Source organism: Jaculus jaculus, chromosome 17 (assembly GCF_020740685.1).
Source record: "Jaculus jaculus isolate mJacJac1 chromosome 17, mJacJac1.mat.Y.cur, whole genome shotgun sequence".
In the NCBI taxonomy this organism is placed as follows: Eukaryota; Metazoa; Chordata; class Mammalia; order Rodentia; family Dipodidae; genus Jaculus; species Jaculus jaculus.
In genome coordinates this window covers 6,195,089-6,441,140 of record NC_059118.1, presented here as the reverse complement: position 1 = coordinate 6,441,140, position 246,052 = coordinate 6,195,089, and the positions used below count along the sequence as shown (strand labels likewise).

Genomic DNA, 246,052 nt, shown 5'->3' with positions numbered 1-246,052 from the left:
GGCTCAGTGGAAGGGAGATGGGCGAAGAAGCACAAGAAGGTGACAGGAAAGGATTGTGATCAAAATTCACTGTGTACATGTGTGAAAATTATCAATAAAAAAAAAAAGAATTAGTTCCCACAGGGCATGGTGGCACATGCCTTGGATCCCAGCACTCAGGAGAGACAGAGGTAGGAAAATTTCTAGGAGTTTGAGGCCAGCCTGGGACTACAGAATGAGTTCCAGGTCTCTCTTGGCTACAGTGAGACCCTACTTCAAAAAAATCTTCCATTGTTTAAAAAAAAAAATTAGTAAGAACAGGAAAATAACAAAGCACTTCTACCATAAACTTACAAAATCAATTTTCAAATGGGGCATTTGCTTCAAGCTGTAAAGGCCTGTAGAAATGGAGAATTACGATGAATTATGACATGATCCGTGGTGAAGTGGGGCTGTTCTCTGTGCTCTATCTTGTCACCTGTTTATCCCACTTCCTCCCAAAGCCATAGCTTCTTCAAGGAGATTCACTCTCTGTCCCTGATGCAGTCAGGTTCACGTTGCTGGCAGAAATCACCCAACCAAAAGCAGCTTTTTGGGGGGGAAAAAAAAGGTTTATTTTGGCTTACAGACTTGAGAGGAAGCTCCATGATGGCAGAGAAAAATGATGGCATGAACAGAGGGTGGACATCACTCCCGGCCAACATCAGGTGAGCAATAGCAAAAGGGGAGTGTGCCAAACACTGGCAAGGGGACACTGGCTATAATACCCATGAGCCCACCCCCAACAATACACTGTCTCCAGGGGATGTTAACTCCCAAATCTCTATCAGCTGGGAACCCAGCATTCCGAACACCTAAGTTTATGGGGCACACCTGAATCAAACCTCCACAGTCCCCTTGTAGCAAAGAGCAAATGCTGAGATGCCAACAAGGCCCTCTCGGCTCTCTTCTCTACGGCTTCATTGCACCTACTAAAATATATTAATTTTGGAGTTGGAGAGATGACTCAGCAGTTAAGATGCTTGCCTGCAAAACCCAAGGACCCACGTTTGATTCCCCAGTACCCATGTAAAGCCAGATGCTCAAAGGGACACATGCATCTGGAGTTTGTTTGCAGTGGCTGGAGACCCTGGCATGCCCATTCTCTCTGTCTGTCTGTCTGTCTGCTGTCCCCCTCTCTCTTTCTGCTTGCAAATAAAACAAATAAAGATTTTTTTTAAATACACAAATGTGGGGCTTGCAAAGTCTGATAGCCCAGGTTTGATTCCCCAGCACTCACATAAAGCCAAATGCACAAAGTGTGCATGTGTCTGGAGTTTGCTTGTACTGGCAGGAGGCCTGATATACCCATGCTCTCCTCTCTATCTCCAAAAATATTTCTAATTTTTTCATTTTATGTAAATGATATCTTACTTGAACAATATGATCTTAGGCCATGGAATACTAAATTAATATATTTTTAATATTTTATTTTTATTCATTTGTCTGACAGGAGGCAGATAGAGAATGGGCATGCCAGGGCCTCTAGCCATTGCAAACAAATTCCAGCTGCATGCACCACCTTGTGCATCTGCCTTATGTGGGTCCTAGAGAATCAAACCTGGGTCCTTTGGCTTTGCAAGCAAGTACCTTAACCACTAAGCCATCTCTCTGGCCCCAGTGAAATACTAAATTAAAATACCAGGGCTGGAGAGATGGCCTAAAAGTTAAAGCACTTACCTGTGAAGCCTAAGGACCCATGTGCAACTCTCCAGATTGCACGTTAACCAGCCACACAAAGGTGAGGCAAGTGCAAGGTCGCACATGCCCACTAGGTGGCAAAAGCATCCAGAGTTTGATTTTCGTGGCTGAGGCCCTGACATGCCAATTCTCTCTCTGTCTTTCTCTCTCACTCACTCGTTCTCTCTAAAAGAAAAAAAAAAAAACACCAGAATTTTGCTTATCCCTCAAATGTTAAAATTTAACAGCTATCTGCAAGGTATGTCTTGAGAATCTTTTAAACATTTTATTTTCAAGTAGAGACAGAGAATGAGTGTGCCAGGGTTTCTAGCCACCACAAATGAATTCCAGACATAAGCACCCCCTTTTGCATCTGACTTTATGTGGGTACTGAGGAATCAAACCCAGGTTGTTAGGCTTTGCAAGCAAGCACCTTTAACTGATGAACCATCTCTCCAGCCCTATTTTTATTTTAGAGAAAGAGAATTGACATGCCAGGGCCTCAGCTACTGCAATCAAATGCCAGATGCTTGTGCCACCTAGTGGGCATGTGCAACCTTGTGCTTGCTTTATCTTTGTACATCTGGTTTACATGGGATCTGGAAAGTTGAGCATGGATCTTTAGTCTTCACAGGCAAGTGCCTTAACTACTAAGCCATCTCTCCAGCCCTGTCTCTTAAATAAATAAATAAAAAGAATTTTAAAGGGCTGAAGAGGTGGCTTAGCAGTTAAGGTATATGCCTGTGAAGGCTAAGGTCCCAGGTTCATTTCCCCAGGACCCACATAAGCCAAGTACACAAGATGGTGCATGAATCTGGAGTTCATTTGCAGTGGTTAGAGGCCTTGGCGAGCCCATTCTCTCTATCTTGCCCTCTTTTACTCTCTTTCTCTTTCTCCCTCCAGTAAATAAATTTTTAATTTTTAATTAAAAAAATTTCAATAAGCTAGTCACTCAAAACTGTTGGAATATCAGAAAAAAAAAAATTAAACTACAAACCAAAATTACAAAAGGGAAATCAGTGTGCCATGAACACACCCAAAGGAATCACCGGCCATGGTATCCGCTCTGCTTACTCTCTGGGCTCCTCAATTCAGAATGTTTTAGTAGAGGCTGGGGAGATTGGCTCAGTGGATAATGTGCTTGCTGCACAAGCACGAGGAATTGAGTTTGGATCCCCAGTGCCCACATAAATGCCACACGTAACAGTGCATACCTATAATCCCAGCACTGGGGCACACAGGCAGAGAGTCCCTGGAGCTCACCGGCTAGCTAATCTAGCTGGATCCATCAGCCCTAAGTCTAGCAAGACAGCCTGTCTCAAAGAATAAGATGGAGAGCCTCTAAGGATAGCCCTCACCCTCTGGCCTCCACGTGCACACACACACACACACACACACACACACACACACACACATTCACGCACACGCATATGAACAAACATGATTGTGGTGGTTTGGATGTAAAATGAGCCCCATAGGCTCATGTGTTTGAGAACTCGATCCTCCCCCCTGCTCACCCCCAATGGTGGCACTGTTTTGGAAGGTTCGGGAATCTTTAGGAGGCAGAGCATTGCTTGGGGAAATGGGTCACTTGGGGCTGGCCTTGCGGTCTTATAGTCCAGCCCATTTGCTGCCTTTTCTCTCTTTCTCTCTCTTTACTTCCTATCTGCTGGGATCCTATGGTGGTTTGATTCAGGTGTCCCCCATAAACTTAGGTGTTCTGAATGCTAGGTTCCCAGCTGATGGAGATTTGGTAATTAATGCCTCCTGGAGGCAGTGTATTATTGGGGGCGGGCTTATGGGTGTAGTAGCCAGTGTCCCCTTGTCAGTGTTTGGCACACTCTCCTGTTGTGGCTGTCCTCCTGATGTTGGCCAGGAGATGACGTCCACCCTCTGCTCATGCCATCATTTTCCACTGCCATCATGGAGCTTCTCCTTGAGCCTGTAAGCCAAAATAAAGCTCTTTTTTCCCAAAAGTTGCTCTTGGTTGGGTGATTTCTACCAGCAATGCCTGACTGCAAACCCTGACTACAACAGTAATGTTTGTATCAAGGAGTGCTTTCATTTGCTGCTAGACACCTGACTGTGTGGCTTTTGCCCTTTAGAACTGGTTTTTCAAGAGGAATGTTGATAAATTTGAAACCTTGGCCTAAAAGACTCCTTGCAGTGCTGTAAGTACAGCTTGATGGACTATTCTGGTCAGAGTTGCAAGACCAGAATGCAGTAAGAACTATGGACTGTGAAGTTTGGCTTATGAGGGTGAAAAGGAGCTTTGTCTGGACTGGGCTACACGCAGTTTGTGTGAGAGGCTTGCTGTTATGTCCACATCCTGAGAATTCATGCAGGGTTGCAGTACATAGAAACAGACTGGTGTGTGCAGAGGGATATGGCACAGAAAGAAATCTTTGGGCAAAAACTTCTGCCTGTTCAATTGCAATCATATGAGAGTTTACAACCATTGAGATTGGGCCAGCTGACCTGCACTGGGATGATAGAAGAATGTAGACTTTTCTTTTTTTTTTAAATTAATTAATTAATTTATTTATTTGAGAGCGAAAGACAGAGAGAAAGAGGCAGAGAGAGAGAGAGGAGAGTGGGCGTGCCAGGGCTTCCAGACACTGCAAACAAACTCCAGACGTGTGCGCCCCCTTGTGCATCTGGCTAACGTGGGTCCTGGGGAATCGAGCCTTGAACTGGGGTCCTTAGGCTTCACAGGCAAGCGCTTCACCGCTAAGCCATCTCTCCAGCACAATGTAGACTTTTCTCAAGGAGACTGAGTGCTCAAGAAGTGTCCTATTCTTCAAAGTCTGCTTTATTCCCCCCCTGGATTAACCCAGGTGGCACCCCACCTGTATTGTGGAGTATAAGAAATGCAGGAAAGAGAGGGTCATTGAATTTGCAACATGGTGTTGTGTTTTGGAAACAGCCATGGGCAGTGTGAAGCAGGTTTGCTGGATGCCTGCATGGAGACCCAATGTAGCTGATAGGATGAACCTTGAGTTGCAGTGGAGACCCAGTGGAGATGCCAGGACCATGAGATGGCTGCTGAGGAAAGCTGCCAGCCCCGATGAAATTTTCCAGGACCATGAGTAGCCTAGCTGGAGAGGTGGAATTAGAACTCCAGAGACTTGTTACTGGTTAGGATTATCAGCCTTAGAGACGTGTCACTGGCTAGAGTTGTTGGTCTTAGAGCTACAGAGTTTGATGGTTTGTGGGGGGAATTTTTTTTTTTTTTTTTAGTATTATAGCTCAGTTAAAAGACTTTGGACTATGGGGATGTTTGATCATTAGGATTGATAAAATATGTATGTATGTGTGTGTGTATATATGTGTGTGTGTGTGTGTGTGTGTGTGTCCCATAAACTTAGGTGTTCTGAATGCTAGGTTCCCAGCTGATGGAGATTTGGGAATTAATGCCTCCTGGAGGCGGTGTATTGTTGGGGGCAGGGGGCTTATGGATGTTACAGCCAGTGTCCCCTTGTCAGTGCTTGGCACACTCTCCTGTTGTGGTTGTCCTCCTGATGTTGGCCAGGAGGTGATGTCCACTCTTTGCTCATGCCATCATTTTCCCTGCTGTCATGGAGCTTGCCCTCAAGCCTGTAAGCCAAAATAAACCTCTTTTTTTTCCCCACAAGCTGCTCTTGGTTGGGTGATTTCTACCAGCAATACGAACCTGACTGCACCAGATACCTAAAGCTTCCAGCTCGGGTCTGTAATATCTTCCCCAATGTGATAGACTCTACTTTCTGGAACATTGTAAACTGAATTAAACCCTTTTCTTTCCATTACTGCTCTGGGCAAGTGTTTATTCACAGCAATGAGAAAGTAGTTGATACACGCACACACACACACACACACACACACACACACACACACACACACACACACAAGCCAAACATTGTAATAAACACTATGTCATAAACATAAACATCCATTTACTTTATTTGGTAACAACACTGTGTTTAATAAATTTTCTTGTATAAAGTTTACTTTACACCGATCACATGCCATGTGCCAGACTCCCTCCAGTATATAAAATTTGTGTTATTCCTTGACAACGTCCTGAATTTGCATTTCATTTGTTGAGAGGCGCTTGCTTCCTATCATAACAGAACTAGTCACTTGATAAATTGTTTCTTTGCTAAATTCCCAGTGAACATTTTCCCAGCGGGGATATTTCACTTTCTTATCGTAAAGTGCCCCCCCGTGGCATGGGTATTGCTACACTGTCTTGGAATCTGTGACCTCTGTCCACGGGCTACAGTGGTTTATGAGCTGTCAATCTGTAAAGAGCTGTCTGGGATTATCTGGCTCAAGATAAGGGGAGTGGAACCATATTTCATTGTGTTTTCTGTCAAAATAGAATTTGTGAGCACAAGATATCATGGTCGAGCAAGAGTGAATGAAAATTCCTCCAACTGGCCTGGGGTCTCTAGAACATGGTTGTTGTGGTGTCCTGGCTGGGCATCAGAGCTGCGTAGTGGTCTAGGGATCAGACTTCGTAACTGGGAGTGGGTTGCAGGTGCTTTATTCACTGAGCCATCTCCCGGGCCTTCCCCATGTGATGACATTTGTAGTGTGGGGCAGACAAAGGGGATGGCTAAAAAATGGGCTTGGAATATTCTTTCCTGGTCATTTAAAGGCAGAGGCGCCAACACTGCTTCCACACAGGGAGCTACACGTGTGAAGGTCAGGAGTAAGACGTTACAGGGAATAAGGTGCCATATATTACCGGAGACCACCACTCCTGGGTGATGGGTGCAGCAGATACTGGCTCTACATGTTAAGCCACATGGAAAGAAAAGGTCAACAGTACTAGAACCTCCCAATTTCCAAGAAAAAAAAAAAAAAGCAGGAATTCAGATTTTCATGTAATGACTCTATTTTTAAACTATCTATTGACAACTTCCGTATAAGCAATATACCATGATCTTAATCCCTTCTCACTATACACTCTTTCCCCTTCCCAAGCCCCCTCCACTGAATCCCTTCTTTCCAGCTAGTCTCTCTTCTATTTTGAGGTCATCATTTTCCCTCTCCTGCAAATCAGTTCTTGTACAGATAGTGTCACCACTGCGGGTCATCAATATCAAGGCCACCTTTTGTGTCTGGAAGGCAGTGTCGTCAGCTTTCCTCCCTTCCCTTGGCTGTTAGAATCTTTCCCTCCGCCTCTTCCACAATAGCTCCTGAGCCATGGAGGCTGGGATGGAGATGTCCTTCTTAGGGCTGAACACTCCCCCAAGGCTCTCTGTTTTTAATGTTGGGATCAACTGTATAAATTAAAACCTAAGGGCTGGAGGGATGGATGGCTTAGCTGTTAAGGCACTTGCCTGCAAAGGCTAAGGATCCCAGTTTGATTCTCCAGGACCCACGTAAGCCAGATGCACAAGGAGGCGTACGCATCTGGAGTTCATTTACAGTGGCTGAAGGCCCTAAAGTGCTCATTCTCTTCCTCTCTCTTTCTCTCTCTGCCTCTTTCTCTGTATTAAATAAATAAATAAAATAACCTAAGGACAAGGGGCTGGGAAGATAACTCAGCAGTTAAAGTTACTTGCTCACAAAGCCTGCACCAAGGTTCAACTCCCAAGCCACCCACATGAGCCACATGCAAAAATTGGCACAAGCACCCAGCATTTGTTTGCAGCAGCAAGTGACCTTGGCACACCTACACACACACACACACACACACACACACACAGATACACTCACATACACATATGCATGTAGTATAAATAAATAAATAATTTCTTTAAAGTTAAGGAGTTTTAAATTTTTTTGTTTTATTATTTATTTGAGAGAGGGAAAGAGGCAAAGAGAGAATGGGCACAGCAGGACTTCCAGCCACTGCAAATGAACTCCAGATGCATGCGCCACCTTGTGCATCTGGCTTATGTGGGTCCTGGGGAATCGAACCGAGGTCCTTTGGCTTTTCAGGCAAGCACCTTAACCACTAAACCATCTCTCTAGCCCCAAGGAGAAGTTTTTATTTCATTTCACTTTTTGGTGTGTATGTCTGAAGGGCATTTGCGTGTGTGCATCCCATGGGCACATGTGCAGAGGCCAGAAGTGAGCGGTGACCATTCCTCGGGCTTGAGAGTCCCACCTAAGAATCAAGCTTAGCAGCGTATGGAGGGAGAGCAGCGACGCGTGCAGGGACACGTGAGAGAGTGCTGGAGAATCCGACCTGCTCGAGAGCAAGGGAGTGCGCAGGCCCGACCGTCTCGCCACCGGGCCTCTGAAGACGTCTCTGCGCAGAGCAGAAGTTTAACTCCTCTGCTGTCATTTGAACGTGCCCAACATGAGGACATGCCCAAGACCAAGAGGCTGAGTTCCAAGGCGGCTGAAGGGCCAGGACGGTGCTTGTCGGGGGGGCAGACACGCGAAGGGCGGGGCGCGGGGAGACGGAGACGATCAGACAGTGTCAACATGAAGAAACCAGCCCGGGCAGACCGCCTTGTCGTGTGTGCGCCTCGTGTTGTGGCATGTAGGTGGGACGGTGTTCAAATGAGCATGTAGCTGCATGTACCCAGGTGCCTGTGACCAGACCGGCTTGGCCAGGGCCTTGCTGAGGGGAATGATGTGAGTGGGAAGTGCCGCCATGCGCAGCCTTTTGTCCAAGCTGATGTCAGTGTGAGTGACTCAAGAAGGCTGCAGCTTGTCCTTGGTGGCGTGGGGTGGGGGGTGGGGGGGGCGTGTCACACAAGCACATGTACATACCCTCCTACTCCACACACATGTGGCTATGCATGCGTGCCTCCTTCTTTTTGGATACGTGTGCTTGTGTGTGTGATGTGGTGTGTCTAGGAAGGGGGTATGCACGTGCATGTGGCCTTTCAAGAGCTTCACGCTCTAGCCTGCTGCCGAGTGCTGGCCTGTGGTGGCCAGAGAAGGCGGACACTGGTGTCTCTCTTCGTTCTTCTGTCTGTTCTTATTTTGAGTCTCTTACTGATCCTGGCGTTTACAGTCTTTTCTGTGAGCCCCAGCCATTCTCCAATCTCTGTTCTCTGGGGCTTCAGGTGCACGAGGCCACATCCGACCATTTATGTGAGCTCTATAGATTTGAACCTGGTGGTTTTGGGCCAGGCCACCTCAGGCTCTCACACTTGCGTGGGAAGGGCACCTAGCCACTGAGCCATCTCTCCAGCCCATGTGGCTACTTCATAGCAGCAGCCTGAGGCCAATGGGTGGCTGAGAACTCACACTGTAAGTGTGGGCCATGTCCGCTCTGTTCTCCCCAGCTCTAAGGTAGCCTCTATATGCATAGGCCAGGGAAGAAAAGTGGGTGTCTGTGGTTAACCCACAGTCAAAGGGACAATCCGTGGTGGGAAGAGGGGAACTAAAAATATGAGGTCTTACCTCAAGGGGCTCCAGTCATCACCAGAGCTTAAGACTCTGCCCTTTTGGGAGCCTAAGGCATTCTTGGACTGAGGACATTTGGAGCCTGACCACTCTGTTCAGGGACTCTTAAAAAATGTATTTATTTGCAAGCAGAGAGAGAAAGAGAGAGAGAAAAAGAGAGAGAGAGAGAGAGAATGGGCATGCCAGGGCCTCTAGCCACTGCAAATGAGCTCCAGATGTATGTGCCACTGTGCATCTGGCTTTACATGGGTACTGGGGAACTGAACCCAGGTTATTAGGCTTTGCAGGCAAATGCCTTAACCACTGAGCAATCTCTCCAGCCCAATGACTTCTTAAAATATTCCTTCTTAATAATAAGGTTTCAGGGTGGAGTCATGGTCCCCCTCAAGTCAAGTATTTCAGGAGAAACTGAGCCCAGGGCTATGCCTCCTTTTTGTACCAAAGTTCTCTAGTGAGCAGGACCAGAATGTTGAAGGTATTTGGCTCAGATAGAGTACCCTCCTCCAGGAAGCCTTCTTGGGTTTTTAGGCACTCTGAAAATATTTGCAGGCTGTCTTACCCCTAAACTTCCCAAACATTTCCTGAGCAACTTTAGGCCAAAATGTCCTTTCCCCTGTGCTCAGGCGTCCTGGCTGGCTGCCATTTTCTCCTTCACCATTGGTCAGAATTCTCTCTACCTTTCAGCTCCCTCCTCCAAGCAGGGTACAGCCCCCTAGGTCCCTTGCTCTCTATCCCCTCCAGGGAGCTACAGACCCTCACACGCCTGAAGACTTCTCTGCTAATACCTTGGGAGAAAGTCAAACCAAATTGCTGATTGTGGAGGCCAGATGGGAAGGGAGACAAGACTACCTGTACTCTAGGCTGGAGAGATAGCTCAGTGGCTAAAGGCCTTTGCTTGCAAAGCCTGATGGTTGGCCCCCGTTCAGTTCTCCAGTACCCACATAAAGCCAGAGGCACAAAGTGCCACATGCATTTCATTTGCAGTGGCAGGATCAGAGATTCATGTTCTCTGGGTGTGCTTGTCAATAGATAAATAAATAAAATATTTGTTTATTTTTTTATTTTTATTTTTTAATTAGACAGAGGGGGGAATGGGCTTGCCAGGGCCTCCAGCCACTGCAAACAAACTCCAGACCCATGCACCACCCTGTGCATCTGGCTTATATAGGATCTGGGGAATTGAACCCGGGTCCTTAGTCTTTGCAGACAAGTGCCGTAACCCCTAACTCTCCAGCCCTAAAATACTTTTTAAGAAGACTAAATGGCTGGAAAGATGGCTAAATGGTTAAAGGCATTTGCTTCCAAAGCCTACCATCCTGGGTTCAATTCTGCAGTGCCTACATAAAGCCAGATGCACAAAGTGGCACATGTGTCTGGAGTTCATTTGCAGCAGCAAGAGGCCCTGGAATGCCCATGGGCTCTCTGGCTCTCCCCTTGCAAATAAATAAAATATTAATGAATTATTTTAAAATACAAAAAGACTAGATCCACTCTGTCTATGGTGTAGGCCAAGGAGCTGTCCGGTAGAGGTCTGCTGGACAGGAAAAGGGCCACACAGTACGGTGACCACCAGGGGGCAGGACACACTTGCTCAACTACTGATCCATTCTGGGGCAGGGCCTTATACTTAAGCAGGAAGTGTCTGTAAGAGGGAAGAGTGCTGCCCAGGTCTCCCTGGGGCTCAGATAGAGGACGTTTCTGGGGAAGGAACAGAAGGGGAAGACAGCTAGCTCTCTAGGAAACCCTGGTGTCACTGATCCAGCATCTGATGGAAGAGTGTATGTGTGATGACAAGCAAGTAAGGAAGGCTCATGGCATTGAGGGCAAAACATGTGCTGTTGTTCCCCCCTTAGGGATGATGTCCTGAGACACCCTTGATAAGGTGAGTTTACTGCCTGGCATTCCTGATACCTTGGTCTCCTGGGTCCAGCTGGAGTTCACACCCACCCCAGCCCTCCAGCCCGAGCATGTAGCCTCGCTCTGGTTACTTGAGCCGGCAGAGTCCTCACTCTGGCTATAGCTGGTTTGCATTTTCCTTTCAGCTACAGATCTGCGCTCTAAGTGATGCTTGTTCCCTTTCCTCGAGCAGATACCAGTGGGCTAGAAAGACGGATGGCTCAACGGATAAAGGCGCTTACTTGCAAAGCCTGTCAGCCTGGGTATGATTCCCCAGTATGTACGTAAAGCCAGATGCATGCACCTGGAGTTCGTTTGTAGTGGCAAGAGGCCCTGGTGCACCTACGTACTCTATTTCTCTAAAAGATAAATAAGCCAGGCACGGTGGCGCACACCTTAAATCCCAGCACTTGGGAGGCAAAGGTAGGAGTACTGCCATGAGTTCAAGGCCACCCTGAGACTATGTAATGAATTCCAAGTCAGCCTGGGTTAGAGTGAAACCCTACCTCAAAATAATAATAATAATAATAACAACAACAATAAATAAATAAAATCTTTTTAAAATATTTTATTTGAGAGAGAAAAGAGGCAAATCGAGGGAGCAAGTGCAAGAGAGAATCGGCATGCCAGGACCTTCAGCAGCTGCAAACAAGCTCCAGATGCATGAGCCACCTTGTGCATCTGGCATTAAGTGGGTCCTGGGGAATCAAGCCTGGGTACTTTTAGTTTTGCAGGTAAGCACCTTAACCACTAACCCATCTCTCCACCGCCAGTAAAATCTTTTTTAATGGGGCTGGATATCTTAGTGGTTAAAAGTGCTTGCTTGCAAAGCCTGATAGCCTTGGTTCAATTCCCTAGTACACCCTTAAAGCCAGATGCACAAAGTGGCACGTGCATCTGAAGTCTGTTTGCAGTGGCAAGAGGCCCTGGTGTGCCCATCCCCTGTCTGTCTCTCTCACACTCTTGCTCTCAGACAAATAAATAAAAGTTATCAGTAGGTCCAGTTTACCCACAAGTTAAATTCCAAGTCCAACCCGGTCTTCTGGACCCTCTTCCCCTGTCATTGTGCCCACTGCTCCTTGATGCAGCCTTCTCCTTGCACACTGGACGCAGAAGTGTCTCACCCACAAAAGTGAGCCTTTAAAGATGACTTTCTTAGTATCAGCTCCTCTGTGGTGGCTCCCTGGACTGCCAAGGGCTGCAGGCCACTTCGAATGCTTTGCCTGGGGCACTGGGCCAAGCCTGGACCAGTGAAGCATGGGCGCATACTTGATGTGGGTGTGGCATGGCCTGTCTAGGCTGGGTCAGGCCTGTTTGGAGCTCTCTGCAGACTCCTGGACTGGTTCCCAGTACAAAAGAAGGGATGCTTCCTAGAGAAATGTCACCTGGGTTGTCCTAGAGCGAGACAGAGACAGACAGACAGACAAGAGATACGAAGACTGACTCACATACCTGTGTACCCATCCTACTAACCACCAGGAGTTTTCTTCTACCCAGATCTTCCTTCCCTTCCCTGGGGTGGTTTGAATGTGAACTGTCCCCAGAGCCTCGTGTGTTTGCAATTAAGCTTTGTACTCAATCCTCAGCTGGTGGAGCCTTTGGGAGGTGGAGCCTTGCTGGAGGAGTTGTCCCCTGTGTGGGTCTTGAGGTATGTTAGTCCAGCCCACTGGGTGTCCAAAGGCGACTTGCTCTTTTTTTTTTTTTTTGGTTTTTGAGGTAGGGTCTCACTCTGGTCCAGGCTGACCTGGAATTAACTATGTAATCTCAGGGTGGCCTTGAACTCTCAGCGATCCTCCTGCCTCTGCCTCCCAAGTGCTGAGATTAGAGGCATGTGCCGCCACACCCGGCCCAACTTGCTCTTTTTAAAAATTATTTATTTGTGAGGAGAGAAAGTGTTTGGACACACCAGGGCCTCTTGCCACTGCAAACAAACTCCAGATCCATGCACCACTTTGTGCATCAATAGACAGCTCAGTCTTGCTGTTCCCTTCCAGCTGCTGTGGCAAGAGGTGACGCCCAGCTACTGCTGTGCCATGCTGCTCCCCTCATAATGAGTCATGGACATACCATTCAGGAATTTCTTTTTCTTTCTTTCTTTCTTTTTTTTTTTTTGCACTGCTGAATAGAATTCCAGTGTCCATAGGTACTATGTTTTCATGATCCATTCATCTACTGATGAGCATCTAGGTCGATTCCAGTTCTTAGCTATGGTCAACGGGGAATCTTCTAAACATGTATCTACTACTCTTTCCATGCCTTCCTTCTACATAAAGTCCAGTGTGCTTCCTGGTTTGTACCTGTTTGCTTGACCAGAGCCCCATCCATCGTCATTAGAGCCCGAGCCCCAGCCATTTACAGGCCATGATCTCAACGCCCAGTCCCCCCCACTAGGGGCGACCTCATCCCTCACCTCACTCTGGCATCCCCAGAACAGTCTCACCCCTGCTCTTCCTCCCAAAGGCCCCCTCCAAACTACAGCTCTACTAGAGTCCAGACCAGGCTGCCCTCCCCAATGCCTCCCATCTGTCCTCCTAGCTGCCCCCATCCACGGCCCTCAGGGCTGCGCTCACTGGCCACAGCCTCATATCCTCCTGCCCTTGGCATTCTAATGTCTGCTCTTTCAGTATGTGAAGCACTTTCTTTTTAGGATGTGATCTTTTTTCCATTTGCCTTTTAAAAAAATCTTGTCCAGCCTATTTAAAAAAGTATACTTGGGCTAGAGAGATGGTTTAGTGGTTAAGGCACTTTCCTGCAAAGCCAAAGGACCCAGGTTTGATTCCCCAGGACCCGTGTAACCCAGATGCACAAAGTAACGCATGCATCTGGAGTTCATTTGCAGTGGCTGAAGGCCCTGCTGTGCCCATTCTTGCTCTCTCTATCTATCTCTTTCTCCCTCAAAATAAATTAAACATTTTTTTAATTGTACTTATAACCAGGCATGGTGGCACATGCCTTTAATCCCAGCACTCAGGAGGCAGAGGTAGGAGGATCACCATGAGTTCGAGGCCAGCCTGTGACTACAGAGTGAATTCCAGGTCAGCCTGGTCTAGAGTGAGACCCTACCTCAAAACAAACAAACAAACAAACAAACAAAAAATAATAATACTTGAATAAAAATTAATTCAGGCTGTGGCTGAATAAGAGAGAATAATTCACACAAAAAAGAGAGCTTACCTAGCATACATGGGCCCTGGGTTCATTCCCAGCACCAAAACATAAAAATCACATTAAAGCCATCCTAGAACAAGGGCACTGGACGATGGGAGTATGAGAAATGTGACTTCCACCAACATGTTGGCAGTCTGTCCATGTTCCCTGGTATCCCTTTAACTGTTTTGGGGCTTCTCTGAGGCTTGGTGTGTGTTGACCTCAAATGGCTGGTCCCTGGGACGTCTTGGTTCAAACTCCCAGAGAGCTCCAAAATACTTCAGCAAGGCTTAAGAGCTGGCACACAGACAATGCTCAATGATGGTTGAGTGTTCAAAGACAGTCAAATTAATCCATCTTATCCTTTGTAATTTCTGTAGTTTTTTGTCGCTCAGGACTTTCCCATCCAACATAAAAAAGTAATTATCAGGCTGGAGAGATGGTTCAGTGGTTGAAGGCACTTGCTTGCAAGGCCTGATGACCAGAGTTTGGTTTGCCAGTACCCACGTAAAGCCAGATCTAGAGTAGCATATGAATCTGAAGTTCATTTGCAGTGGCAAGAGGCCCTGGCATGCCCATACTCACTCACTTACTCTATTTTAAAAAAAAGACAAACGCATTTTTCTTACAGTAGTGCAAGTATCTGGTGTTGTTTCCAATGGCAAAAAGAGCCCGGAACAACCCTAAACACACACACAGTATTTACCCTTATTTGTTTTGTTATATTTGTATTTTTTAAATTGTTTTTGTTTATTTTTGTTTATTTACTTGAGGGCGACAGAGAGAGAAAGAGGTAAGAGAGAGAGAGAATGGGCGCGCCAGGGTCTCTAGCCACTGCAAACGAACTCCAGATGCGTGTGCCCCCTTGTGCATCTGGCTAATGTGGGTTCTGGGGAATCGAGCCTCATACAAGGGTCCTTTGGCTTCACAGGCAAGCGCTTAACCGCTAAGCCATCTCTCCAGCCCTGTATTTATTTTAATATTTTATTTATTTTACTTATGGGGGTTGGAGTGGGAAGAAAACAGGCACACCAGGGCCTCTAGCCACTGTAAACGAGCTCCAACTGCATGTGCCACCTTGTGCATCTGGCTCACATGAATACTTGGGAATCGAACCTGGGTCTTTAAGCTTTGCAGGCAAGTGCCTTAATGGCTAAGTCATCTCTCCAGCCCTTTACTTTTTCTAATTGTGTTTATTTATTTATTTGCAAGCAGGGTGTGTGTTGGGTGGGTGGGGGAGAATGGGCATGCCAGAACCTCCAGCCACTGCAAATGAATTCTTGATGCATTCCCAACTATACATCTGGCTTTATCTAGGTACTGGGGAATTGAACCTGTATGGTTAGGTTTTGCAGGCAAGTGCCATCTCTCCAGCCCTATTTTCTTTCTTTTTTTTTTTTTTTGTATTTAGTTGTTTGATTCATCTTGATTATGCTGGCACAACTAAGGCAAAGATAAATTTCCTCCTCTTGGCTAATCAATTGGCATAGCGATTTAAACATCTTTCCTTTATCTGCAAAACAAGGATACTGTGTTATCTAAGACACTTTCAGTGAGATATTATGCAATCATTTATAATGATAGTTAAAATGGCTATGTCACCACATGGAGAAAAACGCTAATCTTATCACTTTAAATGTTTTTTTTTTTTTTTAATAGCCACATAAAATCGTGTCAGTCTGTGCAGGCAAAGGCAGGGAGAAAATGGAGAAAAATAAAATTGATTTAAGGGTGGGACAGAGCTATGGGTAATATTTTTCTTTGACTTCTATAATCGATTGAATTTTTAGATGAGGAGCTTGGAGAAAGTGGACTGAAAAGATAGCAAGGTGCTTTTCTGCACGAGCTGGAGACAGTTTCAGATGAAGGTAGCAGTCTCTTGGCAGCAATCTCAAGAGGCTGATGAGGGTTGAGGACCCAGCTAAGGAATGAATGGTGACTAGAGAGTTCCAGAGAGTCACAGCTACAGCCAAAAGGGAAAGACTTCCCATATGAAAGCGTTCCCCATGGCCCTATACCCACAGGTGTGGAGGTCTTACTGAACCAAATGAACACAACTGTCCTAAGTGCCTCCACTTGGGCTGGAGAGGTGGCTCAATGGTTAAGGCGCTTGCCTGAAAAGCCTAACGACCCAAGTTCAATTCCCCAGGACACACATAAAGCCAGATGCCCAATGTGGCACGTGCATTTGGAATTTGTTTGCAGTGGCTGGAGGCCCTGGTATGCCCATTCTCTCTCTCTCCCTTTGTCTCTTTCTCCTCTATCTATCTCTGTTTGCAATTGAATACGCTTTTTAAAGTACCTCCACTTCCTTGACCCAAGGAACCCAGGTCTTAAACATGTGACCCAATGAGCTCAAGTGCTTCCATATTTGCCAGGCTTCTCCCACCAGGCATTAGGCACCAGGAATGGTTATGTTTGTGGACATACACCCTGAACCATAGAAGGAGCAGAACCTTAGGCCTCCCCACACAGCTATCTCTGGAAGGCCCTTTCTGATCATTTAGGACTTTTAAAATTAAAATTAAATTCAGTGAATACTTGAGTCCAGTAGAACTCTGTAACAAGTGACAGGCATTAGAAGTCAGGACATGAGAAACTCTTATCACACCTGCCAAGGCTGAGGGAACACTCCAAAGAGGGAATGCTGTGGAAGAGAGGTGTTGTTCAGAACAGAGTGGCCAAGGCATTCACGACCTCACAGTGTCTCAGCGGCTGTCTTTACTTGCATGATATTGGGCCCATCAACATATCATGGATGATGGAGGAGAGGGAAAAGAAGACATCAAAACAGAAGGGGAGCTAGTTGAAAAGGAGGACAAAAGAAAGTATTGGAGGGGGTTTAACCAAAATTGATTATGTATATTATGAAAACGGTCAATAAAGCTTTTTAAAAGAGAAGTTGGAGCCGGGTGTGGTGGCACACAGCTTTAATTGTAGCACTCCGGAGGCAGAGGTAGGAGGATCACTGTGAGTCCCAGGCCAGCCTAAGAGAGCCTCCACCTCCAAAAACAAAACAAAACAACATCAACAAAAAAAGGACAAAACTAAAAAAAAAAAAAAAAAAAACAGAAATTGGGACAAGGGAAGTCCTGGGTGCCACAGGGTCCTCAGCATGACTGGGAAGTACTTGGGAGGGCTAGAGAGGTGAGCCCTGGGGTCTGGGCTCACACCATGCCTTGCCTTCTTAACCAAAAAGTTGAGCTCGGCTGCCCCAGGCTGTCGCTGGGGTCCCGAAGGTGTTCTGAGAGGGGCATCTGCTCCTGGGCACCTGGCGTGCCCCTTCTCCATGCACCCCAGCAGGATGTCACTGGAGGTCTGGAACTTGGAGGAGCAAGTTGCCTAACAAACTACCTTTAGCGACAGGAGCCCCCGTACCTGGGCGGCCTCCCAACAGGGGACTCCGATCAGGTGGAGGGACCACGGAGGTCCTGAGGCTGACCCCCACAGGGGGCGCCCCCGGAAGTGTCCGTTCACACTTCGGGTGTCACGGTTGGAAGGCACGTGGCTCCCAGTTCCCACGGAAGTGAAGGCCCAGGGGGTTTAAAGCCACGCGGCGACGGGACGAGCCCGCCGGGCCCCCAGGTGCGCGCGCAGGAGGGCGGAGCCAGCTTTCGTTCCTCCGCCCTGCGCGGCCGGCCACGCCCACCACACGTCACGCCCCCTTTCCTGCCTCCTGATTGGCGGAGCGCGCGCGCGAGCGTGCCCGGCCCCGCCCTCCTGCGGCCGCGCCCCGCCCACCGGCTGACAGCGCGGCCGGGGGGCCTGCGAGTTGCGAGCCCGAGGCGCGGGCCCCGAAGGGCGCAGACCCTGGAAGCCCGGGGGACGTTTTATCGTCACGCCCGTGCCCTGGCCGCCACCCCAAGCCCGATGGCGCCCCAATAGCCTACACATGCATAGTCCTTGCCCAGCCCGGAGCGACATAGCCTCCCTCCCCGCTTTGGCCCCATAGCCATGGTCAGGCCCCCCACAAACTGCAGAGCACCCGTAAATGGCCCAGGACCCAGGCCACCCCCCCCCCCACCGTGGACATCCACAGCCCCCACGTGCCCCGAGGACGCCCTGCCCGGCACACTGCATCTCAACCGGAGCGCTGATGTGGATTCCGCCCGCGCGCAGAGAGCCTGCTCCGCAAGACTCCGCTCTCCACCACCCACCCCGGGCCTTCCTATCTTAACCGTGCATCCTCGGGGTTCCCTCCAAAAAAAAACCCCTCCCCTAAACCAGCAGCTCCTCACCACTCCAACGCCCCGTCCTGGACCGACAGCCCCAGTCTCCGGTTCCCCTCTAGCCCCTCCGCGCCCACAGTTCCTTCGGCCAGGACATTCCTCCCCTCCCCCAGCATCCCTTTTTCACCCATCGCTGCCGACATCCGCCGCGGTCTCCGTCCCCCTCCCCAGTGAACGACCCCCCCCCCTCCTCCAGCCTCACCCCGGGGTCCTCCACCCCGCACGCCCCTTCAGCATGGCTCGGGTCCAGCTGCGGGCCCTGTTTATTCCATCCTCACGGCTCTCAGCCCAGCCCTCGGCCAGATTCCTTGCGCATCCCTCCCGCCAAGGATCGCGCAGCCCATTCTCCCAGGCTCCCGGGACACCCTGGGTCGCCCCCTACCCGCTGGCCCTGCGCCGCTTCCATCCGCCCCAGACCCCTCTCCATTGCGCACGGACGCCCCTCCCGCGCTGCGCTCATCGCCCCGCCACGCGGCCCCGCACCCCTCTCCCTCCTTTCCTCTCCCTCTCTCTCTTCTCCCTCCCTCCCTTCCTCCCCCCCCCCTCTCCCCACCTTCTCCCTCCCTCCGGCGGGCGGGCGGGCGGGCAGCGCTGGCGGCGGAGGCCGGTCCCCGGGCCGGGACACACCCACCCACCCGCCCTCCTTCCTTCCCTCCCTCCGTCCTTCCCTCCCTTCCTCCCTCCTCCGGCTCCCTCTCTCCCGCCCTCGCTCCGCGCTCTGCTCCTTCCCTCTCTCGCCCGCCCGCCCTCGGCTCCCACTTCCCCGCGGCGGCGCCGGGCCTCCAGTCCCTCCTGCTCCCACCCCCCACTCCTCCTCCACCCCACCCCACCCCACCCCGTGCGCGGCTCTCCCGGGCGCGGCTCCGGGGTTCATGGTGACGAGGCGGCGGCCGCTCGATCCCAGAGGCGGCGGCGGCGGGAGCTGGGGCTCGGGCCCCGGCCGCCTCTCTCGGAGCGCGGGGCCGGGCGGCGGGCGCGCCCAAGAGGCGGCAGCGGCGAGCGCCCCACCGCGCCGCGCCCCCGCACGCCTGGCTTGCGGGGGGCCGGGCCTGCGGGCGGCCGCTGAGCCGCGCACCCATGGACGGTCCGGCCATCATCACCCAGGTGACCAACCCCAAAGAGGACAAGGGCCGAACGCCGGGATCCAGCGAGAAAGGTGAGGAGGGGCGCGCGGGCCGCTGCGGTGGTGGTGTTGGGGGGGGGGGCGGAGGACGCGTGTGTGCACCCCACGCTGCCGCTGGAGTTCGCCAGGCACAGGCCTGGGGGAGGGGTGCCCCCGGCCTGGAGGGTGCGTGGGTGTGGGGTGCGCCTGGAGCAGAGGGAGGCTGCCAGGGTGCGTGTGCCGACGGGGCCGGGGTGAGTGTGCATGCGCGCGGCAAGAGAAGTTGTGATGGGGTGTGTGTGCGTGTGCCCCTGCTAGGTATCGTGTGTACACCTGATAAGAGCGACTGTAAGGGTGCCCCACGCCTGACAGGTTGTGAGTGAGCACTCGCAGGCCCAGTGGGATCTTAAGGGTGTGTATCTATAGATTGTGTGTGTCTGTGTGCGTGCGTTCCTGACACGCTACGAGTTTGGCCACTTACCTGATAGAGAGGTTTATTTGAACCGGACTGAGAGATTGTGGAGTGCGTGTGTGTAGCAGCCAGAGCCTGCAGGAATTGTATGTGTGTGACAGTTTGTGTGTGATTTTGTGCCTGTATCACCTGACTGGCTGGTTGAATGTGTTGGGTTCCTTTGTGTGTGTGTGTGTGTGTGTGTGTGTGTGTCCACACACAATGAGATCATTTGTGCATCTGCATTCCTGACCCAGAACGTGCACACGTGCGGGCCTGTCTGTGCACAGGACAGTGAGCTGTGACTGGGAATATTCAGGTGTCTGTGCAAGTGGGAGGGTGCAGGGTGTGGAGAGGCACAGACACCCCCCCCACACACACACACACACACTCATGCTGCTTCCTTTTAAGCTCTGGTCTCAGAGGACCCAAAGCCTGGCCCCTTTTAAGGCCCACCTTGTAACAGGCTGTTGGGAAGCCTGTGGGGGTTCAGGACTGTGTCTGTGGGGAGGGCTAGCCAAAGGCCCAGCTAGTACTGCTGCCCTTGATTTGTTGGGGGGGGGCACAAGTTGGTCCCAGTCCTCTCTTTTCCTTCTTGCTCTTATATTCTTGGTGTCTTGTCTCCTTGTATTTAGTGTCTTCTGTCAGGCGGCCCACTGCTTATGGTGTCCTTGTGTGCTGAGGTCTGACAGGCTGTTTTGAAGGACCAGGCAATCTGGCTTGTTTGTTCTGGAGACTAAAGCTGACTTCATCCTCTTCTTGCCCTGTGTGATCCCGACACCTGGACACCCCCTCTCCCTCCCTCGCAGGGCTCCCTTCCCCTGACCTGGCCACAGGTCTCTTTATTATCTACCTCCACCCTAGCAGAGCAGGAGGGGCGCTGGGCTCCTCCCCAAGAGCCGCCCCAGGGCAAGCCCACCAGAAAAATAGAGAAACCCCCGAGGCCCCTTCAGGCTGATACTTGTCAACCGTTTTGCCCTCTGTAGACAGTAAACATTGCCCATGTCTACAGGCTGGTTTCTTTTATGTAAAATAAAGACCTCAAACTCTTGTCAGACCCTATAAGTGAGCTTTTAAAAGAAACCTGCAAGAGGTTATTCCAGGTGAACCCCATGTCTTTCTGGGGTCAAAGCATCTTGGCGGTCTGGCCTTCCTGTGATAGGGGCTTGAGTTCAGAGGGCTCAGGCTGGGTTAGTCCCCTGAGGGAGGGTCTCGAGTCTGGTCTCCTCATCCACTGTGCACTAAATGCTTTTACGAGAAGCTTGGCCACGGGGAATTCTCAGCTCCGACCCGGAGAGGTGTGGCCTAGAGCAGAGAACTATTTCTTGGGGCCTCAGACCTCTGGCTGCTTCCACCTGACTCCCTGGGGCAGGTGCCTTGCCAAACTCCCCTGTTCCTCTTGCTGGCCAGACTTTTAAAGCAGAGTCTGTCCGAGCAAAATCCAGACCGTGCACACATGTACGAAAGGGCTGGGTTTGTTCTAGCCACTTGTTTACACTGCTTTCCATGACAGTCTTTTTTCACGTCCCGAACAGCCGGCTTGCTTGTTTTCTAGTGTCAGATTGGTTACTTGTTAACTGATTAGGGGAATTCCTTACCTGCACTCCCTGGGGCACGGGCAGCGGGCAGCGTAGCTGGCTGGCTAGCAGATCCTTCTTGCTAAAGTATTAAAATCTAACTCAATTGAATTTTTCACTGTATTATAGTTTTGGGTTTCCTCCCCGCTCCAAGGCAGGGTCTCACTCTAACCCAGGCTGACCTGGAACTCACTCTGTAGTCTCAACCTGACCTCAAACTCACAGAGATCCTTCTACCTCTGCCTCGTGAGTGAGTGCTTTAATCCTGAGTGGGACTAAAGGCCTGTGCCACCACACTCGGCTATAACTTTTAAAAAAAAAAAGTGGATATCATTTTGATCATCTGTAGTGTGGCAATAAACTTGAGCCAAATTTTAAAACACCGATGTCTTCTGATTAATAAACCACCAAACTTGTTCAACAATGTGTCCCACGTATGTTGATATCTTTAGATAATTTTCATGTATTTCACATTATTTTAAATGAAGACGATTGTTTTGTCGTTAAATATCGGGCCTGCAGTGTTTGCAGTGCTTTTTCTCCCCCTCACTTATGCTGCGGCCTAGGAATGACAGTGGCCACCCCTCGACTGAATGTGGGAGTTCAGGGAGTTCATGGAGGACTCCGCCTGGCCCACCAACATGCTGCCGTTCCACAAGCCTTTCTTCCCGTGCGCCGCCACCGCGGGAGTGCCCTGTACGGGCCGTGGTGTTTTGTGCTGGTGGAGTTACCTCCTGACACGTTGCCATGTGATTGTCACCACTCAGAGATGACTGTCACTCTAGTCTGTCACGCACAGTTTATTCCTTACAGTAGCATTTCATTCCGTTGACAGCAAGGAGACACAGAGATGAATTTCCCCATAAAGTTAACTCAGCCGACTTTACCATGTGCCAAGTTCCCCTGGTGGTGGGTACATAGCTCACCACCTTAGGAAAGTCAACATGAACAAGAAAGCCACGGGAGGGGAGATCGGAACGGCCAATGAATATTCAAAGTATTTCCACACTAGTCTGGTTAAACGTTTAAAGGACTGCCACTGTGCAAAGCGGATTTTTTGGAAAAAGGTAGTCTTTGGTAACCTTTTGTTAAGAAAGAAAGTACAAACTTTAAAAAAAAAAAAGTGATTTAGGGGAACTGGAGAGATGGCTCAACCATTAAAGGCACTTGCATGCAAAGCCTGAAGGCCCTTGGATTCAATTCTCCAGCCACCTCCATAAAGCTGGCCAGGAATTTGTTTGAGGTGACACACATACACACAAGATAAAATGTCATCAGTTTTTTTTAAAAAGTAATTTAAGCTGGTGGATGGCGCACACCTTTAATCCCAAGGAGGCCAGAGGCGCTGTAATTTCAAGGCCAACCTGAGAGTACACAGTGAATTCCAGGTCAGCCTGGGCTAGGGTGAGACCCTACCCTGACTCTTCCCTCTCAAAAATAAATAAATAAAGTAATTTAGTACTTTAGGAATGAATTTGGTTACAAGTAACAGAAAACTAGACTCCCGGCAGCTAAAAACCGAAGTGACTTTATTCCTGTGCTACAGTGACAACCAGCTGTGGCTTTAGTAGAGCAAGTCACTGATAAGAAAGTCAGTGTCATCATGATTCTCTTGGCTCGCTCTCTTTCTCTCTCTTTCTCTGTCGTTCAGTCGTGGCTTCCATCCTCCAAATGCCGTAGCCACCTGCAAGGCAGAAAAAAAGAGGCGATGCCTGTCCTGCCTGCCTTTCTCACCTGGAAAGCATAGCACGCCTAGGGGACCTCCAGCAAACTTTTGTTCGTGTGTAATTGGCCAGAACTGGGTCACGTGGCCTCAGCTGCAAAGAAAGTGAAGAAATTTCCAGGCTTTGCGGTAGGAAAGGGAGAACACTGGGGATAGGAGGAGAGAAAAGTGTGGGTTCCGCCAGCAATGGGAGCTATAGCCTCAGAGCCCCACTGGAGTTGCTGGCAGAGAGAAATAACCTCATTTGCTCTCAAAGAAACCCAGGTAAGGATTCTCGCCCATGACTGCCCTGTGTGCAGCAGCAAAAATCCGAGCTATGCTGTGTCAACAGGCAAATACGGTTAGACTAGGGCACCTGAGCTATTGGCAAGAACCGCTAAAGGACATCTAAGCATACGGACATGTAAACTTCTAAGACATTTTGATGGAGGAAAGGAATTTGAAAAATGGTATAAATAGTATGATTCTAACTTGGTTAAAAAAAAAAAAATCATCTGGGCGTGGTGGCGCACGCTTTTAATCCCAGCACTTGGGAAGCAGAGGTAGGAGGATCGCTGTGAGTTCGAGGCCACCCTGAGACTCCATAGTGAATTCCAGATCAGCCTGGGCTAGAGTGAGACCCTACCTCAAAAAAAAAAAAAAAAAAATCAAGCTCACAAAACTGTACACTTGTTTAGAAGGACTCACAAAAGTAATTTGAAAGGCAATAGACTGCCTGGAAAGATCCTCTCCGGGAAGAGGACTAGGGTGGCAAGTGAGGAAACTGCCTTTCGGTTTAAATATTAATGAAAATGTACTTGTGTTTTGTGGAGGAAAACAATTTTTTTTTTTAACTAAGAGGGAAATTTTTCATACCCCTTTGGAAGGAAAGAAATAATGTGAGGCGGGCTGGAGAGCTGGCTTAGCGGTTAAGCGCTTGCCTGTGAAGCCGAAGGACCCCGGTTCGAGGCTCAATTCTCCAGGACCCACATTAGCCAGATGCACAGGGAAGCGCACATGTCTGGAGTTCGTTTCCAGTGGCAGGAGGCCCTGGAGTGCCCATTATCTCTCTCTCTCTCTCTCTCTCTCTCTCTCTCTCGCTCGCTCTCTCTTGCACTTTCTCTCTCTCTCTGTTGCTCTCAAATAAATAAATAAAAATTTTTTAAAAAAAAAGAAAGAATGTGAGGGAATTGGGCAATAGCAAAACATGACCAAGAAACCTCAACTCATGTGCAATATATTACCAAGAACATTTCAAATGCTAGTTAAACAGCTAATTTGTTTGTGAGCTAAGACATTTTACTGTTGAGATTACTGCAGGCCCGTTTATTTGTGTGGATATTTTGAGCCCAAAGTGCTGGGTTATGCTTCCCACAAATGTTTTGATTCACTTAGCCTGAACTCAGAAAACTTTGACTTTGGGATACTAACAAAATTGTAGCAGAGAGCCAGGCTTGGTGGTGCACTCCTTTAATCCCAGCACTTCAGAGTCAGAGGTAGGAGGATTGCTGTGAGTTCAAGGCCATCCTGAGACTACAGAGTGAATTCCAGGTCAGCCTCAGCTAGAGTGAGACCCCACCTGGGGGGGAAAAATGTAACAGAGAGAAAACTCTTGGGCACAGTCATTTCAGATGAACAAACAGATTTGAAGTAGGTTCCATTTGATTAACTTTTTTAAAGATTTATTTTGAGACAAGGTCTCATGCCGTTTCAGTCTCTGCAAGGCTGCCGTGAACCAACCAATACTTCCACCTACACCTCCCAATTGTGCGTAGAGGTGTGTACCACTGTGCCCAGCTAATGAACTTTTTTTTTGTTTGTTTATTTGTTTTCACGGGTAGGGTCTCATCTAGCCTAGGCTGACCTGGAACTCACTCTGTAGTCCCAAACTGACCTTGAACTCACAAGTGATCCTCTTACCTCTGCCTCCCTGAGTGCTGGGATTAAAGGCATGCACCACCACACCCAGCTAACTTTATTTATTTACTTATTTGCAAGGACAGAGAGAGAGAAAAGAAAAAGAAAAAAAAACAGATAGAGAATGGGCACGCCAGGGCCTCTAGCCTGTGCAAACAAACTCCAGATGCAGGTGTCCCTTATGCATCTGGCTTATGTGGGTACTGGGGAATCAATTCTGGGTCCTTTGGCTTTGCAGGCAAGTGCCTTAACCATTAAGCTATCTCTCCAGCTCCCGACTTTTTAAAATTAGACTTTTATTTAGAGATAACTGTAGATTCATATATAGTTATAAGAAGTCAAAAAGAACCAGGTGTGGTGGTACATACCTGTGATCCGGGCGCTCCAGAAGCTAAGGCAGGAGCCTGACAAGATCACAAGTTTGAGGCTAGCCTGAGCTACCCAGCAAGGGCCTGTTGAAAGAAAGAGAGAAAGAAAGGAGGGACAGAAGATGGGCATCAGTCACACAGCGGTCATCTAGAGATCTCTACCCAGTTTCTTTCACTGTTCATATTTTGCAAAACTGTGGTATGATATCACAATCAGGATGTTGACAGTGACCTTCTCAAGACAGAAATTCCATTCCTAGGAGGGTCACTTCTGTTGTCCCTTATAGCCACACCCATCACTGCCCCCCACTGAGAATCATTAATCTGTTCTCTACTTCTAAAAGTCTGTCCTTTAAAAAGTCTTGCCGAGCATGGTGGTGCATACCTTTAATCCCAGTACTTGGAAGGCAGAGGTAGGAGGATGGCTCTGAGTTCGAGGCCACCATGAGACTACATAGTGAACTCCAGATTAGCCTGGGCTACAGCAAGACCCTACCTCAAAAAGAAAAAAAACTAAGTGGAACTGAATAGAATATGATATTTCCAAATTAACTTTATTCACTTAGCATGGTTCTCTGGCATCGTCTTGGTCATTACTTATATTAACGTTATGTTCTTTTTCTGTTGTTGTTTTGGTTTGGTTTTTTGAGGTAGGATCTTGCTCTTGCTCAGGCTGACCTGGAATTCACTATGTTGTCTCAGGGAGGCCTTGAACTCACGGCGATCCTCCTACCTCTGCCTCCTGAGTGCTGGACGTGTGCCACCACACCCAGCTAATGTTATGTTCCTTTAAAAAATATTTATTTAGGGCTGGAGGGATGGCTTAGTGGGTAAGGTGTTTGCCTGTGAAGCCAAAGGACCCAGGTTCGATTCCCCAGGACCCACATAAGCCAGATGCACAAGGGGGTACAGGTATCTGGAGCTCGTTTGCAGTGGCTGGAGGCCCTGGTGTGCCCATTATCTCTCTCTCTCCCCCTTTTTCTCTGTCAAATAAATAAATAAAAATAAAATAAAAAATATATATTTATTTAGAGCAAGCCCCTAACTCGAAAAAAAAGAAAATATTTATTTATTTCTTATTTATTTATGGGAGAGAGAGAGAGAAAGAATGGGTGTGCCAGGGCCTCCAGCCACTGTAGATAAACTCCATACATATGTGACACCTTGTGCATCTGGCTTATGTGGGTTCTGGGGAGTTGAACCTGGGCCCTTAGGTTTCCTAGGCAAGTACCTTAACCACTAAGCCATCTCTTCAGCCTTGATGTCATGTCCTTATTCTCATCTTCGCTGAGCACTGTGCCACTGTTCGATGGTGTGGATACACCACGGCTTGTCTGACTGTTCATCTTTTGAATGACATCAGATTATTTCTAGATTTGGGGTATCATGAATAAAGCAGCTGTCACCATACATGAACATTTTCATGTAAACTTGAATCCTTTCTCCTGGTAAGTTTACGTGTTTATTTGCTTTTACTTAAAAAGGAGCTACAAAATGTTTTCTTGAGTAAATGTAACCACTCTTCTTTCTTACAAGACAAGTTCGAGGCTTTCAGTTTCCCTAAAGCCTTGGCAGCACTTCTTGGGTCACTTTTTAGCCGTGTGGGCCTTCTCACAGGGGAGCATCGGCGGCAGCTGAGCACAGATGAAACTTCCGCCGAGGGTGGGTGATGCCAGGTGATGCCAGCCTCCCTTCATGTGCTTACTGTTTCTTGCCTGTCTTCTCTGGTGACATAGCCCTTCATATCTTATTCTAAGATTTCTCTTCTTTTCACTGCTGAGTTTTGAGAATTCTTCAGACAGTCTAGTTATTAGTCCTCAGATATGTGGCCTGAAAACAGTCTTACACAGAGGACAACTTTTAAAATTTGATATAAAAACCACACGCCTCTAACCCCAGCACTAGGGAGGCGGGGATAGGAGGAGCACCATGAGTTCGAGGCCAGCCTGAATTCCACGTCAGCCTGAGCTAGAGTGAGACCCTACCTCAAAAAAAAAAAAAAAAAAAAAAACAAACACTAATACATAAATATTTCTCTTTATAGATTATGTTTTGGGTGTGAGTTTAAGAATTTAGCGCAGCACCAGATCACAGAGATTTTTCCCTATGTCTTTTTTCCCCAAATTTACAGATCTATATTTAGGTGCACAATCTATCCTGAGTCAATTTTAAAAATAAATAAATATGGGGCTGGAGAGATGGCTTAGCGGTTAAGCGCTTGCCTATGAAGCCTAAGGACCCCAGTTCGAGGCTCGATTCGCCAGTACCCACGTTAGCCAGATGCACAAGAGGGTGCATGCATCTGGAGTTCGTTTGTAGTGGCTGGAAGCCCTGGCGCACCCATTCTCTCTCTCTCCGCCTCTTTCTGTCTCTCACTTTCAAATAAATAAATAAAAACATAAAAAAGAATAAAAATAAATAAATAAATAAATATGTATTTACTTATCTATTTATTTGTGGTGGGGGTTTGCACATGGGCATACTAAGCCCCATGTGTGGAGGCCGGAGGACAGCCTCAAGGCGTCTGTGCCTTTCCACTGTCTTTGGGGGAGAGTCCCAAGCAGGCGTGGTGGCACACGTTTTTAGTCCCCACACTCAGGAGGCTGAGGTAGGAGGATCACTGTGAGGCCGGCCCGGGGCTACAGAGTGAGCTCGGAGTGGTCTATGCTAAAGCGAGACCCCTACAGAAAAGATGACAGTCTCTGGCTGCTACAAGGGAAGCCAGTCTAGTTGGCCTGTCACCTTCAGATTCTCCTGGCTCTGTCTCCCTTTTTTTTTTTTAAACATATAAGAGTAGAACAATATCTTTTTAATATTTTGTTTATTATTTATTTATTTGACAGAGAAAGAGGGAGAGAGGGGGAGAGGATGGGCGCGCCAGGGCCTCCAGCCACTGCAAACCAACTCCAGACACATGCGCCCCTTGTGCATCTGGCTAACGTGGGTCCTGGGGAATTGAACCTGGGTCCTTTGGCTTTGCAGGCAAACGCCTTAACCGCTAAGCCATCTCTCCAGCCCTCTGCCTCCCATTTTTGTAGGCATGTTGGGATCACAGATGCATGTGCTGCTTCAAGTCTGGCTTTACACGAATGCTGGCGAGGCTCGGACTCAGGCTGGCTGGCTTTGGAAGCAAGTGCCTTGACCCACCAGGCCATCTCCCTAACCCTTAGGCCATTTTTAAAATGAGCTCCGAGTCTTAACCCCAGTGTTTCCACTGAGCTGTCTCCTTAGCCGGGGTTTGGTTTTGAATCCTGGGTTTTGTTCTGCTGATTTCTCTGCCTGGTTCTGTCATCAGGACTGTACGGTTTTCAGTCAACAAGCCCTGTGCATGTTTTATTGAATACACACTTGTGTTCTCTCTTTCTTAAGTAATTGTAAGTTCCAATCTTGGTGACCACTTGTTCAGTGCTAGTATAGTATATAAAAATAAAATTAGTTGACTTATCTTGCATCCTGTGCCTTGCTAAGCTCACTTCTTAGTCATGAAGGCTTGTGGGGGGAGGTTATATAGGCAACCATGTCATTAAATAAGAACAGTTCGTTTTCTTCATTTCTTCTGGTTTGCAGTGCCTTTTCCTTATGTTTTCTTGCTTTATTGCACTGACTACAGCATTCAGCAGCATGTTGAAACAGACTGATAAGAATGACCTCTTTGGGGCTGGAGAGATGGCTTAGCGGTTAAGCGCTTGCCTGTGAAGCCTAAGGACCCCGGTTCGAGGCTCGGTTCCCCAGGTCCCACGTTAGCCAGATGCACAAGGGGGCGCACGCGTCTGGAGTTCGTTTGCAGAGGCTGGAAGCCCTGGCGCGCCCATTCTCTCTCTCTCCCTCTATCTGTCTTTCTCTCTGTGTCTGTTGCTCTCAAATAAATAAATAAATAAATAAAATTAAAAAAAAAAAAGAATGACCCCTTAGGGGCTGGAAAGTAGCTCAGTGGATAAGAGCACTTGCTGTGCTAATGTGAGGACCCAAGTTCAATCCCCAGAACCCGCATAAAAAGCCAGGCATGGCCTCACCTCCCTATAACCCGTGCCCGTGTCCTCTTCGGGCCTCAGCGTGTGTATTTGCACACACCCATGCATACACACCCACGTATTGTGCACAAACACACACATACAATAATAAATATTTTTGCCTTGTTCCCATTCTGAGGGGAAAACCGTGATTTTCACCAGTAATATCAGATGTTGGGTTTTTTTTTTTTTTTTCAGATTTTTAAAGATATTTATTTATTTATTTTCGGTTTTCCAAGGTAGGGTCTCACACTAGCCCAGGCTGACCTAGAATTCACTATGTAGTCTCAGGGTGGCCTCGAACTCTTGGCGATCCTCCTACCTCTGCCTCCTGAGTGCTGGGATTAAAGGCGTGCGCCACCATGCCCGGCTGGTAGAGGTTTCACAATATTCTTGATCTTTGCAAAGAACTAGCTCTTGGTTTCATTCTTTTTCTCTGTTATGTTTCTGTTTGCTTTGTACTGTTTTCTGTTTGTTTGGGGTCCGTTTTACCCTTGGGTTCTTGAGGGCTGAGACAGTTAGAAACTTTTTCTTTCCTAAGGCATGCATGTGGTGCTGTGGGTTTCTAGCAGAGCACTGTGGCAGCTGGTCCCACAAATTTTGATATGTTCTTATTTTCCTTTTCATTCAGTTCCCTGTGCCTGTTAAATAATCTTTATTCTTTATATTTTGGTTTTGCTTTTTGAAGTAGGGTCTCACTCTAGCCCAGGCTGACCTGGAATTCACTACGTAGTCTGAGGGTGGTCTCAAATTCACAGTGATCCTTCTGTTTCTGCCTCCTGAGTGCTGGGATTAAAGGCATGCGCCACCACGCCTGGCTTTCACTCTTTACTTTTTAGAGTAGATTCAGGTTCACAGCCAGACTGAGCAGAGAGTTTCATATAAACCTTAACCCCCGCATGTACATTTCCTCCCCAACTCTCCACATCCTGCACAGAAGGTCACATTCATTACCATTCTACAAACATATGTTGACATATCATGAGTGCCTAACACCCAGAAGCATGCATTAGGGTTCACTGCTGGCATTGTACATTTTATGAGTTTAGACAGTGGTAATGACATGTGTCCACCTTTATAATATACAGAATAATCTTTATAGCCTTAAAAATATCCCTTGTGTTCCACCTACTTGTTGTAACAGTTACCTTCTTGTTACTGAGAAACAACTCTCTACCGAAATGAGCTTATGGGAGGAAAGGGTTTAGTCCAGCTTCCAGTCTCAAGGAGAAGTTTCATCATGTTGGAGAAAACATGACATGGCAGAGGCTGGGCATCACATCTTGCCCCATCAGCTGGGAGATAGCAACAAGAGTGAGCTGGCTAGTGAACACCTAGTAGGGCTAGACTAAAAAACATCAGGTTCCATAGCCAGTGGCACACCTCCTCCAGCAAGGCTCCACCCCCCAAAGGCCCCACCAGTCACACACCTCCTCCAGCAAGGCTCCGCCTCCCAAAGGCCCCACCAGTCACACACCTCCTCCAGCAAGGCTCCGCCTCCCAAAGGCCCCACCAGTCACACACCTCCTCCAGCAAGGCTCCGCCTCCCAAAGGCCCCACCAGTCACACACCTTCTCCAGCAAGGCTCCGCCTCCCAAAGGCCCCACCAGTCACACACCTCCTCCAGCAAGGCTCCGCCTCCCAAAGGCCCCACCAGTCACACACCTCCTCCAGCAAGGCTCCGCCTCCCAAAGGCCCCACCAGTCACACACCTCCTCCAGCAAGGCTCCGCCTCCCAAAGGCCCCACCAGTCACACACCTCCTCCAGCAAGGCTCCGCCTCCCAAAGGCCCCACCAGTCACACACCTCCTCCAGCAAGGCTCCGCCTCCCAAAGGCCCCACCAGTCATACACCTCCTCCAGCAAGACTCCACTCCCAAAGGCCCCACCAGTCACACACCTCCTCCAGCAAGGCTCCACCTCCCAAAGGCCCCACCAGTCACACACCTCCTCCAGCAAGGCTCCGCCTCCCAAAGGCCCCACCAGTCACACACCTCCTCCAGCAAGGCTCCGCCTCCCAAAGGCCCCACCAGTCACACACCTCCTCCAGCAAGGCTCCGCCTCCCAAAGGCCCCACCAGTCACACACCTCCTCCAGCAAGGCTCCGCCTCCCGAAGGCCCCACCAGTCACACACCTCCTCCAGCAAGGCTCCGCCTCCCGAAGGCCCCACCAGTCACACACCTCCTCCAGCAAGGCTCCACCTCCCAAAGGCCCCACCAGTCACACACCTTCTCCAGCAAGGCTCCGCCTCCCAAAGGCCCCACCAGTCACACACCTCCTCCAGCAAGGCTCCGCCTCCCAAAGGCCCCACCAGTCACACACCTCCTCCAGCAAGGCTCCGCCTCCCAAAGGCCCCACCAGTCACACACCTCCTCCAGCAAGGCTCCGCCTCCCAAAGGCCCCACCAGTCACACACCTCCTCCAGCAAGGCTCCGCCTCCCAAAGGCCCCACCAGTCACACACCTCCTCCAGCAAGGCTCCGCCTCCCAAAGGCCCCACCAGTCATACACCTCCTCCAGCAAGACTCCACTCCCAAAGGCCCCACCAGTCACACACCTCCTCCAGCAAGGCTCCACCTCCCAAAGGCCCCACCAGTCACACACCTCCTCCAGCAAGGCTCCGCCTCCCAAAGGCCCCACCAGTCACACACCTCCTCCAGCAAGGCTCCGCCTCCCAAAGGCCCCACCAGTCACACACCTCCTCCAGCAAGGCTCCGCCTCCCAAAGGCCCCACCAGTCACACACCTCCTCCAGCAAGGCTCCGCCTCCCGAAGGCCCCACCAGTCACACACCTCCTCCAGCAAGGCTCCGCCTCCCGAAGGCCCCACCAGTCACACACCTCCTCCAGCAAGGCTCCGCCTCCCAAAGGCCCCACCAGTCACACACCTCCTCCAGCAAGGCTCCGCCTCCCGAAGGCCCCACCAGTCACACACCTCCAGCAAGGCTCCGCCTCCCAAAGGCCCCACCAGTCACACACCTCCTCCAGCAAGGCTCCGCCTCCCAAAGGCCCCACCAGTCACACACCTCCTCCAGCAAGGCTCCACCTCCCAAAGGCCTCACCAGTCACCCACCTCCTCCAGCAAGGCTCCACCTCCCAAAGTTCCCACCAGTCACACACCTCCTCCAGCAAGGCTCCACCTCCCAAAGTTCCCACCAGTCACACACCTCCTCCAGCAAGGCTCCACCTCCCAAAGGCCCCACCAGTCACACACCTCCTCCAGCAAGGCTCCACCTCCCAAAGGCTCCAACTGCATGAGGCTTAGTCACAAACACAAGAGGCTGGGGAGAGGGCACATTTCCCATTCAAACTATCACGTGTATGAGGCCTTTTCAGATTAGCTTTCTTTCACTTACTATGCATGTAGGTTTCCTCCATGCTTTCTTGTAGGCTAGGAATTCATTCCTTTGTAGTGCTGAATCATGTCCCACCATCTTTGTGTAGGTATAAGCTATCATCTGAGAGAGAGACAGACAGACAGAGAGGGCTGTACCAGGGCCTCTTGCCACTGCAAACAAGGAAACAAATGTGTCAATGAATCTTTATAGATGCATGCAACATTTTGTGCATCTGGGTTTATGTGGGTACAGAGGAATGGAACCCAAGGCACCAAGCTTTGCAAGCACGTGCCTTTAAGCACTGAACCATCTCTTCAGCCCTCTTAGGGTGTTACCCTATCCCCAATGTGTTTGTGTTTAGCTTTTTTGGGTTTATAATATATGATATATACGAGTGTGTGGTTGCATGTGCACATATGTGCATGCATATGGACAGCAGAGGACAACCTCAGATGTCATTCCTCAGGGGCCATCCCCATTTTTAAGACAGGGTCTCATATTGGCCTGAATTTCACCAAATAGGCTAGACTGGCTGGCCATCAAGCCCCTTGATCCTGTTGCCTCCACCTCCCTAACACTGGATTTATAAGCCTATGCCACCTATCTGGGTTTTGTTTTTTATATTTATTTATGCGGGGGGAGGGAGATAGGTTTCCAGGTAGGGTCTCACTCTAGCTCAGGCTGACCTGGAATTCAGTATGTAGCCTCAGGGTGGCCTCAAACTCAGTGATCCTCCTACCTCTGCCTCCTGAGTGCTGGGATTAAAGGCGTGCGCCACCACACCCGGCTAGCTTTTATTTTAATGTGGGTGGTGGTAGTCAAATTCTGTTTTTTCATGTTTGACAAGTACTTTACTAACCGAGGTATCTCCCAGCCTCAAGTTTGTCTCTTTTAAAATTTTGGAAGTCTTTAGCCATTATTTCTTTCCTTGAACATTTTCCCATCTATCCTCTTCCTTGTGTCCTGAGATTCCAGTGACATCAATGTTGCATCTGACTGTAGGTCTGAAGGCTCATCAGTGCAGTTTTGCTAGGTGTTTTGTTTTCACGTGCTGCTGTTCTGATTGGGTCATGTCCTTGTTCTCTCTTCAAGGCCATTGATTTTATCTTCCATTCTGCTGTGGAGCCTATTTACTGGGATTTAGTTTTAAAAATTCCAGTTTCAGCCGGGCGTGGTGGCATTTGGGAGGCAGAGGTAGGAGGATTGCTGTGAGTTTGAGGCCAGCCTGAGACTCCGTAGTGAATTCCAGGTCAGCCTGGGCTAGAGTGAGACCCGGCCGAGAAAAAAAATCCAGTTTCTGTACTTTTTCATTCTAAATTTCTGCTTGCTTATTCTTGATCATTTCTTCTTTGCCATGGCTGTCTGATCCCCACCCCCATTTCCTTTCCATGTGCCTCAACTGTGGAAGCATTTTCATCATGGCTGCTTTAAGATCTCTGTCAATAGGGGCTGGAGAGATGGCTCAGCAGTCGAAGGCGCATATTTTCAAAGCCTGAAGGCCCGGGTTTGATTCCTCAGGACCCACATAAAGCCAGATGCACAAAGTGGCACATAACCCATTGTCTGGAGTTTGTTTGCAGTGGCAGGAGGCCCTGGTTTGCCCATTCCCATTCTCCACCCCCTCCACCCTGTCTCTCTATTTGCAAGTAAAAACTAAATATTTTAAAGGTCTCTGTCAAGTAAGTACTCTCTCTATTGTCCTGGTGCTGATATCTGTTACTGACTGCTCTCTACATTTACTTTGAGACTTCCTGGTCCTTGGTATGACTAGTAGATTGCAGTTGAAATCTGGACGTTTCCATGTCGTGTTACGAGACTGTGGGTGTCACCTAAGCCCTTGGAGCTGGTGGGTGGGCTTCTTTGTAGTCGCAGCAGGGACAGAGCGTGGTCCTGTCCTGTCAGTGGCCACAGGCATCACGGCTGCCCCCTTGGTGGTTTTTTGTTTTGGTTTTTTTTTTTGGTTTTTCGAGGTAGGTTCTCACTTCTAACTCCAGGCTGACCTGGAATTCATTATGTAGTCTCAGGGTGGCCTCGAACTTATGACTCATGGTGATCCTCCTACCTCTGCCTCCTGAGTACTAGGATTAAAGGTGTGCACTACCATGCCTAGCTTGAATGATCCTTTTTGGTTTTTTTTTGGTTCCCTTGGCCTCTTTTGACTTTGGCTCATCAGAAGAAGGTTCTCTGCTTCCTTATGGCTTGCTAACGTGTGGTGGGGATGGTCTGAGGACACCATGTGGGTGGTTGTGGGAGTTTGAGTGTACTAGTATACATGTATGGTTCCATAGACTGAGGCATTTCATTAAAATTACACTTGTAAGGTGGGTCTCCAGCCATACAGCTGGAGGAGGTGTCACTGAGGGGCCAATCCTGGGGTCCAGCCCTGAGGTGTGTTTGGGGCCAGTGTTGACTTCTAGCCCGATAGTGTGCAGAGAGCAGCTTGGGATGAGGTTGTCATTGCTGCCTCTCGGCTTGGACTTGTGAGAGGGAGCCAGCTTTTTCCCACCGTCCATGGATCTATAAGCCTGAAATAAATCCCTTCCTCCCATAAACTGTGACTGTGTTGAATGTTGGTCCAAGCAATGTGGAGCTGACTACAACAGTAGCAAAGCCCTTGACTTTCCCCATGCCTCCTCGGACGCCACCCCCGTGAGAAAGGGAGCACCTCCCCGCTGGGTTAGTGTGGAAGAGCTCGCTGGCCACGTGGCTGTGACCATGTGGTCTCACTGCTGGTGCTCATTACCAGTCTGCAGGGAAGAGCGTTCCTCTGGCTGCTTGGCCTTCTTTGACCTCCCCAGGGGTGGTGGCTTACTGCATCACAGCCCGATGAGAGGCGAGCTGAATCTTCAGTTGCTCCTCCTGAAGTGATCCGTTAGCATTAAAGGATTGGTAACAGGGATGTGTGGAGGGGTGTTTGGCTGCAGTAGAGTGAGTTTTTAAATATATTTTACTGGGCTGGAGAGATGGCTTAGCGGTTAAGTGCTCGCCTGTGAAGCCTAAGGACCCCGGTTCTAGGCTTGATTCCCCAGGACCCACGTTAGCCAGATGCACAAGGGGGCACACACGTCTGGAGTTCATTTGCAGTGGCTGGAAGCCCTGGCACGCCCATTCTCTCTCTCTCTCTCTCTCTCACTCAATCACTCTTTCTCTCTCTGTTGCTCTCAAATAAATAAAAATAAACAAAAAAAATTTTTACTTATTATTTTGCGGGAGAGAGGCAGATAGAGAATGGGAACACCAGGGCCTCCAGCCAATGGAAACAAACTCCAGACGCATGTGCCACCTTGTGTATCTGGCTTACATGGTTGTGGGGGAATTGAACCTGGGTCCTTAGGCTTTGCAGGCAAGTGCCTTAACCACTAAGCCATCTCTCCAGCCCTAGAGTGATTATTGTCTGAAAGATTTGGGTCTTGCTAGATTTTCCCTTTTCAGGCCTCTAGTCATCCTCTTGCCTTGGCCTCCCAAATGCTGAGATGACAGATGTACGTCATCATGACCAGCCAAATTAAATATCTTAAAGCATATTTGAGTTGGACAGTTGTCATTTTAAGGGTTTAGTTCATCAGCATGCTCAGGACTGATAGAAAAGCTAAAGGGCTGGGGAGATGGCTCAGCAGTTAAACTGCTTTGCTTGCAAAGTCTGCTGACCCAGCTCCCATTCCCCAGGACCCGGGTAAAACCATATGTACAAAGTGGTGAATGCATCTGGAGTTCTCTTGCAAGCAAGAGGCCCTGGAATACCCATAATCTCTCTATATATATATGTACTTTTCCTCTCTCTCCCTTCTCACAAATAAATATACATATATATTTTAAAGCTAAATTCCTTTAGTGCTTTTGGTATCTTGGTTGTGTCTGAAAGAGATATGGTAATGAGTTTAGTGGGGTACCTGGTCTAGGTTGGTAGGGTTGCAGGGACAACTGTTATATAACCAGCCTTAAGAGGATGGATTCAGGGCTGGAGAGATGGCTCAGTGCCTGAGATATTTGCTGGGAAAGCCTAAGGAACTGGGTTCAATTCCCAGTATCTACATAAAGCCAGATGCACAAAAATTGTGCATGCATCTGGAGTTCATTTGGGACAGCAAGAAGCCCTGGCGTGCCTATTCTCTCCCTCCCTCTCTCTATCTATCTATCTGTGTCTCTCTTCTCTCTGACTTTGCTTGCAAATAAATACATATTAAAAAAGGATGGATTCATAAGCTTTTGCCTTAACACCAAAACTTAAGCTTCGAGTTCATGACTATCTTATTTTAAATGTATTTTTGATTTATTATTTTGTTTGGTTAGCAAATATGTTTAGCCTCATATCTTTCATTTTCTTTCTTATTTAAGAAACCTTCCATTTAAGTAAGTAGAAATGCCTTATTGGGGCTGGAGAGATGGCTTAGTGATTAAGGCGCCTACCTGCAAAGCCTAAGAACTCGTGTTTGGATCTCCAGGTCCCACATAAGCCAGACGCACAGTGACGCAAGCATGCACTGTCGCACATGCACACAAGGGGGCTTTATTTGCAGAGGCTGAAGGCCCTGGTGTACCCATTCTCTCCCTCCCTCTCTCTCTCTCTTTCTTTCTCTCTCCCTCTCCCTCTTCCCCTCCCTCTCAAAAAACAAATGACTTCTTGGGGATAAACACAGAGGAGGGCTCAACTTAGAAGAGCTTCTCCCTGGATTCAGCACACATGGCCTCCAGTGCCTGATTGCCTGGAGGAAAGTCTGTATCTAGTTCAGAGGGCCGTGGAAGACCTCGGTGATCTCCTGAAGCATGCCTCCAGCTATGGTAGAGACCCGGAGCACACGCCATGTTGGGGGAGAACCTTGTATTAGCCATGGTTCTCTAGAGCAACCGAACTGATGGGATTGATGTCACTTACGCAGAGAATTCATTAGATCAGTGTACACAGCATGGGAATGGGTGGTCCAATAATGGCTCTCTTGTCTGCACACTGGAGACGCAGAAAACCCCGTAGCTGCTGGATCCATTAGGCTGGATGACTCAGTGGGGGCCCCAATCTGGTGCTGAAGGCCTGGAGGATCCCTGGAGAGCTGTTGGTTTTGAGTCCACATTGGAGAAGCAAAGGTGCTGGGTTTCAGTGTCTGCAAGCGGGGAGGCAGTGTCAGGGCAGATGAACTCACCAGCAAGAGGCAAGGGCAGCCAAAGCCCTGCGTTTTCCCGGGACCTTTTTCTATGTAATCTGTGACTGGGAGGGCTGCCCCCCCCAACACCAACCCCCTCAGTTAATCCTTCCTAGAAATGTCCTCCCAGACCTGCCCAGGAGAGGTGTCTCCTCCTGTGCTCCTGACCTGCCACCATCACCATCACAGACCCCTTTGGAGTTCAAGGACAGACTGTTCCAAAGGGACCACATAGCTGCAAGTTTAATTCTCAGGATCTTTTTTTTTTTTTTTTGGTGTTGTTTGGGGGTGGAGGGCAGGGTGACAGCCAAGGGGGACTGCAGGGAAGTGCTGACCAGTTTGCTGGACTTTTCAGCCACTCACTGGGAGAGGACAGGAAATAACTGGCCACAAATGATTACATACACACACACACACATACACACACACACGTGTTTTCCTCACTGGTTTTGGAGCTAGTACGTAATACCGAGTCCAGCAGTATCCAGCTACTGGATACTGGATGGAGGCATTTGCTTGGGTAACTCCAATCTATACCTTAAAACTCATTTTACAGAACTTGAATTTTGGCTCATCAGACTTAAAGTTCAGGTGTGTGTGTGTGTGTGTTTTAGTGACCCATCTTAAAAAAAAAATCTCCCTTCCTTTAATAGTTTTGTTGTTGCTGTTGGTTTTGTTTTTTGTGTTTTGTTGGTTTTTTTTTTTGGTGTTTCAAGGTAGGGTCTCACGCTAGCCCAGGCAGTCCTGGAATTCAATGGTCTCAGGCTGGCCTTGAACTCACAGTGATCCAGATTAAAGGAATGTGCCACTATGGCTGGCAGATAGTTCTTTTAGAAAAATATTTACTTATTTACTTAAGCAAGGGGCAATGGGGGTGTTAGGGCCTCTTGGCACTGCAAACAAATTCCAGGCCCACGTGTTACTTTATGCATCTGGCTTTACTTGGGTGCTGGGGGAATCGAACCCAGGCCATTGGGCTTTGTAAGCAAGCAATCACTGAGCCATCTTTACAGCCCTAAGTAAGTTAGTGCTTGGTTTCTTTGTCCCCTCAGCATACATTGTTCTTAAATGGCAATGTATGTTTAATGAGTAGTCTAACATAAAATTAGGAAAATATGTGTCTCTCTGGCTGTGAAATAATGTATCACTTAGAGGGGGGAGAGCTCGGCGACTGCTTGGAGCCGAGGGTTGGGACGTGGACGCTCTGTATTGGGGACTGGGGAAAACGCTGGTACCGCAGTGCTCTGAAACCAAGACCCCATCAACAGCGGTCTTTATGGGCACTGAGGCTTATGTAATCACGTACGTTCATAACCACTCGTGTTGATTCCGAGAGGCTGCTGCAAGTTAAAAACTGAAAGGGTTTCTTTGTAGTTATAATTTGTATTAAGGTTATTTGCCAAAAGGTTCCCAAATCCTTGTATGCGGAGCACTTTAAAAAAAAAAATGAAGAGAAGTGGGTTAGCATTTGATGACTGGTGCCGTTCTTTCTTTTCAAAATTAGCATGTACCTTAAGGTGCAGCTCATGGCTGGATAAGGGCAACCTTTCAGTCCCAGTCAGAAGTAATGCTGTTCCCTCTGCCTCCCCAACAAGGATCGCCTTTCATGCTTTGGCCCAACATAAGTTTGTTCTCAGTACTTGGCTTGCTTCCATACAAGTCAGAGCCCCCTGGTTTCGGCTCCAGAGACCATGGCCGTGCTTTCTTTTCCCCACTTGCGAGACGAGCAGACTGTCTTCACTGCTGTCTGACGACAGTCCATCAGCGGCAATCATCATGCGAGGGTGACGCGTTAGCCATAACTGGGGAGAATTGCTTTTCCTGCTGCACGGGAGGGTCTCTCACTGCGGCCCGACTTCTCTCCTTACCATCCTTGCTTGAGTTTCTTTGAATTTTTTATTTTTGATTTTGTTTAAAAAATTATTTACTTTATTTGATGGGGAGGGGAGAGAGAGAGAGAGAGAGAGAAGAGAGCACTCCAGGACTTTCTGCCATGGCAAAAGAGCTCAGACCCATGTGCCACATTGTGCATCTGGCTTTATGTGGGTGCTAGGGAATCAAACTTGAGCTGACAAGCAAGTGCCATTAGCCATTGAGCCATCTCCCCAGCCCCCCACTATGTTTGGAAACAGGGTTTCACTCTATAAACCAGTCCTGCCTCAGCTTCTCAAGTGCTGGAATTACAGGCATGTGCCACTGCGCCCAACACTCCGTGGTTTTGCATTTAATGTATTTATAGAACTATGTTCATTTTTAAACTTTTTATTGACCATCTTCATATACATATAATATTGTATTTTGATCATAATCCCCTCTCATTACTTTATTTTGTCTCCCATCTCCTTTCTACTGAAGCCCTTCTTTCAAACTAGTCTCTCTCCCTCTTTTTTTTTAATGTTTTATTTATTTATTTTATTTTATTTTTTTGCTCCTCCATCACCCATGACAATATGTTAATGACTGCTGAGGTCAATTTTTTTAAAGTAAAAAAAAAAATTACTTTTTTTTTTTTTGCTGTAACACGAGGGTACAAAGTTTTATATGGTTTGACAAACTTAAAAATACCACAGAGATCAAGATAAAATCTTTCTACTGTCCCTGAAACTTTCCCTTTGGCAGTTGTAGTTTGCATTCCTGTGAGCCATGTGACAGTCCCAGCTAAAACACATACTGACCAGTCCTACGCATTGTCTTTCCTTTTGCTTTATCTCTCCGGGGGTATCTGGTGGGATCCTATCTAGATGACATTTGTGGGTTGTTTTTTTTTGTGGGGGGCTGGAGATGGACCTCGAGGCCTTGGGATGAGCTGGCCACTCTCAGCTGTTAGCATCAGGGCTAGGGATCAAACTGAGCCCTCAGCCTTGTGCAGCAAGTGCAGTCGCCCCTGGGCCATCTCCCTAGCTCTAGTTCACCCTGTCACCTTCTCTTCCTCCTTCCTTTCAACTCATTACCTTTCTAGTCTTGTTTCTGTTTGTTTGTTTTTGAGGTAGGGTTGCCCTGAAGCCCAGGCTAACTTGGAATTCACTCAGGGTGGCCTGGAAGTCATGGCGATCATCCTACCTGTGGATCCTCCTACCTCTGCCTCCTGAGTACTGGGATTAAAGGCGTGTGCCACTTTCTACTTTCGTGTGTGTGTGTGTGTGTGTGTGTGTGTGTGTGTGTGTGTGTGTGTGTGTGTGTTTGTCCTATTGAGTTAAATTAGGGTTACTTGCATGGGCATAGGTGGGGGTCATTTACTGGAGCGAGGCCAGCTTGCCAGAGGCTCCCCCACTGAACAGCATGACTCCCCCTCCCCCAGCGACTGCTGACTGCCAGGAGCCCCTCTGGGAGCAGCGGGCTCTTCCGTGTGTCTGCCCTTCCGTGATGGGACATTGATAGGTAGACATTCTTAATCATTTTCTCCGGTCCTCGGGGCTGGCTACTGGAGGTGGATCCCTAAAATGTAGTTATGACTATGCAGCTGTCTGATTAAAGTTGTTCCTCAGAGACCCCAAAATAAAAAGTAGAGGGCTGAAGGGGTTGACTCAGTGGTAAAGGAGCTTGCATGCAAAGCCTGACTGCCTGGGTTCGATTTCCCAGTATCCACGTAAAGCCAGATGCACAAAGTGGTGTATGGATCTGGAGTTTGTTTGGGGCAACAAGAAGCCCTGGTGCACCTATTGTCTGTCTGTCTGTCTGTCTGTCTGCTTGTAATAAATAAATTATTCTTTAAAAATTCTGAAGAAGGATGGATCGTGAGCTTTGGCCTTAATACCAAAATTTAAGCTTCAAGTTCATGACTGTCCTAATTTAAACGTATTTTTTATTTCTTATCCTGTTTGGTTAGCAAATGTTTACCCTCATTCTCTCTCTCTCTCCTTTTGTTTTTGTTTTATTTTGTTTTGTTTTTCTAAGTAGGGTCTCACTTTAGCCCAGGCTGACCTGGAATGCAATATTTTAGTCTCAGGCTAGCCTTGAACTCACAATGATCCTCCTACCTCAGCCTCCCAAGTACTGGGATTAAAGATGTATGCTATCATGCCTAGCTTCATTCTCTTTCTTTCTCTCCCTCTCTTTGAAAATTAATGAATAAACATAAATTTAAAAATAATAAAAAATAAAACATAGACTAAACCCACAACCACCTGTCCAGAAACATTTCCATACCATAAAGAGTCTCTTGTGCTTGGCACACTGTGACTTCCTGGGATGGCTTTCTGCAATGGACCTGACATGGTTACTTACCCTCTATGATGCAGCTCATGTCACCTTGCTTGATACCTTTCTGTCCTGTCTATGTGGGATGCCTTTGGGAGAGCATAATGTGTAGGAGAGTGGGCTTGGGTTTGAATTCTGGCTGCATCATTTATGAATTGTGTGAACTCTTGAGAGGTTAGTGAATCTCTTTGAGGCTTGATTTCATAGTAGTAAATACCTTACAAGGCTATGACAAGAATTAAATATTATGTATAAATCACGTTCCAGAAGCATTTAATAACCACTTCCTATTATGGGTAATTATTAATATTAGCTTTGACTCTCTTATTCAGGCAACATTTGCTGAGTACCAGTGTGTGCTGGTCAGTCCTTCTGGGTTCTGGAAGGCACAGATGAGTGGGACCTTTGCTTTATTGGAGGTGCTTTGAGGAAGGGATGTGTCAAGTCCTGTAGAAGCTATGGTTTGGTGATTACCATAGGCCAAGTCCTTTACATGTGTGCCATTTTATGCTTGTTGCTGGGGCTGGGGAGATGGCTCAGCGATGAAAAGCGCTTGCTTGCCTGCCGGCGCACCTTCAGTCCCCCACCCACTCACCCACATAAAGCCAGACAGGCATTTGTGTGCAGCAGCCAGAGACCCTGGTATGACCCACACATACACACAAACACATGCAGGCAAACCACTGAGAATTAAAAGAAAAGATCTTGGTGTTTTCCGCTTTGCATGGAGGAGGAAATTGAGTCTCAGAGACGTTAAGTAACTCATCTGTGATATAGATGTGCATCTACCAGATAGTAGAGGCAGGAGTTAATCCTAGCCTGTCTATTTTCAGTGTGAAAAGCAAACTTGAAAAATGGATGAGCGTGTTGCAAGCCCTTTATGATTTGCATCTTGAAGGACAGATGCCTCTTTCTGTGCCTGCTATAAGCAGCTCCTTAACAGAGTAAATTCTTTGGCTCATCCAAGATGACAGGACTCTCTCTCTCTCTCTGTCTTTAAATGCATACTGTTCTATCTGTTGTTTGCATAATGAACTCTGTTTCCTTTTTTAAAAAAAAATTGTTTTTTATTTTTATTTATTTGAGAGACAGACAGACAGAGAAAAGCACACACACACACACACAGAGAGAGAGAGAGAAAGAGAGAGAGAGAGAGAGAGAGAGAGAGAGAGAGAGAGAGGGAGGGAGGGAGGGAGGGAGGGAGGATGGGCGCACTAGGGCCTCCAGCCACTGCAAAACTCCAGATGTATGTGCCACCTTGTGCATCTACTTTACATGGATTCTGGGAAATCGAGCCTTGAACCAGGGTCCTTAGGCTTCATAAGCAAGTGCTTGACTGCTAAGCCATCTCTCCAGCCCCTCTGTTTCCTTTTTTAAAACTTATTTTTGTTGTTTGTTTGGCTTCAGAGACAAAAAATCATTTCCTTCTACCATGGAACTGTCCTAGTGACATTTTAGTGAAATATACTGCTGCCCCCACCTGCCCATGATTCAGTGAGAATATAACTTTCATTGTCACAGTGAGAGGATTTAGTTATTAAAAAACAAAAGAGCGGGCTGGAGAGATGGCTTAGCGGTTAAACGCTTGCCTGTGAAGCCTAAGGACCCCGGTTCGAGGCTCGATTCCCCAGGACCCACGTTAGCCAGATGCACAAGGGGGCGCACGCATCTGGAGTTCATTTACAGTGGCTGGAGGCCCTGGCGCACCCATTCTCTCTCTCTTTCTCTCTCTCTCTCTCTGCCTCTTTCTCTCTCTGTTACTCTCAAATAAATAAATAAAAACAAAAAATATTAAAAAAGAAAAAAAAAAAAATAGGGCTCACTGACAAAGGCCCACTTGCTTCTCTTTAGACATATGCTCTTGTGAGGAGCTGGAATGAGATCTCGTTAGAAGAAATCATAGCAAACTAATATCTGGGGCTGGAGGGATGGCTCAGAATGAGAGCGCTTTTCCCATACAAACATGAAAACCTGAAGGGGCTTGGGACCACCCGAGTTTGATTCTCTAACAGCCACATAATAGCTAGACATAACTGTACATGTCTGTAACCCCATTCCTGTGAGGAGCGGAGACCAGACAATCCCCGGGGCTTGTGAAAAAGGCATCTAGAATCAGCGAGAAAGTTCCGTCTGAAGTTAACAGCTGGTGAGCAAGGGAGGAGCTCATGTGGTGTCCTGGGCTCTGCGTGCCTGCACACGGGGTGCGTGCATCTACACACGTATGTGTGCACCACACACACATCATAGCACACAGACTACACACAAAAATCCTAAAGAAATAAATTGAAGTATATCCAGTGAAATTGAAACAGTCATAGTATAATATTACTACAATGAAAACATCTAACACTGAGCCAAAAAGTGAGCTCTATAGGAACGCATAAAGGGGGATACCATACATACAGGAGTTGTAACATGCCAAAATGGTTTCTGTGTAGTGTTTTGTGTCTTTAATTTTTTTTGTTTATTATTTATTTATTTGTAAGCAACAGACAGAGAGAAAGGGAAAAACGCAGAGAGGGAGAGAGAGAGATTGAGAGAGAGTGGGCACACCAGGGCCTTCAGCCACTGCAAATGAACTCCAGACACATGTGCCCCATTGTCCATCCGGCTTACGTGGGCCCTGGGGAATCAAGCCTCGAACTGGAGTCCTTAGGCTTCACAGGCAAGTGCTTAACCACTAAGCCATCTCTCTAGCCCTCTTTAATGTCTTTGAATAAAGTTTTTTTTTTTTTTTTTTTTTTTTTTTGAGAGAGAGAGAAATAGAACATTTACGGTTCTCCAGAGATGGGTAGTTGCATAGCCTGGATATACATTTGTTATATTTATTCTCTGTATTCCTTCATAGTTTTAAATTTTCCATAATGAAGAAGATGAACACTGGACTCCAGTTGAGCCTTAGCACACATCGTTATGTGTCTGTAGAGATGAATGTGAAGTGGTGAAAATGCAGTAACTGCCTTTAGTTGGTTCTGCAGATAAGGAGAGTGTCCAGGAAGGCAGTTTAGCGAAGCCAGTGACTTTGTCTCCATGTTCAAAAGAGAGCGGCGTGTGATTTCCGAAAGTCGTTGTGGGAGTCAGGCGTGGTGGCGCATGCCTCTAGTCCCAGCATTTCAGGGGCAGAGGTCGGAGGTCTGAGTGTGAGTTTGAGGCCAGCCTGGGACTACAGAGTGAGCTCCAGGTCAGCCCGGGCTACAGTGAGACCCTGCCTCAACAGAGCAAAACAAAACAAAACAAAACACAAAAGTCCTTGTGGTATGCTGGTGTCAAGATGACGCTGGGGGCTGGAGAGATGGCTTAGCGGTTAAGCGCTTGCCTGTGAAGCCTAAGGACCCCGGTTCGAGGCTCGGTTCCCCAGGTCCCACGTTAGCCAGATGCACAAGAGGGCGCACGCGTCTGGAGTTCGTTTGCAGAGGCTGGAAGCCCTGGCGCACCTATTCTCTCTCTCTCTCTCTCTCTCTCTCTCTCTCTCTCTCTCTGTCTGTCTTTCTCTCTGTGTCTGTCGCTCTCAAATAAAAAAAAAAAATTAAAAAAAAAGATGACGCTGGCCTCGGGAAACATGCTGGGGATTTTTATTCTCTGGAGGAAGTTGGGTGAGGCCAGTGCTCTTATCTTCGGAAGTACTTCAACTACAGAGCCGCTGGGTCCTAGAATTTCTGTGTGGCAAGGGCTTAAAGGATATATTTAATTTACCTAGTGGATACAGGACTGTTCGCTTAGTCTATTTCTTCGCATATCAGTTTTGGCAAGCTTTTTCTTCCTAGGAATTTGTCCATTTAGACTACATTTTCAAAATAATGGGTGAAAGTTGTTCACATCTTTTAAAAAAATATTAGTTTATTTGAGAGAGAGAGAGAGGGAAGAGGAGGGGAGAGAGAGAGAGAGAGAGGAGGTATGCCAAGGCCTCCTGCCCCTGCAAATGAACCTCAGATGCATCTGCCACTTGAAACATCTGGCTTTATGTGGGTACTGGGAAATTGAACCTGGGCAGGCAGGCTTTGCAAGCAAAGTGCCTTTAACCACTGAGCCACCTCTCCAAACCCCCATAATTTTTTACCTTTAATGTCTATAGGATCTGTAGTGCTATCCCTTTTTTGGTAATCCTTTTTTAATATTTTATTTATGAGAGAGAAAGAAAATGTGTGTCAGGGCCTCTAGCCACTTGAAATGAACTCCACCTTTTGCATCTGTCTTTCGTGGGTACTGGGGAATTGAGCCTGGGTCCTTAACCTTTTCAGGCAATTGCCTTAACTGCTAAGCTCTCTCTCTAGCCCTGCCTTTTTTTTTTTAATTTAGAGAATATTTTTATTAGTTTCTGTTATAAAACCCACATAGCTAAGACCTTATTTATTTAATACAGTGCGCTGCCCCTATAGAAATGGGAAAAATAAAGTTTAACATTTCTAGACCTGCATTCAGCCCTGCATTCTTGATATTAGGCACCTAAACAACAAAACTCAGTGTAGAAAGGAGATTAGGGGAAATGGCCACCTTGGTTTGGAGTAAGAATTAGTGAAATGTATGTAACAACCTCTCTGAAGAACTTTACCAGAAAGTGTGGGCTGCAGAAATGATCGCTCAGTGGTTAATAGCACTTCCTGTGCCAGCGTGAGGTCCTGGCCGGGGGCTGAGAGGCCACTTGAGTTAGATCCCCTGGACCACATAAACAGCTGGGCATGGCCACACACATCTGTAATCCCAGTCCCATAGGAGAGCAGAAACTTGAGAATTCCTGGGACATCTGAGGGAAAAAAAAAAAGGCAAACTTGATGATCAGTAAGAGACTTCAGCTCAGGCAAGAATGGGCAGAAGAGAGCTGGAGAGATGGATTAGTGGTTAAGGCGCATGCCTGTGAAGCCTAAGGATCCAGGTTCGATTCTCCAGGCCCCAAATAAGCCAGAAGCACAAGATGGGGCATAAATTTGGAGTTCCTTTGCAGTGGTTAGAGGACTTGATGTGCCCATTCTCTCTCTCTCTCTCTCTCTGTATCTTTTTAATAAATAAATAAATAAAAATAAATCTTAAAAAAATACTCTTAAAAAATAAGACTAGCCAGAAGAGCAGTGGAGTGGGGACACCTGACTTTCCCCACAGCCACCACAGGCACGTGCGTGGAGCCCGCATGTACACCTACGTGTGAACATGCCACACATGCATGCGTGCACCCACAGCCACACAACACCCCCCCACACACAAGAAAAATTAGGGGCTGGAGAGATGGCTTAGCAGTTAAGGTGCTTGCTGCAAAGCCAAAGGATCCTGGTTCGATTCTCCAGGACCCACATAAGCCAGATGTACATGGGGGCGCATGCATCTGGTATTCATTTGCAGTGGCTGGAGGCTCTGGCGTGCCCATTCTCTCTCTCTCTGTCTCTCTCCCTCTCTCTCTGCCTCTTTCTCTCTCTCAAATAAATAAATAAATGTTTAAAACAGAAAAAGAAATTAAGCTGGTATGGTGGTGCACATCTTTAGTTCCGGCGCTCAGGGGGCAGATGTAGGAGGACTTCCATGAGTTCGAGGCCAGCCTGAGGTGACATGGTGAAAAGTAAGTGCCTTTGCCCACTGAGCCATCTCCCCAGCCCAACAAGTAGCTTCTTTTGAAAAGAGCACATGTACAGTACAGGCTTGCTGAGCTAAGTTGTGTGCACACATCTACATGTAGGGGACGTGTGCAGACAACGTGTTGGGGAGGTGTGCAGAGAACATGTGAGGGTCGTGTGCAGAGAATGTGTGGGGGAGGTGTGCAGAGAACGTGTGGGGGATGTGTGCAGAGAATGTTGGGGGAGGTGTGCAGAGAACGTGAGGGGGAGGTGTGCAGAGATCATGTGAGGGTCGTGTGCAGAGAACGTGTGGGGGAGGCGTGCACAGAACGTGTGGGGGAGGTGTGCAGAGAACATGTGGGAGAGGCGTGCAGAGAACATGTGGGGGAGGCAGGTGTGCAGAGAACCTGTGGTGGACGTGTGCAGAGAACATGTGGGGGTCGTGTGCAGAGAACATGTGAGGGAGGTGTGCATAGAAGATCATTTGGAATCATGACTGCTGGTATCTTAGTGACAGTCATCTCTGGGTGCTAAGACGCTGGGTAATGCTGATCTTCTCCCTGTGCCTCTGTATTGTTTTAGATGTTTGCCTGAGCTTGCTCCATTCCTACAAAAATAGCAAACTTTCCAAGGAGCTTGGCAGGAGCGAGATGAGAGGGTAGGAGAGGAGCGGAGGGGAGTGTCTCTTGGTAAACAGCCAGGGAAGGAGAGCTAGAAGCTCCCAGAAAGTAGTTATCCATTGAGAGAAGCCTGGAGGGCCTGGATTCCACCCGAGATAGAAGTCAGCCTTTAGGAGATAGGACACCCTGTCTGTCATCCTAGAAGAGATGATTAGAGAAAGGGGAAAAAAGCAAACAAACAAACAAACAAACAGAGCTGGAGACAAGGGAAATATGAATGTTTATAAAACACATGGCTTCCAGCCTCTTGGTGAAATCAGAGAAAGACCACTGGCCAAGAGTGGAAACTCTAGCGTTAGAGTGGTAATGTCTCCAGCACAAGTGAGAGGCTGTAGGAGAGCCATTCAATGGACTGTGGGCATTTGAGCTGATCAGGAACCTGGAGCTATAAACACTGCATTGGTAAGAAAGCTGAACAAAAGCTGGGCGTGGTGGTGCAAGTCTTTAATCCCAGCACTTGGGAGGCAGAGGTAGGAGGATCGCCATGAGTTCGAGACCACTCTGAGACTACATAGTGAATTCCAGGTCAGCTTGGACTAGAGTGAAACCCTACCTCAAAAAACTAAAAAAAGAAAAACAAATAAACAAAAAAAAGCCAAACAGTATGGCTGTGTAGTTTTTCTCTGCAGGGGGAGCACATTTGGTTCTGGGCTAGGGTGGGGACAGGGCAGGCATTCCAGAGCCACAAAGATAGAAAAATAAGGACAACAGAGATCCCTGGCCTCAGACTCTAGGATGCAGGGGAGGGGCAAATGAGCTAGAGAGAGTACCAAGGACCTGATATGTAGTTCGAATACACATATTCAAGAAGCCAAAGGTTCATGGTCAAAGTGGGGCTTTGGGATTTGCCATGCTGCAGGAATTCATGAGGTCCAAGGTGTCTCCGGAGTAAAGGAGAGGTGCTAGGAGTTGGGAAGGTTGTGGTCACGATTCTGAGGTTCAGTGGTCTCTGAGAAGGATTTCCAGGTGCTCGCTCATCTCGTTTTGGAGAAGACACTCCAGGGGCAGCTGCTAAGTCACTAGCTCTGACGATGAAAAGAAGGATAACTCCTCCGAGCTGACTCCGCGAGGACTGCTGGTCTACCTCGTGGGATGGCAGGGAGTTCACTGTCTCTCTCCCAAGGACAGACCACAGGGCTCTGCAAGAAGTCTCCCCTGGGCCCACCCCCAAGGACAAAGGCAGGAGGAACCATCTGCAGAGAGGAAAGGAAGGCCTTGCAGTAGCCTCTTGGCAAAGGACCAAGGACCGTGGCGTGTAGGGGAGTGGGCTGCGGAGATGGCTCAGTGGCTAAAGGTGCTTGTTCCACAAGCCTGCCAGCTGGAATTTGGATCCCTGCCACTCACGTAAAGCCTGATGCGAAAGGGTACCATCATCCCATCCCGCCTATAGCAGCGGGAGGCAGAGCACTGACAATCCCTATGTTCACAGGCCTGCTAGCCTTGACTTTCCCAGCAGCAAACAGGAGTGGCCCTGGAAAAGACAAGTGACCCTGTCTCAAACAACGTAGACAGCCACACATGTGCCAGGGAGCACATGTACACACACAAATAATAGAAAAAAAATATTTAAAGAAAAGTAAAATCGAGGCTGGAGAGAATCTCAGAGGTTAAAGCGCTTGCCTGTGAAGCCTACGGACCCAGGCTCGATTCCCCAGTACCTACGTAAGCCAGATGCACAAGGTGGTGCATGTGTCTGGAGTTTTGTAGTGGCTGGAGGCCCTGGTGCACCCATTCTCTCTCTCTCTCTCTCTCTTTCTCACAAATAAATAAAATCAAAACCAAAAATGTGAGAACAGGAATTCTGGAGAGGAGCAGATGAGGAGCTGAGGAGATGGCTCAGCTGGCAAGGGCACAGGCCATGCATGCATGAGGGCCTGACAGAAACAGCCTGGTGGGAAAAAGACCTGAGCTGCCAAGGGCTGGGGAGCTGTGTGCTGGAAATGCTGAGCTGGGTGTTTCTGCTTCTTATCACAAAGCTCTATCTGCTCGCCGCAGAGAGGACCGAAGCTACAGACGGCAAACGTGGAAAGAAGTGGAGGACTCACAGAGCACCCACAACCCCCCGGGTCCTGGAGCTGCTCCCCGATCATGTTCTCATCCCTTTTCCCACCGCTTCTGCTCCAGCAGCCTGAGCTCTGCTCACAGATGTTTCTCCCTCTGGCTCCACCCCAACGCCCTCCCAGCCTCTCTGTCCTACGTGGGCGACCACAGTCCCCGTCCCAAAGTACCACTTTCCCCATCACTATATTTATTTATTTAAGAAAGACAGAGAGAGAGAATATGGGCACGCCAGGGCCTCCAGCCACTGCAAATGAACTCCAGATTCATTCACCACCTTGTGCATCTGGCTTTACATGGGACCTGGGGAATGGAACTCAGGTCCTGAGGCTTTGCAGACAAGTGCCTTAACTGCTGAGCCATCTCTCCAGCCCCTCCCCTGTCACTCTTCTTTCTGGGTTCTGTCATGTTTCAGGTCCCCCTTTCCTGACTCTCATAGGTTTCACCACCACATCCTCCTGTCTGGCATTTAGGCTTTTCCTTGCCATAGAGGCGCCTTCTCATCTCCCTCCCTCTCACTTCCCACAGCCTTACGTCAGGGGTCTCTATCTCCTTGCTATGCTGTCTACCCTAACATGTGACCACCTCTGACCACATTCTGTCTGCTCTCAAGACCCCATGACCCCCTCCAGCCCATCCTGACCGTTGCCCTTCCCTATAGACTCTAGGTAGGCAGCACACACAGGAGTTAGACCAGAGAGATGCCTCTTCCCCCGGATCCTATTGACAAAAAAGAGTCAAAGAGATGAAGGAGCATCCCCACTCGAAGCCAGCCAGCAAATTAATGGTACAGCCAAGACTCAAGCGCCAATTCTCAGACCTGAGTGTGATTTGTTGAACTGAAAGTTGCAGGGCGGGGAAGATGGCTTAGCTGCTAAAGGCACTTGCTTGAAAAGCCTGCCTTGCCTGGGGTTCAGTTCCCAAGCCATCCATGTAAGCTGGATGCAGAAAAATGGTTTAAGCATCTAGTGTTCATTTACAATGGCAAGAGGCCCTGGCATACATAACAATAAATAATTATTTATTACTTTTTAAAAGTTTCAGAACTGGGGTGTTGTAGCACACACCGTTAATTCTAACACTAGGGAGGCAGATGTTAGAAGGATCATTGTGAGTTCAAGGCCAGCCTGATACAGAAAGAGAGAGAGGGGAGAGAGAGAGAGAGAGAGAGAGAGAGAGAGAGAGAGAGAGAGAGAGAGAAATGGGTGTGCCCAGGCCTCCAGCCACTGCAAATGAACTCCAGACGCATATGCCATCCTGTAAATTTGGCTTTAATGTGGGTACTGGGGAATCAAACCTGGGTCCTTAGACTTTGTGGACGAGTGCCTTAACCCCTAAGCCATCTCTCCAGCCTAAGGGGGAAAAAAAAATTGAAGTTGCCTTTATAATCCATCTTTTTTTTTTTCTTTATGTCTAACCATGAAGCCCCAGAGACACAAAGCAATGGGTATCATGTTCAGAGTACATCAAAATTACTTGGAGAGATTTCTACAAATCCAGGCGGAGGGCCCAGTAGGAGAAACCCTAATTGCAGAGGTCTAGGGCAGGACTCCAGATGATCCTGATACAGGGAACACTTTGTCTTTGGTCTCTTTTTTTTTCACCCCCTGCTAATCCCCTTAGAGATTCCATTAGGCTCTTGGGAAATATTCGCATTCCAGAAGCAGTTCTGGGAGAGCCCACATGCAGATTCCCATCCCAGAAGTGACAGCAGCTCAGGACAGCGCCCCGAGCCTTCTGAGGCTCACGCTGTCACACTTTCTAGGGGATCTGAGAGCCAAATGACCTGGTCAAGGTATAGGTGTAGTTTTGGGTATGACACAGCAAAACACTGAGTGCAGTGGCATTGTCATTGGAAGCCCTCCCCCCATTTGTCCAGGAGAGAGAGTATGTATGGGATAGAATGCTTCTGCTTGGGGGTGTTCCGCCTCTGTGACTTTCCATCTGTCTGTCCCCTCCTCCCACTCGCCCCAGCCCCCGCCGCCAGGACACCCAAGGAAACCAGACCCAACCCAGGCAGCTGTGGCTCAAAGAAGAGATGGGGTTTGTGTTCTGACTGGAGTGAGGCAGAATGGATGTTGCCCCCATTTGACCCTGTTTTAAAAACCCTGTTTCCTCATCTCACCTGTGTAATGAGAATAAAAACTATAAAAATCATCAACATTATTAAAAATATATGTATTCCCTGCCTCCCAGAACGGTGCAAGAACCCTCGTGCACCCGGAACGGCGTCAGGCGCTCAACCAAGGTTCACTAACAGGTTATTTCATGCAAACTGTGAGCAGTGATGAGATCCAGAGAGAGGGCTGTGCTGCCCAGGTTCTCAGTCCCCTCCTTGTGGCCTGAGCGCACATCAGAGGACTGCCTCGCGATGTGGTAACCGCTCTTCACATCACCGCCTGGAAAGCTAAAGACAAACACACGCAGATCTGGATTTGCCATCGAGAAGGTCAAGGCTTGCATAATTTAAGCCATGTACGGCCGTTCCGCGTTTCGGTGCCTCAAGAAGGGGGCGATTACATAACAGGCTCCCACCGGGCAGATGGGCACAGGCAAAGGTTGGGAAAAGGGTGCTGGGAAAACCGTGTCGGTGCAGGGGTGGGGGGCGTGAGGGACGAAGGACAGGCCACAGCAGTCACTTCTCATAAAGCGTGGCTCTGGGAGACCCATGTGGGCCGTTGTAGATGTTGGCTCCGCGGCAGGAAAATCAGCCTGACATTCACTGTCGCGCTGACACCAAGGGGAGAGCTGAAAGTTTGTCTTGTATCTGCTGTATTGACAGTGTTTTATTGTGTGTACATATGTGTGCAGTTAGCTGGCCCATGCGCATCTAGGGGTTCTCTTAACTTCACTTCCCGTTTGGCTGTGGGCTTTCTGGGAGTCTAGACATGTGCACTACCACATCTAGCTTTATGTGGGTTCTGGGGATTCAAGCCCATGTGGTCAGGCTTGTGAGGCAAAAGCTTTTGTCTACTGAGCCATCTCCCCAGGCACACTAAGGCTCTCTTACTCCATGGCAATATTATTTCTTTCTTTTCTTCTTTTTATTGAGAACTTTAAAACATGATCATGTTCCCATCGCATTATCCTGTTTTGTTGCCTCTTCCCCACCTCCAACCCACCGAGGACCCTCCTCTTTTAAAAAGAAAATTTATTATTTTTATTTGTTTATTTGAGAGAGAAAGAGGCAAATAGAGAGAGAGAGAGAATGAGTGCACCAGGGCCTCCAACCAGTGCCAGTGAACTCCAGACACATGTGCCACCTTGTGCATCTTACATGGGTACTGGGGAATCCAACCTGGGTCCTTAGGCTTTGCAGGCAAGTGCCTTAACTGCTAAGCCATCCCCCTCCAGCCCAGACCCTCCTCTTCTCAGGCAGTCCATCTCCTGTTTTGAGGTCTCATTGTTTCTGTCCTCCTCCATCCTCCATGTCAAATGTTGATGGGTTCAGAACACTGAAGGTCTTATGGGGTGTCAGTAAGCGCTGTAGGGTCATGAGTGCACCAGTCAGTCCATCCCCTGTTGGGAGGACAGTGCCCCAGAGTATTCCTTCTACCCTGTGGCTCTTACATTCTTTCCGCTCCCCTCTTCTACAATGTTCCCTGAGGCTGGAAGGCGGGAGAGATATCCCGTATAGTGTTGAGTTCTTGACAGCCTCTTGTTTTCTGCTTTAATGAGTTTCGCGTCTCCCAAGTGTCTATCACCACCTCCATAGGGAAGCTCCTCTGGCCGTCAGTGAGAGCCGCTCTTGTACTTATGTGCCACATCCCCTGCTGTGTTCCCTGCGCCCTGCCGGGTATGACGGAGGTGACTCATCCAGCACTAAGCACTGCGCTTTCTCTTTGTCCGTCCGTCATTGTGATGAGTCCTGGGTCTCCCTGGTATTCACTGTCATCTGTAAAAGGGAGCTTCTCGCAACCGAAAATCAGAGCAGTATTAATCATAATCATAAACATTTTAGCAGGCATAATGTCTGCATTTAGCCAAAGACCAGTGGCCGCGTCCCTCTAGGGTCTATGACCTCCCAAACCTAGGTTCCTGACTTGGTTCTCGGTACCAGGCATGGATTTCCTCCCACTGAGCAGACCTCACATCTGTTCACGGAGCAGTTGATCACCCTCATAACCTATGTGCCACTACCCGTGGGCACCTCTTGCCTGGCTGGTAGATTTTGTAGCAAGCCACTGCTTGCTAAGACTTGATGGCTTTTCTCGCACGTACCAGCACTATGACGGCCATTCAGCAGGAAGATGGCTCCATTCTCAGTTCCAACTTGATTTCTGGATGTCCTGTGGCCACAGCCTGTGGTGTCTTCAGCAACAGGATCTTCATAGTAATGTTTTCAAATATAAATTTTAATTTATTTATTTGGGAGGAGAGAGAGGTGGCGAGGAGTCTGTGGGAGGACGAGGGCTTCTTGCTGTCATAGCTGAACTCCAGATGCCTGAGTGCCAGGAAAATTGAACCTGGGGTCGCAGACTTTGTAAACAAGTGCCTTTAACCTCGGAGCCATCTGCTCAGCGCCTCAGTAGTAACATTTTTAAGCTTGAGATAAGACTGCATCAGTCTGTTAAAGTGACACAAAGCTTAATTAATCTGGAAAATGCTTTAGTAAACTCCTGTACAACACTCAACTTCTCTTGCTGCCAAAGCCTGGCCTTCCTGTGTCCCACTGCTGGGCCAGCCTCCCTGATGCCTCTGGTACAGCGGTGCCTGTCTCCAGCTTGCAAGCACGGGCAAACCCTAGGTGTTGAAAGACTGGTTCTAGTAGCTTGTTTCAGTTTGGGGGCGGGTCACGCACGTCCATGAGCACCTACCTACCAAACACTCCCGGGGGTGCTGGTTGCAGAAATTCTTGGGCTGTCCCGTGAGTCATTCAGTTCTTCTTGAAAAGGGACGGGCTGGTTTAGATCAAGTTCTTGCTGCTTGTCATACCATATGGCTCCAGAACTTTCAGAAACAAGAAAGCAAGTTCATTTCTAGAACCATCTTTAGGCCAAGCCTCAGCCTCATTTCCTAGCAGTTGCCTGAGAGGCTTACTTGTTGCCAAACCTAATGGGACTGATACCCAAGCTGGGAGGCTTCTGGTCCCAGAGATGGGGAGAGTGTTGGAGAGGACTGCAGCCCCCCACCCCAACCATGCAGAAAACTCTAGCTTTTACCCAGTGGCGAGCTGTGTGTTCAATCGAGAGACTCTGAGCCGGGCATGGTGGTGCACACCTTTAATCCCAGCATTTGGGAGGCAGAGGTAGGAGGATTGCCATGAGTTTGAGGCCACCCTGAGACTACATAGTGAATTCCAGGTCAGCCTTGGTTAGAGTGAGACCCTACCTCAAAACACCAAAAAAAAAAAAGAGAGAGAGAGAGAGAGAGGCTGCCTCAGTAAGTAAGATGGAGAGCTGTCAAGAAAGACATTCACTGTCAACTTCTGGCTTCTACATACGCACACACATGTTCCCACACACATACATACATGCTTGCATACCACATATACATGAAAAATAAACTAAAACATGTTCAAAATGGATTTTTTGACCATTTAATTTACACTGTGATTTTGTTTTCTCTGATTAAAAAAATGAATAATAATAAAAATAAAAGGTTGATGGATTAAAGAGATGACTTAGTGGTTAAGGCACTCGCCTACAAAGCCAAAAAAAAAAAAAGCAGGTTCAAGTCCACAGAACTCACATAAGCCTGATGTATAAGGTGACACATGCATCTGGAGTTCATTTACAGCAGCTGAGGGCCTATTCTTTCTCTCTCTCTCTCTCTCTCTAATAAAGAAATGAAAATTTTAAAAAAAACATTAAAAAATGCAAGGTTGAAAATGTGTCTGGCTATAAAAAATTTGAGCCATACCATCTAAGAAACATTTGCCACAGCTGGTATCCACAGCACACAACCAAAGCCTCGATCAGGTCTAAGCTCTCTGGAGATTCCTTGTCACAGGATGTCCTTCTTGTCCTTTGGCAAGTGACCAGGCTATCACCTGCCAGAGTCATACCAAGTTTCGAATGAGGTTATAAGGCTGAGAAAGATTACATACTTCATAACAGGAAGGGAGGGAAGGGGAAGGGAAGAGGAGGGCAGGAGAAAATCCCTTCCTCGGTGATTCAGAAAATAAAATGATTTACTACTTTGTTCTTGAAAGGACTCCAGGGAAATTCTGTCTGGAGCCCACCAGCCACATGTAGTACCTAGTGACTCTTCCATCCTGTCACCATCTGCGGTTTGCCTGGTATGACTCAGCAGTGTGTCCCCTAGGCTGGCCCCAGAACTAGAGTTAACCAGTGGACTGTCCTTGTGCTAAGGGGTCTAGAAATGACTGGACTCCCCTCCATCCCTGCCCCTCACCTAGAGGTGACCTTCTCTCCATCCATCACCACGGCAGACTCACAATGCCTTATCGTAAGTCTGGGGTCTGCCCTGGACCAGATTAATCCATGCCTGAGCTCACTGAGTCTAAAATGAACTGGCCTCACAGACCACAGGAGATCTAAGTACTTGGTCCCTTCTGTGCACTCTACTCTTTTTGACTGCCCCGTCTGAAAGAAGTGATTTGTAGGGCTGGAGAGATGGCTTAGCGGTTAAGTGCTTGCCTGTGAAGCCTAAGGACCCCGGTTCGAGGCTCGGTTCCCCAGGTCCCACATTAGCCAGATGCACAAGGGGGCGCACGCGTCTGGAGTTCGTTTGCAGAGGCTGGAAGCCCTGGCGCGCCCATTCTCTCTCTCTCCCTCTATCTGTCTTTCTCTCTGTGTCTGTCGCTCTCAAATAAAAAAAAAAAAAAAAAAAAAAAAAAAAAGTGATGTGTAAAGCCAAGAGCCTTCCTACTCCTACACACAGGTGTGCGGGGCAGCAGGCCAGCTGCAAGCTAGGACACAGCTGCTTGTGAAGACATCTGTCTTAAAGCTGTCCGTGCTCAGAGATAGTGACAGCTTACTGTAGAAACTGTGGAATTGAACTCCTGTTTGGGAAGGACTCCTGGACAAAATGTATGTATGTATGTATGTATTTTTTTTGCAAGCAGAGAGAGTGTATGTGTGAGTATGGACAACTAGGGCCTCTTGCCACTGCAGATGAGCTTCAGACACATGCCACTTTGTGCATCTGGCTTTACATGGGTACTGAGGTGTTGAACCCAGGCTGGCAGACTTTATAAGCAAGTGTCTTTAACCATTGAGCCATCTTCCCAGCCCCCTCCTGGACTTTCATATTGCTGCTTAACATAGTAATTGGAGCATTTTCCTTTGAAAAGAATGTATTTTTATGAGGGGATTAGTGAATCACTTTAAAAATCTTACCTGTGGGCTACAGGGATGGCTTAGCAGTTAAGGTGCTTACCTGTGAAGCATAAGGACCCAGGTTTGACTCCCCATGTAAGCCAAACGCAGAAGGTCACACATACTCACAAGGTGGCACACGCATCTGGAGTTCAATTGCAGTGGCTAGAAGAAAAAAAAAAAAATTTACCTGTTTGTTACTGAAGTAATGCATGGCCAGGTCCAGTGTCACTTGCTTGTAATCCCAGCACTTGGGAGGCAGAGGTAGGAGGATTGCTGTGAATTTGAGGCCAGCCCAGGACTACAGAGTGAGTTCTATGTCAGCCTGGGCTAGAGTGAGACCCTACCTCAAAAAAAAAAAAAAAAAAAAAAAAAAGAAAGAAAGGAAGAAAAGAAAATCAAAGCATTGCAGTTTTTTGCTCACATGTCATAGACATCTTTTCCTATTAAAACTTACATGTCTTTCTCGTATTTGAGAATATTCTTGATGCAGACACACCCTGATTTCTCTAATGAACCCTTAATGATAAACCCTGATGTTCTTCCAGCATTCAGTTAATATCAGAGCCACAGTATTACCCTCACCTCTAAGATCAGACAGACTTAGTTCAGATTCTAGATACTTCATTTACATACTTTATGAACATTAGCAAATTTTTTAGACACCCTGTGCCTCAGTTTCCTGATTTGTAAGAAGGAAATGAAATTGTCCTCACAGTATTCCTACTAGAAAGGAAAAAAGCTAAGTATGGCAATACAGATAATGCACTTAATGTACTATAATAGTGAGAGCCAACATTTCTGAGTTCTTACTGTCAGCCTGGCATCGTATAATAAACAAACGTCACTGGTTTGTGGTTTCGCCTGATAACATATTCTCAAGTAACGGCAAGTGTTCCATCATCATTGTAATTTTTAGAGTGGTGCACTTATTCCTCCAGGTGACTTTGAAAAAAACAATTTATTTGCGAGAGAGGGGGGACATATAGAGAGAATGGGCATGCCAGGGCCTCTAGCCACTGCAAACGCACTCTAGACGCATGCGCCGCCTTGTACATCTGGCTTTATGTGGGTACTGGAGAATCAAATCTGGGTCCTTTGGCTTTGCCGACAACCACCTTAACTGCTAAGCCATCTCTGCAGCCCTCCAGGTAAGTTTTATAATCAACTCTCTGCCTATCTCCCATCAAGAGGACAAGTTTGTTTGCTTGAATCCAGTTGGATTTCTAAATGGTAGCTCTCCTGTGGAATGTTCCCAGAATAGAAAGACCCCTTGACTAGAATCATACAATAATTGCGTGATCTCACGATTTCCCGGGGTGAACATAGGCACCTCACTGAAACTGAGCAGTGGCAGCTTTCCTACATGCACAGTGGGGGGAAGTCACCCGCACAGGAGTGGGGAGTAACGTAAGAAAACACTGGAATGTTGCCTAAGAGCTAGCAAATATTTGGTGCGCTGCTGACTTTTGACTTCTCTTCCCTTGCGTGCATGTGTGTTGGCGTGTGAGCGCAGGCGTGTGTGTGTCACGCGTGTGTGTGGAGGTCAGAGGACAGCCTCAGGCAGTGGCCTTCTACGTTTGACACAGGGGCTCTGTCGTCTGCTGCTACGTATGCCAGGCTAGCGGGCCTGGGAGCCGTCTCTGCCTCCTGTCCCACCCCAGGATCGCTGGGGTTATGGATGCGGGCTACCGCGTCTGGCTTTTATGTGGGTTCTGGGGATCTGAACTCAGGTCCCCACACTTTGACAGCAAGCACTGAGCCATCTCGCTGCTACCCAAGGAGCACTTTAACTTTATCCCACGGCTCTTTCTTGTCCCACCATTGTCAGTGGCAAACGAGACTTCGTGGTCGAAAAGAGTTTGTGTAAGAGCCACGGGGAGGCATGTGGGGTGAAGGTAGGAGCCCCCACTTCCTGTGCGGGGTGAGCGGAACACTCATGACCAGTGAAGTTTAGCCAGAAGGGAGGAAAGGGAATTGGGACAAACATAGACTGTTCCGTTGTGCAGGCATGTGCCACCAACCGTGGAGTGGACTTCCTGCTGCAGGACACGGCTGACCTTCACGGTGTCACCGTCTGGGTGAGGCCGCCCTTTCTCAGGACGGAGCACAGCTGCTGTTTAGATGTCACAGGCTCGTTAATGACTGAGTTTGGCAGTCAGCTCAGGATGTTAACAGTTTGGAAAACAGCCTGCCTCTAGGTTTAAGGAAAGCGGAGAGGGCGGTGTGAAGGGAATCTTTGTGTCCCCATCAGGCTGTTAGTGATCCTAAATGAACGAACATTAACACTTAGCAGCTCTAAAAGTATTACAAGAACTCAAAGAAGTCGGAGGCCGTGGCCGAGGTCGCGCTTCCAGAAGAAACATGCTGCCTCCCGTTGAGATCCCTAATGCAAACTCTCCGACTGGAAGGTGTCCTTTCAGGATACCCTGGCCAGTCTCTTGCCTTTCTTCATGCCTAATAGCATGCCCACCCTTCGTTTTGAACTGGTAGCAGGTGGGGTGTGTGTGTGTCTTTGTGTGTGTTTAAATGGTCAGTTCTCCTTTCTTTCTGTAAGCCTGAATCTTGTTTCAAGGAATCACTACATCTTAATGCGCAATTGTGGGAAATATGGGAGGAGATAACAGAACCAATTAGACCAGGAGACTGTAGCAAAATGGAAATGAATCTCAGTCTTAGGTCAGATAACATGAAAGTCGCCTCTTGCCCATATTCAATATTAAAGGGAAAATTACGAGTAGATTGTTATGTTGATTTTTTCCCCAGCCCACATATGTTTCATTACAGTTAATTTAAATATATATATATATATATATTTGCAAGCGGAGAAAGAGAGAGTGAGGTGCCAGGGCCTCTTGCCACAGCAAATGAATGCTGGATGCCTGCTCCACTTTGTGCATCTGGCTTGCCATGGGTACTGGGGAGTCAAACCTGGGCCATCAGGCTTTGAAAGCAAGCAGTTTAACTGCTGAGCCATCTTTCCAGTCCCTGATTACAGTTAATTTTAAAACAAGTATTTTAAGGTTATTGGTGTGCAAACTGCTGACCAACTTTTACTATAGAAACTTTTGACTCAAAGATATGATAGCTGAGTGTGGCAGCGCACACAGTGACCCCGGCACTTGGGGGAGGAGGGGTGCTGCGGGAGGATGAGTTCAAGGCTGGCCTTAGCGACATAGTGAGTTCAAGGCCAGCCTGGGGCATATGAGATTCTATCTCAATAAAAACAGAATGAGAGAGGGAGAGGGAAGGAAGGAAGGGAGGGAGGGAAGAAGGGAGAAAATAAGGAAATAACAGAGTTGGAGTGTATTTATTTCACCTTTTTTTTTTTTTTTTGAGGTAGGGTCCCACTCTAGCCCAGGCTGACCTGGAAGTCACTCTATAGTCCCAGGCAGGCCTGGAACTCTTAGAGATCCTCCTACCTTTGCCTCCCAGTGCTGGGATTAAAGGAGTGTGCCACCATAACTCAGCTCACCTCCCCGCCCCCCTGGGTATGGTCTCACTATAGCCCAGGCTAACCTGGTATTTAATAATTCACTCTATAGTCTCAGGATGGCTTGAATGCACAGTAATCCTCCTACCTCTGCCTCCCGAGGGCTGGGATTAAAGGTGTAAACCACCATGCCCGGCTCACCTTCATTTTTTAAAAAATATTTTATTTATTTGAGACAGAGAATGAAGAGAGAAAGAGAAAAGAGAGAGATAGAGAGGGAGAGGGAGAGAGAATGGTGTGCCAGGGCATCCAGCCACTGCAAATGAACTCCAGACGCATGTGCCTTGTGCATCTGGCTTACAGCGGTCCTGGGGAATTGCACCTGGGTACTTTCACTTTGCAGGTAACTGCCTTAACCGTTAAGCCATCTATCTCTCCAGCCCTCACCTTCATTTCTGAAGGCTATTTTCACTGGATACAGAATTTCAGGGTGGAGGTTTCTGTTGCTGTTTTCTGGCACTCCTGGTTTGTGATGAGAAGCTAGAGGTTACTGCAGTAGTGTGACCATTCTGCTATATGTAATTCCTCTCTTGCTACTTCTTTCGTTTTCCTTTTCTGTGGTTCGTTTGTCGTTAAATCCTGTTTGGAGTTCATTGGGCTTCTCAAATCTAAGTTTACTGAGCTTCTGGAATCGGTGACAATCAAAGACTTGTCAGCTACTGTTTTTTCAGATTTCTTTTTTCTGCCCCGGTCTCTCCCACTGTTCTTCTGGGATTCCAGTCACACCCGTGCTAGACCTTTCTGATATTTTTAAGGCCTGAGGTCCTGTCCATCTTTTTTTATTGTTATCTGTTTGTGTGTGTGTGTGTGTGTGTGTGTGTGTGTGTGTGTGTGTGCATGCACCTGTGCACAGTGCACTATGGTGGTCAGAGAACAACCTTGAGGAACATGCATGTTCTTCCTCCACCTCCTTTGAAACAGGGTCTCTTGCAGCTACAGACAAACGTCAATCTGGCTTGCCCTCGTGCTTTGGGGGTCTCCTGGCTCCACCTCCCCTTGTTATAAGCATTTGGGGATCATAAGCAAATGTGCCATTTTGCATCCAGCTTTAATGGGTGCTGCAGAATTGAATAGGAGCAGGCAGGCTTTGCAAGCAAGTACCTTTAACCACTGACCTTTAACCACCTTTCACCCTAACCCTATGTTCATCCTTTAAAATCTTTTTGCTCCCTCTCTGGTCTTCAGACGGAGTAATTTCTATTGGTTTGTCTTCAAGTTCACTGACCTGTATTGTGTTAAACACACCCAATGATTTTTTTTATATGTTACAGTTTTTAATTAGAGAACTTCCATTTGGAGCTCTTTAAAAAAATTTTTTTTTGTTTATTTGTATTTATTTATTTGAGAGCAACAGAAAGAGGCAGAGAGAGAATGGGTGTGCCAGGGCCTCCAGCTACTGCAAACAAACTCCACATGCGTGCACCACCTTGTGCATCTAGCTAACATGGGTTGTGGGGAATCGAGCCTTGAACTGGGGTCCTTAGGCTTCACATGCAAGTGCTTAACCGCTAAGCCATCTCTCCAGCCCCATTTGGAGCTCTTTTATGGTTTCTGTTTTTCTGCCAAGTCTTTCCACTCATATAATCTTTTATACCATTGAGCCTGATTATAACAGCTGCTTGAGAATTCTTTTCTGCTAATTGCGACATGTGAGGTACCTTGAAATCCCTGTTGATCAACTCTCGTTGAACATGGGCCACATTTTCTTGCTTACACATTAAACGATTTTAGATTGTGTCTTAGACACTGTGTACATTCTAGAAAGTTTGTATTCTCTGGTGTTTTTCTGAGAAGGTATTTTGGTCTAGGCACTGCCATTAGCTTAGTTGAACTAAACCCACAAGCCTTAGCTCTGATTCATCTACGCTCACATGGCGCTTTGTCCTCTGAGCATGCAGGACTTGGTGGCCAGTCAGAGGTATGGGCAGTTTTTATGAAGATGAGGGCCTCTTCCTTTCTGCCCTCAAGCTGTCTGGACTGCTGTCTCCCTTTTCGATGCATGTGGACAGGCCTCCTGGAACCTGGCCCCCAAGATCTGTGTGCTGCCTTGTTGAGGTCAGCCACCTGGAGCTGTGCTGACTGTCCAGAGTCATAAAACTGAGAAACGTAGCTGCATCTTTCCCGTCTTCCGAGTGCCACCCGCATCCAGAACCGGTCTTTCCACACTCTCCAAGGTAGTTGTGTCTTATGTTTTGTGTAGAGTTTACAGTTATTTTCTCCAGGAAATCAACCTAGTGTAGAAAACCTAGTCCTGTGGTGGTGTGTGTGTGGAGGGATAGAGGTGAGGAAGCTCAGGTGTATATAACAGTCAAAACTAGCTGGACGCTGTGGTGGGCTTCTGTAATCCCAGCGCTCCCACAGCAAGAAGTGAAGCGGAGATACAGGAAATTTCCTGGAAGCTCACAGAGCTGTGAACAATAAGTGATCCTGCCTCAAAATAACCTGAAAATATTCCTCTGACCTCTGCGCAAATGCCACGGCACACACATGCCACCCCTACCAACACACACACACACACACACACACACACACACATACACACACACACAGAAATAAATAAGTAAATTAAAAAAAAAAAACAAACCCAAGCTCAATGTTGGCTTATTCAGGAGAAGTAAAGTAGTGCCTGTAATTTACTTTGAAATACATCATAGAGATCATCTAGATGGATGCTAGAAGAATAGGCAGGTATATGGGTAACTGATAAAGCAAGTATACTCAGATATTAATGGTAGAGTCTGCATGGCCTCAGGCTGACATTGTTGTGTGTAAAAAAAATGTTGGGGGCTGGAGAGATGTCTCAGTGGTTAAGGGGCTTGCCTGCAAAGCCTAAGGACCGATGTTTGACTCTCCAGATCCTATGTAAGCCAGCCACACAGGTGAGGTAAGTGCAAGGTCACACATGACCACTAGGTGACGCAAGCATCTGGCATTTGATTTCAGTGGCTGAGGCCCTGGCGCACCAGTTCTCTCTCTTTCTCTCTCTCTAAAAGAAAATGTTGGGAAATGAGGAAAATTGTGCTTTTTAAATTCTGTGCACCCAGAATCACTGAGCCTTCATGACAATCTAGCTTTATAAACAGACAAGAGAAATGTGTTATAAACACATTTGTTCTCAGTTTCATGAGAGTTACTACATAAGCAAAGGACTGGAATAATGAATTAATATGAATCAAATATGCATTCTTTTGTTTTTGTTTTTTTGAGGTAGGGTCTCACTCTAGCCTAGGCTGACCTGGAATTCACTCTGTAGTCTCAGGGTGGCCTTGAACTCATGGCAATCCTCCTACTTCTGCCTCCTAAGTGCTGGGATTAAAGGCATGCACCACCATGCCTAGCTTTTTTCTTGAGGTAGGATCTCACTCTAGTCCTGACTTGGAATTCACTCTGTAGACTCAGGGTGTCCTCGAGCTCACAGTGATCCTCCTACCTCCACATCTCACGTGCTGAGATTAAGGGCTTGCGCCACCACACCCGACTTAAGATGCATTCTTGCCCCTCCAGAAATATGCAGTCAAATGAAAGTTGTGAAACAGACGTAAAAGAGTTGACGGCAGCTTGTGGTCCGTTCTCTCATGGAGGTGCAGGTAGCCTGGTAAGACTAAGATGGGGAGGGCACGGGTTTGGTGGAAGAACCACGGTGAATACACGCAGGAGGGATGTCGTAGGGGCCACAGGACAGACAAGGATGCTCTAGGTACAGAAGGAAGACTGTGGAACTGTTTGGAGTGATGTGAAATAGAATCAGAGGGGTGGAACCAGGGCCTTAAAGACCAGGTTGGGTTTTATTGTGAAGAAAGGTGGGCGCTCCTGTTGTCTTTGAGCCAGGGAGGGGACCCCTTAGTGCACAGCTGCCCATCTGGCACCTGGAAATGGAGGGCGCTCCAGGGGAGACTTGACTCCGCTGAGAAAACTGAGTGGGGTGTTCAGAGCCCCTGTGACCTGGAGGGGCCAGACTTGAGGCTGTCACATACCTTCCAGCTGCAGCATTCTGTGACTGATCTCACACTGCTTGGGAAAGTGTGTTTGTGTAACAGCTTAAGTACTTCCATTTATGATATCACTTGGCTCTGCTTGCCAGCCCCATCCTTCTAAAGTCTGGAGGGTGCTGTGAAGGTGCTGTGAGTTCCTGAGCCGTGACTGTGGAGTGACGTTGATTTTCAGACCTCCACCATTTCTCTGCTCATCCTTCCCTCGTGGGACTGCCTGTGTTGTTAACTTGGATGAGGATCATGGGGGAGACTTACAAGGGACCTCGTAGCTCTGCACATGTCACATAAGCCCAACATAAAATGATATTTATTGATTTAAGAGACAGAGAGAGAAAGAGGCAGATAGAGAATGGGTGCACCAGGGCCTTCAGCCACTGCAAATGAACTCCAGATGCATGCACCACCTTGTGCATCCGGCTTACTTGGGTACTGGGGAATCGAACCTGGGTCCTTTGACTTTGCAGGCAAGCACCTTAACCATGAAGCAATCCTCCAGCCCTAAAATGATTCCTAACAGCAATTTGCTAACTTCTGGATGCAAAGAAACGAGCTCTTAACACTTACATAAAACTGAAGAGTTTCCTTTCTCAAAAAGAAAAGCACTTGTTGTATAAGTTTTTAGCAGTTGTTTTATCTCTGACATAACAAATGTTCTGATCCTTGTTCTAGAAATGAAGGATCTAAGCAATGTACTGAGCCATTGAGTAAGTGACACAGTACAATCTTCATGTCTAAGCATTGGTGACTATTTCCACTTTTGTGTGAAAAATGAAGGGCTGGACAGATGAATCAGTGATTGAAGGCTCTTGCTTGCAAAGGCTTCTGGTCCAGGTTCAAATCCCCAGCACCCATATAAAGCAAGAGGAACAAAGTGGTGCATGCATCTGAAGTTTGTTTGCAGTGGCACGGGGCTCTGGTGTGCCCATTCATTCTCTGTGTGTGTGTGTCTCTCTCTCTCTAGCTCTCTGCTCCCAAATATATTTTTTTTTTAAAGAGAAACCAAAGTTTTGGGAATACTGTTGTTTTCACAGGTGTTCTATCAGTTATTTTCTTGTTCCTGGCACAAAATACCTGTTCAAGAGCAACTTAGGGAAGGTAAGAGTTTACTTCACCTTATAGTTCCAGAGAGTAGAAGCCGACGGCAGGAGCAGGTAGGAAATAGAGAAAAAGAAAGATCACCAAGCAGGGCTGGGTTTTAACACCTCAAGACCCTCCCCCAGTGATACACTTCCTTCAGTAAGGCTCCACCTCATAAAGGTTCCATAACCTTTGCAAATAACACCACCTTGCTGGGGAGCAAGTGTAAAAACACATGAGCCCATTAGGTGGTGGTGGGGAGAGAGTGTTACATACAAACCACCACCGGTGTTTAATATGAAAAATGAATGATTATGCTGGAGGAAAAAAATGTGTGATGTGTGTTGGGGCTGGAGAGATGGCTTAGCAGTTAAGGTGTATGCATGCAAAGCTTAAGAACCCAGGTTCAATTCTCCAGGTCCTGCATAAGCCAGATGAACGTGATGGCACATGTATCTGGAGTTCATTTGTAGTGGCTAGAGGCCCTGGTGTGCCTATTCTCTCCTTTCCTCTCTTTCTCTCTCTCTCTTTCTCCCCTATCCCCCTCTGTCTTAAATAAATAAATGTGTGATGTGAAAACACAAACTCTTAGAGAGAAAAATAGAAACAAAAGTGGCCTAAAATGTTCCCAGTCCATTGCTGTTTGATGACCAAGTCACACTCAATGTCAACAGCTAAAATTTGGTTGTGACATGTTGGTTATACAGATGGGTGATGGTGTAGCATTCACCTACTCATGGTTGGGACAAACACCCAACCAGAAGCAGCTTATGGGAGGAAAGGGTTTGTAGTCGACAGCTTCAGGCTCGCTGAGATGAGCTTCCAGACCAAGCACAGTTCTGGAGGAAGGGATATTTATTGAAGCTTACAGATCCAGGGGAAGTTCCATAATGGCAGAAGAAGCTGGCCTGCCTTCACAGGACCAAGCAGAGAGAGAGAGAAGCACAAGCCAAAAGCCAAAAGCCAACAGCACAGCATACTTCAAGAACTCCAGTTAAGCACACTTGCATATCTTTAGATTGAAATCTGAAACCCACCACACCAGTGACACTGCCTCCATCCAGGTGGCTGCCGATGCAAACTACAAATAAATAAAAAACTGAATATATTGGGGGCCATCTATTCAAACCACCACAGGGTTTATTTCAGGTTCACAGAGCCCAGGGGAAACTCCGTCACGGCGGAAGAAGCGGGCTCACTTCCACAGACCCAGAGCAGAGAGACACCGCCAACACCCAGCTAACGCGAACAGGCAGAGCTCACACTGGCTCTGACCACACCTTAGTGCTGGACTGAAAGACCTGCTTCCAGGGACACCCGGAGACTTAAGTTGCGAGCTTCACCTTAATCAAAAATCCCTGAGGCTGTGAGGGACAGACAGACATTCACATTCAAACCACCAGAGGGCTAGCTTCCAGTGTCCACTTGACAGCATCTAGAATCCCCCGAGAGGAAATCCCTGGCTGTGTAGTCTGTGAGGGAGAGGTCTGATTAGGTTAACTGAGATGGAAAGACCTTCCCTGCAGGAGAGAGCTAGCTGAGTCCAAGTATTTACCTTCTCTCGTCATCCTGACTGGATGTGGTGTGACCAGCTGCCTCCTGCCTACATGCCTCCCTGCCATCAGGGACTGTACCCTCAAACTGTGAGCCACAGTAACCCCCCCCCCCCCGCGCCTTTAACTGGCTCTTGTCATAGCAATGGGAAAAGTAACTAACACAAGAAGCCAGCCCAGTCATAGAGAAAACATGTTTCTTGGCTTTAATCCACACCTCGTCCTGATCATGTAAGATCTACCGTACCCAAAACCACGGTGCTCCAGGTATGTCCCACATGTGTTCTCTAAGAACCGGACAGAGACTGGAATGAGTCCAGAGTCTTCTCAGAAACATCGAGACCCTCTACAAAGATGGTCTTCTCCTGGGAAACCCCAGAGAGCTCTCGGATCAGGGCTGCATCTAGCCTCAGGCCCAGAAAGGTTATTGGTGAAGAGAGCTGCCGCCTGCAACAAAGATGCCCCTCGTCACAACACTGCTCGGAAGCTGGGCTCTCTGGCTCTGAGCGGACAGCGTGGATTCAAGCCGCACATCCTGTCCAGATAATGATAGCAGCCTCAGGTTGAACCACACCGAGCTGCACTTCTGCGGGTGAAGCGCAAATATTAACAATGTCATGTGGCTAACCCCAACAATATCACTGCTGCTGCTGCCTGCTGAGGGCTCGCCATGTCCCCACGCCAGCAGCTTCACACAAATGCTTTCGCTCGTTTCCAGCTCATGTCAAATATGTTACTCGCTGCTGGCGTGACCCACATTCCATTTGGTCATTAAAGGAATATTTACCGAGGACCTGCTTTGTGCCAGGTAACACACGCAGCAGTGAGCGGGACAGAGTCTCTGCTTTCATAGACTCCAGGGAGGCTCATGGGGAGGGCAGATGATAATACATGAACAAAAGGCTGATTAAGCCGGGCGTGGTGGCACACTCCTTCAATCCCAGCACTCAGGAGGCCGATGTAGGAGGATCACCATGACTGCATGGCCAGGCTGGGCTACAGAGTGAGTTTGAGGTCAGCCTGGGCTAGAGTGAAGCCCTCCCTAAAAATACAAAAGAAAGAAAGTAAGTTAATTCATTCATCAGTTAACTGCAGAGTATGGTAGATATAGGAAAGCAGTAAATTAATAGCTGGTAGAAATATCAGTTTAGTTGGTGGTCAGAGGAGGGTCGTGGAGGATGTGTCATTAAGGATCATTTTATTTTTGTAGAGAGAGAGAGAAGGAATGAGAGAGAGTTGGGCGTGCCAGGGCCTCGAGCTACTGCAAATGAACTCCAGATGCATGCGCTACTTTCTGCATCTGACTTTACGTGGACAGTGAGGAATCGAACCCAGGTCATTAGGCTTTGCTGGCAATCACCTTAACCACTGAGCCATCTCTCCAGCCCTATTTTCTTTTTCTTTTCTCTTTTTCTTTTTTTTTTTTCTGAGGCAAGCCCAACAGACTGGCCTTTTTTTTTTTTTTAATGTCAGAGCAATAGAGAAAGAGACTTGGTATGTCAGGGCCTCCAGCCACTGAAATCGAACTCTAGATGCATGTGCCCCCTTGTGTGCTAGAGTCACCTTGTGTGTCTGGCTTATGTGGGACCTGGAGAGTCGAACATGGGTCCTGAGGCTTCACAGGCAAGTGCCTTAACTGCTAAGCCATTTCTCCAGCCCTATTTTCTAAATAACTTATTTGCAAGCAGAGATAAAGAAAGCAAGAGAGAGCATGGACAACAAGAGAGAGACAGTGCCTCTTGCTGCTGCAGGTGAACTGCAGATGCAGGCACCACTTTGAGCCTCTGGCTCTGCATGAGTACTGGGGAATTGAACCCAGGCTGTCAGGCTTTGCAAGCAAGCCCCTTTAACCACTGAGCAACCTTTCCAGCCCAAGTCTCATTTTTAAAACATTTTATTTATTTATTTATCTATGAGAAAGAATGGGCAAGCCAGGGCCTCTTAGCCACTGCAAACAAACTCCAGAAGCATGTGCCACTTTGTGCATCTGGCTTTATGTGTGTACTGGGGAATCAAACCCGGGCCCTCAGAGTTAGAGGCAAGCATCTTAACCACTAAACTATCTCTTCAGCCTGCAAGGGTCACTTTATAGCAAAGAAGACAGCAGGTGCTAAAGACTAGGATTCAGAAAATGCAATCCAGGCGACAGCAAGATCCTGGTGAGTAAACTGAATGAGGAAGAAAGTAGCATGAGTTGAACGTGGAGGAGTGAACAGGTCAGGTTATATACGGAAGGCCATGCAGGTTCTTCTGTTTTGGATGTACAGGGCTTGAGGTGTTAGAGAGTTACAGGAAGGGGTTATGAGAAGGCAGCGAATGAAGACCCAGGCTGGAACCCACAGGAGAAAGCTTGTCTAGAGATGTCAGTTGGAAACCCACTAGCGTGTATTTAAATTCATATTTAAATTTAAATTCATAGGAATGTAGGAGCTCATCTAGGGAGATAGGAAACCATTATATTTATGTTTTCATTTACTTATTTATTCGAAAGAGAGAGAACAGAAGAGCCAGGGACTCCTGCCACTGCAAATAAATTCCAGACACATGCACCATTTTGTGCATCTTGCTTTACGTGGATACTAAGGAATCAAACTCAGGCTGGCTGGCTTTGCAAGAAAGTGCCTTTAACTACTGAGCCATCTCCATAGCCCAACAGTTCCATTTAGATTGTAAAGTGACCCCATGCTTTCAGTATCAGAAGTCCTGCCCCCTGAGAAGATCCATCCCTATGGGCCAAGGAGCTGCATGGCAGCCTGTATTCCAGAGCCTCTCCCACCCGCCATAAAAGGTTAATCCCAAGGGGAGTGCCACATATATGAGCTGCCAACTCATGACCTGGTCTGTGGCCATCGTGTGCTCTGAGGCAAACAGGATCTCGCCAGGTGGCTTCCTCTGGTGTTTGGCATGGGGCATCCACTTGTAGTGCCAAGTAAACCTTGGGAGAAGTGTGAGCCCAGCAACACTCACAAGGTCAAGTTCAAGCCAAAGCCATGAGGACCAGAGATAAGGGCAGATTAAAAAGGCGAGGGGAGGGCTGGAGAGATGGCTTAGCGGTTAAGGCGTTTGCCTGCAAAGCCAAAGGATCCCAGTTCTATTCTCCAACACCCACGTAAGCCAGATGCACAAGGTGCACATGTCTCTGGAGTTCATTTACAGTGGTTAGATGCCCTGGTGCACCCATTATCTCTCTCTCTCTCTCTCACTGCCTCTTTCTCGATCTCAAGGTGAGGCCAGGAGTGCCCAAAATCCTGAAGACTCTCTCCTCTTGATCACAGATCATATAGACAGTTGCAAGGAAGTATTGCAATGTAAGGTGTCACTGGGCAAAGCTTTGGATTTATGTAGCAGTCGCCTTCTCTTTGCTGGGACAAAACACCCGACCAGCAGCCAGTGATGGAAGGAAAGGGTTAATTTTGGCTTACGGTCTCTGGGGGAAGCTTCATTATGGCAGGGAAGGCGTGGCAGAACGGCAGCCAGGGTGTCACATCTGGTCACAGCAGCACACAAGTGGGCTGGTCTAATAAACCTCAAGGCCCGCCCCCAGTGACACACTTCCTTCAGCAAGGCTCCGCCTCCCAAAGGCTCCGACAGCTGCGGATAAGGTATGAGACTCAATCAGAAACACAGGAGGTTATGGGACAATTCACATTCAGACCACCACAGCTGACATTTTTCTTCTATGGCTTATTTTGTTTATTTTTTATTTATTTATTTGAGAGCAACAGACAGACAGAGAGAGAGAATGGGTGCACCAGGGCCTCCAGCCACTGCAAACGAACTCCAGATGTGTGTGCCACCTTGTGCATCTGGCTTACGTGGGTCCTGGGGAATCGAACCTCGATCCGGGGTCCTTAGGTTTCACAGGCAAGCGCTTAGCTGCTAAGCCATCTCTCCAGCCCCAGTTGTTTTTATTATTTTTTTATTTTTATAAGTATTTTATTTATGTATTTGAGAGAGAGAGAGAGGAAGCAGTGAAAGAGAGAGAGAATGGGTGTGCTAGGGCCTTTAGTTGCTTCAAATGAATGCCAGACACATATGCCAGCTTGTGCATCTGGCTTTATGTGGGTCCTGGGGAATCAAACCGGGGTCCTTTGGCTTTGTAGGCAAGTGCCTTAACTGCTAAGCCATCTCTCCAGACCTTTTTAAAAAAAATTTTTTTTGAGGTAGGGTTTTGCTCTAGCCCAGGCTAACCTGAAATTCACTATATAGTCTCAGGGTGACCTTGAATTTACAGCGGTTCTCCTACCTCTGCCTCCCGAGTGCTGGGATTAAAGGCGTGCGCCACCATGCCTCACAGTTTGAATTTTTTTCTGTTTCCTCTTTGCTTCAGTACTTATTCTCTAAGTAACATTATATGAATTACTTAACATCTCTGGGCCTCAACTTTCTCATCTGTAAGACTGAGATAATAGTGGTACTTGTAAGTTTCCATAGGTACTGAGCTTCAATCATAGTAAATGCTCAAAAGGTGTTGTTATTTCATTACATAACTTCAGAAGTCTCCCTGATAGCCAGCAGGAAAACTGGGAGATGGGTCATATCATGTCCATTTAGTCAGTGAGAAGACAAACTCTGAGAGCTGGGTAGTTTGGACAGGCCTTTAACCACAGTGACATGTTTCTTACTATGAAAATAATCACAGAATTATGCCTTGGGTTAAAAGCAGTAAAGGAGGGAAAGGCTGGAGGGTGAGCTAGGAGGGAATGGAGCCAAAGACCAAACAGCAGAGAATGTTACACATCTGCTCCTTTGGTTGTGGAAGTCATTTGGTGCAGGGAGGTCAGCATAAGGGGAACAGAAGGTAATAAATCTGGGCTGATGGCTCAGTGAACAAAGGCACTTGCTTGCAAAGCCTGCCAGCCTGGGTTTGATTCCCTGGTACCCATGAAGAGCCAGATGCACAAAGTGGCGCATTCATCTGGAGCTCATTTGCAATGGCAAGAGGCCCAGGCACACTCATACCCACTCGCTCTCTCTCGCTCAAATAAATGAACATGCATTTTTTAAAGGGAATGCTGAATATGAAGGGTCTAAATGACATCTGAACCCATGTTCTTTAGGGTGAGGCTCAGCAGTCGAAGTCAGCACTGAAGTTGTAGGATACTATTTACTGGGAATAGTAAGGGTCAGTTTTTAATTTGGCTTAATTTTTCAGAGAACTATATTACATTTTTTTCTTTACAAAATTTTTTTTATTAACAACTTCCATGATTATAAAAAAAATCCCATGGTAATACCCTCCCTCCCCCATTTTCCTCTTTGAAACTCCATTCTCCATCATATCCCCTCCCCATCTCAATCAGTCTCTCTTTTATTTTGAGGTCATGATCTTTTCCTCTTCTTATGATGGTCTTGTGTAGGTAGTGTCAGGCACTGCGAGGTCATGGATATCCAGACCATTTTATGTCTGGGATTTTTTTTTTAATTTTTATTAACATTTTCCATGATTACAAAATATATCCCATGGTAATTCCCTCCCTCCCCACCCCCACACTTTCCCATTTGAAATTCCATTCTCCATCATATTGCCTCCCCATTACAATCATTGTAATTACATATATACAATATCAACCTATTAAGTATCCTCCTCCCTCCCTTTCTCTTCCCCTTATGTCTCCTTTTGGGATTTTTTTTATAATCATGGAAAATGCTAATAAAAATTTTTTTAAAAAAGAAAAAAACGATTAGGCCAGGCGTGATGGTGAGTTCTTTAATCCCAGCACTTGGGAGGCAGAGGTAGGAGGATCAAGTGAGTTTGAGGCCAGACTGAGGCTACATAATGAATTCCAGGTCAGCCTGGACCAGAGAGAGACCCAACCTTGAAAAAAAAAAAGGATTGATCTTACAGTTTCAAAGATTCCAGTGCATCATGGCCGTGGGCGTTGATGGCAAGCCTTTCACATCATGTCAGACCAGGAAGCCAAGGAGGAGGCTGAAAACCAGAGGGGCCAGGCTATTACCTTCAAAGTCCAGCCCCTACTGACCTACTTCTCCCACCACACCCCAACCCCTGAGGTTTTCACAAACTCTGGAAGTCGTGCCATACGCTGGACAAAAAGCATCCAGACACATGAGGCATACTTCAGCTTGAAACCCTAACGGCCTCTGGCGAGGGCCCGGTGAGAAATGACATCATGTGGGGAGTCCATGTGGGAAGGAGAGGTCACATCGCCAGACAGGAAATGAGAAAGACTGAGCTCCCACGCTCCTTTCTGAGGACATTTCCTCCCAACATGGGAGGATCTGTCATGAGACCCCCACCTCTGAAAGGAGCTGTCACCTCGTAGCACCGCACAGGAGGATCAAGTCCCCCAACACGTGAATCCTGAAGGGACAGACACATCCAAGCCACAGCAAATGGCTGAAATGAGATAATGATGACATGGTGAGAATTCTGGAGGGTGTCCGGGGCTCGTATGGTACCATCGGCAACCCATTCTCTTTCCGTGCTACCTGGACTGTCTGTCCTTGTCAAGTGACTTCCATCTCATGGTCGCCCAGTGGCTGCCGGCTTTGCTCTCAGTGAGCTGAGCAGGAAGAAGGAGGAAGGAGAAATCCCTATATCACGGCAGCAAAGGTTTCTTTTCTTCAAAACTCTCGTTGGCCAGAAGTGTGTCTCATGGTCACCATGGGGTCAGCCAAGGGGAAGGTTTGAGCTGGGTACAAGGCCACCCCTAAAGACTCAGAAGCATTTTGTACTGAAGCGAGAAGAAGGCATGTTTGATGGAAGAGTGGCTCACAGTATCTGTATCCACAAGTTGTTTCATCTCTTTGAAGATCGGTTTCTCCCAGTGATAAATGTCTCACTATTCCAGCCAGCCTCACTCATTCCACTTTCCAGAGACATACCTTGTTCGCCTCAGAGGATGGGAGTTCCTCCCTCCCGAAAGGCCTCCAGTGAGATCAACACAGATCATAGTAACAAGCAGTTCATTCATCATGGGCCTCTCTGAACTTCCTGGAGACCAAGAGCGCCTCATTGTTCAGGAAGCCAGGCGCTCTGGGGACCCAACAGCACGCTGTCATTTTAGAACTGGGTGCCCAGGCTCCCCGCCTGCAGGATGCCTCCAGACGTCCTTGCCCACTTGTTCCTGTGCTCTCTGCTGGTCTGTGTTGTCTCCTTTTGCCTGCTGTCTCTGCTACCACTGCACAGCTGATGTCTGTCCTGGGTCAGTCAGTGGCCACTGTCACAGAGCATTACACTGGAGGAGAGCCTTACACCAGGCTGCCCTGTGGGCATAGGACATACTGCGCCTGCTTCTCTGCTTGTGGGTTGTGGCAAATGCTCCCGGATCCCACATCCTCCTCGGTGCATTACCTCAGAGTGTCAACGCAGTGTTCCATAGCTCCAGGGGCAACACCCACCTCAGTAGGAGGTATCATGCCCCTGGCACTGAGCATCATGGTACCGGTACGCTGTGGGTCTTGGGTGTTTGAGCTCCCTGTGCTCTGGCTACAGAGAAGCAAGCATGAGCCCGAGGCAGCCATCTGGTCTGCCAACCCCAGGACTCAGTGGGGTGTCTGGGTTCTTTTTACTTCTTTTAAAAAAGAAACTATTTTTGTTTATTTATTTATGAAAGAGAGAATAGGCACGCCAGTGCCTCTAGCCACTGCAAACGAACACCAGATGCATGCACCCACCATGTGCATCTGGCTTACACAGGTTCTGGGGAATCGAACCTGGTTCTTTAGGCTTCACCTTAATTGCTAAGCCATCTCTCTAGCTCTCTCTTTTTTTTTTTTTTGTTTATTTTTATTTATTTATTTATTTATTTGAAGGCGGCAGACAGAGAGAAAGAATGAGGCAGGTAGAGGGAGAGAGAGAGAATGGGTGCGCCAGGGCCTCCAGCCACTGCAAATGAACTCCAGACACGTGCACCCCCTTGTGCATCTGGCTAACGTGGGTCCTGGAGAATCGAACGTAGAACCGGGGTCCTTAGTGCTTAACCGCTAAGCCATCTCTCCAGCCCTCTTTTTTATTTCTTAATGTGTGTGTATATGTGTGTGTGCCAATGTGTGTGCCCCATTTGCACTCACGCAGAGGCCAAAGGAGCACGTCCAGGGCCCTGTTTTGCTCATCCACATGTGGCTCCTTGAGGCAGAATCCTCTTGCTGAACCTGGAGTTGCTGTTTTCAGCCAGATGGGCTGACCAGTGAGCCCCAGTGATTGACTGTGGTGACAGGCATGAGTGGCCATGCCTAGCTGTTTACTGGGGGTGCTGAGGATTGAGCTCGGCTCAAGTCAAGGCCCCCTGCTTGCACAGCAAGTGCTCTTACATACTGAGCCATCTCCCCAACCCCGAGTGTTCTGTACAAGAACTAGGAGGAAAGGACTCAGGGAAAGAGCCGGAAAACCTGAGGACCCTCCTGAGGCGGGCTTTGACATTAGACCAGAAAGCTGTTGTGCCCCTCCCCCCCGGGTGCTGAGAGGCAAGGTGGGCTGTGAGGACGAATGAGGGAGTGCGTGCGCACACACTGCGAAACGGTGACTCACTGGCGAGGCCTCCCGTTGCTGCTATTTCAGCTGCTACCACTTTGAACCCTGAGGTGTGAGGCTGACTTGAAAGGTTGGGGCAGGGATAGGAGAGAGTTGGGGCAACACAGGACGTGAGAGCTTGCATTCAGTGACCAGGAAGGGGCAATGAGCAGGACGGATGTGTCACCTACCTCTGTCCCTTCAGTAGGAGTGCAGATTATTTTTGTAAGTTCTGATATAGATACAGAGAGTATATCTATCTAGGCTTTGGGGGTCGAATGCTAGAGGCAAGGTCTTCTTGCTATCGCAAGGGTTATCACAAGCGTGACCAGGCAGGCCTACTTAGCAAATACCGTGCCACATCATGATGCACGCCCGCCAGACTCCTGTCAGTGTGGGCTTTGAGGTGACATCATAGTGCCAAGCAGAAACCTAGAGCCACTCGACATGGAAACCCAGTAGTCTCTCCTCCTGCCCACCGTGCATTTATTCTCCTCCCTGGAGTCAGGGCATAGCCACTCTTGGGCCGGGTGTCTGCCGTGTCCACCTGCAGTTGCTGTGGCTGCCAACCATGTTCCCAAGCCAGCCCTCGCTGCCATTAAGTTACTGGTTGGTTTACTCAGGAGGCTCATGCCAGATGATGCCGCATTCCGTATAAGATCCCTGCCACGTAGCCTTGTGGCTTGGGAACTTCTTCAGCTCAGCTTGCCCAAGGCTGGAGAACTAGATAGAAAAAAATGTCAGTGTGAAGAATTCTGTAGAATAAAGGTGGCTGCCTCAACTGGCTATGTGCCAGGCTTTCACCAAAATAGCCTTTCCCTGAAACCTTGATGGTATGACACGGGTATCTTCAGCAGAGGGGGCGGCCAGGTCGCCGAGAAGAGCCATGCTGGTTATGGGTTCCTGGGAGGTTTTGCTGGGCAAACATTAATTCCCCTTAGTTGAGGGTCCTGTGCACTTTGAGGTGACTTCATAGCACTTGGCCCCTTCCCAAGCACCAAGAAGGAAGCACGTTCTCCCTGAGGCCTGAGAGGAAAGTGCCTACCCCATGAATAGGGAGACCCCCACAGTTCTTACCTCCCCTAATTCAAGAAAGAACCTCACCCTATGAAGCCCAGCTCAGGGGGCAAAGCACCTCACTGGGAGGTGATGACCCACCAGGACAGAAGAAAAGACCTCTGTCAGCGTGAGGGGTCCCCTTACAACTCCCCGGCTGGAAAGCCACCCTGTCCTAGGTTCACAAGGATCAGTACCTTGTAGACCCAGCCTCTGGACTCGGTCCTGGGATCGTACCAGTCGCCCTTGGCTTGATACCGTCTGTGGCTCTCCGTCCACCCTCCTTTCACTAGAGCAAACGCATCCTTGGCCACGCATCCCTTCCTACGCCCCCGTGATGGGCGTCCCTGCTGCGTGCGGACCTGACGCAAATCCCTGGTCGGGAGAAGTTGGTGTTTTTATGCCTCGTCTCCTGCAGCCTCCTCCCTCTGGTTTCCTGCCTCTGGCTCTTCTCCTCCTTCTCCTCTTCCTCCAGCGCATCTTTTCAGCGACTTGTCACAACACGATGCCATCTAATCACGCCTCTGCTCGGAGCTTCAGTGCCTCCTCGCTGCCTGCAAGGACCCAGCAGAAGGTGGGAGAGTTCCCTCTGCGACTTGGCCCCCGCCCGCCTCGCTGAGTCTCCTTACTTTGTTCTGCCTTTAACTCCAAACATGGAGATGCCGACATTTAAAGACGGGACGGATGAATGAATATGAAAGTCAAGAAGCTAAGGGAGGAGGAGTCGTGTTCTTCCATGGTGTATCCACTGATAACTTGCCCATACTCGGGTAAATAACTCCCCCACCTATCCTCATGCAAGCAACCCTGATTTGACTCAGTGAGTCACGCATGCGCGCGCGCGCACACACACACACAAAACATAAGTAGGAAGGAGGTTAGGTGAGATGAAGAAAGGAATTAATAGGCATGGTAAGGTGAATAAGAGAGGCTAATGAGGGGTGAATATGATCAAAATACATCATATACACTTAAATATGTTTTATTTATTTATTTATTTATGCATATGGATTTACATGGGGACTGGGGAATTGAAGCCAGGCCAGAAGGCTTTGCAAATAAATGTGTTTAATATTTATTATTTACGTTTGTGTATATGAGAAAGAGATAGAGAGAGATTGAGAGTTTTGGCATGCCAGGGCCTTTTGCCACTGCAAATGAACTCCAGACACATGCACCACTTTGTGTATCTGGCTGTACATGGGTACTGGGGAATTGGACCTTGGACCCACAAGCTTGGAAAGCAAATGCCTTTAACTGCTAAGCCATTTCTCCAGCCCCTGTGTTGTTTACGTTTATGAAATTGTTTAAATATTTGTTTACAGCCAGGCATGGTGGTGCACGCCTTTATTCCCAGCATTGGGAGGCAGAGGTAGGAGGATCACTGTGAATTCTAGGCCACCCTGAGACTACATAGTGAATTCCAGGTCAGCCTGGACCCTACCTCAAAAAACTAAAAGAAAAAACATATTTATTTACTTATTTGCACGTGTGTATGTGTGTGTGTGTGCACGTGCATGGAGTTGTCAGGAGATGTACATGCCAGGGTCTCCTGCTACCGCAATCAGTGCCTGTCTGGCTTTATGTGAGGGGCTGGGGACTCAAACCCAGACTGGCAGGCGTAGCAAGCAAACGAACTTCCATCTTCACCAAGCCATCTCCCCAGGAGGTCCTTTCCGGTATTTAAAAAATAAATAAATAAAATTTTATTTGTTTGAGAGAGGGAGAAAGAGGCAGGGAGAGAGAGGGAGGGAGAGAGAGAAAGGAGAGAGAGTGGGTATTCCAAGGCCTCTAGCCACTGCAAACGAACTCCAAATGTATGTGCCACTTTATGCATCTGGCTTTATGTGGGTACTGGGGAATTGCACCTGAGTCCTGTGGCTTTGCAGGCAAGTGCCTTCACCATTAAACCATCTCTCCAGGCTATTTTTGATATTTTTGATTTTGTAGTTACATGGCTATGTTACTAACATCTGATGGGATTAATCATGAGCTTGCTTCATTAACGGGCAAGGCTGACAGACTGTTTAAAGGAAACTGAGACTCGACCATTTTGGTCTTTCATTTTTCACGGGAAGCTCAGATAACGGATCATAGTGATTCATTCTTTTTTTAGCCAAAGTTTAAAAGGCTTGGGAGAACATGTGATATTTTAAAATATCCTGGAGTATTTTTCCAGGCCCGGGCAACTTGTGGGTCAATGCACAGCTATTCCTGCATGTGAGTATTATGGGAGCCCACTGGCCGTTCACTGGAGGGTCACTGGAGGCCTGGCTGTTCCAGTTGGAGGCTGCATGGATGATGTGTTCCCTGGTGCTTGCCCTCCTCCCACAGCAGAATCTCTTCTCCAGAGAGCTGCAGGTGTGTTGTGGAGACCCATTTGTGTCTACATGCCCATGCCCACTGCAAGATGTAATTCTGAGCTGTAGTCCCTTTAAGCTGTGAGAGCCTGGACTCCCTGCGTCCCCGGTGGGGCAGACAGACGTGAACCTTAGGCACGTGGGGAGTAGCTGCGGGGAACCGGGCGCACCCTGTGCCAGGGAGGGGTTGTTTTGGAATGAACTATCCACAGAGCAGATCCCCGCGAGTCCCAACTCGGTTGTTTTTACAAGCCTTGGGTTATGCACACAGGAAAAGGTGTCCTTGCACCGACTGGGTAGGACTGGCAGCTGGGGACTAGGCTCACCGCCCTGCTCTGCCACCCCGCCACCCACCCAGCGCGCCCCCTCCCTGCCGCAGACACAGAGCCTTTCAAGCTGAGAGGCTGGGCGGGTTAGTTTTTATGCAGGATGTTCGTTGCTTTTCCCTTCCAAGCTCTTCCCCACCCTGTCTGTGCCCCCTGGACACGGCTCAGTAGGGCCCTACAAAGGGTCTCCCTAGCTTCCTGGCCCCCTATTGTGGTCTTTGCCGAGTGGAGCAGGGAGAGAGAGGAGGGAGTACGGATTCTCTTGACCCCACCCTGTGATGTCACCGGCCCTGGCAGTCGGCCTTTTCTGGGCACCGTGTCTGGAGCTGGTGGTAGCCTCTTCTTCCCTCTCCAGCCTACTGTGCGCCACCGTGACTGACCTCAGAATGCTGCACCCTGGTCCCCTCTGTAAATGGTCCCCTTATTAAACTCTCCTCACATTACCCATCTTGAGAGCTCTGTTTCCTGCCAGAACCCTGGTAGGTAAAATTCTAAGATCTTTTCCAGCTCCAAACGGTTGTGGTGGCTCATGGCAGGGTTTACACTAGTCCCTCCCTGGTGGCTCACGAGATCCTGGGAGGGAGAGTCTGGTGGACATAGGACCTCTGGAACGAGAGTCCCCAAGACAGGGGTCCCTGGTGCCCTGGCAGACCCAGACGGTTGTAATCTGATTTCCAAAGACCGACAGAAAGAGTCTCCCTCCACCCCACGGTCGGGGGTGGCATCCACTGAGTCTGAGCGCGTCACTTCACCCTCTGAACTTTAAGCTTCCTTTCTTCCTAAAGCCATAGCTGCCTTTACCCACCCCGTCCGTGCACTGTGGCTGTGCCCTGCGCTTGAAGGTGTGTGCGCTTGCTTTGTGGGACGTGTGTCTGTGTGGGACAGCTTGGGTTAGTGCGTGGGGAAGAGAGTTGGAGCTTGGAGCTGTAAATAGCCCGTACTGTGACACAGGTCCCAGACTGGGCTGGCCCTACGGAAACCTCGCCTCCCTTCTGGTATGAGACGCGTGCGGCTCCCGAGGGTGTCGGTGTCAGTTTTTAGGATCAAAGGTTGACCCGAAAGACACGAGATTACAAAAGTTATGCCATCAAACAGCAATGACGGCCTCCTAACATCTCAGGAATTTGGGTTCTGACCGTGAGGGTCTTGTTGGCCACTTACAGCCCTTCTTGCTGTGCGTGTGTTTTACAGCATTTGTGTGGAGGCCAGAGGAAAACCTCAGGGTGCTGGTTCTTGCCGTCCTCCTGTTTTGAAACGGCGTTTCTCTCATTGTTTGACACTGTGAACACCACACTAGCTGGCCAGCAAAGTTCAGGATTCTCCAAACTCCGCCTTCATTGCCACAGGTTTTGGAATCAGTCCCTGTACCTGGCTTTGCCTGGGCTCGGGGGCTCTGAACTCTGGTCAGCAGGTTTGGAGAACGCTGAGCTATCTCCTTGGTTCCATTAGTGTCCCTCTGAAAGCATCTGCTTTAAATAAGTCTGGGATGGTGGTGAAAACGAAGGATTTTTTTTTTTTAATGCATTCTTTTTTTTTTTTTTCAAGGTAGGGGTCTTACTCTAGCTCAGGCTGACTTGGAATTCACTATGTAGTCTCAGGGTGGCCTTGAACTCACAGCAATCCTCCTACCTTTGCTTCCCAAGTGCTGGAATTAAAGGCATATGCCACCATGCCCAGTTTATTTATGCATTCTTAATTATTCAAGTTAGCAAGAGACTTTGTTGTTGTTGTTGTTTTGTTTTTCGAGGTAGGGTTTAATTCTAGTCTAGGCTGACCCGGAATTCACTCTGAATTCCCAAGGTAGCCTCGAACTCATAGTAATCCTCCTCCCTCTGCCTTCCAAGTGCTGGGATTAAAAGGCGTGTGACGACACCTGGCTTTGAGACTTCTTTTTTTCTTTAGGGTTTTATTTTAGGGCTTTTTGTTTTGTTTTGCTTTGTTTGTTTTTCAAGGTAAGGCTGACCTGGAATTCTCTATGTAGTCTCAGGTTGGCCTTGAACTAACTCATGCCTATCCTCCTACCTCTGCCTCCAGGCTGCAGGGATTAAAGACATGTGCCACTATGCCCGCCCACCTTAGCAAGAGACTTCTTGACACGAAGAAAAATGCGTTCTTAGAAGTTACATATGGGGCTAGGGAGATGGCTCAGTGGGTAAGAATGTTTGCCATTCAAGCAGACCTGAGAGGGCCTGATCCCCCGAGTTCAATTCCCCAGCACCCACATAAACAGATGGGCATGGCTGCACCTGCCTGGAGCCCCAGTCATCTGGGAGCAGAGACCAGAGGATCACTGCGGCTTGCTTGTCAGACAGTTTGGGGGGGAAAAAAAACAAAAACAGTAGCCCTGGTTGCAGAGAGAGACTCCATCTCAAGCAAACACGTGGGCGAGTGATAGAGGAGAACACCTGGCGTTTCTTCTGGCCTTTGCATGCATGTACATGGGGTGCACACATCTGCACACATACCATACATACACCACACATAACATGCCACACAGACATGCAAAAGACAAAGTTGTGCTGGGCAAGGTGGCGCACGCCTTTAACCCCAGCATTTGGGGCAGAGGTAGGAGGATCTCTGTTAGTTCAAGGCCACCCTGAGACTACATAGTGAGTTTCAGGTCAGCCTGTGCTAGAGTGAGACAGACCCTACCCCAGGAAAATCAAAACCAAACCTACAAAAATAAAAAAAAAAAAGGTTACATATGACACGTGCAAATTTTTTTTTAAATTTTTATTTATTTATTTATTTGAGAGTGACAGACACAGAGAGAAAGACAGACAGAGGGAGAGAGAGAGAGAGAGAATGGGCGCGCCAGGGCTTCCAGCCTCTGCAAATGAACTCCAGACGCGTGCACCCCCTTGTGCATCTGGCTAACGTGGGACCTGGGGAACCGAGCCTCAAACCGGGGTCCTTAGGCTTCACAGGCAAGCGCTTAACCGCTAAGCCATCTCTCCAGCCCAGACACGTGCAATTTTATCTGTAAAAATTAAAGAAGTTTAATCCTATGCCCTTGGTCCTATTAATAGTATGTTAGGAGCTGGGTGTGGTGATGCATGCCTTTAAACCCAACTTGGGAGACTGAGGTAGGAGAATTGCTGTGAGTTCAAGGCTATCCTGGACTAGAGTGAGTGCCAGGTCAGCCTGGGCTAGAGTGAGACCCTGACTCAATGAAAAAAAATTTAAAAACTAGTATGTCAGGATACACACATGTGTGTGTGTGTGTTAGATGTGACCTGAGGAGCTGGAATGAGAGGCTAGGCCCAGAGATGCCATGAGGAATTCACACCATGGGATATTTGTCACACAGGTGTTAGGAATTTCACACAGTGCGTACAGGAAATAGGAATGAAATACACAAACCCACCTTTCTATCATTTACAGATGTTCCTTTCTACAAGTGCAGGGACATGAGCGTAAGGACCCACTTTGAGCTCATCCCAAGGTTGGCCTGTGGGTGGGGGGGATGGGAAGTTGCCCGTGCGGGTAAAGGGAAAGCCAGGGCGCCCCGTGTGGGACTGTCTAGTGCCGGCAGTGCAGCAGCCACTGCTGCGAGTGGTAAGTGGAGCCCTTGGTCCCCAAGACACCAACCAGATAGACCGCCCTCTCCACTGTGTGAAGGAACCTGAAAGCTTTCCTGTGTACCTTCCGCTCGGCTGTCAGCGGTGCAGCTAAACCACCGCGGTTAATGGAACAAATGCACCCTTTGTCGGGTCACAAGCAAACACACACTGTCTGGAGACCGTGGAAAAGAAGGGGTGCTGGGGGCCGTCCTCCAGGCCCCCTTCCGGAAACGCGGCCACCTGGGGGCGTGGGCCGGGTGGGCCGGGTGGGCGTGGGTCCAGCCCAGTGGGCGCCGTGGTCCTTGCAGGCGAGCGTGCGCAAAGCCGCCATGCTCCAGCAGCGCGCGCGCTCCGCGTGCGCTTTTCTCTTTTGGGTGTATTTCTTCGGGGTCTTGTCACGAGTACGTTATTTAATACATGGCATGGGTGGTCCACATAATATTTTACATAAATCTCAATTGACTCTTCCTTCCCACACTTCTTCTTTTCACGCAGTGAACTGTATGTTGTCATTTTGTTCTAAAGACACCATCGCCTTCGTTTTTAATGACTAATATCTGACTGGCTAAATGCACGCACGTTGACTCGTCGCTCCAGCGACTTCCCAGTTACTCCACTCCGAAGAAATGCGGAGGCGAGACCCGTGATTCGTTCCGCCTCTTCATATTTTAAATTAATCCCTCAGGACACTCGGGAAATGGAATTACAGGGTAAAGGATGTCTATGGGCACATGTGACTCTTGGGGCAGATCACCAAATTAATTTCCAAAATGACAGCAGCAGTCAACACTGTCACTAGCCCTGTGTCCGCATGCCAGTGCTGGGTTCTATAAATCTTTGTATTTAATATCTAACATATATTGATTGTAATATTGCATTTCGTTTTTTTAGTTTTATTTTTAACTGATATACAAAAATAATTCACGAGTAGAGTAGTATATGTGTCAAATATAATGCGTAATATTTAAATCAGTTTAGATATATTTATGTCCTCAAACACTTGTCATAAAAAGAAATACATTTCTTTTCTTATGGAGGGCTTTGTTTTATTTATTTACTTATTTCAGAGGGAGAGAGTGTGTAATGGGCACACCTGGGCCTCCAGCCACTGCAGACGAACTCCAGATGCGTGCTCCAATTTGTGCATCTGCTTTTTATGTGGATGCTAGGGAATCAAACCCAGGCCAGCAGGCTTTGCAAGCAAGGACCTTTAACCACTAAGCCATCGCTCCAGCCTCAGAGATTAGCTTTTGCATTCTACGTATGAGTGAGATTGTTTTCACATTTCTTTGATTGATAGAGAAGTTGAAATTTTTCCAGGTTTCTTAGAGGTTAGTATTTCTGTTTATATTACCACTGGGGCCAGGCTTGAACTTTTCTTTTCAGTTTAGTCTTCACCCAGTATTGATGGGTTTTTTTTTGTTTTTGTTTTGTTTTTTTTGTCATAATTGCTACAACTGTTTTGTCTGACCTTTGGCAATGTTTGAAATTTTACATTGTATTTTGTGATGCTGTTGTTTGGTTGGTTTGGGATATATATATACATATATATATATATACATATATATATATATATATTATTAGAGAGAGAGGGAATGGCAGATAGAGGAAGAATGGGTTTACCAGGGTCTCTAGCCACTGCAAACAAGCTCAACATGCATATGTCAACTTGTGCATCTGGCTTTACATGGGTCCTGGGGAATTGAGCCCATGTAGTCAGGCTTTGTAAGCAAAGTTTTTATTTGGCTTACAGTCTCCAAGGGATGCTCCATAATGGCAGGGAAAACACGGCATGAGCAGAGGCTGGACATCACCTCTGCCCACAGCAGTTAGAAAAGAGCAGTGAGCGAGTGAGCCGAGCTCTGGCAAAGGGGAGCTGGCTGTAACACCCCTAAGCCCACCCCCGGCAACGCATCTCCTCCAACAAGGCTCCAGTTACAAAATTGCCATCAGCTGGGGGTTCAGCATTCAAGCACATGAGTTTATGGGGGATACTCATCCAAACTACCACACCAGACGAACTTGAAACTTAGTATTTAGCCCAGGCCTGCCTTAAAGTCGTGGTGATCCTCCTGCCGTACACTTGAATTCTGGTATTACAGGCATGGGCCACCGTGCCAAGCTTAGCGTTTTTCTTCCTCCCTCCCTGCTTTGTTTCTTTTTGTTTTGTTTTGTTTTGGTTGAGGCAGGGTCTCATTATAAGTAGCCCAGGCTAGCCTCAAACTCACAGCTGTCCTCCCACCTCTGCCTCCCAAGTGCTGAGATGAAAGATATGAGCCATCATGTACAGCCCAGTAGTTTTCTAAATTTTTTGTTTAGTTTATTTATTTATTTGAGAGCAATAGACAAAGAGAGAGAGAGAGATTGAAAGAAAGAGAGAATGGGCATGCCAGAGCCTTCCAGCCACTGCAAACGAACTCCCGAAGCATGCGCCCCCTTGTGCATCTGGCTAACGTGGGTCCTGGGAATCAAGCCTCGAACTGGGGTCCTTAGGTTTAACAGGCAAGCGCTTAACCACTAAGCCATCTCTCCAGCCCAGTATTTTTCTTTATAAAGAAATTGACACTAACTCATTGGTTTTTGTTTTGTTAGCAAAATAAAAATCAAGATATTCTTTTAAAAATATTTTGCTTATTTAGATATGCAAGCAGAGATTGAAAGGGGAAGAGAGAATGAGCACGCCAGGGCCTCCAGCTACTGCATACGAACTCCAGATGCATGCGCCACTTTGTGCATCTGGCTTTACATGGGTACTGAGGAATCAAACCTGGGTTATTAGACTTCGTAGGCAAGTGCTTTAACCACTTAGCCATCTCTCCAGCCCAGAATCAAGAAAGTCTTTTGGCTGAGTTCAAGAAATAAATTTCTCAGCATGACATGATTTAAAAAAAAAAAAGAATAAAATCAGGAGCTTGGAAGGTGGACAAAACCAGGCGCCAGTCCCTCAGTTGAGCACACTGAGCCTCTGTCTGCATTTATGCCCCAGAAATTAGGATACCACCTTTCAGATGTAGGGCCGGGACCCTGACCAGACACTGTCAGGATGGTGCTCCTTGGCCCCTGGATTCTAGAGCTTAGCGGAATACCCAGAGGTTACTTTGGATAAACTGGCTGGCTATAGTGCTCATCCCAGACTGCCTGCAGCCTGCTCAGCTTGCCCCGAGGCTGACTGTTTCATTCCAGGTGGGGTGTCTCACACACACACACACACACACACACACACGCACACACAGGCGGGGGCAGTGACTGTGCCTCCTGCCAGTAGCTGGGAACAGTAGGGTTGCTGTTCTGGCGTATCTGGAAACCAGCTTCCTGTTTTCCTTGGTGTCTGTGGAGTTCTTTTAATCAGCAACAGGAGGGAAGAAACAGTCCTGGATGGCTAGTTCCAGGGTCCTGCAGTGAGAGTCTGGCTCTTTCCGCCAGGGACTCCGTGGGTCAGGGAGCTGTGTGACCTTGAGCAGGGCCGTGACGCCAGGTCCCAGCAAGCGGGAGGGCGTGGACGGATAGCTCACCCCCGCGGCTCGTGTTCAGAACCCGCGGGGCCTGGGAGTGAACCCGAGCGCACTGTAAGTGGAATGCTGATTAACCATTAAGCCCTCATGTCCCGCAGAGCGAATGCGTCACGCGTTTCTGTTCTCTTCACATTCTTGGAAGGATGGTCAAGACGCGGGCACAGGAGCCAGACTGCCTGGGTTCACATCTCAGAGGCTCTGATCAGACGAGCAAGTGATTGGACCTCTATGCTCCAGTGCTCTTGTCTGCACAATGGGGGAGGGGGGGAGAAGAGTAACCGCCTCGTGGGCTATTGTAGAGATTAGATGAGAGGTCTTCTCAGACTTTGGAGCCCCACAGTAACCCATCCAGTGGTTGGAACGGACTTCAGAGGCTTTGCTTGCCAGAGCTAGGGACAGTTCAGTTGGTCAAGTGCTCCTCATCACAACAAACATGAGGACCCGAGTTCAGATGCCCAGGCTGAAATCCCAGTGCTGGGGAAGTGAAGACCGGAGGATCTTAAGGCTTTCTTGCCAGCTAGTCTAGCTGACTTGCTTAGCCCAGTGAGAGAGACTGTCTCAAAAAAATAAAGTTGAGAGCGGCTGAGGAATATACCCAATATAGACCACACCCACAAGAGCTTACTTACTAAGCTGATGGTCCTCAGAGGCTAGACTTGGTCAGGGATCGGGAAGTTCATTTTAAAGGTAATCTGATAAGATTTCTCAGCTCACTAGAAATACATCATGTCATTTATGAAGAATCTGCAAGAGTTGATCAGATGTAGTTTTTAAATCGGTTACAAACGATACATAAATATTTTTCTTTTTGTCTGTTTTGGTATTAAGGAAACATGTTGACTTGTCCCTAAGGTAAGTGCCCCTTTGTTCCAGGGAAAACACAAGCTGACTTACTTACTCCCTTGCACAGGGTGGAGCCAGTGGGGAGGTGGGGGCGGGGAATGAGGGTGCTGTACGAGGTGTGAGCTCTCCACTTGTGAACGTGCTCCCTGCTGTCTTCACGCAGTAGCTGGTTCCAAGGTTGAGGTTCCTGTTCTGCAATGGGTGGTCAGGCCACCATGCTTCCTGACTGGGTTGACGAAATGGTTGTCCTGTCTCTTTCAAGGATGCTTGAAGAGAGAGAGAGAGAGAGAGAGAGAGAGAGAGAGAGAGAGAGAGAGAGAGAGAGAGAGAGAGAGGGAGGGAGGGAGGGAGGAGTGGGAGTGAGCGCGCATGGCCGTTTAAATCACTGCATGTCCTCGATTCCTTCCAAACTGTTTCTCATGGAGAGTGATTTAGTTGCCTTGGGCAGTCAAAGCAGGACCATGGATGGTGATGCCACAGTGCCTGAGAACATTGCTTTTCCACAGTAGGGTTTGCCTGGGTGTCCAGTAGCAAGTCACAGCATCGTATTCGCTGGCTGTCCTCGTTGAAGGAGATTGCAGCTGCTCTCAGTGCGCTTGGCACTTTGGGTTTGAGTCCAGGCTGCAGAGGGGCGCCTTCCCTTCAGCTACTGGGGAGACATGAGCTCCGCAAGGAAAGAACCACAGGGGCAGTGCAGTGTAGCTCCATCTAAAAGGCTGAGGGAGGAAGGATGAATAAGTCTCCCTTTCTCTCCCCTCCCCTCCCTCTCCCCTTCCTCCCTCTTTTCCCTCCTTTCCATCTTTACTTCCTTCCTTCCTTCCTTTTGTTTATCTGAGATAGAGAGAAGGAGGCAGATGCAGAGAGAAAGCATGGGCCTGCTAGAGCCTCCAGCCACTGGGCAGGAACTGCCCGCTCACGTACCACTTTGTGCATCTGGCTTCATGTGGTTCTGGGGAATCAACTCCCAGGCCTTCGGGCTTTGCAAGCAAGCGCTTTTACCCACGGATGAGTCAGAAGAGGACGCCTAACATTCTCCTCTGACCTTTGCACCCACATGCATGGCATGTGCACGTCTGTACACACATGTGCATACACCACACCACATGTCTCTCTCTCTCTCTCTCTCTCTCTCTCTCTCTCTCTCTCTCTCTCTCTCTCTCTGTCACACACACACACACACATACACAGAAGTCTGAAAATGACTTTATTTATTTATTTTAAATATTTTTTGTTTTTATTTTTATTTATTTATTTGACAGCAACAGACAGGGAAAGAGACAGATAGAGAGAATGGGCGCTCCAGAGCTTCCAGCTACTGCAAACAAACTCCAGACATGTGCGCCCCCTCGTGCATCTGGCTAGCATGGGTCCTGGGAAAATGAGCCTCAAACCGGGATCCTTAGGCTTCACAGGCAAGTGCTTAACCGCTACGCCATCTCTCCTGCCCTTTATTGCATAATTTTTTTATTAAATTAATTTTTTTTATTTTTGGATTTTTGAGGTAGGGTCTCACTCTAGCTCAGGCTGACCTGGAATTCACTATGTAGTCTCAGGGTGGCCTTGAATTCACAGCGCTCCTCCTACCTCTGTCTCCCGAGTGCTGGGAATAAAGGCATGCGCCACCATGCCCAGCTTCAAATGAAAATATTTTTAATGCAAGAGAGCGAGCGAAAGAGAGAGAGAGAATTGGCACATCAGGGCCTCCAGCCACTGCAGTCGAATTCCAGATGCGTGCGCCCCCTTGTGCACATGTGCGGCCTTGTGCGCTTATGTCACTTTGTGCACCTGGCTTACGTGGGACCTGGGGAGTCAAACATGGGTCCTTAGGCTTCGCAGACAAGCACCTTAATGGCTAAGCCATCTCTGCAGCCCACACGTGGTATTGTAAAGAAGCCTACTTGACCTGTCTACTGCCTTCTGTGCCTTCCAAACGGACAAACAGGGCAAGACAGTGGGGCATGCCCCTAGGCTGCCTGGAATATTCTGGATTAGAAGGACACAGAGCTTAACTCCTAGCTTTCTCCCCCCCACCCCACCCCCCTGCGAACCATTGTTTGGTTTCTTGGGAGGCTGTCATGTTTGGGGAAGGCAATGAGAAATGGGGAATGTTTAAATGGTCTATTCTGACCTCAAATCAGAATGGTGGGGCTCTAGGCCAGTTACTTCGAGGTACGGATGAAGAGGTCCGGAGCAGTGAGCCTCACCTGACATGCAGGATGCCAGTGGGCTCCAGGAGCCTGGCTTCGTGGGTTCTCCTCTCAGCATCTCCGCACCGGAGCCGTTTTCTAGGTTTTCTTGTCCGCTGCTGAATGAATGTATTCAATGTTTTGTCAAAATGGCTTTTTTCCCCAGTTTTTTTGTTTGTTTGTTTGTTTTGGGGGGGGGTTTGCTTTTGAAGCTAGGTTTCACTGTAGCCCAGACTGACCTAAAACTCACCCTATAGCCCAGTTTGACTGCAAGCTCAGGAAAATCATCTAACTCCAGCCTCTTCAGTGCTGGGGTTAAAGGTATGAGCCTCCATGCCCCCCCACCCCCGTGACATTTTTCTTTCTTTCTTTCTTTTTTTGTTTTTTTTTTTTTGTTTGTTTGTTTTTTTTTTTTTTTTTTTGTTAAAGGTAGGGTCTCATTCTGGCCCAGGCTGACCTAGAATTCACCATGTAGTCTCAGGTGGCCTCAAACTCATGGAGATCCTCTTACTTCTGCCTGGGATTAAAAGCATGTGCCACCACACCTGGCTCATTTTATTTCTTTTTAAACTATTTTATTTATTTATTTGCAAGGAGAGAGAGAGAGAGAGAGAATGGGTGTGCCAGGGCCTCCCGCCACCACAAATGAGCCCCAAAGGTATGCACCGCTTTGTGCATCTGGCCTGATGTGGGTACTGGGGAATTGAGCCTGGGTGGGGAAGTTCTGCAAGCAAGTGCCCTTAACCACTGAACTCTTTTTATCCAGCATGATGCTGAATCCAGGCGGTGATAACAGGCTTCCTTGTCTTGTCCTTGATCTCAGCAGGAAGCCTTCAGTCTGTCACCATTCAGGATGATGAATATGATAGTTATTTATAAACACCGTTTATCAGATTCAGGAAGCTCTCATCTAGTCCGACTTTGCAAGGAGTTTTATCTTAAATGCACGTTGACTCTCATCACATTTTTCTCTGAATCTGTGAAGATGATCATTTGATTTTCCTCTTTTATTCTGTGAATATGATGACTTGCATACTTGCAATAAAACCAATTTGTTAATGGCAAATTTAACTTTTATGTATTGACCTTGTCATGGTTTTAAGTCCTGGCTTGGTTTGACTCAGAAAATGAGTTTGTTATTGTTCTCTGGAGGAATGTGTGCAGGATTTCTGTCATTTCTTTCTAGAGCGTTTGCTCAACATTGGCACTATTTGTTCTCTGAACATTTGGGTGTTTCCTGTCCCCGTTTTGATGGTAGTCCAGTGCCTTGGCTTTTTATGCTTTCATTAATATCATTTGAATAGCTTATTGCCAACCCTTTAAAAATATGGGTCCCTTCCTCAGACTGCTTTCGTGATGTTCCCTCTGTCTTCGTTTCCTTTCCTTTTCTTTTTTTTGGGGGGTGGGGAGGAGAATCAGCACGCTAGAACCTTCAGTCTGCTGTGAACAAACTCCAGATGTGTGCACCCCTTTGTGAGCACGTGCGACGTTGCGTGCTGCGTCACCCTGCGTCTGCCCTACGTGGGACCTGGAGACTCAAACATGAGTCCTTAGCCTTCGCAGACAAGCGTCTTAACCACTAAACCATCTCTCCAGCCCCCTTTTTTTTCTTATTTTAAAAATGTTTATTTATTTATTAGTGTGTGAGAGAAAGGCAGAGAAAATGGTGCACCAGGGTCTGTAGCCACCACAAATGAACTCCAGATACACATGCCACCTTGTGCATCTGGCTTTATGTGGGTCTTAAGGAATGGAATCTGGATCCTTTGACCTTGCTGGCAAGCGCCTTAGCCTCTGAGCCATCTCTCCAGCCCCCTTTGGCTTTGTTTTAAGTACTTTACTATGTACCTAGACATAATTTTTCAGATTTTTTTATTTACTCTTTTATGCATGCGTGTACATCTAGAAGCCAGAGGACAACCTCAAGCATCGTCCTCAGGAGTTTGACAGTTAGGTTAGAGCAGCTGGCCAGGGAGCCCCAGAGATCCTCCAAGCTCTGCCTCCTTGGTGCTGGGATTACAAGCAGACACCAGCATGTGCAGTGTGTTTGTGATTAGTAGGGACTGAACTCGAGTCCTCAGGCAAGCATTTTACCAAACTGAGCCACCTCCCTGGCCACTGGTTTTGTCCTTACTTACTCTGTTTGGGGTTCATCTATTTTAAGATTTTAAGTCTGAGCTTGATGTACCCCTCAGATTTGAAAAGGTTTTGGCCACCATTTCTTCGGCCAGAATTTCCCTCTGACTCTGAGCACGTGACTCCTGCCCTCGCTGCATCTCCCATCTCCTACCCCCTCTTCCTGTTGCCTAGCCTGTTGCTCTGAGTTTAAACTAAACTTTGTGTTTTGAGTTAGCAAGTTCACTACTTTGCTCTTCTAGCTGTATTTAAACTGCTATTAACCTGAAATATTGAATTAATAATTTTAGTTATTTTTAAGCCCTTGAATTTCTATATGTTATTTTTCTTATTCTGTTTCTAGTCTCTTAAGAAATGATCTTTTGCTTCTTTCAACTCTTTTGAGTGTATTTTTTATTAATTCCACAACCCATAACACCTGCATTTGTAGCCTTGAGAGCCTATATTTGTATTTAAACATGCATGTGTGTGCACTTGCACACACACACACACACATACACTCAGTGTATCTTGTTGCGGCCAATAAATGCTGACAGGTTTTATGTGGGTGGCGGGGGAATTGAGTCTGGGCCAGCCAGCTTTGCAAGCAAGTGCCTTTAACCACTAAGCCATCTCTCCAGCCATATTTTTAAAATATTTATTTATTTATTTGCAAGCAGAGAGTGAGAAGAGAGACAGACAGACAGAGAGAATGGGTGTGCCAAATCCTCGAACCACTGCAAATGAACTCCAGAAGCATGTGCCACTTTGTACATCTGGCCTACATGGGCACTGGGGAATCAAACCTGGGATCTTAGGCTTCACAGGCAAACACCTTAACCAATAAGCCATCCCTCCAGCCCCATATTTATTTATTTATTATTTTATTTATTTGTTTATTATATATATATTTTTTGTTGTTGTTTTGTTTTTCAAGGTAGGGTCTCGCTGTAGCCCAGACTGACCTGGAATTCACTATGTAGTCTCAGGGTGGCCTCAAACTCATGGCGATCCTCCTACCTCTGCCTGCCGAGTGTTGGGATTAAAGGCATGTGCCACCATGCCCGGCTCAGCCCCATATTTATTTTTTCTTGAGAATGCTACTGCATTAATATGGTGGGGTTGATCATGATCCCCTCCTATGACTCTCCCCCATCCTCTTTCTCCTAACTCCATTTACGGAGCCCTTTCCTCTTGCCAAGTAGTCCTTCTTCTATCCTGGTGTCTCATTCGTTTTGTCCTCTCTCCTCTGCGTTACAATGTTTTTAGGCACAGTACGGTGACACAGCTCTTGTGGAGGAAACGCCACCCACTGCGAGGTCACGAGTCTACCAGCCTATATAGCATTCTCTAGCCCATTGCCTAATTTTTAAAATACATATTTTTTATTTATTGTCATATTCCGCTTCACGTTGTTTGGATGAACCTCCACACTAGACACAGTTTATGGGAGGGAAGGATTTATTTCAGGCTTACAGATCCAGGGGAAGTTCCACAATGGTGGAAGAAGCCGGCCCCCTTTACCGAATCCCTGCGGAGAGAAAAATCAACAAGAACACAACACTAGTACAAGCAAGCACACTCTGGGAACCCCAGGCAGAGCTCCAGTACTCTGCATGCCTTAGGCTGGAATTCAGTAACCAGTAACCCCTTAGGGCTGGACCCCAGGATCCACCCACACTGACACCCTTCCAGCCAGGTGGCTAGAAATTCAACTTACAGCTTTAATAAAACACTTGAGTCTATGGGGGAGGGGCTTAAATTCAAACTGTACACATTCATTCATTTGCAAGCAGAAAGAGATTGAGCAGAGACAGAGTACTGGGCACGCCAGGGCCTCCAGCTGCTGCAAGCAAAGTCCAGATGCATGGACCCCTTTGTGCATCTGTCTCTACATGGGTCCTGGGAAATTGGACCGGGGTCACCACTCTCTGCAGTCAAGCACATTAACCACCGAGCCATCTATCTAGCCCCCATTGCTTGTTTGTTTGTTTGTTTCCAGGTAGGGTCTCCCTGTAGCCCAGGCTGACCCAGAATTCACTATGTAGTCTCAGGCTGGCCTTGAACTCACAGCGATCCTCCTACCTCTGCCTCCTGAGCACTGGGATTAAAGGTATATGTCACCATGCCTGGCTCATTACTTGTTTTGTTTTCTCTTTAACTTAGAATACATTTATTTTGCCTCATAGCCACGTATAGTTTGTTATTTTTAATGAAGTACTAGACATCAGATGATAGTTTATAGAAATAACCTAAGCCAGAGCTGGAGAGATGGCCCAGTGGCTAAAGGCGTTTGCTTACAAAGTCTGACAACCCCAGTTTGATTCCTCGGTACCTACATAAAGCCGGATGCATAAGGTGATGCGTGCGTCTATAACAAGTTCATTTGCAGAGGCAGGAGGTCCTGGTGTGCCCATTCTGTCTGGCTCCTTCTCTCCAACAAATAAAAATTAAATAAAGAAAAGAAATAACCTCAGCCCCTGGTTCATGTTACCTTCCTTTAGGGAATACTTAATTCTTGCTGCTGGCGCCAAGCTCCAGCGGGCAGTTTTCAGGAGCTGAACAGGCTAATGTGCCTGTGAGAACCAGTCTGCTTAGGGTGCAGTCCCCTGAGAGCGGGACGCCGATGGTCGCCCGCCCAGCTCCACGGGCTGTCCAGAACGCTCCGCAGCGGCTCAGACACTTAGTCTCCTAGGGGAACAGTGTCGCCCAATGCCACGCTCACCTCTGGGTTTTTCTCTGCCCCTGAATCGTGGCTCCGCTGTCTTCTGTGATTTGTTAGTTTGCCATATCTTGAAGAAAAGTTGAAACAAGTTCTTCTCCAGACTGTCTCGTGCTCACTAGGAAGATTAGTCTGAATTACCTAAGCTAATGTAACCCAGTAGGGTTTTTGTTAAGAGAGACTTTTTATATTTTATTTATCTGTTTGCAAGGAGAGAGAGACAGGGCGAGAGAAAGAGAATGGGTGTGCCAGGGCCTCTAGCCACTGCAAACAAATTCCAGGTGCATGTGCCACTGTATGCATCTGGCTTTATGTAGGTATTGGGGAACTGAACCCTGGTCTTTAGGCATTGCAGGCAAGCGCCTTAACCACTAAGCAATCTTTCCAGCCCCTGCTAAGATTTTAAAGTGACTTTTTTACTCACATGGTATTTGTGGCCTGAATTGTGTCCCTCTCCACCAAAATAGAGTAATATCCTATCCCCAGTGAACCCATTTGAAAATCATCATGCACATCTATCTACGCGGTTAAAGTAAGGTCATAGGAGAATAATGAATCCTTATGCTAGTGGGTTTATTGTGTGTGTGTGTGTGTGTGTGTGTGTGTGTGTGTGTGTGTGTACACATGCCATGCTGCACATGTGGAGGTCAGAGTACAACCTTAGTTTATTTTCTCCTTACACCTTGATTTTTTTTTTTTTTTTTTTTTGGTTTTTGGTTTTTGGTTTTTCAAGGTAGGGTCTCACTCTACCCCAGGCTGACCTGGAATTCACTATGGAGTCTCAGGGTGGCCTCGAACTCATGGCAATCCTCCTACCTCTGCTTCCCGAGTGCTGGGATTAAAGGCGTGCGCCACCACGCCCAGCTGATTTTTTTTAAGTTGTTTATTTACTTATTTATTTGAAAGACAGAGAACGAGAATAACTATGGGCGTGCCGGGCCTTCTGCCGCTGCAAGTGAACTCCAGACACAGGCTCCACTTTATGCATCTGGTTCTACATGGATACTGGGGAATCGAACCGGGACTGTCAGGCTTTGCAAGCAAGTACCTTAAACCGTTGATCCATCTCTCCAGCCCCACCTTGTTTTGAAACAAGGTCTCTCTTATTGTTGCTCTAGCCACTGGGAAGGGTAGACTGAAAGCTTTGGGATTCTCCTGTCTCTGCCTTCCATTTCTATACGTGCGTTGGGATCACATTTGCTTGCAGCTTTTTTTTTTTTTTTTTTTTTTTTTGTGGTAGGGCTTGAACCCAGGTCAGCAGTCTTGCAGAGCAAGCACCTTTAACCTTGAGCCATCTCCCCAGCCCCTGTGCTTACAAGGAGCGAAGCACACAGACAGACACAGGGAGAAGATGGGAACAGAGATTGGAGCGATGTCTCTGTATGACAAGGAACAGCAAGGTTTTGCAGGTAAACATGAGAAGCTAGCAGAGGCAGGTGAGGAAGAGACATGGCCCGACCAACAGTGTGACAGCAGACGCCTGGCCTTCAGAACCGTGCGACAGTAAATTAAAGCCACCCAGCTTGCCATGCTTTGATGTGGCTGCCCGAGGAAATGAACACAGTGCATTATAGTGTACAAAGCACTTCCCCACAAGCCACCTTGTTTGTTCTGCACAAATCTCCTGACATGGAGGCCAGAGGGCAGGTGGTGTCCGATGGGATCAGAGTTAGATAAACGGAGACCAGAGAGGACACCTCAGCATTCTGGGGGTCATGAGCACCGTCACAGTTTGATGGGCACTTGGGTTTCTTGCTTCTTTCTGCTCTAGTGGGATTTCCTAGTAGAGTATGAATGATCTTGTCAGTGAAATTTTTTTTTTCTTTTCACAATTTTATTAACATTTTCCATGATTATAAAAAATATCCCATGGTAATGCCCTCCCCCCCCCCGCACACACACTTTCCCCTTTGAAATTCCCCCTCTGGTTTATAAAAGTAAGACAACATTTATATACACTGGTGAATAATTAAGCCAAGTTTCCCCTAAAGCATTAGACACTTTCACTGTAATTATTTAGAAAATTAACCACTGGTAAGTTGTCCTAAATTATATCCCGATATAGATGAATAAATTTAGACCTTAGTAAGTGGATGTCATCTCTAAAAAAAAAAAAAAGAAAAAGAAAAGCAAATACTCAGACCACAGTATGCAGGTAGAGTTTTACTACTAAATGTTCATTTTCTACACAGTATCACTGAGTCATCAAACTTTTTACTTAGAAATTTCAGAGAGGGTTAAAGGCAGTTTCTTCTCCGAGCCAGAGACCAACTGTAAGCAATGAAGCCTTCATTCTGTAATTCATTCAGCCTTAATTCAAGCGTCTAGGCATTGGAGTTGTGGCATTGAATAATACATGAGTGAGGGAAGTATAAAATTCAGGCCATTGTGTTTGACAGCAGATATTTGAGAAAAGAGCTGGATGAGCCAAGGGCCCCAAGGGCACGGTAGACATTAGGGAGGATGATTATGGGCTGGAGTTTTCAGGAAAGAAATTCCAAGTTTTGTACCACTAGCCTGTAAAAGGTAGAAAGAAGGGGCGGGTATAGAGGCCTGGGTGATGCTAACTGTGCAGAGAGAAGGAACAGATGAAAAGTGGGCGGGGGGTAGAATCATGCAGAAGGGTGCTCCAGGAAACATGTATGCTAATTGAACTCAGTGGCTGCATGCGCGCCCACGGGATGCAGGTTCTTCAGCGCCAGGATCTACATTACTGTCCTCCGTCTGCTGCTAACCAACACTGATCCTGCACACGCCATTTCCCTGTGTCTTTTTTTTGAGGTAGGGTCTCAGTCTAGCTCAGGCTGACCTGGAATTTACTCTGTAGTCTTAGGGTGGCCTCGGACTCATGGCAATCCTCCTACCTCTGCCTCCAGAGTGCTGGGATTAATGGCGTGCACCACCACACCCGGCTTTTTCCACTGATGTTTGAACTTTGGAAAGCTACCCTTTTCTATAGCAGGCACGTTACCATGGACTCCTTGGGAAGTATTTAGGGGTCTTTGGACCAAGTGGTCAACGACTGCTTTGAGACTGAGCCTTCACCTAGGAACGTACAAAATGTTTTCCTCGGCATAGAATCCAAAGCTTTCCCTTCTATGGGAAAACAGGAGTGGAATTTCGCCTCAAGTAGATAACACATGATGGGACGGAGTCTCTGAATATATTTTCACCTCCATCTTTATTTTAAAAGTGAAGTGTGAGGTAGAAACCAGACTAGGAAATAGGTGTGGTAGGTGACAAAAGCCATTTCCAGGAGGGATTGTTTAAGGACACTGGGTGTTTTCTAACCCTAAGCCAGGTCCTGAGGAAGCTGAGGTTTCAATCGGAAGGGTCGGATGCCAAGTGATGAAGAGCCGATTAGCCAGCAGGAGCCTGCGCCTGAGAAAGGAATGGCAGGAATGGAATAGAACATGGAACGTGGAACGTGGAACATGGAAGGGAAGGGACAAGGCCAGAGCTCCCTTCCTCAGGAGAGCGGATTGTATTCCGGAGGTCTTCCTGGTTACAGGAGCCACGCTTGCCAGGACCCTGGGGAAGGAGTCTGCTTTGCATGAGTGAGCATGGTCGGAGAGGGAGCTAGCTAAAACAGCCAGTACACAGAAGAGTCACTGAAGATGCTGGGGCTGGGGACATAGCTCGGTAAAGCCCTTGCCTTCCAAGCCCAAGGGGCTGAGTTCAATGCCCCGTACCTATGTAAAAATGCTGGGCTGGGTGCGGTGGTACAGGTTTATAAACCCCACCTCCAGGGAGGCAGGCAGATGCCCGGTGCTCATTGGCTGGTCTAGTTGACAAGCTCCAGGCCAATGAAAGACCCTGTTTCAAAAGAAAAGGTGACGGCATTCCTGAGGGACGCTTGATTATCTATACCTGTCACATCGGCCCCACATCCCCCTCTTCCTTCTGAAGCCCCCTTGGCTCTATAAGAACCCTTGTGATGAGGTTTCCGCATCCAATGCCCACCTGGATGGTTCAGGATAATTTCCCCATCCTAAGATCCTGAAATGCCAGGTTCCCTTTACCGTAGACAGTAGCATCCACAGAGTGGGGAGGGGGCATGCTTCAGCATTCTGTCTGGCAAAGGGGATGGTTCCTGTGAATCTATTCAATTTCTGGATGAAAGCCAGAGCCCCTTGATGTGTGCTTGAGTCACCGCGGCTGTGGCAGGGTACCTTGTCTTGGACGCAGCGCTGGCCTGGCCTCTTGCCGTGGGTCCTCAGACCCTCCGACCGGCAGATAGACCGTTTCCTGGTGTGTGTCAAGTCTTGCAAAAGCGGAGCCCTATGGGAGCGGCTCTTTTTCCTCAGTTGGCTGCTCCAGACCTTGGGCAGGGGTGTGACTGATGCTTCCTAAGAAGGAAACGGTTCTCCAGCTCTTTTACTTGCAAGCTCAAGTTCTGCAGAAATCACGCGGGACAAGCGCCCTGCCTTCTCCTGCGATGCTTGGATGGTGAACCGCTGGGTAAGAAAGACATTTCAGTGTGGAAACCTCCTCTTTGAGTTGGACTTTGAGCATGCAGCACACACGCTCAGAGGCTGAAGCAGGAGGGTCATGAGTTCGAGGCTAGCCTGTGTCGAGAACATAAAAATGGGGCCTAGGGAAATGGCTCGGTGGTTAAGAGCGCTTGCAGCGCAAGCCTGAGGACCTGAGATGGCCTGAGTTTGATCCGCAGCACCCATGTGAAAAGCTGCGTGTGGGCACACACGCCTCCAAACCCAGTCTCTTGCTGGGGGAGGGAGAAAGGTCTGGAGAATTCCCCCCAGACTTACCAAAACCAGCAATACCACCTTCAGTGGGAGACTCCGTCTCAGGGAAGCAAAGTAGAAGGAAAGATAGCGGGGAGCACCCAGCAGATGCATGCGTGGGCGTGCACATCTGCACACACATACACACACACAAGCATATGCTACGCATACAGTACACGGGCATCAAACGTATTTTTTTGAGGCAAGCCCAGTAGACTGGCCTTTATTTTTTATATGAGAAAGAGAGAGAGAGAATCGGCATGCCAGGGCCTCCAGCTACTGTAACAGAACTCCAGATGCGTGCGCCCCCTTGTGCACATGTGAGCCTGTGCCCCCTTGTGCGTCTGGCTGACGTGAGATATGAAGAATCGAACATGGGTCCTTAGACTTCGCAGACAAATGCCTTAACTGGTAAGCCATCTCCCCAGCCCCCCAAAACATTTGTTAAAATGTCTTTATTTTATTTATTAATTTGCAAGCAGAGAGAGACCAACGGAGATAGAGAGAAAGGGTACACCAGGGCCTCTGGATGCTGCAAATGAACCCCAGATGGATGCACCACTTTGTACATCTGGCTTTACATGAATACTGGGAAATTGAACCTGGATTGTTAAGCTTTTTCAGGCAAGCACCTTAACCACTGAGCACTTTCTTCAGCTCCCAACAATTTTTTTTTTAATTTTTTATTTATTTATTTGAGAGCGACAGACACAGGGAGAAAGACAGATAGAGGGAGAGAGAGAGAATGGGCGCGCCAGGGCTTCCAGCCTCTGCAAACGAACTCCAGACGCACGAGCCCCCTTGTGCATCTGGCTAACGTGGGACCTGGGGAACCGAGCCTCAAACCGGGGTCCTTAGGCTTCACAGGCAAGCGCTTAACCGCTAAGCCATCCCTCCAGCCCTCCCAACAATATTTTTAAAAGAAAAATAATAATGTCAGACATGGTGGCTCATACCTGTAATCTCAGAACTTAGAGAGCTGAGGCAGGGCCAACCAAGGACTCCATAGTCCCCAAAAAAAAAAAAAAAAAAGTTTTAAAACACACACACACGAGGTTAGGGAGATGTCTCAGCAGTTAAAGGCACTTGCTTGCAAAGCCTGCTGGCCTTGTGTTTGATGCCCTAGTATCCTTGTGCACAATGTGGTACGTGCATCTGGAATTTGTTTGCAGTGGCAAGAGGCTCTGTATGTCCATAATCTTCTTCCTCCTCCCCCCTTCTCTCTATCTCTCTCTCTATTTAATAAATAAATATTTAAAACATGCATACCAAACCCTAAAAACAAAAAGCGATCCTTTGTCAGAAAGAACATTGTCTTGTTTAAGGTGGTGCATCTACTCTCACCCCTTTAATGCAGACCTTTCAGGCATGCTCGGGGAATTTATGTGCTTTTAAGTGAAATGAGGCAAATGGTCTGGTCTAGCGAGCTCCCTTATGTAAGATGATCTATAACTCAGCCAAGTTCTGCTCTCCCCCGCCCCTGACCATCTGCGAGACCTCCCACCACACTTCCTCGGTCTTGTAGGCCAGGGTTCAACCCATCCCAAATCCTCTGTGTCAGCTGCAGGGCTGACCCCGTGTCCCAAGAGCCTCCATGAGCCTCATCAAGTCAGAACCTTCAGGACATGCCTGCAACCCAGAGAGGGAGCCAGGGTCAGGACAGCAGAGCCTAGACCCTTCACAGTTGCCCAAAGACTTCCTTACCCATTGTCCTGCCTCACAGTTTCTAAGAGGTGGCCAGGACAGAGGCTCGCCTCTCGGATCACGGTCTCTGACCTGCTCAGGAAAAGGATGTCGGAGACGGAGACGGCTCTTGCAGCTCTCTCTTCCCACGCTCCCATCTGACAAGGGCCGCCTCCAGCTGTGCTTGGTGACCTTCCCTCACAGCAGCAGGCCTGTGCCACCATCCCCTCTATGATCAGGACAAAGTCAAAGGGTCCCAGGGGCCAGTGGCTCTGGTCAGCCTGGTTCAACCTCTGTCTCAGTCAACACTCCTGGGCTTAGGCCGCATCGTGGGTCACTGGATACATATCTGTTTCTCTAGCTATGTGGGGAGTTCTCTCAGGGCAGGAACATTTCCTTATCATCTGTTTTTAGTCTCTCGGTGCCTAGGTCAGGCCCTGGTATAAGGTTGGTATGAGAGAGCGCCCCCAGCTGCAGCGTGGGCAGCTGTGTTACTGGCATTGCACCGTTGTTACTTCCGAGGTCTGTGAGGCCTCGCGCCTGTGGTAAAGGGACAGACCGCCCCATGGAGAAGTGCCCCATACCACAGTTGGTCATCCTGGGGCGAGGGCAAGGGGACGGTACTTTCCGTGGCCCCTGTCTGATCCTCTTGTCTTGGCCCCAGTCTCTCAGGGTCAGCTGTGTCTGAGGACTTTGTCCCAGGCCATGGGAGTGAAGACCACTGCTCGAGAGAGGAGCTAGCCAGAGCCAGTATGTCCACCAGCCCTGAGATGTTACTTTCCTGAAGTTCGGTTCCCGAATTCAGTTCTCCAAAGGAAGACTTGCTCCACTGTGGACCAAGAAACCTGATTTGTCCCTAGACCGAGCCTAGGATGGTCTGGGAAGTAATGTCCGGGATCTAGAAGCAGGAGCAGCAGGGACTGCTGAGATTCCCTAAGGGATTGCAAATGGCTAGGGACTCCAGCTGCTCCGTCCTGTGGGAAGATCCTCCTGTCTGGAGCGATGAGGATGCTGTTCCCTCCCTCCCCACCATGCCGTGTGTGTGTGTGTGTGTGTGTGTGTGTGTGTGTGTGTGTGTGTGTGTGTGTTTGGTAGTTACTGTCTTCTTGTTGGAACAAAGCACCGGCCAAAGGAACCTGATGGGAGGAATAGTGTTTTTTTATCATTTATTTGAAAGCAGAGAGAGAGAACAAGACCTCTTGCAACTATAAATGAACTCGGGATGCATGTGCCAGTTTATGCAACTGGCTTTCCATGGGTACTAGGGAATTGAACCCAGGCCGTCAGGGTGTACAATCAAGCTCCTTTGACTACTGAGCTATCTCTCCAACCCCAGAAGGAATTTTTTATTATTATTTTGTCTTACAATCTTTAGGGGAAGCTTCATGGTGGCAGGGGAAAGCGTGGCATGAGCAGAGGTTGGGCGTCACCTCTGCCACAGCAAGTGGAAACCAGTGTAAGGAGGGAGCCGAGCTCTGGCAAAGGGGAGCTGGCTATGACACCCCTAAGCCCACCCCCAACAGCACGCCTCCTCCAGCAAGGCTCCACCTCCCAAATTGCCACCAGCTGGGGACCAAGCATTTATAACCCATGAGTGTATGGTGGGTGCCTGATTCAAACCACTGCTGTGTGTGTGTATGTGTGTGTACATGCTTCAAGTGTTGTTCCTCAGGCACTGTCCACGTTTTATTTTTTTTTCCTTTATTTATTTATTTATTTATTTATTTGAGAGCGACAGACACAGAGAGAAAGACAGAGGGAGAGAGAGAATGGGTGCGCCAGGGCTTCCAGCCTCTGCAAACGAACTCCAGACGCGTGCGCCCCCTTGTGCATCTGGCTAACGTGGGACCTGGGGAACCGAGCCTCGAACCGGGGTCCTTAGGCTTCACAGGCAAGCGCTTAACCGCTAAGCCATCTCTCCAGCCCCCACGTTTTATTTTTAAAGACATGGTTTCTTATTAGCCTAGAACTCAACATTTATGTCAGGTTGGCCATAAAGCTCCAAAGATGTTTCTAAAAGACAGTCTTCACTTCCTCAGCACTGAGATTATTATAAACACAAACCACCCACCTCCCCTGACTTTTGTGGGGGTTAAACTCAGGTCCTCATGCTTACAAGGAAAGCGCTTTATGGACTGAACTCTCTTCCCAGCCCCAGGGTGTCACTTTAATAAAGGCGTCCTTACAGCAGGTGGCAAAATGAGTCTTTCATTAGATTGTCATTTTTTTCTCCTTGCAAATGTAGCTGTATTGAGTTAGAGGTTAACTGGCCCTATGGTCCAGTGCGGACACCCCCTTACTGTCTCATTGCATGATATTGATGGGAGATACCATTTCATGTTCCAAAGAGATCGTCAGCAAATGAGGCATGTGCGCACAGCCTGTTCACAGCAGTGACTTGGCCAGCTCGGGCTGCCGTGTTCCCCATGCTTCTCCATGAGAACTTCCTCTCACTCTGTGCACAGCCCGCGGGCTGGCAGGAAAACTGGCTGCATGCCCATCGTGGACAGTATGGTGGTTATTTTCTCTTAGCAACTTGATTCGATCTAGAATCACCTAGGAAACAAATATCTGGTATGTCTGTGACAGAGAGGGTCTCTAGATTCGATTTACTGAGACGAGAAGAGCTACTCTCACTGTGGGCAGCTCTGTTCGGTGGGCTGAGATCCCAGTGTGAATAAAAGGGAAAAAGCAAGCTGAGTGCCACCTCTCTCTGCTTCCTGACTGTGGGTGCAGTGTGACCAGCTGCTCCACGCTGTTGCCAAGCCTTCATTGCCATAATGGGCTATATCTCCTAGAACTGTAAGCTGAAATGAGCCCTTCTGTTGTTAAGTTGCTTTTATCAGGTATTTTGTCACAGCAGCAAGAGAAGTAACTAATATGGGCAGTAGAGACAGAGACCACCCAGCGTCCTTGCAGACCCTGTGTTTCTCTGTCTTATGTAACGTGACTACAGCGCTGGGCCTTGTAGAGCCACACGTGAGCATTAAGATGGCCCAGCCCCATCTGCGTTTCAGAAAAAGTCACTTTGGAAGAGTGGGGGAGGAAGGACTTGTAATCAAACTGCCGCAGAAGAACCCAGAGATGCTGGAACTGTGGTGTGGGCTGGGAGCTGGCAGAAGAGCCCCGATCTGGTGGCTGGCTATAGGGAAGCAGAGGCAACACTGAGGCACAGTGTCGTCCACATGTCTAGGGTTCTTGGAGTGACATTGAAGCTGTCGTCTGGGGAGAGGAGCCTTGAACTTTTCTGTTGGGAAACCCTTAAAATGCTTTGAAGACTTCCAGAGAACTGCCATCTCAACCAATACTTCAAGTGTGTTCTTAAAATATCCCATCTTGGCAGAGTGGAGCTCTGTGTAGGAAGAGTCACGTGGTACCTCTCGTTCCATGTTCAGTCCCCAACGTGTGGTAACTATTTTGAAATATGTGGTTTATGCAAGTTTATCTCCAGAGGTTTCTTAGGGCCATTTCCATTTGTGAAAGTACTATATTCTAGAAAATTCCTAGTTAAGGAACAAATACCTTTATATCATTCCTGTAAAACATCTCCCTAAAAGTCATACTCTTATGGGATTCAAAGTGTGCAATTCAGAGTACAAGCTGTCAAGTGACATTTTACCATGCATATTTCCATCTGAATTTTTAAACTCTTAGCTACTTGGTACAAATAAGACTTAACTATGCCTCGCTTTCTGGTTGTTTTTAAAAATAAACACATGTGCAAGCCAATATAGTCTCCAAACAGTATTTAGTCACTCACTTAGGCTATCGGAAAACTATGCGAGCAGGAAGCAGGAAATACAAACATAACGATTTGATGACATTTTCAGAGTTAATCTGAGAACATCTGTGTGTTGTCATGAAAGGTGATGCCTGTTTGAAAAAGAATTGCAGGCAGAAACTCTTGTATTCCACATTTCTCCTTAAATCAGGGAAGAATTTTTGTGTTCCCAAAACCGGGAATAAAAACCACAGACCTGGTCTGGAGAGATGGCTCAGACGCACAAAGTGACACATGTATCAGGAGTTCGTTTTCAGTGGCAAGAGGGGCTACTGAGCCCATTCCTTCCCCCACACAACCCCTGTCCTTCTCTTCTTGCAAGTAAATAAATACTTAAAAAAAAAAAAGACTTTTTCAGTACCCATGTAAAGCCAGATGCACAAAGTACATCTGAAAGCTGTAGCATTAAAACTATCCCAAGATGGCCTTTCCTTTGTCTTGAATTCTTTCTTAGAAATATTTTTATTGGGCTAGAGAGATGGCTTAGCAGTTAAGGTGCTTGCCTACAAAGCCAAAGGACCCAGGTTCGATTCCCCAGGACCCATGTAAGCCAGATGCACAAGGTGGCGCATGTGTCTGGAGATCATTTGCAGTGGCCTGGCGCACCCATTCTCCCTCTCTCTCCCCCTCCCTCCATCCCCTCTCTGCCTCTTTCTCTCAAATAAATTTAAATTTAAATTTAAAAATATCTTTATTTATTTCTTTGAGAGAGAAAACATATGGGCGTGCCAAGATCTCCTGCCACTGCAAATAAACTCCAAATGCATGAACCACTTTGTGCATCTGGCTGTACATGGGTACTGGGGAGTCGAACCTGCCGTCAGACTTTGCAAGCAAGAGCCTTTAACCTCCGAGCCGCCTCTCCAGCCTGGTCTTAAATTCTTGAAGTAACAGTTCAGAGTTCAGGGCTGAGGAGATGGCTCCGAGAGTTGGAGCACTTGTTGCCCAAGCGTGAGGACCTGGGTTCCATCCTTGGCACCCACATAAAAAGCGAGGTGTGGGCACACACGCCGATTACCTCAATGCTGGGGAGGGGGGTGGAGACAAGAGGATCTCTGGGAGTCACTGGTCAGGCAGTCTAAGTGGAAAACACCTGTGAGCTCCCAGGTCCAATGAGAGAGCCTGTCTCAGGGAAATAAGGCGAAAGGGTGAGAGAAGACGCATGGCGTCCTCCTCTGCCTTCTGCACCCAGGAGAGCACCATGCGTCCTGCCTGCAGGATGGAAATAAATATCTCTAGACCAGCCATTTTCTCTTTGATCCATTTTAGTCACCATCCCACAGTTAGAAGACTTGTTTACGCCTGCTTTTACAAAAAGGAAATGAATAGAGCTCTGAAGTCCAGAGGTGGCAGACATTTGAGCGGCTAGAAAGCCGTGCCTTGGCATACCGTGCCAACAGCCTCTATTTCTGCTTTGTTTTGTAACTGCCAGCTTTCGCAACAAGAATGTACAAGAGGGCACCGTAAGAAAATTACCCTAGTGGGTAGCATGTAAAATGTCCCAAGCGCCTGTTGATCTCTCTCTGTCTCTCTCTCCCTCTCCACAACTGGAAAATAACGACAAAAGTAAATATTTGGGGCCAGGTTTATTTTGGTCAAATTCCAGTCTACTTTCTAAAATTAGGGATTCTGTGGGATGCATGTGGCTTGGGGGCATCCTGCTGGAGAAGTTTTGTCTCAGAAACATCCAGCTCCATCCTGGTTGCCACTGGCTTGGAGACATGCACCTGAACCTCCCCTCGCGTCTGTCTGTCCGTCTGTGCACCGCTCCTGGAAGGAAGGCTCTAGCCAGCTACTTCTGGGTAGATCCCCACTGCCTTCTCCCACGGCTGATGAGGAGCAGAGCCGGCCCACCGTCTGTCTTGCATGTACTGCCAGACAAGATCTTTTTATTTTAAATATTTATTTATTTATTAATGAGAGAGAAGGAGGTAGAGGGTGAAAGAGAGAGAGAGAATGGGTGCACCAGGTCCTCCACCACTGCAAACAAATTCCAGATGCATGTGCTACTTTGCGCATCTGGCTCTCGTGGGTCCTGGGGAATCGAACTGGGGTCCTTTGGCTTTGGCAGTCAGACTGCCTTAACCGCTAAGCCATCTACTCCAGCCCCCAGACAAGGTCTTTTGAAGGCACAGAGCTCTCATTGGTTACCTGCCCCCTCCTCAGAGCAGTCGCTGACCCACCTTCCCACCATCCTCAAGCCAAAAGCCTTTACTTTTTGTGGTCCATCGTCTACTGTCAACCAAATTAGCCTCCTCATCGACTCCTGAACACACCGTAGCTTTTGAAAACTGTTTATTTGCAAGAAGAGAGAGAGAGTGAATGAGTACGGGTGCTCCAGGGCCTCCCAGCACTGCAAGAGAACTCCAGATGCATGTGCCGCTTTGTTACATCTGGCTTTACATTGAGTACTGGGGAGCCGAGCCCAGGTCGTTAGGCTTTGCAGGCAAGTGCCTTAACTGCTGAGCCATCTCTCCAGCCCCACAGTGTAACTTTGACTTTCTCCCATATAAGCATCCTATCCTATCCTCTCTTTCCATCCTCCGAGGCTCCATTGTAGCTCACTTCCATGAACAGACTGCCCAGCCCATGGGGAGGCCTTGGTGACCACTCTCAGTTTTGCCTGCCTTGTCTGTCCATTGCCACCTCTTTCTCTTCGTGAGCAGCACCAGAGAAGTACCCAGAAGACATTTCCATTTTCCCCTCCTGAGGGTGTCCTTGACCCGGGAAAGGCAGGTCCTCCCTATGACCGTGCCACAGCGCTGTCTTCCTCCCCAGACCTTTCGGCCCTTTGTTGAGCAGAAGCAGCAGCTGGCCGCTTCCCTCCACCTCCCACGGGAGCTGTTGGAGGGGTTGAGGCCTTGTCCTCATCTCCCCTCCCTCTGCAGGGCTGGCTTCGTGGGCTGGTGACCTATGGCCCTTCAGATTGTCCCTTGCTTTAATACTCTGCTCATGCAATACTGAAAAACTGCATTTTGAGCACTTGTGCTAAGTCTCACAAATGTATGTATGTATGTATGTATGTATGTATGTATTATATGTATATATGTGTGTGTGTGTGTGTGTGTGTGTATGTATATATAGAGAGAGAGTCCTGGGAGCATAGAAGGTGTTAGCAGACAGCTAAGAATAGAGGAGGCAACATGAAAGGGAGCGTACACACACGTGTGCTCGTGCGTGTGTGTGTGCGTGTGTCTGCCAGTGCACTTGTGTGAGTGGAAGGAAGGTGGACAGTAGCTTAGGGAGAGACGTGGAGAAGAGGTGTCCATTGTGAAGCACCCTCTTTTCAGGGCACAGTTGTCTACTAAAGAAAGCCAGGAGTGTCCTTCAGCAGTGGTGACTCCATGGGACCTGAGTTTGCTCTTAGACTGTCTTTACAAAGGTCCCTTATCAGCCTGCCAAGGCGTTCCAGTAACCTGCAGGTCCTACGTGCCTTGGCCCTTGACCTCTTCTTCCTCTAAGCCCTCCGCCTCCCAGCCACAGGCATACTGGCCCCTCGCTAGCCTCAAACACACTGAGAAAGCCCCGCTCAAGGTACTGGTGACTCCCAACTGGTTCTCCCTTCCCCAGAGGGCTCACCCCTCCTTCCTCAGGCCTGTGCAAGATGTCACTTTGTCAGTATGGCCTTCCCTGAAAAGCCAGTTTAAAATAACACACCATTCACTTTGCTTTTACCCACAAGCCTTTTTAAACTTTTTGTTTTTGTTTTTTGTTTTTCGAGGTCGGGTTTCGCTCTAGCCCAGGCTGACCTCGAACTCACAGTGATCAGGCATGTGCCACCACACCCGGCTTTTTAACTTTATTTTTTTAAACAATATCCATACACATACAGACCTGATCATAATCCCCTCCTACCACATTCCCTTTTCCCCCTCCCGAGCCCCCCCCCTTTCACCGGCTCCATTCTTTCCAAGTAGTCTTTCCTCTATTTTGATGACAACTTTTTTTCCCACTCCTGTTACGCAGGTCTAGTGTAGGTAGCACCAGCCACTGTGAGGTCCTGACCACCACAGCCACTTGGTGTCTGGACGGAAGACAGTATTGCAAAGCACTCCTCCTTTTCCTGCTGCTCTCACGTGCTTCCAGCTACTCCTTCCTGAGCCTCGCAGGGAGTCTCAGTGCTCGACGCTTCGCTGTCACTTCTCGGCACTTTGGCAAGTTTTGTGTCTACTCAGTGCTCACTGCCACCTGACAAGAGAAGCTTCTCTGCCAAGATTGAGAGCAGAGAAGCCAAAGGACCTAGGTTTGATTCCCCAGGGCCCATCTCAGCCAGATGCACGAGGTGGCATATGCGTCTGGAGTTCGTTTGCAGTGGCTGGATGTCCCGGTGTGTCCATTCTCCCTCTCTCTCCCTCTCTTCCTCCATCTGCCTCGTTCTCTCTCTTAAATAAATAAATAAAATATTTTTTTAATTTTTTGTTTATTATTTATTTGAGAGTGACAGACAGAGAAATGCCCCCTTGTGCATCTGGCTAACGTGGGTCCTAGGGAATGGAACCTCGAACCAGGGTCCTTAAGCTTCACAGACAAGCACTTAACCACTAAGCCATCTCTCCAGCCCAAATAAAATATTTTTAAAAAGCAAAACAAAAAAAAGAGTGAGAGCACAATTAATATATGGCATAAGCACAAGTATTTAAAGGGCTGTTGACATACTTCATATATTTTTATTTATTATCTCTCCACCAGACAGGAAGCTCGGTGAGGACAGGGGTGTGTGCATGTTTGCCCACTGTTCTCCTCAGCACTGAATAGCACTTGACATGTAATAAACGCTAAAGAAGCTTATGGGTGCTGGAGGGATGGCTTGGTGGTTAAGGCACTAGCCTGCATAACTAAAGGACCCAGGTTTGATTCCCCAGGACCCATGTAAGCCAGATACACAAGGTAGCGCATGGAGTTTGTTTGCAGTGGCTGAAGGCTCTGGCATGCCCATTCCCCCCACCTCTCTCTCTCATATAAATAAAAAAAGAAAGAAAGAAAGAGCGTTCTAGATCAGTTCCCTGCCCTGCAAGTTGACTAGGAGGGAGCCGGGCACAGCTGAGCGAGATGACTGGGAGGCGGTGGGAAAGTAGGTTGGCTGGCTGAAAAAGAGAAGTGGGATTTGCGGGGTGCACACGATTAAATGGGGTCCAAATGAGGAGCGCTGAGCGAGAGAGGGAGAGGAGTAGCAGCCAGGCCTCTCGCTGCTGCAAATGAACTCCAGATGCAGGCGCCACTTTGTGCATCTGGTTTTAGGTGGGTACTGGGGAGTCAAATCAGGGCATAAGGCTTTGCAAACACCTTTAACCACTGAGCCATCTCTCCAGCTAGAGACTTTCTTAGATCGATAGATCAATAGATAGATAGATAACTTTTTAATGAGACAGAGAGAGAATTGGTATACCAGGGCCTCAGCTACTGCAATCAAACTCCAGATGCTTGCACCACCTAGTGGGCATGTGTAGCCTTGCCCTTGCCTCACCTTTGCGTCTGGCTTATGTGGGATCTGGAGAGTCGAACATGGGTCCATAAGCTTCGCAGGCAAGCACCTTAATCACTAGGCTATCTCTCCAGCCCAACTTTCTTTTCTTGATGTAAGTTTTTACAGCTATAAATTTCTTTCATGCTGCTTTTTTGCTGCATATGTGTTACAGTGTTAGGAGTTGGCTAATTTTCTCATTCCTTTGATTTCTTCTCAGACCCACAGACTGTTTAAGGGAGTGGTATTTCATTTCCTTATATTGATGAAATCTCTGGTTTCTCCTCTGCCATGGATGTCCAGTGTCATCCATGGTGGTCGGGAGACATCCTTGCTGTAACTTCCCTCTCACTATAAAGTCCCTCAGACTTGCTTGTGACCTCTGCACCTGTGAGCTGTGTTGCTGGGGAAGAGTGCCTGTTGTGTATCTGGCAGAATGTTCTGTATCTGTCTCTTGTCTCAGTGTTGCTCATGTCCTCTGGCTTGCCTTTAAATTTTTATTTATTTATTTTGAGAGAAAAAAAAAGAGTAAGAATGGGCATATCAAAGCCTCAAACTGCTGCAAAAATAATCCAGATGTGTGTACCACCTTGTGCAACTGGCTTATGTGGGACCTGGAGAATCGAACCTGGGTCCTTTGGCTTTGCAGGCAAGTGCCTTAACCATTAAGCCATCTCTCCAGTCCCTCTGCTTGCCTTTTTGTTTGTTTTTGTTTATCGGGGATTTTAGAGGTCTCACTCTAGCTCAGGCTGTCCTGGAATTCACTATGTAGTCTCAGGGTGGCCTTGAACTCACGATGCCTACCTCTTCCACCCAAGTGCTGGGATTAAAAGCATGCACCACCATGCCTGGCTTCTGCTTACCTTTTGATAATCCATTATTTAGAGAGGAATTTGAAATCTGTTACTGTGTTTGTTTGTTTGTTTGTTTGTTTGTTGTTTGACTCACTCTAGCCCAGATTGACCTGGAATTTACTTGGTAGTCCAAGGTGGCCTAAAACTCACTGTGATTCTCCTGCCACAATCTCCTGAGTGCTGGGACGAAAGGCGTTCGTCACCATGCCAGGCTCGACAACTGTAACAGCATTGCTTCCGTTCTGTCCTGGTCTTCCGTTCTGTGTCAGCCTCTTGGAAACGGTGTGCCTGGAGGTGGCAGGGAGGGTGCCCTGGGGACATATCTAACATTCCTTGCTTCCTAGTGAATTTGTCCTTTTTTCACTACCTGCTGTCATGTGTCTTTGGCGGCAGCTTAGGACTTAAAGTCCACTTTGTCACCCCCACTCTGGCGTGGGACCCATGTCCGTGGGTCTTTTCTCACCCTCTGCCTTGTGCCTATGTGTGCCCTTACACTGTCTGTGAAGTGAGTCTCACGTAATTGGATCTTGATATTTTGTGGTTGCGCGTGTGTGTGTGTGCGTGTGTGTGTGTGTGTGTGTGTGTGTGTGTGTGTGTGTACAAGTGCATACATACCACAGCAAACCTCAGGGGTGGGGCCTCGACATCCACCTGGCTTGAGGCACGCTCCCTCGATCCCCTTGCCCACTGCCGCCTTCCCCAGGCGGGCTTCCAGGGACTTCTGTCTGGGCCTCCCGCATACGGATCGGTCAGGTGCTCTGAACTCCGACGGCTGCCTCGGCTGGGAGCTGCTGCGTGGGGTCTGGAGAGCTGAGCTCAGGCTTGGAGGAGCCGCTTCCTGCACTGAGCCATGTCCTCGGCCCGCTTTAGGCACTTTGACTGGGATTGATTTATGCTTAGCGATTGGGAGGAAGGGACTGACGGCCGTTGTTGCTACCTATCTCGTAGCGCTTTGGTTTCGATTTTCTTTCTGCTCTCCATTGTGTTTCATTGATTTTATTTTCGTGATGAAATGATTTGATTTCTTCCTCAATTTATTCTGTTTATCTTCTATAATCATGTTCTTTGTGGTTACCATGGGGATTACATAAAACATTGCAGAGTAATGATAGTTTATTTCAGCCTGTTAAACAAGGCCACTCCTAATCTTGGCACAATTTTCAGGCATACGATATGCAAAATTGATTTTTTTAACTCTTTCACTTTAATCCTCATTTAATTACTTTAAATAGAATTAACTAGCATTGGTGCATGTGTATTTTATGAATCTAATGCAATGAAATCCCAGTGGTGCTTTTTCTAAGAACTTGGTAAGTGAATCCAACATTCAGCTGAAATATAAAGGGTTAGACTCTCCAAGAAACTTTGAAAAAAAAATAATAAGGGGGAACTAGTGCTATGATATACAGAATAATATATCTCTACTCACAAGACTGTGATTTTACTGGTAAAAGAATGGGATAGAATAGAACAGAATGCCCAAACTGGTGTATGAGGACAAATCCACTCCAGTGTACTAGAAGTTATCTCTTAGAGATAATGGACAGTTTGTCCATGCTCTGTACTAGAACAAACCTAAACAGATAAAATATTTACTTTACAAGATATTTACTAGCCTGGTTATAGTGGCTCATGCTTAGAATCCCAGCACTGGAGAGACTGAGGTAGGGAGATCCAGCCTGGGCCGCAGAGTTCCAGAGCAGCCGGGGCTAGAGGGAGACCCTGCCTCAGAAAAGAGGGCGCTAGGGCCAGGCGTGGTGGCTCACGCCTTAAATCCCAGCACTTGGGAGGCAGAGGTAACAGGATCGCTGTAAGTTTGAGGCCAGCCAGAGACTATATACATAGTGAATTCCAGGTCAGCCTAGGCTAGAGTGAGACCCTACCTCGAAAAACAAAAGGGGGAGTGGGATGCTTAGGAAATGACTCAGTGGTTAAAGGTGAGTGCTTGCAAAGCTGAAAGCCTGGGCTAAATCCTCCAGGACCCACATAAAGCCAGATAAATAAGATGGTGGGCTTCTGTATCTGGAGTTTGTTTACACTGGCAAGAGGCCCTTGCATGCCATGATCTCTGTGTCACACACGTAAATACCTTATCAGAAAATAAAAGCAAATAGTACATCACATTGGGGCAGAAGGAAAAACATCTATTAAAGATTATTGAAATCCTAGCACTCGGGAGGCAGAGGTAGGAGGATTGCCATGAGTTCAAGGCCACGTTGAGGCTCCCTAGTGAATTCCAGGTCAGCCTGGGCGAGGGTGAGACCCTACCTCAAAAAAAAAAAAAAAAAAAAAAAAAGATTATTGAGCCGGGCGTGGTGGTGCACACCTTTAATCCCAGCACTCAGGAAGGAGGCAGAGGTAGGAGGATCGCCGTGAGTTCGAGGCCACCCTGAGACTACATAGTCAGTCTGAGCTAGAGTGATACCCTACCTCAAAAAACCAAAAAAGAAAGATTATTGAATCTAGGGCTAGGGATGTAGCTGAGTGGTAGAACTCTGGCATATCATGTATGGGGCACTGAGTATGGCCCCCAGCACTGCAAAACAAAAAGGAGAGAGAAGAGAGGGGAGGGGATGGGAGGGAAGGGAAGAAAGAAGAGGGGAGGGGAGAAGGGAAGGGAGGAAAGAGGAGAGGAGGGGAGGGGAGAGAGAGGGAGGAGAGGGAAGGAGAGACCGGAGAATGGCAGAGGGGGGAGGGGAGAGGAGACCGGCAGAGGGAAGGGAGGAGAAGAGAGATTGTTAGCTTTGACTTCCTGGACACTTAAGTTCTCTGCATATCCATAACCACTCTAACTAAATTTAGAAAGCCTAAACCAGACATTCCCAACATACAGAATAATCAGCATGACGAAGAAACCCATGATACATCATGTCCTTCCCAACATGACAAGGTGGAAAAAAATAGAAAAATGGACCAGAAGAGTGTATGACACACGCATACATATGCACCATCCTCAAAATAAGAAAAAGAAAGCAGAGCGCCATGGCGCACGCCTCTAATCCCAGCACTCGGGAGGAGTTCAAGGCCAGCCTTACACTGCATAGTGAATTCCAGGTTAGCCTGGGCTACAGCGAGACTCTGCCTCGAAAAACATAAAACAAAAAGACGAAGAAGAAATATAAAATGACAGAAAGACATCAAGAGACTTTAGAACTTGGGTCACCATCAGAGAATTACAAATTCAATCCACAGTGAGTTGCCACCTGCACCTTTCCAACTGGCAAAGCCCGACTGGTCTGTGCATGGGCACCAGTGCTCCTGTTGGCACAGCCTGGTGGGCACTCGTGGGTGGATGTGCATGGTGTACTGGGTATCCACAGATATCAAGACAGCCATTAGATTCTAGGAAGTTCTTCTGAAAGGACCCGTAGAGATTATGCACGCTGATGCTCCCTGCAGCATTCTCTGAATTTTTTGTCACACGAATGAATGCTTGAGGAACAGTTATCATTCAGCACATGATACAAAATTCAAAGGCTACAAAATTCTTTTATTGGCAGCTTCCACACACACAGACAAACATCATGACCATAATCCCTCCTACCAGCATCCCTTTTAAAAAATGCTTTTATTTTTATTTATTTATTTGAGAGAGAGAGAGACAGAAAGAGGGAGAGAGAGAGGCACACTGGGGCCTCCAGCCACTGCAAATGAACTCCAGATGTGTGTGCCCACCTTATGCATCTGGCTAACATGGGTCCTGGGGAATCGATCCTCGAACTGGGTTCCTTAGGCTTCACAGGCAAGTGCTTAACCGCTAAGCCATCTCTCCAGCCCTATTTTTATTTTTTATATTTATTGGTTTTTCAAGGTAGAGTCTTGCTCTAGCCCAGGATGACCTAGAATTCACTCTGTAGTCTCAGGCTGGTCTCAAACTCATGGCAAACCTCCCCAGTGCTGGAATTAAAGGCATGCACCACCACGCCTGGCAGTAATGCTGTTTGAGCAGCGCTGTCACCTGAATGACTTCAGGAGCCATCTTCTTTTTTTTTTTTTTTTTTTGAGAGAGAGAGAGAGGGAGAATGGGCACACCAGAGCCTCCAGCCACTGCAAACAAACTCCAGACGCATGTGCCACCTTGTGCATCTGGCTTATGTGGGTCCTGGGAAATTGAACCAAGGTCCTTTGGCTTTGCAGGCAAGTGCCGTAACCCCTAAGCCATCTCTGCAGCCCCATATTCTCTCTTCCTTAAATCTCTCCCTCTCAAATAAGTAAGAAAAAAAATAGATAATAGATTTAAAATGTTCCTGTCATCTTTACCATTTTGTGTTTTGCTTCATCCATCCATTCTTTCACTAAATAAGTATTTGCTCTGACAGGCCTGTGGTGTGCCGGCATGTGTTCAGGTCGACTCAGATGTGAACAAGATAGGGAAGGTCCCTGTACCCCTGGAGCCCACCTTCCAGAGTTTGTCCAGACCTCATTGCAACTACACACAGGGCTGCTACAGGTGTGAGATGCCTCGCCTGCGCTGACGCCACACATCCTCATGGAAGGAGCCTGCAGTTACACACCGGCTGGCATAGGCCTGAGATGCCTCCCCTGTGCTGACCCCAACTCCTGGTGGCCCAGGACTCTCTCAGTTGCTGTGCACCGATCCAATTCACAGTTGCAGCCACAGGCAGTGTGCCAGGCATTCACGTTGTTCTCCCACACCTCATGGTGTCAGACATGGCACAGCCTTCATCTACTTTGTGAATGGTTGATTGCAGTTTCTAGAATGAGCAGCAAAGGGATCTGTGCCACTGGAGCTTGGGGCTGGAGAGATGGCTCAGCCATCAGGTGCTTCCCTGCAAAGCCTAATGATCCAATTCCAGGTCCCTAGTACCCACGCAAAGCCAGATGCACAAGGTGGCGCATGCATCTGGGGTTCATTTACAGCAGCTGGAGGCCCTGGTGCACCCATTCATTCATGCATTCTCATCCTTCACCCTCTCTACTTGATAATGACTTTAAAAAAAATATATCTGGAGGTGTTTTTTTTTTTTTTTTTTGTTCTCGTTCTTTTTCTCTTTTCGAGGTAGGGTCTCACTCTAGCCCAGGGTGGCCTTGAACTCATGGTGATCCTCCTACCTCTGCCTCCCGAGTGCCGGGGTTAAAGGCGTCGCCACCGCGCCCGGCCAGCTGAAGCTGTTTCTTTTTTTTTTTTTTTTTTTGAAGCTGTTTCTTGAAACAGCATTTATTTGATGAGTGTTAACTTTCAACCATTCCTCCTCTAAAGCACATTCTCCACTTATACCCTTCGTGCCGGTTCTTATTTTGGCTCTTCATGGCTGCCTTTGGATCCCATCTGGGCCACATCTGGAATGAAAGCAGGTGGTACAGGACCTCTGCTTCAGGGGTTCTCCTTGGGCATGAGACCCAAAACCCAGAAGAAGGAGGGCCAGAGGCAAAAGAAGGTGATGCAAAAGTGGGGTGCCCCGGAGTCTGGCCACTCTGGCTTTGAGGCCCAGCAGCGCTCCGGGGGTCCGCGCAGTCGTGCGGGTGCCCTGTGATCTCCGCTTTCTCCTGGGAATGCACGGCCGTGTCCTGTCCGCACCTCACGCTGTGAAGACAAGGATGGCTTGTATCAAGGACCTCACACAAACCAGGCACTCAGCACACAGGGGCTGTCGGGAACTGACAGCAGACAGGGAAGTGCATGTGTCACCTTGGAAGGAAGGGGTCAGCCCACCTCCTGCTGCGTTGGCAGCACCGTGGCCTTGCCCCCCCCACCAGGTCTCACAGCTGGATGGCCAGCACTACAGAAGCAGGCAAGGACGCCCAGAGGGACGGTCCTTTCAGACCGTCCAGGGGGGAAAGTTATCACATGGAAATAAAATAGAGACCCGCTGGATATCTTAAAATGACCCAGTCTTTTTGGGTTGGTTGGTTGTGGTTTTCTTGTTGTTGCTTTTTTTTTTTTTTTTTTTTTTAATTTTTCCTTGGAAATGTTTGGGTTCTAGGCAACTCCTTGTGCTTTTGATTTCTGTGTGGTCTGTGCCCGGCCTTTCCCCAACTCTGCACACTCCCTTTTATTCAGAACAGAAGGAAGCTGTGTTTGTTGACCCCCTCTTTCAGGGTGGGAAAGGAATGTAATGTGCGCATAGACTGCTCAGAATTTCCTGTATGGCACCCATTCCAAACCATGGGCCTGGGACGCATTCCAGAGATAGGAACCCGATTCTAGGGGAGAAGAAATGGTGCATTCATTTAAATGTTGGCTTCTGGGAAGAACTCTCCCCCCACCCACACACATACACACACACCCTCTCCTCTCCTGTTAAAAAGGTGTTTAGCTTTTTTTCCATAATGATGTAGTTGTGAATTTCACAGTATGGTCTCTTTAGGGTTGTAATGTGCTCTGACTTTCCCACTTGTGAAGACACAGCCTTAACTTGGGCAATTTCAATATTTGGTTTTATAACATAATGGCACTAATGTCCTCAGTGGTGCTTGGCATGGACATGTTTTGATGTTCCTCTGTGGATTCTGTTCTTGTAACAAGAAGCTTCCTTTGACACTCTGTCATGCCCTCCAAGACTCAGGGAACATTGTGGAAGTAGGGGCAGAAAGAAGGTAAGAGCGGGCGTGATGGCGCACGCCTTTAATCCCAGCACTCGGGAGGCAGAGGTAGGAGGATCGCTGTGAGTTCAAGGCCACCCTGAGACTCCATAGTTAACTCCAGGTCAGCCTGGACCAGAGGGAGACCTTACCTCGGAAAACCAAAAAAAAAATAAAAATAAAAAAGTAAGAGCTAGAGGACAGGAAGTTGTGCTGTGGACATGAAGTGGTCACTGCTTTCATAACCTGACAGCAGCTGTTGTATCTGTTCCGAAACGTACACTGTACTGGGCCCATCAACACTACGGTATGCATGACGAAGGCGCAAAAGAAAAACAACAACCAAGTTATCAAAATAGAAGACGGTCTAATTGTAAAGCAGGGGTCCAGTGGAAGAAGCATGAGGGAGTGGGGACAGATGAAGGTAGTGGGGGCTGGGGAGATGGCTCAGTGGTTAAAGACACTTGCTCGCAAAGCCTGACAGGCTGCGTTTGATTCCCAAGCACCCACATAAAGCCAGATGCGCAGTGGCACATGTGACTGGAGTTTGTTTGCAGAGGCAGGAGACCCTGGCACACCCATACTCAATCTCTCTGTGTTTGCCTTTCTCTCTGTCTCTCTCAAATAAATATTTTTTTAAAGATAGTGGAAAGGGATTATAATCAGAACATATTTGTGTACATGTGGAAAAACTGATTAGAAAAGAAAGAAAGAGAGGGAGAGAAAAAGAAACAGAAGAGGGAAGGAGGAAGCAAGGGAGGGAGGAAGGAATGAAAGAAGGTAGGTAGGTAGGTTGGCTCATTCATTTTGAGGGGAAATTATTGGTGCTTAGCTACATTACCAGTAGCACTGGTACATTGTTGGAGGAAACCAGAAATGAGTAGTTAAAATGGCAAAAACCTTTTATTCAGGACTATTGCAATAAAAGGAAAGAGACCGGGCTCCGTGTAGACCTCCGCTCAATTGTGAATGCGTCGTGGACAAGTGGGAGTCTGTGACTCCAAAGATCAGAGGAAAGGACAGTCGATAAAAAAAGTTCCTATAAGGAAAGATCAGATGTTGGGGGCCGGGCAGGGGTTTCTGGCCAAAATCTCCTAACAGGATTCTCAGTGACGACAGGCCAGAGTGATAAAGGCAGGAAGATGACGACCCCAATGGATATCAGAAGTGATCAGCTACAGCGGGCCTGGGACGCTTGCCACATTTAGCAGGTTTCTTCACTGAACTTGGATTTTACAGAGACATTCACAAATGGTCCTAGAAGGTTCAGGAACCTGAGCAGCAAAGGAAGTCTTTCGGTGATAAGAAGTTTCCCATGTGGTAGTGAAAGGCTGTCTTTCTGCCATGGAAACGAAAGGCAGACACCATGTCTTCACTTAGGGAGTAAAATGGCAAGAGACAAGTCACTGTGAGCTGCAAGCATTCCACCTCTGCTCTGGTCTTTATTCTGAGGTGTTGCTTAATGGTGCAGAGGTGTTGGGGCCCTGGGGGTGTGAGTCAGAGCGGAGACAAGGACAGAACCAAGCCCCCAAGTAGGGTGGCCAGCGACACTCAAAACACAGTTGAGGATGTGTCAGTACCGAGGCCAGAGGTGTGGCTGCAGCAGCGGGGGAGGGGAGGGGGTGGTCATGGATGGCTTCCAAAGACTTCTCACACCTTAATGCTAAACCAAGTTGGAACATGGTGAAAAGTCAGGTTCTGTGGCTGGTCTAGGAACATTTCGCTGGCGGGACATTGGGAGGATCAGGGAGTGTTAGAGAATGAGCAGAAGTTGCCCTCCCTCCCCACTGTGGCCTTCACTGTTGGCATACACTCAGCCAGTGGCTCTGTCATGTGCTCATTAAGTGAGTCTTTTGGGGCCACTGACGGGCCAAACCCTATGGGAAGCCTTTCCCCCTTCCCCCTGGACCTTTCACATCTTCAATTACAACACTTTCTTTCTAACTCCATTTCATACATGACTTCCTAAAAGAGACCTAAAGCCAAGGCTTGTCCTGTGGAGCTGCATTTCCTGAGCAGCAGGCGCTAACCAACGGAGCTAAGCAGCCAGACAGGAGCTGCTTTTACATGATTGTTTCTCTCATTATTACACAAAGAAAGGCTACTTAAGGTTCACATAAACAAAACCAAAAATGGGTCTGCGTATGCGTTTGCCCTTGAGCCAGGCTGTGTGGGAGAGAGGAAGGTTGGGGTTACAGGCTAACTCCTTCCTCACTCACCATTCACGATGAGACACTGCATGGAGTCTTAACCAGTCATAAGTTTTATTATATTTTAAGCTCTGGTGGTTTTTTGTTTGTTTTTTTTTCGAGGTAGGATCTCACTCTAGCCCAGGCTGACCTTTAATTCACTAGGTAGCCTCAGGGTGGCCTCGAACTCAGCGATCCTCCTACCTCAACCTCCCAAGTGCTGGGATTAAAAGCGTGGGCCACCATGCCTGGTTTTCATGTAACTTATGAGTACTTTTGTGTGTTTGTGCATGCGTGTCTGTGTGTGTATATGTGTGTGTGTGTTTTGGGGTTTTTCTGTTCATAGGTACACTTGTGTTTATATGTTTGTACATGTGTGAAGGCCAAAGATCAATGTCAGGTGTCTTCCTCACTTGACCACCTTAATTTTTTTTTTTTTTTTTTTTTGAGGTAGGGTCTCACTCTAGCTCAGGCTGACCTGGAAATAACTATGTAGTCTCAGGGTGGCCTCAAACTCTTGGCAATCCTCCTACCTCTGCCTCCCAAGTGCTGGGATTAAAGGCGTGCACCACCACGCCCAGCTGACCACCTTAATTTTCTTTTTAATTGTTTTCTCAATTTTTATTAACATTTTCCATGATTATAAAAAAAATCCCATGGTATTACCCTCCCTTCCCACCCACTTTCCCCTTTGAATCTCTATTCTCCGTTATATCCCCACCCCATCTCAATCAGTCTCTCTTTTATTTTGATGTCATGATCTTTTCCTCCTCTTATGATGGTCTTGTGTAGGTAGTGTCAGGCACTGTGAGGTCATGGATATCCAGGCCATTTTGTGTCTGGGGGGAGCACTTTGTAAGGAGTCCTACCCTTCCTTTGGCTCTTACATTCTTTCCACCACCTCTTTCTTCCACATTGTTCCCTGAGCCTTGGAAGGTGTGATTAAGATGTTACTCAGTACTCCGGTCACTTCTTTCCAGCACTATGATACCTTCTGAGTCATCCCAAGGTCACTGCCATCTGAAAAGAGAAGATTCTCTACCCAAAGTGAGAGTAGTGTTAATATAAGGGAATAAATATTAAGAGAAGTGCTTACTGGGCAGTTTGATAAGCATAGTATATACATTTAGCCAGACATCAGCAGATGTTACACCCCTAGGGCTCACGACTACCCCTGTTTTAAGTTTTCAGTATCAGGGATGTGTTTCTCTGTAGGGAGCGGGCCTCCAGTCCAACTGGAGGGCAGTTGGTTTCCACCATGACAGACATGCCACTATTGCACCCATTGGCTCATTTGGGCTGGCTGGCCAATCATAAGGCTTGCAGTGTCCACTGTTGAGTATCTTCACTGGTGGTATCTCTTTCTCCCATTGAACTGCATGTAGAATGGCTTCTCCCAGCTTTCTGTCAGCTGGTCTACATGGAGGAGGTTCTCAGCTCAGTTCCAGCAGGACTTCTCAGTGGCCTTGCAGAGCAAGTATGTGGAGTCTTCAGCAATAGGGTCTTACCATCTATTCCTGGGACCACCTTAATTTTTGAAACAGGGTCTCTCACTGATCCCAGAACTCTGCAATCCAGTGAGACTGGCTGGCCAGGCTGGCCCCAGAGCTGCTCCTGTCTCCGCCTCCCCAGCACTGCTGTGGCGGCCCGGCTTCTGGGTGGGCGCTTGTGCAATAGGTACTTTCCTGACAGAACCATCTCCCCAGTCTCCACTGACAGGAATTTTAAAAATGAGCTTCTAAGTAAGAAGTTCCCTTCCAGGCTCTAGAATGGCCCACGGGTCTGTTTTGCTGATATCTTGGCTCTTTGCTACGAGTTGGTAATCTGCATTAGTCATAATTTAATACCAGTCATTCCAACTGCCCAGCTGAAGCAGAGACGTGCACAGTGCAAGCCGAAGCGTGTCCCTCTCAGTCCTGACAGATCAGATTCAGACTGACCTGGTGTCTCGAGGCCCTGACAGCCGTCACCCCATCTCACACTCTTCACGGCTTCAGTCATCTCTCATGACCTGCACGGGAGGGCTTTCTGTAGACATGGCTGCCTCCTCACATCCCTGTCCTTCCTTCGTGCATTTATAACTCTTATCTCTATTTAAAAGACTCTTCTAAGAAGTTATGGGGCTTGAGAGATGGTTTAGTGGTTAAGGTGCTTTCCTGCAAAGCCAGTGGACCCAGGTTTGATTCCCCAGGACTCACGTGAGCCAGATGCACAGGGTGGCACATGCATCTGGAGTTTGTTTGTAGTGGCTAGAGGCCCTGATGTGCCCATTCTCTCTCTCTCCTCTCCCTCTCTACCTCTCTCTCAAGTAAATAAAATTAAATTATTATTTTTTTTAAAAAAGAGGGCTGGAAAGATGGCTTAACAGTTAAAGTACTTGCCAGCTAAGCCCAAGGAGCCATGTTTGACTTTCCAGGTCTACATAAGCCAGATGCACGAAGTGACACAGCGTGCAAGGGCACATGTGTGTACAAGGTGGCACACACATCTGGAATTGGATTGCAGTGGCCGGAGACCCTGGCGCACCAACTCCCTCTCTGTGTCTTGCTCTCACTCTTTCACATTTAAAAAAAAAAAAAAAAGCCAGTCTGTTGGGCTTGCCTCAAAAAAGACAGAATGAATGAATGAAAGAAGCCGGGCACAAAGAGGGCATCCTTTCCAGTGGCTCTGGCTGGACTCCCAGGAGGACTCTCCTGGACCCGAGCTGGGTCACATGGCCAGGCCTGGTAGTAGGCGGAAAGTTGGTGAAGTGAGAATAGCCCCGCCCCACCCCACCCCCACCAAAAAACCAGAAAAAACACAGAGACTTTTTACTAGAAGGTTAATAGGTTCTGGCAGGTGACAATGTCAGATGTCTGCTACATTGCCCACCTGTAACGGGTGCTGTGAAGGTGGCAGTTTCTGGACGAGCGCCCTTCCCAGGAAGGCGTGGGGGGAGCGGCTCCCCCTCTTTCAGGATTGAGGACTCATTCACTCTGGAAAGGCAGCTGCCGAGGTGTCCACTTTAAGACCCGTTCGCAGACCCCCTTCAATAAACACAGGATGAGAGGGAGAGCGGCGGGCTCGTTTGACGGGCGGCAGCTGCAACAACTACCCTTGTCGGGTTAAACGTTACCGGGAAATGTACGGCCCCGTGTCTGAGGGACATGATGGGGTTCGAAGCTCGAGAGCGCAGTAGAGTGGGGGAGAGCTGCCTCTAGAAATCCCAAGAACAGAGTAAACTCGGCAGCACAGGGGAGCCGGTATGAAGAAGGCGCTGCGGTTGCTAGCCTCATGGTCCGCCTCGGTGGTCCGTTTCATGAGCTGCTGGGGGAAGGGGTCACGTCTGGGGGTAGACAGCATGAGGGAAAGCACAAGGCATTGGAGGCATGGAGAGAGAGATCTAGAAGGGCTCTGGTCCTCCAAGGTCTCTGAGGGGAGCAGCTGTTCTGTTGCCACTCTGCTCTCAGATAGCACCCAAGGCCATCACTCAGGTGGCTCTGGGTTTCCCTGGCAACAGGGAGACTTGGTCTTGTTTTCCTGCCTGGCCCTGGTCACCAGGCATCAGGGACTTCTTAAAGTGACCACGTTTTTTGACACTTCTCTAAGCCAGGTGATGGCGGAGGGAGTGTCCATGGCCCTGCGGGGAGGAAGAGGAGGATGTGCGCATAATGGCGGGCGGGGTCTTTATCTTGCCGGGGCTGAGGTGACACCAGGTCCAAAGCATCGGCTTTGGAGCACAGCCAAGAAAGCAGCCTTTCCTCGGGGTCACACTCTTCCCTCCACTGGACACACGGGACTATGGGTAAGGCCCGTGCCCACCGTCCAGCGATCCTCAGCCCACCTCATGAGTCTGGTCCCACCCAGGCCTCCTTATAGAAATGGGAAAAGCTGAGTCATAGAATCATTTAATCTGCCTTTTCTATCTGGAGGGGTTGTGCCCTCATCCAACCACCTGGTTGGAGGAAAGCAGCTGCTGGGACCAGCGGACATGTCTATATTACCAGGGCTAAGGAAGCGAGACGGTGGTCCCTCTGCTAGACCTGGGCTGGGCTGGGCTGGGCTTTGGGACAATGGCAGCGGGTCATGGCATCGTAGGGTAACCAGTAAGGGTGGACGTGCGGGGTCTGCTGGCCTTACACAGTCCGCAGTCCAACTCGGGGCTCCTTTCTGGGGGCAGCACACAGCGTAAGGAACGCAGGGTCAGATGCAGGCCAGGCAGGTGCGGGCTCTGGAACAGGGCCCACCAGAGAGCTGGCATAACTCCAAGGGGCAGGAAGGAGGGAGGGAGGAATGAAGGCGCCTCCTCTTCTCACCTTGGGAGCATTGTTCTAAGAAAACAGCCCCCAGCAGGGCTCATGGGGACACCCACCCCTCCCTTCCCCTTCCGCATAAGCAGCCAATTTTTTTTAGAGCCATTGAGTACAATTATTTCCTGAAATTTTCCTAGTTTTGCTTTTATATGACAGTTTATATCACTAAAATCTTTCATAGTAAGTACATCTCTCAGTTGTTAGATGCCAGGGTTGGGAGAGGGAGAACTAAACAAAACACAGGGAAAGAAAGAAAGAGAGAGAGAGAAAGGAAGGAAGGAAGGTAGATAGATTTTTATAGCATTCGGCCCCGAGTGTATGACCACAGCACCCTGAATACACCAGTCTTCATCTTATTTCCAAAGCTGAGCATGCTCGGCCTGGTTGGTGCTTGGATGGAAGAATCCAAGAGAAGCCCTTGCCCCTTACCAGGCGCTCAAGAGACCAGTGATAACCAGAGCTTTCCTGCGAGCGGTAAACACAGAGGGTGTCTTTACTAGGCACTGCCCTGAGTACTTATGACTCACTTAATTCTCACAGTCAACTTGCAAGATGTGGCTGCTTTTCCTCGTCTGACAGACAAAGGAAACTGAGGCTCAGAGATAGATCATAATTTACCCCAGTCCCATATTATTTCTAGTTAAGCCAGCCTTCCTGCCCAGGCAAGCTGGCTCCCGAGCTCACGCAGTCTGATTGGTTGGTAGGCTTTACCTAAGTGGGTCATGTTGAGAATTAACGGGGACCAAGAGGACAGCAGAGAGGCAGGTCAGGAAGCTGCTGCGCTCTTCCAGGGGTGAAATGATGAAGGCCTCCACCTGGGTAGGCGAAGGGCGAGGAGCTGCTGAGGATGGAGTTAAGGGGTGCTAAGGGTGCGTGTTTAGTCTAGGAGATAGGTTAGGCAGCGAGCCCCATTTACATACACCAGGAGGGGGGTACCTAGGAAATTTCTAGAGGCTATGTCCATCTCCCAGGTAGGCGAGCCGGCTGAAAGGTAGAGAGAGACTGAAGGCATCCCTCAGTCAAACACACATTCCTTTGGGCGTTTCCCGTGCCCAAGGAGCCAGTCACCTCTGCTGGAAAGGTTGCAGAAGCCAGGAAGAGGCTAGCTTTGATCCTGCCCCTGTAGAGCAGGGATGCAGTGACAGGAGGGGAGACGGCGGAGGAAGGATATCAGTGAAATGAAGAGTTGGCTGTGGAAGAAGCCGGGGCAGGTGGACAGGTGATGGGTATACTGGTTCGATTCCCCAGGACCCACAAGGGGGCGCATGCATCTGGATTTTGTTTGCAGTGGCTAAGGGTCCTGGTGCACCCATTCTCCTCCCCCCCACTCTGTGTGTGTGTGTGTGTGTCAAATAAAATTGAGAGGGGTAGAAATGTTAGGAGAAAATGATTGGAAATTTCAGAATGACTTGAAGACTTCCTTATAAGTCTGATAAAAGGGAAAATCGTAGTCATGGATTGTGGTGTGTGCCTGGATCCCCAGCACTCGGCGTGGTGGCAGTAGGGACATCAAGAGTTACAGGGAGCGCTGGAGAGATGACTTAGAAGTTAAGGCGTTGGCCTGCAAAGCCAAAGGATCCCAGTTCAATTCTCCAGGACCCATGTAAGCCAGATGCACAAGGGGGCGCATGCGTCTGGAGTTGGTTTGCAGTGGCTGGAGGCACTGGCGTGCCCATTCTCATCTCGTTCTCTCTCTCTCATAATAAAAAAAAGAAAAGAAAAAAATTTAAAAAGATTTACAGGTATTTCTCTACTATTTAGTGAATTCAAAGTCATCTTAGGCTATGTGAGATCCTGCCTTGGAAGGGGTGAAAGTGGGGAGATTTCTCAGTGGTTAAAGGCACTTTCCTGTGACGCCTGCAGCCAGGGTTCAACTCCCCAGTGCCCACATAAAGCCACATACACAAAGTGGCACATGTGTCTGGAGTTTGTAGCAGCAAGAGGCCCTGGTGCACTGGTTCTCATTCCCATTCTCTCTTTCTCCCCCACTTACAAATAAATTTTAAAGACGTCTTAAAAAAAAATAAATACCAACAAAGAGGCTAGGGAGATGGCTCAGTGGGCAGAGCACTTCACTTGCCATAGAAGCAGGAGTACCTGAGTTCAGATCCCGTCTCCACGTGAAGTCAGGAAGAAATCCTGCTCACGACAAGACAGGAGAGGGAGACCTCCCAGAACCTTGGGGGCCACTTAGCCTGATGAAGGGAAGGAGGAAGACGGAGAGAGGGAGGGGGGAAAGCATGGGGGATAGAGTACATTTCTCTATGAAATGTTTTAGACTAATGTTCAAAGTTGCTTCCCCTTTTGTCCTCCAAATAGTCCCTTAAAACTCACATGACAGGAAGATGTATGCCCCGAGCCATCTTTAACATCCAGACATGTTTGTGAATACTAGGGCCACCAGGAGATGTCGCATGCAAGTCTTATCAGTGGTGTCATTTAAAGGGATACCAAGGGGGACGCTGGGGAGATAGCTTAGTGGTTAAAGTGCTTGCCTGCAAAGCCAAAGGACCCAGGTTTGACTCCCCAGGGCCCATATAAGCCAGATTCACAAGGGGGTACACGCATCTGGAGTTCACTTGCAGTGGCTGGAGGCCCTGGGGTGCCCATTCTCTCTCTCTCTCTCTCTCTCTCTCTCTCTCTCTCTCTCCTTGCCTATTTCTGTATCTGTATCTCAAATAAATAAATTAAAGGGGTACAAAGGAAGCATGGGGAGAAACAAGGTCTTGGGGGGGGGCAGATGGCCAGGTGTCACCATTCCACTGGTGAAGGGACACGTTTATGGCTTCTTTTCATGTGGGCCTCCTCTGGTTTTGAGGTGGGTGGGTATGTCCCATCTTGTTGATCACATAGGCCAGGAGTGGATGTGGGCCACGTGGATTTCTTGTAAGCGATAAAACACTGTTTGCTATTGCCTGGTGTTGTTTGGCTTCATAAGCTTGGAGTGGAAAAGCATAACCGTGTGCTGGGAAGGCTTTCGAGGCAGGCTTCACAAAGACTGTTTATTGTACTCCAGCTACCAATGACATGACCACCATCAAACATTACTAGGAAAACACAGACAGAAGAAAGGAAAAACTCCATCGTCTGACAATCGCTGAGAACATTTTGGCATTATTTCTTGTCAGTCTCTCCCCAGTTATAATCTTTCAAATTTGTTTTGTGTAACCACGCTTAAGCCAGACCTGCATGAAATAGCCGGCTTCTCTGAGCAAGTGTTGTTAACACCTGTCTATTAAACTACAGATTTTAGTTTCTGTGTTAACCAGAACTCAGTCACCAGTTTATAAGCAAATCAAGACACTCTTGGGTGATAGCAGGGAGAGAGATGTAGACAACAGCAGTAACCTCCAAAACCAGCCACTTTAGTTCACTTGTATGTGTGGCGTGATGTGTGTCGCATGCACATGTGAATACACTTGCAATACCCCATGCACTGGCCTGCTTACCTGCAGATTTGAGGTAGGGTCTCACTCTGGCCCAGGCTGACCTGGAATTCACTATGTAGTCTCAGGGTGGCCTTGAACTCATGGCGATCCTCCTACCTCTGCCTCCTGAGTGCTGGGATTAAAGGCACGTGTCACCATGCCCAGCCAGCTCTTCCGCCCATTTTTATTTGGTCCCAGAGCCCGCTATTCTTCCATGAGCTGGGCAATTCCTTGGTCTCTGCTCCTCTTTGCAGGACCAGAGTTATAGCCACACGCAGCCATGTATAGCTGTTTATGTGGGTGTCAAAGATTCGAATGTGCCTGGCTTCAGGCCCTCTTGGGCCTTCTTGCTTGCTTAGGAAGTTCATTTAACCACTGAGCCATCTCTCTAGCCAAACAGCTGCCTCTCAAGCCCTGGTCCAGAACAAGTGAGTGCTGAGGAGGGAAGGGAAGTTCTGAAGCCATCCTTCCCTTTCCCACCTCGCCTAATGCTGAGAGAGGTCACCCAGCCCAGGAGCGATTAGGAAATTGGAGTGGCTCAGTGCTCCCCAAAAGTACCTGTTGGTCCTTAGAACTACCCTTATATTTGGGGAAAGGGAAGGGTTGTTATTGCTTTGTTTTTTTGTTTTTCTTCTCGTCTTTTTTTGTTTGTTTGTTTTTTGGAGGTACGATTTAACTCTAATTCAGGCTGACCTGACCTGAAACTCATTCATTCTGTAGCCCGGGCTGGCCTCTAACTCACCGTGATTCTCCTACCTCAACCTTCCAGATGCTAGAATGAAAGGTGTAAACTACCATATCCAGCACTACCCTTATTTTTTTAATATTTCATTTATTTATTTAAGACAGAAAGAGAATGGGCACACCAGGACTTCTAGCCAATGCAAACGAACGCCACACGTATGCGCCACCATGTGCGTCTGGCATACGTGGGACCCAGAGAATTGAACCTGGGTCCTTAGGCTTCCCAGACAAGCACCTTAACCGCTAAGCCATCTCTCCAGCCCAGCACTGCCCTTATTTTACAAGAAGGGAAAGCATGGGTCTCTGTGCCATTCCCTGCCTCCACACCGCTTACCGACTCCCGCAGCCCTGTTGGTTCCTTCTGGACAGAGAGCGGGTCACGTGGCGGGAGTTGTAGCGGCTGTTAGCTTGTTAGTTAGTTGTAAGAAGAGTTGTATGATCCCAAGATGAAAATAGGTTCTGGGAAGGCGATTTTTTCAGACTGCTTCCTGTCTCCAAGGCACGAACAGACTGTTCACTTGCAGAGACGCATGCTGTCAGCCAGGACGTAGTCACGTCTTTCTTTTTTTTTTTTTTGTCTGCTTCTGGCTAAATTATTTGGGTATGGCATAAAGATTAAAACACATACACACTCAAAGTAACAATGAGACAGTTTGACTAATCGCTCATAATAAATGCAAAACTACAAGCTGATTGTAATGCCTTTCCCTCCACTTGGCATACTCCCTGTTCCTTTTGTGCTTTTCTTTGTTGTTGTTATTTTCTTTCTTTCTTTCTTTTTCTTTTTTTTTTTTTGAGATAGGGTCTCTCTCTAGCTCAGGCTGACCTGGAATTCACTATGTAGTCTCAGAGTGGCCTCGAACTCACGGCGATCCTCCTACCTCTGCCTCCTGAGTGCTGGGAATAAAGGCGTGTGCTACCATGCCCGGTTTTCTTTTGTTTTTAATACTTTTATTTATTTGCAAGAAGAGGGAGACACACAGAGGGAGAAGGGGTGTGCCAGGGCCTCTAGCCACTGCAACTGAACTCCAGCTGCATGCACCACTTTGTGCAACTGGCTTCATGTGGATCCTGGGGAATCGAACCTGTGCTCTTAGGCTTTGCAGGCAAGTGCCTTAACTGCTGAGCCACCTCTCCAGTCCCTTCATGCTTCTTCACGAAGCCTAAATTGTTCTGAGTCTTGTCTTCACCATGACTCACGGGGAAACCACACACTTGGAATAAGAGGCTCTTGGGTGCGAATCCTGACACCAACAAGTACAGGTTGCATCTTCTCAGGAGAGACAGAAGCCGTGGCTCCAGCACCATGTGCTGCCATGAGGGTGACGTCGTGCTCCTTAGAGGGTGGGCTTTCCATCAACTGGACAGCAACCAGTATCTTTTCCCATCATTCACCGAGGCTTGGCCCAATGGCCTGTTGGCCCAATGGCCTGGTTCACCATGTGAGTCCTGAAACGAGACCGCCAGTGCTCTGTGACATGCACTCAAGGATTCATGAGGAAAGTGAAGGCAGCCAGCCTGGGTACGGGGGAGATGGTTCAGTGGGTAAAGTGCTTGGCCCACAAGCACAAGGACCTCAGTTCAAATCCCCGGCACCCCATGTAAAAGCCAGATGTTGCAGCATCTCCGTGCTGGGGAGGCAAGACAGGAAGATTCCGAGGTCTCACTAGCTAGTCTAACTGAATCAGTGAGCACCAGGTTCAGTGAGAGACAGTATCTTAAAAAATAATAGTAATAATAGGGTGGCGACTGCCTTGAAAAACAAAACAAATTAACAAAACAAAATCTGTTCTGGTTTGTGTGTGGTATGTGGTATGGCCACCTCTAAATACCTCCCAGGAGCTGGAGGGATTGGCTTAGCAGTTAAGGCGCTTGCCTGCAAAGCCTGAGGACCCAGGTTTGATTCCCCAGGACCCATGTAAACCAGATGCACAAGGTGGTGCATGCATCTGAAGTTTGTTTGCAGTGGCTGGAGGCCCTGGTGTACCCATTCTCTTTGTCTCTCTCTCTCACTAATAAGTAAATCTAAATAAATAAATAAATACCTCTCAAAAAAAATAATAATAGGGTGGCAAGCAACCCAATGTTGACTGTTGGCCTCTACACCACACACACACACACACACACACACACACACACAACCAGCCCAGGGATTTATGATTCTAAACCTCATCTTTAAAGAGTGAGGGTCTTAAATTCACATGGTGAGAAGGCCCTTTACCCAGACCTGGCTAGAACTCAACTATGTCTGCTGAATTACTCAAAAAAATTAAAAAAAAAAAAAAAAAAACTTTTCAGAATTCCTGTCTGAATGCATTTGGTTTTGCCACTACCAAGAAAGTACCCCTAAAATTTTAGCAAAGGTTTCATGATCTCTGGGGAAGAAAGGTGCTGTACGCATCTCTCGAAAGCGCACAAAAACGACACAAGTGCTGAAGCTGCTTTTGAGGCAAGATGAGAGCCGCCAGTTACCACGCACTTCAGCCTCCTCTCACGGAACCCTCAGCTTGGTCCCTGGCCCGTGGCCTCCGCTCAAAGCTCGGCTAACCCACCCCGCGCTGGTATGCGGTGGGACTGCCCGAGCTGCATTCCCGGGCAAAATGCTCCTGCCCTTCGCGCTGTCAGCCTTCTGCCCCAAGGTGTGTTTTCCATCTGTGCCAGAGTGTGCCTGTTCATTTCTCACTTGTGGCAGCTTGTCCTAAGCCCTGGGTAAACACAAGGGTTTCATCGCTCCCTCTGGTGCCAGAGTCCAGGACAGGCTGGGGTACACAGTTAACTTGGGTCTTAAGAAGATGGGCCTTGACCTGCTCAGTGAGAACACGTGTTCCCCATGCCTCACCCCCTGCTGTGTCTGTAATGGAAGCCCTCAGCCCTGTGCTTCGGTGGTCCAGACCCCCACCCCCACCCCTGCATCAGCCTCTAACAAACAGCGACGTTTGCGCCCATTTAGTTTAGAAAATGTGGTTACTTTATTGTGTGGGTTTGTGTACATGTGGGGTGTGCATGTGTGTGTTCGCACGTGTGTGGGCACACATGTGTGCATGGGTGAAAATGGAGGCCAGCAGTCAACGTCAGGTGGAACCCAGATTTATATTGGGTGCTGGGATCTGAACGCAGGTCCTCACGTTTATGCAGCGAGCACTTCACCACTGAGCCATCTCCTCACCCCTCTTTTTTTCTTTTCTTTTTTTTTTTTTTTTTTTCGAGGTAGGGTCTCACTCTAGTCCAGGTTGACCTGGAATTCACTATGTTGTCTCAGGGTGGCCTCAAACTCACAGCGTTCCTCCTACCTCTGCCTCCCAAGTGCTGAGATTAAAGGCATGCACCACCACGCCAAGCCCTCATATTTTATTTTATTTTAAATTATTTTTATTTATTTGAAAGAGAGAGAAAGAAAGATGTGCCAGGACCTCTTGCTACTTCCAACAAACTCCAGGCGCATGTGCCACTTTGCGCATCTGGCTTTTCACAGATACTTGGGAATTGAGCCAAGGCCAGCAGGCTATGCAAGCGTGTGCCGTTAACCACTGAGCCATCTCCCCAGCCCCTCGGAGTTTAGTTTTCACCTGAGAAGTTGATCATTACCATAATGAGCAGGGGGTGTCCCAGAACCTAGCTTCAAAATGACACTCTCTCAGTACCTGTGGTGGAAAAGTGCCTCCCGGAGTGCCAAGTTTGGTTTGTGCCTGAAAGCGCATTTGTTTCGAAGTAACGCTTGATGGGTGGTGGGAAGTCTTCATCTGTTGGACTCAGGAATGCTTATGGCCGTGACCTTGAGGATGGTGCAATTAATGAGCAAGAAATTACTGCTGGCCTAAAGTCAGAGGGATTTGTACAACCTGTGGGCTTGGGCTCCAGGGACCCCTCGTCTTCTTGTCAGAGCAGGGTCCCTGGAGTCAGGGTGCCGGGGGGCAGCGCACGGCCCAGGATCTCCGCGCTTGGCCACAGTGCTCTGTTTCTCTTTCCAGCCTCGCAGTGCAACGTCAGCTTGAAGAAGCAGAGAAGCCGCAGCATCCTTAGCTCCTTCTTCTGCTGCTTCCGGGGTTACAATGTGGAGCCCCCTGCGCCCAGCAGCCCCAGTGCGCGCCCGCCGCTGGTGGAGGAGAACGGCGGGCTTCAGAAGGTCAGTGTGGGGGCGGGGCACGCCGCGGACTCCGGGAAACTGCAGTGGGGGGCACCTCTGTCCGGGCTGGGGAGATGGCTCAGTGGATCAAGGGCTGTCCACACGAGCCTGAGTGTCTGAGTTCAGATCCCCTGGACCCGTGTGAAGCTGAGCACCTTAGGCGAGGGCTGCATTCCCAGCATGCCACTGGCTAAATGCAAGGCAGAGACAGGAGAATCCCTCAGAAGCTCAGGGGCCAGCAGCAGAGAACAAGGTGGAAGGCGAGGAACCATATACCCAAGGCTGTGTCCTCTGACCCCCCCACTCAGGCCTGCGCCCACACTCTCAAATGCCAGAGTAGGTGATAGTGCAGGTGTATCCATTTACTTAAAGATGGGTAATTGCAAACAAAATTAATCTTTGATAAAGAATACGTCAGGGAGCTGAGAAGTCGGCTCAGCAGTTAGAGTAGCTTGGAAGAGGGTATTTCAGGCAGTCCTACTTAGCAAGTAAAGAACATGTATGATGGGAGCTGGAAGACTCACTTCACATTTCTGTAACTTCATCTCTTGGAAATTCAGTGTGTGACGTAGGGAACGAAAGCAGAAAATCAGAGGTTGCAGAAAGCTCAACACTAAAAGTAGACTTAGAGCACATTTGCCAAGGTTCTGGGAACATTGTGGATCGAGAGGTGAAACATTCTAAGAGCCACAGGAGGTGAAGTAATCCCCTAACATATTGTCTCCCCGCCACCCGCCCCCCCCCCCACCGTCCCCAGTGACTGACTGATGCCTTCATGCCAGTAAACCCACTTAGGAGGGAGGGTCCTTGGTGGAATGGGGCTGGGTAGAAGGGATGTAAGAGGATAGCCCGAGGGGGGATATGTCAAACAGGCAATTTGTTCATAGAGTAAAGTTCATAATTCATTGAAAGAAAGAACTAATAGCAAATACAGAAATGCAGAGACAAAGAGCTGTAGACATGGAGACCCGACAGGCACAGCTGAGTGTGATTACCCGTGTCATAACAAGCAGTGCGCATTTAGCAACGACACTCGTGGAAGGGCTGAGGATGTACAGCTCGGTGGTGGACGCCTGCCCAGCTCGCATGTGTGGGGCTGTCGTGATAGGCCAGAACCCAGAATCCATGCACATGCTGTCTAACAGATATGTCTGAAACGAAGTGAGTCAGAACAGCGAAAAGTACAGCGATAGGCAGAGACATCCTCACAGAGTAAGCGAAGAGGAGGCAGGTTACAGCATTAGCCTTAGACAAAACAGGATTCATTATGAAAGTGGAGGACCAAAACCTCCCACTTAACATGAGCAGAGGACACAAACGTGTAATTCACACAATAAGACACAGAGTTGGTCAAACATAGGAGGAAATATCAAAACATATTGTGGTGGTTTGAGGGCTGGAGAGATGGCTTGGCAGTTAAGGCGCTTGCCTGCGAAGCCTAAGGACCCATGTTCGACTCTCCAGGTCCCACGTAAGCCAGACACGCAAAGGTGAGACAAGCGCAAGGTGGTAAATGCCCACTAGGTGGCACAAGCGTCTGGAGTTCGATTGCAGGGGCTGAGGCCCTGGCGTGCCAATTCTTTCCCTCTCTCTCTCTGTCTCTCTCACACACACAAAATAAATAAATATGTTATGGTGGTTTGAGATATGTCCCCCATGGCCTCATGTCTTTGTGATGAAGCCTCATACTTGATCCCCAGCTGGCGAGACCTCTGGGAGGTGGAGCCTTGCTGGAGGAGGTGTGTCGCTGGGGTGGACCTTGAAATCTACTAGCCCAGCTCCAAGCCCAGGACTTAGACTGCCTCCATCCAGATGTGTGACAAGGTGTGAGCCAGCTGAGGACGGGATGCCCAGCCTCTGCTTCGGCCATGCTTTCTCCACCACAGGAAGCTTCTTCTGAATACCGCAAGCCTCCAAGAAACCCTCTGCCTTCACAGGCTGCTTCTGGTCAGGTGTTTTGTCTTAGCAAGGAGCAGGCTACTACACACATATGAGAAAATTCAAACCATGAAAAGTGTTTGTCATGGTCAGTGATCCAAGAAATGCAAAATAAAACTACAAGATGCCCTTTTCTATCAAGTATTTTTAAATAATTTAGTTATTTATATATTTATTTATTTGCAAGCAGAGAGAAATAGAGAGAAGAAAGACAGACAAAGAGAAAGGGGCATGCCAGGGCCTCCAGCCACTGCAAACAAACTCCAGATCCACGTGCCGCTTTGCGCAACTGGCTTTATGTGGGTACTGGGGAATTGAACTCAGGTCATTAGGCTTTGCAGGCAAATGCCTTAGCTGCTTAGCCATCTCTCGAGCCCCTCAAGTTTTTAAAGATAATGCATGTGGTGTGGGGAGAAGATAGAGGCTGTCAGGTGGTGGTAAGTAGTTTAAAGAGGGTGTTAATTGATTACATGTTTCTAGAGGAACATTTGGTGATATGACTTAAAATATTCCTATTTGGGGCATGGGGAGACGGCTCATCAGTTAAAGGTGCCTGCAAGTCTGCTGCCCTATAAGTTCAATTCCCCAGCATTCACGTAAAGCAGGATGCAAAGTGTACATGAGTCTTTGATCCCAAAACACCCACATCAATAGGGGAGGTGGAACCCTGAAATGTGGAAGCTTTCTGACCAGCCAAACTGGTGCACACAGAGCAGCAGAAACAAAGCAACAAGGCTCAAAATAGTGGAAGAAAAGGACAAACACCCCGAGGTTGTCCTCAGGTCTCCACAAATGCATATTGTTTTTAAAATGTCTATTTCATTTTGCAGCATATTTCATAATTAAAATGTGCAAAGATTAAACCATAATATTCCATCTATTATCTTTCATTCATTATCTTCTACCTATTATATTAGATAATAGACAATTGGTTAAAAGAACTATAGCACAGCCACACAATCAAATGATGTGCTATTATTAAAAAATGACACATCCAGGGGCTGAGGAGATGGCTCAGTGGGTATAACATTTTCCATGAAAGGAGTATGCTTACAAAGCTTGCTGGTCCTCATTCAATTCCATGACACCCATGTAAAGCCAGACACAAAAAAAAAAATGAGGACTGGAAAGATGGCTTAGCAGTTAGGTACTTGCCTGTAAAGCCAAGAACCCAGGTTCTATTTCCCAGGACCACTTAAGCCAGATGCACAAGAGGGCACACACGTCTGGAGTTCGTTTGCAGTGGCTAGAGGCCCTAGCATGTATGTATATATATATATATGAAGAAATGTTCACAACATAAATACCACAGGTGAGTGTAGCAGTTGCCTTTTTGTTGCTGTGACAAAACATCCAACCAAAAAAGCTGGCTATGGAAGGAAAGGATTTATCTGGGCTACGGTCTCCAGAGGAAATTTCATCATTTCTGAGAAAGCACAGTAGGGGCACAGACAGCATCACATCTTGTCACATCAGCTGGAAAGTAGCAGCAAGATGGAGCTAGCTCTGAACACACAGTGGGCTGGACTAATAAACCTCAAGGTCCACTGCAGTGACACACCTCCTCCATCAAGGCTCCACCTCCCAAAGGCCCCACCAGTCACACACCTCCTCCAGCAAGGCTCCGCCTCCCAAAGGCCCCACCAGTCACACACCTCCTCCAGCAAGGCTCCGCCTCCCAAAGGCCCCACCAGTCACACACCTCCTCCAGCAAGGCTCCGCCTCCCAAAGGCCCCACCAGTCACACACGTCCTCCAGCAAGGCTCCACCTCCCAAAGGCCCCACCAGTCACACACCTCCTCCAGCAAGACTCCTCCTCCCAAAGGCCCCACCAGCTGGGGAGTAAGTATGAGGCTTGATCACAAACACATGAGGCCATGAGAGACATTTCATTTTCAAACCACCACAGTGAGTGTGTTCACAAGTATGTGTATCAGCCAGGCGTGGTGGCACACACCTTTAATCCCAGCACTCAGGAGGCAGAGGTGGGAGGATCACTGTGAGTTCGAGGCCACTCTGATTCTACATAGTAAATTCCAGATCAGCCTGGACTAGAGTGAGAGCCTACCTTGAAAAACAAAAACATTAAGAAGAAAGAAAGAAAGAGAGAGAGAGAGAGAGAGAGAGAGAGAGAAAGAAAGAAAGAAAGAAAGAGGGAAAGAAGTATGTGTATCACCACTCGCTTTCACATACAGGTGTTTATAAGACTAGAAGGAACCTATGACAAGCTAGAAGAGGTGACGTTATATACAGGATTTTTTCCTTAACACAGTACTTCCCCTTCGCCCATCTTCCTTAAAATAGCTTAAAATACTTCAACGGTTTAAAAGTAAATTTATTCTGAAAGTACATCCAGTTGAGAGCGGGGAGCTCGGGGGTGGACTGTCTGCATGCAGGGTTCTGACCACTGGGAGTCCCTTCTCTGCATGAGCCAAAGTGGGCCCGCGGGCGGAAGCTGCACAGTGCATGATGATGCGCAGATCTCCTGTCGCCAAGGTGAGGGCAGGCGCTGGATTCGTTCCTGGTATTCAGTGGGAAGCAAGGAACTACCAGCCATGGAAAATGCTGGTCTCTCCCCGAGTCCTAGGGCAGACTTGAAAGGTCAGCCATCCGTGAGGGCCCGTGGATCCTGCAGGAGAGGACTTGCCCTGTCCGCTTCCTGCGGGGGAGCCTGGGAGAGGCTGCGCTGGCGAAGCCGTGGAGCGGCCGTCTTTCTTGTCCCTTTGTGGTCTGTCCTCGTGGCCTCTGCTGACCCACGGAGACCATCACTGGGCTTTATCTTCATCTGCCACTTGCCAGAGGACAGAATAGAACACACAACACCTATGCAGCCCGGCTGAGAAAGTCCAAGCTGGAAAATTAGAACTGGGGCTCCCTGGTGGGAGGTGGGGGATGCAGAAGGGGTGAAGGGAGCTTCCGCAAGCAGCTTGGGACGGCCCTTCTGACCAGAAGTAGCTTGTGGAACTGGAAAATCTCATAGCTTGGAATATAAAAACTCAGTAAACAAGTGAGGGGGAGAAGAAGAAAGTGAGAGAATTGCCACTTCTGAGAACTGAATTAATGTGCTGGAAAAGTTAAGTGGAAGAAAGATCTTAGAATTCAGACCAGAAACACAAAGATGGAAATCATGAGGGAGGCGAAGAGATGTGGAGGAGAACTAACGCAAATAGCAGGAGTTTCAGATGGAGAAAAAGTAAAAGCAGGATTTTTTTTTTCCCCCCTTGAGCTGAAAAAGACAGCATGCACCTGCAAATTGAAAGACTTCATCAGTTCTACCACAGGGGCAGGGAGGCAGGAGAGGAGCCCAGTTCTGCATACATCCTGCTGGAATTTGAAAAGAAAGCAACTAGAAGCTCTTACAAGCTAGCAGAACAAAAACAATTTTTCAGAGAAAACAATTATATTAGTAGCAGACTTATCAACACAGGAAAAGACAGAAAATTGTGGAGAATATTTACAGATTATTGAGAGGAAAAAAAAAACAAAGCAAAAATGTTGTATATTTAAAAGCTAGCCTTAAAGTTTGGCGTGGTGGCACATGCTTTTAAACTCAGCACTTGTAAGGGAGACATAGGAGGAGATCAAGGCCACCCTGAAACTCCATAGTGAATTCCAGGTCAGAGAGTGAGACCCTACCTTGAAGAAAAACAAAAAAAAAAATCTAACCTTTCCTAAAACCCAAAAAGGATATATTCAGACATACAATGGTTCAGAGAAGAGGCAAAGAAAAAAAAAATCAATGGGTGTGATTGATACCCAGTGATGATAAAATTATGGAAATGAGGCTGAAGAGATGGTTCAGGGTGCTTGCTTGCAAAGCCTAATGACCCGGGTTCAATTCCCCAGTACCCAAGTAAAGCCAGATGCACAAAGTGGTGCATGCATCTGGAATTTGTTTGCAGTGGCTAGACACCTTTGGTGCATCCATTAATGCTCTCTTCTTTCTTTCTCTGCTTGCAGATAAATAAATAGTTTTTAAAAGAAATTAAAATTATGGACATGGAATAAGGTTATAAAGAGACCCCTATGGGTGGGGGGGGGACAAACTCTCTTGGCTGGCTCATGGACTTTCAGCTCCTGGGGAAGCCATCACTCATCTCAGCCCAGCCGGTCTGAGACAAGGGGAGACCCCCCACACACACCCTGACTCCCACATGGGCTCTCCACATGCCAGGAGCTCTCTGCACTTTCTTGTCTTTCCTTCTCTTAATCTAATAAAGTCTCTATAAACCTTAAAAAGGTGGAAATGTAGGAACAGTTCTTACTTGGGAATAGACCTGTGACAATGAGTGCAATTGAAAGACGGGTCCTGAAAATTGCTGGAAGGAGAAAGGAGAAATAAAAAGAAATGTGGATGAGCTCTCAAAATTAAGAAAAAGAGCCAGGTGTTGGTGGCACTCGCTCCTAATGCCCTCACTCAGGAGGCAGAGGTAAAAGGATTGCTGTGAGTCCAAGGCCAGCCTGGGACTACAGAGTTGAGTTCCAGGTCACCCTTGGGCTAGAGTAAGACCTCACTTTGGGGGTTGGGGGGGAATTAAAAAGGAAAATGTAAGAGAGTAAATAACACATACAGAATCATAGAATTAAAGAAAAAGTTAGCAAACAGATTCTCCTAACAGAAAACCAAGTGTACATCAAATTAGTATGACAAATTCAGCTCAACGCTATGACCAAGAATTCACCTGTCATCAGATAGAAATGATTTTTGCAGCCAGTAAAAGAAAACTAACAGACAAGAGCTTAAACAAATAGAGAGTTGTTTTTTCTCACATAAAAAGCCTAAGTCAGGCTGAAGAGATAGCTTAGCAGTTAAGGCACTTGCCTGCAAAGCCAAAAGACCCAGGTTCAATTCCCCAAGACCCACATAAGCCAGATGCATAAGGTGGCGCATGCATGTGGAGTTCCTTTGCAGTGGCTAGAAGCCCTGGCGCACCCATTCTCTCTCTGTCCCTCTTCCTGTCTCTCAAATAAAAAAAATAAGTAAATAAAAATATGTTTAAAAAAATAAAGGGCTGGAGAGATGGCTTAGCGGTTACGGTGTTTGCCTGCAAAGCAAAAGAAAACCAGTTCGACTCACCAGACCCACGTTAGCCAGTTGCACAATGGGCGTGTGCATCTGGAGTTCTTTTGCAGTGGCTGGAGGCCCTGGTGTGCCCATTCTCCCTCTCTCTCTCTTTCTCTCTCTCTCTGCCTCTTCCTTTCTTGCAAATAAATAAATAAAATAAGCCTGAATCAGGCAGGTCCTGGGGTTGGTATTGGTGCCTGGGATGCCATCAGAATCCCAAGCTCTGTATATCTGCGTATGTTTGGTCATCCTTGGTGTGTGTGTGTGGGGGGGGTCTTCCCCTCCTTCCAAGTTGCAAGCTGCCGGCGTCAGCTCTGCACTCATAGGAAGGGGGAGGGGGAGGGGGAGAGTGACACTAGCCCTGTCTGTCCCCTTTTTATCTGTGCTTTAGCAGAACTCCCAGGAGACCTTTGTTGATGGCTTACTGCCAGGCCTTTGTCACACAGATAGCAGCCAGGGTGGCTCCAAAGGGAGGAACGCAATCCAGCACATTACATTCTGCTCTGGGGACCAGGGGAGTGACAAAGTCAGCACGGGCCTAGCTCTGCTTCAGTAACAAGGAAACCCAGGCGGCTTTAAACAAGTCAGGTTTATCTTTCCTTCTTGATGCCCATCTGTCATAGGTTGGCTAAGCCTCCTTTGGCACTGCCCAACAAAATAATTTATATATACATATAAAAAATGTAAGAGCTGGGGAGATGGCTCGGTGGTTAAAGTGCTTGCTTGTAAAACCAGCAGGCCTGGGCTCAATTCCCCAGCACCCACATAAAGCCAGTTTCACAACATGGAACATATACATGGAGTTCATTTGCAGCAGCGAGAGGCCCTGATGCGCCCATTTCTTTCTCTCTCTAATAAATAAATAAAAATTTTTAAAAAGAAACCTGAAAAAGAATTTTTTTTTTTAAAAAAGAGCACTTTTCTGGACTGGAGAGATGGCTTAACGGTTAAGTCACTTGCCTGCAAAGGGCCCAGGTTCAATTCCCCAGTACCCATGTAAGCCAGATACGCAAGGTGGCGCATGTGTTTGGAGTTCATTTGTAGCAGGTGAAGGTCCTGGTGTGCCCATTCTCTCTTTTCTCTCTCTCTCTCCCTCCCCCCTTCTCTCTCTCATACATAAATAAAATTAAAGGCTGTTCCTTTGACACAGCCAGGCACTCCTGGACTTAGTATTCATGCATGGACTTTGTCAAAACCGCTTTTTAAATAAAATCAGCTACAGGGCTAGAGAGATGGCTCAGTGAGTAAAGTTCTTGCCCCTCAAGCATGAGAAGCTGTGTTTGAGCCCCAGTGCCCAGCTATAATGTCAGGGGTGACAGCATCCACCAGTAATCATTGATCTGGGCCAGCAGACACAGAAGGGTGCTCGGGATGTGTGGGCCACCTAGTCTAACCAAGCCAGTGACCTCCAAATCTGTGAGAAAGCTGTGTACACACCTGCATACACACGTTGCACATTCATGCACACCTCCACACACGTGTACACACACACCACACTACACACTCATGAAAAGGAAAAAGACAAGGCTGGAGATAGGGCTCAGTGGTTCAGGTGCTTGCCTGCAAGCCTAACAACCTGGGATCGATTCCCCAGTACCCACATAAAGCCAGATGCACAACATGGTGCATGCAGCAGCTAGAGGCCCTGGCACACCCGTATTCTCTCTTCCCCCTTCCTCTCTGTCTATCCTTGCAAATTATTTTTTTTAAATAGGGGGCTGGAGAGATGGCTTCGTGGTTAAGGCACTTGCCTGCAAAGCCAAAGGACCGAAGTTCAATTCCCCAGGACCCCTGTAAGATAGATGCACAAACTGACACATGCATCTGGAGTTCATTTGCAGTTGCTGGAGATCCTGGCATGCCCATTTTTTCCCCTCTCCCCACCCCCCCCCCTCTTTCCCCCTCTCTCAAATAAATAAATACAAATAAAATATTTTTTTAACATAGGCAAAAAATGAAAAGGCAGCTGGGGAGCTAGATCAGCAGTTAAAGACACTCACTACCAAAGCCTTCTGTCCCAGGTTTGATTTCTGCAATGCCCACATAAAGTCAGATGCACAAAGTAGCACATGTGTCGGGAGTTCATTTGCAGGGCCAGGAGGTCCTGGCATGCCTATGAGCTGGCTCCTCTCCCTCCTCCCTACCTTGCAAAGAAATACTTTTTTAAAAAGACTTTCTAGAGTAGTCCAACAGGCTTAGGAGCTTCTAGTTAAAATCTCCACTACCAAGAGCAGTGACCTGTTCCTAAGTCCAGATATTTGGAATAACAGATAGAAGCTTCTAGAATGAAGTTCTCTGCACAAACTTGTGAAATCCAAGCCTTGATTAGAGCATGATGTCACATTGGGTAGCTGTGCAGCTCGGCCCTGAGCAATTACGAGACATCTCAGAACCCCGCAGACAAGCCCCAAGTCTCCTGACAAGGCACAGAGCCATCAACACCACCGTAGAGGAAACAGGCATTGCGGGTACACTGTAGAGGTGATGACTGGGGACCAGAGACGATGCGGAAGTTGCTAAGCGGGTCTTAAAAGTTAGAGCAGAGGGCTGGAGAGATGGCTTAGCGGTTAAGCGCTTGCCTGTGAAGCCTAAGGACCCCGGTTCGAGGCTCGGTTCCCCAGGTCCCACGTTAGCCAGATGCACAAGGGGGCGCACGCGTCTGGAGTTCGTTTGCAGTGGCTGGAAGCCCTGGTGCGCCCATTCTCTCTGTCTGCCTCTTTCTCTGTCTGCCACTTTCAAATAAATAAATAAATATAAACAAAAAAATTTTTAAGTTAGAGCAGAGGGCTGGAGGGGTGTGGCTTAGTGGTTAAAGCACTTGTCTGCGAAGCATAAGAACCCAGGTCGATTCTCCAGGACCCAAGTGAGCCAGATGCACAAGATGGCACATGCTTGCAGTGGCTAGCGGCCCTGGCGCACCCATTCTCTCTCTCTCTCTCATATAAATGAATAAATAAATAAAAAGCAGAGCTCCGAGGTACCAGCCACCTGCAACTGCCAAGCAAGAGGGGTGGTTCTCACACGAGACCCCATGGGCACATCTTCCTCCCGAGGCCTCCCCATCCTGATATCTGAACAGAAGAAATACGGGGAGTAGACGTGGCCCACTGCAAAGGAACTTGCTCGTGCATTACCGTTTAGCGCTGTTGAAATGGACTTTCTGCCAACTGCATTTGGAATGGCTGGCATTCAGGGCTGAGGGATGTCGGGGCCCTTTCTTGGGCCTCAATTTTCTTGCCGTTCCCAATGAATACAAGCTCTGTTTTCCTTAAAGGGGAGCGCGGCAATCTGTGGCCTGTGGGAGAGAACTCTGTGTGCCTTTCCCCATCCCTGCGCCCCAGCCGTCCCTGAAAGAGGACCTGGTGTGAACAGGGGTTCCCTGTAATCTCTTCACCTCCATTACTTCTCCCTGAGTTATTACATTGACTTGGTCCTCTCAGGGCAAAAGAAAAAAAAAAGGAAAAAGAAATTGCTTAAAACAAGAAACAAGCCACTTTTACAGGAAATAAGGATCAAAGTTATGAGCTTTCGTTTTTCTGTTTTAAAGTTTGGAGTTGAATTCCCGGGAGTACGAGAGGCACTGCTTCAGTGAACAAGAAGGCATTGAGGCCCAGAAGCCCAGCCTGCATGTGCAGGAGGGTTCTGGGAGGGGCGAGGGGCAGCCCGGGCTCCTTCTGCTCAGCGACCAGGCGGCAGGGGACAGAGGAAGGCCTTCCAGTGCGGTGCTTGACCGTGCTCAGGAGTACTAAGAAGTGTCTTTTTAAAATATGATTTCTTTTTTAAAAAAAATATTTTATTTTGGTGCTGGAAAGATGGCTTAGCGGTTAAGCGCTTGCAGTGATTGACCATGCTCAGGAGTACTAAGAAGTGTCTTTTGGAAAATATGATTTCTTTTTAAAAAAAAATATTTGATTTTGGTGCTGGAAAGATGGCTTAGCAGTTAAGCGTTTGCCTGTGAAACCTAAGGATACCCGGTTTGAGGCTCGATTCCCCAGGACCCACGTTAGCCAGATGCACAAGGGGGCGCATGCGTCTGGAGTTCGATTGCAGTGGCTGGAGGCCCTGGTGTGCACATTCTCTCTCCCGCTCTCTCTCTTCCTCCCTCCCTCCCTCTCTCTCTCTCTCTCTCTCTCTCTGTGCCTTTCTCTCTCTGTCTGTTGCTCTAAAAATAAATAAATAAAAATAAACAAAAATTTAAAAATATATATTTTTTATTTTTATTTATTTGTTAGAGGGAAAGGCACATACAACAGGCACGCCAGGGCCTCTAGCCATTGCAAAGGAACTCCAGCTGCATGTGTCCCCTTGTGCATCTGGGTTACAAAGGCACTGGGGTGCTGAATCTGGGTCCTTAGGTTTTAAAGGCAAGTGCCTTAACTGCTAAGCCATCTCTCCAACCCGAGAATGTGATTTCTTCTTATTTAAACCTGACAATGATTTTTTTTTCTCCTCTTGTTTCCTCAGGGTGACCAGAGGCAGATCATCCCCATACCAAGTGTATGTATAATTTATCCAGTTTTATTAAAAGTTGTGTAGAATCTGTACATTGGGGCCTACTAACAGGGGAAAAAATTAATGGTCTTGTTTCTGGTGAGCTTTTTCATGTGGTATAAACACCTCTGTTTTGTTAAAAAGAGAAATGAAGCTAAGTTTTTAACTGTGAGCAGAAAGTACTGTGCACAAGTACTTTCATGTCTCCTTTCCTCCTGGGAAGGGCCTCCCAGACCCAAGAAGCTGAGGTTGGATTAAGCCAGTGGAGTTTGTCAAGCATTTACCTGCTCAAGAGATCATCGCTCACCTACAGACATGCCAGAAAGACCCGAGGACTGGTGTCCCTAATGAGATGATGTGCCCAGTGTGCTGCCCAGAACCCCCTCCCTTTGGTGCAGTTGCTAGCAGACCCTGACTGCTGAGCCTTCCCACTTCTCAGAAAAGTTTTTTTTTTCCTTTCTTTCTCTGGATGCTAGCTAGAACCCTAAATATGTTTGTCCTGACACTTTGGGGCTATTTCACCACCCCACCCACCCACCGCCAACACACACAAAAAAAATCTCCTTTGCTTTATTAAAAAAAAAAAAGTAGAAGATCAGGGGAGACAGTTCAGCAGTTAGAGGTGCTTGCTTGCAAAGCCTGTCAGCCCGAGTTCAATTCCCCAGTATCCTTGCAAAGCCAGATGCGCAAAGTGGCGCCTGTGCCTGGAATTGGTGTATAGCAGCAAGAGATTCTGGCAGATTCATATGCATTCATTCATTCTCTCTCTGTCTCTCTCTTCATGAATAAATAAAACTATATTTTAAAGCCGGGCGTGGTGACATACGCCTTTAATCCCAGCACTTGGGAGGCAGAGGTAGATGGATCACCATGAGATCGAGGCCACCCTGAGACTACATAGTGAGTTCCAGGTCAGCCTTGGCTAGAGTGAGACCCTATAGTATATATGTGTATGTGTGTGTGTGTATAACATATATATATATATATTATTTTTTTTTTTTAAGAAAAAGCTGGGGCTGGAGAGATGGCTTGGCAGTTAAGATGCTTATCAGCAAAGCCAAAGGACCAAGGTTTGATTCCCCAGTACCCACATAAAGCCAGATGCACAAGGTGGTACATGCATCTGGAGTTCATTTGCAGTGGCTGAGGCTCTGGCACACCCATTCTCTGTCTTTCTATCTGTCTCTCTCTCTTTCTCTACCTCTCACACACAAATAAATAAATACTTTAAAAAAAATAAAGAGGAGGAGGAGACTGAGGTAGCGTGGAGCTTCCACATCCACCCCAGAATCTTAGCCGCAGTGCCACGGGTAGGGAGAAAGCCCCACAGATACCTTCTTTCCTGTGGCTGTCATCTGGTTCAACAGACCCACTATGCCCAGGTTCCAGGGAACCAGGCCATTTCTACTTTATCTAACAGCATCTACTGCTCTGTGCCCTGAGAAACTACCCGGATGAGCCTTCCTCATCTCACAGCACTGGCCCGCTGTGCCCACCTACGGCCAGCTTCACTGCGGCTCTACCTGAATCAGGCACCCCACTCCCGACCCCAGCCACCCGCTGATCTGTTCAGCGTGCCCGTGTTCTCAGCCACCCTTTCTTCTCACTGTTTTTCTCCAACCCTCTGCTCAGCCAGCAGAGCCACCCAGCCAAAGGCCTGGCAAGCAGCAGCAGCTGGGGACAGATTCCCAGAAGGAACTTACAGCTGGTGCCTACATCAAACAGAAGCTTTCAAACAATTCTGTGTCCTCGGGGGCAGGGAGATCTCACTTCCAAAGCCGGTCTATAAATTGGCCTTTTAGTCTACAGAGACTATCTGATGCGGATTATGTGATTCCAATCTACTTGTGTCTCTTTGACGTATTTTCTGGAACATCCTTGAGACGGCAGTCACATGCTAAAGCAGAGTCGATTTCCTAAGCTCAGGTTGTACACAAAGGTTTCAGTAGCAAGTCCCTTGCAACTGGCCCAAGGCTGTTTTTTTTTGTTGTTGTTGTTTTGTTTTGTTTTGGGGGGATTTTTGTTTAAAAATTATTTTTTTAGAATATTATTTATGATTGACTGATTGGAGAGTGTGAGTGTACCAGGGTCTTTTGCTACTGCGAACAAACTCCAGACACGGGAATCCCAGCAAGCACCTTTACCCTCTGAACTATCTCCACAACCCCCCAGAAGCATTTAGATAATTTTATTTTGTTCAAAACTGCTCATTCTTGGACTGGAAAAATGGTTTAGTGCTTAAGGCACTTGCCTGCAAAGCCTGAGAACTGGATCCAATTCCTCAGAACCCACGTGAAGCCAGATACACAAAGTGTTGCGTTCCTCTGGAGTTTATTTACAGTGGCTACTCTCTCATTCATAAATAAATAACTTTTTTTTTACCAAAAAAAAAAAAAACAAGATAACTTTGGGGCTGGGGAGGTGGCTCAGCAGTTAAGGGCAAAGCCTGCTAGCTCAGGTTCAATTCCCAGCATCCACATAAAGCCAGACACAAAAAGTAGGGCATGCATCTGGCGTTAGTTTGCAGCAGCAATAGATCCAGACACACACAAATATCTTACTCTAGACCAGGCTGACCTAAAATTCACTATGTAGCATCAAGGTGGCCTCCAACCCACAGCTATCCTCCTACCTTTGTCTCCCAAGTGCTGGGATTAAAGGCGAGTGCCTTTAATGACATTTGTGCAAAAGTGACGGGTAGCATCAATCTCTGCTCTTCCCCTTCGGCATCACTGACCTTTGCTCTTCCTCAAAGGTAGCTCATGGCTCTCTGTAAAGTTAAGTGCCAAGCGGAAGCATTTGCCAGTCCATACCAACCCCACTGAGAAAGCCGACCTTCTCCCTCCAGTAGACTCAACCATTCAGAGAATTCCAGCAGGAGATTAGCGAGGAGAATGTCCCCGCCTTCTGTCGTTGATCTCACTGTCATGTCAGCAAGCTGCTCACCCTCCTACATGCACCCATTGGGTCAGCCCTGGGACAACCATGTCCCCAGCACCCCCCACAAAATAAAATTTTAAGGAGTCCCAGCAAGATCTTCACTGAGCTGCCAAAGCCCCAGGTGGCATATGCAAATGGGCCCAGCCTCTCCGGACCTGAGGGGGACCTGGTTACTCCTAAGAGTGAGTGAGAACTTGGGGTGTCCTTGAGATCGTGGGTGACTGAAGCTCCTGACAGTGTCTCCCTGCTTGCGTCTGGCTTTCACCCCTCTGTTGACAATCACGTGCTGCTCAGTGTGTATGGACACACCAGAGCCTCCTGCTGCTGCAAAGGAATGCCAAACACGCGCGCTGCTTTGTGCCTCTGCCTTTATGTAGGTACTGAAAATTGAACCTGGGCCGGTAGGCTTTGCAAGCCAGAGCTTTTAACTGCTGAGTCATCTCTCCTGCCCATTTTTAACTTATTTATTTTATTTTTTGTTTTTTGAGGTCGATTCTCACTCTATCCCAGGCTGACCTGGAATTCATATGTAGTCTCAGGGTGGCCTCAAACTCATGGCGATTATACTACCTCTGCCTCCCTAGTGCTGAGATTAAAGGCCACCCAGCCCATTTTTAACTTTTTAATAAACAATAGTTCAAACTCATGATTAAATTTTAAATGCTGAAAAATTAACATCGAAGGAAAAAATCCTCCCATGTGTTCTCACTGCCTAGAATAGCCACCTTTAATATTTGTCACGTATCCTACCAGATATTTTCCAGACAAACAGAAGCATATTTGCACATGTGAGATTGTGTTAAAGCCACCAGTCTGCAAATTGCTTATTGCTTTTTAAAAATGCTTTATTGGGCTGTAGAGATGCCTCAGTGATTAAGGCACTTGCCTACAGAGCCTTACAGCCCAGGTTCAATTCCCAGTACCTATGTAAAGCCAGATGTGCAATGTGGCATATGCATGTGGAGTTCTTTGCAGCACTAGGGGACCTGGTGAGCTCATTCTCCCCTCCCCCATCCATTTACAAGTATATATATTTGGGGGGGGGTTTCAAGGTAGGGTCTCACTCTAGCCCAGGCTGACCTGGAATTCACTCTGTAGTCTCAGGGTGGCCTTGAACTCACAGCGATCCTCCTACCTCTGCCTCCTGAGTGCTAAGATTAAAGTCGTGTGCCACCATGCCCAGCACTTAATTTTTTATTTTAATTTATTTGCAAACAGAAAGAGAGCGGCCTCTTGCCACTACAGACGAACTCCAAACATAGGCCCCACTTTGTGCCTCTGGCTTACATGGGACCTGGAGAGTCAAACCTAGCTCCTTAGGCTTCTCAGGCAAGCGCCTTCATGGCTGAGCCATCCCTCCAGCCTGGCTTCTGGATTTTATGCTTAGGAAGATCTCCTTGCCCTTTGGCTATGGCCGATATATTTTTTCTAATCATTTGAGGGCTTTTTCATCACGATGCGTGCATCTTTCACCCATCTGAAATCCACATTGTGGGAAGGCATGGCATGCAGTGCAGTGGGACTTTTCCAAGTGGGTGCTCGAGTTACCCAGGCACCATTTGCTGAGTGCTCGCCTTTGACACATCTATTGGAAAGGCCGTTTCGTGGGTTGTGGAAAGTTCTAGTTAGTGGCATGATGCTGGGGTTCAGGGCCTTCCTCACTGGGGAAGCTTCGTAGGCCCAAGTTAGATGTTGATGGGTAAGGAAGAGATGCAGGGGACAGAAATTCTGGATACATTGAAGTTGGGGGGGTGGTCATGGCTGGAGGTGAGCTTGTAAAAGATGGCATCCTCTGTGAGAGATGCCACAGGGGCTGTGTCCCCACACTTGCTGAAGTCACGTGATACCTCACTGCCGTTTACAGGCTGAGGGTTGGCAGAGTAGCTGAGCGATCAAAGTGCCAACAGTGGGGAGAAGAATGGTTCTGACAACTAGAATGTGTCATTTACTTTAGTAAAGCGAGAGACCACTTCCCCCGAGAAACGGTATGCAGAGCAGAGTGACTGTTCTACTTAAAAGCCATCTCGGCTTCCCTCTGCTCTGGCTTACGAAGCACAGCGTGCAGCCCCGAGCCTGAGAAATCTTAAGGAAATACGGAGCAGGGAGATGGCTCAGTTGGTAGCGCACTTGCTTGCTATACAAGTGTGAGGACTGGAATTCAGATCCCCAGCACCCATGAATACGCTGGGCAGGCATGGGTGCCCGCCTGGAATCCCAAATCAGTTGAGTCTGGGGATCCCCAGGGCAGGCTGGCTAACTAAGACTAGCCTAATCAGCAAGCTGTGAGACCTTGTCTCGGCAAATAAAGGGGTGTGCACCCACACACATGTGCAAATGCATACGTACATTCATACACAAACACAAAGACAGCAACAATCTCAACAGATACCAAGAACAGAAACTAGGGCTGGAGAGATGGCTTAGTGGTTAAGGTACTTGCATGCAAAGCCTAAGGACCCAGGTTCAATTCCCCAGTACCCACATAAGCCAGGCGCAGGATGGCGCATGTATCTGGAGTTCGTTTGAAGTGGCTTGAGTCCCTGGCATACCCATGCTCTCTCCCTCCCTTCCTCTCATAAATAAACAAACAAATAAATAAATAAATAAAATATGTTTTAAAAAATACAGGAGGACTGGAGAGATGGCTTAGCAGTTAAGGCACTTGCCTGAAAAGCCAAAGGATCCATGTTCCATCTCTCTCCAGATCCCATGTAAGCCAGACACACAAAGGCGAGGCAAGCACAAGGTCGCACATGCTCACTAGGTGGTATAAGCGTCTGAAGTTCGATTGTAGTGGCTGAAGCCCTGGCACACCAGTTCTCTCTATGTGCGTCTCTAAAAAGAAAATAGAACCTAAACTAATGAAGTCAGTAAGATGTATGATGTCTTGTGGTGTGGAACTCAGCAAGGAATAGCATTAGTGTTAAGTCTTCGTGGCTGCCAGGACAGGTCGTTTCAGACTTACTCCCTGGAAGAGGGTTAAAATGAACAGCACTCCCAAACCATAGGTGGTAAGTCACAGTCCCCACCTGCCATCAGTTTCTGCTCCCGCACCCCAACTCTCTATGAGTGTATCCTGTGTACGTTTGAGTAAGAGACTCTATAGGAAGGGCCACCCTTACCAGGCTCGGTGACACACACCTACGACCCCAGCGTGGCGGCATCAGAAAGCAGGAGGACGGCAGGTTCCAGGTTAGTTGACCCTACCTCAAAACATGTACCTAAGAGCCGGGCGTGGTGGCGCACGCCTTTAATCCCAGCACTCGGGAGGCAGAGTTAGGAGGATCGCCATGAGTTCAAGGCGACCCTGAGACTACAGAGTGACTATCAGGTCAGTCTGGGCCAGAATGAAGCCCTACCTCAGAAAACAAAATAATAATAATAAATTAATTGATTAATTCTTTAGAAGCTAAGCCTAATGATACAGGCCTGTACTTCCAGCTACTCAAGAGGCTGAGGCAGGAAGATTGTAAATTCAAGCCTCTGCCTGGGCTGCAGAATGAGTTATAGCCTAACTTGGACCCCTTAGTGAGAACTTAATTCAAAATTTCAAAGAGGGGCTGGAGAGATGAAAGGTACTTGCTTGCAAAGCCTGCAGGCCTGGCTACAGATCAGTACCCATGGAAAGCCAGATGCACAGAATGGCACATGCATCCAGAGTTCATTTAGCAGCGGCAAGAGGCCCTGGTGCACACTTTCACTCTTTCTCTCTCTCTCTCTCTCTCTCTCTCTCCTCACAAATAAAATTTTTTTTAAAATTTTTTATTTATTTGAGAGCGACAGACACAGAGAGAAAGACAGATAGAGGGAGAAAGAGAGAATGGGCGCGCCAGGGCTTCCAGCCTCTGCAAACGAACTCCAGATGCGTGCGCCCCTTGTGCATCTGGCTAACGTGGGACCTGGGGAACCGAGCCTCGAACTGGGGTCCTTAGGCTTCACAGGCAAGCGCTTAACCGCTAAGCCATCTCTCCAGCCCACAAATAAAAATTTTTAATATTTTTTGATTTATTTATGAAAGAGAAAGAGAAGCATATAGACCGAGTGAGAGGGAGAGAATGGGTGCGCCAGGGCCTCCATCCACTGCAAACGAATTCCAGATGCATGTGCAACCTTGTGCATCTGGCTAACGTGGGTCCTGGGGCATCAAACCCTTAGGCTTTGCAGACGAGTGCCTTAACCACTAAGCCATCTCTCCAGCCCACATAACTATATATACTTCTTTTAATTTGAAAGAGTAAGTAACAGGGCTGGTGAGGATGGTACAGGGTTTGCCTGGCATGCACAAGGTCCCAGGTTTAGATGCATGCCGACATCAAGCCCTTCTTGGTGCTTTTTTTTTTTTTTTTTTTTTTTTTTTTTTTTGAGAGCCTTAGAGAAGATTTGGCTGAGGAAATCCTTGAGGTAAGGATCCAAAGTCAACGAAGTAACAAAACACTGTTGCAACCCTGTGGTGCCCTTGCACTTCCAAGGATGCGGCTGTCCAGAGTCTCACCAGTGGACTGAGGAATTGGCATTCATCTAAAGCAGGCTGTCACAGAGGCCCTGTGCATTTAGGAAATGGGCCAGGCTGCGGATTAGTGGACTCTCCCTCCTCGCCCTTCGCCATCGCCCCCCGCCCCGCCCCCGCCTGGCCTTATTCTCTGTTGCAAAATCAATAGCTCACTTAACAGGAGTTTCACCTTTCCCCCATCTTTTCTCTCCCGCATCATTCAGTGAGGGATTTTTCTTTTTTTCTTCTCTTTCTTTTTTTTTCTTTTTTTGGTTACTTTTTTAACTCAGAGGATGTTTGTGAAGTGTGGGTTAAATATGCTAAGAAAGTGATTTGGATTTTGGGTTCTTGTGCTTGGAAAATAACTGAGCTACTTTTGGCAGATCTTTCATGTTTTCAGATATGCTGGGGATAGAATTTCTAGATGCTTCTTTTCCAGGCTAGCGATTAAGTCAAAATGTTGTTTTGATAGTACAGAAAAGCAAAGTGGGGCGGGGGGGGGGGGAGCTGGAGAGATGCAAACTAAACAGGAGGGGTCATAGGAAAAGAAATAGTCCTTACCTATCTATACACTTCACAGCAGGAAGCTGTCTTTCTGACACACATAAGATTAAGTTAAAATAGATTTCATCCCAGTCAAACCCAGAGAAAGAAAGAACTCCACGCCTCTCTGTTTTGTTCACTTACAGGGCTGAAACAGATTTTTGTTGGGGGAGGTGTTTGTTTGTTTGTTTGTTTGTTTGTTTGTTTGTTCGAGGCAGGGTCTCACTCTAGCCCATGCTGACCTGGCATTCACTCTGTAATTGAGGCTGGCCTCCAACAAAGTGATACTCTTACCTTAACCTCCCAAGGACTGGGATTTAACATGTGAGCCACCACTCATAGCTTTGAAACTGGTTTTGATCCTAAACTTCTTGCAAGTTTATTTTTTTGTTTTAAGTTTTTTTAAAGAACATGCTGACTCCCTAATTTATAATGAGGGAAAGTATCGTTTCACAATCCCTGCATCCCATGCCAGCCTCCAGAGCCCATGCCACCTCTTCTGGCCAATGCCACATGGGCCAGCTTTAGTTAGAGCTGTGGGAGGGGTAGACCTTACAGGCTTTTTCTCCTCTGTGGTTTTGGAAAAGAGACCACGCCCGCCCTTCCTAAAGAGCCCCTCTGGAGTTAGAAGGGCTCCTGTCCCCACATGACACCTCTTTATGCCAGCCCCTCCACCCAGGCGTTCAGGGTGCCCACCCACTACTTCCCCTAACCTGCCGATTGCTGCTGCCACGCGTGACCGAGCCCGCTGAAGTCCAAACTTAATTTTCTTTTCTGTTCTGGGAATTGAACCTAGGATTGCTCACATAATAGGCAAGTACTCGACCACTGAGCTGTATCCCCAGCTCTCTTGCCACTTTTTATTTTGAGAAAGGGTCTCACTTGGCTGCCTACACAGGCATTATTAAGCTTATGATCCTCCTGCTTCCGTCTCCAGAGTAGCTGGGATCATAGACCTGCAACATCAGGCTCAGCTCCAAAATCAGTTTTTGAGCATTGGCTAATGTTCTACTTAAACAAACAAACAAAAATAGAAAGGTGAGTTTGAGGCCAGACTGGAACTACAGAGTGAGTTTCAGGTCAGCCTGGCCTAGAATGAGATCTTGCCTCAAAAAAAAAAAGTCACATTTAAAGGCTGGATAGATTGCTCAATGGTTAAGGCACTTGCCTGCAAAGCCTAATGACCTGGGTTCAGTTCCCCAGTACCCACATAAAGGCCAGATGCACAGAATGGTTCATGAATCTAGAGTTCATTTGCAGCAGCTGGCATACCCATTCTCTTCCCCCCCCAAAATCTGTCTCTGCTTGCAAAAAAATAATTTTTTTTTAATGGAAGGAAGGGGCTAGTGAGATGGCTTAGCAGTTAAAGTGCTTGCCTACAAAGCCAAAGGACCCACATTCAGTGCCCCAGGACCCACATAAGCCAGATGCACAAGGGGATGTGTGCATCTGGGGTTCATTTGCAGTGGCTGGAGGCCCTAAGGCACCCATTCTTTCTTTCTCTCCCTCTCTCTCTCTGTCTCTGCCTCTTTTTCTCACTCTGTCTCTCCCTCAAATAAATAAATAAAATATTTTAAAAATATGGAAGGGGGCTGAAGAGATGGCTTAGCAGTTAAGTGCTTGCCTGTGAAGCTTAAGGAACTCAGTTCGAGACTCAATTTCCCAGGACCCCCGTTAGCCAGATGCACAAGGGGGCGCACACACCTGAAGTTCGTTTGCAGTGGCTGGAGGCCCTAGCGGGCCCATTCTCTCTCTCTCTCTCTCTCTCTGCCTCTTTCTCTGTCTGTCACTTTCAAATAAATAAAAATAAAAACAAATATTAATATTTTTAAAAAAGTGGAAGGAAGGAGAGGGAGAAGGGGAAGTGGGAGAGACGAAGAGAGAGAAGAGCCACCTAAGTAAAAGGATATACCTCTTTGTCTTATCTGTTCTTGTCTTATACGAAATTGTTCGTTTTTCAGTGACTATCTATTATGTTTTGTTTTTCATCAAATGTTAAAAAAGAGATTGATTTTCTTACAGGAAAAAAAATTAACTAGTTAACATTAACTGAATTTGCCATAAAGTCAACTAAAATACTTCATCTTTGGAATGAGGCAAGGCCCAAAACAGTGAGCACTCAAAGCTGAGCGGGCAGGGTGAAGGGACTAAGCATCGTATTGACTTGTCATGACTGCATCGCAAGGTGGAAGTCGGCTACTGCAAACACATGCGGACTTTCTGGTTAACCCAGCATTCGGAGATAGGATCCGAATGCCGCCTTCCCTCAGTGTTCTCCGCAGTGGGCAGGCACTCTCCCTGGATCCGTTGTGTTTCCATTTCCTTATCTAGAGGGTAACTTTGAGCTACACTTAGCTGGTGAAGACTATGTATGGTTTCTTTCCAAGTGGAGAAAAAAAAAAACAATACTATGTTTCTTTCCAACAGAGCTCTGAAGCATACTGACTGTGCCACAGTGAATTTCAGGCACAGTGTGATCCCAGGGAATGGGTCTGTGAGATCAGAATAGCATTCTAATTAAACACTCATTCTTGTGCAATCCACCTTAATAATAACAGTAGTCACCGTGTCTGTGTCAGGCAAAATGCTAGGCATGTTACTGCCATTATAACTGATAACAGCCCACCCTGCCTGGCAGTATTATTGTCCCAACTACGTGTGTGTGTGTGTGTGTGTGTGTGTGTAGGGATACATGCATGTGTGTGTAGACCAGACATTGGTATCGAGTGTCTTCCTCACTTATCCTTAGTAAAATTACCTGATAGGGGCTGGAGAGACGGCTTAGTGATTAAGGCGTTTGCCTGCAAAGACAAAGGATCCCAGTTTGGCCCTCCAGGACCCACGTAAGCCGGTGCACAAGGGGGCATAAGCCTCTGGAGTTCGTTTGCAGTGGCTGGAGGCCCTGGTGTGCCCATTCATTCTCTCTCTCTCCCTCAAAATATATTTTTAAATATCTTTTTAAATTACCTGACAGTGGGCTGGGGAAATGGCTTGGCAGTTAAGGTGTTTGCCTATGAAGCCTAAGGACCCAGGTTCAATTCCCCAGGACCTACGTTATAACGCCAGATGCACAAGGGGGCGCATGCAGTGGCTGGAGGCCCTGGTGCGCCCATTCTCTCTCTCTCTCTCTCTCTCTGCCTCTTTCTCTCTCTGTTGCTCTCAAATAAATAAATTACCTGGGAGGTTTGACCTGACAGCTGGCAGGGTGGTGTACATGTGTGCGTGCTCATTGAGCATCTGATGCCCTTGCCTACACTCACCTACAGTGGCTGTAGCAGAGCATGAAGCCATCTTGCTGATTTTGTTGTGTTTGTTTGAGTTTTTTTTTTTTTTTTGCAAGCTCTAGTGATTCTCCCATCTCTGCTCCCTACTGGACTGGGCTTGGTTACACACGCGTGTGGTCACACCCAGCAGTGGGTGTGGGTCCTGGCAGTCTCTCGGGCTCTAATGCTTGCATAGGAAGTGCTCTTAACTGCTGACTCGTCTCTTCAGCCCCATGACCACTTTGAGATACCAGCTTTCATTTATGCCCTCATTAACATGGTATGTACAAGAATAAGGGGCCGGGCGTGGTGGCGCACGCCTTTAATCCCAGCACTCGGGAGGCAGAGGTAGGAGGATCGCCGTGAGTTTGAGGCCACCCTGAGACTACATAGTGAATTCCAGGTCAGCCTGGGCTGGAGTGAGACCCTACCTCGGGGAAAAAAAAAAAAAGAAGAAGAAGGGAATTGGTTAGATTCTTATATAAAGTTATAATACTGATTTTTTTTTCCATCCTTCAGCCACCAGCTAAATACCTCCTTCCAGAGGTGACGGTGCTTGACTATGGAAAGAAATGTGTGGTCATTGACCTAGATGAGACACTGGTGCACAGTTCATTTAAGGTAAATTCCACATTCTTAATCGCTCATGGTCTTGGTGACTCCATCACCATTGTACTGAAAAGGAACAATTAAAAAAAAAGAGCATGACAATGGCCGGGCATGGTGGCGCAAGCCTTTAATCCCAACACTGGGAGGCAGAGGTAGGAGGATCCCTGTGAGTTCGAGACCAGCCTGAGACTACACAGTGAATTCCAGGTCAGCCTAGGCTAGAACAAGACCTTACCTTGAGAAAAAAAGAAAAAAAAAAAGGCATGAAAGCTTGTGGCTGTTGACAGATGTGACTTCACTCCTTGTGAGGAGACCCACCCACACCCACGGCTCATTAACCCAGGTGAGCATTAACTGGAGGGACTGAATGTTAGCACATTAGTACGGAGACCAGATTGCCAGCTGGGCTACCAATATCACTGAAATCTCTCTCTCTCTTTTTTTTTTTTTTTTCTTTGAGATCTGGGGTTTCCAGCACTAACCCTATAGAAATACTTTCAGATGGCCCGGGTGATCAAATGCCCCGCCATGTGACATTTGCCAAGGTAACTGCAGTACTGTGTTTTCTTGGACAGGGATAAGGGAGAGGAGTTAGAGATTGTCGGGTGCTCTGCTCTTCTAGAAATGTTCCCAGACCCGTTTCTGAGTGACGTCCAGCTCTCAAGAACCCTTCCATACTTAGCAGCATCTGAACGCATCCAGCCATTTGTTGTGGCCATTTTCGTGCTGGGCTTTCTTACAGGGTCACTGGTAATCAAGCAAATGAGTGCCCACTTCCACTGCCTTCCCCTCCCAGGAGTGTGAAGCTACGGGCACGTCGAAAGGAATGTTGGCATCTTTTCTTTCCATTCACTTGCCGTCTCCCCACCAAAAAGACGGCAGGGTATCCAAGGAGGACGAACAGTAGCTGTAATTAGCAATTTTAAAAGCCTTTTTTTCTTATTTATTTGAGTGGGTGAGAGAAGCAGAGAGAACGAGACAGACAGAAGGAGAGTGAACATGGGCACATCAGGGCCTCTTGCTGCTGCAAGCGAACTCCAGCTGTATGTGCCACTGTGCACCTGGCTTTTAGTGGGTACCAGGGAATCGAACCCAAGCTTTGCAAGCAAACGCCTTTAACCGCTGAGCCATCTCTCCAGCCCAGCAATGTTTTGTTTTTGTTTTTCAGGTAGGGTCTCGCTGTAGCCCAGGCTGACCTGGAATTCACTATGTAGTCTCAGGCTGACCTCAGACTCACAGCGATCCTCCTGCCTCTGCCTCCCAAATGCTGGGATTAAAGGCGTGCACCACCATGCCAGGCTTTTTTTTTTTTTTTTTTAAAGTGGAACAAACTTTAAAAGAGGTAAATGGTTAAAAAAAAAGTTGAGAATTAAGGATTGGTATTTTGGGAAGAAGCAGCAGGTGTTCAGATTCCTGCTTTGTTTTCCGTGTGTTACCTCATGCGTTGGGACCTCTCTGCTGCCCCTGGCCAGTTACACTACATGACTGGTTTTCCCTTGCTTTGCTAAGAGATGCAAAAGACCCTGTCCACAATGAGCTGGATCTCTCCCCTGAGCCCTTGTCAAGCCTGGCACACTATACCGCCACCAGAAGAGACATGAAGTGTGCAGGACACCTTCCTGCCAAAAACATCCTTCCTTGCACCTCCTACATACCGACTGGAAACCACAGGCCAGGGCCAGGAGGCTGTCTTTGACCGCTTTGAGGGTGGATGATCTAGCAGTGACTCTAGCAGTGAGAAATGGCTTCTTTCTGGCTGCTGGGATGTACAAGACCAGCTCTCTACCCAGCACTCCAAGGCCTGTGTCCAAAGCACATTCTCCCCTGTGAGCAAGTTGCTTGGGATTAAACCCCTTCCAGCAGGGGTCTGTCACTGTCAGCCCCCCTCCTGCCCCTCAGTAGCTCTGAGTGTGTAGTAACACTGGTGGGACTGCCCAAGATTCCTCAGAATTGCTGGCTCGAAAGGCATGACCTCACAGCCCTCGGCATCTCCAAGGAACTGGCCAAAGGGCATTGTTGCCACAGGCTAGAAGCAGAATGTCCTCCTTGCTAGAAACTTCCTTAGCCTGTCTGTTTTTGTAAGAATATTCTTTTTTAAAATGCTTTTTAAAAAGATATTTATTCATTTGAGAGAGAGAGAAATAGGCAGAGAGAAAGGGTGCTCCAGGACCTGCAGCCACTGCACATGAACTACAGATGCATGCACTACCTTGTGCATCTGGCTTTACGTGGATCCTCATGTGGGGAATTGAACCTGGGTCCTTTGGCTTTGCAGGCAAGTGCCTTAACCCTTAAGCCATCTCTCTCCAGCCCAATAATATTCTTTAATTCACGGTTTTTAATGTACTGGGCATTTCAAGCCTTTGGGGAATATGAAAGCGAAGAGCCCTTTCCCTTGAGAACAAACAACAGGCTGACAAGGACCCCTGGCTGAATTCAGCATGGCCTCCATGACACCAGCGTGGGAGAAGCCCGAGACTGTGCTGGGGAGCAACTGTCCTCACTGAATACATGCACTCTGGGATTTCATCCTTCAATGCCTGGTGACAGTTGCTTCCTTTAGTCTTTTCTTTTTCTCCTCCCTTTACCCCGTTTTGCATTACAGTCGTAAAAGTATAAAAGCCTGAGCTCCTCCCTGGTCTGATCTTAAGCCTCACCATACCTCTTAGCTACCACCCCGTATTTTCCACATTTTTTAAAAAAATATTTATTTATTTATTTATTTATTTGAGAGCAACAGACACAGAGAGAAAGACAGATAGAGGGAGAGAGAGAGAACGGGCGCACCAGGGCTTCCAGCCTCTGCAAACGAACTCCAGACGCGTGCGCCCCCTTGTGCATCTGGCTAACGTGGGACCTGGGGAACCGAGCCTCGAACCGGGGTCCTTAGGCTTCACAGGCAAGCGCTTAACCGCTAAGCCATCTCTCCAGCCCATTTTCCACATTTTAAAGTTGCAGATCAAAGAAGAAGGTGTGTGTGTGCACGCGCACGTGTAAGCGCGCACTGCCTGTGCTCATGAGCTTAAGTGTGACCACAGGCCTCGTGCCCTGCACCCCGATACCCTGTGCCCATCACACACCTTCCCTTTCCCTCTTTGTTTTCCCTCTTGCCCCAGGGACTTGCATGCCGATGGTTCTCCTCGACTTGTTCCTTTAAGGGGTTCTCTACTTAATTTGTGGAATTCCATTTAGAGCTGTATGTAAGTCCATGGGAACATGACGACTGCCAAAGTCATGTCTGATATTTGAATGTCCCGAGAGTTCTGTTAAATATCTAGAAATTGTGGGTATCCTTGGGTATAGTGTTTCTTAAAGCACAGCAGTTGAAGGAGGCTGGCCGTCCCCAAACCTTATGCCCAAGAGCAAGAGACCATGCCAGGCCACCAGGCAGGGCCTGAGATCACTGGTTCTTTGGTCTGGATGGATCCTGGAGCAGTCACGGTAGCAACGGTAAAGAAGCATGAGTCCAAAGAGGGGAAGAGCCTGCCCAGCGTCCTGGCCTCTGGCCTGCTGTCTTCACGCCTACAGTGGGTCCTTGAGCTAAGCGTCTCCTCTTAAGCCTCGTGCACCGTGGGTTCGAGTCCAGAGTGCTTTCCCAGTGACACCGGCTACTGGCCGTCAGGTTGTCACCTCCACCCCCTGGTGACCAGCAGTGGTTGCCATCATCCTGGCTGGGCTCTGGGCAAGGGCTAGAGTCTCTGAGGAACCCCATTCTCTTGCCAGGCTGTGCCACCCTTTGTGGTTGAGGCAGGCAGGTGACGGAGAGGTTGGACCAGGATGCTGAAAACGTCACGACATTCAGGACAGAAAAGAATGTGCTTATTTCAAGGAACCAAGGCATACTTCAACATCCTTCTCCTGAACTTGAACTGTTTTTTCCAATTATCAAAACATTGGTCCAGGCAAGCTTTTTTCTTGCTAAAATTTCCAATTTTATCTTGATCTTTCAAACGTAGTAATTACGGTTTCTTTTCTCTTTAGCCTATCAGCAATGCTGACTTCATTGTTCCGGTTGAGATCGATGGGACTGTACATCAGGTAAGAAATCAAAGCGAAATCTGAATTCCAGTGAGCCTTGTTTTTAACAGTGACATTCCCGCGAGTTTCACTTCTAAATTCTCATCTCAGTGATAATTTTATTCAAGACAAAGGAAGCAGACTTTGTATAATGAGCACAATGATTTTTTTCCTGCACTTGTATTTGTTTTATACTGAACTTAGAAGGGAAACGATATCTGTTCATAAATATTAGATGTGGTTGCAAGTTCAAATAGTTCTTTGATTTGATTTAGACTTTCTGAAGTTCCTGCGCCTCCCACTGGCCTAGCTTGACAGCCTAATTAACTTCCTTATGTAATTGCCTCGGGCGACTCTCCTAGCAGGCTGACAAGAAAATGCCTCGAGTCACTCACCTACCCCACAGTGGATTCTCGGGGAAAGATGTCCGCTTTCAATGCCACCTGCTCCAGACTCATCCTGTTGCTCCTACAGTTTTCTCCGGTGACTCTTTAGCGGGGGAGGGGGGGTTCCGATCTGCACGCTGCTATAAGTAAAGATGCCATGGCCAGTTGTCAGGCATCGTCTTCTTTCTTTACCCCCCCACCCTTGTGTGCATAAAGCTCTTAGGGAAATAATTTTATTTATGAACATATATGAAACATTATAGAGAAACTAGCCTCGGAGATTAACAATACCAATAAGCTGTTTGGCTTTCGAGTTCAGGGCGTTAGAACTATCCTGGCCTTTTGTCTTGTTTTGTTTTGTTTTTCTGAGGTAGGGTCTCACTCTAGCCCCAGCTGATTTGGAACTCACTCCATAAGCCCAGGCTGGCCTTGAACTCATAGCCTTCTGAGTGCTGGCATTAAAGGTGTGTGCCACCACGCCCTGCTACCCTGGCATGTTCGGGCCATTTCGTCGGCCAGGCAGGGAAACTGAGGCTGGGCTAGGGAAAAGAGTGGTAAGAATTAAAGTGAGTAATGCAGGCTCCTGGGCCAAGGCTCTTTTCCAGAGACTCAGCGTTTTTCCACCTTCACCTTGTTTCCTGGCCTTTCCTCCCACGGGTCCTGCCTGGAAGCAGGGCCTAGGAAAGGTGACTTCATCTCTTAGCACTTCCATCGTTCGTCCGTGCTTTTTAAAAGCCACTGTGGGGCCCAAGCTGGGATTACCTGGGCATTTCATGTTTGAGAAATCGTTCAGTAAATGAACTTGGCACCCGAGAGGCAGCGAAGGCTTTCATACCTTGGCTCGCGTTGTAGAGTACTTAAGATTGACACAAAGAGAGACATGGCAAGTGTTAGGGGAGAAATTAATCCTTCATACCACCTGACTTGCGAGCGGGGCGGCCTGTGGGAGCTCCCCCAGCCGCCCCCACCCCCTTCCTGACTGTGCTGCAATGCTGTTGGAAATAGACACCCCCCGGGGGTCCCAGGGCTGGGGTCAGAAACTCTCCCGAGGGGAGGAGGCCACAGGCGGATCACGGCCCTGGCGAAGGCCGTGGCCTCGTTCAAGTAATCCAGGATAGGCTGTGCAGGTCCCAATGGGCCTATTCTTGGTTACTTGCACGGGGACGCGGGCCTGGACGCCGGCATCCGGGCCCGGGACCCTCCTCTGTGCCTGCATAAGGCACCCGCGTCCGAGCTCCAGTCTCCTTCCCTCTGCATGGAGCCAAGCTTGCTTTCCAAGTAGAACTCCCCTGGGCTGTGGCACTGAGGGCCCCCGCCCCCCACCCTTTGCTAGCATGGGCACCGAGGCGTCTCATGGACAAAAAAAAAGTGGGGAGCCTGGAGTTGCTGCAGCCACAGCCTGCCCTCAGCCTGCACCCCAGCCTCTCTCTGAAGGCTGTGCTGGCACCCCGGCCAGGCCACCCCATGCCTCTGGCCCCATCTCAGCCACAGAGCCAGGATATACCGACCAAGTCTTTCAGAGAAGCAGAGGTTCCCCGCCGAAGCCTGTCCCTTCTCAGTGCCCGACAGTGACTTTGCTGGGTTCTGTCTGGAAGCGCTTGGCCACAGTGTGCCCTCCCTGCATGTGCCGGAGAGCCCGAGCCTTCCCCAGCTCCTCCACGTGCCCTGCGTGCGCCCACCGCCTCTCTCTGCATCCCTCCCCCGCCCCACCTGCCTGTCTTCCCTCGCTGTCTCAGTCGCGGTCACTGGGCCAACCTACTGGGAGCTTTGCTTCTCGTCCTGGCCAAGCCCGATGAGCTCCTGTTTGCCCGTCAAGGTCAAGGCCGGAGGTCACCGTTCTGTGAGTCGCTCCTCTCACCAAGAGGAAGAGCCGCGGCCTTCCACGGAGCGCCCTGCTGTGGGTTTTATCTTGTCGCGTTTCCTGTTGCAGGTTTGGGTGTGTGCGGACGCTTAGACTGTGAGCCCGGCAAGGGCAAGGCGCGGCTCCTAACGTCTTCTAACAGGCCGAGCGCGGAGCTGCGGTGTGGTAAATGAGTTGAATTTCAAAGAGTTTGGTTTATGGAAGTGAAGTGCATAACTTCAAGTGGAATGTGTTCCAAGTTGCAATGGGTTCCTCCCACTAAGCCAGCTTCGCTCCTCTCCTCGCATCTCCCAGGGTCCTCAGATCTGCTCAGGCTTTGTGGACAGGATCCTTGTTTGAGCTGAACCCGGGCTTCCCTACTGAGCCCACCCGGCCCGGCCCGGCCCAGCCAGGGGGTGCAAGAGCCCCGGTGTTGGAGGAAAGGCAGCGTTTTGCCTCTCCTCCTTCCTGATCGGTGGCCTCTCCTTCCGGTGTGTGTCGGTGTCTCAGGATGAGGCCAGTTTCACTACCACTGAAGTGTCTCTCTGAGCCCCACGCAGGCAGAGTGACCCGCACTGTGTCAAGTGGGCGGCTTCCCCGCAGGCCCTTCCACCGCGCCGCCGCTGGGCCCGTGCCTCCACCCCAGGTCTCTCAGTGAGGGAGAAGCGCCCCTTTCAGAGTGGAGCTGGAGCAGTCCCAGACCCGCTGGGCAGTCTGCCAGGCCCAGGCTTCCAAAGGGACAGCACCCAGACCGTGGCCAGTGCTGAGAAACACATGAGACGAATGAGTGCCCTCACCCAGGCCTGGCACGGGCTGTAACGCTTGCGCATTCTAAAAGTCCCCCAGACCCTTGACGCCACCCACAGTCAGCTTCCCTTTCTCCCTTGCTCGGGTTATCTGCACTGAGCTGAGACCCGGAACCCGCATCCATCTGTAAAGCCTGGGCCCCAGCGAACCATGCCTAGCACTAACTGTAGGAGGAAGGGCTCTTTCTTTTTTTGGTTTTTCAAGCCAGGGTCTCACACTAGCTCAGAAAGATGTGGAACTCACTCTGTATTCCCAGCCTGGCCTCGAACTCACGGCGATCCTCCTACCTCTGCCTCCCAAGTGACGAGATTAAAGGCGCGCACCACCACGCCCGGCAGGAAGGGTTTTCTTTCTGACAGTTCTCCCCAGTGGGCATCCGGGCCCGGGCATCTCTGGCCACTGCCGTGACTGAGCAGCGTGCTGTTTGCTGCCGTTGCAGGTGTACGTGCTGAAGCGACCACACGTGGACGAGTTTCTCCAGAGGATGGGGCAGCTCTTCGAGTGCGTGCTGTTTACTGCCAGCTTGGCCAAGGTGCGTGCTTCTGCCTGCTTACACAGTCCTCCTAGCTGGGCACCTCGGCCTCTCCACCTGCCATCCATGTAGCAAGAGCCCTTTGTTCCAATAGGGGGAAAAGCTATTTTTACGGTGACAGGTTCCCACCCCAGATGGGATGGATACAGGCCATGTGCACACTGCCGGGCTGAGAGGCTTCCGGTTACCATGGCGACAAGGGAGCGCTTCGAGCAAGTGCTCTGTGAAGTTGCTGTACACAGCCGCCTGAAACTGGTTCTCCGCAGATGAGATCACAAACCTGCCCCGTGTGACTACCGAAGGATGGCTACCCGCCGCTGGCATATTGGAGCACCCCTTGTCTGCTGACTGGCAACAAGATGCCAGCGGCGTCAGTGTCCTTGGTTTGGGGGAGGAGCAAGTGAGAGATGGGCATAAAGGGTCACCTATGGTCACGGGCTAATGAGAGGGGCTTCTGGCTGGCCTGAGAAATGGTGAGACCGCCTGTCTGCTGGGTGGTGACTATACACCTGCCTGGCGCAGCACCGGACATGTGCTTGGCGAGTGCTTCCTGAGCACTTGGCATGTTCGCGTGGATTGCACCGGAAATCATCATGGAGCAAAGCCCTCCTGAGGTTCATGGTGCACAGTCACAAACGTTAGTGGTGAGACAGTCACTCAGACAGGTTTTGGTCTCACACTTCTGGATAAATACAGCTGTTTCTTTGTCCAATCCCACTCTTTAAAAAAAAAAAATTGACAACCTCCATGCCTATAGACAAGATACCAGAATCACAACCCCCTCCACCACCCTCTGTTTCCTTCTCTTGAGTTCCCCCCGCCCTCCACTGAATCCCTTCTTCCTAACTAGTGTCTCTGCTATTTTGATGTCATCATTTTTATAATATTTTGTTGTTGTTGTTTGAGGTAGGGTCTCACTCTAGCCCAGGCTGACCTGGAATTCATTGTGTAGTCTCAGAATGGCCTCGAACTCATGGCGACCCTCCTACCTCTGCCTTCCGAGTGCTGCAATTAAAGGTGCACGCCACCACACCCGGCCATTATTTTTCTTCTGATAAACTGTACAGTATGTACATGCTGTATTCTGGCGATTGTCCCATTGGGTTTTACTCTTACACCCCTTTTCTCCTGCCTCCGTCCCACTGAGGCCCTCCTCCGTGGAAGTTGTTGGTATTCACTGTGGGGTCATGATGAACACTCCACTGTCACGTCTTCTCAACACTTTGATGACTTTTTGAGTCACCCCAGTGGTTACCACCCTCTGAAAAGAGAAGCTTCTCTTCAAAAATGAGAGCAGCGTTAACATATGGGCACAAAAAATCAGAATTTTTAGGGCAGTTTGATGGGTATTGCTACTACGTTCATTTGGCCAAGCAACAGTAGTAGTTTCCCCACTAGGGCTTATGACCTCCCCATTCATAGGCTTTTTTTTTTTTTAAATTGCTTTTATTTATTTATTTGAGAGAGAGAAAGAGGCCGAGAACGGGGCAGGGAATGGGCACGCCAGGGCCGCTAGCCACTGCAGATGAACTCCACACACACGTGGCTCCGTGTGCATCTGGCCTACACAGAAGACGAACCTGGGTCCTTGGGCTTGAATTCCCTCCTATGGAGTGGGCCTCAAGTTGAACAGAACAGTTGGTTTTCCCCAAAGAGATGCGCTACCATGGCACCAGTTGGTACATTCGGCCTGGCTGGTCTTCTGTAGAACTTTCAGGATCCCCTGCTGGTTAAGACCATTGGTGACTTTACTCCTACGAGAAGCTGCCTAGCTCCAGGATCCTGACAGAGTCACCTGGGAGGTTTCCCGCTGGGTTCCAGTTTGATTTCTCAGTGACCTGCGACCCAAACATGTGCCCACGCCCACTCTTACCCACTTTGAAAGGAACTAGCAAGTTGCAGACCCTCCAGTAGGGCTTAACATCCCCGTTCCTGGTGCCGTGACTGTCTGCCAAACTCCGGCTCTCACAAGACCAGTGCATCCACCTGTTGGCACCCCAGTGTCTTCTTTGGCTCCTCGGTTACTGAGTGTCTGCAAGGATGGGTCGCAGCAGGGTTCAGCTGAGCCTTCTACCTGTGTGCAGAGCAGCTTCCTCCTGCATGGCCTGCCTGGGCACCTGGGCACCCTGACGCCCACATTCCTCTGCACATTGGAGCTTTTGACTCCGGGTTCCGGACAGGCTCTCTCTGTGGGCCGGGGCATTCCTGGGCTGGGTCCTTCTCGGTGCTGACTGAGGAAACAGCCACCTCCCCAGCACCTCCACCAGCCTCCTAAGCGGGCCTCGGAGAATGAGCTGCTGGGGAGGGACCTCGAAGCCGAGCCTTGCTCTTGCCTACATGCCCTCAAAGAAGACGTCGATTTCCCCAGCGGGCGATCTTCCGCATGAGTGCTGCCAAGACTCATTGTATGCACAGCTTCCGTGGCTCTTCCCTGCCGGTGCTGTGCGCCGGGGTCGCCGAGGAAACCCAAGTCCTGACCGGAGAAATGACGAGCAGGGAGACTGTGCACAGGGCCCAGGGTTGCTTTTGCCTTGGCAGGATTGAAAACGCTCCTGGGCGCCCTCCCCGGTGTTCACTTAAGCGTCCTTGTTTGGGTTTCTCTTCTTGGACCGCTCCCACCTGCCGTCTGTCTCTCCAGCTCTTCTCCCGCTGCCACTTGTACCTGGCAGGGCCGAACCAAGCCCAAGCCCCCGCGGAGCCTCGTAACCCGCTGCACCCTGCTGGACCGGTGGTGCTGGTGGTGGATGGTCAGTCGCGGCTCCCGCTCCTGCCTCTGGACTCTCAGTTCGCACTCACTCCAACGGCAGCGGAACTGCGGGATCCAGCTGCCCAGCACCCGGGCCTGCAGGAACCCTCACTGCCCCCCAGAGTCCTTCGGTCTCCACTGCTTTGTCGCCCACCGCGTCACTCACCCACCCCACCACCCCCCCGCCCCCAGCTCGTATCTATCTGCTCAGCATCATGCATGGGGCACGCAGCGCTGAGAACAAGACAGGCCTCGGGTGGTTTCGCTCCTCTCCCTCACCTTTCGAGTCCAGCGCCCTCACACTCAAGACACTTCCCTGAAAGATGGCGGTCCCTACCACCAGTGCCAGGGAACAGGAGAAAACGAACCATCTTTTCTTATCCAAGCCATCGCCCCGTAGGCAGCCCACCCGCGTGGCCCCTGGCTGCCCCCATCGGACAGATGGGTGCCCCGGGCTCTCCCCCTGCTGCTCCTGGACTCCGCCTCCCTCAGGATGTCCTTGGAAGGGGGAAAGGACTTCCACAGGAGCCCAGATGCAGCGACCTTCCTGCCCTAGCCTCGGGGTGCCCGCTACCTCCCTGGCGGAGTTGCCAGCTGTTCCCTCACCGTGGTCCTGGCCCTGAGGCCGGGCCTCATGTGAGGCTACCAGGAGTGAGAAAGTCGACCTCACTCCAAGTGCAATGGGGAAGCAGTGCGGGGTTTTAAGCAGGAGGGTGATACGATGGGCTGTAGGCTTCCCCACGGCCACTCCGACAGCTTTGGGGTGAATGGGCTGTGAGAGAGGTCCATTGGGAAGTAAAAGCCTCTCAGATCAGAGCCCGGAGGCCCCGTCCACGGAGGTTTCACAGGACTAGAGAGAAGCAGGTGGAGTCAAGATATTTTTGGAGGTAAAACTGACAGGAACTTCTGATGGATTACATGGGAGGGAAATGGAAGAATCCAGTGCTTTTTTACATACATCGAGTGGAAAATAACCAGGATCCTAAAACACCTCCAGCCATTTCAATTCTTTCTTTTTTATATCCATGTGTGTGTGTTCATATGTGTGTGCAGGTGCACATACATGTGCATATGTGTAGAGGTCAATGTCAGGTGCCTTCCTCAGTTGCTCCTCACCTTATTTTTTAAAACATATATGTATTTATTTAAGTGAGGGAGAGGGCCAGGCGTGGTGGCGCATGGCTTTAATCCCAGCACTCAGGAGGCAGAGGTAGGAGGATCGCCATGAATTCAAGGCCACCCTGAGACTGCCTAGTGCATTCCAGTTCAGCCTGGGCCAGAGTGAGACCCTGCCTCGGAAAACCAAGAGAGAGAGAGAGAGAGGGAGGGAAAGAATCATTGAGAAAGAGAATGGGCATGCCAAGGCCTCTTGAGGATCCAGACATGCTTCAGACACATGCGCCACTTTGTGCATCTGGCTTTACATGGGTACTGGGGAATCGAACCCAAGCCTGCAGGCTTTGCAAGCAAGGAAGTAGGTACCTTGGACTGCTAAGCCATTTACCCATCCATCTTAGTTTTTAAGACAGTCTTACGCTAAACCTAGGGCTCACCAAGTTGGCTAGACTAGCCGCCAACAAACCTTAGGGGTCTTCTTGTCTCTACCTCCCTAGCACAGGCATGTACCACCACATCCAGCACTTTTACACAGATACTGGGGATTTGAACTTGGGTCCTCATACCTGTACAGCAAGCACTTTACCCACTAAGCCATCTCCCCAAACCTTGTTCTTATTTCTAAGGCAATTTGTGTCAGGCATGATGGCTCACATATATATTTTCAGCACTTAGGAAGCTGAGGCAGTAAAACTGCTGTAAGTTCAAGGCTGGCCTGGGCTACATAGCAAGTTCTAGATTAACCAACTAGACCCTATCTCAAAAAGCCCAAAGGGGGGGAAAAAAAACCTTCCAGATCTCGCTGTAGTAGGTCAGGGTCTCTGGCTCTCCCCAGTGGCCAGCCTTCATGGTGACACCTTCATTCCAGTATGCAGACCCTGTGGCTGACCTCCTTGACCGCTGGGGTGTGTTCCGGGCCAGGCTCTTCAGAGAATCCTGTGTTTTCCATCGGGGCAACTACGTGAAGGACCTGAGTCGCCTGGGGCGGGAGCTGAGCAAAGTGATCATTGTTGACAATTCTCCCGCCTCCTACATCTTCCATCCAGAGAATGCAGTAAGTACCCAGAGAAGGGGGTGGCAGGCTCCCCGTGAGCTCCTTGCCTTGCACATTGCGCCTCTGAACACCCGCATGAGAAGGCCTCGGGTACGGTACGGGTACGTTCCTTGGTGGAATCCCAGCTCAGCGACAGCAGGCTTGATTTTGCTATTTGTCCTCCCTGAGCCTTGATGGCCTTATCTGTCATCTGTCAAGTGGGAATGGCAGGAATGTCACACTCTTAAGGTCTTTAGATTAGGTGTGGTGGGGAGATGAAAATCACTTAGAACAGTGCTTCCCCACCACCACCCCCTCAGCATTTGAGTATTGCAAAAGACAGGGTTCTGTGTTTCCTTAACCTCTTGGGGCATGGTGCTGCCCAAATCTCTGACCCCTGTAGCCTCAGGAGGCCTGGGTGACCCCTTCAAAAGAAGTACTTCTTCAACAAAGATGAATAAGACACTTCAGGAGTGGCTCAGATAAAACTGTCTGCTCTGAGCTGGAGAGGTGGCTTAGTAGTTAAGGCATTAGCCTGCAAAGCCAAAGGACCCAGGTTCGATTTCCCAGGACCCATGTAAGCCAGATGCACAACTTGGCACACGCTTCTGGAGTTCATTTGCAGCAGCTGGAGGCCCTGGCACCCCATTCTCTCTCTCTCTCTCTCTCCCTTTCTCCCTCTCTCTCTCAAATAAAATTTAAATTTTTAAAACTGTCAGCTCTTACCACCTCAGAGTGATGGCTGAGAAGCCCACAATGTTAATATTTCCTACATAAAACTCTCTGGAGTATGTATGTACTTTCCACACTGTGTCCATATTGTTCTTGACCTCTGCAAATGGAGAATCGTTTGAATCAAGATCCAAAGGACGTCCTTTTTAAATTTTTATTTACTTATTTGCAAGCAGAGACAGACCGGCACAGACTAGGCAGGCCAGGGCCTCTAGCCACTGCAAACACACTCCAGATGCATGCGCCACTTTGTGCACCTGGCTTCATGTGGGTCTTGGGACACTGAGCCCAGCTCATTAGACTTTGCAGGGAAGCACCTTAACCGCTGAGTTATCTCTTCAGCCCCTGAAGAAGGTTCTTGCGTTTCTTCACTTAATATGCCTCTCTTGAAGTCAGGTTCACAATGCTGGTAGAAATCACCTGACCAAGAGCAGTTTGTAGGAAAAAAGAGGTTTATTGGGCTGGAGAGATGGCTTAGCGGTTAAGCGCTTGCCTGTGAAGCCTAAGAACCCCGGTTCGAGGCTGGATTCCCCAGGACCCACGTTAGCCAGATGCACAAGGGGGCGCACACATCTGGAGTTCGTTTGCAGTGGCTGAAGGCCCTGGCGCACGCTTCTCTCTCTTTCTCTGCCTCTTACTCTCTCTCTCTCTCTCTCTGTCACTCTCAAATAAATAAATAAAACTGAACAAAAAAAAGTAAAAAAAAAAAAAAGTTTATTTTGGCTTCTAGGCTCGAGGGAAAGCTCCATGATGGCAGGGGAAAACGATGGCATGAGCAGAGGGTAGACATCACCTGCCCCCAGCCCACATCAGGTAGAATATAGGAGCAGGAGAATGTGCCAAACACTGGCATGGGGAAACTGGCTATAACACCCATAAGTCCGCCCCCAACAGTACACCACCTTCAGGCTTTAATTCCCAAATCTCCATCAGCTGGGAACCTAGCATTCCAAACACCTAAGTTTATGGGGGACTCCTGAATCAAACCACCACCATCTCTTAGTTCTTTTGTAATCTTAACATTTCTTCTTTACTCCCCTTTTTTCTTCTACCCGGTTTACTTATTGAAGGTTTGGTTATTTGTCTTAAAAATGTCCTACATTCTAGAGGGTTCCTGTCAGTTTGAGGTCAGAGATATGTCCTACATTCCAGGGCTAGAGAGATGGCTGAGTTGGTAAAATTCCTACCTTGAAAGCATGAGGACCTGAGTTCAAGTCCTGTGACCCATGTAAAAATGCCAGGCATAAGCCAGGTGTAATGGTTCTCACCTGTAATCCTAGCACTAGGCTGAGGTAGTAGATGTGAGTTCAAGACCAGCCTGGACTACAGAATGAGTTCCAGGTCAATCTGAGCTAGAGTGAGACCCTGCCTAAAAATAAAATTTAAATTAAAATAAAAAGAGAGAGAATGCCTGAGAAATGACACCCGAGGCTATCTTGTCCTCTTCATACAGGCAGAGCTGCACACACACATGCAATAATGAGTTTTGTGCTTTCTGAATGTGCTCGTCACTTGTGGTAGTGTCTAATATTTCCAGACACCCTGTCTCCTTTAAGGAAATCATTAGTGTATTTGATTCGACTCCAGTTCTTGTTTGTGGGTCTTTTGTTTGTTTGGTTTTAGCAAGTACACAAAATAGATGATATAATGTATTTTCTAGGGAATCCTATCAGGAGGTATATAACATCAGATGGCCCACTTCTGAAGATTTAAAGCCGACCATCGCGTTAGGACGTTGTTAGCCTGGTCTGTCCGCAATGTATTTCCCCGGCAGCCTTTCCCCTCGATTGCAGGTGCCGATCACTGCCTGCATCCAGTATTGCGTTAGGAATTGCAGAATGATGATTTCTAAATCCCGCCATTCCTTCTGCCTTTGTTGGCCAGAGTTCCTTGAGGGTGTGGTGTGCATGCGTGTGTGCGTGCGGGTACATGTGGAGGCCCGAGGTTGACCTTGTCCTCAAGCGCTCTCTATGTTTTACTGAGGCAGGGTCTCTCCATTGGGCCCACAGTGTCGCCTGCCCTAGGGGTCTGACCACCTCCACCCCTCCAGGGCTGGGCTCGCGATCACAGGCGGGTAGCCATAGCCAGCCAGCTGGGCATCCAGACTCCACCCCTCATGCTTGTACCGAAGTGCTTTCCTGACTCCAACATCTCCCCAGCCCCCAGAATGCTTCCAAAAAGAATACAATAATACTGCTTGGCCTCGCTGACTGACTGCTTACTTTGCCTAAACTACGTTTTGAACGTTTGGGTGGCAAAAGTGGGGTAAAACTCTTGGCTCTGTCTTTAATTCTTTAAATTCTTGAATTTAACTGTACAGTCTCAGACCAATGAGTTGGTGTGCCCACACCCTTCACAGGTAGCCAATGAATTTTAATAGTATATGAGCTCATAGGGGTTTTCTGTTTTCAATATTCCAGTCTAGTCTATCATTCTTTTTATTTGTGCATGTGTAGTTGGGGTGTGTGTGTGCGCGCGCACGCACGCACACACGCACATATTGTATGCACAAATGTATCATGTACACACGTGTGGAGGCCAGACAAGTATGCCAGGGGCTGCCCTCCTCGTCATATTTCCTTGAGACAGAGTCTCTCTGTGATCCTGAAGCTGACGTTTTCATGGCCCCAGCAGTTCTCCTCTGCACAGGACTGGAGTTACAGGCACACTGTCTACATGAGCTCTGAGGACTTGAACTTAGAGCAAATCAGGCCTCAGGCCCTCAGGCTTACAAGACAAGCACCCCTGCCCACTGAGCCATCTCCCCACTCCTATTATTATTATAGCTAAATTCTAGTTAAGTTTAGTCAGATTTTCACTGGAGAACCCTCAAATAACAATAATCTTATAGCTTCCTTACCTTCTGGTACAAAGTGTTTCAGGCTTGGGGCAGAGGGCCTATGTAGAAGAGGAGCATGTGCGTAGCATTCGTGAGGCCTTAGGTTCAATTCAAAGTCCGAGAAGAATGAACTCAAGGGCTGGAGAGATAGATTGCTCAGCGGTTAAGGCACTTGGCCTGCAAAGCCTAACAACCTGAGTTCAGTTCCCCATTACCCACATAAAGCCAGACACACAAAGCGGTATATGCTTCTGGAGTTCGTTTTCGGTGACTAGAGACCCTAGCATTCCCATTCTCTCTCTCTCTCTCTCTCTCTCTCTCTCTCTCTCTCCCTAGTATAATTATAATAAATAATAATAAAATTAAAATGGCACTTTTGGTTTCCTCACCTTTCTTTATTTTTTGTTTTGTTTTTGGAGGTAAGGTCTCACTCTAGCCCAGGCCAACCTGGAATTCCTGGATTCACTATGTAGTCTAGAAGTGGCCTCAAATTCACAGCGATCCTCCTACCTCTACCTCCTAAGGAGTGCTGGGATTAAAAGCACAGGCCACCATGCCCAGCTCACCTTTTCTTTTTAAATCTCTTCTTTGGAGACTGGCTACCACTCTGCCCTCTTAACTGTACCTAAAGCTAAAAAAAAAATCCTTTCTTTGCCCATGGCTTCCAAATGCACTTTACCAAGGCATCACTAAGCACAGGAGGTCATTCTCTCCTTCTCTTTGTCACATGCACAGCTAGAGAGGCCTAAGTAGAAGTGTCGTGTCCCATGGGTTCCGTGGCATTGGTGGCAAGCAGGTAACCTCTGGTTTCAAGGGCTTGGACATGTAAGGAGGCTTTTTCTTTTTCTTTTCTTTTCTCTTTTTTTTCTTTTTTTTTTTTTGGATATTTATTTATTTATGAAAGAGAGAGGTAGTTGAGATTTTGGAAGATAGCTGGAGATGTAACAAAAGAAAAATTAAACTTTCATGCTTCACATTTAAAAAGAGAGAGAGAGAACGGGCCCACCAGAGCCTCCAGCCACTGCAAACAAACTCCGGACACATGCGCCACCTTGTGTATCTGGCTTTATGTGGGTCCTGGAGAATTGAACCTGGGTCCTTTGGCTTTGCAGGCGAGTGCCTTAATCACTAAAACAATCCTTCTAGCCTCAAGGAGCCTATTTGTGCCACAAAAAGAGCTTTGGGAAGCTGGAAGGGAGTTGCTAGTTCCTAATTATCCTGTGCCCTAGTCTTTTTTTAGATATTTTATTTTATTTATTTATTTGACAGAGGGAGGGGAGAGAGAGAATGGGCTCACCAAGGCCTCTTGGGGCTACGTACGAAATCCAGATACATGTGTTACTTTGCACACCTGGCTTAGTGTGGGTGCTGGGGAATCAAACCCAGGCTGGCAGGCTGGGCTTTGCAAACAAGTGCCCTTTCCCCCGAGCCCTCTCCCCAGCCCCAGCACTGGTTTGGGAGGCGATGTGAGAAGCAGCTCCGCTGCCTGTCCCGCCGCTGTCTTCCAGGTGCCTGTGCAGTCCTGGTTCGACGACATGACGGACACGGAGCTGCTGGACCTCATCCCCTTCTTCGAGGGCCTGAGCCGGGAGGACGACGTGTACAGCATGTTGCATGGACTCTGCAGCAGGTAGCCCAAGCCTCGGGGGCCCCCCTCCACCTGTGCGCTCCGGAACCGTCGGCTCGGGGGACAGTCCAGGCCTCAGCTCCCGGGCGCAACACACGGAGACTCCATGCTGCGGAGCCACAGGGTTTGAATGTGGCCATGCCTACCCGTTTTGTTTGTTTTTTAAGAACAGAAACTATTTTAAAAAGAACTCTTTTAACAGATTTCTTAAAGGGACATGCATTTTACTGGGATTTGCTTTTTCTTAAAACATACCAAAAAGAAAAGGAAAAAAAAAAAAAAGCTTGGTATCTATCAGACTCCCTTTCAACTGTTCCCCCCTCCAAGCGGACAACCTGTGCCCTTTGTCCCAGTTTGGAGCAGCTGACCCAACTCAGAATCTCTTTCCTACAGAATGAAGTGCCTTTTTGAATGTTATTTTAAGCTGAGAGTTAATTTTTCTACACAGCATATTTCCAGACATCTTTTAGTCTTTTATTGTCTTAGATACTCTAAGAAGACGAACATGACAATTTTCTAGAACCTGGTAGCTTGTATGTGTGTGTGGTGGGGTGTGGCGTTTGGCCAGGGAGGGGAGCGTGCCATAGGAGCCTGTCTCCCAACAGGTATGATTGTCTTGACAACCTGTGACATGCTACACAGGGTCAGGCTCCCTGTGACAGGAGATGTGTGTGTGTGTGTGTGTGTGTGTGTGTGTGTGTGTGTGTCATTGTCTCCATTTATTTCTGACCCACTTTAGAATGTATCTGCCATCGCGTGGCTCAATACTTTATGAAATAATCGATTCCTTTTTATTATGATGACAGGTTCATCTTGAGGTTGAAAAAGTGACATCCCATCAGTTTGGCTTTCACGTGACTGTCACTCCTCTGTGGGGTTTTTTTTGTTTGTTTTTTGTTGTTGATGATGATGTATTGTTACTGGTTTGGGTAGAACAAGGAACCCGAAAACCCTCGGCTACAAAAAAAAAAAAAAAGACAAAGAAAAGGCCTGTTTATTGATTTTTTTTTTAAATCTTTCCAAAAGCTGGATACACGTGGAGCTGTTTGGGAATTTTCACTGCTGCTACCGCGCTGCCACCAAATGGAATTGACCAGCGGCTGTGACACTGTTCTTTGCCACTGTGCCTATGCTCAGATACGTTCGTTGCTAAGCTGCAAACTTGGGACAGGGTTAGAAACAGGTGTCCCACCGCACTGCACACGGCACCAACCATCACCCTTCCCTGGCCTGGGTCAGGAATGCTGAAGGGTTGCAAGGCCAAAAATAAAAATAAAAGAAGCGGGGGGAGGGCAGAGCACCACCCAGGTGTGGCATTCATTTTATACCACAGTCAACATCAGATCCTGTGATAAGCTGACGGTTCTCGCTTGAGAGCCTGTGGTCTCGACCCATCGCCAAGGTGATGTGACCCAAGTCTTCCTCTTGGTCACCTCCCTGGAAACACAGCTATTTGAGCCAGGGGTCAGAGAAGCCTGTCTTAGATGTGAGTCCCATCACTTCAAAAATAAAATTAAATTAAATTAAAAAAAACAGGGAGAAGAGCGCCTCCTGGGAGCCCAGCAGGGTCTCCTTGCAGCCTTTCCCAGTTTGGGGTCTTTTATGCAGTGCCATGTTCCTTGCTTGACAGCATGACAGTCTGTGAAGGTTTGCTCTCCGGAAGAAGTGAGAAAAACCCTTTCGTGTTGGTACCATTGCCTTACGTGGGACGGGCCTCAGCTGAGTTTTGGTGGGAGCGGCTGGCCCTCACAAGACTCAAAATTGGGGATCAAGGTTAAAAATAATTTTTTTTTTTTTTTTTGGTTTGCTCTTATTCACAAAATACTGAAGCTTGCCACCAGTCGTGTTCTCCCAAGCAGTGCTTTGGACTATGGACCGCTGGGCGTTCGGAAGAGAAATACTCTGAACGTTCCAAGCTCAGTAACCCCCATGCCAGTTCAAACACGAGCAGCCCCTTGCTCGGCATGACCGTGGGCAATGACAGTGGCACGGTGGGTGTGCTCATGCCGTAAACCTTCATTTGGGAAACCAGTCGTTAAATGACCCCACTGCCTTAAGTGTCTCGAATGTCGCGGCGTCTGTCACGCTCCTGCTCGTCCACACACAGAACGAGGTCCTCCCTGGTGAGCGCCTCCTACACCTTCATCCGGACTCCCTTCTGTGTTGGCATCACAGGGCCTTTGTCTTCAGAAAAGTGGGCAGAGCACGGATTGAAGTTCCAGAACGTGTCAGGGGAAGTGAACCTAGGAGTAGAGCTCCTCTTCACACAGCTCTGGGCTGGACCCGGCCTTCACCTCATAGTCCTGGAACTGTAGGTTCCAGAGGGCAGAGCTGTTCCCGAGGGTGGTCAACTGCCACCAGACAGAACCTGTCCCCAGCACTGGGGAAAGCCTCTGAGACTTCTGGGATCTGGGCACCTTATTTGACCACACTCCAAAAAAAAAAAAAAAAATGCCATTTTCTTTTCCTTTTAGCCCTTAATTCTGCTTTATGTACATAATCCCAAATTAAATCTATATCTCTATATATTTTTAATCATCTACATGTAAATGAAGCAATAGCATTCTAACATAAGGCCAAGAAATGAGATGAATGTCTGGGGTTTATTTTCTTAAGGTAAATACGGGTATTGTTTCTAATTGTTACCTTTTTATTAAATCATGGGCTTGAAAACCTAAAGAAACCTATTTGCTACTTCTCTGTGCCATATATTTCCCATGTTACCAAAACACATCAAACTCTTTAGCCAAAAGAGAAATCTGACCTCCCAAGTTAACATGGTCCTCTCAGTAGGAGGTTAAAATGGATTTCTAGACAAGTGCTTTTGTTTTTTTACATTAAGAGCTGAGACGGGATCACTTGGGTTTGTGGACGCCAGCCCGTACGTAAGATGCTGTGGTACCTCTTGTCAAGTCCCAAGTTGGGGGGGGCCCGCGCAACTCCCGACTCCTGAGTGTGTTAATGCGCAGTCTTCCATTTGCCCCGAAATCCTTCGTGTGGGTCTGTGGTTTCACGCACTACTAGCTGTGTATAAACAATGCATTTGTATACTAATAACAGTAAATAAATAAAACACCACCTGTCATACGGATGGCAGTCGGTGGGGACGCTCCTTTGACGTGGTGCGAAGTCAGTAAGCTAGATGACTCTGGCGGGGGGAGGAAGCACGAGGGTGTCCACGTGACAATAACTTGCCATGGTTGCAGCCTTTGGGTAGGGGAAAAAAAAAAAACGAGCTCTGTACATCTATAACCTGGCGGCATTTTTACCACCCTGTATTTTAAAGGTGGATTTCTAATAAAATACAGAAACACGCAAGCCCTGTGGTCAAACACTCGTGACATTTGTGCCTGTGCTTTTAAAGGTTCTGTGCCGGGGTTTGAGAAAGGTGCGCGGTCTGGCTGCCTCTGGACCTGCGGCCCTGTAAATCCCATTGCTCTGTTCTTCCTCGGGTCTCCCAGGAGCTGCTCTGAAGACAGACTGCCGACCCTGCCCCCGGCAGGGAAGGTGTTAGTGACTGAAGAGCCAGGGTTTTCTGCTGGAAATCTGAATGTGATCATGAAGCACTAACCTGGGAAATGCTATGTGTGGAATGTGCAGGAGTCCAGGGGCAAACACTATCAATGATTTCCTTCCTGCCAAAACAAAAATAATAATAAAAAAAACACTGAAACTGCGCCCTCTTGTGGTTAAGATGCTTCGCTTTGCCCCTGGCAGGGCCTCTGGTCCCCTGCCCTTCCCCCACGGCCTCCTGTCAGCTGCTGGGACGCCCCTCTGTCCCCATTTCTGGAGAGCAGTATGGGTGGGAATGGCTGCAGGAACCTACAAGTGCCACAAGCCTTGACCTCCAGAAAAGCTTAAAAAAAAATTCCAGCCGGGCATGGTGGCGCATGCCTTTAAATCCCAGCGCTCAGGAGGCAGAGATAAGATCGATCGCCATGAGTTCGAGACCACCCTGAGAGACTACATCGTGAATTCCAGGTCAGCCTAGGCTAGAGTGAGACCCTACCTCGAACAACAGTAAAAACCCAACCTTTGGAGCTGGGGAGATGGTTCGGTGGTAGTGAGGGTTCAGCATAAGGACCCACGTCCAGATCCCCAGCGTCCACGTCAAAGGCCAAGCGCGGTGGCACATGTCTGTCATCTTAACACTGGGAGACAGAGACAGGAGGATCCTGGAGGCTTGCCCAGCCACTCTCCAGGTTTAGTGAGAGAACTTGTCTCGAAAAATAAATGTGGAGGGGCTGGGGAGATAGCTCAGTGGTTAAAGGTGCTTGCTTGCAAAGCTTGCTGGCCCAGGTTCAACTGCCCAGTACTCATGTAAAGCCATTTGCTAAAGTTATACAAACATCTGATGTTTGTCTTCAGTGGCAAGAGACCCTGACATACACCCAAAAACACACATGCGCAGACAAGTAAAAACACTTGAAGATAATTTTTTTTTTTTTTTTTGGTTTTTCGAGGTAGTGTCTCACTCTGGTCCAGGCTGACCTGGAATTAACTCTGTAGTCTCAGGGGGGCCTTGAACTCATGGCGATCCTCCTACCTCTGCCTCCCGAGTGCTGGGATTAAAGGCGTGCGCCACCACGCCCGGTGAAGATAATTTTTTAAAGGTGGAGGCCTAGGAAGGTGGCTCAGTAGCTAAAGGCTATTTCTGCAAGGACTGCTGGCCTGGGTTCAGCCCCCCAGTACCACAAAAAGTGGTTCATGCATCTGAAGTTGTTTGCAGTGGCAAGAGGCCTTGGCATGCCCATTCCTCAACCTCCCCCCAGTAAATAATTTTTTATGAGAGAGAGAAACTTGGCATGCTGGGGCCTCCAGCCACCACAGTTGAACTCTAGACACGTGTGCCACCTGTGTGCATGTGACGCTTGCGTCACCTGGTGCATCTGGTTTACATGGGACCTGGAGAGTCGAGTATGAGTCCTTACGCTTTGCAGGCAAGTGCCTTAACTGCTAAGCCATCCCTCCAGCCCAATAGATAATTTTTTAATATTTATTTGCAGGGAGAGTGAGAAAAAAAAGGATAGGCACACAAAGGCCTCTTACTGCTGCACACAAACTGCTCAGCACTTGGGACAGAAGTACGAAGATCACTGTGAGTTCAAGGCTAGCCTGAGACTACATAGCCCCAGGTCAGCCTGGGCTAGAGTAAGAGCCTACCTTGAAAAACCAAAGGAAGAAAAAAAAAAAAACTGGAAAGAGGGAGGGAGTTATTGGATGTCAACCTCCAGCTTCTATGCATGCACACATGTACACAAGAAAACCATTCAACCTACCCAAATAGCTGGTCACTTGAGAGACAGCGCCTGGCCCCTTCCCCCCAGACAGAGGCAGTGTAGCTCACCATCCTCCCACAAGGACTGCAGCCCTCCTCAACAGGCTTTACTGAGAAGCCTAAGCCTCACCCCACAGGAGCCCTGGGCATCATACACGTGCCTGACTTCACAGTCCGTGAGGATTCTAGCAGAGGTGGTGTGACTACCAGAACCACGGCCAAGAAGTCAGAAAAAGCAGAGGGTGTTCTCACCGTGAGATACGGACAAGTACTGTTTCTTTTTACCTGGTAGACTTAATTGTCTCTGGACTTTGGCACCCAAGTGGGAACCAATCCCTTAAGGCTGCCAGAAGTCAGGTTCACATTGTTGGCAGAAATCACCCAATCAAAAGCAGCTTGTGGGAAAAAGGGTTTATTTTGGCTTACAGGCTCGAGGGGGAAGCTCCATGATGGCAGGGGAAAACGATGGCATGAGCAGAGGGTGGACATCACCCCCTGCCCAACATAAAGTGGACAGCAGCAACAGGAGAGTGTGCCAAACACGGGCAAGAGGAAGCTGGCTATAACACCCATAAGCCCGCCCCCAACAATCTGCTCCCTCCAGGAGTCTTAATTCCCAAATCTCCATCAGCTGGGAACCTAGCATTCAGAGCACCTAAGTTTATGAGGGACCCCTGAATTAGACCCCCACACTCATCCATGAGCAGGGCTTTGGGGACCGGCATGTACCTTCCTTGAACAATCTTCCTTTGTGTCTGTCGAATCCAGAGAATCAAGAGAAGTGCAGTGAAGCCCACACCCAGGACCCGGGGGCCTCCAGGGCCAGAGAAAGGACGGGGCTAACTATGTACCCCGTCTAGGTGGGATGCAGAGTGGTCACTCCCACTGCACATGGGAGCCCAGACCACCTGTCGCCCAGGAGCAGAACTCGATTGTGCAGCGTCCTGTGACTGAGAGGAGCAGGTTTCTGCCCCGGTGAGTGACTGAACAGAGCGATGGCCCTCTTGCCACTATTGGCAAGGCAGCTGTGACTCCCTGCGGGTGTCTATGCCTGGGCTTTGCTCCATCTCAGCACCCTGGAGCTCCCACGGCAAGCTCTGGGCACTGCTACTGGCCCTGGACACCGAGTCATTCCTGCTGCCTTGACCTGCAGCCAGATGTGGGGGCCCAATGGGACTACAACTCACCTGTGCACCGGGCACTTCAGGGTGTCCCCCCCCCCCCGCTCCTGTTTTCTCTGTCCCTCAGAGGGTCGCCTCCTCTGCAGTGCTGGCACTCCCAGAGAGGCAGTGTTCAGCAGCAGCCTGAGAGAAACTTGGGGCAGAGGCTGACATGACCTGGGATCTCATAGAGCCCCTGGGGCTGGGGCTGGCTTGGGGCCACACCCTCACTTGGATCAATATTGACACAAAGCGGGTTGGGTCCTGAGAGATAAACTGGGGCCCTGAAGCCCTGAGAACCGGCCCAGGAAGGGTGGTGGGTAGGACATGGGGTCCACTAGTGGGGGGCAGTCCGTGGGAACAGGGGACTCATGGGTGGCACTAGCCAAGCCATCCCAGTGAGATTCCAGACTAGCAGTGAGGAAGGAGGGTGTGCCCGCCTGGCAGAGGGAGGCCCTGGGTGCGTGGCCTGCTCCCTCAATCTTGCAGTATCTGTGAGTCCCCCCCACCCACCCCAGCCTTGCTTTCCTGTGGTAGTCACACCAGGAACCAGGCCCTGGTCTGCCCGCCATCTCTCCTGGGTTCTCTGATCTGTACAAGTCACAGGGTGGAGTGAGTCTGAGGGGGGCATCAGGGACCCAGAAACTCCTGAGGACACTGGCCTGGGAGAGGCCTTGTCCCCGCCCCCCTCGCTAAGCTGTCTGGGCTGGGTCGTGCTAGGTGGGGTGCCCTGTCCAAACTGAAGGCTGCAAGGTTGTCACACCCCCGCCCCCCCCCCAGCTCTCAGAGGAGGAAATACCAGATCAGTCAGAGCCTGAGAAACGTCTAGAAAGAAGGTCACTCAGCCTGACTTGGAGAAAAAAATCCACAGCCTACTTCAGACGGAGCTCCCACTCATACGTACGCAAATTTGGACATGCGTGCACACACGCACGCACGCCATAGCTGAGCAGCTGCAATGCTCCAGCCACCATCCTAGGCGAGAGGGCCCAGTGACGCAGGGCAGCAAGCAAAGGCCTGGCCTGAAGGGGCTCCATGCACAAGGGTCCGGTTGACAGGGGTCTCTGTTTCTGAGGGTGTGAAGGGGGAGTTGGGCTGGCCGCGGCAAAAGACTGCTCCCACGAAGACAGCGATGCTGGGCCGAGGCCTATGCGAACAAGAGAAGCACCTATGGGGGAGAGCCATGGGAGGAAGGGCATGATGAGAGGCTTGCAGAGAAGAAAACAATGTAAGAAAGATGAAGACCAGGGCCAGAGAGAGGGCTCAGCGGTTAAGGGCTTGCTTGTGAAGCCTACGGACCCTGGTTCAAGACTCAATTCCCCAGGACCCATGTAAGCCAGATGCACAAGGTGGCACATGCATCTGGAGTTCGTTTGCAGTGGCTAGAGGCCCTGGTGTGCCCATTTTCTCTGTCTCTTTCTCTCTCTGTCACTCTCAAATAAATAAACAAAAAAAAGAAAGAAAGAAAGAAAGAAAAGAAAAGAAAAAGAAAAATGAAGACCAGGGCTGGGGAGATGGCCCAGCACTTAGGATGCTTTCCTGCAAAGCTAAACGACCAGATTTTCAGTTCCCTAATTCCTAGGTAAAGCCAGATGCGCAAAGTGGTGCATGCTTCTGGAGTTCACTTACAGAGGCTGGAGTCCCAGGTGTGCCCATTCTCCCTCTCTCTCTTAAAAAAGACTCAGTGATGGTGGCACACACCTTTAATTCCAGCACTTAGGAGGCAGAGGATTGCATGAGTTCAAGGCCACCCTGAGACTACATGGTGAATTCCAGGTCAGCCTGGGCTACAGTGAGACCCTACCTCAAAAAACAAAAGAAGAAGAAGACGCCGCCGGCGACGACCAAGGCCGGGTGCGGTGGCACACTGCGGTCGTGGCGCTTGAGAGGCTGAGGCAGGAGGATGGTGAGTTCTAGTTCTGTGTACAGCAAGACCCAGTACTAAGGGGGGGCGGCTGGAGAGATGGCTCAGAGGTTAAAGGTGTCTGTTCACAAAGCTTGATGACCCAGGGTAGAAGTCCCCAGTACCCACATAAAGCCACATGCACAAAATGGCACATGAGGTAAGGAGTTTATTTGCAGCAACAAGTGGCCCTGATGTATCTCTCTCTCTCTCTCTCTCTCTCTCTCTCTCTCTCTCTCTCTTTCATAAATATTTCTTTTTAACACAAGGGGAGATGATTCTGTGGATAAAGTGCCTGTCTTGGCAAGCCTGGGTACCTGAGTTCATATTCCTCCTACACACCTTTAATCCCAGCACTCGAGAGGCAGAGGTAGGAGGATCACCATGAGTTTGAAGCCACCCTGAGACTGCATAGTGAATTCCAGGTCAGCCTGGGCTACATTAGACTTACCTCAAACCCCCCTCCCTACCCCCGGTGAAAAGAAAAAGAAGAAGAAGGAGAAGGGACACAGACAAGAGAGTCACCCAAAGCCAGCATGGTGGCGCACGCCTTTAATCCCAGCACTCAAGAGGCAGAGGTAGGAGGATCGCCATGATTTCGAGGCCACCCTGAGACTACATGGTGAGGTCCAAGTCAGCCTGAGCTAGAGTGAGACCCTGCCTTGAAAAAAAAAAAAAAAAAAAGAGAGAGAGAGAGAGTCACTCGAAAACTCTGAGGCCAGCTGGCAATCAGTAAGAGACGCTGCCTAAAACAAGATGGAAGGCGAGGACTGACACCTGAGGTTATCCTGACGTCAACATGTGTACATGCAGACCCACATTAACACATATGAATACATGCACACACATGCAGGCACACATAGAAACTGCACCAAAAATGAATAAATTAAAAACTAAGTTAAGCCAGGCGTGGTGGCACATGCCTTTAATCCCAGCACTTGGGAGGCAGAGGTAGGAGGATCACCATGAGTTCAAGGCTACCCTGAGACTACATAGTGAATTCCAGGTCAGCCTGAGCTAGAGTGAAACTCTACCTCAAAAAAAACAAACAAACAAACAAACAAAAAACCTAAGTTAAAGGCCTGGAGTGATAGCTTAGCAGTTAAGGCATTCACCTACAAAGCCCAAAGACCCAGGTTCAACTCTCCAGTACCTATTATGTATGACAGATACACAAGGGGGCACATGCATCTGGAGTTCATTTGCAGTGGCTAGAAGCCTTGGCATACCCATTTTCTCTCTCTATCTGCCGCTTTCTCACACACACATATAATTTAATAAAACATTTTCTTAAATTTTTAAAATATTTTTATTTTATTTTGTTTTTTATTTGACAGAGAAAAAAGGGAGAGAGACAGACAATTGGTGCACCAGGGGTAATGGACTCCAGATGTGTGCGCCCCTTGTGCATCTGGCTAACATGGGTCCTGGGGAATCAAACCTGGGTCCTTTGGCTTTACAGGCAAACACCATAACTGCTAAACCATCCTTCCAGCCCTTTTTAAATTTTTAAGTTAAGAATAGACAAATAAGATTGATAAACCCTTAGCAAATCTGAGCAAAAGAGAATGGAGACACAAATTAATAAAATTAGAAATGAAAAAGGCATCATCACAACAGATACTAGAGAAATTCAAAAACTCATAGGGACATACTGTAAAAACATATACTCCACTACGTTTGAAAATCTGAAAGAAATGGATGGTTTCCTTGATTTATATGACCTACTAAATTAAATCAAGATGAGATTAATCACTTACATAGACCTATAACAAGTATGAAGGTCCAAGCAGTTATAAAAAAAAAAAAAAAATCTCCCAACTAAAAAATGTCCTGGCCCAGATGGATTCATTTTACCAGAGCTTCATGGAAGTACTAACACTTCTTAAATTTTTTCATAAAATAGAAAAAGAACGAATCCTACAAAACTCCTTCTATGAAGCCAGCATCACCCTGATACCAAAACCAGACAGAGATAAAACAAAAAAAGAAAATTGCAGACCAATCTCCCTCATGAACATAGATGCAAAAATTCTCAACAAAATATTGGCAAACAGAATACAAGAATGTATCAGAAAGATCGTTCACCCCAACCAAGTAGGCTTTATCCCAGAGATGCAAGGATGGTTCAATATACACAAATCAATAAATGTAATATATTATGTAAATTGACTGAAGGACAAAAATTACATTAACATCTCATTAGATGTCCACTGTCCCCACTTTTATTTAATATAGTACTGGAAGTCTTAGCCATAGCAATAAGGCAAGAGATGCACATAAAAGGGACACAAAGTGGGAAGGAAAAGATCAAGTTATCATTATTTGCAGATGATATGATTCTATACATAAAGGACCCTAAAGACTCTACCAGCAAACTGTCAGAGCTGATAAACACCTACAGCCATGTAGGAGGATACAAAATAAACACACAGAAATCAGTAGGCTTCCTATATGCTAACAACAAACACACAGAGGATGAAATCAGAGAATCAATCTCATTCACAACTGCATCAAAAATAAATAAATAAAGCACCTTGGAATAAACCTAACCAAGGAAGTGAAGGGCCTCTACAATGAAAACTTTAAAACACTCAAGTGAGAAATTGCAGAAGACACTAGGAAATGGAAAGACATCCCTTGTTCCTGGATCAAAAGAATCTACATTGTGAAAATGGCGATTTTACCAAAAGCAATCTACACATTTAATGCAATCCCCATCAAAATTTCAATGCCATTCTTCACGGAAATATAAAAAAGTCCAAAAATTAATTTGGAAGCACAAAAAATCTCAAATATCTAAAACAATTTTGAGCAACAAAAATAGGCTGGTGGTATTATCATACCTGATTTTAACCCATATTACAGAGCCATTGTAACAAAAACAGCATGGTACTGGCACAAAAACAGACATGTAGATCAATGGAACAGAATAGAGGACCCAGATGTAAGTCTAGTTAGCTACAGCTTTAGCTATAGTATATTCAACAAAAATGCCAAAAATAATCACTGGAGAAAAGACAGCCTCTTCAGTAGATGGTGCTGAGAAAACTGGATATGTACCTATAGAAAGATGAAAATAGATCCTTATCTCCCTCTATGCACAAGAATTAAGTCCAAATGGATCAAAGACCTTAATATCAGACTTGAAACTCTGAAACTGGTAGAGGAAGAAGTAGGGGAACCCCTTCAACATATTGGTATTGGCAAAGATTTTCTGAATATAACCCCATTTGTTCAGGAAATAAAACCACAGATCAGCCACTGGGACCTCATGAAATTACAAAGTTTTTGTACAGCAAAGGACACTATGAATACAGCAAAGAGGCAACCACAGAAGCGGAGAAAATCTTTTCCACCTATACATCTGATACGTTAATATCTAGAATAAACAAAGAACTTAAAAATTCAATAATAAGAAATCAAACAACCCAATTAAAAAATGGGCTATGGAGCTAAATAGAGAGTTCTCAAAAGAAGAAATACTGATGGCAAATAAGCATCTAAAAAAAATGTTCTACATCCCTAGTCATCAGGGAAATGCAGATTAAAACTACTTTGAGATTTCATTTCACTCCTGTCAGATTGGCCACCATCATGAAAGCAAATGGCCATAAATGCTGGTGAGGATGTGGAAAAAGAAGAACCCTTCTGCACTGTTGGTGGGAATGCAATCTGGTCCAGCCGTTGTGGAAATCAGTTGGGAGGTTGCTGAGACAACTGAAAATAGATTTACAATGTGACCTAGCTCTAGCGCTCCTAGGCATATATCCTAAGGATTCGTCTCACTACCTTAGAGATACTTGCTCAACCATGTTTATTGCAGCTCTATTCACAATAGCTAGGAAATGGAACCAGCCTAGATGTCCCTCAACCGATGAGTGGATAATGAAGATGTGGCACATTTACACAATAGAGTTCTACTCAGCGGTAAAGAAAAATGAAATTATAGGATTTAGCAGTTACAGGGTTTGCCTGCAAAGCCTAAGGACCCCAGTTCAATTCCCCAGGAACCACTTATGCCAGATGCACAAGGGGACACATGCATCTGGAGTTCGTTTGCAATGTCTGGAGGCCCTGGCACACCCATTCTCCCTCTCCCCCCCCCCCCTCCCTCTCCCTCCCTCTCTCACTTTCTTTCTCTCTCTCATTCTCAAATAAATAAATAAACAACTGGTTCTTAAAAAAAATGACCAGGGAGGTCCCTGATGCCCCAAAACATTACAGGCCATTGCTGAGACCCTTGGTTTCCCACCAGGAATAGATAGTAAGACCCTATTGCTGAAGACTCCACATATTTGGGCTGCAAGGCCACTAAGAAATCCTGCTGAAACCCTCCTCCATGTAGACCAGCTGACAGAAAGCTGGAAAAAGCCACACTGCATGCAGTTCAATGAGAGAGAGAGAAATCACCAGTGAAGATACTCAACAGTGGACATTGCAAGCCATATATTTGGCCAGCCAGGCCAAATGAGCCAGCAGGTGCAATAAGTGGCACATCTGTTATGGGAGAAAACAACTGCCCTCTAATTTGACTGGAGGCCTGCTCCATGGGAGGAAATACATCCCTGATACTGAAAACCTAAAACAGGGGTAGTCATGAGCCCTAGGGGTGTAACGTCTGCTGCTGTCTGGCTAAATGTATATACTATGCTCATCAAATTGGCCAGTAAGCATTTCTTTTAATGTTAATGCCCATATATTAATGCTACTCTCACTTTTGGTTAGAGAACCTTCTTTTTAAAGATGGAAGTGACCTTGGGATGACTCAGGAGGCACCACGGTGCTGAGAAGAAGTGACAGAGGAGTGCTCAGCACTGCAATATCTCTATCACACCTTACAAGGCTCAGGGTCCATTGTGGAAGAGGTGGTGGAAAGAATGCAAGAGCCAAAGGAAGGGTAGGACTCCTTACAACGTGGTTCTCCAGACACAAAATGGCCTGGATATCCATGAGCTCACAGTGCCTGACACTACCTACACAAGGCCATCATAATAGGAGGAAAAGGTGACATCAAAATAAAAGACAGACTGATTGAGAGGGGGAGGGGATATGATGGAGAGTGGAGTTTCAAAGGGGAAAGGGGGGTGGGAGGGAATTACCATGAGTTATTGTCTACAATTATGAAAGTTGTCAATAAAAATAATAAATTAAATTTAAAAAAAAAAAGAATAAACAGGGGCTGGAAAGATGGCTTAGCAGTTAAGGTGTTTGCCTGCAAAGCCAAATTATCCCGGTTTGATGCTCCAGGACCCATGTAAGCCCGACACACAAGGCGGCACATGCATCTGGAATTTGTTTGCAGTGGCTGGAGGCCCTGGTGCCCCGTTCTCTCTTTCTTTCTCTCTTTTTGCCTCTTTCTCTCTATCAAATAAGTAAATAAAATATTAAAAAAGAAAGAAAAAAGAAACTCATCCTAGCCCTATGGAGGCTAAAGTAGAATAATTTGCTGAGTCATCCTGGGGCTATGGAGTGAGTTCCAGGTCAGCTTGGACTAGTATGAGACCTTGCCTTGAGAAAAATAAATAAATACATAAAACTTAAGCCGGGCGTGGTGGCACACGCTTTTAATCCCAGCACTCGGGAGGCAAAGATAGGAAGATCGCCATGAGTTCTAGGCCACCATGAGACTACACAGTGAATTCCAGGTCAGCCTGGGCTACAGTGAAACCCTACCTCAAAAAACAAATACAAACCAAAAAATGTATTTAAAAGGAAAGTAAATAAGCTGGAGAGATGGCTTAGCTGTTAAGTGCTTGCCATGAAGCCTAAGGACCCCCGTTAGAGGCTCAGTTCCCCAGGACCCACAAAAGCTAGATGCACAAGGTGGCGTGTGCCTTTGCAGTAGCTGGAGGCCCTCTTGCACCCCTCCCCTCCCCCCTCCCCTCCCCTCCCCTCCCCCCTCCCCTCCCCCCTCCCCTTCCCTTCTCTCTCTCTCTTCTTTTCCTCTCTTTCAAATAAATAAATAAAAATAAAAAATTTTAAAAAATAAGTAAATAAATATTGCATTCGCTGACCACAGGTCCTACTTGGCACAGACTGTTCCAGAAGTCCTGGAGTCCCTGCGGCTCTGTCAGGGACCTTGGTGGGTGAAGAACGGCCATGGAGAAAGGGGACAGTGGGAAGCCTTCAGTAACACGTCCTTGGAGGGAAGCCCTGCCCTGGCTGGGCCCTGAGGTCTGCAGAGGAAGGATGGTAAGGGGGGAGCCTGTGCCCCAGGATTTCTTGAACTCTCTATTTCCAGCACCTCCCAGCCCCCCACCGTCAGGAAGGGAAGTACAGGAGGGATAGCCCAGAGTGTGGGAGAGATTTCTTCCCTGTAAAGGCTAGACTGGCCTCTCCCACGATGGGTATCAAGGCTCCCTGGGGAGGGCTATGCTGGGCGAGCAGCCTGAGTTGGGAGGTGAGGGGCGGAGGGGACAGTGAGGTGCCAGGAGAGTCCTGACCACGTTCTCTGTCTCCTGAAGTGACCCTCGCTCCGTCTCATGGGTTCACTGTAGCCTGATTCTCTGGGGGCAGGAGGAGCCCACCACCCAGCGGACAGGTGCCCATCTGGGCCCCCAAGGAAGGTAGCCACGGCGGACCCCACAGCCCACCTCTTAAACCAGCCCAGCCCGGGCTTTCTCTGCCCACCAGTAACCAGGACGTGAGTCTGCCAGGCCGTGGGCAGGGGGCTGGCTCCCAGACGGCCTAGTCAATATTTGTCGATTGACTAACTGCTCAAGTTTGAATGCTCAGTTCTCCCAGAAAACAAGCGTTGGGGTGTGTACTGCAAGGCAGGAGCTGGGATTGAGTTACAGTGGAGGGGGTGGGGGGGCGGTGGGCAGAGCCTGGCACCTTGCCAGGTAGAGCACTGCCCATAGGCACCGTGAAGGCGCGAGGAAGCAGTTCCCAACAGGTAGGCTTGCTCAGAAGGGGGCTTGGAAATCTGCAGCAAGTGGAAGGATTGCTCAGAAGCCAGGGCATTACTAGGGTTCAGAGTCACAAAAAGAGGCTGGCAGAATTAGAGGCAGTGAGGTGTCCAACGAGCGAGGGCACCGTGCGGTGGGGAGACACTGTAGCCGGGCAGCCCGAGGGGCAGAAGTGGCAGAATACCGCTGCCCTTTCCTCTCTGCCCCCTCCTCCGCCCTTCCTGGAAGTTAAGCCAAGGAAGCGCAGGGCCTGCGGGAGGGCGAGAGAGGGCCCTGGACGAGGAAGGACGCATCGGGAGAGAGGGGCGCCCTGGGGGAAGCGGGGGAGCAGAAAGGAGAGGTTCCGGAGCCCAGGAAGGTGGGGAAGGTGCCCAGAGAAAGGCGGGCGCTGGGGATAGTGGGAGGTGGGGTGGGCAGAGGAGGAATGGGGCGGGGGAGTCCCAGTGAATTGCACTGGGGAAAGAGGGATTATCCATGGATGGGGGGGGGGCTTGTGGGGCTGGAGGTGGTCCTCTGGGGAAGCGGGGATCTCTGGGGATTGAGCATCCCTCCCCATCCCCAGTGCCCCGCGGGAAGGCAAGGAGCACAGGTGGCAGGCAGGGACGGGGCCCGAGTCTGGCTCCGGTCATTATCAGGGCACTTTCCCGATACCAGCTCCCCTCCCCCAACCCCCATTGAAGCCGGTGGACACGTACCCTCTGGCTGCCAGGCTGATTGTCCCGTCCTACGTGGACCTCAGGCCAGCATTCTTACCGTCCCTCCGTGGCTGCTGCTATTACATGGCCCTTCTGTGTCTCAAGTCACGGCCTCCTAGGTCCCTGGTCACTCTCACTGGTCACCGTTTTTGCCGGGTCGCTCCGAGTCCTGCTGCGGGGTCCCCCGTGTATGTCTGCATGCCCAGCGCTCAGCGCCATCACAGTTTTCCGGTACTTTTCATTTATCTATTTATTTATTTGCAAGCAGAGAGAGATAGAAGGAAGACAGAAAGAATGAGCGCGCCAGGGCCTCCAGGCGCTGCATACGGGCTCGGGATGCGCACGCCGCTGGGTGCATCTGGCTTTCAGTAGGTATCGGGGATTGAACTCGAGCGGTTGGGCTTTGCAGACAAGCTCCTTAACCGCTGAGCCGTCTCTCCAGCCCATTCATCACGGTTTTCTATTGCTACAGTCGACCATTTGACGGCCACTGTGTTTGCCTGTCCTGTATGTCATTTGTCACACAATGACTACCACAGTTGGAAGCACAGTTAGATTGCCCCAACTGGGCATTCAGTCAACGACCATCTATGGAGACCCTGTTGGGCACCAGGCAGCTGGCCCGGGGAACCCAAATGTGTGGCTTCTGCGGGGCGTTAGGAGGAGCTGAGGCTATGGTGATCAGGGTCTGACGCCCTCCAACCCTCCATCCACGTGATTCAGCAGGGCAGCCCCTGCCACACCCCCTTCTCAGGCCACCTTGTCTGGTACGCTGTGAGCTCGCCTGAGCCTGACTCCAGCCCCCCTGGGAGCCCTAGACAAAGGAGTGAGGAACGTAAGCCACCATGTCACCTTTGGTGCTGTAACTGGGTCTCACTGCGCCTTGTCCCCTCTCCTCTGTCACACGAGGTCAGCAGATCCAACGGTGTTGGTGTTGTTGATAGGAAAGGGCTGGAGGGCAGGGACCAAGGGAGAGAAGTCACTGCCACACCAGGACACCCGAGCGAGAGACGACAGCCGAGTGGCTTCTCCATCTACTTGGCAGAGCTGCATCAAAAGGACCTTTTGCAGCAAATATAGAAGCTCACTCTAGAAAGATGCATGAAGGAATGAGCAAAAATGTGTCTGGAGAGGGTGTGAGGAGATGGCTCAGTGGTTAAAGGCACTTGCTTGCAAAACCTGCAAGCCTGGGTCTGGGTTCAATTCCCCAGCTCCCCACGTACAGCTGGATGGGCATTCAGTTACAGTGGCAAGAGACTCTGGTGTTGCACACACAGTCAACTAGATAAGCTTTTGTTTTTCCTAGGCAAGGTCTCACTGTATCTCAGGCTGACCTGGAACTCACTCTATAGCCCCAGGTTGGCCTTGAACTAATGACAAACGTCCTGGGTGCAGGGACTAAAGATGTGTGCTGCCATGCCTGCGATAAGTAATGTAGACAAGAAAGAAGGAAATGGTGCAGGGAAACCTCATGTAGCTGAATGTGAGCTGCTGAGATATAAGATAGACAGAGTTGACAGTATCTACCTCCTCCAAACACCCTTCACTCTGCACCTTTCTCCCTCTGCTGCACCTCGGAACCACTGAGCACAAAACGCTAGGTTGCTGTTTGCAGAGCCTGCATCTGTTTGCAGATCTTGTATGTATAGAGTTCAGCCTTGTATTAGGCTCTCTCATAAAAGCTTATTTATCATTGACCTAACCCCTCTTGGGTCCCCTGAGCCTGTCTCTTCTTTGTTTTTTTAATATTTTTATTTATTTACTTACAAGCAGAGAAAGAGATAGAAAGAAGAGAAACAGAGAAAATAGGCACACCAGGGCCTCCAGTCACTGCAAATGAGCTCCAGATGCATGTGCCACATTGTACATCTGGCTTTATGTGGGTATTGGGGAATTGAACCCTGGTCATTAGGCTTTGCAGGCAAGTGTCTTAGCTGCTGAGCCATCTCTCCAGCCCTTTTTGTTTGCTTGCTTGCTTACTTGTTTGTTTTTTCGAGGTAGGGTCTCATTCTGGCCCAGGCTGACCTCAGCCTCACAGCAATCCTCCTACCTCCACCTGCCGAGTGCTGGGATTAAAGACTCGCACCACCACGCCTGGGCTGAGCCTGTCTCTTGCTGCAGAATTTTCCCTCAGTCTTCAGAGATGGGCTTGTGTGTTTGCTCTGTCCTGGGTTTGCAAAGCTGTGTCTTGTTTGCAGAGTCTGTTTTCAGACCAGGTCTTTCTCCCCATGACCAAGATTCACTTTATCACCGCGGCTGTCCTGTGTGTGACGTCCATCCCTGTCTGCATAGCTAGCTAGCACCGTGGTCTGTTTGCGAAGCTTTGCCCTGTCAATGGAAACTGTTCCCTCCACGGTAACGCCGCTGTAGCTGTCAGAGTCAGCGCCGGGAGCTGGCAGCCCTCACATGTTAGGCTCAGCCATTCATCCTCAACAGACCAATTAAAGAGACAAGAAGGTGAAAAGCAGAGGTTTATTCATTTGGCCACAATTGAAAGAGAAGCAAGTGAAGAGTTGTGGTGATCTCACCCCTAAATCAATCTTCAGGATGCCCAGTGGTTAAAGGTGGCTCCTGGCAAAGCCTGCTGGCCTGGTTTCAGTTCCCCAGTACCCATGTAAAGCCAGATGTAAAAAGCGGTACGTGCATCTGGAGTTCATTTGCAGCAGCAAGACGCCCTGGTACTTGCACACACACCCAAATAAATAAAAATAAGAGTGTAATGTAAGGTTTGGGAGGGACCAGCTCACGCAAACCATTCTGAGGCAAAGATGAAGCTTTTATTCAGGAAAACATGAGCTGCCAGGATTCTCAAGAGTGGAGCGCAACCACCCTGAGATTCCAGACAGTGGGCTTCACAGGGCTCTTCAACTGGGGGAAGGTGAGGAAGGAGAAAGGACTCCTTTGTTCAAATAGCTAGGGGTGAGACCAGAACAGCAAGCAGGTGACTAATGAGATAAGGGTACAGGAAATCATGACCTGGGGGCATTATTAGGTAAGGAGGGGATAAAGGCTGGGTGTTTTCTTGAGGAATGTCTGCCACCCTGCTGTCCTCCTTGACTCCATTTTGGGAGCCTGTCCCGACCTAACAAAGAGAACAAAAAGAAACAGGTTTGAATGGAGGGCAAGAGGCATGCCATGCAAGCAGTTTGGCTCAGGTGCGTCTCCACCCACTGCCTCAGTCTCTTCAGCCCCGCAGTCTGCACACTGTCTGAACTGTGTGAAATCTCTGTCTGGGAAACAAGTTCCTCCTCTGGCTGGCTTCAGCCTTTCCCTTCCCATAGCATGAGATTCCTGAGAAAATGTCATTTTTTTCCTGAGAAAATGTCATTCCTGAGAAAATGTCATATTTGAGAGAGAGAAAGATACAGAAACAGGCAGAGAGAGAGAGAGAGAGAATGGGCATGCCAGGGCCTCCAGCCACTCACTGCAAATGAACTCCAAATGCATGTGTCCCCTTGTGCATTTGGCTTATGTGGGTCCTGGGGTGTCAAACCTGGGTTCTTTGGCAAGCGCCTTAACCGCTAAGCCATCTCTCCAGCCCGGGTCCATCATTTTAATAGTCTGATAGGAAAGGAAGAGGTTTTGGAGTCTGACTTTGGCTTTCTTTCTTTTTCATAACTTTGCTTGCTTGTTTGTTTGGAAACAGAGAGAAAAAGAGGGAGAGAGAAAGTATAGGCATGCCAGGGCCTCTTGCTACTAATGAACTCCAGGCACATGTGGCACTTTGAGCTTCTGGTTTCTGTGGGCACTGGGGAATCCACCCCGTGTTGTCAGCCCCTGTAAGCCAGGACTTCATCCGCTGCTGCATCTTGCCAGGCCCTGTCTTCAGCTTTTTTCCCTCCCGCCCCGATGGATACAGGAAGCACCTCTGTCTCCAGATGGCGAACCTGATGGCACAGCCCTCTTCCTGCTTCAGAACCCAGTTCTGTCTGCTGAACTTGAGTCTTCTTTTTCTAAATTTATTTGTATTTATTTACTTGAGAGAGAAAGAGGCAGATAGAGAAAGAGAGAAAAGAGGCACGCCAGGGCCTCCAGCCACTGCACACGAACTCCAGACATGTGTGCCACCTTGTGCATCCAGCTTACATGGGTCCTGGGGAATCAAACCTGGGTCCTTTGGCTTTGCAGACAAGCACCTTAACTGCTAAGCCATCCCAGACCTGAACTTGATTCTTACATATGGCACCATGACATTTTTCAGGGGCTTTCGCCATCTGAATAGCCTATCTACATTTCTGTGGAGAGAGAAAAAAGAAAACACTACATCAAGCCATAGCAAGGTTTGCTTCAATAGAGTCTCTCGCTGGAAGGGGTTTTGTCTATCTAGGAGCACTTCGAGCTTTCTGCAGAGTCCCTGCTTGCAGAGCCTCCACCTGTCTGCATGCTCTGTCCTATTCCTCTGTGGATCTGTGGGCAGAGCCCACCTCTATTAACAGAGCCTTTGCCAATTTCCAAACTCACCTTCCATAAAGCCTATCCCTGTTTGGAGGACCTGGGTGTTCCACCGATATCCAGTCCTGCGGTCTGAGAAGATGACCCCGCCAGTGAGGACCTGAGTTTCAATCCTCAGAACCCACAAAAAGTGCTGGCATGAGAAAGCCAAGCGCCACATGTTCTCTCTCATATGTGGATCCTAGCTACAGATGACTGGGCTTCTGCATGAGAATGAAAATACTTAGTAGCAGAGGCCAGTAAGTTGAAAAGGAGACATAAAGGGTGGAGAAAGGAAGGGAGGAGGATACTTAATAGGTTGATATTGTATATATGTAATTACAATGATTGTAATGGGGAGGTAATATGATGGAGAATGGAATTTCAAACGGGAAAGTGTGGGGGTGGGGAGGGAGGGAATTACTATGGGATATATTTTATAATCATGGAAAATGTTAATAAAAATTAAAAAAATAAAAAAAAAAAGTGCTGGCATGGCAGTTCTGACCTGTCATCCCCGCACTGGAGAGAGTTGGACATAGGAGAACCCCTGGGGCTCACTGGCTACTCAGTCTATCGGAATCAAGTTCTAGGTTCAGCAAGAGACCCTGTTCTCTCATTGTATTTTGTTAAAAATAAATAATTTGAAGCCGAGCATGGTGACACTCAGGAGGCAGAGGTAGGAGGATCGCCAGGAGTTCGAGGCCACCCTGAGGCTACATAGTGAATTGCAGGTCAGCCTGAGCTAGACTGACACCTTACCTCAAAAAAACAAATCATTTGGGGCCAGAGAGGTGGCTCAGAAGTTAAAGGCACTTGCTTGCAAAAAAAAAAAAAAAAAAAAAAAAAGCCTAATAGCAAGGGTTCGATTTTCCTAGCACCCATGTAAAGCCAGATACACAAAGTGGCACATGTGTCTGGAGTTCTTTTGCAGTGGCTAGAGGACCTGGTTTGTTCATACTCTCTCTCTCTCAAATAAATAAGCAAAACTGTTTAAAATAGATGATTGATAGATAGATGATAGATAGATAGATAGATAGATAGATAGATAGATAGATGAAAAGTGACTGAGGAAGGCACCTGACATTGACCTCTGTCCTCCACCTGTACAGAAAGCACACACACACCTGCATCCACATGTGCCCCACATTCATATAAACACAGATACACACACAAACATACTCCACAAAAACATATTTAAAAAATTAGCCCCTCTTCACCCCCCTGCCCCATCTGGGGGAAACACGCTTGCACACAGAGCTGAGTCCATGCCACTCACCCAGCACTTCTGTACTTCTCTGGAAAAGGCATCACTGCTGACAGAGCCTGCCTTGGGTGGGCTTATAAAGCCTCTCCCTGTCTGCAAAGTCCCTGTGGACTCCCTGGCTACAGGACCCCAGTCTTTAAAAAAAGTATTTTTTTTTTAATTTTTTTTGTTGTTTATTTATTTATTTGAGAGCAACAGACAGAGAGAGAAAGAGGCAGACAGAGAGAGAGAGAATGGGTGCGCCAGGGCCTCCAGCCACTGCAAAGGAACTCCAGACGCGTGCGCCCTTTGTGCATCTGGCTAACGTGGGTCCTGGGGAGTTGAGCCTCGAACCGGGGTCCTTAGGCTTCACAGGCAAGCACTTAACCTCTAAGCCATCTCTCCAGTCCAAAAAAGTATTTTATTTTTATTTTATTTATTTATTTGTTTGCAAGGAAAGAGAGAGAGAAAGAGAGGAAGGAAGAGGGAGAGAGAAAATGGGTGTATCAGGGCCTCCAGGCATTGCAAATGAACTCCAGATGCACGCACCACATTGTGCATCTGGCTTTATGTAGAATACTACGGAGTCGAACCTGGGTCTTCAAGCTTTGCAGGCAAGTGCATTAACTGCTGAGTCATGTCTCTAGCCCAGGACCCCAGTCTTTGGTCAGACCCTGGATCTCCTTGCTGGGGCCTACAACTGTTTACCCGACACTTTGCCATCTCCCTGTGTGCAGGACTTAATCAGTTTGCTGAGTCTGTTCTGCACGCAGGGCCTGACGTGTCTCAGACGAGCTCCTCCACCTGAAGAGCCTGCCTCTTTCTGGCAAGCCTTTCTCTCACCAAAGATGTGGTTCTTGTTTGTAGAGCCTTGCTCATCCATGTGCCTGTCTACAGCTGTGGGGACTGCCCCTTCTATAAAGAGTCCTTTTCCATCCACATCGCTAAGCCTTCCCAGGCTGCAGAGCTCCTATCTGCCCTGCAGAACTCATAACTGTTTGCAGAACCTGCATCAGCATTCATAGTCTTTGCTTGTTTGCCCGCCATGTCTGGGAAGTACCTGGGTCTCTTTGCATAGGCTGTCCTTGTACACACAGAGAGTCCCCATCCACCGCCTGCCTGTCCTGGTTAGCTGACATTTGTGCGTTCACAGAGCACTCCGAATGAAAGTCAAGTTATTTATTTATTCCCATCAGGAAATTCTGAGCCTACTGGAACCCTTTCCTAGGTCTGAGAAAGGCACTCCTGTTTGTTAAAGCCTTTCTCTCTCTGTATAGCCTGTCACACTATAGCCTGTTCCTAACTTCATCTGAGAGACCTGGATCTATGTGCAGCTCTTTCCTTGAGGGCATAACCACTAAGCCATCTCTCCAGCCCAAGAGAGAGAAGTTTTTTTTATAATTGAATTGTCATACTTTTAAAAAATGTTTAGGGCTGGAGAGATGGCTTAGCGGTTAAGCGCTTGCCTGTGAAGCCTAAGGACCCCGGTTCGAGGCTCGGTTCCCCAGGTCCCACGTTAGCCAGATGCACAAGGGGGCGCACGCGTCTGGAGTTCGTTTGCAGAGGCTGGAAGCCCTGGCGCGCCCATTCTCTCTCTCTCTCCCTCTATCTGTCTTTCTCTCTGTGTCTGTCGCTCTCAAATAAATTTAAAAAAAAAATTTAAAAAAATGTTTATTTGTTCGTTTATTTGTTTGTTTGTTTGTTTGCAAGCACAGAGAGATAGAGAGAAGAGATACAGATAGAGAGAGAGATGGGGGTGTGCCAGGGACTCCAGTTGCCGCAAACGGCTGTACCACTGGCTTTACATGGGTACTGGGGAATCAAACCAGGTCCTTAGGGTTTGAACCATCTCTCCAGCCACTAATTTTATTTTATAAAATGTTAAACTCTAGGGCTGGAGAGATGGCTTAGTGGTTAAGGTGCTTGCCTGAAAAGCCAAAGGACCTCTGTTCGATTCCCCAGTACACATGTAAGCCAAATGCACAAGGCGCTGCATGCATCTGGAGTTCGTTTGCAGTGGCTAGAAGCACTGACAGGCCCATTCTCTCTTTTTCTCTCTCTCTCCTTCGGCTCTTTCCCTCTCTCAAAAAAATAAATACAAAAAAAAATAAAATAAAATAAATAAATACAAATATTTATTTTAAAAGTTAAACTCAGGTGGGCATGGTGGCTCACACCTTTAATCCCAGCACTCGGGAGGCAGAGGTAGGAGGATCGACATGAGTTCGAGGCCACCCTGAGACTCCATAGTGAATCCCAGGTCAGCCTGGGCTAGAGTGAGACCCTACCTTGTAAAACCAAAAAAGAAAAGTTAAACTCTAGACCTCCTCATCCCCCACACCTCTGCGACCCTTTCCCTGAGGGCCCTCCTCTATGGGGTTGTTGGTATTCACTGTGGGGTCGCGAAGGCCTCATTTTATGTGGGGTGTTATGCCTCAGGATATTCCTACGCACTCTGTGGCTCTTCCAATCTTTCACGCCCCCTCTTCTGCAGTGCTCACTGAGCCACGGTGGGCCTGTTAGCAGTCTGATTCAGTGTTGACTTGTCTGTGGCTTCTGGGCTTCTGCTTTCATTGGCCGTGTGGTCCGTCACTATCTGCCTGGTGCCGGTTTATCGAGCTAGCAGCGAGATCACTATTCATGTTTCTGCTTCCTCTGCACGTCTCCAGGCCCCATTACCTCTTTTAAAAATATTTTTATTTATTTGACAGGGAGAGAGATAGACATAGACAGGGGGAGTACGGGCGCACCAGGGCCTCCTGCCGCTGCAAATAAACTTCTGAAGCGTGCACCATTGTGTGCATCTGATTTTACGTGGATACTGGGAAAATCGAACCTGGGACATCAGGCTCTGCAAGCAAGCATCTTTAACCACTGAGCCATCTCTCCAGTCCCACAGAGCATCTTTTCAAGCCCCAATCTGCAAAGCCTACTACAGGCCAGAGAGCTCAGACCTGCTTTAAGACCGTGGCAGGCCACCTCACAGGTCATCTTCAGACCACAGGGTTGGATTTCGTTTCTCCCTGTCCCCATATTTCCTGTCTGACTTCCGCGTTTCGGCACATGCCTTTTACCCCGGAAGGTCACTGTGGTAGTTTGAACAGATGGCTCCCAATACAGTCAGTGTATTACTACGGTTTGTAACTTAGATCTGCAGCCAACTGGCTGGAGGAGATAGGTCTTAGGGTCCAGCCCTAAGGTGCAGTGGTGGGTCTGAGATTCCAATCTAAAGATATGCAAAGTACCTGAAGTGTGCCGGGTGGCTTTTGCCTTTTGGCTTTTTCTCTCTCTGCCTGGTCCTTTAAGAGGGGCCAACTTCTTCTGCCATTATGGAACTTCCCCTGGATCTGTAAGCTTCAATAAATATCCCTTCTTCCACCAAAAAAAAAAAAAAAAAAGATGGTGGCAGGTACCTCCTTGTTGCTGGGACGAAACCTGACCAGAGGCAGCTGACAGAGGGAAAGGGTTTATTTCTGGGTTTTGTTTGTTTCAAGGTAGGGTTCCACGGTAGCCCAGGCTGACCTGGAATTCACTATGTAGTCTCAGGGTGGACTCGAGCTCATGGTGATCCTCCTACCTCTACCTCCCGAGTGCTGGGATCAAAGGCGTGCGCCACCATGCCCAGCTTCAGGCTTACAGTTTTGACAGAAACTTTCACCCTGGCTGGGAGAGCACGGCGTGAGCGGGGAGGTGGCTCACATCTTGTCACAGCAGCAGGAAGGAAACAGGCAGAATTAGTTAGTGCTGATCACCCAGTTCATTACTAAACCTCAAGGGCCTGCCCCCAGTGACACAGCTCCTCCGGCAAGCTCAGCCTCGCCAGCCGGGGACCTCGAAAGAGGTTTAATGGCAAACACGTGAGGCCGTGGGGGACAGTTTGCGTTCAAGCACCACAAAGCACATACAAACAAACGCGGTCCTTGTGGGGAATGTCCCGTCCTCGGTGCCCATCCTATGTTGCTGATATGGTATTTCTGTGTTCACAAGGAGCTCCTGGTGAACGTCACGTTCTATGTGCCAAAGGCACTTCGGAGGGCTTTATTTACGGGAAGAACTCTTTCTTGGTGCCCAGAGTCCAGTGGTAGGAGGGAGTGGGCCTTCACAGGGCAGGCTCTGGCTCCTGTTCCCCATGTCTTCTCTCGTTCCTGCCTGGCCCAGGATGAACCCGAACCAGGACCTCCCAGCCATCAACCAACGCCGCGCTCTCCACATATGGACCATTGAGGTGGGTGCCATGGCGGAGGGTCACTAGCCTCTCTCACCCCCCAACTCCCCCCTCTACCCCATTCCCTGGGGGTCACGGGAGCCCCGTGGTGTCATATGGTACTGTCTTCTCCAAGAACCTGCAGATGTTACCGCTGCCTGAGAAGGCTTATGGGAACTTCTTCGAGGAGCATTGCTATATCATCCTGCACGTAAGTCACTTGCGGAGTCTGCCTGAGGTGACAGGGCCTGGAGCTGAGGAGACCCAGGCCCAGACATAAGCTCTGTCTGGGGACAGGGCAGGGGTGAGGGAAGTAAATGGAAGGTTCCAGCATCTCATCCCACAAGAGACCACACTGCCTTGGTTCCTCTTAGCCCCTCCCCCTCTGTGTGCTCTCCTCTCCATGGAAGCACCTGCCCACCACCTTCTTGGTCACCCTCCACCTCACGTGCCATCCGGTTCTTGGCACCCAGTCCCCTCTCCGCCACATTCACAAAACCTGAACTCTAGGTCCCCCAGAGCCCAAAGGCCACGTGGGGAAGGTCCAGCCACCTGCACTACTGGATCGGGAAGGAGGCCAGCCCCGAGGCCCAGGGCGCAGCAGTCGAACTTGTGCAGCGCCTACAGGAGTCGCTGGGTGACCAGACGGTGCAGCATCGGGAGGTGCAGGGCCACGAGTCTGACTGTTTCCATGGTTACTTCCGCCCCGGAGTCATGTGAGTGCCCGACCCCCTGGGGGCGGATGTGGAGATGGGGAAGGCACAGTGGTAGCGTTGGTGCTTAGCTACTTAGATGACTACCTTTCATTGGCTCTGTGTGTGTGTGTGTGTGTGTGTGTGTGTGTGTGTGTTCAATTTCACCTATGTTATGGGCACAAGTTAGTGATGTTTAAGACCTATGTCAGGCTGAGGAAATGGTTCACTTGGTAAAGTGCTTACTGCACAATCATGAGGGCTTGGGGGCTGGAGAGATGGCTTGGCGGTTAAGGCACTTGCCTTCGAAGCCCAAGGACCCAGGTTCGACTCCCCAGGACCTATGTAATCCAGATGCACAAGGTGCTTCATGCATCTGGGGTTCATTTGCAGTACTAGAGGCCCTGTCATGCGCTCTCGCTGTCTCTCAAATAAATAAATAAACAGTTTAAGAAAAGAATGGGGACATAAGTTTGAGTCCCTAGCACCCACATAAAAAGCAGTTTGCACCTGCAATCCCAAACTGGGGAAGCTGACACAAGAGGATCCCTGTGGCTTGCTGGACAGCTCACTGAAGCAGTGAGCTCTAGGTTCCCCGAGAAACCCTAAATCAAGCCAATAGGGTGGAGGGCCAGGGAGATGGCTCAGCAGTTAAGATGCTTGTCTGCAAGGCCTGATGACCTGGATTTGATTCCCCAGGACCCATGGAAGGCCAGATGCACAAAGTGGCACATGTATCTGTTCTTTTGCAGCAGCTAGAGGCCCTAGCATGCCCATTCATCATTCTTTCTCTCTCTCTCTCTGCTTGCAAATGAAGACATATTTTATTTATTTATTTATTTGATAGAGAAAGAAAAAAAAAAGAGGTAAAAAGAGAGAGAGGGCCTCTAGCCACTGCAAAGGAATTCCAGACACATGTGCCACTTTGTGCATCTGGCTTTTCATGGGTTCTGGGGAATCAAAACCCAGGTTTTGCAGGCAAGCACTTTAACTGCTGAGTCATTACTCAATCCAAATAAATACATATTTTTAAAAAGGTAATAATGAGCCAAGTGTGGTGGCACAGGTCTTTAGTCCCAGCACTCAGGAGGCAACAGTAGGAGGTTCGCTGTGAGTTCGAGGCCACCCTGAGACTCCATAGTGAATTCCAGGTCAGCCTGGGCTAGAGTGAGACCCTACCTCAAAAAACAAAAACGAAAGGTAATAATGACCAAACAAGATTATTTAAAAATAATAATAATAAGGTGGAGACTGAGAAAGACACTTGATGTTGAGCTCTGGCCTCCAACTGTACTCACACATACACACACACATATACACTCACACACACACACACACATGCAGGAAAATGCTTATGCAACCATCACCACAGTCCGATTTAGAACATCTCATTACCCTGAAAAGAAGCCATGTCTCTACCCCAGCGCCCCTCCTCCCCCTGCCTGGTTGGCAACTAGCCTCCTTTCTCTGTATACATTTGCATATTCTGGACTTGTTCTGTCAGTGACAATGCGCAAGAAGTAATGTTTGTGGGGTTTTGTTCTTTTTTTTTTTTTAACTTACCTGCCTTCTCCATCCTTTCCCCCTTCTGCCCCCTCTCCCCTTCTTCCTCCTAGTCTTTGCTACTGTTGTCATCGTTCCCCTCCTCCTCCTCCTCCTCTTCCTCCTCCTCCTCCTTCTCTTCTTTCTCGTCCTCTCCTTTTCCTCCTCCTCCTTTTCCTTCCTCCTCCTCCTCCTCTTTTTCTTGCACTGGGAATGGAACCCAGGGCCTTGCACATGCTGGACAAGCCCTCAACCACCGAGCTATCCCCTCACTTACCCTGTTTCTGAGGCTCATCCATGTTGTAGCATGTATGGTCGCTTGTTGGTTTCACTTTGCTGAAATAATATCCCATTGTATGAACACATCATAAACACTTCCCCACTTAATGAACATTCAGGGTTTTTTTTTCCACTTTTTGGCTGTCATGGACAGTGCTACTGTGAATATTTGGAACCAGGATTCTGTGGGTCAAACGTTTTCACTCGTCCTGGGTTTGCACCTGGGAATGGACACAAATGTCATCTAAAGTTTGTTCTTGTTTACTGGGCTTGGTGAAATAGACCTTTTGGGGGTGATGTGCTTCAAATGGTCTAAGGTGAATGGAGAGAGTCGAATTACCCATATTCAACTATTTCTGCTGCCTGCAATTGCACTACATATTTGCGTGATCCAGACATGCAAGAAGCCTATGTGTCGTTACAGAAACACACCAAGCACATCCACCTGCAGATGTGCACACACCCACACCCACACGTTAACGCTCATGGCTAGCACACACATACGTTGTAGCCTGCTTTCGTGTACTCACACCTAGAATCACGTGGGGGAACAAATGCACACCAAACTCCCAAATGCACACAGGCATTTGTATGTACACGCGCATCGGCCCAAGCTCCATGCAGGGATAAGCAAGTGGACATCTGTCTCGTGTGTGCACTCATGGACTTACATACATACAGCCTCATATGAGCTCAAACATGCATATCTGAAATATTTATTTACTTGTGGGGGGGGGAGTCTCTTGTGTCAAGCGTCTCTTGCTGCTGCAAACAATCACCCACCTGGCTTACATGGGTGGCTGGGTTATTGAGCCCAGGCAGGCTTTATAAGCAAGTGCCTTTAACCGCTGAGCCACCTCCCCAGCACCCCCAAACATATGTATTAAACAGGCACGCAGTGTCCCACGTACACACATGCATGTGCTCACTCGTTCTTGCTTGGATGGGACCCTGCTCCCTCCACAGCTACCGGAAGGGAGGCCGGGCCTCTGACCTCAGGCGTGCGGAGGCCAGTGTGTACAATCTCCAGAGACTGCTGCACATCAGAGGGAGGAAGCACGTGACCGCCACCGAGGTGAGTGAGCGCCGCTGGGCGCCAGGGAGTGTGACCTCTCCAGGAGCATCAGGGGGCGGGGTGGGGGGGATTGGCGGGAAGCGCTGGGAGGGAGGCTCTGCAGGAGTCTTGTGGTCTCCAAGGAAGCAAAAGGCAGAGCTCTGCGTCTGGCCCCACCTCTGCCTCTGCTGTCTGGACCCTGGATTCCCTCAGCAGTCTCATCGGGCTTAACAGTTAAGGTGCTTGCCTGCAAAGCCTAAGGGTCCAGGTTCGATTCCCCAGTACCCACATAAGCCAGATGCACATGGTGGCGCGTGTGTCTAATGAGAGGGCGGCACACACCGCCTCACGCTCACACACGTGCATTGTCACCGTCACTCGTGTGCATCCACACTGTCTCTCCTGTGGTCTGTGTAGTGCCCTTGTGCAAATGAGCAGAGGGGCCCCTACTTCCATCTGCCTGGAAATTAACAGATGACCCCAGTCTGATTCGGGCATGACATTCCACTGCCACCTGGCCAGATTCCTATGCAAGGGACAGTCACGGGTGGGCCATCTCCAGTGACACCTGGGTTGCACATGCAGTATGTAGCAGCCCTGTGACACATGGACAGCCTCCTCTAGGTTCTGCACTGTCACTAACAAACCCCTGGTCATGTGGAGACACCATGTAGCCTGGGGTTTCCATATAACATACCTAACATAATTACAGAATATCCCTTTTACCCTCAAAATGAGCCTGTTTGGAACAATAACTGTCTTTATGTACAGTTATACACTGTCCCTACATAGGCACACATCTGCTGTCGACATGCTAACACATGGACACACAAATAAACATGTACCCACATGTACAAGCTTGTACACATGAACAGCTACAGGCGGGCATTAGTGAAAGGCGTCATGCTCAGTCATATATGAGCTGTGGAGGGACACGTGTGGTTACATAGATACATGCCTGCACAGATGCTGTCATACACGCACGCACGCACACTGAGGTTCATGCCTGCAAGTATCACACCCTTCCTTTTCTCTCCTCCAGCTGGGTGCTGGTGGTGTGACACTGCCCTCTGTGCCTCTCCTGACTCCCGCAGGTGGCGCTGTCCTGGACCAGCTTTAATAAGGGTGACATCTTCCTGTTGGACCTGGGCAAGGTCCTGATCCAATGGAATGGGTCCAAGACCAGCATTTCTGAGAAGTCGAGGGTCGGTGTCTACCCTCGGAACTGGGCATGCAGGGGTTGGGGGAGGGTGATGTTCCAAGTGCCCAAGATGGACTTGCCAAGAGGTACCCAGTAGTATAAGCTGAGTTCAGACTCACCACTGGTGGTGGCCCTGGGAACGCCAGCTTTGCCCTTCCTCCTACCCTTGCCTACGGGCACGGAGCAGGGCTGAGGGGGGAGAGGGAGAAGGCACTTCCCACTCGGAAGCCCTGACCATCTGCTCCTCTCCCGCAGGGACTGACCCTGACTTGCAGGATCCGGGACAGGGAGCGCGGGGGCCGTGCCCAGATCGGTGTGGTGGACGACGAGAGGGAAGATGCTGAGCTCATGCACACCATGGAGGCGGTGCTGGGCTGCAGAGGGCGCAACCTGCATGCTCCCTTGCCCGACAACAGAGTTAGCCAGCGGCAGAAGACCAATGTCCGTCTCTACCGGTGAGCACAGCCCCAGGACGGCGCGGTGGGTGGAACAGTCCATAACTGCTTTTCTATCATTATTGCAATGACACCTCAGCTCTACGAGGCCTCTGGTAAAAAAAAAAAAAAGCACGTGGGTTTCTGGGGTGGGTCACGTGAAACCGTGCATGATGTGGGGGAGCCAGCGCTGCTCAGAAGTCCAGTAGTACAGTTGTGGGGACAGACGCCCCCTGAGGGTCAAGCAGCTGCCTCAGCCCCCCCAGCAAAGCTGGGATAGAATCACAGCCACAGCTCACGCATTCAGTCTCTGGGAAACCGAAGCAGCTCAAAGGGCCATGGGATGGTGCCAGGCCCCTGGAGGGTCTGTCTGTCCACACCTGTATGCCTCTCCCCAGAGTCTACGAGAAGGGCAAGGATCTGGTGATCCAGGAATTGGCAACGGGGCCACTGACCCAGGACCTCCTGGAGGAGGAGGTAAGGAGGGCCTGGTTGGTCCCAAACATCCCCCACTGCACAGCCTCAGCCCTGTCTGGACCGTCTGCGTGCCACCCCCGCCCTTGTTCCTAGGACTGCTACCTCCTAGACCAGGGTGGCTTCAAGGTCTACATATGGCAGGGACGCAAGTCCTGTTCCCAGGACAGAAAGGCTGCCTTCAGCAGGGCTATGGTGAGGCCTTGGGGCCCCTGAGAGGGAAGTCACACTGGGGTTTGACTGGGGAGGCAGCCTGCTCTGAAATCTGTTAAGGGGTGCCCCAGCCTGGGGTAGAAGGAAGGAAAATGATTTTCCTCTAAAGCATTTACTCCCTGGGATCTCCAAGAAGAGAGACTCCTGTCTTGGGGTCGGAAAGTGAGAACCTCTGCCCGTGGGGGAGCCTCGAACACACCTAAGACACCACGTGTATAAAGGGGAAGCGGGCCCCACCTTGAGGTCTGGGAGCCTCCTGCTCCTGGAGGTGGGGTGCAGGGTCGGGGAGGTTGTGGATCTGTGGGAGTGATCATGGTCAACCCTCCCCAGGCCTGAACGAAGGGGTCCCTTGCTAGCACTCAGGGAATTCCGAGAAGTCCCTAGTGACACAGTGTGTCAAACGGGTCGCTCGCTAGTCGGGTCGGTTCACTGACGCAGCTCAGAGCTGAAGGGGGAGGGGCGGGGCGCAGACCTGGACCCCGACACAGCCTCGCCCCAGGGCTTCATTCAGGCCAAGGGATACCCGAACTACACCAACGTGGAGGTGGTGAACGAAGGCGCGGAGTCCGCCGTCTTCCAGCAGCTCTTCCGAACGTGGTCTCGGGAGCCGGACCCCAGAAAGCACCGAGGGATGGGTGAGTGGGCGGGGCCTGCGCGGTGGGCGGGGCCTGGCAGGTGGGATGCATGAGCAGGCAGAGTGGAGGGCAGGGGAGGGGCGGGGCCTGCGCGGTGGGCGGGGCCTGGCAGGTGGGATGCATGAGCCAGCAGAGTGGAGGGCAGGGGAGGGGCGGGGCCTGCGCGGTGGGCGGGGTCTGGCAGGTGGGATGCATGGGCAGGCAGAGCGGAGGGCAGGGGAGGGGCGGGGCCTGCGCGGTGGGCGGGGCCTGGCAGGTGGGATGCATGAGCAGGCAGAGTGGAGGGCAGGGGAGGGGCGGGGCCTGCGCGGTGGGCGGGGCTGGCAGGTGGGATGCATGAGCAGGCAGAGTGGAGGGCAGGGGAGGGGCGGGGCCTGCGCGGTGGGCGGGGCCTGGCAGGTAGGACGCATGAGCAGGCAGAGTGGAGGGCAGGGGAGGGGCGGGGCCTGCGCGGTGGGCGGGGCCTGGCAGGTAGGACGCATGAGCAGGCAGAGTGGAGGGCAGGGGAGGGGCGGGGCCTGCGCGGTGGGCGGGGCCTGGCAGGTAGGACGCATGAGCAGGCAGAGTGGAGGGCAGGGGAGGGGCGGGGCCTGCGCGGTGGGCGGGGCCTGGCAGGTGGGATGCATGAGCAGGCAGAGTGGAGGGCAGGGGAGGGGCGGGGCCTGCGCGGTGGGCGGGGTCTGGCAGGTGGGATGCATGGGCAGGCAGAGCGGAGGGCAGGGGAGGGGCGGGGCCTGCGCGGTGGGCGGGGCCTGGCAGGAACAGGGTGGCTGGGAGAAGGGTGAAGTGGACCGGGCTGGTCAAGACCTTGGCTAGATGGAGGATGGGGCGTCACCAAAGGTGGACCAGGGCGTGGAAGTTCTGGCGGGGGTCACTGACCCTCTGTGCGCCTTCAGGTCAATCGCTCCAGGTAAAGCTGGACGTGGGCAAGCTGCACAGCCAGCCCGAGCTAGCGGCGCGGCTGAGGATGGAGGATGACGGCTCTGGGAAGGTGGAGGTGAGGGCCGCTGTCCTAGCTGGGGAGACTCGCACGCAAGGATAGGCTCTGCCCCCAGAACTGTTGGATAAAACTATCTAAAGTGAGCCAGGAGCCCGGTTGGTGGTGCCTACCGGGTAATCGTAGCTCTCAGGCGGGAGAAGCAGGAAGATCAGAAGTTCAAGGCCAGCCCTGACTACTTGATACTAGCTGTGTGAACAAAATAAGTAAATAAAGTGATCCAGGGACACATGAGGAGTGCACACACACGCACATCCAAGGAAGGATGATCATATATGTTCACTCTAACAGGTGAGCAGTCACGGCTGTTACCCATAACAGGGTCTACAGAGCTCTAAAGCTCAGGCGTGGCTCCCACAGGAACAAAGAGCCACACTGACAAACTCGAGGAACTAATTTCCTTTCAGCCTTTGAGCAGACCTTTTTTTTTAATTAAAAAAAATTTTTTTTGAGGTAGGGTCTCACTGTAGCCCAGGCTGACCTGGAATTCATTATGTAGTCTCAGGGTGGCCTCAAACTCATTGAGATCCTATCTCTACCTCCCAAATGCTGGGATTAAAGGTGTGTGCCACCACGCCAGGTCAGACTTCCCTTTTATTTTATTTTATTTATTTATTTTTGGTTTTTCGAGGTAGGCTAGCCCAGGCTGACCTGGAATTCACTCCGTAGTTTCAAGGTGGCCTTAAACTCCTGGTGATCCTCCTACCTCTGCCTCCCAAGTGCTGGGATTAAAGGTGTGCATCACATGGGTGCATGTGTGGGTGTGTATGCACATGTGTGTGCCCATGCGTGTGTGGGAGCATGTATACACGTGTCTGCCCATGCACTGTGTGGGGATGTGTATGCACATACGTGGGGGAGTATAGACACATGTATGTGCCCATGTGTGTATAGGCCATGTATGCACATGTGGGAGAGTGTGTGCACATGTGTGTGCCCACGCAGCACCCCATGCCCTTGCCAATGCCGTGCACTTGCCCGCAGCAGCCTGCTCCATCGATCGCTCTTCCACCCGTTCTTCTTTGAACCAGAACCTCTTACCAATCTGATCCTGGAGCTTGCCGTGTTTTTCATGAACTCCAGCCATTCTCAGTCTCTGCTGTCCTATGAGGCTGCAGTCACAGATGCATGTAGCCACCCCCAGGGGCTGCATGGGTTCTGGGGGTGAAACTCAGGCAGTCTCTTGGGCCCTCATGCTTACGCAGGAGTGCTCTTAACCTCCGAGCCACCTCTCTCTAGCCCTTTAAAAAATGTTTTGTTGGGGGCTGGAGAAATGGCTTAGCGGTTAAGCACTTGCCTGTGAAGCCTAAGGAGCCCGGTTCAAGGCTCGATTCCCCAGGACCCACGTTAGCCAGATGCACAAGGGGGCGGGCGCATGCGTCTGGAATTCGTTTGCAGTGGCTGGAAGCCCTGGAGTGCCCTTTCCCTCTCTATCTATATATATCTGCCTCTTTCTCTCTGTCTGTTGCTCTCAAATAAATAAATAAAAATAAACAAAAAATGTCTTATTGGGTTGGAGAAACAGAAATGCTTGCTGGCAGTCTAAAGTCCTGGGTTTGATTCCCCAGTACCCACATAAAGCCAATGCACAAAGTGGCACAAGCATCTGGAGCTCACTTGCAGCGGCAGGAGGTCCTGGTGCGCCAGTGCTCACTTGTGCTCTTGCTGGCCCGCCTGCCCTCCCTCCATCTCTCTCCTTCTCTCTCGCTCACTCTCTCTCTCAAATACTTTTGTTTGTTTGTTTCTTGAGGTAGGGTTTCACTCTAATCCAGGCTGACCTGGAATTCACTATGTAGTCTCAGGGTGGCCTTGAACTCACAGTGATCCTCCTACCTCTGCCTCCCAAGTGCTGAGATTAAGGGCATGCGCCACCACACCCAGCTTCAAATAAAAATATTTTTAAAAACTTTTTATTGACAGTTTTTATACATGTATATAATGTATTTTTTTATTATTTATTTTGAGAGACAGAGAGAGAATGAATGGGCGCACCAGGGCCTTCAGCCATCTGGAGCAAACTGCAGATGTGTTCGCTCCCTGGTTGCGCATATGCGACATTACACCTCCACCTCTCTTGCAGTGTTCCCAAAGAGAACTTCCTGACTGGGTGCAGGTGGGCAGGGTGGTGCAGGCGGAGAATCACCTGTCCCCACTGGAACCCCCTGCTCCTCAGGTATGGTGTATCCAGGACTTACGCAGGCAGCCTGTGGACCCCAAGCATCACGGACATCTGTACTCGGCCAATGGCTATCTTGTCCTCTACACGTACCACAAACTGGGTCGTGTCCAGTCCATCCTGTACCTATGGCAGGTGTGTCATCCTGCGGGGCGGGGCGGGGGCACTTACCTTCAATTCCAAGAACCGGAATCTGAGAAGGGGATATGAATGTTGCACCAGGCCGTCACTGCCTCCTCCCCTCCCACAGGGCCACCAGATGACCAAAGATGAGACCAAGGCCTTGAACTGCAATGCCGAGGAGCTGGACGTCATGTACCAGGGAGCACTGGCACTGGTGCATGTGACCATGGGCAGAGAGCCCCCACATTTCCTTGCTATCTTCCAGGGGCAGTTGGTGGTCTTCCAGGTAGGCCCCACTGTGTGAGACTTTCCATTGCTGTGACAGGATAGCTGGCGTAAGGGCCAGAGTGATAGTTCAGTTAGTAAAACGTGTGCTTCACAAGCATGTCCCCAAAACCCATGTAAAAAAAAGAAAAAGTTTATTGGCTGGGGAGGTGGCGGTGTGGGTAAAATACTTGCCACTAAGCATGAAGACCTGAGTTCGGATCCCTAGCATATCTGAGAAGCTAGCTAGGCAGGGCATCACACACCTGTCAACCCAGCACTAGAGAGATGGAGACAGGAAGCTCTCCAGGGCTTGCTGGCTGGCTTTTCTGGCCAAATTGGTGAGCTCTAGGTTCAGGCAGAGACCCTGTCTCAGAAAAGGTGAATGTTGCCGGCCATGGTGGCGCACACCTTTAATCCCCGCACTCGGGAGGCAGAGGTAGGAGAGTCGCCGTGAGTTCGAGACCACCCTGAGACTACAGAGTGAATTCCAGGTCAGCCTGAGCTAGAGTGAGACCATACCTCCCCCCCCCCAAAAAAAAAAGAGAGAGAGGAAGAAAGAAAAAGAGAAGATGGATATTGGTGTGCGTGGGGTGGGGGGAGCTAGAAAGATTGCTTGGCAGTTAAGGCACTTGCCTGCAAAGCCTGAGGACCTGGGGTTCCATTCCCCAGTACTCACATAGTCAGATGCACAAGGGGGCACATGTGTCTGGAGTTCTTTTGCAGTGGCTGGAGACCCTGGCGCGCCCATTCTCTTCTCACACTCACTCTCTCTCTCTCATCTATCTGCCTCTTCCTCTCAAATAAAGCTTTTTTTAAAGGTGAATGTGCCTGAGGAACAACATACAAGCTTGTTCTTTGCCCTTTACATGTGCATACATGAACATGTGCACCCACAAACACACATACACCCACCCACATGTAAACACATGAGCATGCCTGTACATACACATAGACACACCTGCACACACATGCACGCACACAATATCGGACATATGCCATTAAGGGAGGAAAAATTTATTTTAGCTCACAGTTTCAAAAGTCTCAGTCCACCATCCTTGGCTCTGCTGACTCGATAGCAAAGGTTCCTCACCTCATGGCAGACTGGAAGACCTCAGGTATCACCTCAAATCCATTCCTCCAGCCAGGCTGACGCTTCCACTACCTCCTAATATAGCTGGAGACCAAGTGTTTCAGTGGGAGACCTTTCAAGCACCTGCCTTTTAGCCAAGCTGCCTCCCCAGTTCCTGTGGGAGACATTTGAGATTGAGACCATAACGCCCACAGGGTTCTGGGTCCTCTATACACTCCTAGCCCTTGCACATGCTCGCCGAGCCCCTTCTCCTAGCCCTGGGGCCCAGCTTGCTAGCCACTGGTTTCTGGAGTGACACTCCCCCCCCCACACACACCTGAGTGTCTTCCCTGACCCCCAGAGCAAGGCACAAAGCAAGAGCACAGATGTGGAAGCTGAATCAAAAGAGAGCCAGGGGGATGGCTTAGTGGTTAAGGCGCTTGTCTGCGAAGCCTAAGGACCCAGGTTCAATTCCCTAGTACCCATGTAACACAGATGCTCAAGGTGGAGCATGTGTCTGGAGTTCGTTTGCAGTGGCTGAAGGCCCTTCTCAATCTCTCTCTCTCTCTCTCTCTCTCTCTCTCTCTCTCTTTCTTGATCTGCCTTTTCTCTCTCACAAATAAATAAATAAAATATAAAAGAGAGCCAGGGTCTTGCCTGTGGGGTCACACAGGGGTCAAGGGTGGTCCAAGTCCTCAGGTAGTTTTATTTCGACCACTTGGGCAGGGAGGTGGCTCCCAGGGGCCTTTGCCTTGGCCTGAGGTCCAGTCTTCTTCTAGGGGAACAATGGAGACAGGGGGACGGGGCAGCCGGCATCTGGCACAAGGCTGTTGCACGTGCAAGGCACCGACGCCCACAATACCAGGACCATGGAGGTGCCAGCCCGTGCCTCTTCCCTCAACTCCAGTGGTACCTTCTTTCTGGTCACAGCCGACATCTGCTACGTCTGGTTTGGGAAGGTACCAATGAGTTGCTCCCAGGGACAGTGGGGGTAGGTCAGAGATGGGTCTCCTTCCTGGACAATTCAGACTTTACGTCTATCCAGACATAGGCAAAAAGAGTGAGGCTGGGGTGTGGTACAAAGGGCTTGTGTCCATGGTGGAGCCTGGAGGCAGTTCCTAACAGACAGAGGCTGGAAGTCCTTGTGTCAGAGCCAGGCATGGCCCAGGCTTCCTCCCCTCCTCCTGAGCAGGGACGTCTCCTCAAGTCTCTCTGAGAAAGAGGGAAGCTAGTCTAGTTTGCTGGAGTTTTCTCTGGTCTTTGGCATAAACTGCGAATGAGTCTCAAGCCGGAGCCTAGAAAGGGTCTCAGACCCTGTGACCCAGAACAGTTGGGGAAACTGAGGCCTGTGGGGGAAGGGAGAGCTCTTGTTCACAGGAGCCTTGCCTTCAGCTTGGGCCCCCCTTGGCTTGGATCCAGCTTTTCACAGGTCACCGCAGGTGGGACATTGGGCCTGAGGTGAAAACCTGCCCCTTGGAAGGCTTCACTCAACTCTGCTTGCCAGGGCTGTAACGGGGACCAGCGTGAGATGGCACGGAAGGTGGTCACTGCCCTCTCAGAGAACAACAAAGAAACGGTGCTGGAGGGTCAGGAGCCTCCCCATTTCTGGGAGGCCCTCGGAGGCCGGGCCCCCTATCCCAGCAACAACAGGTAACATGTTTATTTAAAATATTTATTTATTTGACAGAGACAATGAAAGGGGAGGGGGAGAGAATGGGTGCGCCAAGGCCTCTAACCACTGCGAACAAACTCCAGAAGCGTGTGACACCTTGTGCATCAGGCTTACGTGGGTTCTGGGGAACCAAACCTGGGTCCTTAAGCTTCTCAGGCAAGTGCCTTAACCTCTAAGCCATCTCTCTAACCAGAGAAGAGAATATTCTCATCTGGAGAAGGAACTGAGGCCCAGAGAAGGTGGATGGCTAATGAAAGATTACATGAGTGGCTGGAGATATAAGACTAGAACTGAGGACCTGAAGGTCCCTCTTCCTAGGGGCTTAGGACCCAAGCCCACCCTTGAGTCACCAGCCAGCCTCCAAGTCACTTGGTTCATAAAATGCCAGGGTGAACAGGGAAGCAATGGCGCCCTCTGCTGGTAGAATCCACTGTGCATTGCCGTTGTCCAGAGCAAAGGGATTGATCAGTCTCCCAGTCCCAAGATATGTGTGGACCGGGAATGTGTAGGCAGAGTGGAGACTCAAGAGAGGAGGAAGCTGAGCCCTCAGCTGTCCTTGGTGTGTCCATGGGGCACCTGAGCTCAGTAAGATTGGCCTAGCTTCCTTCCATGCTTCCCCAGTGGTCAGCAGTCTCTGTCCCTAATTGATTTCTCTGGGAAATTCATGAGGCAGCTGGCTAGGCTAGGGAAGTCATCAGATTTACTTTTGCCATTGAAAGGGGGGACCCTGACCTAGAGGGAAGCAGATGCTGTGGGGAGTAGCCAGCAGGGGGGTACCCTGGATTGTATGGAGCTCAGAAGAGAGCCCAGGCCTCCTACACTGACAAGCTGCCTGAGGTGGTGGGGTCACCTGGGCTTCACCCCTTCTGCTGGCCAGGCTCCCGGAGGAGGTGTCTAGCATCCAGCCACGACTGTTTGAGTGCTCCAGCCACAAGGGCTGCCTGGTCCTCACGGAAGTGATGTTCTTTGGCCAAGAAGATCTTGACAAGTATGACATCATGTTACTGGACACCTGGAAGGAGGTAAGATAGCCCCCACTGCCTGGGGTAGGAGCGGAGGGTGTATCTGGATCTGCGTGGGGGTGCGTGGAAGGCTGTGAGTGTGACAGCCACGTGGCCATACACTAAGAGCCTGGGGTGAGTGGGTATCACTGATGGCAGGAGGACTTCAGGACATGGTGACCGTGAGCTGCAACTTGTGTGATTGTGCCTGTGAGTTATGGCATCGGTGTGTGCCTCACGATGGGATACTGGTGACCGGGTGCCTGTGGCTGGCTTCATGTCAGTGAGTGGAAGGATTGACCTTGTATGTACGTGTGATGGTTTTGTGTGACTGTGCGTTTGACCCGGTGGCGATGGCTGCATGAGAGACTGTGTGGTCCAGGACTGGCCAGAGCAACTATTACTGGTGAAACTCTATGTGTGTGAGAGACCAGGAGGAACCATGCGCCGGCTGCGGGTGTGAGGGACAGTGTTTGTGGATCTGGGCAATTAATTCTAGGTCTTTGTGATGAGATAGCGCAGTCAGCTGGATGTGCATGACAGCTAACCAGGTTTGGCGGCACACACATGCTGCACACACAAGTTTACCGTAGCGGGCGGCAGTCTGCGCTCGTGACTTGCTATCTGACTGAGGTATGACAGTGTGTGACTGTCTGCAAGGCTGGGAGGCATGTTTGCGTTGCTGTGCGCAATACTGTTTACTGTCTGAGCTGGTGTTGATGTTGGAGAGCTTGCATGCGTCTCAGAGAAAATGACATTGGTGCTTACAGCCCGACATGACCTGGCTAAGCCCCAGCTCTCCGAGTCCATTTCCCCTCACTCTGCCTCACTCGTCCCGCGCCAGCCATGGTGGCCTCTGGCCCTCCTCGAGCATGAGGGGCGCACGGCCACCTCAGGGATGCTGCTCTGGCCCCATCTTCTTCACTTTCCCCCCAGGCACACGCGTGACTTTCTCCCTCGCAGAAACTCTACAGGGGCAAACACACGTTTGCCTGTTTGCTGCTGTTGACAACTCCCCAGCGTCTGGCACGTACCAGGCACTCCATGAATGCGTGGATGGGTGTGTACGTGCATGTCTACGGCCTTTGTGTGCATGCGTGAGTGTGCAGGTGTGGAAACGTGTACACTGGGTACCGAGGTCATCTGATGGGCAGGAAGTGGGGATGAAGCAGCTGGCCCAGTCAGGCGCTCCACCTGCCTGAGCCCAGGCTCCCTCTGTGGCCCAGATCTTCCTGTGGCTTGGCGAAGGCGCAGGTGAGCGGAAGGAGGAGGCCCTGTCCTGGGGCTGCGAGTATCTCAAGACCCATCCAGCGGCGAGGAGTCCGGCCACGCCCATCGTGCTGGTCAAACAGAGTCACGAGCCTGCCGTCTTCACTGGATGGTTTGTCACGTGGGATCCGTACAAGTGGACAGTGAGTGAAGCCTAACGCCCCAGCCCCTCACTAATCTAGAAGGAGATTGAAGGAGGAGGCTGTGCCATGGTTGACAAGTTTCTGAGTATGGGAGGGAAACCTGATCTGGTTCTCGGTCCCCTTCCCCGGGTCACTGGGGCGCCCTTATTCTCCTGCCCCATAACAGCCTTGACTCTTGCCTCCCAACCCCCGCCCCCAGAACAACCAGTCCTACAAGGAGGTGGTGGAGGGCAGCCTGGGACCAAGGTCTGCCATCTCTGAGATGATAGTGGTGAGTGCCCGGTCCCCTGGCAGTCACCACCTGGAAGTTTGGGCTCAGATGGTGAGGTCTGTGGTCAGGTCCCAGCAGGTGCCAAGAGGGTGCCGATGGGTTAAGGAGTTCATGGGCTTAGGGTGACCCCCCCCCCTTGGCTCTCTATTCCCTGTCTTCCCTAGCCTGAGGTTTCTCTCTGGACAGGAAGTGAACAACGTCAAGTTAAGCCACTGGCGGAGGAATAGCAGGGTGGACCCCTCAGCCCTGACGTCCCGCAGAGGCTCCCAGGACAGCCCAGAGAATGAACTGGAGCTGGGCCTCGGGGGTGGCGGCAGGAGAGACACTGTCACCAATGACAGCGGCTGCATCAGTTCTGTGGCCAGTGGGAGCCTGCCCCGGGAGCAGCTGATGCACCAGGCTGTGGAGGACCTGCCGCAGGGCGTGGACCCTACCCGCAAGGAGGTAGGTGTCAGACCCGGATGCTGTCTGTCAGTCACCAGGCACAGCGACTCAAGATACCGCGTGCCCAGGGGGGCCACAGCAGGCAAGGCAGCGTGAAGGCAGATGGGAGGAGCCTGTTGCTTGAAGGTTCCTCTGGGTGGGACAGGACTCTGAGATCTGGTGACCCCCTCCACGACCCTTGTCTCCCAGTTCTACCTCTCAGACGCTGACTTCCAAGAGATCTTTGGGAAATCCAAGGAGGAGTTCTATAGCTTGGCCAAGTGGAAACAGCAACAGGAGAAAAAGAAGCTGGGTTTCTTCTGACCCCTGGGGGACCCTGCTCTTCCCGCCCCCCCCACCCAGCTTCCTCCTGGGACCCTTCTCTCCTTCTTTTTTTTTTTTTTTTTTTGGTTTTTCAAGGTAGGGTCTCACTCTGGTCCAGGCTGACCTGGAATTAACTCTGTAGTCTCAGGGTGGCCTTGAACTCACGGCTATCCTCCTACCTCTGCCTCCCGAGTGCTGGGATTAAAGGCGTGCGCCACCACGCCCGGCTAACCTTCTCTCCTTCTTGATAAAAGCTGGCACGTGTCCCGTCAGACTGGATCACCCAGTAGGGTCCCCCTCTTGGGAACAGAGATCTGTGGCAGCCTCTCCAGGCTGCACCCACTTGATGGAATAGTTTTTTTTTCTTGTCAGTTTCTCTGGACAACCCCTTGAGTGTGGGAAGGGACATACCCAAGAGGGATTTCTCTGGTTTCCATATTTAAGTGGGGGGGAGATGGAGAGATGGCTTAGCGATTAAGGCACTTGCCTGTGAAGCTTAAGGACCCCGGTTCCTACTTCCCATGACCCACGTAAGCCAGATGCACAAGGTGGCGCATGCATCTGGAGTTCGTTTGCAGTGGCTGGAGACCCTGGCGCATCCATTTTCTCTCTTTCTCTCTTTCTGTCTGCCTCTCTCTATGTCTCTCAAATAATAAATAAGTAAATAAAAATAAAAACAAAAAACAAAAGCTGTGAGGCTTAGTCATATGATTTTTATAAAAACTCTCAGCCTAAAGCTGGCCAGCGGGGCAGGACTGCAGCGTTGTTTCTAACGGAACGGAGGAGGTCCTGGGGCCCCGGAGAGACAGCAGCAAAAGTGGTGTGTGAGACAGCTGAAGGCAGTTCAGGGCCTCTTGGCTCCACACCAGAGATTGGAGCAGCCATACCAGCCCTGTCCTGGGCATAGACACAGGGCCAGACCCACTCAGAGTGGACGTAACTGAATTCTCAGGCTCAGTCCTGGATTGAGATCTTCACAAAGAGGGTGGCTGACGGATGCTGGTCTCCGTTCTTAGACAAGAGGTGGACGTGGCGGTATCCTGGTGGGAAGGACAGTGTCCGTTACTCAGAGAGAATGCCCACAGGCACGCGGCCCCAGCCCAAGAGAAGCCTGGCCCCTTCCACTTGGCCCTGGACCGACACTCACCCTGCTTCAGGCTGCTCCAGGGGATGGTGCTCTGACCAATGAAGTCATTCTTGGAGGACGCATCATAGTCCTCTACCACGAAGCGCACAAGGGCGAGTTCAGGCACAGCCACCTCGAACTCAAACTCTGTGTCCCACCATGGGTTGAAACCTAGGTGGACGTGTATCAGGTCAACAGCCGAGACGCCAGCACCAACAGTTTGGCGCAGGCCCAGGCCCAGCACATACCATTATTCGTGATGACCGCCGTCTGGCGGCTGGCCACATCCCGGCCCACACCGTGGATCTCCACTGTCACCTTGGGGTCCACGATTGAATTCTTATTCTTGTTGACTTTTGGCAGCTGCTGTCCAGAGATAATCTGAGGCGAGGTGGAGGCGGTGAGGGCACAGGAATGGCAGTGAGGGGGAAGGGAACCCCATGGGCACCTATCCCTCCCGAGTCTTGCCATACCCTGACACGGAGCCGCTTCCGAGTCCACCAGGGCCCCTGAGTTAGGGCACGTGAGTTGAAGGTGGTGTTGGGGTCTCTCAAGAAGGCAGGTTTCAGCACATACCCACACGCTCCATTGTCTTGGAAGCGGCCCAGGTACACGTCCATCTCCGGCCCAGGAGTCTGGAAGTTCAGGGCCACTATATGTAAGAGAAGAGTCACAGGCTGTGTGGGCTGGCTGCAGGGTCCAAAAGCCCCGCCTGCTCAAGTATCGGGCCCACTGAGGTCGACAGTAGCCTGGTGAATTCGAAAGCAGGTTCCAGCCAGGCGTGGTGGCGCACACCTTTAAGCACAGCACTCGGGAGGCAGAGGTAGGAGGATAGCCGTGAGTTCAAGGCCACCCTGAGACCACATAGTGAGTTCCAGCCTGGGCTAGAGTGAGACTGTACCTTGAGAAACAGAAAAATGGGGGAGGGGGGAGGAGGACAAAAAGCAGGTTCCAACCCCAATGCTGGCTGCCTTCTTGCTAGCCACCCACCACAGTGACCACACATCCCATTTCTGGTAGCAAAATTGAAAGGGCAGAACTGGAGCGATGGCTCAGTGGTTCCAGGCACTTGCTACAAGCCTGCCAGCCCGCGTTTAACCCTTCAGCACCCACACATAGTCGGATGCAGAGCAGTACACGTGTCTGTGATAGGTGAAGCCTGGAGAATGTGGAAGCTCACAGGCCAGACAGACTGGCCCGCGCGGAGCAAAGTGGCAAAACAAAATAACGAGGGGACAGCCTGGGTCCAGGCAGATGAAGAGGGAAGACAAAAGCCTGAGGCTGTCCTCAGACCTCCACATGTGCACCCTGGCCTGTGTACAACCATGCACACATGCATACATACACACACATCCTATGCATACATACAGGTATGCCCACCCACATATAGCAACAAAAGAAAATGCCGGAGCTGGAGAGATTGCTCAGTTGTTAGATCGCCCAGTGCCCATGAAAAGTCAGATGCACAAAGTGACACATGCATCTGGAATTCCTTGGCGGTGGCTACAGGCCTTGGTGCCCGCCCATTCTACTCTCCCTTCCTCTCTGATTGCAAATAAATAAACATACAAATAAATAACTAAAGCTAAAAGAAAATATCAAAGAGCTGGTGGGTGTCTCACATACCAGCTTGCTGACCCGGGCCTTATTTCCACTGGAGCTCACAGTCTGCACCTGCACCCTGCTCAGGCCCCCAGACCTCTCATCTCCTCGGGGTTCTAGGCCTCCACCTCTCAGGACCAAGGGCTCCTTCCACGCACCCTCCAGCCCCAGCCAGCCCGTACCAATTTGGCAGCCCCCGTTCCACATCTCCACGGGGTTGTAGTTGGAGGAGTCTGTTCTCCACCCAGCCGGGTAGACCCTGCTCAGGTGGCCCACGTTGTGGCGGACAAAGCCATTTCCTAAGGAGAGACGTGGGTGGGTCAGCAGTGGAGGCCTCCCAATAAGCCCAAGAGTCTTAGAGTGTCAGCTCTGGTTCCCAGCAGGGGTCAGAGGACAGCTCGAGACACAGCTCGTTACCCCAGATGGTCAGGTGGCCAGTACCCTGGGCCTGCAGGACAGGGGCTTACCTGACTCTTGGAGCAGCCGAAGGGCACGGTTCTCAGAGAATGAAGCCATCTCATAGAAGGCCTGCCCGGAGGTGCCAGGACTGGAGAAGCCTCCAAAGTGGACACTCTTGCAGTAGATGACCATGTTGGAGAGCTCTGGCACCAGCCTGAGCTTGTCCTCCTGGGGGCCGTGGGGGGGCCCGGGTTAGAGCCAAGAGGATGGGACAAGGTGGGCACTGAGAACCAGAAACCCAGACAACAGAGAGAAAGAGAGAGGTGGGGGAGGGGGAGACAGAGAAAGAGGGCAGAGGGTCTGAATGGCAGCCACAGAGAACTGAGACAAGGCGACTGTCCCCTGAAGGTGAGGTGGGGAGGACCCAGGGCTGCCCCACCACCCTAGAACCTTGGGCTTGTGCTGCACTCGGCTCCGGACAGCCTCGTCCTCCATCTCGGCCGCCTCATCTTCATCGGACACATCGGTGGCCTCGGAGCCACCGTCCCCTCCCACGGGCACCAGACCGCCAAGTTTCTTCCCCTTCAGCAGGATCTTCCCTCTCAGTTGCTAGGCCCAGAGAGGGGCAGCTGCTCAGGACTCACCCGGTCTGCCAGCCAGGCCCCTTCCCTGCCTTCTGGGCACCCCAGGCGCCACCCTGTACCTCAGGGGAGGGCAGGCTTGTGGTGACTCCGTCCAGTGGCTGGTCCAACAGCATGGGCCCCAGGATGGAGCGCAGATGTCTTGCCATCACGCGCTGCTGCTCCAAGTTGCAGTGATTCTCCAGGGACAAGATGACTGGGTAGGGGGATGCCTGGGGGGGGGGTCCCAAGATGCGTGAGGAGGGGATGCCACCCCTGCTGTCTTCTCCTCACCCCCAGGGGCACGCCCACCTTGAAGGCATAGTCCCGGATGGCCCTGAGCACATCGCAGAGGAGGATCTTGGAGGTGAAAGTGTAACCGTGGTAAATAATGGGGTCCTGGTTGGGCCCGTCCCAGCAGTCCAGCTCCAAACAGCGGCAGCCTTTGCACAGGGCTCTGCAGGGAGGGACAGCTAGGCTAGCACCTCCCCAGGTCCCGCTGCTGGGTCCCACCCAGACTCGCCCCCAGTGATGCTTTTCCTGGGCCGCACCGGATATAGGCTTCCGTGCTGCTGGGCCCGGCGAGCTGGTCGTCCAGCAGGTAGGTGTTGTGAGAGGAGGACACCAGGTAGTGGCTGAGCGGCTGGCCCATGTCCTGGTAGACCCGCCGGTGCGCCACACTGAAGGCGCTGCCATCGGCTGACAGAAGGTATATGAGGAAGCCGTCCTTGGTCATCTGCCGCTGTGCCTTGGCTGAGGAGGAAGAAGCCTGCTGTTGCCAGCCAGAGCCGGCTGCCACGCAGCCCCCCAGGCTGCCGCCCGCTGCGGTGGGGCAGGAGCGCTCTTCCCCCGTGCCTGCCCATCGAACCCCGGCCGGCCTGCGGCAGCTCTCGGAGAGAGGTCTGAGTCTCCTGGGAAGACTGTGGTCACAGCACAGGTTGATGCCCCGTCTTCTCCCTCCCTCGTCCTCAAGGGCATCAAAGGCAGGTCACCTGTTCCTGTCGCCAGTAGGAGGCAGCCCTCTCCAGAGCAAGGTTCCATCTTCTCTAATTTATGTATCAAAGCTGGACCTTAGCCAGGCATGGTGGCGCACGCCTTTAATTCAGGCACTCGGGAGGCAGAGGTAGGAGGATTGCTGTGAGTTCGAGGCTGCCCTGAGACTACATGGTCAGCCTGGGCTAGAGCAAGGCCCTACCGTGGCAAGAAAGAAGAAAGAGAAAAGAAAAAAGCTGGAGCCCAGAATGGCCATGCAGAAGAAAGGAGAACTAGCCCTGGCCTTTCCAGCCACATGGAATTTTTTTTTAATTAATTAATTTATTTACAAGCAGAGAAAGACAGAAAGAATGGTTGTGCCAGGACCTCCAGCCTCTGCAAATAAATTCCAGATGCTTGTGCCACTTTGTGCATCTGGCTTTACATGAGTGCTGGGGAATTGAACCTGGGTCCTTAGCCTTGGCAGGCAAGCACTTTAATCTCTGAGCCATCTCTCCAGCCCCTGTGTCTTTTTTTTAATTTTGATTTTTTAATTGCATGTGTGTGTGTGTGCACATGCACACATATGGGTGTGCCAGGATCTCTTGCCACTGCAGGCAAATGCCTGTCTGGCTTCAACACGGATGACTAGGGAACTGAACCGGGACCAGCAAGCTTTGCCAGCAAGTGCCTTTAACTGCCGAGTCATCTCCCCAGACCCTGCCTCAGCCTCCTTACAAGCCACATGCGTGCGGATCTGCCGACATGATGCCAGTCCTTGTCTGTGTCAGACAACTCAGCCTTCCGCCCCACTCTCCAAGTGAGTGCTGAGACTACGGGAGTGACCACAACACCCAGACCCACGAAGGCATTTTTCTGGCATGTGTAGTGTGTATACACGTGTATGCACGTTTGTGTGTACACACGTGCGTGCAGGTGTGGAAGCCAGAGGTCAGTGCTGAGTGTCTTCCTCAACCACTCTCCACCTTATTATTTGAGAGTCTCTCACTGAGCCTGGGGTTCAGTCAGACTAGCCAGTCAGCAAGCCTCAGCGATCCCCCCCCCTCCACCTCCCCAGCATTACAGGCATATGCCACCACATCTTATCTTGGCCATTTCTGTCTCTTCGCTTTATCTCAGCCCAAAGGCCAAGAAGCGATGATCTCTGTTTCTCGATGTGGGGTCCTCAGAGTCCCCTTGAAAGAGGCTCTGAGAGAACTGAGGTCCAGGGAGGAGCTGATGCTGGACCTCTGTCTCCTAAGTACTTTCACAGACATGGCCACACAACTGACCAGCGGTCTCAGGGGTGGCTCTCTCTGACCCTCTTTTCTCTGGCTGCGGTCCCCTGCGAGCCCCCCCCCCCAGGCCGCCCAGACCCTCACCAGTCTCGCTGGGCTCGTAGCGGTCAATGAGGGAGAGGGCCATGGCCGGCCCCGCCTGCTCCTCTCGCTGCTGGTGCTGCAGGAAGGTCACCAGTTTATCCACCGACAGGGTCTCTGAGGACCCCGCAGCCTCGGCAAAGGCGCGGTCGATCTCCTCCCGGTGGGTCAGCATCTTGTAGAAGGCCTCAATCTCCTCATCCTCCAGGGAGTCCGTCTGGGAGTGGTCACATTCCTGTAAAGCCAGCAGAGCCAGCCAGCTTAGAGCAGGCGTGGGGTGCGGGTCAAGAGCTCACGGCCAAGTTCACCCAGAAGGCCAGCTCACCCGGAAGATCTTCCTGGCATAGCCGTCGTCCACCTGGATGTTGAGTTCCTTCAGGAAGTTCTGCAGCTCTTTGAAGCTCATCTTGTTGTCCTTGTTTTTGTCAGCTTTTCGCAAGCAGGAGTGAATCCAGCTAGGCAAGAACTAAGGAAAGAACCCAGCAACCCTGATACCCACCAAGGTCCCGGTCCCGTGAAGCCTCAGCTGGCTGAGGACAAGGATCCCTGCAGGCCCAAGGCCCACCCAGCAGGGGCCAGGCCTGGTGGCCTTGGAAGGGGAACACTGGATCGAATTAGGGATGCTTCTCTTTTCTTTTTCTTGCCTTTTTACGTTTATTGATTTGAGAGAGAGCGGATATAGGTGCGCCAGGTCCTCTTGCTACTACTGTAGAGAGACTCTGGATGCATGCGCCACTTTGTGCATGTGGCTTTACGTGGGTACTGGGGAAGTGAGCTTAGACCAGCAGGCTTTACAAGCAAGTGTTTTTAAAAAAAAATTCTAGCCGGATGTGGTAACGCACGCCTTTATCCCAGCACTCAGGAGGCAGAGGTAGGAGGATCACTATGAGTTCAAGACCACCCTGAGACTACAGAGTTAATTCTAGGTCAGCCTGGACCAGAGTGAGACCTTACCTCAAAAAACCAAAAAAAAAAAAGAGTTACAGGTAGGAGGATCAGGAGTTCAAGACCATCCTCAGCTACATTAGTAGCCTTGGCTTCATAAGATCCTGTCTCAAACAAACAAATTAAACTAAAATAAATAAATGAAAACAAAACAAGTGTTTGGGGATTCAAGGTCCAAGTGGTTCAAAGCCTGCTGGCCCAGGTTCTATTCCCCAGCATCCATGTGAAGCCAAGTATAAACTTGCAGTGTCAAGAGACCCTGGTGTACACACAGACACAGACACACACACACAAATAATTTTTTTTAAGGATATAAACTGAAGTTCAAGGCCAGCTTGAAACCAGCCTGGGCTTCATGAGATGAGGTCTCAAAAAATAAAACAGCTGGGCATAGTGGAGCATGCCTGTAGTCTCAGCACTCAGAAGGCTGAGGTAGGAGGATCACTGTGAGTTCGAGGCCAGCCTGGGACTACAGAGTGAGTTCCAGATCAGCCTGGGCTACAATGAAACCCTGCCTTAAGGAAGAGGAGGAGGAGGGAAAGGAAGAGAAGAGATATAGCATCAAAATAAATAAAAAGTCACTTAGAATATAAAAATGTTAGGGCTCAAGAGATGGTGTTATCTCAATGGTTAGAGGCACTTGCTTACAAACTCTGCCAATCTAGGTTCAATTCCCCAGGACCCGTGTAAAGCCAGACAACGTAAAGCACGCATCCAGAGTTCATTTGTGGTAACAAGCGGTCCCGGGGCGCCCATACTTACTCTGTCTTCTGTAATAAATAAACTTGGCGCGGCGGCGCACGCCTTTAATCCCAGCACTCGGGAGGCAGAGGTAGGAGGATCTCTGTGAGTTCAAGGCCACCCTGAGACTCCATAGTGAATTCCAGGTCCGCCTGGGCTAAAGTGAGACCCTATCTCAAGAAACCAAAAAAAACTTCTTTTTTTGGCAAGGTAGGGTTTCATTCTAGTACCAGCTAAAAATTATTTATTTATTATTACTTATTTATTTTTTATTATTTTTATTTTTATTTTGGTTTTTCGAGATAGGGTCTCACTCTAGCTCAGGCTGACCTGGAATTCACTATGGAGTCTCAGGGTGCCTTGAACTAACTCATGGTGATCCTCCTACCTCTGCCTCCCGAGTGCTGGAATTAAAGGTCTGCGCCACCATGTCTGGTTTAATTTTTTTTTTACATGGTAAAACAAGCTCTGAAAGACATTAAACACTGTTGAAAGAGGTGGAAAAGGGTGCTGGGTGTGGTGGTTCATGCCTTTAATCCCAACACTTTAATCCCAACTGAGGTGGAGTGCAAACACCTATAGCCTCTTTGGAAAACATTTTGGCAGTTCCTCAAAGGGTTAAGTAAAAAGTTACCCTATGACTCAGCAATCCTGCTTCTAGGACATACTCCAGAGAAAAGAAACATACACCCCCACAAAAACTGATGTTTCAGTTTTCAGATATTAAATAAAAGCCCCAACATGGAAATGACTCTCAGATCTCTTATTTGATAAATGAATAATTATAAAAGAGCAGGGGCAGGCTACAGGGAGAGACCCCAGTTCAAAACAAAAACACCAGCACTCTGGAGGCAGAGGTAAGAGGATCGCCATGAGACCGAGGTCACCCTGAGACTACAGAGTGAATTCCAGGTCAGTCTGGGCTACCGTAAAACTCTACCTCAGAAAAAAAAAAAAAAAAAAAAGAGAGAGAGAAAGAACCAGATTGTTATCCATATAAAGAGCTGTTATGAAGCAGGTGGAATGACTGAAGTGTATACACATCCATTCTACAAAGTAGATGAAAGATGAAACACGATGCTAGATGAAAGAAGCCAGACATAAGCATCTATCTCATCGACCCTCCAAGGCTCAGGGCTCCTTGTGGAAGAGGTGGCCAAAGGGATTGAAGAGCCACAGAAGGGGAGAAGTGGTTTGCAATGCTGTCTTCCAGACACAAAGTGGCCACAGTATTCCTGAGCTCACAGTGGCCCATGCTACCTACACAAGCCCTGCAAAACGGGAAGGGAAAATAGAAGCAGGACTCATTGGAAAGAAGAAGGAGTCCCATGAAAGCAGTATCTAGGAGGGGGAAAGGGAAGGTGGTGGGAGGGGATGATCGTATTATATTGTCTATATCTAAGGGAGTTGTCAGTAAAATATTAAACAAGCCGAGCATGGTGGTGCACGCCTTTAATCCCAGCACTCGGTGGGGGGGGGGGGGTAGAGGTAGGAGGATTGCTGTGAGTTTGAGGCCACCCTGAGACTACATAGTAAGTTCCAGGTCAGCCTGAGCTCTGAAACAGATTGTGGGGATGCCTTACAACTCTGAATACTAAAAAGCACTAAATCGGGCTCAACCCTTTAACTAGGTTACTTTATGACACGTGAATTATATCCTCCATAACACTGTCATAAAAAGGGAACAGCAGGGCGAGGTGGCATCCACCCGGGGTCCTGGCACGGGAGAGGCAGCAGCGGGAGGATCACCAGTTCCAGCCCAGCGTGGGCGATAAGGCAAAACCCTGTCCCAAACAAACAAAATGCAACTGGTTCCACTCTAATCCCACAAACACCCAAAGCCTGGCCACTGAATCATACACACACCCACGTGGGATGAACTCTGCAACTGCGTTTCAGACGTTGCTTTGTTTTAAGCCCTCAGGCTGGCCTGACTCAGAGAAATACCACCACTCCCCAAAGAATGGTTCCAGAGCATATGCATGGCCTTCCAATTCCCAGAAGGAAAAGTTCAGGAATCTCAAACTGTGACTACAACGCCCCACACCCTGTCTCTCACTGACGCTGCCTCCTAGACTCCACACTGGTTTTAGAGGGAGCCACGGGGGGTGGGGGATGAGAGTATTAGAGAGTTGCCTGGTCTTAGGTCACAACAAAACAAAGAGAGAATCTTCTCCACTTCTCTTCTACTAGGGATAGGATGGTATTCCTCTACAATTCATCTTGTGGGGCTGGAGAGATTGCTCAGCAGTTAAGGTGCTTGCCTGCAAAGCCTAAGCACCCAAGTTTGATTCCCCAGGCAGATGCACAAAGTGGTGCACGTGTCTGGAGTTTGTTTGCAATGGCTGGAAGCCCTGGCACACTCACTCTCTCTCTCCCTCTTTCTTCTCTCTCAAATATATATTTTTTAAAAAAACTTCATTAAAATTCCTATTTTGAAGCCAGGCACGCCTTTAATCTCAGCACTTGGGAGGCAGAGGTAGGAGGATCACTGTAAATTCAAGACCACCCTGAGCTAGTGAGACGTTACCTTGTAAAACAAACAAACAGAAGTCCTATTTTGAAGTCCTACCTCCAATACAAAGGTTTGAAGGCAGAGCCTAATTTAGTAGGTTATTTAGTTTAGGAGAGATAAGGAGGGTGGGGCCTGCACGAGGAAGTTAGCCCCTAAGAAGCAGAGAGATCCCTCTGCTCCATGTGAGGACCCAGAGAAACTGGAGGTGGAGTCACCTAGGAGACACACCCCTGGGTGTGTCTTTGAGGACATCTCCAGAGCGATTCAACCAAGGCGGGAAGGCCCACTCTGAATGTGGGCACCATCCCTACGGGCTGGCGTCACAGGCTGAATAAATAGGGGGAAGGAGGAAGCACGCAGAACACCAGCATTCGTGTCCTCTGCCTCGTGACTGCGGATGTGATGTGACAGGCTGCCTCCTGCCCCCACGACCGGATATCCGCCTTCCGCACCACAATGGACTGCACTCTCTCAAACCATGAGCCAGGGGGCTGGACGGATGGCTCCGTAGGCAAAGTGCTTGCCACACAAGAACCCCAGTGCCAGGGGACCTGAGTTTGAATCTCAGCACTTACGTGAAAGCTGGGTGCCAGGACTGGGGGAGTGGAGACAGAAAGATCCTGGGGCTTCCACGGTAACTAATCTCACCAAATTAGTGAGCTCTAGGTTCAGTAAGAGAGCCTGTCTCAAAAAATAAGGTGGGGAAAGGACGGTACCAACATGTGTTGTTTACATACTAAATACGTCCATATCTAAGAAAAATAAATAAATAAAAATAAAGTGGGGACTGGAGAAATGGCTCAGTGGGTAAGGCACTTGCCTGCAAAGCCTAAGGATCCAGGTTCGACTCCCCAGTACCCACATAAGCACAAGGTGGTGCCTGCATCTGGAGTTTGTTTGCAGTGGCTAGAGGCCCTGGTATACCCATTCTCTCCCTCCCTCCCTCTCTCTCTCTCTCTCTCTCTCTCTCTCTCCCTCTCTTGCTTTATCTGCTTCTCTCTCTCTCTGTCTCAAATAAATAAAATTAAATTAAAAAACAAGGTGGAAGCTGGACGTGGTGGCACATACCTTTAATCCCAGCACTTGGGTGGCAAAGGTAGGAGGATCTCTGTGAGTTCAAAGCCAGTCCGGGACTACAGAGTAAATTCCAGGTCAACCTGGGCTACAATGAGGCCCTATCTCAGGAAAATAAAAATAAGGTGGAGAGCAACTTAAGATGTTCACCTCTGGCCAGATGTTTGTGTGCATACCCACATACAAAAACACATGCTTACTGCACTCACATACATATGCAAACAAAACAAAAACCCTGCGAGCCAAAATAAACCCTCCCTGCCTTCCTAAAATTGCTTTTATCAGGTACTTTGTCACGGCAACAAGAAAGTAACTTCCATACTCTGAGATTTTGTAATGGCAGCCCAAACTGACCAAAACACCTTCCACCCTGGGGCTGCTGCCCCTGGAAAATGACAGTCAGTCCATAGGTAGAGCCTGAGCCCACTGCTACCAAGAGGATACTGCTGCAGTTTCTGCCGCTGGTCCATAGCGCCCGAGTGGTGGATAATCTTGCGCAGACCCTGCACCCAGTGCTGGGCATCTGCTGATGACGGGGCAATGAGGTCCAGTGTGTTTCGCTGGTCCTTGAAGACGATGGAGAAGCAGCGGTCCTCCGGTACATCTCGGGCAAACTTCTCCAGGCCCTCTGTGCGATGTCCCATGCGTACCTCCTGAATGTCCTCGATGGAGACTGCAAGAGGGGGTCGTGGGGGAGCAGAGCACGCTATGAGACTCGTCTCTGTCCCTGACATGGCCAAAGCTAGAGAGGAGCCCCTCAGAAGAGGGGTGCAGGAAGGCTTTGCCCTACAGGCTCCCAAGGGACAGAGTGGGGGGTGCACCCTCAGAGGTATGTGGGGTTACATTACTCTGTCCTTAGGAGCCCAGGATGGGTCTTCCTGTCACAGCCCAGCCCTCCAAGCTTCAGGAAGAAGAAGCAAGACCCTGTATGCTACCATCCCAACGTTCCATCCAGAGCCTGGCAGAGAGCTAACTCCCCCCCCCGCCCCCGCCCAGGCTCCTGCTGAGCCTTCTGGTAGAACCCAGGCTTTCCCTGCCCCACTCCACCCAGTCAGCCTTATCCATCTGTCCGGGACCCTAGTCCACCCGCCCCCTTTCTGACGAGCCACCTGCGGCCCCACGTGTGTGACATGTGACCAGGCTGGCCCACAGGCTCTGAAAGGTGGGACGCGGGAGCTCTGGGCCATCTGGATGCCAAGCGAGCTCATCCCTGCTAATCCCCAGGTACCCCACTAGGCAGCGGGAGCCACCCAGGGTCAGGAAGGAAAACAGGAAGCCTGGGCCATGGAGCCCCCCGGCCCACAGCCCCATGGCTCTGGAGAGACAGGCCAGCTGTTATCCCCACTGATAACATCCTGCTGGCTTGGGAACCAACTGGTCATGGGGTGGACAGTGGGGACATGTGGAGAGCAGGAAGCAGGGCCAAAGAGAAATGGGGTGAGTGCACCAGTCCTCCCTCACGTGGCCTCCGTTTCCCCAGGGGTAAGGTACAGCCGAGGGTAACAGTGTCAGCACTTGACACAGAAGAGAAGTGCCAACAAAGTCCTCTCTCTGGTGGCCCTCCTCCCGGCCTTCCTTCCTCCATCTGCTCACACGGGTTCTCCTGCCTGACCGGCTATTCCTGCGCGCACAGCTCTCCCATCTCTGCAGCCCCGGCCAGGGTTGCTGCTGGAAACACAAGTGGGTGGGGGGCGGGGGAGGAGGTCTTCCGCTTCCCGCTTCCTTTCCTATCCCCACGGAACAGTAGGTGCACGCAGCACAGCATGCACCCTCCCAGGAATCCGCAGGGCTCCAAAGCAAGACCTCAGTTCCCACTGTGGCCCTATCCACTGGCAGCTAACAGGAAACCCCGTATCAGGGCAGGAGCCCAGCAGAAGAGCCTGTGCGGCGCCACGTACAATGGCAAAGTCAGGAGTCACTCCTGGGCTGTGAAGTGTCTGCCGGGCCAGGGACAGAGGAGGGCTCCGGGTCTTTTCTTTCTTTTTTTCATTTTCATTTTTATTTTTTTAAAGATTTTTATTTATTTATTTGAGAATGACAGAGAGAGAGGTAGAGAGAGAGAGAGAATGGGCGCGCCAGGGCTTCCAGCCACTGCAAATGAACTCCAGACGCGTGCACCCCCTTGTGCATCTGGCTAACGTGGGTCCTGGGGAATCGAGCCTCGAACCGGGGTCCTTAGGCTTCACAGGCAAGCGCTTAACCACTAAGCCATCTCTCCAGCCCTATTTTTTTAAAAAAACCTTTATAATTTTGTGAAGTTTTAAATTATTTATTTATTTATTTATTTGAGAGCAACAGACACAGAGAGAAAGACAGATAGAGGGAGAGAGAGGGAATGGGCGCGCCAGGGCTTCCAGCCTCTGCAAACGAACTCCAGATGCGTGCGCCCCCTTGTGCATCTGGCTAACGTGGGACCTGGGGAACCGAGCCTCGAACCGGGGTCCTTAGGCTTCACAGGCAAGCGCTTAACCACTAAGCCATCTCTCCAGCCCCCATTTTTTTTTTAAACAGTCTTATGTATTCCAAGAAGGCCTTGAACTCTCTATGTAGCTGAGGATAACCTTGAACTTCTGATCCTCCTGCCTGCGCCTTGTCAGAGCTGACCTTACAGCTGTGGGCCACCGCACCTGGTTCTCTATAGTGCTGGGGATGGAACCCAGGGCTCTGTGCATGCCAGGCAAGCTCTCTACCCACTGAGCCCACCCCCTGCCCTCAGGGTGCTTTGCTGAGTACACCTCAGAGCCTCCCCTCCCCCAAGCCCAAAGTGAGCAAGCATACCTTTAACCCACCACTCAAGAGGTTGAGGCGGAAGGAGCCCAAGTCCAAGGCTAGCCTGGGCTACGCAGTGCAACCCTGTCTCAAAACTAAAAGGAGAGCTGGGCATGGTGGGGCACACCTTTAATCCCAGCACTCGAGAGGCAGAGGTAAGAGGATTGCTATGAGTTTAAGGCCACCCTGAGACTCCATAGTGAATTCCAGGTCAGCCTGGGCTAGAGTGAAACCCTACCTCAAAAAACCAAAAATAAATAAGTAAATAAATGAAAAACAAGAGAAGGGCTGGAGAGATGGCTTATCAGTTAAGGCGCTTGCCTGCAAAGCCTAAGGACCCAGGTTTGATTCCCCAGTATCCACGTAAGCCAGATGTACAAGGTGGTACATACTTCTGGAGTTTGTCTGCAGTGGCTGCGCCCATTTCCTCCCTGCTCTCTATCTGCCTCTTTCTCTCTCTGTCTCTCACTCAAATTAATTAAAATAAATACATAAAAGAAAAGAAGGCAGCGTCCCATCCCCTCAGTCCCCGTCCTGTCCTGCCCAGTTCAGAAACCTTCATAGCCCAAGGACCCAGTCAAGCCTTTCCCACCTGACACTGCTTCTGCCCTGCCTTACCTCGGGGTCTCTCACAGACCACCAGCAGGCAGGCCATATCTCAAACCTCTGTGTCCTGAGGCCTGGCCAACCTCAAGCCTCCCTCTGTGTCCTGGCTTGCTTCATGCTAATCTTCTATGGCTCCTGTCCCAAGATCTGCTTCCTGGGTTAATCGCACTCTACTGACATCCCTTCCAGCGTCTTTTTATCAACCTGAGCTGATACGAGGTTTGGCTTCCCTCCCGCACACATGCTGGCTGGCTGGCCCTGGGTCTCCAGGGAGGGCGGGGAATGGCACAGCTGCAGAAAGATGAATCAAGGAAGGCTTTCCAGAGATCAGAAAACCCAACAGCAATGATCTCTCTGTATCTGCACTGTCCAATCACCTCTGGCTAGTTCAATAAATATTGAATTAAATTAAAGACCTACTTCCTCAGTTAACCACTGGCCACAATGTCAAGGGCTCACTAGCCTCCTGCTGCGGCTGGTGGCTCCCTTACTGGGCAGTGCAGGCAAGAGACAGTTCCACCATTGCACAGGACTTAAAACTTTCCTGTCAGTAAAAAAAAAAAAAAAAAAAAAAAAAAAAAGAACAGCAGGACCTTTAGGGAATTCCTGCATTGAAGGGCACAGTCTGCAGAACTCCTCCCAGATCTTGTAGGAAACAGCGTTTTCTGTTTGCACCATCACCCTCAGTCTTGTTTTTTTTTTTTTTAAGAAACTTATTTATTTATTTATTTGGAAGAGAGAAAAGAAGAGGCAAAGAGAGGGAGAGAGAGGATGGGTGCGCCAGGGCCTCCAGCCACTGTAAATGAACTCCAGATGCATGTGCCCCCTTGTGCATCTGGTTTACGTGGCTCCTAGGGAATTGAATCAGGCTCCTTTGGCTTTGTAGGAAAATGCCTTAACCGCTAAGCCATCTCTCCAGCCCTAGTCTTGGGTTCTTGAGATTTTTCACATAAGCTTCCAGAAAGCCTTCCGTGCCACATCCTTGAGGGAGTGTCCCAGCTATGGGCTCTCCTGCTGTCTCAGCCCGCTCCACCCCAATCTTCCTGGGCCGGGGAGAAAGTCCTTCCTCCTGCACGCCACCTCACGTCCAGCCCACTCACACCGGGAAGTATCTTATCTGTCTCTGGACTTTGGGTCTAGCTTTTGGCCTACCACACCTGGAGCACTGACCCGCCCATCTTCCCTCCTTTCTACAAATCCTGGGCAGTTCTTGTGAGCTCAGGCAACCCTGTCCAGCTCCCTCCTTGCCTCTGAGCTGTGGTCATGGTAAGAGGCCCCCATCCCCAGAGAGCTTCCGCACCTGTGGTCTTCATCCCATGGTTGTCCTCTTTGACCCAGACTAGGCCTCCGCTTCCCTACAGGTCATTCAACTGGAAGCTCTCCCTGACCCCAGCCAGCCTAGTTTGCATCATCTCAGGCCCTGCTGCCTGAATGACCAATGCCAAGGTAATAGAGATTGGTTAAGGCTCCAGGCCCCAAAGAGCACAGACATCAGCCTACCCTGGTGAGAACGCCAATGAAGTCCAATCTGAACTTAAACTCGATTCCTCAAGAGGGTGAACAGTGGCAGCCCTATGATTTACTTCCTAGTTCTTCCTCTTTCTAAGAAGTTCTCTCTATATATGTATAATTTTTTTGGTGTGGGGGGGTCAAGGTAGGGTCTCACAGTAGCTGACTCACCTGGAATTCACTCTGTAGTTCCAGGCTGGTATTTAGTTAGTTGAGAGAAAGAGAGAGGCAGATGGAGACAGAATGGGTGCAACAGGGCCTCCAGCCACTGCAAATGAACTCTAGATGCATGTGCCACCTGGTGCATCTAGCTTACATTTGTGCTGGGGATTCAAACCTGGGTCCTTAAGCTTCATAGGCAAACGCCTTAATTGCTCAGCCATCTCTCCAGCCCAAACGAATCTCTCTCAACTCGCCCTTCTGCTGAGTCTGCACCTGCCAATTCCTTGCAAGCCCCAAGACATGAGCGGAGTGCGTAGCCTGAGGCGCTGCAGCGCTCGCAAAACCAGTAATAGAACGGGGTGCTTGTGCTCCGTGACTGGCTTCCAGCTTTCTTGGCCTAACCCTTACCCTGCCTCCTCCCCCGGGGCCCCGGGCACTCACACAGCTGGGACTCCGGGGACCTCATGACCTTGCGAGACTCCTGCCAGATGGTCTTGCAGTCCTCCTGCAGCTTGTAGAAGCGTTCTCGCCGCCATGAGCTGGACTTCACCTTCAGGAGCTGGCTGCCTTTCAACAGGGCCTGGAGGTCCTTGTCGCCCTGAAGGCCTGCGAGAGGGAGGGCCAAGGCTGGTGAGATGCCACCTCCTCCTCCAGGGTCCAGGCTGATGTAGCCCCACACTGGCCGTGTTACGCTCTTAGTCCTAAAACCGTGCTTAGGCACCATGACCTGTCCCCAAGAGCTGAACAGGGATGTAGAGGCACACACCTTTAATCCCAGCAGCACTCGGGAGGCAGAGGTAGGAGGATCACCGAGTTGGAGGCCACCCTGACACTACAGAGTGAATTCCTGGTCAGCCTGGGCTAGAGCAAGACCCTACCTCAAAAGACCAAAAAAAAAAAAAAGGGCTTGGTTTCTGGAAGACCAGAGCCCTAGGAAATGACCTGGCTCAACAAGAGGGAGATGGGCCCCTGCTGCTCACGTAAGAGGCTAGGACTAAAAGACAAAGCAAAGGAGGGAATAAAAGGGTCAGACACAGCCACAAGTGGACCCCCAGGACATCATGGAGCCAAATTTGTCCCACCACCAATGGCCCAATACCATTTGTGATGGGGTTTAGACATTCTTCTTGGCCAGCTGTGTGACCTGGGCCTCTGCTTGACTATCTATCAAATGGGATGATAATGACACCCCATTCGCCTCAGAGAGGGGCTCCACTGAGGTGATGCAAGAATCTGTGGAAGCTTGTGGAAACAGCAGCTGCAGTTCTTGGGGGTGGTCAGCCCCATGTTGCTGTGGGAACCTCCCAGGCACCCTCTCCCCTGTCTCCCTCACCCCAAGTGTGCCTGAGTGAGTCTCTGACGTTTGCCCCCAGGAGTGGACGACGAGCCCACTGCGGGTGTGACTGCCCTGCTGGGAGCGCTGTGCTCCTTTCTGCTCCCCCCTCCTCTGAGGCTGTGGGTTCGAGACCCCTGAGAGAGTACAGGAGTAGCCCTGAAGTCAAGGAAGGCCATGAGGAGGACAGAACCCTGCCTGCTTGTCCTCTCTGGCCCTGATGTCAACTGCTGGCTTGAGGCATGGGCTCCTCTCTCCCGACAGGCCAAGGTGGGAAGCACCCTGGAGGTTCCAAGCCTACCTCCTCAGGAGTCCTCGGCTCTAAACAGACCCTGGACCAACGGGATAAAGGCAAGTTCTACACCACCTTTAACGACTCCATCAAGGTGATATAGGAGTAGGCACACTTGGAAGGTGACATGCGCACGTGCATGCCCAAGTTGATGCCACCCTTGCCACTTGCAGTCCAGCAGCCAGCCCTATTCGCAGCCAGTGGGCCACCTCAGTTCTGTCACCAAGACGCTGTGGCCCAGCAATCGCTGTCTTGCTGCTCCGGGAGACAGGTTGTATCAAGAATCACCCCCCAACTGTCCCATCTGAGGGGTCTCTGTTGGAGAGCCCTCAAAGCCATTGGCTTTTTTCTTTTCTTTCTTTTATTAAGTTATTTATTATTATTTTGATGTTTCAAGGTAGGGTCTCACTCTAGCCCAGGCTAACCTGGAATTCACTCCTTAGTGTTAGGGTGGCCTCGAACTCACGGCAATCCTCCTACCTCTGCCTCCCGAGCACTGGGATTAAAGGCGTGTGCCACCGCGCCCGGCGGCGTTTTTCTTTTCTGAGCCCAGATACCCAACCCCTGCTATCCTCTCCCAGTTTAACCACGTTCTCTGGCTCCAGTCTATTTGCCCCACGTTTTCTTTTATTTTGCACGTGTTTGAGCACGTGTGAGCATATGTGTGTGGGCACATGCATGTGAAGGTATGTGTGCTCATGTGCAGACAGGGACGTGTGCGGAGGTCCACATCCAATGTCTTCCTCAATGGCACTCCACCTTTTCATATTTTATTTATTTATTTGGGAAAGAGATGAAGACAGAGAAAGACATAGACACTGAGAGGTGAATATGTGTGTGCCAGGGCCTCCTGTCACTGCAAACGAACTCCAGATGCATGGGCCACTTTGTGCATCTGGCTTTACATGGGTACTAGGGAATTGAACCCGTACTGTTAAGCTTTGCAGGCAAGCACTTTTAACTGCTGAGCCATCTCTCCAGTCTCCCCACCTTACACTTATTTATTTCTGAAGAGAAAGAGAGTTAGAAAGGGAGAATAGGCACACCAGGACTTCTAGCTGCTGCAAACAAACGCCAGATGCATGCATCACTTTGTTTATCTGGCTTTACATGGGTTCTGGGGAATCAAACCCAAGTCGTTAGGCTTTGCAGGCAAGGACCTTAACTGCTGAACCATCTCTTCAGCCTTTCCATCTTATTTTTTAAAATATTTTTTATTGACAACTTCCATGATTATAAACAATATCCCATGGTAATTCCCTCCCTCCTCCCTCCCCCTTTGAAACTCCACTCTCCATCATATCCCCTCACCCTCTCAATCGGTCTCTCTTTTATTTTGTCCATCTTTCTTTTTTTTCACCCAAAGTAGGGTCTCACTCTAGCCCAGGCTGACTTGGAATTTTCTATATAATCTCAGGGTGGCCTTGAACTCACAGGGATCCTCCTACCTCTGCTTCCCAAGTGCTGGGATTAAAGGTGTGAGCCACCATGCCCAGTTCAATCACTGATAATCTTTATCCCTCTCAAGGTTCCCACTTCCTGTGGGAAGAGAGCCCTGAGCTAACACCCACCCCATATGGCTTCAGGCAACTATCTTCTCTATTGTTCCAGCCAGGCATGGGAAAAAGCATCCTGCACTTCCTCAGATGACAGTCTGATGTCACTTTGCCCCACCTTTGGCCCAGGTGTCTTTCACCCACTTCCAAAGACACTGTGCCTCAGCATGGGCAGTCAGTTTCCTTCAGCACCAGGGAGACCTAGTGGAGGAAAAGGAGGCTCCTATGTCTGGAATGGCTGGTTGGGCCTAAGGGCCCCAGGGGAGGGAAGGCAAGGGAATTCCCAGGTTACGAGAATAGAGAGCCACCTCTGGCCTCTGCTGGGAGATTCTGCTGTCTTTCCCGAGGCACAGGTACAATTGAAAGGGCCCTCTCTCTGCCATCTGCCAGCTCCCACCCCTCCCGCCCCAAGCTGGGCATAAACAGGACAGGCAACTGTTAACAGTTTGGATGGGAATGGGGGGACTGTCAGGAAGCAGAAGGTGAACCCCACCCTCTTGTCCATAAAGAGATGACAAGCTTATCCTGTCCTGGAACCGGGTGGTGGCTCTGTCTGCCTACAGGGTTTGGAAGAGATAAGACCCCCATTGCTGACCCGGTTACCAGGAGGTGGGCTTCAGTCCCAAGCGGGCCTAGATAATTCCAGAAAGATGACAGCCACGACCCACTGGGAAACTGGGTAGGCAGGAACCTCTATCGTTAAACTCCTGATTCTGAGGCCTCCAGTGGCACACCCCCGTACCCTTACTCCTTTATCATGTGAAAAGACAGTGAGAACCCCTCGCTCAGTCCCACTCACTCAGCCTTGGGAGGACTGGAAGGGGGTCTCTGAGCCCAGTGGCCTCCCCAACCTGCCCAGGATAGCTGCACACAGGTACGTGACCACATGGAAGGCATGGAACGTACTGCAGGTGCCAACAGGAGGTCAGGAGTGCCAAGGATCTTGCCCATATAACGACGAGACTCTGGTTTGGGCCCATAGGGACACACAGCCACACTGAGAAACAGCCACATGAACATACTGTCACATACCACATCACCACATACAGCCACACGCTCCCAGGCACAACCCCCAAGAGACAGTGAGCCACTCACAGTGACACAGTGTTCCCCAAACTACCCGTTGTCACAAGGAGTCGCACAAGCGTACCCCTTCTCCACACACAGGCACACCACATATAGTGCAGGAATGTTATTATGATAATAACAGCAGCTTCCATAATCACAGTTAATATTTGAATAGATACCGCTCACACACCTGTATTTTAGCCCTCCACCAGCCCTGAGGAAGGCAGTGTTATTATCCCACATTACAAGTGAGGAACCTGAGGTTGCAGGAAGTTGCATGGACGGGTCAGGACTCAGAAGTAAGCCGCCTTCTCCCGGGATCAAAACTATGAAGCAAGCAGCCACCATTCAGGGACGCACTGTCACAAAGCCATGTCGTCAGAAAAGCCACACCGTAACACAGAATGGGAGAACCACTCAGTCACCGTGGGTCACACTCTGTCACATCTGGCCTAAAGAGCCGCACTTCATGAAACAGTATCACACTGGGTCACACACGTGAGTTTCCAGCAGACACTCACCTTCAGTGCCAGTGGCCGCACAGTGCCACGCGTGTGGTAGAGTCACGCAGTCACACCTGGGTCGCCCCTTGTCACACACCGCACAGTTGCCTGGTACCTCGCTGGACCTCACTGGATTTCACAGTCACCCCGGCTCCACGTGAAGCCGCTTACTCTGAGCTTTTAAGTCAGTGAGGGGGAGACACGAGCCGAGGTCCACACAGGGACAGGGTGGGTATCTAATCCCCCCAGTAGTCACCTCCATTCCATGTGCACACACAACCGCCCCCCCTCAGAAGCACCAAGCACGTCCACTCTAATGCTCGGAGGGAATAAGTAGCCGATGCCCCGTTCCAGCTGCCTTCCCATTCCAGACAGCTGGCTGTCCAGTGTCCCCTGTGCCCCTTACCCAGCCTCTGCCCATTGAGCGCTGCCACCTTGAGGCTCTGCTCCTGCAGGTAGAGCTCCCTGGAGCGGCTCCGCCTCCGGCTTGGGATCCCCAGACACTGCATGGCTGTCTAAGGTGGCCCCTGCCTCGGCCAAGCGTCCTGGGGACCCAGCGGGCTCCAGAAGCCAGCCCGAGTCCGGCCTCGAGAGGGCGGAGCTGGGCATCCCAGAGGAGGGGCGGGGCGCTAGAGAAATCCGGGTCAGGGAGGCGGGGCCAGCTCTGGGGGGCGTGGCCAGCATCCGAAATCAGGCGGAGGGCGGAGGGCGGGGGGAGGGCATGCTGCAAATAGAACTCAGGAGGCGGGGAAGCAGTCATCCCGAGAGCTGCTCGGGGGCAGAGCCGAGAGGCCAGGGCGCGGGCTGGGGCGGGGAGGCCAGGCTGGGAGCCACTGCCCGGGAGGCGACGTGGAGAGCCGGCCACACCTCGGAAGGACGCGGGACGGCGCCGGCCCGGAGGGCGGAATCTCGGCCTGGCCGGGCGCGCGAGCCGAGAGGCGCTAGGGGTGGAGCCTGGGCCGGGAAGTCCTAGGATGGCTCCAACTGCCCAGCCTGGCCCGGGACACCAGGGCTGTCTGTCTTTGGTGGGCAGCGAGCATTTGGCAGGGACTCGAATGGAGTGAGCCGTGGGGGATGGAAGCTGGGCTGGGTGGCAGAAAGAGCCTGCTCACGTACCTAACCTCCATCACTCATCTGATTCGCCGTGATTTAGCTTTGCTTTCCATCTCTCGGTTTCCCCATCCTGAGCTGGGGCATCCCCAAGTTGCCAGATGCAAATACAATTCTTGAAACAGTTTTTGGTTTTTTTTCCTTTAAATGCTGACCGCAGAAAGCCCCCAGTGTCAATAAAAAGTTCAAGTCCCTAGTTCCCACGTAGAATCAGATAGGACAAACTGGTGTGTGCATCTGGTGTTCATTTGTACTGCAAGTGATCTACGCATAGAAATAAGTAAGTAATTTTTCTAAAGAAGCCCTCCGTTCACGCGGGCTCGCCTTGAATAGCTGGGAAGGACTGCAACTTTTGCACAGCGCTGTAGCCAAAACTGCAGTGCTTGGGAACACTGGGTTCTTTCATGTGGACTACAGGTCCCCTTTCATTCACTCTGCAATCGCTTGTTGAGCCCCACTGTGCACCAAGGTTGGGACACCACCCAGAGGCCTGACTCACTCCTCCCTTGCCCTCTGCCCTGAACTGTCCCCCCATTCACCTCGCTACAGCACCACCGGTTGTGAGTCACCGGCAAAGCCAGTTTTGTTTTTGGCCTGGAGAATCACAGCATTAATAACCAACCCAAGCGCAGAGTGGCTTGCTTAAGCTCACACCAAAGAGTAAATAATGAGCAAGGCGTGTTGATGGGGATGTGCTGAAATACGGACACAAGAAAGCTGTTTGTCATTTGGAGGGGAGGAGTAGAGTAGCCCATGTTATACAGAAAGGAAAAAAAAATGAGGAGCTGGGCATGGTGGCGCACGCATTTAATCCCTGCACTCGGGAGGCAGAGGTAGGAGGATCACCGTGAGTTCGAGGCCACCCTGATACTACATAGTGAAATCCAGGTCAGCCTGGGCTAGAGTGAGACCCTATCTCTAAAACCCAAGAAGGAAAAAAAAAAAAAAAAAATGAAGACCTCCCAGGACCTGTGGATACAATCATATCTCAATAACATTTCCTTTGAATTCTCAAGTGATCTTATCCACTCAAACACATGAGCCTAAACTGAGTTTGGTGACTCACATCTGTCATCCCACCAGTTAGGAGACTGAGGCAGGATGCTCTGTGTTTACGGCCAGCCTAGGCTACATTTCAAACCAAACCACAATCAGTTTTGAGAAGGTCCTGAGTCTTGTCCAGAGTCTAGCACACACACACAAAAAGCTAAGAGGCAGTTGGGCATGGGGGCTCCCGCCTTTAATCCCAACATTTGGGAGGCAGAGGTAGGAGGATTGACATAAATTTGAGGCCACCCTGAGTCTACATAGTGAATTCCAGGTCAGTCTGGGCTAGAGAGAGACGCTACCTCAAAAAAATAAACATAAAAATAAAAAAAGGAAGGAAGAAAGAAAGAAAAGCTGAGAGCACTGTGGATCAGTGGGTGACTGTGTAATCCGGGCCTGGAACCCCAGGAACAGGCAGCTTTGAAACAAAACTAAGGTGGGTGGGGAGCTAGCCATCCCAACTTGCTAGTGATGGCTTTGCAACCATCATCTCTTGGGCGGGAGAAATCTAGCTTTTGGGGCAACCTAGGATTCCTAAAACCATCAATTGTATGTGTATATGTGTATAAAGTGTGTGTGTGTGTGTGTGTGTGTGTGTGTACAAGCATGTGCAGGCCACAGAACATGCGTGGAGGTCAGAGGATAACTTCAGGTGTCATCACCCTCCACCCTGTTTGAGGCAGTGTCTCTTATTGTTCACTTCTGTGTTTGCCAGGCTAGCTGATACATGAGCTTCCGGAAGATTCTCCTGTGCGCACACCCCTCCTCTCAGTAGGCATGCTGGGATTACAGACACCCTCTATAGCATTCAGCTTTAAGTGGGCTCCGGCAATCTGAGCTCAGGTGCTTGTTTCTGCTCAGTAAGCACTTTATCCACGGAACCATCTCCCAACTCCTTGTTTGCTTTGTTTTTGAGAAAGGCATCGTGTATTTCAGGCCAAGCTTGAACTTGCTGGGTAGCCAAGGATTAGCTTGAAATCCTGAATCTCTTGCCCCCTCTTCCTGAGGGCTGAGATTGCAGCTGTGTACCACAACGCCTGATTTCTACAGGGCTGGGATCAAACCCAGAGCTCCATGGATGCTAGACAAGCGTTCTACCAAGTAAACTACACTCCCAGCCCTCAGTAACGTTGCACTCTCCCAGTGAAACAGGAATGCTAGGCCAGGTGTGGCGCACGCCTTCAATCCCTTGGGAGGCAGAGGTAGGAGGATCATTGTGAGTTCAAGGCCAGCCTGGGACTGCACAGTGAATTCCAGGTCAGCCAGGGCTAGAGCGAAACCCTACCTCAAAAAACTAAATTTTTTTTTTAAAGCATGTTATCCCATGGATGAGAAAAGGCCCAGAAAGACACAGGATAACACAGTAAGTAATATCAAAACTAGAACTGGGGCTTGGGGGGTCCATGAGACCAAGCTGAGGCCCTTCTACCTTCCACTTTTAAAAGTATTTTATTTTTATTTATTTATTTGACAGAGAAAGAGGGAGAGAGAGTGAGAGAATGGGCGCACCAAGGCCTCCAGCCACCGAAAATGAACTCCAGACAAGTGCGCCCCCTTGTGCATCTGGCTAGCATGGGTCCTGGGGAAATGAACCTACCTCGTTTGGCTTTGCAGGCAAACGCCTTAACCGCTAAGCCATCTCTCCAGCCCACTTCCCACTTTTACAATGACAGTGTTTGCAGTGGGTCAGGAGGAAGCAAATGTAGGAAAGTTAGTGACAGTGAATGTCTACAGTCAGGAGAGGGCCATTCTGGGCTACATTGAGATTCTGTCCACAAGCAAGCAAATAACACAGCCCCACAGCACTTACTGGAAACCAGGGCTTTTCTATCTGCTGACAAATGTTAACGCATTCAGTCTGCACAGTAACCCTGTGAAGTAGATGTGTTATCCTGCCCGCTCCATCTTGCAGATGAGAAAACTGAGGCACAGAGAAGTCAAGGGATTTGTCTGACATGAAAAAGCCAAAATAGTGCTGGAGAGATAGCAGTTAAGGAGCTTGACTGTGAAGCCTAAGAACCCACATTCAACTCTCTTAAGTACACATAAGCCAGATGCACGGTGGCCAGTGATGCAAGCTGGCAATGTCATACATGTGCACAAGGGGGTGCAAGCGTCTGGCGTTTGATTTCAGTAGCTGAGGCCCTGGAGTAACAATTTTCTCTCTTTCTCTCTCTCCTCTCTCTCTTTCTCTCTCTCTCATTCATTAAAAAATAAAAAAGAGCTGGGTGTGGTGGCACACGCCTTTAATCCCAGCACTCAGGAGGCAGAGGTAAGAGGATCACCATGAGTTCGAGGCCACCCTGAGACTACACAGTGAATTCCAGGTCAGCCTGGACCAGAGTGAGACCCCACTTGGAAAAACAAACAAAACAAACCAAAAAAGGCCAGTCTTTTGGGCTTGCCTCAAGAAAGAAAAGAAAAAGCCAAAACAAACTCAGGCTCTCTGTCTTTGGAATCGATGTTTTTATACAACATGGGCTCTCCATGCTCTAGGTGAGCCCGTAGAAAGAACCCGGATATTACACTTGGTCTTAGCCAAAGGCCAAGGGACGATTAGAAAGGACTCGGGCCATTCCAACTGCAGTCAGTCCTCCAAGTGTCCAAGCCTGAAAGTGCGGTGCCCAGGCAGCTCATGGCCAGCCAAGATCGCACATTGCACTGCGATGCCAAGTCATCAACAGGAGCTAAACTGGAAGGGCACAGGCCACGGTGACCACCCCCTCCCACCACCCAAGTTCCCTGGACAGGGGCATCAGCTTGGCAGTGTAGGCAGACAGAAGCAGTGTGGCCTGTCGGTCCATGAGCATGGGTCGCAGGTGTCCGTGCCAGCCACTCAGGAAGGGCAGGACTGAGTCATACACACATTCAGGAGGCTGGTCTCAAACAGGATGAGCCAGGTTGGTCAACCTCATGCCACTGGCCTGGCAGGTTGTGAGTGAGCCTCCAGGTGTCTTTCTCTGAAGGACAGACAGATACCAAACTGCCCTCCACAAACTAGAAAAGGGTGCTGACACTTTCCAACACGGCCTCATGCGGCTGAGGTGTCAGAGGTGACCAGAGGGCTTTGAGGAGATCAGCGCGTGAGACAAGCTGGGAAGAGGTGGCGTCTGGGAGGCAGAGAGCAAAAGCTGACAGCTAGGGAGCGAGTAGGCACAGATCCGCACTGTAGTCCTCCTGAGAGTCACCCCAATTCCCACCAGCCGGTCAGGAGCAGTTAAGGACACCCCTGGCTTTGGGAGAGCGAAAAGGAACGACAGAAGGACCCAGGGACACAGCTCAAAGTGGCTTTGAGGAACCTTGGATACTGGTCTCAGTGGGCCGCCGGGACCATGTCTGGGTGACCTGACCTGCACAAAACAGTCCCTGCCTGGCCATCCTCAGGACTGACTGCCCGCCCGAGACATCTCTAAGGGAGAGTGGAGCGGAGGGCAGGAGGGCAGGAGGGCACTAAAATCTACAATCCCAAGAAGACTGGAAGAAAGTAAGAGCACTGGTGTGAGAAGGGCTCGATTTGCTGAGCTGGCAGAGAATCTGGGGAGTCAGGAGGAAAAAAAAAAGAGCCCTCCACCCCCACCCCAGTTGAGGGTGAGTTCCACCTGGGGCTAAGAGGTGTACACAGTGACTCTCCCTCCCCACCCCCTTCCTCCAAGGCTGGCGGCCAGGACCAAGGCTCCCCGCTGCGCTGGAGGGCTAGGAGCTGGCCCCGATCAGAGGAGACAAAGGGTCCAGACGCCCTTGGCAGCTGGAGCTGAGACCTGACTGTGGGGCTAGGAGGGTCCCTAGATGGGGAGATCGCGTCGCCATCCACCCCTCCCCCGACCACCCCCTCCCCGGGTGGCAGTTTTCTGCGTCCAGCAGTTAAGGCTGCACGGCTCCGACCTCAGCTCAACTTGCACACGGCCGCCCTCCTCCTCCTCCTCCGCCCACCCCCGGCACCCTCGCTCCGCCACACCCGCGCGGCCTGCCGCGCTCCGGGCTTCGGGAAGAAGCCGCCCAGGACGCCCCGGAGCGGACGGGGCAGGCGGCCGCAGCTCGGTCGTTCAGGGATGCGGCTCCCCTTCCCTGCTCGGTGCCTACGTTGTCATCCGGCTCGGGGAGCCTGGACTGTTTTTATTTATTTTAAGGATCAAGGTAAGGGGGAGTTCCCCCGACCGAAAACTCATCAGACCGGCCAGCACCGCTGCCCGGGGATCTCCCCAGGACAGAGCTGGGGGACAAACGCTCAAGGTTGGCTTACTCCGGGGTCCGGATCGCGCCGAAGGGCTGAAGACCCCGAGCTGTCCACTCCACATCCCTGGGCCACGATCTTGCCAAGGGACCGAGGACCCGAGCTGTCCACCGCCCCCCCCAACACACACTCCACCCCGGGGGCTGGAGCAGGTCCCCGCAGCCGCAGGGTCCCCTGCACGGTCCCCCCAGCGCCCCGCGGGCCCGACACTCACCATGCAGGGTCAGGAAGTCCCGGCCCGAGTCCATGCCCGTCGGACGGGTGGCCTGGGGTCCGAGCGTGGGGATGGCAGAGGGACCCGACTGGCCTGCGGTGGGAGGAGGCTTGGAAGGGATGGGTGGGTCCACGACACCGCCCCACCCCCAGAGCCCGCCAACCCGAGCCTTGTCCCCGCCCCATCCTGGGACTGCTCGGAGTTGCCCCCCCCTTCCCACCCCCAGACTTGGTCAACCCCAGGCTCTTGGGACAGTGGGTGCGACCCGGCCAGAAATAGGCAGATCTCTCCCGCTTCCTCCACCGCCCTCCACCCACAAGCCACGAGCCCTGTCATTACCGCGGGCTGCGGGGGACCCACGCCCTAGCCCTGTGGTTGCCTCGCTTAGGGTCCCCGGTGATGCTGGAAAATATACTGTCCTCAGCCCAGGGTAGAGATCGACTGGGTTCGCTGCTTAAGAGGAATGCGGAGTCCAGCAAGCTGCTGCTGCATGACCGTCTCTCTCTCTCTTCTCTCTCTTCCCTTCTGCAAAATGGGTGCACAGGCCCAAGCTGGGAAGTCTTGGGAAAGCAATAGCTAGATTTCTTTTTGGTCAGGAGAGGCTTCGCTGGGCAGTTTCTCACCGCAGGAATGCCTTTAGTCTGGTGGGGCCGGGGGATAGCAAGTAGGTGCAGGGAACCCATCTTTGAGCCCCTCACACGCCAATGCTCAGGAGAGAGATACCCTCTAGCAGGGGGCTGTCTGGACAGGAAGCCCTTAGTGGACACCACCCCTTCAATTCGTGTGTGCTGTATGTATGTTCCTATGAGTGTGGGCGCACATGTGTGTATGCGTGTGTTGGGGGGTGGAGGCCAGAAGTCCACGCCAGCTGTTTCCTATTGGCTGTGCACTTTAAATAATTCATACATGGTCTCTCGCTGAACCCATAGTTCACTTGATAGCTAACCAGCAAGCCTTGGGATCCTCCTGTATCCACATTCCCAGAGCTGGCATCAAGGCTGCCTTTGTGTGCGTGGAGGGACTGGACTCAGGTCCCGCAAGCAATTGACTGAACGAGCCAACTCCCCAGGCGTCAGACGCTCTTTGTAGACTCCCTGGATATCCCCCAGGAAAGGGTCAGTGAGCTGGCTGTCCATCACCCCTTGAAAGAGCCCCTGGGAGGGGCTGGGCTCGGATGGTGGGGGGATCCCTACAGGCCCTCCCAGAGTGGAGGGAGGACTAGCTCCCCCAAGCCTCCTGGGCACTGAAGGCCTTGTGAGAGTCTGGCTCTCACAAGTTGGCTTCTGGAGGAGGCCTCATTCCCTTATCGTCTGGCATGACTAGGTCTAGGTGGCCTTGAGTCAGGGACACAAAGCAACTGGAGGGCAGGCTTCCAGTTCTGAGGGTGGACCCTGGGGCTTTGCAGAGCCCCCTTGTGCCTGTGTCCCCGTCCCTACCCCGCAGAGTGGGGCTGGCCGCTTACCTGACGGCTCCAGTCCTGCTGCCCTGGCCACGCCTGCCTGGCCAAGCTCTCCTAGGTTGCCCTTCCCCAGGCTCAGGCAGGGCTCCATGAGAGGCGAGCAAGTCCCCCTGGTGGGCCACACTCTGGACCCCCGGAATGGGGACAGGGAAGACAAGGGGTTTCGGTCTCTATCTATCCCTCTTCTCTCTACCTCAGGTCCTGCTCGCCAAGGCCTCCTGAACCTTACAGCCTCCACTGGCTGTAAGTTCTGTTAAAGCCCTGACTCCCTGATGGCCCCGGGGCCTGCCAGCCACTCTCCTCGGTGAATCAGGCTTCCTCAAGCTTGGCTCCTTTTCCCAGGCACAGACAACACATTCCGGACACCAGTAGCTGGCAAGGCTTCACCTCGGGGATTATTCCTGCTTCTTGCCATCCACTACTTCTGAGGCCTGGGCTCTAGGCCAAGGACATTATCTGGGGCTGGGGCCTCTGCCCCAGAAGGTCAGGGTGGGGTTTGCAATAGGATAATTCATCTGTGTACCCCAGACCCACCTGAATAAAGACCTTCTTCTGGCCTCTAACCCAAATATAGAAACTGACGTCTCCTCCCTGGTCTGGGGCTGCTGGGCATGATGGGCATGCTGACTCAAAGCTGGCCCCAGAGGCCAAGTTCTGCTAGAACTGAGGGTGGGCCGCGCCCTGTGCAGAGCACTGACCTGTGTGGGTCAGCCCTCATTCTAGAACTCTCCCGCTCCTAGCAGTCACCCCCCCCCCCCCGCAGTTCCTCCTCTCTCACAGGCTGGGAAGCCCTCTGCTCAGTTTTGCTGGGTGAAAGTGTGTGTGTTGCGGGGGGTGAGGGGGTGAAGGGCCATCAGAGGCACAGTAAGATGTGCAAAGTTGCTGGACCTGGTTCCGCTGCCCTCAACTCCCAGGGGTA

The 246,052-nt window shown here is 49.5% G+C and overlaps 3 protein-coding genes across 5 annotated transcripts; 2 read left to right on the top strand and 1 right to left on the bottom strand.

Moving 5' to 3' along the window:
* The first annotated feature begins 19,377 nt into the window (after window positions 1-19,377).
* Window positions 19,378-177,132, top strand: Ctdspl (CTD small phosphatase like). 3 transcript variants are annotated; one of them, XM_045136506.1, is made up of 9 exons: window positions 19,378-19,485; window positions 132,647-132,801; window positions 144,269-144,301; window positions 156,050-156,151; window positions 160,121-160,177; window positions 163,629-163,721; window positions 168,452-168,637; window positions 173,696-173,817; window positions 174,841-177,132. In XM_045136506.1, the coding sequence occupies exons 1-9, from the start codon at window positions 19,407-19,409 to the stop codon at window positions 174,905-174,907; spliced, it is 894 nt and encodes a 297-aa protein (XP_044992441.1). In that variant the 5' UTR covers window positions 19,378-19,406; the 3' UTR covers window positions 174,908-177,132. The 3 variants fall into 3 exon arrangements, with proteins under 3 accessions (XP_044992441.1, XP_044992443.1, XP_044992444.1); XM_045136508.1 differs by lacking the exon at window positions 174,841-177,132 and adding an exon at window positions 174,621-174,839; XM_045136509.1 differs by lacking the exons at window positions 19,378-19,485; window positions 132,647-132,801; window positions 144,269-144,301 and adding an exon at window positions 155,792-155,810.
* An 11,896-nt stretch (window positions 177,133-189,028) lies between these two features.
* Window positions 189,029-215,927, top strand: Vill (villin like). The gene is made up of 20 exons (XM_045136641.1): window positions 189,029-189,053; window positions 199,597-199,663; window positions 199,788-199,853; window positions 200,153-200,358; window positions 203,122-203,230; window positions 204,304-204,414; window positions 204,666-204,865; window positions 205,243-205,321; window positions 205,415-205,513; window positions 206,031-206,166; window positions 207,063-207,163; window positions 209,244-209,474; window positions 209,590-209,748; window positions 211,578-211,757; window positions 212,303-212,448; window positions 213,348-213,492; window positions 214,698-214,883; window positions 215,083-215,154; window positions 215,341-215,598; window positions 215,788-215,927. Exons 2-20 carry the CDS (start codon window positions 199,598-199,600, stop codon window positions 215,899-215,901), a joined length of 2,664 nt encoding a protein of 887 aa, XP_044992576.1. The 5' UTR covers window positions 189,029-189,053; window position 199,597; the 3' UTR covers window positions 215,902-215,927.
* A 667-nt stretch (window positions 215,928-216,594) lies between these two features.
* On the bottom strand, window positions 216,595-237,611 carry Plcd1 (phospholipase C delta 1). Its single transcript, XM_004662095.2, has 15 exons — window positions 237,479-237,611; window positions 232,762-232,926; window positions 227,719-227,947; window positions 222,325-222,454; window positions 222,003-222,234; window positions 220,200-220,401; window positions 219,961-220,105; window positions 219,732-219,881; window positions 219,479-219,637; window positions 219,097-219,256; window positions 218,812-218,928; window positions 217,501-217,679; window positions 217,276-217,408; window positions 217,049-217,198; window positions 216,595-216,941 (listed from the first exon to the last, which is right to left on the bottom strand). Exons 1-15 carry the CDS (start codon window positions 237,579-237,581, stop codon window positions 216,856-216,858), a joined length of 2,340 nt encoding a protein of 779 aa, XP_004662152.2. The 5' UTR covers window positions 237,582-237,611; the 3' UTR covers window positions 216,595-216,855.
* Window positions 237,612-246,052: the final 8,441 nt, after the last annotated feature.

Excerpts from the sequence above, each read along its gene's own strand:
- Ctdspl (XM_045136506.1), top strand. The coding sequence starts at position 19,407 with ATGGACGGTCCGGCCATCATCACCCAGGTGACCAACCCCAAAGAGGAC. Across the intron at positions 163,722-168,451 it reads TTACTGCCAGCTTGGCCAAG|TATGCAGACCCTGTGGCTGA; the intron begins GTGCGTGCTTCT and ends CCTTCATTCCAG. Across the intron at positions 173,818-174,840 it reads TTGCATGGACTCTGCAGCAG|CTGGATACACGTGGAGCTGT; the intron begins GTAGCCCAAGCC and ends TCTTTCCAAAAG.
- Vill (XM_045136641.1), top strand. The coding sequence starts at position 199,598 with ATGAACCCGAACCAGGACCTCCCAGCCATCAACCAACGCCGCGCTCTC. Across the intron at positions 203,231-204,303 it reads AGCACGTGACCGCCACCGAG|GTGGCGCTGTCCTGGACCAG; the intron begins GTGAGTGAGCGC and ends TGACTCCCGCAG. Across the intron at positions 209,749-211,577 it reads GGCAGTTGGTGGTCTTCCAG|GGGAACAATGGAGACAGGGG; the intron begins GTAGGCCCCACT and ends GTCTTCTTCTAG.
- Plcd1 (XM_004662095.2), bottom strand. The coding sequence starts at position 237,581 with ATGCAGTGTCTGGGGATCCCAAGCCGGAGGCGGAGCCGCTCCAGGGAG. Across the intron at positions 220,106-220,199 it reads AGCACGGAAGCCTATATCCG|AGCCCTGTGCAAAGGCTGCC; the intron begins GTGCGGCCCAGG and ends CCCTCCCTGCAG. Across the intron at positions 216,942-217,048 it reads CTGGAGCAGCCTGAAGCAGG|GATACCGCCACGTCCACCTC; the intron begins GTGAGTGTCGGT and ends CCTTCCCACCAG.